At 40.9% G+C, this 288,358-nt stretch overlaps 11 protein-coding genes across 13 annotated transcripts; 5 read left to right on the top strand and 6 right to left on the bottom strand.

Annotated features, from left to right (window-relative positions):
* Nucleotides 1-3,950: 3,950 nt before the first annotated feature.
* nr4a2a (nuclear receptor subfamily 4, group A, member 2a) lies at nt 3,951-6,948 on the bottom strand. The gene is made up of 6 exons (XM_070914437.1): nt 6,079-6,948; nt 5,601-5,730; nt 5,264-5,427; nt 4,687-4,889; nt 4,341-4,519; nt 3,951-4,207 (listed from the first exon to the last, which is right to left on the bottom strand). Exons 1-6 carry the CDS (start codon nt 6,946-6,948, stop codon nt 3,951-3,953), a joined length of 1,803 nt encoding a protein of 600 aa, XP_070770538.1.
* A 78,666-nt stretch (nt 6,949-85,614) lies between these two features.
* LOC139292348 (polypeptide N-acetylgalactosaminyltransferase 5) lies at nt 85,615-92,127 on the top strand. Its single transcript, XM_070914667.1, has 10 exons — nt 85,615-86,732; nt 86,820-86,986; nt 88,043-88,162; nt 89,124-89,259; nt 89,402-89,521; nt 89,602-89,719; nt 89,817-90,137; nt 90,443-90,523; nt 90,885-91,037; nt 91,167-92,127. The coding sequence occupies exons 1-10, from the start codon at nt 85,615-85,617 to the stop codon at nt 91,302-91,304; spliced, it is 2,472 nt and encodes an 823-aa protein (XP_070770768.1). The 3' UTR covers nt 91,305-92,127.
* Nucleotides 92,128-92,698: 571 nt separating this feature from the next.
* On the bottom strand, nt 92,699-93,737 carry LOC139291947 (ermin-like). Its single transcript, XM_070914024.1, has 2 exons — nt 93,155-93,737; nt 92,699-93,072 (listed from the first exon to the last, which is right to left on the bottom strand). Exons 1-2 carry the CDS (start codon nt 93,735-93,737, stop codon nt 92,699-92,701), a joined length of 957 nt encoding a protein of 318 aa, XP_070770125.1.
* A 1,557-nt stretch (nt 93,738-95,294) lies between these two features.
* Nucleotides 95,295-98,985, bottom strand: cytip (cytohesin 1 interacting protein). Its single transcript, XM_070914873.1, has 8 exons — nt 98,686-98,985; nt 98,280-98,329; nt 98,077-98,131; nt 97,798-97,900; nt 97,454-97,547; nt 97,270-97,336; nt 96,878-96,944; nt 95,295-96,681 (listed from the first exon to the last, which is right to left on the bottom strand). The coding sequence occupies exons 1-8, from the start codon at nt 98,983-98,985 to the stop codon at nt 96,206-96,208; spliced, it is 1,212 nt and encodes a 403-aa protein (XP_070770974.1). The 3' UTR covers nt 95,295-96,205.
* Nucleotides 98,986-103,391: 4,406 nt separating this feature from the next.
* Nucleotides 103,392-115,864, bottom strand: LOC139292752 (activin receptor type-1C). The gene is made up of 9 exons (XM_070915123.1): nt 115,795-115,864; nt 109,949-110,179; nt 107,039-107,281; nt 106,670-106,900; nt 106,408-106,575; nt 105,589-105,745; nt 104,848-104,972; nt 104,475-104,605; nt 103,392-103,517 (listed from the first exon to the last, which is right to left on the bottom strand). Exons 1-9 carry the CDS (start codon nt 115,862-115,864, stop codon nt 103,392-103,394), a joined length of 1,482 nt encoding a protein of 493 aa, XP_070771224.1.
* Nucleotides 115,865-118,388: 2,524 nt separating this feature from the next.
* LOC139292556 (activin receptor type-1-like) lies at nt 118,389-141,508 on the bottom strand. The gene is made up of 12 exons (XM_070914917.1): nt 141,373-141,508; nt 130,712-130,785; nt 129,795-130,049; nt 129,066-129,338; nt 128,533-128,799; nt 126,524-126,729; nt 123,652-123,751; nt 122,252-122,398; nt 121,568-121,843; nt 120,420-120,617; nt 119,567-119,697; nt 118,389-119,459 (listed from the first exon to the last, which is right to left on the bottom strand). The coding sequence occupies exons 2-12, from the start codon at nt 130,776-130,778 to the stop codon at nt 119,325-119,327; spliced, it is 2,055 nt and encodes a 684-aa protein (XP_070771018.1). The 5' UTR covers nt 130,779-130,785; nt 141,373-141,508; the 3' UTR covers nt 118,389-119,324.
* LOC139292658 (uncharacterized protein C7orf57-like) lies at nt 134,222-147,381 on the top strand. The gene is made up of 6 exons (XM_070915020.1): nt 134,222-134,411; nt 144,903-145,055; nt 145,159-145,255; nt 145,662-145,782; nt 146,065-146,144; nt 147,276-147,381. The coding sequence occupies exons 1-6, from the start codon at nt 134,222-134,224 to the stop codon at nt 147,379-147,381; spliced, it is 747 nt and encodes a 248-aa protein (XP_070771121.1).
* A 1,453-nt stretch (nt 147,382-148,834) lies between these two features.
* upp2 (uridine phosphorylase 2) lies at nt 148,835-150,553 on the top strand. Its single transcript, XM_070915079.1, has 7 exons — nt 148,835-148,887; nt 149,055-149,169; nt 149,260-149,418; nt 149,534-149,648; nt 149,754-149,963; nt 150,113-150,259; nt 150,411-150,553. The coding sequence occupies exons 1-7, from the start codon at nt 148,835-148,837 to the stop codon at nt 150,551-150,553; spliced, it is 942 nt and encodes a 313-aa protein (XP_070771180.1).
* A 1,148-nt stretch (nt 150,554-151,701) lies between these two features.
* Nucleotides 151,702-180,621, bottom strand: LOC139291956 (coiled-coil domain-containing protein 148-like). The gene is made up of 15 exons (XM_070914043.1): nt 180,582-180,621; nt 174,906-174,962; nt 174,360-174,481; nt 171,083-171,186; nt 169,956-170,047; nt 169,697-169,848; nt 166,880-166,975; nt 166,535-166,716; nt 165,880-166,018; nt 162,502-162,708; nt 155,778-155,918; nt 154,315-154,433; nt 152,832-152,949; nt 152,511-152,645; nt 151,702-151,845 (listed from the first exon to the last, which is right to left on the bottom strand). Exons 1-15 carry the CDS (start codon nt 180,619-180,621, stop codon nt 151,702-151,704), a joined length of 1,848 nt encoding a protein of 615 aa, XP_070770144.1.
* On the top strand, nt 176,253-248,432 carry pkp4 (plakophilin 4). Of its 2 annotated transcripts, none has more exons than XM_070914817.1 (22): nt 176,253-176,418; nt 191,679-191,812; nt 206,301-206,413; nt 212,134-212,168; nt 215,886-216,011; nt 216,543-216,736; nt 217,511-218,087; nt 226,129-226,299; nt 228,755-228,965; nt 229,878-230,010; nt 232,032-232,245; nt 238,460-238,643; nt 239,456-239,573; nt 240,157-240,348; nt 240,824-240,997; nt 241,268-241,418; nt 242,453-242,645; nt 243,135-243,219; nt 243,579-243,696; nt 243,802-243,942; nt 244,731-244,795; nt 247,348-248,432. In XM_070914817.1, the coding sequence occupies exons 2-22, from the start codon at nt 191,684-191,686 to the stop codon at nt 247,591-247,593; spliced, it is 3,570 nt and encodes a 1,189-aa protein (XP_070770918.1). In that variant the 5' UTR covers nt 176,253-176,418; nt 191,679-191,683; the 3' UTR covers nt 247,594-248,432. The 2 variants fall into 2 exon arrangements, with proteins under 2 accessions (XP_070770918.1, XP_070770917.1); XM_070914816.1 differs by lacking the exon at nt 176,253-176,418 and adding an exon at nt 189,149-189,164 and having other exon boundaries at nt 215,886-216,017.
* Nucleotides 248,433-251,566: 3,134 nt separating this feature from the next.
* On the top strand, nt 251,567-253,816 carry dap1b (death associated protein 1b). Of its 2 annotated transcripts, none has more exons than XM_070914743.1 (4): nt 251,567-251,702; nt 252,822-252,918; nt 253,086-253,152; nt 253,286-253,816. In XM_070914743.1, exons 1-4 carry the CDS (start codon nt 251,633-251,635, stop codon nt 253,400-253,402), a joined length of 351 nt encoding a protein of 116 aa, XP_070770844.1. In that variant the 5' UTR covers nt 251,567-251,632; the 3' UTR covers nt 253,403-253,816. The 2 variants fall into 2 exon arrangements, with proteins under 2 accessions (XP_070770844.1, XP_070770843.1); XM_070914742.1 differs by having other exon boundaries at nt 253,083-253,152.
* Nucleotides 253,817-288,358: the final 34,542 nt, after the last annotated feature.

Genomic DNA, 288,358 nt, shown 5'->3' with positions numbered 1-288,358 from the left:
GCATCGACAAGCTGCGTCTTAAAGTAGTTTGGCACAACGTAGCACAGAAGTTTGTTGCATGTGCATCGTTATAGTTATTCTCCCTCTATATCTTTCACTCACTGCTGCTGCAACTTCATCTAAACCTCCAGTAGCAGTTTGAGGAGCTGTGAGATTCCCTCTTCAGATGACTGTCTTATATGTTCTTATATAGTGCAAAGGTGAAAGGTCAAGTGCTCTCCCACCACAGGGATCAGATGAGGCAAAGGTCTTGCTCACCTCGGCCTCCCAGCATGGTGATTTACACATTAGACCTCCGGACTAAATTGAAGTCAGAGCCAATGCTATCAACATACGAACCTTTTTGCAAAAACAAATATGACATATTAGAGTCAAAAGAAAGTATCTCCTTGTTCAGTTTTGTTGTTGCTCCCTCAGCTCAAACGAACCACTGCACGCAGCACCACTAAGCGCACCTACAGCAGAGCTACAGCACTTCATATCCACCAAGCACCACACGTGAACCTGTCAAACTGTGCATCACGTGCACCATAATCCCTGATCGTCACAGCGTGCACCAGTGCGTGTGCATGTGGTATACCATCTAACGGTGGCACTGTAAATGTGAAGCGGCATTCTCAGATCATTTGATTCCTTTCTCATTTTGCGTGTACGAGCAGCAGATACATGGGCTCTGTTCTCAGGCCCCAGCTGGCCACCTTCACCTGCTGGCTGTGTGGTTCTGTTGTTCCCTGTGCAGCAGCTGAAGACGAGGCTGAACAACTGGGAAATTATTTCTTTCTTCTATAGCCTGACTTGTGCTGACACGATCATACCTAACCTTCCGCTGATGTCAAGTGTGGAGAGGAAATGAAGTCATGGGCTGTTAATGAATTTAGACTCAGAGTCCTCCAGCATATATAATCATGCACAAACACTGACAGAAGTATTCGCTACTTGTGTCATGTTTTATTGTGCTGAGATAGACATGTTTAAAACCTAACTGTACTTTGAGTCAATAGAGAGAACTTATGACATTGTAATGCACCCTTTCAGCAGATCTGCTAAATGTCAGCAAACTGGTTCTGAATGTAATCCCAATTTGCCTTGGAATTAGCACTTTACAGTGACGATCTAATTATTTAGACAATTTATTGCCTGCTGCTAATATCTCTCAAAATAAGCTGCTCCCTTCATCTTGATCATGTGATAAATGTGGAATCACTGAGGATAAGTCCCAGACATGCCTCAGAGCCAGGCGTCACTTCTCTCCTCTGACAGACTAAAGGAAAGGGTTTGTGACAGCGGCACTGCTTCACTTCTTGTAGGCCAATCACTGCCGTTTTAGTTCTAAATTGCTTCCATTTCTGCAATTGCAGATTACACGATGCAGATTTGATGCGCAGCAATATCTCGAAGTGGCTTTAATTGTAGTTGTATGAGGGCAATCAGTAAACGGGATTAAAGGGCTTTTTACCTGATGTGAAAACAGAAGCGCGGAGCTGGACTCTCCGGGTGTGTGTGTGTGTGTGTGTGTGGGGTGGGGGGGGGTGACGGTAATAACAAGCGTTCTATTAAACTACAATAAAACAACTGGGTTACTTTGTGTCTATCTTTGTCTTCGGCTCCGGTAAAAAAAAACAAAAAAAAAAACAACAACTTTAAACTGCAGCCTGTGTGGCATCATCATATATTTGTTGTTCACTTAAAATTCAAAGTGACACGGACACGCGCAGCGCTGTGACGCACGATGTAAAGCTGCGCTACCTGTGCGCAACCAGGTTTCACATCTCACAACAACTGTGTTCTTTTCAGCTGCACGCTGAATGCCTTTCCTTCTGATTTGTAACTGCAGGTTGCGGGTAGTCGGCCGTTTATTGTCGGAAAACTGTTAGGTTCTGGCTCTGGTCTGACTTGTCTGCAGGGTAAAACAGTTTCACAGTTAACCGTTTACATAATAGAAGTGAAGGTTTGCGGTTTGAAGTAGCACAAGAAAGACCTCTCATACAAATTAAAATAATCTAAACGTTTTTAACCCTTTGACTCTTAGGCAACAAGTCTGTCCAACAAAAAACAACCTTAAACTTTTATTTGCATCCACTAAGAACATCCGGAGGATGAGACTGAGTTATAAAATCCGATGTTTCTTTTTGAAATTGTTCGCTCAAAAAGTTTACTTTATTTGGGATTCAAATGAAAAATGAAGACTCCTATATTTAATCCGTCGTAGCCTTTTCCTTTGTCAAATACAAATAGACATTAGAAAATGAAAAGAGGTTTTAACAGGCTGGGATGAGTTAATAAAGGCGTCTTTTTTTTACAACTCAAATATAAGAAATATAGACACGCATGCGAGAAAACTTTAAGGTGTTCCCAAAATTAAACGTGTATTCAAATTGAATTTTCATGACTGAAATATTCGCTCAGTAGAGGCTTCAATAAAACGATTTAAATGGTCCAATAGAAACTATGTGCAACATGTTTTTGTGTCAACAAAATACAGAATTTAAACATGAGTAGGCCGGCCTATTATTTGCGACATATTTAAAAGCAATAACTTACTTACTACTACAATAACACAATTTCACATTTAGTTAAAGTGAGATACCAAAAGAAGATCCGAATTGTGAAATGTTTGGTTTTGCGCAAAATAGGCCTGTAAGCGCTCATCACAATACTTCAGGAAATTAGAATAAAAAGTTTGAACTCTTAAATAATATTTTCTCTCTCGTGTTAAAGCAGAGAGGTCCGTATTTAAAGAATGAATTAATTTCAGAGAAATTATTTAGCAAAGAATTGATTTAAAAGTTTTATTTGTAAACATTAAATATTTCTTTCTCTCTAAAGTTTTTGAATTCGGCACCAAATGCGTTACAGAAGTTGTAAGTACATCATGATGTCAAAGAGGTGGGCCTATATCACACACTCATGAACCTCTTGATATAAGATGGAGCTTTCCATTTCCAAACGTGTTAAATCATAGCTACCTAGACGTTTAGAAGACATAAAACATAGACAACGTGCTCAGCATGAACTTGGATGTTTGAAATCGTTTAAATTGCACCATGCTTAGTGTAGCTCTTGGCAATAGAAATAATAAATATATAGAAACGTTTATATTCAACAGCAACAATACTTACAGCACATACAAACAAGGAATGTCTGACAGTTTTACAAACACCATGGGTCCCTCATTTTCTATACAGATGAGATATTTTTCCACATATGCGTCATACATAAAAGGAGTGCCATAACTACGAATCTGTATCAAATCTAGCAGACTACATAGTGTCCGGTATATATTATATATAGACATCACCTCAGCAAGTGCCTATAAAAGAAAAAGGAGAAATGAACAAAAGAAAACTAGAACATGCGTTGTCTTTTCTGGATACTTTTTGGGATCCTGTCAGAAACACATAGGCACGAGTCAGAAAAGAAAAGAAAATTAAATCTTTTCATTATAACAAACTTTATACACATGTTATAAACCGATGCACTGGAGGCATCACATAATCTATCGCAATATACAGTGTGTGAGTGAGTGAGTGTGTGTGTGTGTGCGTGTTTGTGTGCGCGTGTGTGTTCATATATATATAAATGGAATATATTACATCTGAGTATGCTGAATCGGTAGAGCCGATGTTAAATAAACAGTAAGTGATTGCAAGACCGGATTAACTTTGTTGACAATTTGCCCACTGGAGAGAAATTCCCCGCGATGATTCACTCGTTTGGCACTCAAGAAAACAATTTCAAGGAATTAAAAATAGGCCCTACACTGCAATCAAACTCTGTCTCTTCCTCCTGTTATTCTTTTTTTCTTTTCTTTTTTTTTTTTTTTACTCATAATGATGTACTGTTGTTCTATTAGCCTACGGAGCTTGCAAATATTCTGAAATAATGACGTTAAAAAGTCTGACTCAAACAGTCTTTTGGAAGTTCTTTGAGGTCTCTCCATCGAGTCAGACTCAGAAAGGTAAGGTGTCGAGGAAAAGTTTGTCAATTATTGCTGGCGGAGGGACTAGATCTTCTAGTTTTAGGTAAAAGATACGCTGCAGACCTTGGGTACATAGTGTGCGCAGTTCAGGGAGCTTTCCCAAGAGTTTTGACAAGTAGTTGGGACGATTCAATCCACCGCCATTGAATGTCACTTGGTCTTTGAGGCAGTTGACTATCTTGTTTTGGAGGTCCTCGACTCTTTTGGGTTCCTTAAGCCCGTGTCGCTCTGAAATATAGAAGCAATGACACAGACGCATTATTTCCGATGCATTCACCTTCTGTGTGTGTGTGTGTGTGTGTACGTGCCTGCATTGTATAACGCAGGCAGAGTTTCCAAAGGAGCAGCCGCCTTTACGCACCTGTTACCATGGCCAGAGCTGCGATGCAGGAGAACGCTGAGATGTCTATGTTCATGCTCTGCAAGTTGGAAGAAAACTCCACGATAGCGTCCACCCACTCTCCAAATCCACGGACGCACTGTAGCCTGTGCAACACCACCCCATTACAGAATATAAGTTTGCCTTCCACTGGGTTGGACCTGCAATTAATAAGAAAATGCCATTAATTACGCTTGGCAATAAATGGGAATTTAAGAGCCTTCTTATTATTGGCCAGCTAATAAAACCCAAAGCAATGAAGCTTGAAGGAGGAGCTGATGATTATCTAAAGCCCGGATTGTTTTCTTTTAATAATTACGCAGCTCACCTGTATGCCAGCCGCAGGACGAACAGTTCAAGGAAGGCGGATTCAAAGAGGAGATCTTGATCTTGCTTCGGTAGATCAGAAAAGCCAGGGATCTTCTCCGCCCAGCCCCGGATGATCTCCATGGAGCCCGTCAGGAGATCATAGAACTGCTGGATGTGCTGAGTGTTGTCTCCAGTCATTTGGTAGTCAGGGTTAGCCTGGAACTGGAATTTAATTTAAACAGCGCCTTAATGAGGTCCTTTAAAATATATAATCCGTGAAATTGCAAATGCCCATTTCCAAGAGGGAGAGGGTGCTTTTTTACTATTAAATTCATGTCCTCTTTTTATTAAGTTCTCTATTTCAACGCGATTGACTTTAGGAAAAAAATATGCCACATTAAAAGCCTGGGAATTCAGCGATGTATTAGAAAACTTTCGAGGCAGTAAATTGTTACCTAAAAGCAGGACTGAATTAAAAAGGCCGTCAATCTTGTTGTTCCTTCCGTTTTCACCCAGAGTTACAGTTATTACTTTTTTTTTCTTTTGAAGTTTTGTGTTTCTGTGTTTTATTTCTGGGATTGTGGTACTTCACTTACTCTGGAGTAGTCCAAAGCAGACATGGAGGGGTTGGAGTCCACATGGGCCCGGACAAGTGCGCTTATGAGGCTCACCGGCGGCGAGGGTGGGGAGGGCTCCTGGGGACTTTTGGGTTTGGATGGTAGGCGTCCTCTCCGACCTTTCAGATTATCCGTTCGGACAACTAAATTGGAAGAAATATATGACATCAATACGCACTCCTGTTGTTGTGCGTAAATACTTAAATGAGGTTTAAAAAACAATCCATCACTGTATTACGCACATGTCTTCCCAGTGTAGCAGTGTGTGATATTAACTACTGCTCTAAAAATAACTGAATGCATGGCCTAAACATACCTTCTCTCACCATTCCGACGACAATGCACTTCTGGAAACGGCAGAACTGGCAACGATTTCTTCGGCGTTTGTCAACAGGACAGTTTTTATTTGCTAAACACACATATTTTGCGTTTTTCTGGACGGTGCGCTGCAAAGAAAAGAAAAACATAATGTCACTCTGCAGGGCTATTTCCAAGGCTATACATAACATGTAGAACACGGACTGTGGATTGTTGCACAAGTGATACCAACATCAAAAAAAAATATGAAAAGATGAGAACGATATAATATCTGTCTCATCTCCTGTTTGGGACTGCGCCGTCTGAACCAACAAGAGGGAATAGACAGAAAGCAAATACACATCCGTGGTCTTTCATATTTTACTCTTTCCTTTGAGATCAACTATGTGTGGATAGATATGATTGTCATACGGCGTTATTTTACTTTCATGTAATAACAGTGACACTGATTCATGGTTGCTGTCATGTCAGCCCACCTTGAAAAATCCTTTGCAGCCCTCGCAGGTTCTCACTCCATAATGCTGGCAGGCTGCGTTGTCCCCACATACCGCACACAGACCCTCGTTTGACGGAGATCCTCGGGACGGGGGCGATGGCACTTGGCTGTCCACCAGCTGGTGCCCGTGGCCGAGCTGCAGAGAGTGGGGAAAGGCCAGACCAGCCTGTTTCCGTATGGCGCTGGGCACCGCAAAGCTCTGGCCGTCCAGGCCGCGGTGCAAGCCCGGGTTGTCGTGGTTCATGGACACGTGCAGCGGCCCGTCGAACCGCATCTGACAGCTGGAAACCGGAGTGCCGGGCGGGGACTGCTTAAAGGAGAACAGCGAAAGCCTTGACACCGGATTCTTGCGCTGGTCCATCATATGAGACGTGGCCGCAACATAGTTCTGGTGGAAACTGTGGAGGGAGCCAGGGTCCTCCCACATGTGATTAGGCTGGACCTGGAAGTTTGGTGTACTCGGGGCGTGAGGCGAGGAGGGTTTGAAGTACATAGGCCCAGAGTGAGCCATCATTTCTTCCGACTGGGGTGGCAGGTGGCTCTGCTGATGGTAGTTGTGCATCTGGACGTCCTCCACCTTGATAGAGGACTGCTCTCCAGAGTGGGGCATCTGATACAGACAGGGCGGTTTAACGTCGTAACCGGTGTTATAGTTGTCCATGAATGTACTGAAACTCGGGAGAGAAGTAGTAGCTGTGATCTCAGTGTTGGTCAAGTCCATGCTAAACTTAACAAACTCGGGTGTTAGGAAGTCGCAGCTGTATTCTCCTGCGGTGTGGTAGCTGTAGCTCTGGGAAGCAGGACTAGCTCCTTGAGGTGATGATCCATACTGAGCCTGAACGCAGGGCATGGCTGCAAACCAAACGGGTAAAAAAACACATCAGAAATGCTTAAATAAATGTTCAAACCGTGAACAAAAGTTTTACACTTTAGTTTATTTAATCTAATTTTACTCTAAACAAAAAATATATATATCAACAGTGCTTTACATTGCTAAATAATTTCAGAATAAAATAACATAAAACAATAATACACCTGTGCTTTTTTATTTGTAAACAATTTTCCATATCGTACCTCAAGTCTTCTGACAGTTTTTCGGTGACACTTGAAATGGGTATTGTCAGGAGTTGTATGGGTGTCAGGATTCAAGGAAGCGGCTCTGTTCTGGATCTTCCCCTAATAAAACACATCACTTTGACATTTACTAGATTATAAAATAAAACAATATCTAAAAATGACCACGAGATGCCGGATAAAGACTGATATAACCCGCACAAAATTGCGCACAAACTGTAACCGATTTCTAATTACGCACAGCGTTTTGTAAAATATAATAAAAATGTTGAATGAATGCCGACAAAATACGCTCATATAGAAATGAAGCAGCATAGGTCGTCCTTTGTCTTTTGTTATTAAAAAGTGTGGGGTTGTTCGTGATGAACAGACCAACTTCGCGCACTTGACATTAGTGACAACTTGTCTAGAAAGCAGAAGGCTAAAAAGTCTTGTGAAATATCAGCAGCAGCCACAGATGTGAACAGTCTGAGTCAGACCCAGCTTTGAATAATGTCAGTTTAACAGTGGAAAAAAAGATTTAAATGCCTCGGAGAAAGCGGTGCAAGTAAATCGCAGACACGGATTACGTTGCAAGGAAAAAGAAGAGTGAATCTTACCTCATTCACATCAGGATCGTGGCTTTCAATCCATGCGATAAGCATGCAGGGGGTATTCATCAATTTCTGTAAAAGCTCCAAATCATGAGCGTCGGTACCCAACAATGCCAGGCAGGAAAAGCGTGTGACTCCGCGCACTGACAGCGACACGAGCTTCGACTACCCAGTCTAGCCAATGTGGCTTTGTTTATGTGAGCTCTGGATACCGTGGCCCACGTGTTTCACAGCGCGACGTCATCGGCGTCGACAACGACACGCACCAATCCGCTCGGGGACTTTCTCAAGCCCCAATTTTTGTGGTGAGCGTGTTTGTCTTGTGGTATGTCTTCTATGTTGCTTCCCACATGGACATTAGCAGAGACGTAGTGGAGGCTAAACCCTTCCATGCTCAGTTCAGACACCTTTGTGTTTGCAGAGGACTCAAGCCACGCTTGTTTTTTGGGGCTGACATGAATCCACCTGCTGTGGTTTCATTGTGTTCATCACAGGTCTGCAAAGTAAAGGAGACATGTTATGGTAGTTTCTGCACGTATGATTAACTTGTGTTAGTGCTGATGTACAGTTGTATTTGGGTAATTGTGTAATGTTTTCTCCTCCAGGTGAACACACAGGACTATTATTGTTCATTTATTACCACGCATGATATAACAGAGGTAAACTTCTAGGTTGCAGCAGGCCAACATGTAACCCAGCCAGGTAAAAAAGAAAAAAAAAGGGTTAAAAGGTGCATTTTTATAATCAGGTATTAAAGCACACAGCTCACCAGAAACACCCCTACTGGTTTATATTAAGTTTATTTATTGCCTGATGGTTATTTCAGTGTAAAATTGAGATCAGTGTACATTGGCACATCCAGGCACAGTTATGTCACAATGAGGCTGATACGCCAGACTCACTACGCTCGTATGAAATGGGCTTAATGAAGCGGGGGTCAATATTATTCTTCGTTATCTTCTGACAGGATTTCTGTATTTCAATTGTGTTCCAAATTTAGACCTCAGATGGGGTGGGGTTTGTGGGGTGGGCTTGCCTATTCATAGAGCTTGTGTAGTGTATGTGAGCTACTGGAGGAGGAAGGGGGGGATAATTAGTGGGCCTGTAGCCAGTTGTCATGGGGGAACCAATTTAGTCCCCAGAGAGGGAAACGTGATAGGAGCCGGCAGAATGGAGAGTGACGCAGAAAAACGCTCAAGTTGACGCAGTCGCCAAAATAATCTTTTGGCCTTATTGTTCTGCAGCGATGGCATAACTGATCTCAGTGTAATCTTACACCAACACCTTGTAGCCAATCAACTTGGTCTACAATTTTCTACTGGCCTGCATGGGAAGCAAGTCAAGGTGGGGGAGCGTGCATATAGGGTGCAACAACATGTGCAGAGGTGTATGCTCATGTAACTGCAGCCAGCATCACAGCATCATGTGTCATCTCTAGCGGACTGGTGCTTTTATTATAGGAGCCACAGAACAGCCTTCAGTCTCAGAGCAGTTTTTCTGACTGCCCTGTACTCAGTGCACACAAGGACAGAGTGTGCAAGCAGGGGGAAGGAGAAAACTGTACATCATGGTTACACTCACCTCTAGAGGACACTATTGTTCACCAGCCATACATCAAGCCGCTCCTGTTTCATACAATTAACCTTTTAATTAACCCAACCCCATTTAAGGCTGTGTGGTCACGCCCAGTCATTTTCAGGTGGGCTATATGGCAGCATTTGTAAATTACAGATTCCCCACACTGCACTGTGACTATGCGGAAGCTGAACAGTGTAGTAAAAGTTCTGGTGCTTTTTGAGAAGTTGTAATTATCTTGACCTCCTTGCCTTCACGGTAGCTGCTAATTAGACCACGTTTCGCCTGCATCTTGTACAGGAGGCCTCTAGTTTGTCAACACCTGCACAAAACCTCTCACCGTGTGCTGAAACCTACTGACCATACGCATGTATGTACGTGCAGTATGTGACGCACACGTTCAGTTCAAGATTTTGTCTGAAAAACATCCATGACAAGATGTTTTCATGATCTCCATGACGCAGCATGGTCACGCTGTGTTTCTGTTATCCATTTACTATTTAGAATCTGAAATGAAAACACAATTAGCAGTTTAATTGGCCATTTTACCGAAGAATAATTAACTTCCCATTTATATGCGCAATTAATTGACAGTCATTTGAAAGTGAGGAGTTAGTTTTAATCACACAGAAGTTATTTCCTGAGATTATATTTTTAACTTTGTTTGAAGAAATGTCTACTGACATTACCAATTTTAGTGTGTGGGCGCGCAACCGTGCGCGCCTATATACTGTATCTCTGTGTGTGTGTGTGTGTGTGTGTGTGTGTGTGAGAGAGAGAGAGACAGAGAGAGAGAGATGCTTCTTTTTTCATTGGCTTACAGACCGTCACAGCTCTCAGTTATTAATTCTTCTGCAGGTACAATCAGGAAATCTGCAAGAAATACACTTCATTAGTGGATAAGACGCTGTCATCATCTCAAGGTCACATGATGCCACTGTTAGTCAGGCTTGCAAATGGTCCTCATATTCAGGGGCCAACCATCAGCACATGAAATAGTCCATTTTATTTTTCTATTTCATCTGGATACAAAGAGATCTGACCATGATCTCACTGGCACAGGTGCACGTGCCTGCCTTTGTGCCTGCCCACTGTAAGTTATTTAAAGTTTGACATGATTGTATTTTGGTTCAAACAGGTATAATACAGTCTCATTGTTGTGGTGAGTTTATGTAGTGGAGCAAGACCGGATGTGGTCATTTCCAGTGATAAAATCAGTATTCAGATACTTGATCAAAACTAGTAATACCACAATGAAAAACTGTCAGTACTAAAATGTTGAGGTACTTTCACTTTACTTGCTATAATTAATGGCAACTTTTCAGATTAAGATTTTACATGCAAATCATGATCAGCTCATAAAATATGATGATTTGTTATAGATTTAACAAACAGTATATATAGTTGTCAGCTGCAATATCAAAATACCGCTGGCATGTGCATGCATCAATAATCCATGATATAAAATAATATTATAATTATGGCAGGCACCGTTCAGCTGCATGAGTACTTGTACTTTTAATATTATGATAAGTACATTTTGCTTATAATACTTCTGTACTTTTACTTAAGTAAGATTTTGAATTCAGGACTTTTACTTTGAATGCAATATTTATACATTGTTCTATTGCTACTTTTACTTATGTCAAGGACCTCAATACTTCATCCAGCACTGTTAATGTGTAAGCAGCACTTATATGTTGACTTGGTATAGTGCAATAAGTCAGACTGTTTTTCTATTGTTTTAGTCTATGCACTTCTTCATGTCAGCTTGTCACATGTTTTGCTTCTTACCTGTGACGTAACTGAAGAAGATCAGTATATCTCTCTCTGAAGTGTAGAGGGGCTGATGTATAAAGCTGCTGAAATTGGACATGTTCTGTGAAGCACCACTTCCTCAAAAATTGTGTTTAAGGATAATGCTCGACAAAAGTAAGATACTGAGAAAATGTGTTTTACCAAGAGGCTTTCCACTTCTTTTAATTATTTCTTAATCATTGATTGAATCCACTTACTACTATACACGAGTTAGCCCAGAAACTGGATAAAAATTAGGTGGAAGTTAAATTGAAGCCCAGGTAGTTTGCAGAATTTGCCGGTCCCTCACACAAACCTCATTTCATTTCGGAGCACCGGCAGGTATCAAACTTTCTGAGAATTGAACAGCCCGACCCTGAAGGCATCCCTTTGCTCGGTGTCTTCTTTCCATTTCTAGATTCCCACTTTACAAGCTTAAATGTCTACTTAATATGCTTTAATGCCTGCTCTTTAGAGCCAGGGAGCACTTCATCACTTTTATACACCTTTATATAACACACTGTTAACTAGCAATGCCTTATGGAACAGCTTGTCTTGCAGCTGGAAGGCGCCTCCATGGCATGATGGAGGTACCTGTTCACCATTCACAATGAGACAGTAAAATGGGAATAGAGGCCTCTGCATACTGCTGCTGTCTATATCAGTCAACGATGAATATTCATGAATCACAGTGTCATGACATGCTCTGTAATTGGCAGCAACATTAGTAATGACACTGCTGGTATCAAGTCCCTGCATATTCATGTGGTGGGGCAATATTTCCTCGTGGTGCTGTTTTTTTCCCTCCTCCTGAAAGTGAAAATGTATTCTGAAGCTGCAGGTGTCCCTGGTGCCACAATCAATTGCTGGCTGGATTTTGCCCCAGTGAAAATCAGACAAACCATTAGTTTCTTTGTCAATCTCTTTGATTAATAATATATCTGAATTATAAAAGGTCTCTAAATAGTGTAAAGTGAATCTCTTTGTAATAGTTATGAATGCAGGCCTCAAGGACTCCTACAGTATATACCATGTCATTGCCACTGGCTATTGGGCATTAATAAGATGACTGGTAAAATGTATTGATGACGTTTTGACTAAAAAGGAATATACCAAATTATTGAATTGTTTTAGTTACATGAGAAATGTGCTTGTGCTCTGTAATGATGCTACATACAGTTTATCTCTTGCCCAAGTTGTTTGAGGTGTGAGTAGACTTAGCAGCTTGCGCAGCCTGCTCATCAAGGTTATACGCTGATAGTGGGCACGCTGTGGCAGATTTTCTTTTTGTACTGGAATTTTCTGCGACTCCATTTCGGCCCCACTAAAGTGTCCTAGAATGGATAATGAGGGAATTGGATAAAGCTTTGCCTAAGCTGCCGGGCTTTCTCCTCTAAGCAGCTGGATGGGATGGGATTTTTCTCCTTGTGGCTTCAGTTTAGTGCAGCGCAGCATTCAAACTGTGGTGTATGGAGTCAAACCTGGTTCTAGACCAGTAGAAGAGGCAGTCCTGAGATGGTATCATTGTTTACAACAAAGTCAATTTCACAGGCACAGCACTCATCATGCTTCCAGTGGTGGAAGATGTATTCAGATTCTTTACTGAAGTAAAAGTACCTATAAAAGAAAGTATAAATACTCCATTACAAGTAAAAGTCCTGCCTTCATAAAAGTGCAAAAATATCACCAGTGAAATATACCAAATGTAAAATGTGCCCTGTGACTGATATGTGACATTATTAGGTTGCTAATGCATATGCATCAGGGTGTAAGTAGCATTTTACTAGTGTAGCTGGTTGAGGTGCAGCTAGATTTAACTACTTTATACTCAGTTTGGTAGTTTAGTCCAGTGGTTCCCAACCTATGGGTCAGGCCCCTCCGATGGGTCACATGATAAATCTGAGGGGTCGTGAGATGATTCATGGAAAAGGAAGGAAGAAAAAACAAAGAATCGCAAAACATTTCCTTTATGAGAAGTATTGGATAGTTTGGGCCTGAAACTGTTTTTAAATGAAACCATTTGAGAAGTTCAGAAGGGAAATGTCTCTTTGGTGGAACTGCTAATCACTCATAGAGATCTGAAACAGCCCCAACTAGACACTCAAGGTTGGGAGCCACTGGTTTAATCTTGCATTGTGTTTTATCATTTTATCACTTGTTTTTTTTATAATGTAAAATCTGAATCTGAAAAGTAACTACAGTTGTAAAATAAATGTAGTGGAGTACAAGTACAAAGTAGCCCAAAATGGAAATACTCAAGTAAAGTACAAGTACTTTAAATTTGTACTTAAGTACAGTACTTTAGCAAATTATATGTAGTTACTTCCACCACTGCATGTTTCTTTGATAAAGGCCTGCAAACTTTGGGAAAACTAAGAAAAGATAAGATCCATAAATTCTGAATGCTTTTTAACGGCCTGCTGTATGCAGTTTGTTTCAGCAATGGATTACTTACACTGCTGTTCTTTTTCCTCTGTTTTTTTCCTGTAGATCACCAACTGAGCTGTATCGGCGCCTTGCAGGAGGAGGCATGGCATTCCACACGGCAGTAATGGGAACTGCTGTCACTGCTAGAGGAGGCTTGTTTGCATTTTATAGCCTCACTCAGCTGGAAGAATACAAGACAAAACAGGTGAGATTCTCTCAAGTGTTGCAGAGAAATGCTCAGTGTGCTGTGTTGTGAAGTCTTATGAATATAATGAGGAGGCCTCATATTACTTTTCATTTATTATTAAAAAGTGGGCTGATATAGATGATACTTGTAATACAATTTAATTATATGTATCACCATAAATGGGGTACATAATAAGGAGCCTCTCAAGGACTCATTTTAGTTTCTTTGCATCCTGTTCACTATTGCCTCTCCTTTCTAACAGATGCTAGATTGTATGGTGCCTCTGTAATGTGTACATGACTAACAACTGCATTGAACTTGAGAATGGCTGTCATTTATCTCTTTATATTTTTGCTTATTTTAGATAATCCTGTGCCATCATCTTCTTTACTAAGTACATGTCTTGCAATTAGTCAAGTTTGCTTGTTAGCATGTCTCAGTGCAGCTCGCCTGCGTGCCACATGCAGATTTTGTGATTAATCTAGAAAGACACTATTTTGAAATGTTATTGGGAGTGGAATGTAAATAAGCATGTGATGTATTGTTTCTTATTGCTTGATGGTGTCTGACAGCTTTGTCACAGAAAATGCATGGCTTCTTTTTTCCTAAATCCATCATGAGGAATATAAAGACATATGCATAATAATGAAACACATTTATTAATGTGTACTGTCCCCTGGAGTCACATGACAATGAAATGGATGACTGGTTTTCTTTTGCATGGATGCTGTAGGCCTGTGTATCGCATGTGGGGGGGGCGGCTGAACAGGTAAAAACATACGGGTATATGTACATGTGCGGGTACATGGATAAGCTCCCATCCAGAGGAACTCAGATAGTGGCCTTACAAAGGTCTCACAGGAGTTTGATGGGTTCATCGGTGGAGGAGGAGCCACTGACTCAGGTTAGATGCACTTACTGGGAGTAAGTTGCTTTTATCCTCTGGTTTTAAAGAAAAAGAGCAAGAGTTCTGCATTGCTCATCCAAGCAGCAGGCTATTTAGTTCGAGTCTACCAGCTGTTTCTGGGACCTGAACTGTTCAGTACAGCCTCATACGTGCACTAACAGAGACAAGAAAGGTTCTATTTGATGTACACTATAGATTTTGCCCGCTCGTATAGAGACTGTGAATGCCCCTTAAAAACCCCTTTAGGGATAATTCTGGTGATATTGTATATTTTTCTTAATATCAACAAATCCCATGAAAAGACGAAAACCAGCAATGAATTGATCTCACTAACTGTGCTGCCAAATCCTCATGTATCTTATTCCTCCATAGACCTCCATTGTCATCCAAATTATCAATGAGCCACACCGTTACACTGGGTGACACGTTCCTTCATTACCATGAACATGGGTACTGTAGTCAATCCCACATACACCATCCTGCTGCTGTTAATACTCATTAGAGCACCAAATGTGTATTAATCCACAGCTGAAAATAGTCCCCAACAAATGTGCTAATTACTCCTTTTTGAGTAACATCTGCTACAGTGGACAGCTGTTTTAGGAAATTACCAAGCAGTTAAAAAAAGTGAAACTATATATTTGTGACCTGTTTTTAAAGATTAACATCTTCAGTAGGAACCAATGCCAGTTATTAAGCTACAGCTAGTTCCCAATTCTATGTGGTCCATGTGCTTTACTTTGTATACCAAAATATGACTAAAAAAGGTCATCTTGTGTGCTAGGAATGTGTTGAGGTTTCTTGAGCAGAAGAACCAATAAATCAAGTTTTTCCTTCAGCACGAGTGCCATCGTTTTTTGGGGAGCAGCTTTTTGAGAGGATTTTTCATGGCAGACTCTTGTTCAGCCCCTGCTTGCAACTACAAATGGGCATTCTCCACCCTGATGTTGCATAACCTCCTTGCCATTGTGATGGCGTTGCTTCCAAGCCGTCTCTCTGGGGCTCGATCTGTAAGGCGCTTCGCACATCTGCTATGAAGTCTAGAGCAGCAGCATGTTTAGACTGGGAGGATTTCTCCCCTTAACAAGTCCACGGGCTTTAGTCCAATCACCCCAAAAAAAAGAATGATAACTCTTTTGTTCTTTTCCAATGAGTGAGAGCATCCTCTTGGTTACCATTACATACCAAATCAATTATCTCTGCTGCCGGTTGGAGGCTTCTTAAATGTGTTTTGCCCCTTTATTTACTCGGGTTGTCTAATGGCGTTGTAGAGGGTGTTTCCAAACCCTTTCTTCTAATCCTCAGTTATTCTTCCTTTCTTCTTCTCAAAACTGGGATTTACAGACCATCTGGGACAGCAAAGAAGCTTCTAATAGGCAAAGTAAAGAGCGATTTCAGTGTTAAAAATGTTATGAAAGTCATATGATTTCCCTCAAATACATTTATAAAAAATGTTTAGAAGAAAAAACAATGTTTTCTAGATTTCTTTGTAAGTATGGTTTCTGTGTTCTCAAAACATGCAGGTCCTTCTTGAGATTCATGCTGTCATACTGGTGGAAATGATTGTTGTTTTTAACCAATGGAATATGTATGGCCTCACAATATTGTTCCCGTCATGAATATTACAGTGGAAAGTTGTGCATATGTGAATAGCATCTTGATCCATTCTAAAGATTTGGGACAATAAGTATCCAAATGTTGATGTGTTTCCTTGGCTCCTATTGTCAGATCTGAAAACTGCCCTTGTGCAGGGAGACGATTTCTCATCAGGCTCCAGCAGCCGGAGCACCAAGCTCATTCACGGAGGAGTCCGATATCTACAGAAAGCCATCATGAAATTGGATTACAAACAGGTAAATGCTTCATTTTTTCTCCACAGCTGACACTTATCCGCAGAATTCCTGGTCCCTCTGGTCATATTGCCTTATTTACCCTCCCATGTTCATTTTTCATTCATGGGAAGCAGTGACATGTTTGCCTTGAATGACTGCCTGCCTGGAAATTTTTGAAGTTGTTTTAAAGAATTCTTACAACTTAGCAGACCTCTGTTGTTATCGTATCATGAATTAATTCATAAAATTATCTCTCAGTAATGGGTGGAATGAAGCCTACGTGTCCTCCTTTGTCTGTGAATTGTTTAAGACGAGTCACCCGGGTTCAAACTGAAATGTCACCATTTTCTGTTACATTTCACAATATATAAGGAATCTCATTATTCTCAGCTTGTGTTTTCTTTAAGAGCCTTATTTTGCTATCTGTATGAACATACGAGGGTCCTGGAGGTGAGCAGCAGAAGAGACCAATTAGTGTGATTGCAGGAAACACAACTGCCTAGTCAGCAGCTCGACAGTAAAATGTAGGCTGTACTACATATCTTGGATCAGAGGGCAAATTAGAGCAACAGCTTTTGGGACTGGGAACCTAAGACTTTTAGTCACAATAATATTTACCCCCAAAACCTCAAATCCAATTCAGGGCTCAAAATCAACTAATAACTAACAAAAGTGCGGGAAATACAATTTGGAGGCAAAAGATTTGTAGATGTCACATTGGAAACTGTCATGGACATTATGGTTTTCTGGCATTTGATATTATGGAAATATTATTAATTGATTAATCAAGAAAACAATCATGCAATTATTCAGTAATGAAAATAATCATTAGTTCAGCCCTAATTAGAATATATTTTATTTCTTATAAATGGTCCATTTTGACTCTCCTCTGCTCCAGTCATGAAATGAGTCCATGTCCAGCCCACGTCTAGTCCAGTTGCTTGACTATCACACATATCTGTCCGCACCCCTATCCATAAGGCTTCAGGTGTACAAGTAAAACCTCATTTCACCTATTCTCTGATCATTTTTCCCCTCATATACCAGAAAAAAAGCAGTAAACCTTTCCCTTGATAAAGGCATGGGAGTTGGGAAGACGGAGAAGTTCAGCCGAATGGTAGTAAACTTTACAATCACCTTTGGGCTGAGAGGCCCATTGAAGTGTAAGGTAAAGGAAGAGTGGTCCATGGCATCTCTGCACCATCTCGCCTTTGCTCTCTCAGACTTGGGTGAACTCAGGGGCCTTGATTTGATTTGTGCAGCCTTGAATCATAAGCTTTAATTGCACCTGACATTTAAAGCTTCTCTCTGGTATTTAAAGCAGTGTACAGGTGTGGCTCATTACTGAGAGGGGGATAGGAGATTTTCTGATTTTTCTCTCGTTGCTGGGCCGTGGCAGCGCCTTAACTCATCATGCTGCCTGTCACCATCCCAGAACCCCTCCTTCACTTGCACAAAGCCATATCTGACCCAGCTATCATCAGTCAAACCAGAGTTCAGGCCTATCATAAAATGAAGTCCTTTTTTAGTGCTGCAAATACTGTCGTGGAGAAGAAGAAGCCGCAGACAGTATCATAAGGTGACTCTGTGGTAACATATGATCCTCAGCACATATTACCAACCCCGGTATCCATCCATGTTCATGAAAGACAAAACGGTGGGAGCCATTGTTTTATTATGATGCTCAGAGCCTTGAACAGTATATAGCATGCTGTACATAATACTATGTGCCATGTAAGTGTATGAATCACTTTGCGCAATGTTAAAAATGATAGCACTTATCACAGCTGGAGATGCTGATGGCAGCAATCTGACTGCAAATTGTAGAAATCTAAAGTTGTTGAGTGATTGCAAAATTGACTTTTAGAACAACAGATATTTGGTCTGCAGTGATAAAAGATTTCTCAGAATCTCTCATCAAATATAACACATACGTAGGGAGCTGAATGCCACTTGAAGACCTCTTTGTTGTCATTAACAGGTATGACCCAAACACTAACGTGAACCCTTGTAACTCTTTAGATAAATTAGGTAATATTAGAATGAGAGCAGCACAGATAAAATGTCTAGATCAGTCTGTTTGGCACCAGGAAGAAAATCAAATACAGGTTTTTAATTATTATTTGTCAGTAATCTTAAATTCTAGATCATACCTTATAAGTAAAATATCTTGTGTCTCACACTGCCGTGTAATTGCTGTCTATGCAAGCGTAAACAAATTAGAAACAGCATTTTTTAAAACAGAAAATAGCCAGTAGGCATCGCGTTCCAACCAGTCCCAGGATCCATCTTTCTCCAGGCTATATGTGCCTCGTGTTGGCATCAGAAAAACAAAGCATATGTTGATTGTTAGCCAGGGTGTACATAGCATGTCCTGTTCACTCAAGGTCTCCCTTGTAGCTGCAAACTCCCAACTTTGTTTCTCTAGGCTATCTGTCAGACTTCATTTAGCATTTGAGGATATGTGGATTCCCATGTACTGCAAAAAGGCAACATACTTCTGAGGGAATACGGCCACTATCTGAGCAGTGATCTGTCAACCTTATTCATTTAGCAGAAGTAAGTAGGAGAGGGGGGTATTTTACATGAGCTATTTATATTTGCTCAGTTTTATAGTAGCAGTCTTTTCTACTTCAAGAAAGCAGCAAATTCTGGGAAGGAAATGTTAAAAGCTATAAGTAGAGTTTTATAATATTAAATTCTATCATAATTACAGGGACAAAGGAATAAGAAAATTAAAAACACTAGAACGCTTACACGTATTTAATTTTTCCTCAAGCTGTCTTTTCCACCCCTTTTCCCATACGCAACTGGGTACATTATGGCAGTGACATTTTCTGTCCTGACCTTCTTTACTGGGGATCGGGCTTTGACTGCTCGGGTTCATCTCCTCAGGATTTTTCAAGCCATCATGGTCAGATAGTTTCAACATGTAGACATCCTTTAGCCTTAGCAAACGCAGTCTTTGCAAACATAACATTTTGTAAAGACATGACGAACAGATTGTCAGACTCCGAACACATAAGTCACAACGCCAAATATTCTCATAACGGGACCTGATAAACTCAAAATATTCACACGCAGCAGCCGTCGTCTAAATGTTCTGTCTGATCATATATGATATAAACACTTATTCTGTACCGTATTTAAACTTTTATACTTTTCAACGGTGCCCTTTTTCTTTGTGCTAGAGGAGTAATTGACAAAAGCATCTGGGATAATAACTTCATCTCCCACTGTACCTGTAACAATTTAATTGGACGAGTCAGCCTAGCCAAGCATCTCTGGCTCTATGACTGGGAGACATGAAATTCATTGTCATTATTGTCCCTGTCATTTTGCAGCATTTTGTCCAGCCGCAGAGTTCCTCTCACTCCACTGAGTTTTGTACCTCCAGGAGGCTGGAACGACTGGTGGTGTGAGCCGAGCGGAGGTAGGGGTGGGATGGGAGGGAGGGGGAGAGGAGAAGAGGAGGGAGGGCTTCCTGTTCCTCCAGGGAGCTTTAATGCTCATTTAGCTCTCCTCTGTCATTCGGCCATTTTGGCTTTTAATTGCTGATAATAATTATCATCATCATTATTGTTATCTTCATCAGGGTGTCAGGTTGTTATAGCCGTGCTACGCTGTTCATTCATAAATCCTGGTACCGCGATCTGACTAATCCTTGAATTCCTGACATTTAATGTAGTATTAATGCTCCTGTTTCTTTGCCCAGTGCCAATCTGTGACAGGCTCACAACAGAGAGCTGTGAATCACTGGGTCAAAGGTCATTAGGAGGCTCAGCAATCACCAAGGATCAGACACTGCCTACTGGTGCTGAGCCCCTCTCAAGCCTGGGCTGCTTGTGTGTGTGTGTGTGTGTGTGTGTGTGTGTGTGTGTGTGTGTGTGTGTGTGTGTGTGTGTGTGTGTGTGTGTGTGTGTGTGTGTGTGTGTGTACACACGTGCACACACACCACCGGTGGCATAAGTTTGCTAACCACATACTATAATGGTCACATTCACCCTACAGAGATGAAGAAGTGGATTCCATGGTCTTCCTAATACATCATGGCAGGGTGCATACTCTTGTATGTAATTCATTCTAAAATGTGGCCTTTAAATCTGTTGTTTTCTTGTTTTTTTTTTGTACTTTTTGCTTTCAATTTATTTATTTATTTCCCGTAGTGGGGGAATGGCTTCCAGCATGCCGTAGCATTAAGCAGAGCCCACCAGCTAGCTAGCCTCAAGTCGCTCAAACGTAAAATAAATCAGGGCACAAAGGACCCTGCTCATTCCTGCAAAGTAGCAACATTTTCCCTGGCCGACAATGAGGACTTGAACTTACTTGGCAATAACAAATAGAAAGAAAGTCACCCGAGACACCAACATTAAAAGTGATTAATCATCTCTATTCTCTCTTTACTTTTGAACCAAGGGATTGTCCAGCAATAAATCTTCAAAGATGTACATAAGAATCACTTCCTAATGAAACTGGGCTTTGTTCATTTGTCACCTTTTAGACCCTTTCATTTAAATTACAAAACTTGTGACCTTGTGACTCTGAATATAGATCTCCGGTATTTTAGAGCTGAAGAGGGATTAATCCATAAATCTTGATATTAGATTTCTCTGTTCATTAAAAGGATTCTGCCACAGGATCTTCAGCTAGAAAAGCAGATCAGCCGCTGTCAAGAGCTGTTTACCGCCATACTGACATACTGAAAAATGTGATTATCAGGAGTGGAAGTGATTATTTTCAGTGATCATTCGATATGGTTTTCTTTTTAAAACGTAGGATGTTTCTTGTTTGTATTGCTTTTATTTAACTAAAATTAGTGCTATGTGAAAATGTAGGTGGAAGCACATTCAAAGAAATTGTGATAAAATGTATTAATAGTAATCCGAGCATCCTCTAAACGCAGAAATAACACGCTATCATGTGTTACACATAAGGGCAAAAAAACACGCTGTCAAACAACAGGTTCGTCAGCTCCTACTTCTGCACTCTCTGTATATTTAAGGCTTTGATGTGTCTACTCCTTATCCCCACATTCCCTGCCTTTTCCCGAGGAGCAGTTCCCTTTCCCAGTGCAGGGGAGGGGCGGGGTGGTCGGGGGGGGGCCCACTCTCAGGCCAAAGGGCCACTGTGGCTTTAAGTGTGCTCCTTGTGTGGCCAGAGCAGCCATCGCGCTGATGCAAAGTGACAGGGACAGATGTGACATATCGGTTCCGACACACTTCCATACCACCAGTCACAGGCTCGGGGTGACTCACATCCCCCTGCTCTGGTCCTGTCCCCCCGCTGCAGGACAACACAACGATGCTCGAATGAACCTCGCCATCGCCCTCACTGCTGCCAGGTATGGGGCTGCCATAGCCAATTACACTGAAGTGGTGCACCTACTGAAGAGGGCAGACCCTCAGACGGGGAAGGAGAGGGTCTGCGGAGCACACTGCAGGGATGTGATCACAGGTAAATCCAACAAAAGCCGTTTCCTTCCTTCCTGCTTCACTCTATTCCCACTCTCTCTAGCTCTCACAACAGGGGCCCTCCCAGCACTTCTTACTCAGTGCTAGTTTGCACATAGTCATTGCACATCTAATGCAGGGGCTTTTAATATTTTATAAGCGTTTTATGGTAGAGGGCTGCTTCAGATCTTGTAGGGAGGAACATAAGACGGAATTAGCGTACTCCAAATGGCCTTACTTACCTTTTAAATGTCATGCATAGGGCCGGCTTTGGAAGAATAAAGCAGTTAAGGGTAAAAGATGGTATTCTGAAACATTTCATGAATAACCAAGATTTGAGGATCTCAACACATGACCACCCCCTGATGTTTTAAAAGATGGAAGTGTTCTCTGGAGGAGATGTCTCACTTTAATAATGTGAGAGGAGGGCCTCACATAGAGAGGGCTTAGACTGAAAGGATAATAGAAACAGTTTTGTCATCAGTTCTTTTTTCTTTGTCTTTTTTCCATTTTGTTTCTTCTTCCTTGCAAAAATATGAATTTCAGGCTCACACACCTTGTCATTCCACTTCTCCTCTTCCTCTCTCTTAGCAGTGGCAGCATCACATGTCAAATTAGAAAGGGTAGTCCGTCATTCATCTTGTTGTCAAAACAGATCATTTGCTATCCTCATGGTATCTTTTGATATGCGTCCCATTATATACTGTAGCTCGTCAACATCAAGCATCACATTAACAAACATTTCCCTTCCACAATTTCAAAAGGCTCCCTCAGTCACTGCCACTGAGCTACTCTGTGACACAAAGAGGCAAGAGGGAAATTAGGTATGTCTGTTTCCTATTAATTACAATCCTGGGAAGTCTCCCATGGACACACTCGAGCCACTCTATTACGGAGAGAGGGGGGCGTTCGCTGATAAATTAATAATCCGGCTTGTCACCAGCCACAGATGAATAGCCCCTGGTGATTGATGCTGTTTTCTTTCATAGGGCAGGAATTTGATGTCAGAGCCAAATGTGTTATCAATGCCACGGGACCTTTTACAGACGTGCTGCGGAAAATGGATGATCAGACGAACCCCGACATCTGTCAGCCTAGTGCTGGGGTGCACATCGTCATCCTGGGCTATTACAGGTAACTAACGGTGGGCCCCTACGTCTCTGTCACTGTCCCCCTGTATCATCTGCTCCTTAGCGCTGCCGTCTCATCAGTTCATTAGCTAGCGCCAGTAGAGACACCTCAGCCTCTGGCCGCAGCAACCAGGCACTGTCTGGCAGCTCTGTTGGTATGGGATGGCTCAGAGCAGGTGCTTAGTAGAAATGAGCACCACAGCCGAGGAGTGTCATGGCGTCATGTAATCATTTTCTTAACTGTAAGAGAAGATTAACATCTCCTGTGTGTAATTCAGTGGTCCAGCCTGATCAAACATAATTTCCTCTTGTGGAGGTTGCAACTCCGTTCTGATTGGATTCATCTCTGCCTCGGCCAGAGCTGGGATTTCTGCTTTCTTGTTGATGCATGTTATTTGTGTTTGCGAGGGAGGAAGGCTACTCCTGTGACCCAGCCTTCCCCCTCAGCTATGCCTGTGTTAAATTGAGTCAGTGCCGCGTGCATGTGTTTTAAACAGGACAATATGTGCACCCTGGGTTGAGACTAGGGGAACAGCGGCTGGAATTGAAACCAGCTGAATTAATCTCCTGGAAACAGCGCTGACAGGAGCCTGATTATGGGGTGTCCCTTCAACCAGCCCGGCCTGCTCGTGCCCTCCCCTCCCCAGCAGACCAAAGGTTAATGCAGTCTTCTTGTTTGTTCCCCCTCCCTACCCCTGCTCCCTCCCATGCACATAACACACACCTCCAGTACAACATGGAGCTCCTGGATGCTGTCACGTCATCTTCTTACTGACATGACAGTAAAGGATGCCCAAACACACCCACACACAGCAAGCCATCCCCGTGGAGGAGGACATCAACTTCATCCAGACTGAAGTCAACAGCTACCTAGTCCTAGCTCAGCCAGGACATAAAAGGTGATCATCACACGGATTTTCATGCTAACATACCTCATTGTGACCTCTATGTTGTTGTTGGTGTTTTGGTGTGTGTTGATGGTGTGTGTTTTTGTTTTTGCAAATCTTCACAATCTCAAAATTTAACTGAATTGGAAATTGTCGATCTGTCCTATGACTGTGTGTCTGCAGTCAGTCTTACAGTACAGTGTTGGCATATGCAGAGAACTAGCCGTGATGCTATGGTATAACTAGCAAACAATGTCAACATAACATTTCTCCAAGGGAAAAAAAATTTGTCATCACTGTGCACTTACACTTGCGGCACTATAGCCTGGACGTTTGAATCAGACCTAATTCATAACAGCCATTTATGATAATAAATACACGTCCAACAATCTCAACACCCCCCTATCCACCCACCCACCCTCTCTGATTTACAAATAGCTGATAGAGCAAGCAGCTGACAGAAATAAATGAGCTAATCTGATGGCTGTGTAAGACTTCCACCAGATATTAATTCATCAGGAGGCCACAGAGTGCAGACAGATACAAATTCCTGCTTTAATTATGTATGGGAGCTGTGCTGGAAACAGGAGACACCTCTACTACCGGGACTATTTCTCAGAGCAACTTTATGAACCCCTTTGATTCCATCGTTATTTTGTTTTCCTTTAGATATAATACATGTCCCTTCTGTATTCCCCAAACACTCAAGACAAAATAGATTTTTCCCCTTTATAGCAATGCTTTCACATGAGACATTTGATAATGAACAAGTGGAAAAATAACCTTTGCCACATTAAATTATATTGTTTTCGATTTGCAATTTTTATGAGGCCTTCCTGGAGCCTGTTTGATGTATTTTGTTCCCACTCGGAGCCTCAAATGGCCCTTGCCGACTGGCAGGCTTATCAAAACCCATGGAGGCTTTATTGAATGAGTGACCAGTGGGTATCTAAACAGAATGCAGGGCTATTGATTTTGGAGAAGTGGTCTAATTGTTTCTAGTAGACAAGGGCTTGTCCCGATTATTTGATTGATTAGCTTGATACTGGTCTGCCTCCTCATCCTCCTCCCCTGGCCAGTTAATAGCACTGTAATCCCAATACACTGCTGTATTTCTAATCCATCATCATTATCATGGCTGTACTCAGCACAAGATTAGTCCATGAGGGGTTTTTTCCTTTTTTTTTTTTTTTTGCATTCCTCAATATTAGCTCTGCCTTCTATATGCTAAAGGAAAAAAAACAGAGAAAAAGTCGGCTGATACAATCCATTTGATCTCCTGTGAAGTGCAGGCGAGAGATTGTGAGACAATTATAGACAGATTGATGTACACATGACAGAAAGATGGATATATATTAAGAGAGCAGTGGTGTAAAGTAAGTGCATACACTAAAGTATTGCGCTTAAGTACAATTTTGAGGTACTTTACTTTTCCAAGTAAAGTGTTTCCAATAGATGCCACTTTATAGATCTACTCCACTACATTTCAGAGGGAAATATTCTACTTTTTACTCACACATTTATGTGACAGCTATCATTACTGTCTTGACAATTATTGGAATGATGGCCATGAAATTTTCGACATTTGGCACACCCCTTAAATTTCATCTAGCGCTACCAGCGGGTCAAAATTTCGATTTGTCCGATAGCTTGGCTTATCAACAAATACCAGCAAAACTAATAACATTCCCATCAACCTCAACTTACTTTGAGTTTTGTTGTAATTATCATATGTTAGCGTGCTAAACTAAGATGGTGAACATGGTAAACATTACACATGCTTAGCATCAACATGTTAGCGTGGTCATTGTGAGCATGTTAGCATGTTGACATTAGCATTTAGCTCAAAGCACAGCTGTGCCTATAGACCAGGTGATATGTGAAAAATGTTTCACTTTTCACTCATAAAAGCAATAAACTTGGTACAATTGTACAGGGCCCTGAACATTTCAGAAATGGAGCCATCGCAAAAACACTGCGTGTAGGCCATGGCGGCCATTTTACTTTCCGCCAGAACCGAATGATGTATTTTGCATCATATCTCATGAACCAAATGTGATAACACAGAAAAGGTGACTTACCCTTATGTTTTGATGGTCAAGGATTACAATGATACCGTATACAACATCAAAAACTGTTCAGGAGAACAGTTGATGGTGAATTGAGTGACATTGTGAGAAGGAATTCACAGTATCTGAGAACCCAGGCTAGACTTCATAATATCATGTGTGTTGCATGCATGTTGTTTAGAGTTTTAAAAGCTTAATCTTTAGTTCATTACCCTGACAATACTGTGACTGTAAAGAGAAGAACAATATTCAATATGACCTTAGCAACTTAGCTTAAAAAGAATGTGTCAAACACAAAGATTTACTGCAGAAATGTATGTAATGTATGAAATGTATTTCAGAAACACACTAAATGTCGATGGTGTCATTATTCTATAGCCATTACATTGTGCAATCAACATTTACTTCATAATGATAAGTTAAAGCAAAAACTTGTCTATTCCCACTTTAAGTAGAATTTTGAATGCAGGACTTTTACTTTGAGTATTTTTACATTGCTGTATTGGTGCTTTTACTTAAGTAAAGGATCTCAGTGCTTCTTCCATCACTGTAAGAAATAGAGAATAAGACAGAGAAAGGGTTGTTGGCGATGTGTCACAGTGGTTCTCCAGATCAAGCCTCAGACTCCATCGGGCTTCAGGCAGTGTGGCCACGGACGGCAGGGTGACATGTGGCGTATGTCTGGGCGAGACCCTGGTAAAAGTCCTGTAGTCACAAAATGAGCAGAGAAAGCCTGAAGCCTGAGAAAAAAAAAGGAGAAAGGAAGGGGACAGAGGGGAGCGTGGGGGATATAAGTGTGAAGTGATGGAGCGAGAAGCCGTGACTGGCGGAGTCCACGCAGTGTCCGTCCTTGCCTGTGGTAGTGCCCGGGCCGGGGTCTTCACTCATTTGTCTAAGAACGTGGAAGGAAGGGGATGGGGGAGTGTGAAGAAGGGTCACACCAGAGGGGTTTGTCACATTGTGTGGAGGTGACACCTCAGAAGACCTACTGGCCCCCGCAGTGGACAGCCAGTGTCTCCCCCAGTCTTCCCCTTAAGGGAGAAGGGTCTCCATGGCTTCTCACAGTCACACCAGAGTTCCTGCATGTCTAGCAGCAGATCTCTACTCCGCTATACTCAGTTTGACTCTACTGGACTGTCCACTGACTGGACTGGCATATTTAAAGACTCTCTTTGTTCAGCTCCTGCAGCCTGAAGTGGACTCTCTTTTCTGTTTTTGTGGTGAAATCTTTCCACACCACACAACAGTTCCATTCCCCAACCATGAGTCAGCCGAACAAAGAAGGCATCAGTGTCGCTCACTCCGTCTCTGGAATTAAAGAATGAAAAACTTTTTTTTCACTGAATATTTCCAGTCCAATCTTTTAGCCCTCACATCCAAAGGAACGTCTTCCCTTTGTTCGCTGTGATAATTCTGTTGGAGCTGTAGACTGTGCTGACGTTCAGGAGAAGTGTTAGTTTTCACCCATCAAAATCAATCAATTGGACTGTTGAATCCATTGTGCCAGGTCTTCCAAGGTTAATACAGCTCAGGAGACATTGTTTATCATGCATAACTTTCATTTTGAACAAGTATAAATGGATATTGTCTTCATCTGCATGCTTTTTATTGCCCATGTGAGGCCTTCTGCTCCACAGCTACTCTGCTGTCATAAATGTTTAAAAAATGCCCTTTGATAACGAGTTTGTCATTGTTTTATTCAGAAATATCAACCAGCCCATTATAGTGGCAGGTATTTTTTCAATCGATACACAATAGCGTATTAATATTTAATTCTTTATATGTCACTACGATATAAGAAAAAGTGGATTGTTGAGAAGAAGCAGCTGGAGCTCGTTTATTTTCCTGCTGTAGCAGTGAAATAGAAAGAATAGACAACTCACTTACAGGGTACGCGTGTACACACAGACGCACACACGTTGCAATATATCTGCAGGATGTGCGTGTTTTCATACCCTAGGTGTCCACATGTTTATGTTCACCAACACGCCTGTCCCTGCTGTCTTTGTCTAAGACAGGAGAGGAGATGTCTCGGCCCCCTGGAGTGTTTTTTGTCCTCTAGTCATAAAGCCTAACTCCAAGGACACTGTCAATCTGTAGGAACAGCAGTTATGTGTGTTAACACATGATCACAGATTAAAGACTACTTTCAAATCTGCTAATACTAACAATAGAAAGAAATGTCAGTATAGTTGCTGTGAATGTCGGTCCTGTTTAAAACACAGTAAATATAGTATATAGTATCATCTATCACAACTGGCTGCTGTTAGCCAGTAATCTATGTTAGTATGTTAACAACCACAGTACTCAGAAAATGACATGTTGACTGTATTTAAACATGTCCAGTTACACATTCACTTTGTTAGATCTTCAGTGTCTGGTTGTTGCCTTCAGTGTATTTCTGAACTAACTTTAGAAAACTTTCTAGAGGAGACGAGAGTTGAAACGTAACAATGGACAGGTGTTTGTCCTGTAACACTGTGTGCACAGATGAAAGATTCAAAGATTTGAAAACATAAAAATGTTTGGCAGGTTTCAGAGTTAGACTGCAAACATGGGTGATGAGACGTGCATAGGTGTGAGTGAATAAGCCACCCGTGTGTGAGACGTGAACAGATCTACTCGAGTAGTAACAGAGCCTGCACAGTGTCTCTGTCCTCCTGACAATACACACATATCATCAGGACAGTACATGCCATGTTAGACTTCAAATGAACTGTACAATGACCTGAAAATGACAAGCACAGAGATTTGCAGCCCCCTGCGACTTTGGTGTGAATGAGTTTTAACCCTTTGTTAGTGAGAAAGAAGGGAAGAAAGCATAATCTATGATCCCAATGTTTCTGGAATGTTTAAAAAGGTCAATATGCTGATATTTTTGACAGCGCTTGACCTTTTGTGAAAAAAGTAACAAAACCATTGGAATTGAAATAACTTCTTTGTTTAGTTCTGGCACATAATGTATCACAGTCAAAGCATGCTGTCTCCCTACAGCATCTGCCCATGAGTGACTTGACTGTTAATCCGTCGTATTGATCTAATATCAAAAGGTGCTATTTAAATGCAGCATAACTCCCCAGGAGCCATGATCAGTCAGTAGGCTCTGTTTGGAGTCTGGCTGAATAACTAATGCCTGTTTTGTCTGTCACTGTGTCCAGGTGGCCCAACATCTGGCCTCTACCTACAGAGGCAGGGCCCTACGAAGTGGTCAGGAGGGCTCATATAACCTCGGAAAAGTAAGTCAGTTCATTTAAAGAGCAGCTTTCTGGAGCAGATGTCACAAAAGTGCTTCACAGTAAAACATAAAGCAACAGACATGAGAAGACAAAAAATTTATCCAAAGGGAGAGAGTTTTAAACTTTCTAAATGCAAACAACCTCGTAAGCAGTTTCCTTCAATTTTGAGGCTGGATCCAGGAACAACTAGCAAGCCCTCATCAGAAGACCTCAGACACCTACTGTTGATGTAGGGCTGCAGACGGTACTGTAGCTCTCTAATGTAGGAAGGAGCCTGACCATGCAGAGCGCTAGAGGTGATCACAAGAATCTTAAATTAAGAAATCAACTCAAGATCAGTGTCTTTTTAGAAGACCGAGTCAAAAGCTGTGGAGCAGAATTCAGGATCGCATGAGAGCGATCCAGGGACGTCTTGCTAAGTTTACGGATTGTGTTTTGTTGCCGCTGTTCCTGGAACTTAATTTCGACATTGCGTTAGAGGGTGCTACTAAGTGCATGTTCCAGATACTCTCTGGGGGGCTTGATAGTGCTAATCGTTATTGATCATGCAGATGTGTCGTAACTTTGCTTACTGTGTTTGTAAAAGGACAGAACCTTGTGCCAAAAAGTTCAGGTTATGAGAAGCTCCAGGTTGCGGGTCGTTACGTTCCTGCAGTGGAAACAGGACTCATGCTGTAAAAGAGTATGTACAGTGTTTACAGCCATTGTGGCAGACACTGCTGGGCTTCCTGAGCATGCAGGCAGCAAAGGAGGCTCTTCCTTGAATTGTGAAGCTCATGGCAAGGCATGTGAAATAACGTGAGCAGACGACTCAGGTTTCTTATTCAAAACCGACATGTTCAACAGTGACCACAGGCCGTCCAAAAACTTCTCAAAATAAAAAACATGTCTATTTTATCTGTCTTCTGTTTAACTCACCATACTTTATAAAGACTGATGATTTAGTGTACAAATGTGTTCACAATGTGTGCTGTTGCTTCGTCAAATTAAGCCTGACACCAGCTTGTGCATTACTGTCTATTTAGAATGGATGCTTTTGACAGCACCATTCACACTGACAGTAATCCCAGTACACCTCTCCCCAACCAGCTACTTCAATTCCAGCGCTGCTATTCCCGCACATGCATTAGATTGACCTCACATTAACCCAGATACATTTGATCTTTAAGAGCCATAAATTGGCTTTTGTCATTACCATAGGTTAATTACTGAGATTTGCTCTGTACCGTTGCTACACTGAGATTGCAATAATAAGCACCACACAAAAGCCATTCACACTGCCTGCGTGAGCACTAAATAGGCATTGTTTTGATCTTTCTATTCCTGTCGGGAGTTTTGTTTGTATTGGTCTATTATTAGCACTCTGGCTAGCAGTACTTTTGATACAGTTTGATTCTGCTGAGCTTAGTTGAAACCTTGCCCTTCCTGTCATTCTCTCCTTAATAAGTCATCTGACGTGCAGCCCAGACGTGGATCTGATTGCTGTCCTTGTGTTCCTCACAGCACCTTTATGAGACGGAAACTACTCTTTGTTTAAGAACTTTCAAGTATGTATTGCAAACGATATTTCCAAGATCAGAGTTTCACACAGATTTTTGTATTAGATTTTTTTTAAATCTGATTTCACTGATTGGTGAATATCAATTTTATTCATAATAAACGCAAAATAAATTTCCAGATTGTTTAAAATAAAAACTTTGAGTTTTTCTGATTTTTTATAGACCAAACTATAACTATGTACAGTATATTAATCGAGAAAATAAGAATGAGCAGGTTAATAAATAATGAAAATACTTCCTGTTTTTCGATTATTTTGGATTGTGCAAACAGTGGAAATACACTACCTTGTTTCTTCTGGTTTCCCTGATAGTAGACAGTACTCTACATGAAAACTGAACTGTAATATTATTTCACATACTGTGTGCACAGTGTAAATCCTTCATTCTTTTAATTATGTACATGCACATTTCTTTTAATGCTGTTTATAGTCACAACAGCATTATTGCATACAGATATATCCATAAATCCATAAATATGTGTAACTTGATGTGAAGTTAAAAGAAGTTACCATAATTACTAGTTTCAAACTTATAAAAACTGTTCACATTCCAAGACGTAATTACGACTTTTTCTCAAAGTTTTGACAAAGCCGACTAAAGTGCTTAATAATACAATAGTGAGTGAAAAGGCAAGTAAATATGGACGCCTCACTTCAGCCAGAGTCTGTGATTCAAGACCATTTAAAACTATTTGAATGGATATAGTGCTATATTGACCATGTACAGTACTTTTAACCCTTACATGGCAAACTCTGCTATCATACAACTGTCTTGGGTTGTCTGGTCACGCTCACAAGTTGTTAACATGGGAATCTTTCTCATCTCTGCCAATCATCCCATATGACATGAATGCAGTGTCTGTCTTGGTCTCTTGGGGTGATTACAGGTATCCCTCGCTCCTCTTCTGACATGAACAGGTTCTACGCATATTTTTTTTTAAGAAATCAAAAGTTTGATCATCCATGGATGTTCAAGGAATATTAGAGGTAAAGATCAGTGCCCGTGTGTGTGTGTGTGTGTGTGTGTGTGTGTGTGTGTGAACTGATTATTACCAGTGGGCGTTGTTTCTCTGGTGAGCCTTTTATGAGAAGTGGAGTGGTTTTAGATTTCTCTCCTTCTATAGACAACCCTGTGCTGATGATCCCCTTTTAGCTCAGTAACCATGACACTCCCAGTCTGATATGCAGGCTCAGTAACAACACTCCAGATGTTGACTGGAACTGGAAGCACATCCATGTTGTTTTTCCCTGTGATCGTACTCCTGATGACACATTTTGTCTTTGACAAACCTGAGAAAGTTATGGAAATGATACAGGACATTTTGCAGTACATATTACAGTACACAAGTGTTAAGACACAAGCTTTGATACTGACAAAAATTGTTGGAATTTACACCTTATGTCTTAAAAAGGACGTTCAAAGAACCCTGCACTGTAGCATTGTAGTAAGAGAGTGCTTAAACAACTTTCAGTGGAAACATTCAATCAGTGGTGTTCCCAAGCCACTGGGGTATAACAGACTATATTTTGGCCCTGTCGCCAGTTCACCTCAGTTTGATAGGAAGAGTATGGATTACCTGTAAACAGGGATTCAGCTTGTGACTCTCTAAGTGAACCCTGCTGCACTACTAATTGAGCTGTGGGTTTGCTGTAGGGGCTTGTGTGGGAGTTTCTGTCAACACAATTTCTAAATTAAACACATTTCAGCAACGACTGAAAATACTGCAAATACTGAAGAGACATATTCATAAGAAATTTTCAGCGTTTCTAATATGAAATGCCTATATTATTCTGCATTTAACCTGCACGGAAGGATTTTTGGACCTGTTGAGATGCGCTCCACCAGGCAGCCTCTTGTTGTTGTCTCTGGAGCTTTCAACTATAGAGTTCATTTGAGGTCTTCAGACAACAAACGATACGTTGTGTTTTCAGAGTTTATGTGAAAAGACAGTCAGCTGCATTTGTAATACCTTAAAGCTTTCTGCAGTGAGAATGGTATGATTGGTAAATGAGAGCAAAACAAAGTTCATGGTAACTAAAGGCTTTAATGAAGATCAGTGCAAACTGAATTTGGCTCCTTTTTACTTGAGCAATGTGACAGGCACACCATACATCTGTGTTACCGTCAATGCACTGACCTCATTGAAACTACATGTAGAGGGAAGATTTAGAGATTCAGGCAAATTGTGATTTGTGATATTGAGCTATATAAATAAATCTGACTTCACTTAATCTGACAAGAAAGTGAAATATTTAAATACACTTTAATCATGCTCCATTTGAGTTTTGAGGCTCTGAAAGTTTTTCTTTGAGTGAGGACTGCTAAACCCAACCCAACCTGACCTGTCTATTAGAGGCTGTACATCAGTACATATTTAAATCTATTAACAATGTATGAAATTACCAGGTGTATGTGAAAGGTATCGCTTGTAGTGACTAACACACAGATAATTAGCACCTAATTATGCAGTTCTCTTCAGCTCTACTATGCGTCTTTCCACTCATGTTTTTGTTTTTCCGGCCCTGAATAACTAAATGTTCACTACCTGCCCAGCACCAAACGGCAGACAAACACAGTTAGCGACTATCTCGAGAAGTATTTAGCAGCCAAAGAATCAGGTATTTACCTCCAGAGTTGGTGGAGAGCAAAACAGAGCTAAAAGGTTATTATATGTCAGTTTCAGTGTTTACAGCTTGTTTTCGCTGCCCCCAAGTGGCCAAAAAATCTGTTCGAGCAGGTTTATGCAGAAAACAAACACAAAAAACAGGCCTGATTTCTGCAATAGATGAAACATTTATTTATTTTATTGATTTAACTTTATACAGGATATGTTTTCTGAGCATACATGTTCTTTTACAACAACATCTGTTAATAGTTAAGTAGAGCAGCCGAAACAAAATAACAACAACAGAGTCAATTTATACAACAGAAAATGTATAATTTGTCAATCTTCGCTAAGACTGGAATATTAATATATAAATATTGATTAATTGTCTTCTTAAGGTAAAAAAAACAACATAAGAATCATGTCATGAACTGTCACTTTGCTCAAGTGAAGGTGGTGACTGATTACATCATCATAATACAAAGAGTACAAGCAAAGGAAAGAAGCAGCAAAGAGACAAACTGTGAACTAAACCCTGAATTAGCTGTCCACTCGCTGTAACAGTAGACCCTATATTAAGGATCACTTGAGAATTACATTTGCAAGTTTTCACCCATCATCACACAGGTTGCACGCTGAACTAGGAAGTTGTGGAGTTGTGCACCGCCTGAACAAAACCTGTACTATTATCTCACAAGATTCATGTGAAATGTGAGTTTTCTTTAATTCACTATTTATAGGCACAGACATGTCTGTTGCATACCTACCTGACAAGTATGAAACACAACCATGTTGTTGTTGAATAATTTGTAAAATAATATAATAATTTATGTGGTAAGAGATTGAGATTTGAATTGAGGAACAGTGTTTGGGGCAGTATTATCTGGGCATTTTGGACTGTTTTGTTTGATCATTAAAAGTAGGTAATTCATGTTGAAAACATGTCAAGAGGAACCCTAATTATCATTTTAAGAAATGGCGCATACACATACACAGGATTTTAAGATAAAACGGCTGCACAACTGAAACCACTGGTCAAATTATTTTTACAGATTTATTGTTTATTGAAGTTAAGAAATTAATCATGTTCTTACCTCACCTCCACATACACACATATATTTCTCTCCTGCCATCTCTCTATACTACACACACACAAATACACCCTCTTTCCTCCTGTGACACTGGTAAGTCTTCTCCAGCTCAGTGACAATGATGAATGCAGAACATGAAACACATTAATGCAGCGGATTCTGGTCAATGTCAGGCCTTTCTTCACTGTGTCAAGTTAAACAAACAAGATCAAGCAAAAGCGAATGGTAATTGACCCTCCAGAGATAAGGCCCTCGTTGTTGAAGCAGGAGGTCATGGGAATCTCAAGCCATTCTCAAACCTGAGATGGACACGCGTTCAAAAATATACTCCACTCGCTGTCCAAATGGTCACACTTTTATATAATGCTATAGGCTTCTTATCTACCTTACAGAGCTGAATTATTATGAGGAGGTGCCTTATGTTATATACGCTCACTGTACAGTGCTTCATCAGCAATAGGCTGTCATTGTAATAAGTGGATTCTACTTGTACGAGATGTCTAAAGCCTTTGCAGCATGTGTTTAAAGTGTGGAGGCTTCTGACATTTTGATGACACATTCTGGTGAAATATACGTAATTAGGAGAGTTTTTGATTTTGAACTTCTGGTTGTAAATGATGAACCTTGTATACTTACTGTATGTCCGTCAGTGTTACAAAGTATCAGGCTGATGCTGTATAATTGGATAGAAAATGGAGGAGGTTTACCACGTTGTGAAAGTGATGAATTTAAGGCCAACACATCAGAGAATTTCATGTTCTTATTTCTTTTTTTTTAGAATATAATTTTAAACCTCTAGAAAATGTGGAACTCACAGGAGAAATGTTTTATGTGTGTAACAGATTTTAGGTTTGTGTCCTGATTTTTGTGAGACTAAAAATTCTCAAAATGAGGACGATTGGTATTTGGGTTTATGTGTGATTGTGAGATGTCAGCTAGTGATGTTCATGTATAGATGACAAGCTGTGCAAAGCACATCACACTGTCTGTGTCTGAACACTTCATGTGACAAACATGTTTCATAGTGAAAAGATGTTCCTCCACTATGCTTGTGTTTTTCAATAATGCAAAAGCAACTATGTATTAACAGGAAAGAGTTATTTAAATATTGCGTTTAACTTTTATGGATGATACAGTTGTGATTTAGTCTTAGCCTCTGTTATACTTGCTTTCCTTTGGTTGAATTTTCTTCATAAATATTTCCGCTGTTTTTGATGCTGGAAACTCAGATTTCAAATAGGTCCGGTGGTGTGCTCACTGATGGCCATTTCACTGGTTTGAAAAACAACTGACCAATCAGAGCTTTGTACGTGGTATTAAGAATGACGACATCATCTTCCGGGGCCAAAGCCAGAAACATAGCTACATCTACAAAAGATAACAGCACAAAGGAATTGCTGCAAAAACAAACGTGGATGTAAATAACTAAATCTAAATCAGCAAATTTCTTTGATCACTACCACTACTGCAGCTTCCGTCTCAACTGAAACTGAAAGGATGGATACATCGCTAGCTACTGTTTGTTAAACAAAACAAAATAGCTTCGCTATCAAACAGAAATTGGCTAATATGAACGCGATGTCAGACTGAATAATGAAGTGAAACAAAATGGCAGTTCAACCTGAAAATAAGTGCTTGTTGGCTGTTGTGATTGAAAGCTATAGTTTTCCTATGGTTAATTTAAAGGGTTCATCAACAGTCACATATTTTCCCATTTAACGCTGGTGGTATCAATCCATTGGTACCAGGTTTGGGATATCTACCTTAAAATTTTCTGCTGCCACCTCAATACAAAGGATTTAATTGTAACTATTTCTTTGGTAGAAAGCAAATATGTCAAAATATGTAAAAAACCTTGACACATAAAATCAAAACTGTCTGTACGGCTAGGAACCACTAGGGATGAGCAAGAAAACATATTTTTTGTCATCTAATTGGAAAATAATTGCTTTCTCCACTCACTGCCATGAAAATCTGTACGCCAGCCTTCCCAAAAGGATTCTAAATGCTTGATATTTATTAGATTAATTCAGTCAACGCCAAATGAGATACAAATCAACATTAAATGTGTTTAAATATCCAGTAGGTGCATGTGATTGGTTCCAAGAAATGTTATTGTCTTGCATTTTATTAAGCTGAATGGTGTGTTGTATTTGATGCTGGCTTATAATTTCTGTATCTGTCCATGCAGTTGGTGTTTTTATTACTATTAATTTATTACTTGGGTTTTGTCTGCTTGGCCACTTGCATTTATAGAGTAATAAGGGAATGTATTTAATACCCCACCCCCCACCCCCCTTTCAGTTGCTGTGTGAATTGTGAGCATGAATCAAGGGGGTTGATTAAACCGTACTGTCCCAGGCTTTTAAGTGTGCTTAATTTCACACCATCTATAAATAAAGCAATTATTTTCTTATGCACACTGTCAAAGTGAAGGCTTCATATGTTTGGCTCTGCTGTGACAATTGTATATGAAGGCTGTTTCAAAGACTTATTGTGCATCTCTAGTTCTCTTCTGGTTAATCCACTTCCAACGTCAACATTGGGTGCTTTCATTAAGAAACCAGCGCTGTTTTTTTGTTTTTACAAAGCTCAAATTATGAGGGAATTGTATTTTGAATGCACTTATGATACTGTTTAAGCCAGGGAGTTCTAATGCATACTTTTGTTGGGCTTAATCTACAGATTGTTGTGGCTAGCCACATGGGTATTATGCAATGCAAACTCCTCAAAAGAACACAAACAGGGAAATTCTCAAGACCGAGTATGTGGGAGGGCTTATCCGAGCGTCTGCTGCCAGTTTGGACACTCGAGGATGCTTCATGTTGAATGGATTTATGCTTTTATTTCTAATCTTCACTGTCTCTCTCTTGCAGTTGGGCAGAGTCTTGTCTTGATCCTGACCAAAGCATCGAGAACCTAAGTAAGCTGCTGTGATCACTTCCAGCCTCAAACTGTCTTTGGAGTAAATTATATTATTATAATTATTAGCCTGTTTTTTGTTCTGCACATGCACATCTTCCAAATCTTTTTTTTTTATGTCTTTTAACTGTGTCTTTAGTGAATATATTTCTGAGTAAGACAAAAGGCAATTCAGACAATAACATTTGGCTTAATAACTGCTTTGAGAACACCTCCATTGTGTACACATTCAAATGGCGTTGTGTATAATCATGCATGCCTACTGGAGGACCTAAATGCATTGTAATTAGAAAATAATGGGCTAGTGTTCATGGATGGGAGGTTTCTACTTAACATTTTCCCTCGAAGCAAATGGGCTAAAGTCAAAATCAACCTGGATAGAGGCCCGTCAGACCCCAATATAAAAGTTGATCTAGCCTGTTAAAAGAGGGGGACTGTGCACACAGAGGTGTAATGGCCGGGCTGTCTCTATTAAGGCTAACAGCTCCCGTCTCCTTCAAGGTGGTCATTTAGTAGTGCTGCTCATTCAGCCTAATCAATGGTTGAAGCCGCAGCGAACCATTAAATAAAAAAAGAGGCTAGAGATGAGGTGCTTCTGATTGGGGTTAATTGGATGTAATTGGAATTTATACTGTACAGTGGACGACTCATTAAGAACACATTTAAAAATAATGTCATTTGAGCTCAGGTCATTTAACCATTTTTACATTGAAAAAGTGTAAGGCAGGACTTGGAAAAAAGTGCAATAGCTGGTGTAATTCTCTCACTGTTACTGCCTACAGACATATGTATATGTACCACTAAATGCAAAATGTCACTTATTGATTTGTCAATTGGTGCTCCAGCTCGGTTCAATTTCTGTAAAACAATTTGATTTATTTTAGTGCTAAACTATGGTAACACTTTATTTAGTATTATTATAAGCAGTTTATAAACATTAATACATAGTTTATAACACATTATAATGTCGTTGTAAGCAGATATAAGTGACAATTAATGTATTTGTCAACAACTTTAACTCCTCCTGTAGGCACTAATCCGTGGAGGCGATACAGATATTATATGACAATGCAGTAAAACACAGTTGTAATAATATAAAATAGGAGAATTGTTGACATATAGTGGACATTTATAAACACTTAAGAATGTCTTCTAACCTGCTTAAAACTATGTTACAGTGTGTTATAAAACATTTATTACATTTTTATTTACTGCTTATAAATGTTAAATAGGGGGACTCAAAATAAAGTGTTGAAACTATGTTTAATGCGAGAATTTCCGTTTAATAGCTGAATGTATTTTTATTCTTTCTAGAGTTTTGTCCATCTAGCATCCTGTGTTGGACAGCTACTTGAAGCCCTGTGCCATGAGACAAGCTCAGACGGATGGATTTCAACACTAATCCGTTTGATGTAAGTGAATTTAGGTTCTAATTCATGGGCTTGTGCACTGTATAACAAGCCAGAATCAGCAACACACGGTCCATAAATTCAAGAGGAGAGCGAGAGGGAGAGAGACAGAGTGTGGGATGAGAGACGGGGGTAGAAGAATATGGTGTTTAACTGGAAGGCAGTATGTTTTATCAGTCACTGGCACCATTTAGCTGACAAAAATGAGCAGGCCCAGCTCTGGGAATAGGGCCTAGGCACCGGGTGTTCACCAAATCCTCACAAGAAGAATATCAGCACTTCTCACATGCTGCTGCCTGATATCCACTGCTGTAGCTGAAAACTATCTCCATTGTCCAGTTTGATTGCCTGAATCAAACTGATTTACTGCAAATCCATCTGAGCTTTGATAAATCTATTACAGTTTCATTTCGCTGATTTCATTAACGTGAATAAAACCAGCCATGCTTTCTGCATAACTGCCTTTTAATGGCTTGGCCCTGTCACCTGCCTCAGTATTAATCCCTCTGACTTATTGCTCCGCAGAGGGAATGAGTAATGGGTATTTGAATGTGATCAGCACAGTACAATGCAATTAAGGAACCAGTACTGTTCTGTGCCTTTAATCCTGAACTAATTTGAATTGCAGTTTGATAGCACTGTGAATCCTGCATAATTATGTAGGGTGCATATTAAACTCTGTGACAAACCGAAGAGGCCTTTAACTAGCCCTGCCATGAGGAGAGCAGCCAGCAGAGCCACAGTAAGGTAGCCAGCCACAGCACACTGGAAGTCTCAATTACCACCATCTTGGCTGACAGGGATGGGTTGACACTGACGTCTCTCTCCTTTTTTTTCTTTTCTTTTTTTCATCTCCAACCTCAACATTATTATGTACAAGTGTCATTTTACCCTCAAAGAACAGATACATCAAGTGTGAATCAGAGAAGGTTTGGGTTCGGTCAGCCTAGATAAGCTCTGAGGGGACGGTACTTTCCTTCAAGGTCTTCATTTAACAAGCCGCCACTGGCACTTAGAATTCACTCAGTGACTTCTTTTTGCAACATGCTGAGGTAAATACAGTTTGGTAGAAGCATCAGGGGTGCTAACCCCAGTTTGTGCCTCTCATGTATTACCATTACATTCGAATCACAGAGCTAAGCATCTGATTTTTCGGAAAATAATTACCCAGCGATCTTTGAGAAACCCCAGAAGGTCGTTCAGTAACACTTACAGCTGTTCTGAAGGTATCTCCAGAATTCTCAAAGAGGAAAAAATATTACGCTTGCTCCACGTTAAAAAACTAATTTTAATATTTTTAACAAGTTGAAGCTCTTTTTCAGAATCCAGAAATGACATATTTCCTTGTTCAATTTGTATAACGTGAACCAAACTATATATATCAATATATAAAATTTTCATATAAAATAACATGTCAATATTTTGCTTGTGTTTTACAGAAAGAGTATGGACATATGGAATTCTGGCTACCAGGATTAGAAAATACAGTTGCCACTAGGGAGTATTTGTTGATGTATTTGATGATCAGAAAAGTCCTTAAAACAGCTGTGTTGTTAAAGCTTACCAGTGAAAGTAATGGTAACACATGAGAAACACAAACTGGGGCTGCATGACTGCCATGTCTTTAAGAGAGCACAAAATGTGACTCCACGTGACAACGGTGGGAAAATATAATAAATCTGAAATAAGTACTCCTATCAGGAGTTCCCTTATGCCATGTACCACAAGTGGTCTGACTTTGGCATATTTCACACTGCCTTAAAATATTTTTAACAGCGAGCTATTCTGCTTCACACAAGATTGAGCAAAAAGAGGGATGGAGTGAGAAAGAGTCGCAGAGACAGAGGGGAGAAGAGGAAGAAGACACAGAGGGGGCTGCTGGCTAAATTAAGCCATTGTGACTCAAAATCCTCCTTTAATAAGGTTCATGCTGTCTACAACTTCATCATTTTCTCCTGAATGATAATTACTTTATTCAATCATGTTCAAGGTTTTAGTGAAAGCTAGCATTGATTGATTAACTTCAATTACCATGCTTGCATTTGCATAGATAAAAACTGCTTTTCAATTTGTGAGTGGCACGCGGGTGGAAACCCTGCCTTGATATTTGCATTTCAATGTGAACGGTGAAGGATAAAGGTGGGAGCCGGGTCTGTTCACTGCTAAGCCCTTTCTGGTCGGCTGCGCCAGCATCTATTTTTCCATAAACACCCTTTGTTATGGTGTTGGTTTGCTCCCTCCACGCAGAGAGAGCCAGCAGTGAGCTCTGTTTGCAGGCTGGCTTGACGGCTCTGTTGGGGGATTAGGCTGCGTTGCACTACAACTCAGTGGAGAGCTTAGGTGAGCTCGGGCTGTGGCACTGCTCTCACATACACCGAGCCCATGAATAGACGACTGTCGGGAAATTTCACACTCCAAGGAATTGTATATGGCCACACTGTATCTATAGGCTGACTAAGCTAATGAAGATGCACATGTGTACAAAGCAAGAGGCAGTGGAGATAATTACAATTATCACATGTCCATATCAATCATCATTAACCAGATTGAAAAACATATACGAACCAGCTCTATTTATCTCGACGGATGTCTCCTGCATTTAACCATCAATTAATTTGAATTCCCTCAACTTTCGTCAAGCACCTTTCTGTATATCTTATCTCTGCTGCAAAACTACGTGTTCATTTTCAAATAACAAGATTTCATATCTCTAGACAAGCTGGAATTTTTTTTTGCTTCTTGCCAACTTTAAGTGATAATGGAAAAACCAACAGATACCTGTAATTGCGTCATTGTAATTGGAAGGCATGAGCACTTAAGTGTGAAAAGGAAAAAAAAAAGTCCATAGCCACTTGATCACTGTGAGCTAAAATAAAAATAATGAGAGGAGGTGGTTTTATAAGGTATAGAATTTCCATTTTCGCTCCAGTCCACGCAGGTACTGTACAACTATACAGTGAGCAAAATCACAGCTGTGCCACTTATGCATGAGTATTGGGATTACTGTCACCTTTGTCTGCATATTTTTCTTTGATTAATGTCACCCAAATGCTGTGTCTTCCAAATGAGAACCCAGTTCATTTGCATGATTTTTTGTACATGGTGCAAATTTGGGGATAAATTAGTCAGTCTCCCATCTTTGTTGGCATGGCACTGAGTGATTTTTACTGAAGGAGTCTCAGAGCAATACTCCCAGAGAATTACACCTGTGAGATATGCTAATCATTAACACAGCCATAATGACCTTATTTACCTTCATATAAAAGGCAGAAATTAGCATTAGGTGCCCTAAATGAACGGGGAGTTAATAATCAAGGCACTCACTTTTACCCCCTATTTGTTAGCTGGAGAGGCTAAACGGCAGCTTCAATATGTTTAGTTGCAGGCAGCCATCAGTCGATGTCTTTAAAACCTATTATGGCGCCATCTCCTATTGCTGCCTTGGAGGGGAATTCCCAGATGGTGGGCTATGATTAGGTAGTTCACTTAGCTGTTTAGAAATGAGCATCTGGAAACACAGGTTGAATTAACACCACTGGGTCCCTCATTTTCTCTAAATGAGTGTCATTCAATTAATCTAATTATTAGGCATACAAAAACTGAAGGACTAATAGATTCCTATTATCCCATCATTATCATCTCTTACTCACAAGTGCTTACATTTCTGAACAGGCTTGCATGTGTTCAGCGCTAAATGGAACAGCCTCCAGCTTCTCTCTTACGCCTTCAGCTTACCTACGGACAAGGTTTATTAAAACTGACAAACTTGGTTACTTTTTTAAATGATCTGATTTGCATTTTGCTTTCTACTGTGCAGAGAGTTTCAGTTGTTCTCATTCCTGGTCCTTTCGGATTGCAGAGCCCTGCTGGTTTTCATTTTTGTCATGTAATCAGGGACTGATTTAGACCTGGAACACCAGCTGAATGAAATTAAATATCTGGTAGGACTGAAAACAAGCAGCACTCTGGGTACTGAGGAGCAGGACCGTGAGCCACTTAATTACAGCACGGTATCCTGTGACAAAATAAAATGCACCTCAGAGGCATCATTAGCAGCAAATACGCAGATAGGATGCTTGGACAAATCAATGGTATAGGTTTGAAATTCAAAGAATCAACTTTGAAGAATTAGAAGTGAGAAAACTGGCGCACATTAGTTTTCAGACATTAGAGGAGAGCTATTTCAGAGCAGAACTTATCCTATCTGGGACTCCTGTGGCTTTTTCTGCTACATTGGTTGCAAACAAAAAAAGGTTGATCTCCTGGATTTTGAAGACGTCGGCCTCCTGTCACTTCACACTATCTGACATAATGGACGGGCAGAACGGATGATCGGTGTCAGCTCCTCATCAGCCGCCTCCTTTCACATGGATCATGTGATGCAAGACTAAAGTGGCCCGTGTCGTGTCTCTCTCCCTGCACCCCCATCCCCACCCCTCCCCTCTGGATCCCCCGCTGGCCGGAAGGACCCTCTCCCCAGGCTGGAGTGGCTCCTGCTGGGACTGCTGAGCCGCTGGCAAGGGAGGGAGGGAGGGAGGGAGGGAGGAGGGGTTACACAGACCTGGAGAGCATTGTCAACAGCCCCCAACCTCCCCCATCACCCCCCACCCCATCTCCTGTCCTCTTACCCTCCCCCACGTATAGACAGAGTCTTCCTGCCGTATGTGTGTGTATATGTGTGTGTGCACTTGTCATTTATCTCCATATGGGCTTCACTGGTGGATGCATGTGTCAGAGAGTGACTGTGTGTGTGTTTTCATACGGGCCTGCTTGTGTGCTTGTGTATGGATGATCTTAAGTGTGCACTGTATGTGTGTGCGGGTGTGTAAGTGAGTGAACATGTCCCAGGGAAGGATTAACCTCATGAGCTGAAACATCGAGGGGAGATATCAACAATAAATGTCAAATGCTGTACAAAGACAGTCATACACATGATCAATTTCAGCCAGATATCAATTAAATCATCACCTCGTTAGAATAAAACCATTCAAGTTGTAATCAAACGATTATATAAATATAACTTCTGTTTCCTACTTTACAACCGTTAGCATTTTATTTTTTCAGTTTCAGCACGCATTTTGATCTTTTTACCATTCGTCTAAACACACTTCAACCCGCCCACCTCAACAGGCCCTCTATCAGCTACACTTCAGCCTGGTCTATAATGCAAACACCCAGGCTTAATTTACAAAGAAGAGATACCAATTTCTTCTCAGCAAGAGATATATCAAGGACGTTAAACAAAGCAAACAGCTGCATCGAATTCTGATGGTGCAAAGCTAAGCCTTCAATTTGAGCCTCCCCTCAGAAGAAAGCGGAACTTAGCTTCAAATATATTCCTGGTAGAAAAGAGAGCGTATTGTGTTATCATGAGAGTCTGTTTACCTAGTGAATCTACATATGGCTATCTAATATCTTTGTGCCACTGAGCAGGCTGGAGGCTGGAGTCCCAGGGGTTTCAAGGCTGGGATTATGCATGGCAGGGGTTGAACTATTGCCCCTGTGTGATTGAAAGACCTCCACCAGCTTAGGCCCTGTTTATTGTACATTTGCATTGCTCAGTTCCATGAGGCTGCTGGGAACTATCAGTGGCCAGGCAGCTCATATCTGGGCTGCTATAATTCGGTTTCCTTCGGATCCCCCTCATGCCTTCCAGCCAGCAGGAGAGGCTGGGGGGCTTATAGGCAATCATTTAGTCTGATTGACCAGGATATGCTCTGATCAATATCTCGCACCAGGCCCCACATGGTGAGAGAAAACAAATCAAGTGTTTGTGTATTTCCAGCAAGTATTTACACTGGCATTCAGGATTAAATACCAAAACACTTGTCCTTCATTTGGAGTAAAGAGAGAACAATTCATTTGGATGCACGTGTAAAAAAAAAAAAAAAAATTGTGAGACAACTTTCTTATGTGTTCACATGTTTTGTGTCAATCAGTTGCTTTTCTAAATCATCTTCTAGCACTGAAGAGCAGATCTATTAACAAAGATAATTGCATTTGGATCCATGCCCTGAAGTGGTCAACTAACTGCAATTTCACTAATTCATCCTGGTGAAAGGTTGACCTTAAGAAATGTAATTACACACACCTGAGTTACACAAGAGCCCAAGAGGTCCGCAAAACGTTTACTGGTGAAGAAGGTATAATTACCAGAAAACAATTAGCCCATTGTAGTGGCAGTTGGCAAGAGACTTCCAATGCAGCTTCTGGCTTTAAACAAACAACTGAAAATAAAAATGCGGTTGAATGCTGTCAATATTAAAGCAAGAATAAAGCTAGTATGATTTGTTTTTGATTTTTTGTGTAATATTGAAAATTAAGTCAAATTTGGGAGAAACACAATGCACCTGCCCTCTTTTTAAGGTATACAGCGGGGAGCGGCATTCGTTCTACATGACCACATAGAATTAAGTGGTTTAGAGTAACCTGGTATAAACACAAATCATTTATGAATTTTAATAGGCCCGCCCATGCCTCATAACTATGCATGACTTCATACTTTCATAATTGACAGGAAATATGAACTAGGCCAGGGGTCACCTATTAGAATGACTTTTCATTTAATTTTTTGACAGCCCAATACACAAATGCGGGGTGGATTTCTTGAGCAAATTCATGTAGTGCACAGGGAACCTTTCTGGTGAAATCTAGCAGCAATCCCCCTGAGGCCAGGACCACCTCTCTTATAATTACACAGTACTACAATTTGCACTAGTGAAGTAGATCTCCCCGAATGTCGCACGACGTCTGAACTGTTCAAACGGGAATTCAATTTGTCCATTACAGTATAACATTGCAGATACATTTCAGTGGTTAAAAACAAAACTCACAGAGCCAGAAGTGCACACACGCCACATTCAGATGCCAGCCAGTGCATTACAGACCAAACAGTGCTGACAGGTATGTTGTGCACGGTTATATCACTTCTAGTGAAGTCGACCGTGCAAACTGAGCAAATATAGAGTGTTGCCTTTTGCCCAAGTTCAGCTAGAGGTCAGGATGACCCCCCCCATCTTCAACACCTACCCTGACCAGGGCTGGTCTGTGGCAGAGAGGTGTTCATATACAATAGAACAATATGCTGTGGGAGGTCGAGGAATGTGGGCCCTATCACCCCCCTTTTAGCACAAGCTAAAACTCATTGTATCCCTAAGATGTAAATCTACACCTCTGGGCTATAAAAGTGCTACAAAGAGGGTTCTTGACTGAGTAAATTAACATTCATCCCACTCGCAATTAAGCAGACAGACTGACATTGTAGCTCCTACATCGCCGCAACACTGGAGGCTTTGTTGACATGGCGTCTGGACAGAGGAAAAACCAGAGGAAAATATTTTCAACTGACTCATCGACTGGACATTGGTATCTGGAGACTGGAGTCTGAGTACAAAACAAAACGGCTTTAAAGCTGTGCGAGCATTTCAGCTTTCCGCTCTCTCTCGTGGGATACTGTTGCTCCATTATTAAGATCATCTTCACACCAAAAGGTGCAGAAAGTGTCAACCGCAGTTTGTTATTTCACTGTACACTGTTGACCAATTATGGACTGTACGTCAAACATTTTTTCTACATTGGCAAGAACAGAAAAAAAAAACAGGTTTATATCAATGTGCACATGTATCCACAGTTGGACCTAATATGGAAACTGAAATGGTCTAATTCTACAACAGATGGTGCTGGCTGTTCATGCCATTTATAGCTTGCAAAAAAAGGAGTTTATAACAAGCACAGAGATGCAACATCTTCACACCAAGCTCATAAAAAACCTATATGGACCAGAGTCAAAAAAATAAAATGCCTTTCCATTAAAACAATGCATCTTAGCAAGTATTACACACACACACACTGGCTATAAGAACACATTACTGAAAGCATGAATACATTACCATCTGCTGCTTTTAATCCCAGACAGTTACAGTAGTGGCATGTTTTGGTAAAAGGATATCATTAATCATGGATATAATCAGATGACATCAGGTCATGGCCCACTAAGTGTGTTTTCCTCATTATGGTAATATGGAGGAGAGGGGTGTGTTTCCGCTCCTTTTTTTTTTACTTTGACAGTTCTTCTTCCTGACAACCTACTCCTGATGGAGGAGGAAGGGAAAGATTAGGAGCTTGGACACAACAGCCATCTCTTTCAATGAATCTACTCTGATAAATGATAAATAATCCTCATTAAATAAGAGACTTGTCGATCTTTATACTGAATATTAGATTTAAATACCAGAAGTACAGGCATGCCATAGTATGAGTATACAGAATTATTTATGACTTATGAATAAGTGTGTTTGCTCATCTCTAAAAGGATTTTTTTTCTGCGTCATGTTTGTGTCATCAGATCTTTCAAGTCACCCCAACTTCAGCTTATGAATGGGCCGAGAGCATTTCTGTGGCAGTAGAAAATAAACCCTGAGGCTATTTACTGTCTCCTTGATATATGAAGTTTGTGGTTTTGATTGTGTGTGATTATGTTCTGGGAGAATGACCTTTAGTGGCAACCGTATTGTAATATAATGAGGATGTGTCAGTCGGCAGGAGTACAGTGATGAGACGAGGCCAGGCAACCGGCGTTTAGAGCATCGATCCGCCGGCACCATGAGTATAGAGGAGAATCTGAAATATTTCAACGCCTCCTTCTCCCAATATACAGGTGGATACGAGATCTCATCGAGCTGCTCCGAGGCACTTGAGGCAGCCTGAGCCGTCGAGTACAATAAGAAACAAGAGAGAGGCATATGGACCCTCCTGTCTGTGATTAATGATGAGTAATAGATCGGCCTGTTTTTCCTGAATCATACACAATAATAGCAATTACATCAAAATAAACTATAAAACAACAGCTTTTATAAAAATAAATCTTAGCATTTCATCTGTATTTATTAGTTTTCTCAGTAAAACACGTAGATCTAATATTACGTGTAACTGGGAATATGACAATGTTGTGTCATGCTAATGATGATTCATGTGGAAAAGATAAAAAACAGTCAGAGCGGAGGTGAAAGGAGAGGTGGTGCAGATTGATATGGTGATGGATTCTCTTACCTCCACCTTCTCATTAACTCTGGCCTGGGTAATATGACCTGAGAGAGATTTTCTCCTCCTACTCCAGCCCTAACACTGAGTCTGTAAGCCCTGCTTGGTAAGCCCTATCTCATAAAGCACAATTAAGTGGGCCAATCAGACAGGCTTAAAGTCACTCCTCTAGTACCTTAACTCCATAATTAACCAAAATACATCATCAGCAATGAATCAGCCCCATGGATTTCAATCATAATCATAGTCAATCATAATGTTGTAATTTGCTGTGACTTTTTCTTCAAGTACTACTTGGTGTGATTTGAGCTAATAGGATTTAAAAATCAATATTTTTCAGGTTTGGAAAAAAAAAGGGGAAAAAATGAAAACTACACAAATAAGAAATCTGATTTAGAGCTGAACGTGATTCTGTGTGTTGGTTGGATGTGATTTGAGTATGTGGTGAATAGTTTATCTCTGGGGTCTGAGCCCTAACTATGGAAGCAGAGCACCAGTGAAACATTAATCACCAAAGTATTATGGCTCATATCCTTGGACAGCACATTAATTCAGGTGGCTATTAGGCTGCCTTGCAGCCAACCTTCGAAAAAGGTCCACATTGAAATTCAGTTGACAGTGTACATTGTGCAGAAAGCTAACTATGGTGTTACTGCATCCCAACAATAAGCAAAACAAATTGCAGATATGAATATAACCAATATGGAAGTATATTTAGTGGAGCGGGTGCTGCAACAAACAGTGGACTTCAGTGGGCAGTAGGTGTAATCACTCCGGACTGGCACAACAGTCTTCCCTGTATTCCTTGTCAATAGAGACAGACGCTCTACCTGTAGATGGAAAATAAAAAAAAAAAAGGCTGAAGAAACACCAATTAGAAAGGCTCTCTCTCCTGCACTCCCTCAGAAAAGCCAGGCTCCGCTAAAGGTCAGCCTGAAATTTGAATGACAGGGCCAAAGTCTTTTACTCATAATTTTTGTGTTTGCAATAGATTTCGGAGCAATTCACAGCCTTAAAGGCCTTAAGTGGAACAGCAATTAATTGTAATGAATAATCTGACAAATCTGGTTGACATATGGCCGCTAATACTCCTCCTTTCTAAAGGGAGCAGTGGAGGGATTAGATTACCTCAAATGAAATCTGGGAGCGCTGTGCCATCTGCATGTACAGGGAGAGGCAGCGCACGTAAAACAGGACGTGGGTGGAACCGGGGTCTGCTCCCTGCTGCTCCAGTTCCCTCAACCTCACCAGCAACTGATTTGGGAATAGGGCCTGTTTTTTTTCCTCATCTTATTGAACCAGCTGCCTCTCATGAAGTAAAAACGCAATAATGCCGCGGCGTTGCCAAAATCGAACACACCGAAGAAAGTAAACAAACACGACAGAAGTGATAAGTGTTGTGCAAACATATAAACAACACCACCGCGTCCGACCATCTGAGCACAGTGAAGCCTCAACTTTATTAAAAGCATTTAAAAGTATAATGAATTACCACGCAGCATAAAGAGCTGCTCATCTGTTTGTCGTTTTATTTGTAGAGCTACACAAAGTATCTTGTCGAGACATGAAAGACGTATGTAATGAGTGGCCAGTTGAACAATGACAGGAAACCAAGAAAAGCCTAGTACATGGTGGAAGAAGTATTCAGATCATTTACTTAAGTAAAAGTAATAACGCACTATAACAATACTCCATATTTTACTTAAGTAAAAGCACAGAGGTAGCAACAAAATATACATATTAAAGTATATAAGTGTATCAAGCATATCAAATACCAAAAGTAAAAGTACTTTTTTGCAGACTGGCCCCTGTCAGTGTTATAATATTATTATTATTGGATTATTATTATTGATGCACTAACATTTAAGCGGTACTTTAATGTTGTAATTGGTCAAGGTGGAGCTCATTTTAACTACTTCATATACTGCTGGGTAGTTTAGTCTATAACATATTTTATAAACTGATCATATGTTTTGTAAGTAAGTATTTGAAGTAAAGTAAAAGTATGATATTAAAGTATGAGATTTCCCTCTGAAATGTAGAGGAGTAGAAGTATAAAGTAGCAGAAAATACAAGTACCTCAAAACTTGAGTAAAAGTATGAAATTACTTTTCACCACTGTAATTTCCGCTTAAATAAAACCAGAAACACCTGCAAAAGACAGGTGGGTGTACCGTTCAGATAAATATGTTATATAATATCGTTAATATGTCTGAAGCGCTTTAAATAGTGCCAATAAAGTAAGAATAGCCTGGTCCTCTGTGAAACAATGTATTGCTGGGAGTGTGCTGCTGTATCAACAGAGCTGATAGGTGTAACAGCGTCACGCTGTAAACTCCTGCTAAAAGCCTGATAAAGAGGCAGCAGGATGTCTATTAACAGCCGGCTGACATAAGCAACTGGATCAGCACATTAATTTAAGGAGGGGAAATCCTGTTCTCATCATACACTTTCACTGTTTCTCAGCCTTTGTACGTAATGTCGAGGCCAACATCTGACTATTTAGTTCACAACAATATTCGTGTTTGATAAATGCTTTTCAGGAACTCCCTGAAGAGCTTAAAGGTATGATAGTTTGTAATTTTGTGGAAATACGCTTATTTGCTTTCTTTGCCGTGAGTTAGATGAGAAGACTGATACCAGTCACATGTTTGTATGGGAAATATGAAACTACAGCTAGCAGTTGGCTAACTTAGCATAGCATAAGACTGGAAACAAAATCCACCAACTAGCACCTCTAACGCTCACTAATTAACACGTATTTCATTTGTTTAATCTGTACAACAACTGAAATGTGAAAATACATGGGGTTATGTTCCTGACTACGTCTTGGCCAGGACCAACTTCCTGGAGTCTCCACTGGTTACCTGGCAACTAGTCCTATAGACATAGTTCGGCCCATAACCCTCCATAAAAACTGTTTGTTTTTTTGTGCAGACTAAACAAATACAAAGTATTCATTAGTGAGCTTTAGAGGTGTTTGAAGGTGGATTTTGTTACCTTTGGACAGAGCCGTGCTAGCTGTTTCCAGTCTTTGTGCTAAGCTTCCTTAGCCGGCTGCTGGTGGTAGTTTCATATTTGGCGTACAGAAATGAGAATGGTATCTTTACATCTATCTCAAGAATGTGCATTCCCCTAAATGTCAAAATATGGTTGGTATGGCTTTGATGGTTGGAGTCCAACTCTTAAGCTTGCTGGCGTCACGCTCTATTCACTGAGCTAGCACGACCACAGACCCACTTCAAATATTCTTTTAAGCCCACAGACAAATCTTGTTTCAAAGGTGTTAACTCTGGTCTGAGAAAAGAGCCAAATTAAGGCGCATCACAAAAACACACCGTACAGTTTGTAGTTTGAAGTCACTGGTGAGCGAAGGTGGAGATCTAAAGACAGTGCATCTGCTCACATCTGCCTAACCAGCATTAATGTGACAAAAAACTCACCTAGAAAACACAGACTAATCACCTCATCCAAATGCAGCTGGTGTCACCTCTCATATCAGTCACCACTGGCTGCTTTATGATCATCACTTTAACCCCAGTGTAACTCTGATACAGAACACTGGATTGGCTCCATTTACTCCACCTGACAGAGGCGAAAAAACAACAATGCATAATTACCCTTTTCTTCTTATAAAATGCATTTCGAGCCGATAGTTCAGGAGCCAGGTCTCATATTTAATTGCAGGAATTGAATAAAGAACGTTTTCCATGAGGTGCTGGTGTGTGGCTAGCATAATTGCCAGGGAACAGGTCTTAATTTAAACCAGGGGGTAATTATCATGCAGAGCATACCCACCCAGAATGTTTGCATAACTATCACAAGCGTTTTCATAAATGATGCTTTAATTAGTCTTAATTAGAATTTGTTTAAGTCAGCAGGGAATGCAGGGCCCGTGAAATGATGTATGTAATAAGCATCAGGGCCCGCTCTGTTTTTTTCCTTACTTGGGGAATAGAGCTGACAAAATCACATCACATTAAATTGATTCAGTCAGAATTAAAATTCTTATGGTATTAATTAAATGGGGGAAGATCTCATTAGCAGGCTGTGTGGTGAGGGAGAGACCCTCTCTGCCAGCAGATGTGACGGTGTCAGAGCTGCTGTACATGCTCGCCATTAGGGCCCCCAGACAAGGAGGAAGTGAGGGAGGAGAGAGGAGGGAAGGAAGGAGGCGAGGGAGAGGAGAGAAGCAGAGACGAGCTGAGAATGACAGAGGAGGAAAAAGTGGAAAGGAAGAGATGGATAGAGGGAGAGAAAAGAGGTAATGTGAGGGAGAGAAAGTGCGAAAGAGAGGTGGATCTGGGAGGAGGAGGAGGGGGAGGAGGAGGGGGAAGTGGCAGCATATTAATAGGCTGTAGGCTCCTCACCATCTATAGCTTTATTTAGCTTCATTTGGTCTATTTGGCTGGAGGAATTCAATAAGAGGAGAGCTAATGACTTGACCAGATACCCTGTTATCAGCACTGATGAGACACCCTCTCTGCTTGACTCTTTATACAGCTACAGTAGTCTAATAGGCCTCTGGAAGATTGCTACCCAGAGTACAGTGCAGACCTCCTCTCTGGAAATATAGAACATGATTGTGCCTCAGGGAGCTTTGCTTCGCTGTTACAGGGCTCACCTGATCCCCTTGTTAAGGAGCTAATAGCTATTGACACACTTCTTAAGGAACTGAACTGCAGAATAACAATCCAATTCAGGGTTGTTACTGTATGGAGGGCTTCCTCTTTTATCCTATTGTGTTTTCCAACTTGGCTTTTCATCCCTCAGGTAGTGCGCAGTATCATCAGGCCAGCAGATAGCGGGGATGTTGAGCAATAGACACATTGTTGGACCCCCGCAGCAGCTGTCAGTTTGAGTGAACTGCAACCTTGAGCGGACAGAGGAATATGGTAGGAAAAGGAGGAAAAGAAAAACACCTTGAGATCATACGCACTCATAGCAAATCACCATTTCCTTAGTTAGGTACCATCCAGGATGTTATCGCGCATATCGTGGGTTTATAGCAGATATTTCCTATATGGTGTCTGTAAATGCGCGTCAGAATATGCCTCATGTGTCCTTCAGATTAAATAATACAAATAATACAATACTGTGGATTTTTTATTGACAATAAAGTCAAAATTTCTAAAAAGAAATCTCTCAATATCCAAAACGGCTCTGTAAAACACCTAAGGCCTACAGTATATGAGGCAGGCATTGTAAACACTGGAAACACTGCCCTGTATAGAATCCAATGAAAATGATAATGGAGGAAACAATGGCCTCAGGCAATGTAGGAGCAGCCCAGCACTCTCAGTGTTACAAGGCATCACTTTCCCTTTATTAGGAGTAAGCATGACCGTTAGTGGGCCCTGCATAAATATTTGGGGTAAATACACAGTATATCATTTTTCTTCACACTTGAATTGCATTATGATTTCCATGCAGACTCAGGTGAACCGGGGTCAGGGGACTAAATTAAGTGGGTCCTGGAAGCAGCTGCAATGGTTTCTCTCTTTAACCATGCTTGGCTGGTTAAGCTATCAAAAGCCGCTTGTACATGCATCATAAAAAACACTGTGTGTGTGTTTAAAATTGTATTAAAATGCTGTTGACCCTTAAAATTAGAAAAGGAAACGTGCAACTCTTTGCATGGCAATTATTTCATGTCCATCTAGAGCACAGTAGAGTGGGGACGTATGACTGAGGCCCCTTGGAAATTTATTGACAGGCAGGCGGAGAAGTGAGCTGGTTCATTTATGACAATGGGGCGTGATGACATCACACCATAAAAGCTCTCCGCAGGGTCAGATGGCATATGCCGCGCGGATTTGAGTCTTTGTGTTTGCTATGCATGAATATATGAGATGTAGAGTGGGTCAGTGGTTGACATTGCTTTCCTGTGATGTATTGTGACATCCGCTGCTATGCTGTTTCTTTTAAAGCCGAGGCTGCCGGACCACGTGAACAGCTGTGGTTCAGAATGGTACAAGTTGGATATCCTGATCCAGTATGAATGGTTCCTTTAAGAAGGAGCTGATGTTATGTCAACTTGTAGTGCTGTTGCTTTACTGTTAGCTACCTCTTTAATATCTTTTGTTGCATTAGGCCATTGCGGGCAATGTTGCAAACGAAGGAGCAGGACTTCATGACAATGTTGGAGGTACAGGATTTTTTCATTAATGTGACAAATTGCCTTGATCTGTCTAATTCAATAGATTAGCAAACAAAAAAAGTCAATTTGATTTCCAGAAAATATACAGTATCACATAATATACATACATACATAATATATATAAAATTACATACACCCCAAAGTGTATAACAATATCAGAAAACCATGTTTATCTTGATGTGATTTAATAAGCGTAATAGCACAATCATTTGTTCTTATATTTTACAGTAAATGACATAGGTCGTTCATTTCATTAGCAATGTGTGCATGCACCTTACAAATTCGGTAACTATTCTAAGTATGTCCGAACTCAATGCTAAAACTGTAAGCACAGGCTATTATGATAATTAAGCTTACTTATAATAATTAGCTGTTGTATATTCATTAGCCTTTTAATTGGTTAACTCTGGGGACCACCAGCAATTCCAGTCAGTCAAATACATTAATGATACACACACACACACACACACACACACACACACACACACACACACACACACACACACACACACACACACACACACACACACACACACACACACACACACACACACACACACACACACACACACACACAACAGTTCTCCACACAGAAAGACCTTGCAGAAGTAACCTCCCCCTGAACTTTTGTAGAGCACTCTCCCTCCAATCACTCCAGCTTTCAATACAGCTGTCAGTTTTGGCCAGAAAAGCAAGCTTTAACTCTGAATTTGCAGCTTTGTCCTTAGCGAGAGGAGGTACCTGTGACATCTGCACTGACATGCTGGAGATAATCCTCCATGTGATTGTCGCACAAATTGGGGGTCAGCGGCGCTGCAGACAGGGGAATGTGGCAAGGGACACAGAGGAAATGTTCAATCACGGGCCAGCCCATTCGGGAGCCTCCCTTTTCAGCCTCTCCAGCCTATGGTTCATCTCTCTTTCGTGCTCTCGCTCTCTTTTTCTCTGCCCACAGCTGCCGGGCTTCCGCTGGGAGGAAGCTGTATTATGGCTGGGTTAATTTACTGATTAATATCCAGCCACTAGATCCAGCTTTCCCCAGATGGCCAATTAAAAACTACAACTGGCAGCGCGCATAGGCCTGGCAGCAGGTTGCCGTCGGGCCCAGGGCTGGAGGCTGTGACAGAAGGTGTGGGTCCTGTTTGGGCCCAAATAAGAGCCCCGGACTATCTTACTCTTTGACTCTCCAAACCAGAAGGACAAACTAAAGCCGTAATACTGAGCAGAACAGAGGAGGAACTGGGGCTGCTGATAGAACACTTATTTGGTACCTACTGATACTGTGTGCAAGTCCACACAAACTAAAGCCTTCATGAACCCTTCATGAACAGAAAGTTACAGATCACATGTACATCAGTGTACAATGATTACATTTTACTATAGGTATAGTGATAATTGAGTAGTGGGTAATATTTGGTACAAAAAAGACATTCCAGTAAATAACACAGTAATAAATTAAATAACTACTTAAGCTATTACACATATTTACCTGAAAAGTATTTTTTCAGTAATTATTCAAACAAGAAGGTAACAACTGCCCAGCCAGTCGTCTACATACAAATGGGAGCTGTATTGAGTAAAAAGTGAGTACAAATACAATACAAATGAAATTAAAGTTATGGTAAGAGCTGATTAATAATAAACAAGCCTTATACATTTGCATAATATACATTACTGAACTGCCATGATTATAGTCTTAATCATAAGGAAGTATTTATTAGTAAACAATAGGGAGTCACTATGTTATATTCACTTGAAATGAGTATATTAATTGTTACTATCAATTACAGTATTATTACATAATAAATATTAGTTAACTACTATAGTTTTTAACGTAACCTTTTATGTTTCGTATTATTACTTTTTCTACGACTAATTAATGCATAATTTCAAAGTAAATGTTTGGTATTTGATATATTTAGCGCTACACCCTACAACGTTATTCTATAAAGTTTCAGGCACATTTTGTTAATCAATAATTACTAAACAAATAGCTAGTAAACATCAGTTAATTACTGAACATTATGTATCCGTAATTACTTCATAAATACTACATAACTATTGTAATCTAAAATAAAGTGATCCCATTCAAAATGTACATGTAATGTTATTTATTCTTCACCACGTATAATATAATCTAGAATATAAATATTTGACATCAATAATATCTTAATACAAACTGTGCAATATAACCTAAAAACCGTCATTCCTGCATTTCCTCTGCATGCTGTCTATAATATAACCCAACCTGCAATGGAGCAGTGTTAATTTCACTGTAATAACCCTCACATTATGAGACACTGCTATATTTAGATGGAGGCCATTTGAATACGGGTCTTGTCTTAATGCTGACACAAAACCTTATAAATGGGATAGGGTCACCATGGAAACACTGTAAATACAATGGCCGCTGCTGCTCTGGGAGGAAGGGTAATTAATAACTGAATTACAGAACAGAGATAGAAAGCCAGACAGACCCATGCAGCTTCTTAGTCCCTTGATAAAGGAGAGTTTAACACAAACAGTTGTACTTCTACTGGGTCAGCTAAACCAGGGATATCTGGGCCATCTCTGTTCAAAGAGAAAAAGGCCACGAACAGAATTGATGGCCCATTTCATTATGTAATTGCCTCTTTAACTTCCTTGTTCTGAGCAATCGCTCTTTAAACTCAAGCTCAAGGTAATATATGCAGAGATATGAGGGTAGTCTCACAGACAGATAATTCAGTAAATAGCTGTAATCTTTGCATCACCTTTAACCACCCCGGAGCTGGCTAATATGTCATCTTAAAAACGTGGAGTGCTAGAAATGAGGTGCGATACATAAAGAACTGGTCTGCTACAGAGAGGAGTTGTACATCAGCACAGGGCTGAGCCGAATCCTCCAGGATCGCACAGACCGGTGTAGGAAGCTTGCCGCTATGGATATCAAACATGTGGTCCAGTGGTGGAACAGGGCTCCAGACAGCCTTTAAGCTGCCACCCTCAGTGTCGGGGTACAAGGAGCACAAAGCTGGATATGATTACCTACAAGAGAGCGATGCCCTCCAACCCTTGAACTTAAGGTGTACCCTACATAGAATCAAAGTAAACACCAAGCCCCTGTTCAGAGCCTCTGAAGTGGGTAGATGTGAGAACACAACACGAGTGACCCGTTTCCTTTCATTTCCCTCTTCATAAAGATCCCACAAATGAAAAAAAAAATGCGATGCAACACACAAAGCAGTAGTGGGAAGGCTGCGCTCTTATTGAAGGGTCAGTAGTAGGATCACTGGGAGAAGGTCACCAAAGAGCCCAAATTCACAACCCATAATTGAGTAACAGGGGTCGCTGATTACAAGGCGAGCAGCATGGAGACAGATAGGACAGTGGTTGGAGCTGCGCTTACCTCGGGCTGTGCTGAAAAACAAGACAAAGCGCTGGAAGAGGGCTCTGGAAAGACAGAATATTGGATGGTCTTCCTGGGTCCACCACTGTGATAAAGAATGAAGACTTAATTAACTGAACAGCCGGATCTAACAGGAACCACTATATCAGACAGACAGAGAGAGAGAATTCCCTTTATGTAATTAGATCAATTGGGCATGAAGTGAAGAGGCTTCATCCAAGAGCAGTGTGTGGTTTTGAAGTGGGATCACTGACTGAGGTGTGATTACCTTTTGATTGTTAATGCAAAATTGGATTTAGCCACAACGGTATAAATCCCTTATTTTCTAATTAAGAGTTTGGAGGATTGTTTTCTGCTTATTTTTCAATGACTGATATGTGTGTGAATCTTAGTTTTAAGAAAAGCTTGACCTTAATGTGCATCATAAATAGTTTTTATAGCAAATGTGCTTGTCACGTTCAAATCATTAACGGTAATTAATGGCTTCTCTGATAATTCACCTGAGTGCTTTATGTCCACTTATTCGGCCTATAAATTGCCTTTAGAAGGACTTGTTCCCTTGTCATTTCAAAACAGAGCTTTTTAGCTGAGGCTCTATGAGATGTTTTTCACCATTTCACTGTTCAGTACTAGAAGATACACCACCGTGATGCATCGTGCATTGTTTGTAAAGTCGCATTTGAACAAAAATTTTAAATGCACTCTAACTGTGGGGAAATAAAGCGTACAAAGAAACAAACAATTATTCTGGAAGAGCTACCAAAGCAATAAATCTCTTAATTATTTCACTACTGTTTGGCTGGGAGAGTATCTCGTGTCTTAGATAAGGACCCAGAGTCAGAGGCGGGTCCCAGCACGAGGGTCCCCAGGGAGGGGATAGTTCTGTGGCCCAGTGGAGCAGTAGAGTGCCTCTGTCTCTGTCTGTCTCTACACCTCCAGTCACAGACAGAGGACGTGCGTGAGGGATGGGCCTCATCGTCCAGGGGAAACGGCTTGTGTCGGCCGCCCACACTGCGCCTCCTCTGTGTGAAATTGGCTGAGAGGATGTAGACATATTCCACGCACTGATCCATGGCTGAGTATAAACAAGAGAGGATCTCGCTTTCACTCCTAGAAGGTCAGGAAGCTTCCCCGTGAAACAGTAAGTGACACTGCCTCTTCTGCGCTCGCTAACAGTCTGACCGGTGGAACTTGACCCTCCCTCCACCCTCCCTCTCCGCCGTCACCCTTCTCTGTGAGGGTGTCTTGTGTACAACCAATTCTTCCACTCTCAGTGGGGTGCACTGATATTTAGTGGCTGGGTATGCCAACTTAATCAACAATTCCAAGGACAGATACTCAAATTCACATTGAGGGGCCGAGCAGCAGACAAAGCATTCAGCCTGTGACTGAGGATCCATGACCAGCTGGAAACACCTGTAATATCTAACATCTAAACGCTACTCTGAGTCATATATCATGTGTTCAGATAGACAGACGGGGAAAAAAAAAATCTAAAAATCATGTTAGATCCTCATCTCACCACCAACAATGTCCAAATGTTTGAGACAGAGGCATGAGATCTGTGCATGAAATCTGATTGCGGCTGCAGTAAAATGGACTGGGGAAGGCATGAATGTAATTAAAGTGGCTGACACTTTTATGCTGGGTAATGGGAGTCCAGGGCCCAGCTATTCCCTGACGAGCTCCCCTCACAGTATGGAGTACATTTTAATACCACCCTGCACAATGACTTAAATGCAACTCTCAAGGCCTTCATGGAGATGTAATATTGATGTGTAAATAGGATAAATGCCAACATCCTGGGGTTTAAGGGACATAGTAAATAAACACTACCTAATACACAAAATATATAAAACCACTCAAGCATCTAAACTGCAGAGGTAGGCAGGAATGAATGAGAGGAGAGTGCAGTTTCTACCCTTAGTGCATCCGGAAACATGCGGTTACAAAATGACATAAATATAATTCTCAATATAATTAAAACACAAGACGCTCCACAATGATTCACCTGCAGGAATAGTTCTCAATGATAAAACTAAAGCATTGCCTCTGTAAAACTGCTGGTTATAAACACAAAAAAACCTGAACAAAAGAAACTTCTCTATGTTAAAATTAGGCTTAATGAAATCACAGTCTGCCCTAAACCGAGGAAACAGATGAGTTGTGGCGCTCACCAGCACTAATGTTAGGAAACAAATGCAGAGAGTGGAAAAACAGTTAGGCATTGTCCAATCAGTAATGTATTTGTTAACGCAGGTAGGAAGGAGGGAGCTTTTAGATCACAGTGGGGCAGATAATGAAGAAGTTAATAAGAGGAATGGTACTTTGAAATGTTCCTCAACCACCCAGGTCCCACAATTTAATCTGTAATAAATAATCTCGCATCATTGCAAGATGGCATCTCATAATGGCAAATGAAATATGCTGGTATGATAGGTACAATAAATCTGGATTTTCCTATGGTTCCCTCAGGCTAGGACAATATGCAACTATAGTGCTCTCTGTCAGGAAGAGCAGATCTCAGAGCCATCATAAAATCTAAATGGGCACTAATTAGGCAAGCCTTCCCTCTCACACTTACTATTTCTATTGACATTTTCGGCGCGCCGTCCCCCCTCCCCCTGCACTACCATAAGTCACTGAGAGAAGAACTCCCAGGATTGCAGAGCACAGGGCTGTTAAAGGGAAGTTCAACTTAGTGGTAATGAATAAATTTGCCCTCCCATGCAGTACTGTTTCTTTTGTCTTGGACCCAAGCATATTCATGCATCTAAATGGTAATTTGCTTTGTAACAACCAACGCCACTATGGCAGATATCAGAGCCATAAATATACATTATAATTGCCTTTGATTAGTTACCAACTCATTCTCGTTTTAAAAAAGGAAATGTTTTAATTGTAATTTTCTCCAGCATAACATCTAACTAATACACAGTCTGTGGTAATGTTAGAAATGTTATATTAGAAATGTGGCAACTATAAATATCTTTTATTTATATTATAAAATACTTGTCAGGCACCAGTAGTTAGTTAACTTCTCTATAGGGAGCACTGGGGTTGCCGGGTGGGGAGGAGTGGTGGGATCAGGTAAATATATATGTATGCATTCCTGCCTGCTTCAAATTAATAAAAACCTAATGCATGCTTGGCACAGGACTGCTTGTTGAACATATGCTGCAAGCATGGCTAAGCCATCTGGCTCAGAGTCAAGTATTCCCACCAACTGTAGTCTTATGCTACCTGACAGTGGAAAAGCTTTATTCCCCTGGCATCGGGGGCACAAATGGAGAAATATTATTGAAATGATTATCTGCATCAAGACTCAGATTTGGGCTGACATTTCGCTGGCTCTGTGTAATCCAAGGGGTTGTCTAGGAGAGGGCGGAGAGGGGGTTTGCCGGTAAGCCTTGGCGGGATGATTAATGAAGCCAGGATACTGGGTGGACCCAGCCCACCTCCACTCAGACCCAGGGGCCGAGCCCTGCATATGAAATTGGCCTATGCTGCTCATCTCCCTGGGAGAGAGCCACTGATGATCCTCCCGACACCGCTCTACCTCCAGTCACCAAACAGCACTCCAAAGCCATGCCAGATCCAGGCTTAAGAGATACTCTCCTGACACTGTGTGGCTGTAAGGGAGTGCAGTATGGTGAAGAACAGCATCCACACTTCTGCTCTTCTGTCAAGCACATTTCACTCAAGCCACATTGTGGGTTTTTTTCCCAGCATGTCAACTTTTCTGCAATTCTTGGTAGGTGTAATTTTATAGTAGCATTAAAGTTTTGTGTTTACAAATAACCAGATTTTGTCTTGGCGGAACAATGCTTTTTCAGAACGTGAACCCTTGGAAGTTTTTGCAGAAACAGGTGACTTTTAACACATTTGGAAAAAAGATACACTGTCACCTATATAAAAAGTTACATGAGAGAGCATCACATAATGTCATACTGCAAGGCAACTCTTATGTAGTTCTATATAAAAACCTTGCTTCTTTTTAATAACCATGAATCCCTCAGTGCTTTACATCACTGCAGTAGCATTGTCGAGGCTCTCCCTCAACCCCTTAGTCTTGATGGATGGGCCTGTGAAAGCCTCTCAGGACGCTGGTAATCGGATAACAGCAAACCGAATTCTTGACCAAGAAGAAAGAAAAAAAAAAGGCAGCGACATGTAGCTCATGAATGAACACAGACGAAGGGGAGGCAAGTAATTCAAAAAAGCGAGGAACATCTTTAATCACTGTGTGTCGATGATTAGTCATAGACAATGTCGCTTTGTTAAAAGTGTGCTGTAATTAATAACTGGAGCAGGACAGAACAATTGAGGGAGCGAGTGTCATGTGTTGTACAATACTAGAGAGGTGATTTCTAAATAGTGTAAATTAGGTGTTTACCTATTGTGATCCAGCCTGTGACACTGCAGCCTCTTTTTTCCTTGAGACCAAGACCAAAGAGAATGATTAATTGCAAGCTCACTGGGTTTTACAGCTTCAAGAGTAAATCAACTTCTAAGAAGTGCTAACTTGCTAAAATATAAACTAATTTTAGGCCCCAGATATTAAAATATAATCCATCTTCTTCCTCCACAGGGAAAGCTAATTAGAAAATGTGACTGGCATAAGAGAGGAGAGGTGGAGGAATGGTGGGATTAGGCTCAGGAGCAGAAAATCACACCCTCTTGCTAAATCTTCAGATTTCTATACACTTCAAATCAACTATTTCTCATTGTGCCTCACCGTTTGCCACATTTCCAAAACAAAAGCTTGAAAATTATTTTATTCTACAAATAGCATATAAAGATTATAGGCAGAGTATAAAAGAAGTAACTGACATATGTGATTTTTATTTCCCCCCCAATTACATATATTCATGCTTTTTCTCCGTCTGTTTGGGTTTTTATTTGAACATCTACCTGGCACACTTTCTCTTTAATGCATTAGCCAATAAACAACAGTTGCCCAAGGCAAAAAGGCTACCTGACTGAGGCTCGACTGGCATTCAGCTCGTGTTCTTCGTATGTATTGACCTCAACCATCCACAGCCTATTGTCCAATGTAATTTATAAGCTTAAGGGACAAAGTAGTTCTAAACAGGGGGAAGCTGTCTTATACTATCACAGAAAACACAATAAAACTGTAGAAACGTTGTAATAAATACACCCAAATAAAAGGGTGATTAACTGATTTTATAAGTGTTAACTCGGACACTTCTCACACAGATATTTTGAATATCAGAGAGGGTGTTTTCTGTGTAAATCAGTGGAAAATAATGGAAAATAAGCACTGTGAGCGCACATTGCCTGCAACATGACACAGTAGCAGTGTGCAACAGAGCTGAGTAGTCCCAGCCAGCCGAGCTCTGTCGAGTCCCTGAAGACAGTCCCCTGAGAGGAGTAATGCTCTGAGTGGTGACAGCTTAAAGGCAATAAGCCAATAATAAAGACCAGCAAAGTGGCCATGGGAGAGGGTTCTATTTCTGCTACTTTCAAAACAGCAGAGCAAACAAGTGTCACTCAGGAGTCTGCAACCAGGTGTACAAAGTTAAAGTGGTGTCTTTTTTTTCTTTTTTTTTGCAACTTTCTTCTATTCTTGAATTAGTGAAACTGTTTTTCTCATTTTCTTTCTCTCTGTCTCCCTCTGTAAGCATCTAAGGATGTAATTTTTTTGAGAGTGGAAAACTGACAATTTATTTTCAGCAGACCTGTTAACCCTTTCAGCATAAGACATAACTTCATAATCCACTTACTGAGGCACATTTCAAGTATTTCAGTGCTGTAATAGCTGTCCAATTGCTGCTCAGCTGGGTGTCTATTTGACCGCACCAAATGCATTGAAATGGTTTCCTACTGTCTGTAACTACTCAGAAACACTCAAAATAAAATCTTTTGCACTTAACCTAACTAAACTTAATTTCATAATGTATGGACATGATACAGGAGGTGATAGTAAATTTATTTAAAAGCTGGAGTTGTAAAAGGACAAAATAGTTTTTAGATTTATTCGTAATTACAGAAATTGCTCTGTGTGCCAGAACAAAATACTTGCAGACTGAGGAAATAATATTAACTTCTGATAAAACATCGACCTGAAAAGTACAAAGTGAAAATTGCGCTAAGAGACAAAAGCACTAATTGGATGCTAAGCAGCACATTCTGTATGCCAGGGTGGAAAAAAAGTGCATTCAATGCACTGTGGCCCAATCCCCTCAACCTATCACACCAAACTATTTCTTTTCATTCGTCCTCCATGTAATCAACTTTAGTGGTCGACTCTCACGTTATTCTTACACTTCAGTGCAGTTGTACCCTGCGAGGATGACAAATTTCTGGGCTAGTTTGGAAAGAAGAGTGCTGCAGGGGAAGGCAGTGGCCAGTCTGCCATGGGGGGCCAGCCGGTAGAAAACTCATTTGGAATTCAGCACTGCAACATTGCCATCTTTTGGCCAGACTGTATACTCCCCTGTAAATGGATACTCCATCTCCAAAACCACACTGAGGGTCCTGAGGCAGCTTGACACAAGGTATATAATGGATTTATTCTTTTGTTACAGATAGAGGAAGAATTATCTTTCGGCTGATAATACAAAACTAAATTGAACAGTCTGATATGTTTGATGCTGGATGAGTAACTGCTAATTATTCTGTTAAAACAAAAGAATATTGACTGTCTTCCTTTTTAAATTGCATGCATTTTCTCTTAATATCCTTAATATCGCCTATGAATTAAAATCCTGTTGTCTGGAGCCAGGATACAACAAAACTCCTGAAAGTAACTGGATATTATGTTCTCTGCCATTTTTAAGCCATGATTCAAATATTACATTGACAAAATTTCACGTGATGGCTTGTAAAAACAAGTGGACTCATTTTTGCGTTTTCATCCATCATCATCCTCTCTTCTTCCGGGAGTAAATTTACAAACATGTAGCGAACAGGAAAGGCTTGAGTGGGTGTACTTGTCCTCCACCTGAATAAATATTTGTCTGAAGCGCCCGTGCTGTCCTGTTTTCCCACGGTGGTGTATGGGACATCATGGATAAGGCAGCGGATGGGCTCTGACAGAGAGTGACAATTCATCCCTTCATCCCCCCTAACTGACATGTCACATTCTCTGATGACTTTATTGTGCTCCCTGTCACTGCACTTAATCTGTGTGTCAGTCAAGCCGGAGCAGCCCACACCACCACCACCTCCAGACAGCAAAGCTAATACCCACCCTTTTAATGACATTAGATTTGGAGTAATGCCATTCAGTATAGCACTGATATTATCTTCTATTTGCATCATTCAGCCAGTGACACAGCCAGAGCGCAGCCGATAGAGAGCTGGTCATTTCCCCATCCATTTCCACTCGGATGACAGATGTCAAGATGGAAACTGGCTATTATTTACTGTAGCCATGTTTTTATCACAGACAGACATGATGTCTCACTTTACTCCAAGCTGTCAGCCAATGCATCAAACCTCTTTTTTTTGTGATATTCAGAGAAAAGCAGTACAAAGTATACATTCATTTATTTATTTATTTATTAAAATAACTCACTGTGTTATGTCAGGATCAGTTTTATCCTGGCAAATCACCATCATCTACTCATTACATTTCACACACAGCATATTGCTCTATTTGTCAGTCCCTTTAACTTGATAATGTCCTTTGTATTCTGTGCAAAAGTCTCAATGAAGGGCAATTAATAACACCTGCTTAGGCACGCCAAAACCTGCTCAGGAAAATATTCCCTCTCTCAATAAGCATCTGTACTATCCTCTTCAGGTGCAATGATGACATTGTAATGAACATGCCACAAATGATTTTGAGTGATTCAAATTCCCTCTGCAGTGTGTTTGGTCCTCCTGTCATTGAGAATGAGTAAGCAGCATTACCAGCCTATCAGCATTAGAGGTAACAAAATCTTTTCTTTTTTTTTTTTTTATATACTGACAGTGCATTTTCTCTCCCATCAGAGCTCCAGTGCCTAATTAAATGTATTTAGCATCATAAATATTCCAGGGGGACAGGTTGACACAATGAATTAATGTCTCGCCTCAATACCAGAGCCTCTCTATTGGCTGTGGAGAGAAAGTTAGCCTAATGCCAGCTAAATGCTGCTGCTTTGCATGTCTTGTTATAAATCAGTGGTGCATTTGTTTCTAATACTGTGGAGCTGAAAATACATTGATATTGATTAAATCACAGGACTAGAATAACCGCTAGGGACAAAAATTGTGAATTAACTCATTTAAAATTTTAGGCAACTAAATATTTTGTATCGTTGTGATCTGCTTTTTCTTTACAATTCATTTCTTGTTTTACAGTGTGGGCAGTGTTTAAAGAAAAAGTTTGACATTTTGGGTAAAGCGCTTATATGCCTTCTTGCCTAGAGCTAGATGAGAGGATCAATAACACTCTCAGATCCTGTCCAATAAATATGATGCTACAGCCAGCAGCCTGTTAGCTTAGCTTAGCACAAAGACTGGAATCAGGGGGAAACGTCTAGCCTGGCTCTGCCCAAAGGTCACAAAATCCACCTAATAGTACTTCTGAGGCTTAACACGTCGTATGTAATTTGTTCAATCCACACAAAAAGTGTCACAGTGTGGTTGCCAGGCAACCAGCGGAGAATACAGGAAGTTACTGTTATTGGCCAATGAATAGTCCAGCACATAACCCATCGTAACACCACAACGTGCTGTTTTTACACTTCGGTTTAGCCAGAGACAGGCTAGTTGTTTCCTGTTTCCAGTCTTTGTGCTATGCTAAGCTAACCAGCTGCTGGGGGTAGCTTAATATTCACTGTACAGACATGAGTGGTATCCATCTTCTCATTTAACACAGGGCGAAAAGAGTTATACAAATAAATTTACTGGAGATTACAGAGAGCAAGATTAGCTACTCTATGTGACTGATTATTTGGTTCAAAAAAGTCCACTCAGGGTTTGCTTGTGTACTGTATCTTCACTACCCTCTATGGCTTACACTTTCATGGGGGAAAGTGACTTGTCCTGGTGGGCTGCTGCACCAGTGTGCACCAGCCATAAGCAGATCATTGCTGCTAGCTTGGTGTTTTCTGTGGTTCAGCCCCACCTCACCTTGCTGGTACATTCAGTGTCCTCAGCTCAACAATGCCCTCCACAAGCCCCTTAGGAAGACAGCAGGGAATTTTGGATGACTTCCTTGGGGTTTGAAGCCCTTCCCAAGTCCTCACCCTTGAAGAGGGAAACGTTTCACAGCTTATTTGCTGCGCTTTTTTCTTGCATGAGCAGCAAGGAAAAGTGTACTAGTCTGTTAAGCCACCACCAGAACAAATAGGTACAGCTGCCAAGGCTGGGCTGAGGGGGCTGGGGAGGATAGAATTACACGTTATTATGTTCATTTTAAATCTAGATATTTTTCCTAATTTTCTCACATTTTCTCTTGCCTGTTAAAATGCATAGACATCACTTTTCTCTCCCCAACACGTGTAATTGCAATTTGCAAGAGCTAAACTAATTTTACGACACAGGAACACCTGTATTCATCTCCATATTAATAGAAAACAGGAAGTATAAATCCCAATTTTCCAGCAGCCAGTGTCAGTGAAGATGTTCCTTGAGGGAGAAGGCTGTCTCCTCTCCATTAAAATATTGGTGCTCTCCTCCCGCTTTCTCTCTAGAGCGTCCCTTTTGAGCCGAAATCAGATATCATAATTATGAATGGCACCCAATCTACATCACCGGGCTTGACACTTCTAATATCCATATATGCCAATGCACATTTAAGTTTCCACTGTTAAGGTGTTCCCTGTGTTGAGTTATAGTACCGTGTGGCGCTTCTCGAGCACACAGGCCCCTGTGAGCCTCACTTAGCTGTGGAAAAGGGAGCTTTGATTGATAGGCTCATTTGGATTAAGCACAAGCTCACTGCCCTGAAATATCCCTTCGAAAAGAAGAGAGCAAACTTTTACGCTACTCCCGAAGCCGCTAAAAATCTGTTAATCTCACACAGTCAACCTCAGCTATTAACAGAGGAGGGAAACTGGCACCATTATAAATCAACACGTCAGCAGTTAACATATTAATACAAGGGGACACTTTGTGTTGTCCTCTTAAATATATATACGCAATCTGCATTAAATGTAGAAATGTAATCATTTATGAGAGTCTCACACGGGAGTATCTGTGTTCCTGCATCCCTCTCTGTGCATGTCATTACACCATGGACAGGAAAGCACAGGAGCCATTGTCAGGTCAGGCTCTACAAAGCTACGGCTGATGTAGGTGGTCTACGTTGCCTCATTAGTAACAACATGAGCAGTGGTCTAATGAACTTAAGACAATGCTAATTAATGGAGGAGAACAAAGGCTTAACATTTTTAGAAAGTGTGAAGCACTGAGTCTGCTTGTATGACAGCATTTAAGCCACCTTAATCCGCTTGTGATGCGGCGCATGGTGCCTCGACCGCGCGGGGGCCTCGACCTCGCCGCGCTGGGGCAGGTCACAGGGAGCAGCTCCATACCTCAGCTGATATAGTCACCTGTGACAATCCTTTATGGGCTGATAAAGTAAGGGAAGTCTCTCAAGGAACAGTGCACTGACTTGGCGGAGGGTCTCCCCGGGGAGCAGGTGTCAGGGTTGTCTATCAGAAGGCTGAAAGGAGAAAAGGGACGTGTTACCGGGCTCTATTGTATCCCAGTTGTCATTGACTGATCGGGTCCATTTAGCTGGCTTTCACAGTGAATGAAACCACCTGAATAGATGAAAGCGAGACAGCCTTCCCGACAAACAAGGAGCCCTGGAATATTCATGGAGGATCTGTGAGGAAAAGATTAATGTATTAGAAATTAAAATGGGGCCCGGACGTATGATCTTGCTCTAACACTTGGCCAGACCTGTGTCACCCGCCGCTAGCGCCTGAAGTCGGCACAAGCCGCTGCCAAGGTGGAGAGGAATCATTAAGCACCCTGCCATTGTGTGAGCAGAATAATCAAACTTCACCCCCCCCCCCCCCTCCCCTCCCCATTCTTTCCCGCAGCACTGACAATGAATAATTCTGGAGCCATTTGCAATGTTAACGGCACCTATCTGGGCCATCCATGCCTTTATGATAAGAGCTCCAAATATGCATTTCAACAGTCTGAACAGAAGCTGCTTCACCGGCATTTCAAAGGACACCTGTCAGTCATCTGAAAGAGCTGTCAGTCTCTGTCACGCAACGGTGCCAGTGAAATGGCCCAAAAGATAATCTTTACTCTCTCTCTTTCTCTCTCTCCACCTCTCTCTTTCAGATCAGAGCCGTTACATTTGCAATAGAGTGACAAGTGATTTACACTGGAAAATGGATTGTGTTTAAACTGAAAAAAAAAAAAAGAAGAAGAGGGGGGTTTATTCTTTTAGGCTGCGTTATTCTTTGCTGGTGTACAGCTGTATCAAATATGCTATCATAAATGTGATCTGGGCTACACTGAATGTCATTATGTGTGATACCATGAGCACTAGACAGGCTACTGAGCTCAAAGGTGACTTTGATAATTCCTATCTCTCTAAACAGAGCTCCGTGTCTATGAGGAGTAGGAGCCGAGATGGGCGGGATCAAACAGGTTTCCAAAAAGTTTGACCTTCTGTTGTTTTTTTTAACTGGAATGTGTCTTCAAATAGCGATAGCTGCTGTGTGGTTTATCTGCCATGCTGGACAACACTGTCCGGCTATCTCTCTATAGATTTTTACTTAATAAAATGTCTCTTTTCCCAACACTGCCTCACAGAAAAGACATGCTCAGATGATTTCTTTACTTAACTCCAGAAACCAGATTGCACTTGCATGGCCACTTTATTGGCAAGGAGGCAAGGGAAGCCCCCTGCCCCTCCACGTGTAGGCCAGTAATTTGTTAAGCACGACTAACTTGTGTGCCACCAGCTGTTGGTGATATTTACAGCTGAGTGCAGAGGATGCGTTTGGACCGAGGCTTGCAGGGCCAGGGCAGCACTAGGCCCAGTCCCACTTCCCTTATGGCCACTCCATGGGCAAGGACAGCCAGCACTCACAAATACAGCCCACGATACCATGAAATCACAATATGGAGGTGCACAGAATGACACAAAACTAGATTTCACATACCCTTGGCAGCTTGCTGGCTCAGCAGAGTAAGGAGTAAGCCATGTGTTTGTGATACGGAGAGTCTGAATCTGGAGAATGACCTTTATGACAAGTCATCCTCTCCAAAATCTCCTCTGCACCCTCCAATGTGTAGTATCCAGTAAAGCAAAAAAGACCCTTAGTATGAACGGCCCAGTTGTTTCCCTGCAGTGCACCGCTCTTCCAATCATGAAGAGATCACAGCTAAGTTATGGAACATTTTATCATGCATACCAGACATCAGTGGCACATTTCAATCACTGAAGTCCACTACAACTGCCTGAAACTGTCTTCAATGTGCTCCTGGGAACTCCGCCAAAAGCCAGAGTCACTTTAGTTCATCCAGCACAAGCCAATACAAAGCTCTGTGGAAACCCTTATGCTTACCCATCCAAAATTCTTTGTCGTTTTCCAGCGAATCAGGCCATTTTCACACAGAACAAACAGCAATTTGACGAGCAATTTGAATTTTGGGCACTCCTCTTTGTCACATAGTTTCCACACCATGTCCGCTTCCTCCAACAATCTCCTCATTGTGGCTCGGGGAGGACATGGTTCAAGAAGTGAGTCACTCGATGAATGTTCACTTTCATTTCAGAGCGCAGTAGGCTGGCATAATCCCTGATACTGAACCCTGACTCACCAGGTCTTCTTTTAGATTGAGCGTTCTGTCCTTCTTCCATTGTGAAAAAGGACTTGCACTCGCACTTTTGACTAGATAAAGTTCATCCACACGCTCAGTGATGAAATTACATGTGTCAGAAAGACAACAAGGCTGTTGTGAACAAAAACATTACGAGGGAAACCCACTGAAGACAAATGAGTACACGTTCAAATAACTCACGAGTGAATGAAATGTTATGAGTTAATCAAATGAAGTGAATAAAGGAACAAAAGCGAGTAGTTATCTTGTCTGCAGTTTTTTTTCTCCATTTTGAAATCCTCACACAAATGAATGTCAATAGATGTGCTTGTACAACAGCTTTCTTACAAATTATTCAGTGACTACAATTTTGCAGTTGAAAAAGTCACACACATAAACCCATTTACCTGAGTCACAAATGAGTATGTAATTGAGTCCTTAGGGAAAATAACTCAGCTTAACTACTGGAAATAATGTGTAAATTCAATACATTTCCTAATGAGCTCATTTCAGTTTGCTGCAATTATTTTTGCTAGTCTAGGTGCAGATAGGATTCTGCAGCTGAGTTGAGGTGAATAAAACCACAGCTCCCTTGTATTCATTAAAATTAGCATATGGACCTGTCAACACTTCTCAGAGGCACGTTGTAACAATGCCATTTAGCCCTGCATCAAGCAATGCCAATGGAATGAATGCATGTGGTGGGTAAATGCCTCCCCACCCCTAGCGACAAGGGTGGAATAGGACTGGCAATGCTGGCTCTGACGCACAAAAGAGGCTGCATTTTAACAGCCAGGCCCTGGCCTCTGACCAGGGGCCATCCACATCAACACTGCTTACACTCCACCATACCTCCCAGCTACTGGCCCAGCCAACCAGCTCTATACACACACTGAGACAGACAGGGAGAGGAGCACAGCGGGAGAGATGAAGATGAAGCGAATGTGCGAGCATGTACGTGTGTGTTGTGTGTGTGTGGAGGTGGGCGGATAATGGTGGGGGCAAGGAGCACAGAAGAAGAGATGGAAGACAGGTGGGTCTCTTTGCCTTTAACAGCCGCCTATTGATCTTCATTGACTAAATGCTTTTGTTTATCTAAACATAAAATAATTATTTTCTATAAACACCCAGAGTCTATCTCTGGATAAACTTAAATCCTTATCAAAAGGTGCCAGGAAGGAGAAGCCCGTGGAAAAAAAGAGCTCCTTTATTGTTGTTTGTCATCATTACACTGAAGCTGCCAGTGAGAGAAGGTATTGTTGCTCAGTGGAGCACACAAGGCCCTAGTTGCATTGTTGTGCCAGGATTTTAAAACAGGCGCGAGTTATCAATAGACCACAGACTATTCGACTCACTCAGCTGTGCCTCTCGATACACTTCAGAACCTCGCGAGCCGAACAGCCAGCCATGATCTTACACAATTGGGCGGCTTTACTGACAAACACTTTGTTTCCAGATGGATCCTGGTCTATGTCTAATGGATAGATGCTACCGTCATTCTATTCTTTATAGAGAATATGAGCTTAACACACAATATCATCAGTCAGATGACACAGTTTCAATTAATGAAATCTCATTAGAATTTGCCATTTTGGATATTAGTAGCCATGCTGTATTAAGGCATAATTAACCTTGCGATTTGCTTGTGACAGCAGAAATGGAGTCGGTGAATTCAGCCCCGTGAAAGAGGACGCAGGAATAAAAGACGGGCTAAGGAGAAGACAAGGCCTCAGCTGTGCTCCGTGCTGATCTACACACTGTGATTACCTGGAGCAGAAAACCGAATGTAAAGGCCTTGGGCTGGCTTTGATATTTCCATCGTTCGTTTGTCTGCTATGACCTGGACTACATCTAACAGACCTAGACTGGAGGTCAGTAGGAATCAAGGGAGAGGAGAGGAGAGGAGAGGACAGGAAATTAAAATTAGAAAAGGAGTTGAAAATGTCCACGTCTTTTTTACACACACACACACACACACACACACACACACACAAATTCACTCACTCACGGTTACCTTTAGTCCTGTATTTGGTGCCATTACCACTCCCACCCCAGCACTAAAAGAACTGGGACCAACTTTATTCTGTCAAGGCGCTTATTAAAAGTTTACACATTCACACTTTCTGTAGAGCAGACCCTTAATGAGGATGAGGGGAGACTCCCACAGTTTGTCCTCACTTTATGACAAACTATAGGCAATAAGGTGTTGGCGGGAAATAAAAAAATAAAGCTACCCTATAGTCTGACAAATTAGTAGAGAAGTATTGGATTTTAAACATCGAGTCGAGTATACATATTGTAAGCATTCATGTGACTTTATGCTGTTAACTTTAACGCCCAATCCAGAGGGTGGCAATAATGCACTTAAAAGCAGTTTGCCAACTTCCTCTCAACAACAAACGAGAAGAAGAAGAAGAACTTTAACCCCTGACCCGAAGTGATTGTCTATCCGTATCAACAGATTACAAACACACTTTTGGTAAAAGGTGAACAAGGTTCTTCTTCTCGTGGTTGTCTCCCGATCTGATCGGCGGCCTACATGATTGGCCGCCGCAACGTGACGTAGGGTTGTTTCTCCAAAAGGTGAATCCGTCTCAACTGGCGGCGCTGCTGTTTTTTTCGGGACCCCCCTGCGGTTAACATCTCCGCAGCCTAAACGCACTACCCTCATTCAAAATGAATGGGAGGGCTGCCAGATTTGGTCTGAATGCCGCCTAACACTAGAGAGTGTAATTGTGTATATAAAAAGATTTCAGGGAAATAAAAGCTTGATTAATGCTTGATAAGGCGACAAAATGAGGAATGTGTTTATAGCTTAGCTTCAGTGCAGAGCTGAAACAAGCACAACAAAAATATACTTTGATAATTAATTCATTTTTAAAGCAAAAATGCAAAATATTTACTAGTTCCAGCCTCTCAATTGTGAGGTGTTGGTTTTCCTCGACTTATGTGATAAACTGAATATCTTTTTTTGACTGTTGGTCAGACAAATAAAACAATTTGATGACATCATCTCGCTCTGGGATATTGTGATGGCCATTTTCACTATTTTCTCACATTTAGTCACCAAACAATTACAAATACAAATACAATCTATTAATACAAATAGTTATTAGGTGCAGCCGTTTTGTAGTAAAAACACGTCAACGGGCACACCATTTAGAATCATAATTTTATTCACTAAAGACATTTTCTATTTGCAGAAGTAGCTCATGCTCTCTTGAGCTGCAGTGATGGAAGAGGAGTTCAAACTCTTTTTGTAATACCATCAGGAATTCTGTCAGATGTCAAATGCAACAGTGTAAAATGTTGCTTTTGTCAGCGATTTTTCATACTTGTTGTTTTAGTGGGTTTATACAGTTTGCACATTAGAACTAATCAGGTTGCATTCTGTAAGAATAAAAAGAACTGTGCGTCACTTCACAGCAAAAACAAGCTCACAGACCAATATTCCCACAGGCAAGAAGTCTGGTGGGTTGTAATCTAATGACATCTGGATGTGTTTACCTCACAAGTAACCAACTGAACCAACTATAGATGACTCGGCACTCCAAAAATACAATTTGAGATGTTGTTTACTATGCTCATTTACTGCATCTGTCCAGAAATGGGATGCTCTAAATACTGTATTCATTTATTTATTTATATTTATTAAATCTCCTTAATGTTATGTGGCTGACATGTGAAAATGATGAGATGAGATGTGAAAATGATGAGATGAGATGTGAAAATGAAATAAAAACTGATCACAAAAATAACTGAAAGGTTTACGATGATGCTAATTAAATGATCATCCATTATGAATTTGGCAAAATGAGGTTGACCAGATGTTCTCATATTATTACATAAAGAAAGGTGATAAAGTGAATGTTGGACATTAGTATCTTGAGTCAGACTGAAATATAGATGATCAGATAATTGTATATTTGATTGGTATTTAACTTATGGGTTAATTTGCCTAATGGAACAGCTGCAGCACAAATTAAAGAAACGCACTTGTTTAAACTTGTATGATGGCTATTCAAACTCTACAACAAGAGAAAAAAGTTAGCTGATGGATCAAGTCTGGCTACTGCGTGGGGAATTTAACTGCATTTTCAATCTGCTATAGCTTTCAATGACAGCTCACAACCGTTTCTCAAAACATGCTTTTGTGTGTGGAGTAATACAGCCAAGCTCAAATTTCTCTCATCCCTTCAAGCGCAAAATACAAAAGGCCTAGGCTGCCACTACCTGATTCAATCAAGTGTGTTACATTGTATACCCATGGGCAACAAGGCAACTTGTATTTTAATTAATAATGTAATACCCTGGTCTCAAAGCCTTGACCCCTGGCATTTTTGCTGCTTTTTTTTTGTAAATACTCTCAAGATCCCAGCAAAGATGCTGGGAGCATTTTTCTACACACTCCAACTCATGCAACTGGATTTGATACATAAGGGAGGGAAGAGAAATATGTATTTTAGCATTATGTGAAAGCTTAGGACCCAAGGAAAGTACACTGTGGCACATGTCATCATTTAGGTAAAGAACAATTAGAAGAAGAAACCAAGAAAGGAGCACAAATACTGGAGGAGGATGGGGAAGGAGAAGAGAAATAGATTTATTTAACAGTATTAGAGAAGAGAAAGTGTATGGGATAAGAAAATAATCCATGTAAGCAGAGAACATGGTGTGAATGAAAGTTAATGTTAAGGGCTATGAAGACAGAGACATGGCCGTGGGTGCTATGTTGTGAGGAATAACATGCACAGTGAAGGGTAAACACACGCTTCTTTGGAGATCCTGGACCGGAAAGAAGCCTGAGGGAGCTCAAGGGCTTGTGGGATACGGGGCTGTATTCAACCTTTCTCTGCAGCCACACACACACACACACACACACACACACACACACACACACACCACAACAACAGGGAACGATGGCACTTTTACAGTACGCCATGAGAAGCACTGACTCACTTGTTCACACTAAACAAACATGTTAACTAAACATAAAAGTAAATGACTGGCTGACTCACATTAAGTCACGGAAAACATCAGAAATGCACTGCAGTCACTTTACACTACGTTTTTAGCCGCATCAATCAAAGCTTTCATCATAACACAACAGATGTGAGACAATTAATGTCATTTTCATAAGCACAAACGGATCAATTATCTGCCAATGATTTATATCAACATTTCATTTATTGTTTTAAAAGTATTCATAATTTTTGATAAAATATCAAACAAGCAAATAAAAAATCTGAAATCACAAATTTAATTCATAATGGAACAAACATTTTAATTAGCTAACACGAGCTCAGCCACAAGTAAATCTAAAGTGATTATTCCTGCCCTCAGAGAAAGGCTGTCTCCCTGCGCTCTGTCAAAAGGTCAATTATGGCCCCAAACCGGCATGCAGTGACAGTGACCTGGAAACGCTACTGATGACCCCACATCCAGGGGCCCAAAAGAGTTGATCATCTAACATGCAGGCCGCCCGGAGCCATGGAAATCTGACATTTGTCCTTATTCAAATGAACACAAACAATATGCATCTCATGCCTCTCCCTAACCTGTGCCAAATCTAAGGCATAGGGACCAGCAGTCTTAAAGCATTGTCCTCCAATCCAAGTCATTGCCCTTCCCTGTGAATGCAGCCACACAGCAATCACACACACAGCCTGCAGTAAGAGCAGACTGCAAAAAGGCGCCATCTTCACCAGCATCTGCACTAACACTGGTCATTATCGTTCTAGTCTACAGCACTGAGGTCACAAAATGGAAAGGGGTAAAGAAAAATGTTAAGGGTGAGAACAATCCAAGTTCTGTGTAGTGCAAAATAAGAAATGGCAGACTAAGAGTCTCTTTGTGAACATTTTGTGAATCAAAATCCTTAAAGAGGCTACAATTAATATTTTCATATTAATAATGGCTTAAATGACTATGTGTAATGTGTGTCAAAGTGAAATGGGTCTCTCCTTGTGATGAACCCACAAAGAACTATCGCCCAACTCTGCAGCTGCCCTCAGCTTGACTGAGCTATCGTGTCAGGCAGTTGTTTTCAGAGAAAAAAAACCCTAAAAACACACTACCTGCTGAGCATCAAACAGCAGACACACAAAGTTAGCAACTAGCTAGTGAACATGGTGGAGAACAGAGCCAGATAAGAAGAGTGAATAGTTGACTTACTTTCATCAGGTGGACACAAACACAACTCAACAAATAAATGATAAACGTTAATGTTGCTCTATGTCAGCTGGATGTGTAAATAGGCAACTGTTTGCTAACTAGTTTGCCATATTAACTAAAAAATCAGTTACTGCAGGTTTAAATATAATGTATCTAAATCTAAGTGAAAGGATACGGCTGGTGTTATTTGTTATTTTCCTTACAGTCAAAAAGTCTCAAGAAAAGACCAAAACCAACAATGCATTAGTCCGTCTCTCAACACTTTCTGACTTCCCTAATCTATATATCACTCTGAGCTCCATGCCCATTAATGGAAATCTTAAAAAAGGGTCAGAAATATATACTTTCATGTTAAACAAAAGCTAACTGATTTACTAAAGCAGCTGGGCATTGTAGGGTTTTTTTGCAAATATTAGTCATTTTCAGCCGCCAGTTTGGTGCACTGGTGAGTATTTATGGCATCAGGACAATGTATGTGGGATTAACTCAAAATAAACTACATGTTCATCACAATGAAGGACCATGTACCCAGAGCAACAGTGTGGCTTACTGATGTGTTCTAATAGTGGAGGTCTATGGAGGATTAAGCCACATCAGGCTTTGACTACACAACTTACTACATTGTTGGTTTTAGTCTTTTCTTTGGATGTACTGACAATAAAAAATGTCCCCAAAGTAATCCTTTAAGTTTGGTAAAATATGACAAATATCCATAATGCACTGTGCTTTCATGCTAAAGCCAATATGAGCCTGTTTACTACACTGGAGTAAGAAGCTTTGCAGAAACGCTTCTATAAGAAGGTTATTGCCGTAACACCGGTGTATACACAGTAAATTCCCCCTGAATAGCACTTGCCTGAAGCAACACCTACCATTGTAAATGTTTATCCATGTGGACTTCCCATCTCATGCTGTTTTGTCTGTGTGTGCAGAAGGTAGCGGCCTGGCCTGGAACTGTATGACACAGAGCAAAGGCTCTCATGTCTTCAGGGCGTTCCACAGAGCATGATCATGAAAAGCAGAAACATGAAGAAAACTGCAAAAGGTTGAGCCATGGAAACGTCTTTCTTCTGCACGTCAGTTAATTTCCTCTTTTTCCCTTTGGTTCCACATCACTTTTCTATTATGTTTTGAGCACAGTGAAAACATAATACAAATCATGCTGCTGGAAAGAAAGAGAAGAAATCTAATCATTACACCCTCAAATGAAAAAATGGATAGCAGTGAAAAATGTAAGGGAATTGTTATTTTTCACATTCTAATTCACATCACAAGGAACCGAAAAGAAACACATGCTGTATATCAGATTGGTTTGGTGCCTTTTGCCCCAAGCCATGCAGCATACACCGATATTAGTTTTAAATACAGATTGCTGGCAATAATAGAACAGAAGAGTCCATGCCTGCCACATAGGCCCAGTCTGGAGTACCTCACATTGCCGCCTTGCCAAGACAGCTTCAATCAAAAGGCTCAAATAAATGTAGTTCTTTGGGCTCTGTCAACTGTAAACTGTTATTGATCCCAACAAATGAAATTTGTTCACGTTGATCGATCAAACACATTATCTGTGTTTTCCAGTCTATTACCAGCAAGTGGAAACTCAGGAGGCATCAATAAATAGAGTTGGGTCACCCCGGGTAGATTCCTTTCAAGCTAGAAGGGCTGTAAAAACAGGCGACCAAACGTAAGTACTTGTACTTAAAGGTAATGGACCTGCATCATGACTAAACGCTAAGTGCCTGGGGTGTCTAGATGCGGAAAGCATTTCTGTAGCACCTTCAAGGTCTAGAGACACTTGTGTATGTACTGTATACTTGCCCTCCTCTCTTCTGCCCTTGCTACAGTAATAACCCCCACCCCTCACCCTCGCACACCAACATATGAAAGCCTTCCAGCTGGCAACCAACGCCTGTACTTGGCAGGTCGTGGGGAAACATGAGAATTAAACCTATATCACTCCAGCTACCGGTTCTCAAATATCAGCGGAGTCCAGCACTTCACCAGGGACTGGTGAGAGGAAAGCATGTCAACAGAACAAAAAGCTCCTTCTGGCACTTCTCCACTCAACTGCTCTGCTCACTGCTGTTACAGGAGTAAAGTTTTCATAAGGAAAAAGGTACAAATGATCCTGTGAGGAAGGGAACCATCTAACAGCTGGATGACTAAGTGATTTATCTGTACTTCATGTAATGTGCATTTCATGGACAAAATGTACCTGAGCATGAAGCAGAATAATAACATTTAGTCCAGTTTGCTTGCTATTTCGGCCTGTTTTTCGCTGAATTCACTGTGACTAAGAGGAAAGCAGAAAGCTAGATCTGTTGCCAATTTATTAGACACACCTATATAAAACTAATGCAGCCTATTGCAATAAATTCTACCTTCATGAAGGTTACAAAGTTCAGTTTTTGTTTATAGTGTTTGAAAAGTGTTGATTCAACTTCAGGATCATTCTGGAGGTTGTAGCTTGGGCTGCTGTTGAACTATATTGCAATTTATTCAGAGTTCTTTTAATATTTAGTCGACCCCCGTTGACGCCTCTTAACTTTTAAGAAAATAAACTTAAATAAACTGTCCACTGAGTGTAAGTTGCAGGATCTAAATGTGTGTTTCCTTGGGAACTACCTTAAGAAAAGTAATTCTTTAGCCCCCAAATTATACTTGTACATTTCATAAATTTATCTTGTAAAACAGCTAGGATTTCATGTAGAAAACAAGTATAACTTACAGCTGGCTTATTATTAGTTATTAAACTTGTTTCATTTTCCCTGTATGAGGTTCACAAACCTCGGCTGAACTTTACTAAAACCATGTCCTTCTGTCCTTTCGCATTTCTTCAGACTAACAGGAGAGTGACAGCTTGTCCACAAACCAAGGGCAGCCTTACTAGAAATAGGAATATCCGCCCCTCTACAGTGATAGAGCAGCTCTGATAGCTCCTTTATTATGGAAAATTATTTTAAACAGCATAAAACGACAGAGGCTCATTTTTTTCCCATGTTTCTGCCACTATCACTCCAGCTATTGATAAGATGTCTAAATTTATTGCAGAATAATTCTGCAGGAAAAGAGATAAAAGGTTGCTGAATAAAATATGAGGCGAAGGCTGTAAATTGTAGCAATGCATATCATTTCATTCAAATGTAGGACGCAATTACCATCTGCTACACTCATCAGTCCCCTCCTTTATGACTTAATTATATGTTTAATGCTATCAGATCAAGGAAAGGGCAAAACAGATGAATGAGAGAGAAAGAGAAAAGATTCCGCAACAAGACAAAAGGCAGATGAAAAGTAACATAAAAGGACGGAATTGATTTCATTCACCAGGAAATAGAAAAAGTTAATTTAGATACAATGTTCCCTCATCTCCTGTGTCTTTGTCAGATAATAAAAGCAGCGTGTTGCCAATAGGTCTCATAACAGTCAAACAAAAGAAGTCAAGTTCCTCAAAACTGAAAGTCTTCCTGCGTTCATTTTGAGAAGACGGCAAGTTGGTGTTACGTGATCATTACAGTCATTTCAGTCTGCGACATCAATGCTTTATCTTAATATAACGTAAGGTTTAGCAGCGGTGAGTCACAGAAGACTACATGTAAAACCTGCACATTTCTATTCACTCTTTTCTTTGTATTTTATCAAAATATTATTCATTATGTTGCTTTATTTTAGCACTATGAAACTAAATGTATCACGTTGTAGTCTGTTCTGTATGACTCCATTGCCAGGGCAAAATGAAACTTCACAATACTGAAACTTTTTGTTTGGATGCAAATCGTGTACGGCAGCATTCACAAAGAAAGCTGGGGTTGTCCAAATGGCTGTGGGGTAAAAAGCTAGCCAGTGGGCATCCCAGGTGCCAGCGGGCACTGTCCTAACTGTGTACCTTTGGCCAGAACTCATTATAGGGTGACATTTAGGACTGCTGCTATCCATGCCAAGTCAGCCCTCTGGATTGAGACAAATTATGTAGTTATTTTTTATGTCAGACATTAAGTCATGTCCAGTGGGAGCCAAATCAGTATCACCTTCATGTCACCTGGAAAAAGAAAATGATAAAAGGCTGTGGACTTCTTAAACATTCAACTTATTTGGTGAAACATTCGGTTTCACAAAACAAGATTATTGCCTGATCTGTAGTGCAGAGACTTCAACACTAATATGAAATGTTATATAGATTATATATCATATTGATTATAAACGGACTAAACACAGAACCATCGGATGACTGGGGCAAAATCACAGTCCTGTTCAGGGGTCTTATCCTTTCTCTCTGCCCGTGGATGCTGGCAAAACAGAGATAAAATCATGTCATAAAGAGAATTTTCTACCTGTACGCTGCAGAAGGTGCAATGGTTTCCTTTGCTCTGAGACGATTATTTCTTCCAAGCCTGAAGAAAAGCAAGAAAAATGAGCAGAATGAGTGTAGAGCCTAGAATTTGCTGCAAACCCAAAGGATCACAAGGGTTTATAATAAAAAAATAAATAAAACCCCACCTGACTTTAATCACAAAAGCTGCATGCTACATAAACTGTCAAAATCCATTAAAAACAAATGATATTTCAGTGGTGTCAATACTTTATAAGCTTCATTTGTTACTTCTTAAACTTATAGTTTCAACTGATATATAGCAAAGGGACAACGTGAGTCCTTGCTGCAGATTCCTCCATCAAGCCAAATGATCATCATCCCACCAGAGAGCGCACAACATGAACAGAGCTAAAGCTCCATCTTGTGGACTTAAACAAGTACAACAGAGGGGCGCCCTAATAGCTTCCCGGGTTTTCCATTTACAGGTTTAGCAGCAGATGTGCCTGCATTAAGCCCTTGAAATGATAAAAAAAAAATATGTGCAAGATAATGTGTTAACAGACAAAAACAAGGCACTAATTAAGTCAGTGTGAGTGTGATGACACAGTATGTGTTCAAGAAAAGAGTCAAATCTGCAGTAAAGCGATCAATAAACCTTTTATGGTACTCTCATTTAGTGGGAGAAACATTTATGATTTGAGAATCCCATGAATACATCAAACAGAGGACATAAGTAGCTGAAACAGTCACTAAGTGAGCAGTCTACACGAGCTCGCAGGTATCTCACAAAGCATGAAATGAATCAAAGTTGTTTATCTGCTTTGTATTATTGGGCAAATTATAGATAATTGCTCATTTGATGTATTCAGGGTAAAACATTGATATGATGCATATGCTACGGATATTTTCCACACAAACTTCAAGATGTAACAAACGGGGGGAAATGGGATGTAATTGATTATAAGTTAATTGTGCAAAGGTCTCCCTGATGGGAACCATCTGTCAAAACAAGCTGTACATTCACTACTTCTAATCATAATTAATTAAATGGCTAACAAATTACATACATCATAGTTAGCACAGGGGGGAAAACTACCGCAGGAACTGTTATGAAACAAATTATCTTTAACAATGAAAGAAAATTACATCACATAACTAAATATTACACTCGTTTCCGCAAGCCATATTTCTTAATGAATTCTCTAATTAATTTAATTCACACAATGTGCATAATTTGGAGCTGAAAATGTCAGTGGGTCAGACTTAACCATATTGTTGCTGGCTGTCTATTTCAACGAGTGCCATATTAGCACAACATGACCTCTATGTAAATTACCAACCAACTGTTGTAATTTTAATTCCAGGGTCTAATTAACATGTTCTGAAGATATCATACAAGTACATTTAGCTCATTTCACACATGCCAGTGTCAATGTACGATTCCCACTTGCCTTAATTTTGTCTAATCCCTTTGATGGGAAAACGTCAAGACAGCTTATGTTACAGATGTCAATTGTGACAAAAAGGCTATTATTCTTTTCATGCTTATTGTATTAAGTGCTGAACTTTCTTGTCGGGGTGACTCACCACCCTCAAAACTCAAGACTACTGGAGCTGTGAGCATTTACAGACATTATGACTGAGCTCATTCAGAGAGCGCTTACATGTGAATTACGAGAGTATTTCTAACAGAGGTGGGCGTTTTAGCCACCTCTTTTCTTACACTCGTCCCAATTACTCCCTCTTATCATACTGAGGTCAACAGGCACAATCAAAGTTAGTGAGACTGATTAGCTCAAAAGATGTCACGGAGGCGTTTGTGACTCTAGAGTGATATAATAACAGCCCGTAGATCAATATGGTGTGGTTGATCTTTATCAGTGAAGAACTTTTGCGTGATTTTCAAGTGGTTTTCAGTTGGCACTGCTGCTATAAAAAATACCAAGAACATGCTCTCGGGTGGAGGAACAGCATTTAGATGGGTAAAAATACATCAACTCAATGCACTGAAAGCTGTTGAACACATTCAAATTTACAGATATTACATCAAATCAACTGCAACTTACAGTTACTTTCATTTTCAATTAATTTGCGGTCTTTAAATTGCTTGTCTTGTCTTGTTCTGACCAACAAATCAAAACCAAAAGATGTTCAACTTGAGAAAAGCAGAAAATGCTCACACTCAAACAAATATATATTTGGCATTCCTGCTTGGAAAATGATTCAAACAATTAATAAATTATGAAAATTGATCGCAGACTGATGAATTAATCGACATATACGTAAGAGCAGACACCTGTGTGTTTGCACATTGTTTCACTTCAGGTGATGCCACTATGAATGAAATTCTGTGTAGTCATACACGCCGTTACATGCTCTCTCACCTCTGTCTTGCTAGTGTTTTTCCCCGACCCTGTGCCCGTTCGGTTTAGAGAAAATACAATCAAATTTACCAAATGATGCCATCATGAGTGTGAATGCAGAAATGGATGAATACATGAATAAATTGCCCAGTGGATGGAACATATAAGCTAACACATGCATTGCAGGGCTCGGGGGCTATCCTGAGGCCAATCATTTAGCTAACACACTAATGAAAGCGTGTGTAGTGTGGCTAAGGGCAGCCACCATGGGAGGTACCACTCCCCTCCCTCCTCATGTTGGGGACTGTTAATAGGCTGGATGGAGCCAATGGGACTCCCAGGAGAGGCCTGCTGATGAAGAGGAAAACCTGTCACCACCTTCACTAATCACTGCCTAATAGCTGCAGTAACATGGGTTTTACAAATCGTGCATGTGTGCCTGTACATGTGTGTGTGTGTGTGTGTGTGTGTGTGTGTGTGTGTGTGTGTGTGTGTGTGAGAGAGAGAGAGAGAGAGAGAGAGAGAGAGAGAGAGAGAGAGAGAGAGAGAGAGAGAGATACTGATGTTTTAGGATATTGGTAATCTCACTAAAATGTTCATTGGGGAATGTATTGTGCCTCTATGTTTGGTAGTGTGCATATTTTGCTACCAAAGATGTTTGGTGTAGAGTTATTGTCCTTTTCAGGACATTGTCAGATTCACCAAACCAGAAAATATGAAGATTTGCTGGGTTCTTTTGTTTGTTTGCTTTGTTTAATATCATTAAAAGGTCCAACCCATTATCCAAATATAAACTGGACTGGAACCTGCTATCACCTGGACATTTTTCACCATTTTTTGACATAGACTAAATAATTAATCAAGAAAACACCAAAACAGTGTTTATGATAGTTATATTTAACAAAACAATAGTAAAAACTAAAATTATGACTAGTTAGGAAAACCGAAATTCACATTTTTCATCAGATTCACACCATAAATGTATAAAGTTGTTGGTCAAACATATAGGAAGTTAACATAAGAGGAAAGACATCACTGTGGTGATGTCAAACATTATTGACATTCTCTAAACTATTGATTGATCACTTGATCTAAAATTCAGCATTGATTCATGGATGAAAATAACCCTGCGGCTACAATTTAGCCATTTAAATTGTGGCAGCCCTTGGTCTGTTAAACATGTTTATATGTGGTTCAATTTGATTTAAAAACTCACCTACACGAATACGTTGACAACAGCACACGTGCACTCCAGATTTATCACAACGATAAATCAAGTTATACCGCATTTTAAGGTGTGTGCGTGCAGAGTCGGTCGTGCAGGTTTAGCTTGAGTACGTAAAACGTCAACAGACAAAAGACACTTTATGCTCAACCCATATGAGTTACTGTCGGACTGCACCTCCAGTTTGACATGTAGCCTCCAGTTTGACGCCGAGACAAGTGGCTGGTACACTTTTCACCAACGTAAACGTGAAGCTGTAAAACTTAAGAAATGGCTTCCGGTTAAGACCTACAAAGTAAAGTTGTCACTAAACATAATTTGTTTCAATAACTGAGGCTGACACTTTACTCTTGAACACAGCAGTTGGAAAAAAAAACAATACCAACTTAAGGTCCACAAAGTTGCTTTTTCTTGAGCTTTTGAGCACATCACACGGCCCTCATCGGCAGATTAGTTCCGTTGCCATGGAAATGTGGTCAAACTGTCGATGATTCTTAGCTACAGTTAGGACGTGTCAGCACTCTTCATGAGGACCATGTGATTTAGTCAAAAGCTCTAGAACAAGTGAGTGAGTGGACCTTGAGTGGGATAAATTACTTTGTAGATAGCCAGAGAAAGCAGCTGAGAAATCAAGGTCACAACATGCATTAAGTAGCTGTTCTATTTATGATCAAAGGCTTCAGATCAGCTACTTAATGGACCTCGTGGTGTGACTGATTTTTCAGTGATTTGCAGTGATTTACCACGAGGTCCTCGCGTTATATGCGTGGAAATAATTCATCAATTAGTAATTCCATCTACCATCTGCTTTATTTTGAAGGTTAAACGCCACACTTCCTGTAGCGCTCTAGCTACCTCCGGCTAGCTTGCTGTTAGCTCCGTGTAGGCCGAGACTTTCCTTGTCAATCTGTCCAATCAGAGTTTACTGACAAGGTGGAAGTTGGTTGCTACGTCCTCATACGAAACGGTGTGTCAGTCAAAGTTGTGGCGTGGAGATTCAGCGAAGAAACTTTAGCCAACTTTCTTTAAGTGACGAAGAAGTTTCGCGAATTTCGCGAAACAAAGATAATGTCCCCCGGCAGTTGGAGATGACCGGAGCGATACGGTATGGAAAAAATAACATTACGTCGTAGCTTTGTGCTGGGATGTGGGTGTCAGACCCTGCTGTATGTCTGACTGACAACACTGACTACCGCTGCTGCTCCGGGTAATATCGCTAGCATGCCACGCAGGCAGCTAACTTCTCCAAAGAAAATAAAACTTTGCCTACAACTCAAAGGTGGCCCACACAGTAGGATATTTTGACGTTTTCTATATTTTCGCCTGGATTTCCTTGTTTCAAAAACCTGAGAATGATGAAGGTTAGGAGATACTTGAGGGGGAGTGGGAGGGTACTCGCGTTTGTGTTCATCGCCTCTGTGATTTGGCTGCTGTTTGACATGGCTGCTCTTCGTCTATCAATAAACGATGTGAACAGTCAGCTGCTGAAGGAGCAAGTGATAAGAGAGAGGGAGATTTTCAAACAGCAGTCCAGGGCGACACAGCTGATGAAAAGGGGGTTTAAACACCCTGTTCAGAGGGTGGACTTCACTGTCACACATGCTGGGAAGGGACCACTCAGTTCAAGCGTCAAACTAGCTCAAGTTTACAGGCAGGGAGGCAAGAAACAGGACCAAGTGTTGGGGGATAAAAAGATGAACTCTTTTCATCAACAAGGAGAATTTCCCAAGACGGACCCCCCTAAATATGTTGTTTCTGAACACAAAGAACAAAATGTCACATCAAAGCAAGGTGTTCCTGCAAAGAAAAAAGCAGTAAACTTGGATCTGAATGATACAAAATTAGAGAAAAGTAGAGTAATTGATGGCTCTAAGAAAGTGATGTTACCTGTAGTAGTGTCTAATATCACCCAAGTGCCTCCTGGTGTTCAGGAAAACAAACATGCTCTGCTGCCAACCTCAAAGAAGGGACCAATTAAAACTGGAGATGTTGTGCAAAACGCTCTGGACAAAATTGATTCAAAGACAAACGAGAAGATCAAGACTGGAGCAAAAGAGAGCCAGCCACAGGCCAAGGAGGTGCACCCTGTTAAAACAACATCTAAACCTCCCAACAAGGACGTAAAAGGAAAGGCGCCAAGTATTGAAACAGAGGACGAACACGTTATCGTCAAGAGTGATCCAAATGCAGTGAAGGAAACCACGAAACCTACAATCAAGCTGCAAGCAGGAGAGGACTCCAAGCATAAGTCCGCTGCTGTCAGAAAGCCAGGTGTCCACAAAGTGTTTTCTCTGGACATCACTCACGCTCCCAGAGATGCCAACGCGGTGGGCCAGTTTGGCCAGGCAGCACTCATTGCCAGTAACGAAGATGCAGAGGTGAGGAAGAGATGGGATGAAGGGCATTTTAATGTCTACCTGAGTGACCAGATCCCAGCGGACCGCGCCATCCCAGACACCAGGCCTGAGATGTGAGTCTTCTTCTACACATTTTACCTCTCAAACAGGCTGTGATTGCCCAGCTGAATGCTTCTGTGTTTCTGCTGTGTGTTTTCCAGGTGTGCACAGAATGTGGTCCACGATGATTTGCCGTCTACCAGTGTGATTTTCTGTTTCGTGGATGAAGTGTGGTCCACGCTCCTCCGCTCGGTGCACAGCGTGCTCAATAGATCTCCACCCCACCTCCTCAAAGAGATCATTCTGGTGGATGATTTCAGCACCAGAGGTAATAGAGTCATGAATGCATCACGGGTAGAGCATGTTACCTTGAATGGGTCTTCACAGGGGGGCCAACTGCAGCAACTAAAGCACCAGATAACTGCTATTAATGACAACACTCAGCACTAGGCCATTATTATTAGAGGGAGGTTATTCCTTTTGGCTGCTCTGCAACGTACAGAATGCCAGAAAAGACACAACATTTACAGGCATTTTTCACAGAGTTCAATTCTGTGATACAATTCGTTGATTTATAGCCTACATTTTGTAGGCGACCTCCTATATGCAGTATTATTAATGATAGTTTGTCTAATAATTAGACCTCACTCTTCTGATTATATTGACATTTCTTGCAGCTGCCTCTCCAAAATGTTCATTAATTTCTTGGACTGTACGTTTTTTAATGAAAATGTTGATACTTCTATCATATTCATTTTTTATGTGGATTTAATTAGCGTTAATTACCAGGCCGAAACTGTTATTTATGACAAATCTAATACCAATACTTGAGAGTAAAACGTTTTTGATTACAATATATCTAATGTTTTTTTTTCTCACATAACTGCGTTAATGTTTGATAACTTTGATAACACACACACGAGGTCCACCAAATTAATTAACACATCACACGGCTCTGGTGTGTTGGAGAAGAGTTGTGCGACATGTTTTAATCTTGAGTTACATAAATGCATCATGTAAACAAATATTTTTTAGAACTATCCCTGAAATGTGGTTATTAAAGATTAAAGAGATTATGTACTGAGCAAGAAATCAGTCCTCAGCTATTGGACTGATCAAGTCTGGAGCACATGGTTATAGTTCAACCTTTTTAGTACTATGTAGCAGCATTTCAAATAAAGTATGTAATTTAATGTGTCAATATAAAGTATATCAGAGTAAAAGGTCCTCATCTGTTATTATTTGGTTCCTGGTAGTTTGTGTAAGCTTAACCTCAGTGCTTCTACTTAGAATTTAACATTTTTAAGTGCTGCAGATGATCTTTTCAAGCTATATGCACTTTTGTTTGTGTTCTAAAAGCATATGTAATGTTTTGTTCCGGCAGACTATCTGAAGGAGAAGCTGGATGTGTACATGTCCCAGTTTCCCAAAGTGCGAATCATTCGTCTGAAGGAGCGGCAGGGCCTGATCAGGGCCAGGCTGGCTGGAGCTGCTGTAGCCAAAGGTAACCACTGCGGGGAGAGATTTAAAGACTGATACTGTATTTATGTGACATACTCCTATTATTCAAGCTGCAGCTAAGTTTTGTCATTGTGTGTGAGTTGTGCAAGATGTCAACACTCCTTTGAGATGTGGGTTGTCTTGCTGCACAAGCTTGTAACTGTATGAAACATTGTGTCATGATAAGCAATATGACACGGATAGAAGCACATTCAAGAAGACATACAGTTTATTGGCCAAACTAACTTATCAGATAAGGAGAATGTAAACACATTACAAGTCTGAAATTATAAATGTTTCAAGTCTGAAATTATTAATTATTAACTGTAATAAAAAATAAGGCTGAGAGATTATTTAATTAGATTACAGACAAAAGAGCAACATGTTCTCTCAGGAAGTGGAAGATGCACACATTAACAATGTAATCTACACTTTCTGGTTTATTGAATAACACTGATTGGGTGTTTGTCTCATGTTTAGTCATCTCTGTTTCCAAAACCCACAACTGACACAGGCAATTGCATTTCAAACAAATCAAGTACAGAAAGCCAGTCTCTTTTATCTGCTTGTGAACTGGTGCAACTGCATTTGCACACATTTCACTAGATGTGTGCATGCAAATAACTCCAATTGGGAAAGTTCATAAATTGAATAAATAGTCAAATTCAGTACTGAAACATGAGAGCAGTTGCACTGCACATTATTTTGCCGGAGTAACCCACCCAAAGGTTCACCTGCTCTCTTTTATATTTACCATATACTATCATGCAGTATTAGTATTTACATACATAAACAAACAACTGCCTTTCAAAGAGCTCTTTGTGTGTGTGTGTGTGTGTGTGTGTGTGTGTGTGTGTGTGTGTGTGTGTGTGTGTGTGTGTGTGTGTTACAACGGTTGCACTGTTAAAATGTAGATGTGGCTATTTGTTTAACTGCAGCAGGATGTTTGCTTTCCTGTAACGTAGGTGAGGTTCTTACCTTCCTCGACTCCCACGTTGAATGTAACGTTGGCTGGCTGGAGCCGCTGCTGGAGAGAATCTACCTGGATCGCAAGAAGGTGCCCTGTCCGGTTATTGAAGTCATCAGTGATAAGGACATGAGGTGACTGCCATATCTGAGTAACGGACAAGCCACACATGATGTGATCATGTTTTCTACAGTAATGTTGAATGCTTGATAGGACAAAAAATTAGGAAATGTAATTTTGACACTGGAGCTTTTGTTCTGGCTCCTTCCTCCTCAGTTATATGCTGGTTGACAACTTCCAAAGAGGTATTTTCAAATGGCCTTTGGTGTTCGGCTGGAGCGCGTTACCAGAGGAGTACATTAAGACGAACAACATGACCATCTCAGATCCCATCAGGTACCTCAACAGTCCATTTTCATGGTTATATTATATTATTATTATTTCTGCTGTTTTTATTTATTCTGTCTATTTTACAGATGTCCCGTTATGGCTGGAGGCCTTTTCTCCATAGACAAAAAATACTTCTATGAGCTTGGTTCCTATGATCCTGGCCTGGATGTGTGGGGCGGGGAGAACATGGAGATTTCATTTAAGGTATATCACTCGTGTAATTTAGACATGAATATCGGCCATAAGTGTTTGGGAACTTGTCTCACAAGACTCTTTATCCTACGCGTTGCCATGTGAACAGATCTGGATGTGCGGCGGGGAGATCGAGATTATCCCCTGCTCTCGAGTGGGACACATTTTCCGAGGACAGAATCCTTACAAATTCCCCAAGGACAGGCAGAAGACAGTGGAGCGTAACCTGGCAAGGGTGGCAGAGGTCTGGCTGGATGAGTACAAGGACCTTTTTTACGGCCACGGCTACCACCACCTGCTGGATAAAAACATCGGCAACCTCACCGAGCAGATTGAGCTGAGGAAGAGGCTCAAATGCAAGAGCTTCAAGTGGTACCTGGAGAACGTGTACCCAGATATGGATGCTCCCTTAGTCAAAGCTGAGGGCCTGGTATGTATATCAATATACGTTTCCCTAAAAGATCCCTTTTAAAATGAAAGTTTGTTGTTCTTTCCCTCCATGAAGCTATTGTTATCTCTGCTGAGAACCCCTTAACAAAATCGACCAAACAGAGACAGTGATTGTGCTCCTCTGGAACAAAGAATAGTTGTCCAGCTTTCTGTCAGGATTCATTGAAGGACATGGGAACAGCAGCAAGGCCTATTTTCATGCACAACTCTAACTGAGTAAACAAATGTTTGCAGTGCTGTTGTTTCACTTCTGTAAGATTTTAATCATCTAATCTTTCCTTGTAGGTCTTTAATCGCGGCTTAAGAAAATGCCTCTCTCTGCAGAAAGGCTCTCTATTGTTTGAGATATGTGATCTCAGCAAGCAGGTACGTCTCTTATTTTCTCTAACAGGTTATCTGACTGTCTCTCTCAAAGTGATTCTGAGAAAAAATATGCACATATTGGCCTCATGACTGTGGTAATTATGGGGGCATAACAAAAACATCCTGGAATGGACCTAGATCAGGACAAATGTATCAGTCGGAATCCAAGACAGGACCCAAGCCACGATAAACAAGGGTGGAGTCCAAGACGAGACCAGGCCTTTCTAAATGTGGCCTTTTTGGATTCAGTGCAGCCCCACTGAGCTGTCCTTCAAAATCATTTTATGGAGTATAATTACATCCTTGTCTGTCTGTCTCTCTCTCTCTCTGTCTCTCTCTCTCTCTCTCTCTCGCTGATATTCAGAGTCAGCACTTTAATTACACCTGGATGAGGCACGTTCGCCAGCAGGATCTATGTGTCGCCCCCCAAGGCAAGGGCAGCGGCTTTGCTTTACAAGTATGTGAAAACACCAAGCCTGAACTCCGCTGGTTCCACAAATCCTCCAACTCCGCTCTGGTAGGTAGACTCTGGGTCTCTTGTGTTTTCTGTCCTTTCTCAACTCTGTCATTTTAGAAAGTTGAAAATGAGTGTTTAGAGGCTGCAGCTTTGTTTGTTCATCGTGTTTCCTGTTTTGTCTTCGTGAAGGCAGAGCACCTCATAGCGGAGTTTGTTTCCCACCACATGTGCCTGGAGGCGGGGCCTCAGGGTGACAGTCTTCGCCTCAACCCATGTGAGCCCAGAAACACCTTCCAGAAGTGGCAGTTCACTCACTACCACGCTTAGTGATGAGACTGAACTGAGCTTCAGGTGTCAAACATGCACTACAAGAGAGCGTCAGTGGCCTCACACTACTGTACGGTCTGTGGTCCAGCCTCTACACTCGACTGTCCAGAGGAGACGGGAAACGCTTTGGTGGCAGTGATATGTGTAATAAAGCGGAGGGTGTGGGGATGTGCAATGTTTCTAATAACCTTTTTATTATATCAGCATGGACTGACCATGAGTTTAAACACGAGTGCCTGAGGAAAGAGAGCATCTTCTTTCTTTTTTATGAAGATTTGGACCAGAGTTTACTAATTTTAGAAAAGATCCTTTACACTGGCGTTTGGAAGAAAAAGACTAAAGGCCTTCAGGTGAATGTCTGTGGAGGAACACTCCATCTGATAAGTTCTTGAGCAAAACTTATCATTTCACTACCAAAGATAAACAGTGCCTCACTGAAATGAGATGTAAAAAGTGATTTTCCTTTTTGTGTTTGCTCTGCTGGGACTCAATAATGAGTTTAATTGCATGTAATTTCTTCATTCGTATGAAACATATCACATATTTTCGGTGAGACGTCTTCTTTTCTAGATATCTCGTACTTTATGTTTGATGAGGCACGTGGGTGAAACGGCTGTGTTATTTAGGTGTAGGTTTTGTTGTGAAAACTGTCCCTTTTTTGTATGAATTTCTTCCTGTCACTAGAGGGAAGTGTTGGTTCAAAACACTTAATAAACCTGTGATGTGATTTCATGATTTGTGACCTGTTGTCAAACTCTTTAACCACATATTGATGGAAATGCATTTTTGTAACAAAGTGAAAATAAAATGATGAAGCTAAAGATTTAATAGCATGTATCTCTTTATTATTATTTTCTTGTCCACTAGCCATTAGGACATGTAGGTATGTGTGTTCGGTTAATCACTCCAAAGTACTTAGCCTAATAGTTTTGCTATTCACTCTAGAGGTTAAGATACTGAAGCTCTAATACCAAACAACATCTTATTTATTATAGCTAGTAGGATTATAAAGCCCTGAGCTTCTTATTTATTTAATCTGCTGTTCAAATACCTGCCTCGCTTAACAAGATGTTTTCATCCTAAAGCCATCAAATGAAACACACAAAGTACCTCTTAGATATGAGATCATTGTTGGGCATTGCTCTCCAGTCTCCAGATACATCACGGCATACATACATACATACATAAATAATACTCTTCATTTAGAAACCTTGTAAGATTTGAAAGTTACATGAGAGATTTTCATTTCTACCTAGTAGTAGTAGATTTTAGAGCAAATAAATATGTAAACTGTGTACCATATGGCATAGATGTACAATCAGTCTCCTTTTATGCTTGTTTTCTTGTTATGGATCATGTCCCGCAGTCCTTTTTTTTTTTTTTTTCCATCTTCTCTACAAATTCATTATCATGTACTCAAACTCCTCTATCTTCTCTCGGGTGTTGCCTCTGCGGATCTTGCGGTAGGACACGGTGCTGTATTTGGAGGAAGCGAGGTGGTTGTAGGATTCTTGCTGGCCGGACTTCTTCAGCAGAGGCAGAGTGGAGTGGCCTGGACCAGGGTTTTGATGACACCCTACAGGAACGAAGAAGTTGTGGTCCTGCTCTGGCTCCTGGTCCACCTGAAGCTGCCTGTCACCTTGTATCTGGAGCTCGGCGCTAGACATCTGCTGCCTTGTGTAACTCTCCTCATTAGTTACATCAAAGGGTGCATGGTTTAGTGTCTGTGCGTCTAGCCCCTCTTCTTCCTCCTCAACTGGTAGACTCGCTGAAAAGAAAAGGAAGGTCTGTTTTGCATTCTGTAAACAGAAACCTCCCTCTCAAAGACAATAATACTCAATTCCTCTTACCTTTTTCTGCAGATATATTTTGCTTAGGTTGTGTTTGCATGTCTGCAATTGTGCAGTTTGGTTTTAGAGATTCTCCACAGGTGCTCACTGACTTCTCTGGAGTTAGAGTAGACTGTGCTCCTGGACCTGCAGGGTCTGCCTGATCCATGGGTTCAGTTTCTGGTGTCTGCAGCTCTTGGTGTTCCTCTTCTTGTTCAGTCAGAATGATCTGCTGAATCACGTTCTTCTCCATCTCTGAATTTTCTTTGTCAGTGATGGATTCCTCTCCTGGATCATCCTCCCTCTGTGGGATTGGTTCGTCAGCTGACACGCTGTTGACGAGACGCTCTCTCTCGTTGGCACCAGAGTCACAAGATGTGTTTGCTTTTATGTCCTGATGAGCTTCGTCCTCCTCATCACTGTAGAACACAGAGTCATCGCCCTCCTCCAGTGACCACACATCTCTTTCTTCAGGGTCCTCCAGGGTCTGGAGGGCCTCAAGAGTGATCCCGCCAATGATCTCCAGCACCTGGGATGCCAGTTCATCTTCTCCTATTGCGAGCCTCGGGGCCTTTGGAGGAATTGTGCCCGTCTCCATCTCCATCTGTCTGCTTTTCTTTCCCCTGAGATACTGAAAACAGTCAAGCTCCAATGCTCTTTGCTGTTTTTTGCAGATTATTTGTTGAATTTAAGCGACCTCAGACATTGTCACATCGTCCACTCCAGCGTTACCAAAATACTTGTTCTTATCCGGCATTGTCAAAGAATACAGAAAGAATCCATCCTACATTTCAGTCAGCGGTGCAAGGTCAAGCTCTCCAGTGCGAGTACCATGTCATTCTGTGTACGCGTCAAATCAACGAAGAACGGGGGTTTTGTTGTAGCCCCAACAAAGACTCTTTGTGATTCTGGCATCTGCATACGAAGTGATTGTCCACATTCTTTAATAATCTCTGCTGGGTGACCACCTTCATTCTGTAGCGTTTCAGTCTGGATTAACATTCCCCTATAAGTTTCCTTTACAGTACTTCACCGCCTGAACCAGTCACATTTGTGCACGTGCTGAAGCTAAGCCACGTTATGTCTTGGTGTTGATATAAAGACCTTTACATCTTAAGTAAGGCGCCTGGAATGCTGCTAGAATATTTTGTATGTTATGTTTAACACACAACATCAGCACTGAGGTTCTCAGCACGCAATGGTGCAAAGTAACTAAGTACTGTACTTAAGTGCAATTTTGAGGTACTTGTCAATGTCATGCTACTTTATACTTCTACTCTACTACATTTCAGAGAGAAATATTGTGCTGTTTACTCCACTACATTCATCTGACAGCTATAGTTACTTTTTAGCTTAAGATTTTACATTAAAAACATATGATGAAACCAACAAGATACAACACATAGATTGTCATGTTTCAGATCTCTATGAGTTTGTCAGCAGTTCCAACAAGGAGACATTTCCCCTCTGAACTTCTCCCATGGTTTCATTTAAATAACTGTTTGAAGTACAAAGAGGTAAAACTTGGTTGGAACTAACTGTGTATAAAGTAGTTAAAAGTAGCTGCATCTCAACCAGCTACACTAGTAAAAGGCTGCTTACACATTGATGCAGTAGTGAATATCTAATAATGTCATGTATAATAATAGATCAGTCAGGGGACATTGTACTGCAGAACTGCTACTTTTACTTTTGGTAATTTAAGTACCCTTTGCTGGTAATAATGCAGGACTGTGAGGTGATTTCTGATATGATGATTTTGCTGTTTAAAGTGCGTCATCGTTTTTGTGAATAGTTATCGTCAAGTACAGGAAAACACGCTTTAATTCTGTAACGTGATAATGTGATAACGCCCCAGTATAGCGCGCTCTCTCTCTCTTTTTAGCTGCAGCAGCAGGAAACCAAAGAAGTGAGACTTATTACAGGAAACGTGTGGGGTTTTCTATTCTCAAGTAATATAGCTTCATTTTTGCAAACTATTGTGGATTCCTCAAAATAATGTTTGTTTCTGCTCATGAGTAAATTATGTGTAATACCGGCATCATCAACAGAAAATGCCAGTGTAGCTCCCTCAGTATTAGATCACGTTTCCTGTTGAAATTGTATAACTTTAGAATGAGTGTGCATTATTATCTGGTATCTGGAAGAAAACACTGGTGGGTTTGTAAGACTTCACAGGTTTATTGGTCTTTTGCATACATATAATCTTGATTTGATACCAAAAAATAAAGCATTGACACATCACGTTGTCTAAAAAGTTGTATTTTCTTGCCACTGAAAGTGAAACACACACATTTCTGTACATTCAGAATTTACAAGAAACAGTTTCAGTGTTTGTGAACGAACAGTGAAAGCAAGTTGTATACAGCCTGAAAATATATATGGAAATGAAAATAGTTGTATGTAGTACCTCTCGTACCCACATCCTGTTTTGAGCTGAACAGCCATCTATACAGAGTAGAGCTTTGGTTTTTGGTTTTCAACACCTGAACGTGACACAAGTACTGTTTAAATGTTTATCTGATGAACGGTTCTCATGATTCTCATAATTTATGTCACAATAGTCTCATTTTAAAATTCAAAGTGCTACATGAGGACAGCTGCTGCAGTTCAGACTGATATGATAAATGCTGATCACTCTGTGTTTATGACACAGGAAAAATACATTTCAGTTCTTCGTTCAAGCTAGTAGGATAATTTCCTCTATCATACATTGCATTTCTTGTATGCATACATTCATTCAAACACTTGCTCAAAGAGAGAACATTTTACATTTTCATAATGCTTTTGTGCCACCTCAAGTCTCAGCCAAGCAGTGAGCCATGCTCACCTTAAAGGCTCAGGACCCTCTTGGGCAAACTTTGACATTGACAAATGCCAAGTGCCACAACAGAGATAACCTCTGTGTTCCCATAAAAGCAAACAGTCATTATCATTTTTTAAAGGGTTAACCCAGCATTTTAAGTGTGGGGAAACACTTCATCACAGTGTCTGTTTCTTTCTGCAGCCTCTTTAGCAACAGGTGAAACCCTCAGTATCAAGTAGACCAAGGAGCATGTGGACAACATGTCGCTAAGTGTTTGTTCCCGTCTCCTCCTCTTCAACTGATCGCTGGAGTCCAGGAATTAACTTGAAGATGTGTTTGCGAACACTGGCTCTCCTGCTTTTGCGGGGCAGGGTACCAAACAAGGAGGAGATCCTTGTTTCCTCCCAGGAAGGAGAGAGGGAGCTGCTGCTGCCGGCCAAACTGGAGCTGCTGGAGCGGCCGAGGGATTGGTGAGGATGGCTGGAGCTCGATGAAAGCCTGCTGGAGCTGTCCTGTGAGAAAAAATCTCTGGAGAAGAAGCAGCTATTGTCTGTGGTGCTGGCTGAACTGCAGGGGCTGGGAGAGTTCAGGTCCCCAAACACACTGGCCTGGTCACTGTCATCTGTCATTACGCTCCTGTAGCTGCTGTCACTAGAGAAACGCCGGCCACAGCGGCCTGCTGGGGAACTCAGAATCGCTGAACAGTCCACTGAGAGGTGGAGGCTGCTGTTGTTCAAGTTACCTGAAAACACAACAAAGTCTCTGTAAGTAAGTTTGCAACAGGAAGTTCGTCAGCAGCTTCAGTGTTCATCTCTCTGGGGAACTCCTCCATCTAATTTATCGGAGTTTACACTTCAATTCACATCAGAAACAGCGTCCCTTTACAATGGCTGTGAGAAAGGAAGTGTTGTGGTCTGACAGCTGTTAAACTCTCTCACCTCGCGTCAGGCGTTTTTCCTGTAATGAAAGCGCTTGCAGCTCCACCAATTTCTCTCGTAATGATTGCTGTATGGGTAAACAAAAAACATCATAGTTTTATTTCCAGTGAAATTCTTTTATCTTATACATTCAGAACATGTATCTGCAAATACATGTCTCAGTATGAGAGCACACAGTTCTTCTGCAGTGTGGGTTTAGTTGTGAAATGTAGCCTGTTTCACACAGTGGTGTATTAGCAGGTCAGCCTGTAATTAACTACAGTGTGACAGTTTTACTTGTTCATTATAACCAGCTGGGTTTGTGTGGTTCAGTGACACTCGTTTGTAGGTTACTTAATACGACACACAGAGCTATAGTAACAACAAACATGGGCAGGGTCGAAGAGACACACCTTCAGCAGGTTCATCTTCTTCTCCAGCTCTATCTGCTTCACTACATTCCCACACACAGTCTCCATCCTGGAACCACATAATAACGCGTCATTATTATTGTTATATTTCTGTGCAATGCATTCATCCTCTGTTGTGCTTTGTTGTGCCAGTGTGAAGTTTTTATTTCACTTTATTGTCACTCACTTTAGACCGTTGGTTGATTCTCTTATCAAATCAAGTATGTGCTGATGAGATGATCCTTCAATGCTGGCCCCGTTGATAGTGACGATAATATCTCCTACAATAAATGAGGATGCAAAAAAAAGGAACTAATCACTTACGAGAAGACAACATGGCTTTGCAACACATTTGTGCATCAGTATGTGTGTGTGTGTGCGTGTGGGGATGGGTGGGGTGGAATGTAGCGTGCATGTAGCATGTGTGGCAAGTGATAAATATGTCACTCTTTGTACACCAGGCAGGTACAATAAGGTCTGACGGTTATGAAAGCCTGTGTAAGGCCTGTAAAGAAGACGTGGGTGGTTCACCTGCGGTCAGGCCAGCGCTCTCAGCAGCGCTATCCTCCTGCACCTTGCGCACAAACGTGCACATCTCCACTGCAGAGCTGTCCTTCAGCTGCAGGCCATAGGTCTGCAACAACAGACAACTTTGTCACAAAAGCTGCCAAAAACAATACTTTTCCACAAAACAAAATCTTATTAAACATGGAGTGGACATAAAAATTACTCTTGAATTAGATATTAAAAAGCATGACAACAATGCATATGTACTTCATCTTAATGATTATAAAATGTGATAACACTTACCTGAATTTCAAAACCAAATGTTTCATTGTCTTGCTTTTCCAGCACAATTGTGGTCCTGTACAAAAGAGATTAAATAAAAAGAAAATTAATATTTTAGGAACTAAAAAGATCTATTACAAAGACAAAAAAATGCAATATATAGTATTTCACATGTGAAACCCTCTGCTGTATGATAAATTGTACATCAGCTTTGATATATTTACCTTTGTGGGTCAGAGTAATCAACCAGTGAGTTGGAGTGGGTTATTGTGGGCTGCAAAAGAGAAATGAGTTCCTCTTTAAAGCAATACAACAGATTTAAGTTTTAAATCTATCAGGAAGCTAGAGAAGTTGTTCAATGTGAGAACACGTTGATCCTATAGTGTTGCATAACTCAAAAGATTAAAATTGTGAAAAGGCTTTTGGCCAGTTGCAGGGAGCTGCTGTGTTTTTGTTACACAGTTTGTGGTAAATCAGTGAACTGCTTCTTATTATAAAATAATTCTGTATCAGAGAAATCTCAGCTCTAATCTATTTTTTATGTCACCGTTTCATGATATTTGATTGAAATAGCAGAAGTGTTTACACCATATATTCCAGCTATATATTGCACTTGATTTATTGTCTCACCTTGCGCACTCTGGGCAGAGAGCCTGTGTTCTGCCGGTGTCGATCATTGTTTCCCCTCAGTGAACGCCTGTACCACAGGGAACTTTTCTTCCTCAGAGTATTATCCAGAATGTAATTCTCTTGGCTGCTCTGGCGTTGAAGTCCATTGAAATTCATGGTGGACTGCATGGAAGAGTGGTCCTCAAAGCACCACCATGTCCTGCTGCAGCAGCTCTTCAGTGATTGTGTGGCCCTGCCCCGCTGTGCAGAATGTGTCAAAGCGGAAATCCACATCATGTGACGGCTGTGGTGGACCTGCATCTGCTCAGATCACAACCTTACATACCACTTTCCTGTTCACCTCATATAACTTTTTTTTTTTTTCTTCTTCTTTCTCTTTCCTGAGAAGGGCTGATCTGATGTTCTGAAAAGCAAAGGAAGGAGGATGCTTAAGCCTTTTTCTTATTTTGCCCCTTCAAACAGTCCCTTTCCTTTTTTGCTGTCTTAGCAATTCGATTTATGGTCTGTCAGAAACCAGCAATGCATGAGAAACTGCCACCTCACGCCTCCACCAGCACCTGCTGCCAGCCTCTCTCACTCTCAGTTTCTCAATGGGCTAAGCCTCAGTCTAAGCCTGAGTCCTGTGTTCTGCCAAGCAGGGAGACTTGTCTCATGAGGACAGACAAAAGGCTGATTTAGCTTGGGGCCAGTGTCACGCTCCCCAAACAGACAGCATGGGTCATTGGGCCGAAGGCATCAGACATGGTCGGTTCAAAAGGGAAATCACACGCACAGGCCGGCAGTCAGGGAGACAATGGCTGATGGGTTAAAGAAAACTGAACCACAGAGCACAAACCTTCTCCCACTACCACACCCATGCATTCAAAAGGCACACTGTTTGTTTCTCTGCAGGAAAAGAATATCATCTTTCACCATGCACAAAACCAGAAAATCAGAGACAGTTCACTTTGAGCCAGATACTCTGTGTATGAACCGGATTGAAATACCCGCACTTAACGAGCAGATTGCCTCACAGCAATCCCCTCTGCCCCACTAACCCTCAGCTCAGCCGTTGGCCAACCGACCACGGGACTGTCTGGAACACAGATGTCCCATTTCACCAGGACATTGCACATTCCCATCCACATATTTACTACTTTAAGTACAGAGAAATAATACATGTTGTTGTCTTCATTGATAGCCTGCACTCCCCTGCTGCTTGACACAAGTGAGGAAGACAACAGAAAAGCATTGGATGCTATCATCAGTGATTCTGTGAAGTGAGAAATGTGCATCTCTGCTTGAGCTTTAAAGGATAGGTTCACACTTGTTTATCTCAAAACAATACTCACATGTCCATATGTACATTGAAACAGTCATTGGTCCTCCTGTCCATACTGGCTGTGTGTTTTGTGTTAAAATGCATTCTAAAGCTCAGCTGAAGCGAATATGAGGCTACAGTAGTCTTTGTTAATCAAATCAAGTGGCAATGTTACAGTATATTTTAGTAGAAATTCCATGTTGAACATTGTTTCTTTAATAAGCTGTTTGATAACTGTTTCAATTTACATATGGGCATGTGAGTGTTGTTTAAAGGCCATCTTGTAAGTAGTTAAAACAGCTAAAAAGCTAAAATTAACATCATTTTGTCACATTTTTGTCAACTGGATGCTTTGCTCAGTGTTTTGACTATGGGGAAGTTTTCAAATGTGCCCCATAAACCTCATGTAAGTAAAACTGTGTGATCTCCCTTGTCTGAGGTGGCAGACTCTAAAATCCGTTAAAAGCAACTCGCAGCACAATCTTTAAGGCGTTGACTCATCTGCATAGTGCTGATTGCCTCAATGTTTTCCTCTGTCTAACAGCCACATCCGACCAGCAGACCAGAGAGCAGAGATGAGTCATGTCAGTTAAGGTAAAGTGTGATGGGGGAAATGAAAATGACCTGCTTCAGAAAAATTGCTTAGGGAAATTCTGTCCTACGTGCAGCAATGTGCACAGCTCTGCACAATCAGTGCTTTCAAATCATCAAGTGAGACATTTGATACTAAAAAAAAGACATGAAAACAGCTTTACTCCATGAAAAAAATAGTTTATTGACCCACTGATATCATCTATTTCTATACAGAATAAATAGTGCAAGAGAAAAGATACAATGGCATGAAATCTGAGCAACAACACAAAACTGTTTCACGTAAATCAAAAATATGAATCTAAATAACTGGATGGTTTTGTGATGATTTTAAGAAAGCCGTACCACATTTGTTAACATCTATAACTATTTCATATACAATATATAAAAAAAGACACCAGACAGAAATTGCACATGGTGATCACTCCTCTTTGGAATGACTGATAAGTCTTTTATATGTTTAGCTATCAGCTTTTCTCTGTGCCGCCTGTCTGATTCTTGGAGAAGCAGATATGACACAATAGACAAAATACAAGCTTGGCTCAGCGTAGATCCAACGTCAGATAAAAAATAAAGTTATACCACAAATATTTTCAATGGACAGACAGGCAGAGCCAGACACTTTAATACTGCATTTTCAATATCTCCTATCTGTATCCTGCAACACACAAAGTCAAACGATTCCATGATTGAAGTCAACTAATCATTTCACAGAAAGAAAAAAATGAGACTTGAACTGATATTTGCCAAGAGAGCAATGGGCTACTGTACATAGCTTATTTTCAAGAGGCAACACAGCTGATGCTACATATCATCCAGTAATCATGACACCTTCACGTGCCAACGCTGACACTAAGCAGCTACATGGTGAAGTATGTCGCTCGCCTTAGCAACTAACAACATGAACATATATGAGGATGTAGAGCTAGACAAGAATTCGAAGCCATGATGGACGGGAAACATGGAAAGGTTTTCTCCACAGCACCAGTTACACAAACACATCTTTAAATACAGGATCTGTTCACATGATATGAAACACACACAGACACACCTGCACACATGTGAGCCCATACAATCACACGTGGTGTACAGATTTATCCGTGTGCACTGTCCCGAAGACAGACAGCGGCATTAGTGATCATATGTGCACCCATCACCCAAACTGTGCACTCCAAGTGAAATGTCTTAAACTGATTTACTACAGTACCAATGACAATGTACACAATTAACACAATATACTTTACTTCTACATGTCTGTTCTGTGTTTTGTCATTATCTTCTTGTTTTATGATTTTATCTTTAGCTTTGTCGATATCTTTATCAAGATCTGATCTTATCTTGGTCTTTGCTTTTATCACAATTATCTGGTGCAACGGGAAACCTGCTGTAAAACTGCATCAGGCTTGTAAAGTGGAGTTTTTTCTAACATGTACTGTACGTAGTTGTTAGATTTCCCTGTTAAAAAATACATTTGAGCCAACATTAACAATACGGCAATTGACTTCTGAAGTTTTGACTTGTGCATTACGGTTGCTAAGGTTTTATCATTTCAGTAACATGTTTCCAGTGTGAATAAATATATTCAAAAAATACAAAACATAACTTTTCACATTCATGAATGAGCTCTTGTTTGTGAACAAACGTGCATTCACCTGTCAGAGAGCAGCTCTTTCCAGCAACTGAAAGCTTTAAATGTGCAAAATTTATAGCAGGAGTTTATAGCTGTACTTCTCTTTTATGTAAAGGACAAGACAAAAAAGTGTATAGCCATCAATCCCATGAGGCTGTTAAAATATGGAGAGACAACTTTGTAATTCTTACCACTAGTCAGTCTAAATATTCAAAGAGGAACGGTCTTTAAGGTTTTTAAATAATCCATTTTAGGATAGCCCAAGACTCGGCTTGACTCTTATTGGTTTCAGCTGGACACCGTTAGCCTCAGTTGTACTCTGAGTCAGGGTATCATCACAGTTATTAGGGTTATCCTCTGGGGACCATGAATGTATGTGCCAAATGTCATCCTTCTCCATTCAATACTTGTCGAGGTTTTAGGACCAACAGAACGAGCGACCAACGTACAGACTGCCCAATCCATGTAGCCATGGAGGTTAAAAATCAATAGTCAGGGGCACCCCGGTAGCTAATAAATAATTTTTAAAAAAATTCAATAGTCAGAACTAAATCACACTAAAAACTCACTTGATACTTAGTTAAAGGATGTCTTCCACTTGGAAATGCACAGTTGTATCTCTGTTAGGTGTATAGAAACCTTTCCACTGAGCTTTCAACAAACCATTTATCTACAATAGTACTATAGTAACTATGCAAAAGCACTTTAAAGTTCAGATTCTCAGGGATCGTCTGTAGATGTGTCATTTAAAACTCTCTATCTTTTGTGATTGTCATTTAGCACACTACCTACCCAGTAATGCTTTGTTTGTTACAAGATATGGCACAAAAACAATGTGCAACTTCAAGCTTTGGGCACTTAAATGTCTGAGGTAGCAGAATAATCTGTATATACATTATACATATTCTTATTTCATATGGCTCTTTCTACCAAAACTTCACCTGTTTGGTTCAAATTGGTTTATTAGGTGTCTGTGTGCAAAGCAGCCACAGACACCCCCTACAATACTTTGGCACCAACAAACAACCTGAATCTGCTCTCTGAGGGTGAACAGTGTGGTTGTGTCCTGAAGAGGGCAGCCTCAGGCAGTTAGAGCGAACATTTCTTCCCTGTCAGCTTCCAACAACTCTCAGTCCATCGTGTTGCAACAGTGCCAGCACCAGTGCTGCACCGCAACAAATCGAACTATTCTTTGACGTCTTTGATGAAGGACAGCTGAGACACCGTTTTCTTGACCCGCAGTGCAGTGAGTCGAGCGGCAGGGTTGGCGTACCAGCACTCTCTCATCAGTTTGCCCATCACACGCAGAACCTGATGTATCAACAAGGAGACAGTATGGTTTATATAATTTAGACAACAGGCTGAAGTGTCAGTTTCTTATCTTGAATAACTACCTATAAATACCAAGACCTTCAGTTATATGTACGTTGAATCTCCCTTTGGTAATTGACCAAAAGGACCGATCTAACTTCTTTACTTGATTTTGTTTAGATAACTTATAACAGATAAAGTTTTTGGAAAAACATTTTTTTTGGTGGCCAAAAATAATGTGATATGTCAGAATAACAGAAAGGCTTAGCCACTATAGTTAAATGAGTGGAAGCACATCCAATCCAATAAGAAGTCTGAGAAAAAAGGGCATGACCCCGCCCTGTCAATCACTCCTAGTCAGTCACCCAAGGGGAAGCTAAGAAAAAGCGTCAGGTGCGTCAGGTGAGACCAACCATCTCATGAACTGGTCGTGACTGTCTAATTGTCGATTTCAAAGAGTTACAACAGTTGTCAAACTCAGCCTCCGACCATCTGACAACTGAAGCATACTGAGGCCTTTAATGTAGTCATTCTGTGTATCATCGCACAACGTTTTCCTGCGCAATGAGAGATTAACCACCAATCTGCAACACAGTTACTGCGTCATGATTGTTTCTTTGGCTTTCAGTCAGCTTTAATCCACGAAGTAACATACTGAACAACTGAGCTGAAGACAGTGCTCTCAGTCACCAGTGAGGGGAGCTCTAATGATAAAAGCTACTAATTCACTTGCAAATGATAATTAAAGATAGTCAGTTGAGTTTATGGATTAAAAATGTGTTCATACCTGCACTGAACACCTTTACCACAAAAATAAAGCATGTGTTGTAACAAACCAGACAAAATCATTCAATCAATCATCTGTTTTTGTTTTGATTCTGACTTTTACAGTTTCATACACGCTAGTGATCAGTGATAACTCTCTTAGATGATGATGCATCAGATAACATTTCTCACCTCGCAGCTCTGCCACTGGTTGGGAATGTTGGGTCTGAGTTTCTGTTCACACACCACCTTCCTCATGTCCTCGATGGTCGGATCAGAAGGCACCAGGTCATAATAAGGCAGCTGGAAATCTTCATTAAGTCCTGTGAAAATGACAAAGATGGAGATGTTTTTTTATATCATGTCTAATGACGCACAGGACTGATGATGTACAATGTACAGAAAAACAGGATGTAAACCACCTAAAATTACAGTTACATCAGTGGTGTCATGTATGTACTATTAGTGCCACGGTGCAGTTTTGCTGATGACTTGTCCATTAAGTGCTTCTATAAATATCGATATATGAGTGGGAGTGTATATGTGCACGTGTCATTTAAGGTACCCCTAACAGAGCATCTTCGGGCCAGTTCCCAAAACACCAGGCCTAGCGAGTAGATATCCGCCCGCTTGAATGACTCAAAGTTGTTCATATTGATTGTCTCATCCAGAATTTCCGGGGCCATGTACCTGCAGAGGACAAAATGATTAAGGCCTAATGAAACAAAAAGCCCAGCACTTCTTGCAATATTTCCTTAACCGATTTGTGAGTGGGTTCATTGTAAATCTTTAATGTAAATCTCTCAGAAAAACACAAGCACAGTTCACTCTGAACGTAAAGAGATTCAAACGTTATGTTTCTGGGACCTTGAAGAACAAATACATTATCTTTAAAATCAGCACTCACTGATTTATGGCTTTAGTTTGACAAAGATATCAATCTAAGGGATATTTTACAGTTTGAATCGTGTGAGCTTTTGATAGTACCACTAGGAGTCGCCAAAGTCAAAATATTTCAAATTCTACACATGAAGTTTGGTCTATATAGATAAATGCATGTGTTCATATATCACTTAACTAGAAAAATATGTTTTTACAGTAAGTAGTTGCATCAATCGTGTTTGCTTTAATTAATAACATGAGGTTTATTTAATTATTGCTTTGTGTACAGTGCAGTGTGCCTAGGAAGCTGGCTCACTCCAAGTTGTGAGCCAATAAAAAGTACTGGTCAAAAAGCAGGTTTGAAGTCACTTCAGTTTAATTTCATGTTTCTATTTTGCGTGTTACTTTGTGACATAAATCCAACCTCTTGGTTCCCACTCTGTGGTTGGATGGTATGTCAATGGTGTTGGTGTTGGAGTCGTGTTTCACAGCCAAACCCAAATCTGCGATGACTGCTGTGCCGTTCTTCTTCACCAGGACATTTTTAGACTTTAGGTCTCTGTGAGCAATGGCGGGTTTCCCTAGAACCAAGAAGGCCACAAATAAGGTTTTAGGCCCAAAACTGTGCTTCATGTGAAGACAAATATTTGTCATCTTTCAGCAAAAATAGGGAATATTTTGCAGAATTATTGCAGCAAAAAAAAACATCTGCACCAATGTTTTGTAGTATTCTGACATACATAACATTATCGAATCAAATGATCACAGCCATCAATGAAACTTAATGTTAATGAAAATAACACAGTTGAATTGTGTAATTACTGTGGTGCTGAAATGATTGGTCAATTAATCGATTTGTCAATCAACAGAAAAATGATCACCAACAAATTTCCTGATCAATTAATCTTTTAAGTGATTTACCAAGCAAAATAAACATTTGCTGGTTCCATCTTCTCAAAAGTTAGGGTTTGCTACTGTTCTATATGTTGCAGGTTCTATATCATTGTAAATTGATTATTTTTGGGTTTCAGTTAGAAAAAAACTTTGGGATCTGGAAAACTGTGGTGACCATGTTTCACTAGTTTTTGACATTTTAGTTGCAAGTAATCTCTGAAATAATCTTTAGTTGCAAGTCCCAAATTACAGTCTAATTTATCAAATGACAACTGTCATTGTCACACAAGTGCCATAATTGTTTGAATCCCCCAATATGAGGTCAGTGCCCACAAACTCATTCACTTACCCTGTGTTCCAATGATTTCCATGTGGAGATGCGCCAGGCCACTGGCTATGGACACAGCAAGGACGATCATGCCTTCCACAGAGAGTGTGTACCTGTTCAGGTAGTCATACAGGGAGCCGTGCTCATGGTACTCTGACACCAACCACAGCTGGGTCCACGAGCCATTATCTGCAGCAAACAGCAAATAATACAGTCACATGTTGGCACATTTATCTCATAACTGTAACTTGATTACTTTGGTCAGTGTATCTGAATCTCACACCTTTGTTGTCAGCAGCAATGAAGCCCAAGATGTTCTCATGTCTGAGCATGATTGTCTGATAAATCTCTGCCTCGCGAAACCACGACCTCTCATCCCTGGAGGAGAAGATTTTCACCGCCACGTCCTCTCCACGCCACTTTCCCCGCCACACCTCCCCAAATCGACCCTTCCCGATGGTCTCCTGCAGGACAATGGTCCGAGCTATGGTCCGCTGGACCAGCAGTGGCAGACCTGAAAGACACCAGGAAGGCCATGAGCTGATATTGATATGTAATCATTCCATCTTACTTGCTTCACGTTTATTAAAGTCTAGTTGAGTTTAACCCAGAATGAATCAAACAGTCTGTGTCATCACATCAGTCAAAATACCTGATCCAGAGCCCGAGGTGCTCATGTCATAGATCAGATCTTTGAGACATTTGTCAGGTGACATGAGCATCTGGTCATCCAGAGGCTCCTCTGGGTCCTGCTTGTGGGCTCTGCTGTAGGCACAGCGGTGGCCCTGCACAACGAACACACCCAGCAGGATCCCCACACACAACAGGCAGGAGGGCACCAGGATCACCACAGTGAGCTGCAGCCTGCTCCACCCGGGTTCTTCCAAAGGCCTCTCTGATAACACACACACACACACACACACACACACAGACAACATGACAATGCAGCCAATATTGTTAGCATATCATTGTTCCCCCGACATTTAACTCTCAAGACAAAGAATCAATAGAATAACAGGGAATTTGCAATAATGTTCATCACTGCACTCCCCACGATTGTTGCACCGTCTGGTGGTCATTGTTGATTATGGCATTAAGTGTGTTGTGTACAACAGAGTGTGCACTGAAATCATCTTCTCAAGTGGACGATATGTTAACAGTGGTGCATAACTCCTGCTGAAATATGCTCATGTACTTTCTATATTTCAGAAAAACTGGCCTTAACACAAGATCAGCAAAATGAAGCCATCACCCTGTCAACAATCTCAAAATTCAGAGAGATGGAAATTGTACATTTGGCACATGCAAAGTTATGTCGGCCAAAAGAATGTGTTTTTCCGGAGTGCTAGACATTTTCATCACTTCCCATGAATGTCATTTATCAAAAGTAATAAAGAGATACAGAGGAAGAATATTTCATTGCCAACAAACCTTTCTCAAACCTTTTTTTTCTGACAACACACTTCATTTGAAATAAATGACATGCTCTGATCAACAACAGGTGCACACTGAGACCTTGTAATAAACTGTGGGTTTGGCAAAACAATGTAATGTAACCTGGCATTTCTATCTCTGACCTTCATCTGACTGTGGGTGGACAGAGGAGACCTGGACACAAACAAAAATAGCAGAGCTGGTGGGCGATGTGATAATATGAGATTTAAAGACAAGATAATGTACAGTGAACACTGCAATTGCATTGTAGCATAGCACTACAATTCAATGATATAGGTCTGGGGAAATACTTAAGGATTTTGCACTAAAAAGACTGTAACTTTGGGAGACACCCACTTGACTTGGCCAACTCAGATTGCTGTAGCCTCATATTAACTTCGGGAATTATTGCAGGAACTAATAACTCTTTCAACATACACATGGGCATGTGAGTATTGTAATAATACAGACTTGAAAAACCCCAAAAATCTAATAAAGTGGTTCTACGTTTCTTCAGCCTTTTCATCTTCTCATATCCCCAAAGCATGAAATGTCCTCACCAGGAGTGCCTCAAACATGCAACATTTGCAGATGGCCCAATGTGCAAAGCAACACACCGTGAACTAAACCACAGTTTCCTAAGACATCTTTTTAGCCTTTTACCTAAATACATATCCTGCCATGTGTCCGACTGGAGCTCAGCAGATATGGTGCAAAAGAAGACTCTCCTCTCCTCTGGCCCAGTGGCAAAAGACCTTCAAAAAACTGCAACTGTTTTCTGGCTCTGCGTGAGTCAAGGAAGTAATTTTGGAAATCATTTCTACTTTTAAACTGCTTGTATGACACAAGATCTAAATAAATGTTTGGAAATTAGGGATAGAAGAACACAGAGGCTATCCCGGCCAAAGTGTTACAGGACAAACTAAACTATCAAAACAGATACACAAAACCACTAACCACTATCTATAACTAACACCTCATAACTGTTAATGCATTCTACTATTCCGGCATGTATAGAAGTCACAGCAAGGCAGCTGATGAACATTACATCTTGATGTTTACAACATCAGCAGTGGAACAGATTGATTGCGGTGTCCTCATTCTCGGTTAACACCATCACAGCCTCAGGGTGCTGCCCTGACCCGACTCATCAGCAGTCTGCAGCCCATTACACTTTAAATCACCTCTGTATTTTATGAAAATGATCATTGTCTGACAAAATATGAGTATAATCACCAAGATATAGAAGTGTTTCCCTTTAGAACAATCGATTTGAGTGCTCCACCTGAATAGATTTGTTTTACATTAACTCCAAATAGAAGCTAATGTTGCCTCATGTCTAACACGTTAACCATGTCAACTTCTCAAGGCCATAATAAGTCAGATGTGCATGTTTTTCAGCTAGTTACGAAGTTCTGCCCCCGACTGGCTGATTAAAAATGATTAATGCAGCTTTAACAAATCTGATCTACATTCTTTATGAATGATCCAGTTAACAATAATATTTAAACTGCCATTAACTGAAACTGGATGTTACAAAAAAACTGAAAAAATACTACACATTTAACATTAATTTATGCATTGCAGCAGTGTAACACAGCAAATCCACTATGAACCACCATGCTAAGTGTAACCATGGCCTCCCAGTGTTTTCCACTGAGTTGCATATCCACAGGTGTGAGTAAATCCTCTTCTTTAAGGCCAACTTCCACCCAGCAGGCCCATGAGAGGCTTTTAACTTGCAGTAGGACAGGACTACATGCCTGACGAAGTATTTATTTATAAATCAGTGGAGGGAGGGGGAGGATAACTAACTGCCGTCCCTTTGCCTCTGCCAGATTTGTTATGTCACAGGATCTAGTAGGATCAGCATCCACCTCGTCTAGCCAGGGCCAGAATGAGTGGGAAATCCCACACTGATTGGGCTGGCATTGCTGTCGAATGAATACTGTAACTAAGCAAGGGCAATGTGACATTAACTGTCTGAGGGGATGAATCCATCTTTCCTTTTTTCATACAGGCAAAATATTCATCCACTTAAAACACATCAATTAAAAAAAACAAACTAAAAGACAACCAGAGATGGAGACAAGATTGCACCAGTTCAAAAGCATCGTATCGGCTGTACCTGGGTGTAGGTGCAGAGTCTCATTGTTGCAGAAGTCTGTGAAGCAGCAGTTCCTCTTGGAGACATTTCGGGAGCTGTAGCAGAAGACCTGGCCCTTCATCTCAGAGGGCGACAGGCAGGACTTGACCGCCTCCTCCTTCCCGTCAATCAACATCACAGAGTTCCAGCAGGCACCGTCTGCGGTCGTCTCACAGGTGTGGTTGGCGCACAGCTGGCACACACACTTCAGACCTGAAAACACGTTGCAAGACGGTTCGATAAGTTAACTACTTACAAAGACACTTTCCAGTAGACACCGGTTAGTTCATTCATTTATAAAGTTGCTGAGGACGAAAAGGACACTAAACAAACAGTTTCATTCACAAACAGTCATGGCCAGCGGTCTTTAACTCTTTAGGAGCAGGATGCTCCTATTACATAAGGAGGTCCATGTTCTTAAGTGGCTGGAGGTGGGGGAGCCAGAGTAATGCCTCTTAGTTTAACACCCAGATAATCTTGTGTTCTACTTGGAGCTGCTGTCATGCTTTGTTTGATAAGACTGCAAGTGATTGATAAGCAAGCTTGTACTGCCTGCTCACCGGAAAAAACCTGGAAATAAACTGTAAGAAAATGACACTGTTATTCAATTAAACTATTTTTAATACATGCAGTAGCTCAGATTTATAACTGCACTAGCCATAATGAGGTAAGTAAAGGTAAGTATACATCATATTATAAAGTTGTAGAAATATGTCTTTAAACTTTTGATAATTTAAGCATTTTTGAAACTTTGACCATTGAATATAAACTTACACCTCTTTTTACTTACAGTTATGGTTTATTCTCGTCAGTTTCACATGTATCAACAAACGTGAAAATTGTTTTAGGTTATTTAACTTCTAAAGAAGTAGATGTCTGAAATCAGCACCTGGTTGACATGAAACTAGGAAGTCTGAATACAGTTGAAAGGGACTACTTTTCTGGGCCATCATAAACCAGATTTTTTCTAACATGATTGCATTTGAAATTGAATTTGTGCTCTCTACCACTGAATGTGAAGCCCATTCCTTTTTTTTCCCAACACGTCCTCATGCGTAGTGACGTTATGGAAGTAAATGTTATTCATATGGCACATGTCAAAGAGATATGATGTATATGTGGTTAAATGTGATTAAAAAACAACAACTGAGACATAACATTACAAAATAAAGTGCTTATGATGGAAAATCCTCATCATCTGCACTCTTTTAAGGTTTTCAATGAGGCACCTCAAAAACAACAAACTCTCTAATTTCAATTTGAACTTGTGAAATATTAATACATAGTAAACCCCATACTAATTCTGAACCCTACAGACAACCAGTGTTGAAATGGTATGATCAGAGTTATTAAAGAACTGTGTGAGGACTTTGTTAAAAGTCTGGCAGCTGCATTTTTGACTGCTTGCCTCTAAGCATATATACTGCACATGTATTGCAATCCAAGAAGGAAAAAAGCATTAATAAATATTTTCCAGATCTATTAGCTCGTCACAGAATCCCCCATCATCCTCTTTCAGGCTTAAAGACTTTTTTCTTAAACTCGAGGAGATAAAATTCACTCTCAGGGGCTCTGTAGACCGTTTCTATAAGAAATGGCAATTGATTATTTTAACAGCCTTTGAACAATCCCCCCAGAACTGAATTATGTAACTATACAACATTTGTATTCACTCTCTCTTTTCTTACATAGAATCAACATCATTGTGTGTTGAACTTGTATCTTTATGGACTTTAAAGGTACAGGTGGGAGGTCCTTCAACAAAAAACAAAGTTCATGCTGTGAACACAAGTGACTCATACGTTTGTAACTGGGGTTTGAATTTAAATGTTCATGTTCCAATGCATGGCTTCGGTCAGGATGTTTTTATGTCAAAGTTTTGAATGACATCTGAAGATCTCTAGTCCTTCACAGTTGCTGAATAACTCAGTAAGGAGGACAGGCTATTAAGGTCATATGGCTTAAATGAAAGATACAGCTGCGAGCCATCCATGGCAACATGTGTTTACAAGGCTTTTTTTTTTTGTATAAAAAGAGAACAGGATGGGATCAAGGATTGATCCCTGAGGTACATCCAGCCAGTGTTGCAGCTCATCAACAAAGATTGAGAGATAAATACTACAGGAATGGCATTGTCAACAAATACCAGGAAATATGTTAGTCTGTCTATCTACCCTGTTTCTTTGTTGTGAACACTGGAGCACTGAAGGAATGCTAGTTTGTTCCACTTTGACCTCGTGGCACTCAGTCTTCCGTCCATTTGTATCTGTATGTAATTGTTTCAAAATGGGTCACAAATATATAGTTAAATTTTTTAAAACAGCTCAGTAACTTCCTAAAACAGCTGGGCACTGTAGTCTTCAGCAAAAGTCACTCATAAAGGAATAAATATTGCATTCTTCTGTACTATTTTCAGCCCCAGACTAATATACATTTACATACACCAGTGACTATTTAAAGCACCAAGATGGTGTAGGATTGTGTCAACATAAACAGCAGTGCCCATGTTCATTGTAATGAAGGAACACATCACCCAGCGTAGCGGTGTGGTGTACATTTTAGCAGAATAAAATCTTAATCCATTAAAAAATATTTTAATGGGATTTCTTGACATTTAGAAAAATACATAATACTACCTACCAGCAGGCAACAAAGATCATGGCTTCAATTCAGAGGAAGGTTAGCTGGAATATAATAGCATAAATGCGAGTTGCCTGGCAACAAGTTTCTCAAGGATGATGAAAGTTTGAATAAAGTGTGGCTCTGTAACTGAGGTATGACATGGTTGGTCTTTTTTTTTTTTTTGAAGCAAATTAATGATTTGGGGAAAAGGTGCCATAAACACCAAAACTGTGTTCAGTTTGCAAAACAGAAAATACATGCTTAAAACAGTGTTATGCTCTCCAAACATAACAATCATCAAAATCACATACTGGTGTCTTGCTGGAACAAAAAACTCCACACCACGGACAGTGGAAAAAAGAAACAACCGTCTTTTTCTACAAAGTACACCAAATTCATTTAATAGAGGTAAATACATTTTTAATAAAATTAACAGAATATTTTACTTCTCCATCTCTGTCATTTATATCAGGTCATATCTAATTTAATTTTAGTCACATTGGATCTACTGTAATATGTTCCCTAAATCAGGCACCTTGGATAAAAAACCTTTGTCTGACAAATCCAGCCTTGGCATCTCTCTGCAGGGGGCCCTTCCAATGCCACGCAGGAAAGATTCCCTCACTTTCCTTAACGAATGATGAGCGTAGTGAAAAGTAGATCTTTGCTTTTATTAGATAGGACTAGAGCTTTACCTGAAGGTTGCACTACAGCCTGATTGAACGTCTAATATGACACTATAACAAAGTCGGGCAAGTGCTGCCTCCACAGACTTTCCCACCTTATATTCACACAACCCCACATCTCACAGCTTCACCTAATCTTTCTGCTTCCATTTTGTTATGGCATACAGCAGGTGTCCAACCTGGAGTGTCTCTTTACATGTGACTTCATATTGATTCTGGATTCAAAGGTTCTGTACCTCAGCATAGAGCATGAGTGAGCGACAACAAATGAAACAAACTGAGTGAAGATGGACCAGAAATGACATAAAAGTTCAGTTGAACACAGTTGAACATGGAGAAAAAATATTATGGAATTGGAGCTTCAAGGTGCATTAAATGCAATCTGTTTTGAAAAAGCACCTGCTTTCTGCATTGTGGACACAGTTTTCTAGATGGAGCAGCGGGAAAAAAGGTATCTCAAAAAGTTGAATCTAATGCAGCTTCCCGCAATCCAGGAGGACACATGAGTAATTCACTACGTGAACAAAGTTTAGAACTGAGTTCCTTCTCTGATATGCTTAATAAAGTAGACATGAGTAGGGACGATAAACTATGCAATTCCAGTTTAGAGGCTTGTAGTTTTGCAGAACCTTTTTATCACAGAGGTCTTCAGTGACGATGTATTGATTGGTCTTGTGATTTATTGTTATGAAAACTCACGCAAATTAAGCTATTACACACAGAGGCAGAATGTAACACAGTACTGGTACTTGAAAATAACCTTCATTTGAATTCCGTATTTTGAATCTACCTGCATTATGCAGCTAGTTTCAAGGAATGAGGGCATCTCAGAGCTGATCAGCTGAATTTAACAAAAGAAAAATGTGCACTTCTATCATTTACTGTGTATAAAACAAGAAATGCCTGTTCACTGGCAGCACCTTCCAAACTTTTGTCCCTTCTGTAAACAACCCACCTCCCTGCTTTCCCCATCGGAAACACACTATAACAGCTCCCACACACCTTGGTGTCAAACAGGCACAGGCTCTACTTTTTTCAAGTTTGTGTTAATGTCTTATACTAAGTCTGAACCATCAGCAGACCAAAACAAAAGGAAATGCTTGAAGTGTTCTGTCTTTAACTTTATTAGACAGACAAGCTTTCAGTCACACACCTGTTTACCAGGACACACACCAGGTGAACAACAGCAGGATGTGCAATGTGCTTACATTTGTTCTTATATAGTTCTGAACCATCACCTGTTAACAAATCAGGTATAGCAGCTTGTTTTTTTGACACTAAATGTATAGGAGGCATTCATGTTGCAGCATTACAGCCTGGGAACCACCGCTTGCAGTGTCAATTAGGCTTGCAACTATCGATTACTTTCATTATTGATTCATCTGCTGATTATTTCGTCAATTAATCGCTTGGTCTATGAAATTTAAGAAAATGATGAAACATGCAAATCACACCTTCCTAAGCCTAAAGCTTTTTTAGCAGTCCAAAACACAAATATGTTCAGTTTACTATCATATATGACAAGAAAATGCTTCAAATCCTCACAAGAAGCTGGAACCAGAGAATGAATTATATTTGTTTTCTTCAATAATGATGGAAATAAGTAATCAATTATCATACAGTTGCAGATTCATTTTCTGTCACTTGACTAAATGATTAATCAACAGATTGTTTCAGCTCTTGTGTAAATTTAGTCCAAGAAATTAGAGTGTTTTCATTATCAAACAAACAACTTTAACCTTCAAACAGGTAAAAGTCTCCAGAAAAGACCATTCAGATCTCAATACCATGTGTAAATGAAACAAAGATATCCTGCTGTATGAAACTACATAAGTGTTAAAACAATGACAGCACAATGACACCATGGTCTCACCACAGTCTTGCAAACACGTGTACTGACAGGGAAAACTGACAATATCTTACATATTTTGAATGTTTTAAGGTTATGCCACAAGCCTGACAAACAATTAAAATTATGAAATGATTTTTCTACCAAGCACTCCCTGTGTTCATTTATAAGTAAGCTATTTTGGACAGCTTTGAACACATGGGCTATGAGCAGCTCCTGCTCCACAAGTGACCTAACATGGAAAAACAGGCTGTGTGTAGGAGCTAGCTTTTTATTTTCTTTTAGATATCTGGTCTTTGCATTCACAGCTTTAACAGCAACAGACATGAAATGAAATAGTAATCTTTGAATTTATAAAGGTGCGTTTTGATTGAACTTTTATTGGTATAACATAGTGTGTCCTTCAGGGTTAAACAAACTTAATACATGGTGTTTGGTGACATAACCCGTAGTTCTTAGAAACAGTGTGAACAGCTCTCTGAGAACACAACATGGGCGATTTAAAAAAAAAAAAATCAACCGAATTAACTATTTAACCTAGTTAGCCAACAATGCATTTGGTAGGCAGCTTAATAACTCACATAAAACCTTAAAACACTGTTATTTACTAAATGAACGCATGTGATTAACGTAATGCAAACTGAGTGAGTGGGATCTGTCAGCTACTGTACCTGCAGTCAGCTGGGCCACAGACAGAAAGATCAACGCCGCTTGAAAGCTCCGCTTCCCGGGACAAGTCATGGCAAGAGCCGCATCTGCTCCCTCTCCGACGCACCGTTCACGCAGCTACTCTACACGAAACGCAACGCTACACATTGCGGCGAAGTCCGTTGGCCATGCAACCCGCACAAATGTCTCGCAGTAGATGCGGGGAGGAAACTGTAAAGCGCAGTGAGAGGTTTGCTCCGCCTCTGTTGACTGGGATTTAAGAGGATTAGTGCTGCAGACCTCTGATAAAGACATGTGAATGAGAGCCAGAGAGAAAGTGTGTTGCACATCCATTTAACTGCTGCAGGTCCAGTAAAACACCACCTCCTGCATGCATATTGAATGTGAACATTTCTTCAATTCACGGAGGTGTCACTTGTTTACAAGTGCTTGCTGAGGAAGGAAACCAGGTCAAACTGTTCATGAATAGGCCTATGTTAATGTAATCCAGAGTTTTTGTGAGGACATTATGAAAATGAGAAACTGCTAAAGTACAGACTAACCAATCTGTATAACAAATAATGTACAACAAGACCACTGAACTCCTTATTGAGCACAACAAACACACAGTCTCCATGTGTACATAGAGGGCCAATAAATGCTCTATAGTAACATGCATTGGTTTCCAAGGAACAGTAGCTACGGATGGATTAACCTGTTTCAGGGCATTGGGGCAAAAAAAGTGTGTGTAGGCTATGCACCCAGCCGCCTCCAAGTTCCCCTCAAGTACACAACCAGTACTGCTCTGTTGCAAAACTACCTGCCTCAGGTTTTGTGTGTTAATTAGCTTGTGCTTATTTGACTAAACACACATTTATGCACCGCCTGAGCCCAATATAAACTAAACTAATGAAGGTCATAAATCAAAGTTTCGACACAAGGCCCCTCTGCAAGACACGGGCCACAAGATTAGGTAATAATGCAGGACCCTTCTTTGTCAATACTGTACTTGAGAGGTGCAAATTCCCTCACAAATTTGCACTTAATTAAATTACCGAAGACCAATTCACAAGTTTGTGGCCCCCGAGGGACTGGCAGTTGCCTTCTTAGCCTGGTTGGTAATCCAGCCTATCTTGCACCCCAGTGGCCTCTGCAAACCCTGGATGTGAGCAGAACTCAGGTCAGCAAAACAGAGTAAACCAGCCTGGACAGACACCACTGCTAACATCCCATCCAACCAAGCAGAGAGTAAACACTTTCAGGCAGTGAGGGCTGAAGTCCTGGAGTCCACTGTACATTAAGCTCGGTGCAAAGTTCCAGCTCAACTCACCTGCTTGCGATAAGTTATTTACTGCAAGCGCTCAGGCTCCATAGCAACTGCCAGGGGGAGAGTGACTGAGCGAACGGAGCTTAATCCTTAAGTCTACATGAGCAAAAGCAGAAGCACAAAATGTAATTTTTTTTATATATTCACAGCACAGTCGAGGCAGGCTTCATGTTCTATACAAACAGCACAGCTTTGGAAACAATGGGGAGACAGTCGTTGATCTAACTACTGAATCCAGGAATCTCTGCTCTTACTGTACCACTCAAAAAGTTAGCCATACAAATACAATTTCTGCAAGCAATCACCATCAAGAACGTTATAATACTTTCTGGAAAGGGAAAACAAATTACCATGTGCCCCTCTCAGTTGTAGGTACATAGAAGTACACAGCAGGTACACAAACCCAGTACAGAACCTCAGGGAACCACAATGGGATTTTTAAAGTGGAGTCAAACCTCTGTGCTCCGTTGGCGCAGGACGGATCAAATGACACTGAATATGAAGACAGTCTACGTAACAAAAAAGCCTGACAGCTGTTGATACAGGCAAGAAGGGCATCTCAGCACTGTCAGACATCCACTGTTGTGTTTCTATCATCTGGTCCATAACTCTCCTCCGGCATATTAATCAGCCTGAGAGCCACCAGGAGCCCAGTTTCTGTTTGACATCTGCCAAAATATCTGCAGCGCACACAGTTTCAGTTTACAGCTGGCAGGGAAAACGTCTGGGCTTTCGACATTTTCCAAATGAATATAAATTAATTTGTCGCATTATCAGTGCAGACATCAAGCTTTTTACAGGCAGGAAATAGATTATTGTGAAGAAATAACTGTACATTAGTGGTTTTAGCAGAAGGCTGACAAAAGTCCACTTAATTTGGAAATGGTAAATGACTTGGTCCCCACTACATACTGTGCGCATGGTTTCCTATTGGACTTCCAAAGGTCAGAAAGGGGATAGACAGGGTTTGATTTGAAACCATACATGGTACATATAGTACTCAAATAAAAGCTACCATGGTACCATCTGTACAAAATTTTGTGCCAATCCATCTGGGAGATGTTGCACAGGATAAGTGAAAACAAGCTGCTGGGAGAGGTCCGGGGATCACCAAAGTCATTAGGACACATCGTCTGGGAACCATGAATGTCTGTGCAAAATCGCATCTTAATTCATCCAGTAGTTGAGATATATCAGTCTGGACCAAAGTGGTGGACTGGCTAAAAATAAATAAATCTACTAGATACGGCATCAAGACAAATGAGACAGATACACATTTTTTCCATTTAATTAATATAAATCACTAATTGATATAAAATGTTAAAGAAATAAAAAAGGCTGAAGTTTGACTTCATTTACTTGACAATGCACGCATTAAGACAACAATGCACGCGTTAAGACAGTACACAGGCTTTACAGGCTTACGTACAGGCCTCTGGAGGAATACAGTTCATTATCATCTAGCAGATATTTTATTTGTTCTTTTAGCATTTGTCTCTGTAAAGCTGAAGAAACAAAACATAGAACAGGTACATAATTCAATGTAAAATTCATGGTGATATACAAAAGGTTTGCGACAGAGTACCTTTAGTTGGATGATATCTCAGGAAAAGAACAGTGCCACTGACGCAGCTGTACAACTAAATGTTTCAGGGTTGGTGAGATCCCAAGGTTGTTCTGACAGCATTGTAAACAGAGGTGCATGACACACAAAGTAAAACATAACACTGCTTGCTGTGACCACTGTAGAAAAGTATGCAGGTTAAATTGGCAAGTTGACTTATTTTCCAAATGAATCCACCATAATGCAAATGAACAATTCAGTACAATTAAAGAGCTAAAGTGAATTGCTAATATGTTCAGACATTTTTTAACTAAAAAAAATGTGTCAAACAAAAACTGTGGTTCTAGTAAAAGCAAGCCGATTCAAATGCCCAGGTAACAGTTTCTTCCTTGAAAAACATCAGTCCAGCTCCTATGTCGTAAGTTGAATAGATATTTTTCCTATTTCCAAGACCATTGGCAGTCTCAGAAATGCCCAGTAAGCCATCTTTGGATGCCAAAATGTGTCCCGCCAAGTGTTTTAAAATAAATATAGGTCTGTGCCACTATAAGGGCACTGAACCCATCAAGTCTATTGTCTTGTGAGATTTCTCTACGATGGTCCATCCTCTGGATGTCGTCAAAAGGCCTTCAGTATGTCTGCCTCTTCTTCTCGAGGCATGCTCAAATGTCCGTTTTGATTTTGTCCAGAGAGTTGTCGATCTTTGTGAGAGTCTTTTTGATGCGTAACGCTGTTAATCTGGCTGATGGATTCTGGTACCAGCACTCCTTCATGAGTTTAGCCATGGAAGTTAAAGTCTGAAAATAAATTAGGAGACATAAATCAATCAGTGTGTCTCTTGGCAACATTAGAATATTATTGAAATGCTTTCATTTTATTTCTGCTTTTGTTTTCTATTACTTACTGGGTCTGAAAACCATCTGTTTGGGATGTTGGGCCTCTGCTGATCCACACACACAACCTTCTTCATATCCTCAAAACTGGGATCACTAGGGACCACGTCGTGAAAAGGTGGCTTGTAGTCTTCTACAATGCCTGCAAATGGAGCAACAGTTCACTTTCAAGATCATGTCACTTAAAACAAAGTGTAAAATACAAGTTATACTGACTAACACATAAAATACATTAAGGTGTGTAAAAAAAGATTCATGTTCTGGCACCGCAGTTTTGTCCTTAAGTTGCTCTCAAGTGCAGCCGTGGGATAAAATAGAGATATGAGGTTACTGTGTCAGAAGGATAAATCAATATCTTAAGTGTTGCTGAAAGCCCAGTTCAAGTGGTAAACCTATTTGACCATGCATGGAGGAAGTAGATTTTATTTCACATAAGAAGCTTCTGGCTTTTGCTCAGACCACAGACAGTAGATGTTGACGTGTGTATCAAGGCCAAATCTTTCTATCAATAGCAGAAATGCTTTTACTTAGTTCGAGTTAAAGCAATGATTCTCTGTTCACTCTGAAGGGAGCCACGTGTTCGCAGCGATTTTTTTTACCTATCGAACGCTAATCACTGATCATCTGATCACTAACACATAAATATGATATCTATGATAAATATTCTGCCTAAATGAGGTTCATCATGTTTTCTACATGTGTAAAAAACACAGTAACTGCACAACCTACATCTTTAAGAAACTGACAATATGCTGCTGGTTGGTTTTGCAAATTTGCAACATACAAGCCTAATTGATGGAATTGAGGAAAATAATTGATATAAATACAGGACTATTTTGAAGTTAGTGTAAAACATGTACCGACCATTGCTGACTGTCCTCCTGGCAATCTCCCACAAGACGAGGCCCAGGGCCCAGATGTCCACTCTCTTGTAAGACTCAAAACAGTCCATCTGGATGGAGTCATCGAGAACTTCAGGGGCCATGTAGCGCTTTGTGCCAACTTTAGGGTTGTTCCCCACATCTAACTCATTGGTGTCTTGAAAATGCATGACCGCCAGACCTAGCATGAAACACAGAACACTTTAAAAGATCCCCTCCAGACACAAGACGTGTGAAAATCCTGCTCATTCGTACACGTGAGAACAGACAAACTTTCCCCCTTCAGAACATGAACGTGAAAACAGCCTTCTTGTGTCAGCACATACATCATTCGACACAATGAAGTTCAAACATCCAAGGAATATAACAATAAGCAAAACACATTTTGGAGTGAAGGGAGACTTTCGGTTTACCATCGCAGACAACTATGGCTAGGACAAAACACTCGACTCACTCCATCATCTGATTTAAATGCTGAAGCACTACTTGTTTGTCGTAAACAGCCAGGATGTACTCCGACATAAGAACAATTCGTTTGGGAGACAAACAACTCCTACCATGTTTGTCGGGACAGCGAAATGCGTCATCCGGAGCAGAATTTATTACATCGAGCCTGTAAACATGTCGAGCCTGTCGCCAGGTTATGGCTTGTGCCTGAATTAGCTGATTATTGAAGCATCTGCCAATTGAACACTGGTGTATTAGATAAAGTGGTCTGAGTTCCTCTAAATGTGTTTTTGATTAAGGACCGGGTGGTACATTTAGCAGTGGTTGTTCATCCTAACAACAAATATGGCTAAGGGGATAGATGTGAGTAGAGCGATATTACAGCAGATGCATCTATTGTGCAACACCCATAAACCATAACATTCGATTAACCCCTTCAGTAGCTTTAAGGTGGTTCAAATCATCTTACACTTATGGGGCATCAGCTTTTATCATCTCTTAATTGAAGCCATATTATGTTTACACAGAGTGAAATATTCAAACCCCAAGACTCGGCGTGTTTTGTAGCTGCACTATTCAACCTAAGGAAAATATTCTAGAGTGTAAAACACATTCTTATCCAAATCTTGTAGGGAAAAACACATGAACAACATATTTATGGCATAGATCCGTCAGTATTCTCACCAAGGTCAGCAATGCAGCACTGTCCGTTCTTTTTAACCAATATATTTTTGCTCTTGAGGTCTCGGTGGGCGATAGCTGGTTTGCCCTGAGTGCCGAAGATCTCGACGTGGAGATGTGCCAGGCCGCTTGCGATGGAGAGCGCCATGCGGAGGCAGCTGGATGCATCGAGTGTGCTGAGCTGAAGGTAGTCATACAAGGAGCCCATCTCATGGAAGTGAGTGATCAGCCACAACTGAGTGCTGGAGTTCCTCGAGGTCATGTCTGAAGCTATGAAGCCTAAATTGAGAAAATATAGCAAGTTTTGATCAACATATGCATGATAGTATGGAACCAATGGAACATGTTTGGGCATGACTGTACATATAAATAAATAGCCAGCAAAGGTGGGGTAGTATGGTCTGCACAAGCATTTCTTACTTTTAAAAACAAGAAATAAACAAATTATAATTTAAAAATGAATATAGCGAAAACAGCAATTACTTATACATATAACAAATTAAATTATCTTTACACAACACATGGCCTGCATGAGCTGTATTATCTTTATCAGGTCCTCCTTAGGAATAAATTGGTGTTAGGGATTACAATTTTAGCATGTTGCTTTTCAGTTGGGACATGTGGCAGCAGGATATTAAAACTGTGATATTTGTTGTGTCCTGTAGTACATGAAAATATGGTCCATACCCAGGATGTTCTCATGTCTCAGCAGCACCGTGTTGTAGATCTCAGTCTCTCTGAACCAGGACTTCTCGTCTCTGGAGGAGAATATTTTGACGGCGACACTCTCTCCCTGCCACTGACCCCTCCACACTTCACCGTAACGGCCCTTACCTGGCAGGCAAAAACATGGGAGAAATTACCAAACAGCACACACAGAAATAGACTCATAAAAATAGTTATATCGTCATAGTTTGCCATCGGTGTGAAGGGACCAACATGTGTTTGGTTAGTCACCCTGCTCTTGAACAACTTATTGTCTCCAACAGGGAGTAGACTTTTAAGTGTGAAGGTTGCTCATAGCGCTAGAATTAGCATTATTTACATTAAACCCTACAGCACTCTGGAGCTTCTTAGCCTCTTTTAGCTCATAACCTTTCTGTAGGGAACACTTTCCAGTAACAGACAAATGTGATAAGGTTCACTGTATGCTAGCTGGCCAGCTCCAAATAGCAGACAAAGTTACTGAGTGGCTGGTGAACATTTAGCAACTACAAACAGAAACAAGACAGAGGTAAAAGGAAAGTGAGTATTGAATTACATTTATCAGGTGTCCAGATAAACAGTCCTATGTGAATGCTAATGTAGCTGTGTCTACTTGATGTGTAAATAGGCAACAGTTTTCTAACACGTTCACCATAATGACTTTGTAAGCTGGTGATATGGTGGGGTATGTGCATGTCGGTTTGTTTTGCTGCCCCCTAGTGGCCATAAATCATGCATTTTTCATACATATCTAATTTGTTAGGATTTTCTTGGAGAGTTTGGAAGCAACTACCAATTGTAACAATACAAGCAGTGTAGAAGAGTGATGAGTGATTATTATTTCAACACGAGTGACTTAACCCTCAGCACGGATAACTATGGCAACATGTTTGTTGGCAATATTTTCTCTGACACTTAACATACTACAACCAATCTCAAAAATAAAGCTTGTGCAATGTTTGGCTCTAGGGACTTCATTGCTGGGACTATTGCACATTCATTCTTGCTCAATTGCAGAATATCCTCACAGCATTGGTCTGTTTAGCAACCCAAATGTTTATTTCAAATTGATGCACTTCTGATGGATAAAAGCACTTTGAAGACCTACCAGTCTTACAAATGAAGGCAGAAAGGAGAGTGTAGTGTAGAAAATACAGTATCTGGTATATATACTGTATGTCCCTACACACACTATATGGTGTACGGCTGAACTGAGGCTTAAGTTGAGACAGGGCCACCTTTTTAGCAGGAGATTACCACACTTTTGCCAGTGCCCCCTGTGTCAACACAGTGGGGGTGTCTCATTGAAATGAATGAGGAGGCTGAGTTTTCTGGGGCAGTGCTTTTGTCAACATGAAAACAGCCTTTAACGTGACACTTACCCACACACTCATTGAGTGTGATTTGCCTTGCAACAGTTCTCTGAACAAGGAAAGGGAGTCCTGAGCCACTCCCTGAAGTGCAAGAATGATCCAGCAGATCCTGGAACAGAGAAAAACAGAAACAGAGAGTAAAGGGCTTGTATATTTACATGTGTGTATGCAAGTGAGCTATCTGAATGAAGCCCTTCCCAAATGAATAGTGTGGCTTGAGTCTAAAAAATGATGAAATAAGGAGCATCTGGGACTCAGATGGAGACTAATACAAGCAGGCCGCCTTTGATGTGGCACCCACATGGAATGGAGGGGGACAAGCTGTGTGTAGGTGTATGTCTGTGCTGGAGGTGCAGAGTGCCCCCTGCTGAGTAAACAACAGAAGTGCCACCCTCCCTGGTGACTGGTGTGGGCGCTGGAGATTTTATCTAATCCAAGGGCCAGACTCCAAAACAGGCGCAATGCTGCTAAGCCTTTTATTTTTATCTCAGCTAGAAGACATGCAGCATCCCGGTGCTGACGCAGGAGGGCAGTGCACAGCAACACAGTCAGCAGCTGCAAAGCAAACAACTAAACTGGGAGGGGAGGATGAAGATTGAAAACAACAGAGAAGAGTGATGCCTCAGATAAACAGATGCATAATGCAAGAGCTGCCTGAGAGACAATTTGGAATCACAACACAGGAATGCAAGACAGAGGCCATAAAATGAATGATGAGTTACTCTGCAGAGAGTTTAAATCCCTCTCTTTGGTACAGGAGGATTGTTTTTCAGGAGGGCATATTTGGGCCAGGCCGTTAAGCAGCAGAATGCAATCAGAACGCTGCAATATCATTATAATCAGAGACGACTTCTGGGCAGCAGGCTGCAGAGGGACAAGCACATGTGTTTCAGTCCGATTTGCTTTTCACAGCCACACCACTGTTCCTAATAACCGTTCTCATGGTGCTGCCAAGCACTTTTTAATTATGCTGAAACAAACATTCTGTGGCTCCATATTTGGGCTTTCCGTTGCCAAGTGCATTGATGGACTTTGGAAATAGCTTGATAGACAGCCAAAATCAGCTATTTCTTTCTCTGACACACACACACACACACACACACACACACACATACATGAATGATCATAGTTTTAGTAAACAGTTGGACATGTTATTTACAAGTTTCATAATTAAAGATAAATGGGATAATCTGGGCTTTGAAGAGTTTAGACATGCTTACAAAAAGAGAATCTATGGTCCATGACAGAACATTTGTGCTACAGACATTCAATAAATGCTTTCCATAATAAAAAAAAAAAAGTACTAAGTATGATTTAGTTAGGATATAGAATCACAAAATGGACGGTAACGGCCATGTATTTTGTTAAGGCACAAGCTATGCTGTGAGCAGTCCCTGCTGAACTTGATTACACAGTGTGTGTGAGCCAGTGAATGTGCTGGCTTTCAGACTAAACGCTTACCACAGGGCTCCACCTAACCTCTGGATCAGTTTAGTGGGCCTCAAAACATAAACCACTCTGCAGAAAACTTACAATCCATGGCTGAGTGGAGAGAAAATAAACAGCAAAAGGACACTGGAAAAATAACTGAAAAAATGCAAAACAAGTTTTACCATTTAATTCCAGCAATAACACCACCCACACATATGTTATGCATGTGCAGCCACTATGCATTGCACAAGAATTATTAAGTACTCTTGAGATTATGATCTGGAAAGTATACAAAGTTCATAAGTGATAGACCTTGCACACACGTTGACCTAATGACACCAAGCTCTATAATATATAATTTAGGCTTAAACATTGCCTCTGTGTTTATACAGTGTGTATCTATCTATAATTTCATAACATTTGCTGAACTAAACATAAGGTTTTGGGGATTTTTGGAAGTCATAATAAACCCAATGGAACTAAAAAAGAACAACAACGGTCCAGTGAACTGGTTTATTTTGACTTGGCCTGAAGGACTCACTCACTACATTTTTATTTTTTTATAAGGAGGACTTAATTTGACTGGCATTACGTTGGGAAAAAAAAAACATGCTTTCTATGGACTGCTACAAGTGTCCAATTCAGTATTTGTGTCATGTTTGGGTCAATCACAGCATACAAGACTAAACTCTTGATTACAGTGCCACCACATGACCGCCTTGATCACAAATCTGGATTAAAAAGAGGCAAACAAGGATTATCGTGCCATCATGTCTCTATTGTATATTAGCTCGTGGTAAATAGTGCAAATGTGTACAAAGAAGGGGCGGACGTCTCCACTAATGCAACAGTGTTTTAACTCATCAGCTGAATCACTTAAGTTAATACAACACATAATTTTAGAAGGGGGTTCTCTCTGATCCAAGTGTACAGAAAAGAGCCACCCTAAAGCAAAAAACAAGATCGGATCACTCTCAAAATGATCGATAGGTGTTTAGATATTGGAACTACATTTGTTTACATTGGTTAAATATTTAAAGAAAGCAAACTGACCTATATTTTTATCAGCTGAGAAATGTACAAAATAACAATTTCATCCACATTCAATAGTATATGTGAAAATACTCTCTGAAAAAAGCTCTAAAAGTGTTTCAAAAAGCTGATCCAACTTATTTAATATTACATAATCTTCACCAAGTCCTGAGCTGATATATATTTTCTTACATATTACAGCTGTGCTCACACTGACGTTTCAGATACATCAAATAGTAAAACCAACAGTATATGGCAGCTAGCATAGAGGGAAAGAGGTGGGTTAAAATAAAGAACTGGAATTTGATTTGGATTAATATTCAGCATACCAGTCAATTAAAATATGCCTTGAGCAGTTCTTATACTGGTCTCCTAATGAGCTTGGGAGGAAGCCTCCAACATAGTGTCCACTACTCACCGCCAGAGTGCTCTCCCCCACGTTAGATGCTATGAGGCCATCGATGGTTCCATATTCTGCGTCTCGTGATGTCAGTCTCTCCATTTGGTTGTTGTGGATGCGTCTGAACACCAGGATAGCGATAGCAGAGAGGACGATGAGGACGATGATGGGCGCCACAATGACAACAGCCAGTGTGGTCACGCTGTAGTTGGACAGCTCATCAGCTGTGAGGGGAGAGAAAAATGTACAATGTGTGACTTTTCTTCAAACTATCAGGTCATCATTTTGGACATCTTTAGAACACAAATTAAAGCGTGATTTGCAACTGAGTGTAGTTGCTTAGGTAAACAACAGATGGGAGCGTCCACTAGAACTTAATTCTCAAATCATAATTATGTACACTGAGGATAAAGTCTTTTTGTCTGACTGGGCCATACATACGGAGGCTCGGCCATATACAAATCACAGGTTTGCAGCACTCTGCAGACCCTCTGAAGAAACCAGTTAAGGGTGGTCACACATGCGCATGAGCATTCACGTAATAGAATTAATAATAATTTTATTTATATAGCACATTTCAAAACTACCGTTACAAAGTGCTTCACAAACAAGGACAAATAAAAGAAAGCAGGAGAACATCAAATACGAAATCACAGCCAACAAATACATTTCCTTAAAAACATGCAAAGTATCCAGCTGAGAGCAAGACAAGTCAGATCCAGGAGTGAATCTTCAATCGAATGTCCTCAATCTTGTCTATGAAAGGTGAAAAACTAAGTCCACTGCTTGGCCACATGTTTGAGTAGGGCCTGACACAGGCTATAATAATGTTTAAACATTCAGTAGCAAAACCATCAGAAATGTCATCAACGTGGATGTTTAAGTCACCAGCAATCAAAACTGTTCAGACAAAAACGGTATTGGACTTTGGAGGACAATAAATAACAACACCATGAACAGGATCTATGTGAAGGGCCAATTCAATGTTCAAAAATAAAACACAGTCACAGGTCAGCAGAGGCCAGCCTGAGAAGCTGACCACCATTCACACTTCCCAAACATTCCAAGGGAAACACTTCTCAGCTCTGCCTGCAGCACAGACAATGATCCACTTTTCTCAACTGGAATAATGAAATGTTTCTCCCACATACACACAACGAGCAACACATTCTGGCAACTCACTAGACTTGAACCAAACACATGGGAAGGGATGCATTTAGCTAGACAACTTAAACAAATATATTTCACATGATTATTGTATGTGTGGCAACTGAACAAGACAGTGGTGGGTTGCAATATATTATGAGCAATTCTCCCCAGATAAGTCAAAATAACAAATATTTACTATTTGAAAATTGTATTTAGCTCTGATCTAATCCCCAAACATAGTATTACCAAAAAATACAGCTACAGTATTTTAGGTATAAATATTTATTTATAAAATACAATACAAAAGACTGCTTTTATAGAAAAATAAAAGGTGAAAGAAACAAAAAGGCAACATCAGCTCTGTGTACAGATGCCCACCTCTCCTTGATTCCCAGGTGGCTTCACCCTCTGGGCTCTTGTCAGCCAGCTCTGACATCTCCGAGAGGACAGAGGGGAAGTGGACCATGACTAAATAATATTCAAAACCTCCTTTTGGTTGCCCACTGTCTCCCTCATTTCTGTTTCATAAGGTGCCAGGAGTGTGACCACAGAGGTGTAACTCAGGCCAAAAGAAACCATCTAGAACAGCCATGGCATGACAATTTCACAGCCTGATGGCGTAGCCCTCTCAGTAGACAATGATGGAGAGGAATGAATATGTGTTACTTTGTCTAAGACAGTAATAACTAGCCCACATGGTCGTTACTATTCTGAACAGATGAAATCTATGCTGCACTCTGTCTGGAACGAGTTTAGTGACTTTAAAAGTACACAGTTCAATGTTGAAATCAACAGATGGAGCTCTTGAGCATCTTTGATAGAAAGGTACAGAAAACTAACTGTGTTTGTGATGCATTCTGGGTAGTATAGTACTGTACCTTTGACCGGCAGCTTCACAGTGCTGTTCATGTTACACAGGTGGCCATGGCAGCATTCCACAATCTGGTCTCTGGAAGGTGGGGTCTTGCAGGTCAGTGTGCTCTGCTCATAGACGTTGAAGCAGCCTTTCTGGTACACCAGGGAGCCGGCGCTGACAGTTAGAGAGGAGAAACACTGGTGGCCCATGCAACGATTCCCTGTGGCACATGAGCTGCCCTCACACACACACGCATGCTCCTCTTTGATTGGGGGCTTTACTTCCTCCTCTGCAAAAGATTCAGGAAGAAGACATGGCTGGTAAATAAGTAAACTCTTGATATGAGATAAAGCTATTCCTGCATTACTATAAAAATCACATACAACTTCTTGTGGTGTTTTAAAAATGAATTCAAATTCAAGAAAATAAAATGAAATGTATAATGAGACATCAGATCCAAAGCTGAACTTTTGCACAATCTTAAGTGACATAAGGTCTGTGGCGAACGACAGCCAAGATAAATGTGTACAATGTGTACAATGTGTCCAAAGTCACCTTTCCCTGGAGCTTGCACAGTGACGTTCATGTTACACAGATGGCCCTGGCAGCACTTGACAACATGGGCTGATGAGGGTGGCATGGCACAGGTGGCTCTGCCCTCATCGTCGTCCCTCAGGCAGCCCTTCTGTTGGACAGCCACCCCATCAATCATCCTCAGAGAGGAGAAACACTGCTGGCCTGCACAGCGATGATCACGCTCACACACGCCGCCCTCGCACACACACTCCTGGTCTCTGAGGACTGGTCTGCCAGCAGACAGTTCTACATCTGATAAGAGGAAATAGGAAAACGGGGAAACCCATTAGAGCAATACCATTAGTATCCCATTAAATTAAATGGCATTCACTCAGATTAGAAAACATGTAAACTGAAAATGTATCTCTGCTGGCTGCCTGAGGAGGCCAAGTAAGTTTAAATGTATGACAGAAAATGTGATATTTCCCTGCTAAATATAAAATTCCAAGCAAATTGTGTTTAAAGGTTTTTATTTTACATATATGAAGAGTTGTGTCTGAAAATGTGATTATCTTATTTGAGTTTACTACTACTACAGTCTTTACTACTAGTACTACTAAAATGACACTTTCTTCATTCCACTGTATTTAAAAAGACTGAATGATGAACTTCAGGTAACGGACTTGTCCCAGTGGGACTGATAATGAAAATCCTACAGAAGTTTAGGCAGGATATTTTTCACGCAGTGTCATGATGCAAACAGCTCACCTTTTACCGGTGACTGCAAGGAGACGTTCATGTTACATAAATTCCCATAGCAGCACTCTACCACCAGCTCAGGAGTTGGCGGGCTTCCGCAGCGCAAGGACCCTTCCTCATTAGCCACAACGCAGCCCTTCTGAAGGACCGATGTCCCATTCAGTACGGACAGGGAGGTGAAGCACTGCTGGCCGAAACACCGGTCCCCACCGCTGCAGGACGCTCCGTCACACAAGCATTCAGAGTTTCTCACGTTGACGTCACCTACAACAGAAAAAAGAAAAAAACAATCATGGAAATAATTCATCATTGAAAATAGATTTAGCCCTGCTAAGGAGGATTTTAATCTCTAATATGCTTCCAAATGTTCTGTGACAACAGCTGATCAGTGCTTATCCCTCTTATGAGGATGCATGTATATCTATTGTAAGTATGGGGACAAGTGTGGCTTGCCACCCTAAAAAAAAAACCCTCCACTTTCCACTGCATTCCATCGCCACTGCAGTTGTTTAAAATAACACTGAGAGACAGCAGATGAGAGCGAGACAGACTGAGGAGGGGTGGTGAAAGGAAAAAAAGATTGTGTGAATATTTGGTCTACGCATGTAAGAGACTTGAGGGGGGAAAGAGAAAGACACAGAGGCAGAAAGATTGTGTATATGTTAACTAGAGTAAAAGAGAAGGCATCTAGTACACATCTTTCCAGCTATTGTATGTGCTTGGGACCTCCAGTGACAGTGTTTGACCTACTGTAATCTTGTTCTTTTGCAGTAACGAGGATGTGCGACAGATAACTCCACGTTCAGACGGAGAAAGAGGGCTAAATTCAACCAAATCCTGTCTATTTATCCTTGCAGAAACCTCTCCTCTCTTCTGAAAAAAGGCTTCCTGATGTGACAAGCTGTGTTTTGTGACAAGACACTTACCTTCCAAGCTGGAACAGGGAAGGACCAGGATGATCAAAATCAAAAGAAACATGTCCCCAACCGTCATTGTAGACCTAGGGGGGGGGGGGAGAAAAGCACAAAAATGAGGGCTGCACTCAGATGAATATGTATATTTTGCCAGGCGAAAAGGGGTTGATGTTGCCTCCAAAGAAAACAATTTTTATATCGATGCATTTGAATACCTTTAGTATTTTTGTAAAACATCTTTCGGGACACCATTCAGTGAGACAGAAGACCAAGAGAGACAGACAGATAATGACAGGATTTGCTGTTGTCCTAAGAGTATTAGAGAGAGCAATTTTACAGACCTTTTCTTATTTTCAGAAGAAAAAAAGAGTCAACACCAAGTTTAAAATGCTCAAGTAAAGTGGGTCTCATGCCTTCCTGTTGTCCTGGCAACAAGGCATTGAGTGGCAAGCAATGGAGAGACTGGTGCTCTCCTATTGGCTGCCTCTGTGCGTGAGTGTGTGTGTTGATGTCTGTGTGTGTGTTGGAGGGACAGGCTGCTTGGCAGTGAGGGGAGAGGAGCAGACAGACGAGAGAGGAGGAGGAGGAGGAGAAAGAGGAGAGGAGCACAGCGGGGAGAATGAGTGTGGGTGCCCAAATACTATCGTTTAGAGACCTGGAGACAGTCTAATCCTTCAATATTTAATGCGTCTGTAGAAGCGTCCACATACGCCGTGCAGTTATGTTTGTTTGTTTTCTTTATCCAGTGACAGATTTTAAAACAGACCACCAATTTAACTCGCTGGAAACTCAAGGGAAAAATCCCCCCCCCAGCTACCCGTTTTATAAAGATGATATGTGAGTTTTGTAGAGACATCATAGCCTGCAGCGTGCCCCGTTTATGCCATACTAAGCACTGGGGCTGTTATCTTGGAAGCATGTGTGTGTGCGCCTGAGTGCATCTGCGCCAAAGATAAATACCCCAGTGCCCCCCTTGCCTCCACCCCCTCCAAGCCTTTGTGCCCGTCTCCCAGACATAAATGATTAAGCACGTAATGTTAGCATTAGCCCAACGGCGGCGTCTGTACGGGCCGCTCACACACAGACCACATGCTGCTCCTTTAATCAGAGCACAAAACAGAGGCTGCCACACAGAGATAATCAGGAGCTCTGTCTGCTCCCTTTGGACCAGGGGAGAGGGGAGCAGCAATGGGGGCAGGGAGGGCATGAGGAGGCAAGGGAGGTATAGCCAGGGGGCAACTGGGGGACAGTGGGTCAGAGAAGGGCAGCGAACCGGGCCAATGTGGAAGAGACACGAGGGCCGGGGTGGGCTGCAGCAGTGAGGTAGGCTAAAGGGAGGGAAGTGGGACAAGGAGGTGTCTGGTGTCAGCGCCCAGGGGGACAGCGGGAAGAAGGGCACCATGCTGGTGGGGGACGGCCGGCTGGGCTGCGCTGAAACCAGGGGGGCCGGAGGAAACAGGATAAAGAGATAAGCACAGGAGTAAAAGACAATAGTCTGGAGCACACACTAGAGCCCTGAAAAAAAAAAAAAAAAGAAGTGATTCTGTCTGACTGGTAATCTTGATATTGACTACAAAGAGCCCCATATCCTGACTCACACGCTGCTGACGGATCAATAACTCACCTCAATTAACTAAGTAGAGCAGGTCATGGGGCTCCATTTAATTGCTTCAATTAGCATAGGTAAATGATTTGCTGCATTTTTGTTTACATTTACTGCTGAAAGACCCTCGGCGGGGTACTGAAATTATCTCTGTCTCAATTCATATCTCCCACACAGACACTTTGTCTTAAATGAGCTATCGTAAGCAGGGAGCCACACACAGGCAGCTGAGTAGTCCTGTTATGTGTATTATATATTTCAGTCACTGCAAAACCTGAGGGCTTTTTGAGCAGCCTGTATGTATATGTTCGTGCATCTATCCACACAAGAGGCATAGCTAGCTGGTAACATATCATCAAGCCAGCTACCAGCTTTGCTTGACGAATACACAGCCAGGACTAGTTCTGATATTGGAGACCTCAGAAGGGATTCTTGGAAAGGAGAGAGGCAGCGCTAGCATCTGCAGAAACGATTGCGATCTGAGCAGACAACTTTATGGCGCTGCGCGTGAATGTGTGTGTGTGTGTGTGTGTGTGTGTGTGTGTGTGTGTGTGTGTGTGTGTGTGTGTGTGTATGTTGCAGCCCTCTATCCCTGCGTATTGAATTCTCTGGCAGTGCTCTGCAGTGTGTGTTCACAGAGCTGACATCCTGCCAAGGGTGTGCTCTCATTTCCCCCCTCTATCTGTCTCAACCCCTCATATTTCCTTTTATTCCCTCTTCCTATGTCCTCTAAAGTGGTGTAATAGGAAACCAATATAAATACCACATGGTAATTATAACGTAAGATATATTTTACAATGTTTATTGCGGTTGGAATTAATAATCGAATGGGTATCACTACAGTATAAAGCAGAGCTACATTTTATGCAAGCTTATTGTGATTAAGCTGTTTGTTTTACAATGCATTGGTTGCCATTTCTTGTGAGTGTCTTCAGCCCATGTTTTGCAGTGGTAGAAAGTAAATCAAGAACTGTACTTAAGTACAATGTTCTGATATTTCCATCTTATGCTAGTTCAAAATTCTACTCCATCTTTAGGGGATAAAACTTCTGTTCCTTTAGAAAAATTCTGAATGCAGGACTGTTACTTCAAATGGACTGATTTTACTTAAGTAAATAATCTGGATACTTTTTCCACCACAGGTATTTTGTATGATGGTATCAATGCCTCTGAGATGCGTAAGCACTGACCTTACACATGGAAATACAGAACTCACATTGAGCTCAACACAAGGTAGCCAATGTGTGTACAACCCGGGGAGAAATAGTTGAAATAGACTTGGCCGGGTGAAAAGTATGTTAGGGTTGACTCCTGCTGAGAGCTGCTAGAGGGACTTGAAAATGATCCTACATATCAAGGCTCCTGTTTTATGATGCCACGTTTCCTTCCCAGACTCTTTCCAGTGATCCCACTCCAGAGGGCTATCTTGATAAGCACTTCTCTAAGAAGTTGAGCTGAGCTTAAAGTGATTAGATGGAGATGATTAAACGTGCCACTCAAATGCTCGATTTGGTACAACTGAACCCAAAAAGAGAAGCATGTAGACTCTTATGATGATTCAAATACATATGAAGAGTTGCTACACATTCCCACTTACAAGACTACACGAGTGTTAAACCTAATATTTCATCACCATTTGTTGTTTCTAGGTGACATTTATACCTAGCTACATAGCTTTCAATAACAAACGAAACATATTATTCTCGTTGGATGCTTTATTATTTTGGTCTGTTTTGTATTCAGGTCAAGACGAAGGAGAGAATGACAAAACACTACTTTGTCTGATGAGCATGGTGTATCACTGAGGTTGAGGAGGGAGGAGGCTGGAAGCCCTGCAGGAGCTGCTGAGTCATCATGCTGGCAGAGAGGGAGAAGAGAGGTGGAATCTGTGTCTGAGCTGGCAGGCTGGCACAGTTACCATGGCACAAATAGCCTGGGCACCGAGAAAACTGCAGCAAACCGCAGGGCGGCGAGGGAAGAAACAGGCAGAGACTGGGGCAATGCGGAGCCTGCTGTTCGTGTCCCTGTCCCCGTCCCCGACCCAGACCCAAACAGCCAAAGTGCCAGCATGCCATCAGGGACACACAGATGGTTCGCTCCTAGGTGGATGTGGGTGTAATACAGACCGGAGGGCGAAAGTCGTCCTCTTTGCAGCAGCAGCCCACATTCATATTCACACTACAGCTCAGCAAATCAACACGTTCACCTCAGTCAAAAAAACATTCTCTGCCTACAGCCAAATACAACACTTTGGATGACTAAAAACAAGTCACAACAATACACAACCTCAACTTTCTTGTAGATTATGAGGGAATACAATAGATTACAATGAATCTTACCTTTTTAAAAAAAAGGGTGCACACTAATGATTCAAACATCAGTGATGGATTTAAATAATATTTGAGTATCACAGGGACAAGCCAAACAAAACTGCAGTCCAAAAGTCTAGGGCTGTCTGTGCATAAAGCGGTTTCCACATTACTTTTGGCTATGTTATTAATTCCTCAATTATCCATACTCGTGAAATAAATGCTTGTCTCAACAATCATATTTACACATTAATTATGGTGCCTGAAAACAGACCAATCTCCGATTATGTCATCTCCAAAATACCTTGAGGAAAACCAATTTAAGATTGAAGATTTGATGAGCCTTGTCATCTAGTGGAAGGTTTGTTGTGTAGTTGCCGTTTGGCTTAAGGCCCCTACACGCCGTGTGATATCAGCAATCTTGCAGGTTCATTACATATCACACTGTGCAAGATGGATCGAATAAAATCTTGGTCCCAGATCTGTGTCAGGCTGTACGACATCCATTCTGAGTGTGTGTGATGAATGCCTGATGAAATGTAGGGCTATAAAAAAAGCGGAGACGTGAAGTCAATGCATCCCTATGCACAGCTCTTGTGTTTTGAAAATGCAACAAAACAATACTCAAGGTTTGGACTTCCTTTATTATTCTCTACAGTATTCTGAGCGGCCGGTTTGTAGACTCGAAACAGCAGTCACGCTGTGAGAATTTGATCCTACATTTCTGAAACTGTCAGAATTTTGACACCAAAGCTCTAAATCAGTGAATGTCTCTCTCTCGATTCTAAGACCAATGTTTTAGACTGACAATCAAAGTGGCATCACTGTGGCAGCAGGAATGAAATATATGAAATATTTTCTGGCAAAACAACATCAAGTGAGCAGCTTGTTTGAGGGATCTAACCATCACTACTTCTATGTCAGTTCATTACAGCATTCTTCTGGTCCACTTGGAATTCAATCTGCATACTAGCAGAGCACACAAACAAAACAAAACCAAGCCTCAGGTATTGCATTGGCAACAGTATTGAAATACTTTGAACTTGTCTGGTGTAACAGTGGTTGACCCCTTCTTGATATCCTGTGTCATACACTGAGGTTGTGTGTGAAAAACGTGTGGTTCCACTGAGTAGAAAGCAAAGCTCATTAACCTTTGGAAACACACTTCGCTGGCCAAGGGCCTCATCAAATGGGAGATGAAAGAGGGACTTCTGTGGCCCCTTGGAAGAGCTTGTGGAATCTGCAGTGCCCCATCAGGTCGAGCCAGGCTCCATCTCTCAGGGCCCTACAGTATCTCAGCAGCTGCCTTCCTTTCACAATGTGAGGAATGTAATCAAATGCAAATGCCCCCCTGCTTATGCTCAATTCTCACTCGCACATTCATTGTAGTAGACAACAGCATAGCAGGTTTTTGTTCCTTGGATACAGTGTAACCCAGGGTGTGCGCACGCACGCACACACACACGCACACACACACAGTGTATTCCGCCTAGATCAAATGTAATCAGAGACAATAGTCGCCTTTTCTTCCTGCTGTAGTCCCACCCTACCTTCCACCTCTGCACCAACACTCTCTGACTCTGACAGACCATGACAAGGTTTGATTTGTTTTTGGACAAGACATAGTACCCCAGGGTAACAGTTGTGAGAGAGAGACAGATGCAAATTCAAGTTCTGCATTATCACACTTAAATTTCTACGCAGTAATAGTACTTGTTGTGGTTCCGCCAGGTTTGATTACAGCTTTGTGTTGCATGAAGTCTTGTGAGACACAACTTGGAAGGTTTTATAGCATTGGGAAGACACTGTTAACAGGTCTTCTACGCAATGGTCACCATAGCAATTAGACATTCATTTTCACACAGCCATCAAAACATTTGAAACAGCCAATTCAAACACCGTCTTTACGGCCCTCAGCTATGTTTGCCAACAGAGGAATGCACAAACACTCTCCCTCCAAATGACCATCTCACAAAGTTCACCGCTCTGGGGAAATACTTTTCTTAAAAGGACACCTTGATTTGTATCGCTGAACACCCTTTAAACACATTTTTCCTTCTTGTGAAGCAAGTAAATCAGGCAAACAGACCAGCTGTGCGTACAACTACTCAAAGCTCAGGGAATGTTTAGTATTGACTGATTCTGCGCCCTGCCTGGCAGAGACTGAGCTACAGGACTCAGAGGGCTAACATGATAACCTGAAACATCGACCAAACCATTCACCACCGTGATGAGAATCACTCAGCAAACAGCTTGCAACAAAAGAACGAAAGCGTATACAGCGCTATGCGCCGTAGTGCAACGGACCCGGGCCATTACATCCTGCTGCCAATGGGGTCTTTATGGCTGGGAGTTTCCTGGCCTTCCGGAGAGGAGAGACTTCTAAGGAAAAAGACCAGTAGTAAACACTTTCTAACAAAATGATATAGTCAGAAATAGGAAACTAAGACGGAAAGGGTCCTTGCATGTAGGGCTGGGTGGTAATTCAATATTAGTGTTTAGGAATTTTCGGTGTTGAATGATATGATAATATTGTGTATCTTATCTAATCGATTATTCGATTCATGGATTGATTCATTGCAGCCTTAGATTTTGCACGAGTGCTTTTGCCATATCATAATATACATACATGCACATATCGCAAAATCATATTGTGATATTGATTTCAGCCATATTGACCAGCCCTACTTGCACGTCAAAACCAATGAATGAGTAAAACATTATAAATGCCCCATTCGGCTCAGGCATGGGGAATGGGCTGGACTAATTCAAGCAAGCCCCATCAATGTGACGTTGATGTACTACCATCACAACAGAACTACTTCAGTTTATGACCCTGTGACCCCAGAGATGAAACAGATTATTCTCAATTCATAGACAAAGTGCCCTCACCAAACAAGAGCCCATGCCTGGGACTGGGAATGAGATCAGAGAGAGGCAGCAACTGAAACAAAGCCATAACTTTCCCCACTAACAGCTGAGCGATAAGACAAGAGCACTGAAGCGAGTGAAGGGCTCATAAAATGTGTATTGCAGACTGTCTCCAGTGCAGTCTGGGGTTAGTGTGGAGAAAGGAGATGAGCCACGAGCACTGCAGATCTGTGTGTGTGTGTGTGCATCTGTGCAGACAGTAGTGTCTTGTCTCCCTTCCCTCTGTCTCCACTGGTCCTCATCCACATTTGAACACAGAATAAGAGAAATCAATAAGTCTGCGCAGAGCCACCAGAAGAAGGAGAGCCAGCTCCAAAACAGCAAACAGAAACAAGACTAAAAATCTGGCAGATACACAGGCAGTCTTTAATCTCATTCTCTTTTTCCCCTCTAACTTCCCGTGTCATGCTGAGACTGCAGTGCCCGCAAGTCCCAGACAGCTCTTCTCATCGTGATATGTTTGGGCTACATAAGGCTGATGATTATTAAAAGGCTCAAGGATTTTTTGACTAAAAATAACACTGCAGACAGAGGGCCCCTTTCTAAAAAGCTGAACACGAGCATAGAGCAGAAGCAAATTCAACCCACATGCTGTGTTCCTCTGCAGCCTGCTGCCTCATCTGATGCCAGGTTCGTTGCTAGTCAAACTTTCTAGTAAGTCAGCATATACACACATAGATGCACGTGCACACACACATGCACACGGCCAAAAGCTGAAGTAAGATAGCTGAAGGTTGCTACTCTGAGCTAGACTTCAAGCCAAAATCCTGCCCTCTTTCTATCCTTCAGCCGCCCCCACCCCACTCACACACACACATTCATATACCGTCTCACACACACACACACACACACACACACAGGCAGACATACAGTGTCCCCTCTCCCCCCTCCTTCCTCCCTCCCTTTCTTCCCTAACTTGAGAGCCACCTACATGGAAGAGCGATGAGCCTCAGACTCTTGCTCAGACTTGAAGCAGTCTATCTTGGTCTCATAACTGCAGCTCTCTTGTTAATGACAGACTGGGTAACCTGATTCCACACACACATATGCATACACCCCCCCCCCCCCCCCCCAAAAAAACACTCTCTCAGGGTGTTCTGGAGCTAGCGCTTCCCTCTCCCTTGCATATTGTTCCAACCCAAACTGCCAGATGGTTCTGACAGCCAAATTACTGTGCACAGAGAAATGATTGCTATCGGAGGCGTACCCCCCCACCACCACCCCAACAACCCCCCACTCACACTTGCCTCATGCTTTCTGAAATGCTCAGACCTCTGTGGGCAAATTATACACAACACTTTATGTCTATCAGAAAAAAAACGCTACAGCAGTGCACTGATGTAGAGGCCAAAATATCAGCAGCCAAGGAATTCGGGAGTCATACTGTGGAAATGACAACTTGAATGAGGCACAACCTCAACATTGCTATCAAATTTCTAATAATTTATGTTCTGACATGGTTTTTTTGATAAATCATTTAGTCTGTAAAATGTTAGATAAGGTTAAAAATGCCACACAAGAGTCCAAGTGGAAAGCTTGATTTTTCCTTTCAAAGAATCCAAAACACAAAAACATCACATTTGTAAAACAGAGAAAAACAGCAAATCATTAGGTAGGAGGAGCTGGAACCAACTTACGTTTGACATTTACATTTTCTTCATAAATTGCTGGTCAATTGCTTGATTGACAATAAATTCTTAACCAACTATTTTGACAACTTATTAAGCATTTTGTGCTTATAGCGTCTCATTTGTGAAATTGACAATGAAGGATTCACCAATAATCAAAGTTGTTACTGATTAACTTTCTTGATTAATTTGTTTCAGCACTGGCTCTTAGGAACTTGTTGACAGAAAGATAAACATATATAACATCATAAATACCCTTCAAGCATCACAAATCAGACACGTATAAGGCCTCTTTGAAACAAATGCAAGAACAATATTCTGATGTCTGCTCTCCCGGTGTTTTTGGCCAAGACAGACCCCGAACCAGTCCTATTGTTGGGAGTGCATTGTTAGTCTTAAAGAGACAGATAACCTCCTAACTGGTTGAGGAATAAGTTGCCACAGACTGTTTGAAACAATGCCACCAGCCTAAAGCCAAACAATAACATTGTTGTAGAACAAGAGACGGGGAGAATGAGGACTAATCACAATGGCAGGGTGAGCAACCACAATCAGGCCGCTGCCCGTTACCTCAGCTGAACAGAACAGGATCCCAGAGATACCCTGGAGTTGAACCATATCTCAGCCCAGACTGCCTGACGTCCGTTTATCTGGGACCACTATCAGCCAGACTCCGCGACGCAAGCCACTGAGAACGCCAGGCACCCAAAAAGAGGCCCGACCCCAGCGACTGGTCGGCTAAGGCGGTTACATTCTCCAGATCATCAACACAAACACACAGCCACTAACCAAAACAAATAACCTCAACTGCAGTAATCCTGTCACAGCCTCTTTTGTTACTCCATTGACTGGTAAATCTCCAGTACCCAATACTTAAGGCAAGAAATCATTAATGTTAACAACAATTGTGTATTTCTAACTCCAAACTTGTTTTAACTCCAAGGAAACTCACCAACAATTAATGTATTACAACTTCAACTGATGGGGTCTTAACATTCTGGCTAATCCACATTGATTTAACAGTCTCCCATGCCAGACACAGCTGCACATGTTTGGCTGTCAGATTGTTATGCATATACATTAAAAGCGTGGTCAACTGAATGCATCACAAAATTAAAAAGGGAGATTGGCTGTGCAGCGAAAAACAAATGCACAATCAAGTGCTCCCCAGACATTTGGGCTACTAGTGAAGGAAAACCTGATTAGTATGTGGGAATGTAATTTTGTTGAAAGCAAGGATCTAACACAATGAGTTGATTCTGAGGAGAAGGGCACTTCAGTGTGAGACATCCCCATTCACACATCTTTTAATCTGCACAATTATCTCTGAATGTTTTCAGCAAGTATTAACACCTTTGTAATGAAGTTTGTACCCTCTCATCAGCAGGTCGGCTGGCTTTACATGTAATTGCCCTGCAATCTTATCACATACCATTTCCTGTTTGGTCTGATTGTTTTATCAACAGGAAAAAGAACGTCAAAAATTGTTTTTGCATCTTCTATAAGATCTACAATGGTGATATTTAAGTGTTTCTGCATCGCCAACTTGTTCAAAATTAAACCACGGACTACCCCCGCCCCCCCCCCCCCGCCCCACCCCTCAGACCCCCGATTGTGCGATTGTGATGTTAAAAGTGCTCAGCATGGGATGATGAGACACACGATCAAGCAGGAACGACCCTCCCAAAGACTGTTTGCATGACAAAAAAAACTCCTAACAAAGTCACAACTAGTTGCAATGTTGTGCGCTTGATTTGATTGTGAAATAGAAATCACAACCACGAAAAGCCGCAATGGCAGACCCGAGACGTTTCATTTCAGCCCCTTTGGCCTCGAGCTCATCACCATTTAACAACAACTAACCAAAAACATCTCTCTGACGCGGTCACATGAAAATAATAATAGGCTATATGCTGCGTGATGGCTACCTCTGTGCTAAATCATATTTATATCAGATGTGGGTATTTGTTCACACAACACAAGCTGAAGAAGGTAAATACAATGTGTGGCTGCAATAACAAAACAGGCCAAGATTTTGCGAAGAAAAGCTCAGAGGGAGGCAGGATCTCTTACGAGAGCACGTCACGAAACATTTTACTGCAAATCAGCAAACTTCTGCACGTCCTCCAAAATGTCTATATTACAATACAGACGGTAATGTTAATATTAGAGACATTTTAGGTACGTCATGTTTAAACTTACCTTGCGGGTTATTTTTCAAAGTGCTTTATGAGGGCTCGGTAACTGGCGCAGGTCGAACTATTCTGCCATCTCCCGAGAATTCACCGACAATACCCGATTTGTTTTCCAAAGTCTGAGAGGCAGAGCCTACATGACGCCAACATTATCGTCCGCCGTTCGCTCGGTGGGGAAAAAAAGTGTCAAATTCACTCGATGTTCATTTTTGGGAGAGAGAAAAAAGCGAGATACATTTTGTAACGTTGTTCCTCTTCACACATTAGGATTCTCTGGGCTCCACAACTCGCAGCCCCAGTCCACGAAGGCAGAAAAAAAAGCCAGGATCGGAGGAGGAAGTTACCTTGCTACAACTCACTGTAATTAACCAGCGTTAAACGAGACGATAAATACAGGCTCTTCCGGTCAGAAGTTTCAAAATAAAACAAGATAGCTCTTCGTCGTTCTTTCAATTTAATGTTATTCCAGGGGTCGAAGAAGAATGCAGGTCATGGTAGAACAAGTAGTAATACTACATCGTTGGTGATACTTAAGTAAAAGGTCTACATTTAAATGTTACTGCAAAACAAGGGCAAAATGTAAGTACATTTTACTGTACTTAAGTACAGCATTGAGGTACTTCATTTGAGTATTTCCATTTTATAATAATACTTCTACTCCATTACATTTCAGGGTCCTTTTTACGGTTGTAGTTACTAGTTAGTGTATAAATGTAGATTATACACAAAACATATCTTGTCCTTACAAAATATGATGCATTGTTTTAGCTTAAACTACCCCTATCCCTTGACCAACTACAAAAAATAAAATCCTATTTGCACATGAATGCATCAGTTATAATTATCCAATATCCAACCTGACGAACTTACATTGACCCCCCCCCCCCCACACACTACTTATACGTTATATTAACGTACATCACCCCCCTGCGTTACATTAACGCACCCACCCCCTACTGGACACTTTACTTTATTCTGGTCACTGCACTGTTGTTATTTATCTTATCTTATTTTTATTTTTATTCTTATTCTTATTTTAGCTTTTATATTCTACTTATTTGTTATCAAAACAATAGCACCTTCAGACCACAGCAAATTCCTTGTAATGTATGTTACTTGGCAATAAACAGTTTATGATTCTGATTCTGATTCTGATAATATAATAGTATAAAACTTACAGGGATTTTTCATCGCTTTTACTTTTAATACTTAATGTACATTTGTCTTATGATGCTTGTGTAGTTTTACTTAATAAACATTTCCAATGCAGGAGTATTTTTATATTGTGGTATTGCTACTTTTACTGAAGTATAGGATCTGCTGAATGTACTCAAAAGTCAAAGTGGCCATTATGTAGAATGGACACTATGTAGACTATATCATATCATTATTAATATTATTAAGTCTATAGAAAAGCATTATATGTCATAAGATGATCGTATGCTTTGTATGTACATATCAAAATCAAATAGTACAGTAAAGTCAGTCAAATAAATGTAATGGAATAAAAAGTAGCCAACAACATTTCCTTCTGAAAGGTAGTGGAGTAGGAAGTAGCATCTTGCTATTTTGTAAATTTAATATAGATTGAACTATAGAATACAGTAAACCCCTAATGAAATAACCTAATTGTGCATCCAAAATGCTATTAAGTGTTATATTTCTTCTCATCATCTGATTACCCAGCGATACACTGTGCTTTCATGCTGAAGCAAAAGCGTGCATTTCCTGTCCTGACTTATTCTCTCTGGCTCTCTTGACGTGCGCTGTAATTAAAGGACAATTTCATTTGCTCTGCGCATGTTCACAACCTAGCATTTAGAGAGTTAAGGGTTCAAGCTACTGGGCATATTTCAGGCAATAAATGTGAACATGTTCCGTGAACAGAAACAAAATTATCACTTCAAAACGTGTTATCGAACACATTATCATATGAGGTATTCATATGTATAATATTTACCTAAAGAGATCATTATATTCCTATCACTTTGTCATTAGTTATTTCTAGACAGTTTGAATCATTACTTTATTAATTATAATAAGCAGTATAATAAGAGTATTGAGCTTGGACAACTTATTCAGTATGGGTGAAAAAAAATCTTAGGTTAAAAGAGTTATAGTTCATTTAATAACAAAACCAAATCATTAAGCAGTGAATCACAGTTAAAATACTTATGGAGATTAGGCTACTAAAAAAGCAATTAAGAGCCGAATTTAGTACCATAGAAGCACATCCTCATTTATCTGTAATAAAACCACCAAATATCTTTTCAAATAGCTAGGCACATTTGCATTAAAGAAGACTATAATTTCACAGTAATAACTTCAAAGACCGTCCAGAGATCCATCTTTTCTGAGTGTGCAATGCATCAATGATTTCTTTAACCATTACTCAACACTGTCAACACATTACAGAAATGTTTCAGCATTCCAACACTAACACTAACACTTCAAACATCAGTGTAGCCTATAGTACACAGCACATATGGGCCCACAAACAGAAAGGGTCGTTGAGTGGTGGAAAGTACACTTACTTACTGAGATATTTGTACTTAACTTGAGTATAAGTTAAGTACAAATCTATTTCATGCCACTCTAGACTTCTACTCCATGTCACTGATTACTTTGAGGATTTAGATTATTAATACCAAATGTATTGACATGCTACCCAGAAGTACATAAAGTAATTAAAACGAGCCCAACCACCATCTGCAACGTTAAAGTAATGCATACACATGAATGCACCAGTAGTACTTTTACCTTTGGTGTCGAGTCAAGAAGAAACCGTACCCTACTACCAGTCTTCTCTCAACACCACACATCACGGAGCAGCAGCTGTACTCCGGGCTGTGCCTAAAAAACGTTTCCATGGCAACGCGGCCATAACTTCCAAACACAGTCGGTGCTCCGTACACAGCAGTTTCTTGCCTTGCGTCTAAAATGACTTCAGAGTAAGTAAAAAAAAAAAAAAGACTATCTGAATTGAATTTAGTTAAGAACATTTGTGTAGGCCAATTAACTTACTGTGTTGAAAGTTTTCTTTTCTGTAGACTACTTATAGTGCCGTAACTTAGAAGTTGTGTTCAATTTAAGGTTTGGGTAAATTAACTGCCGTCAGCTAGCATTAGCTAACCGACGCTAACGTGAATGTAAAGTCAGGCTGGTTTGTTGATGCTAATGACAGTGCTCGCTCGTGCATGCTATCGCCGAGGAGGTTGACAGTGTTTTGTTTCCATTTCCACTAGAAAATCCTCAGTTCTCACGAGTAACGATCTTCTGTCGACACAATCTGGCAAGTACAACTGTTTATGCTGATTTAGTTTGGCGTTAGTTGCCGCACGTTGTATCGACAGCAGGGAGACTGATCTGCCGGACCCTGGTGGGAAGATGCTGCCGAGTTATCACTTGCGTGGGGATATGTGGGGTAGTGTAGTTCAAATGAAGCAATACATAGAAATGGTATCTTTCCTTTTTTTTCTGTCTTTAATGTGTGTGTGTGTGTGTGTGTGTGTGTGTGTTTGTGTTTTAACATTGCAGGGCACGATGGAATAAATGGCCAGATCTCCCAGATCCCAGGACTGTCCCCAACCATGAACACTCTTCATGAGGAGAGGGCCCGAGGGCGGAGGACCGGAGTCCTGGAGAGTGATTCTGACTATGTCAAGCTTGCAAAACAAGGAGGGCATAAGGGTAGAGTTAACCTGTTGCCTTATATCTACACTTTCCCCTCTGGCTGGTTAATAGTTTCCGCCCAACGTTATTTTTTATTTATTTTTTCATCCTTGTTCAACAGGACTTTTGTGGCATGAGGAAACGATTACTTCCAAATCGAATGCATACAAACCTCCAGACTGGTTCTGCACTGCATCAGAAGACAACAACAAACCACGGTACTTGTAACATTTGTGTTATTATTATCATACACTCAGACTTGTAGTCAGTTTATGTTTAAAGAATGCATCCACCTCCATTACTAACACTATTACTTGCTGCTAATGTACTAATACAGCCAGTACTGCTGCTGTAATGATACTGATAATGTTCCCTCACTATTACACATTTGCTGCTATTGCTACTACCTGCTCCTGCTACCTTGACTGTTAATATCGTTAATAACACTAACAATTACAGTATTACTATTATAGCACTTGTAACAAACTTTTAAAGTACTGTCAAATAGAGGGAACAGTCTATAATGATGGCTGATTGTTACTGTTTATTCTTCATTATATATTCCAGCTATCATTAAGTGAAGGATACATTTTATATGCTTATATTGTTTTAATTTTCCAACAGTCTAATTAACAGTGAAGAGAAGAAAAACCCTGGAGCTTTTCAGCTGCTAGATCCCCCCTTTGGGACTGACAATATGTCAGCCTGGGAGAGGGATGATAGCAGCAGCAATGGCAAAGAGAAGGTAAACAGAGAAATGCCAAAGTAATTTAGAAAGTAATGTAGCTACCACAATAACTATTTATTCTATCTCTTGCGTTGTTTTATTCTGTTATGACCCAATGTTTTAAGACAAAGTTGAAGGACTGTTAGTGATGCTGTAGTGCTACACTTCATTTAGTTGTTACTTGATCAGGCAGACATACATGCTGCCAAATTGAAGCAAGAGATTATTATTTATTTACATAAGATTTATTTACATAAATAAAATAACCATCACACTGTGGCTTTGCTTTGTGTTCTGCAGAGCAACAATGTTCATTACAGCCAGATGGAGAAATTGCAGTCATCCAATCAATATTATGAGGCCAGCAAATTCAAGAAGATGTAAGTTCATGTGGTCACAAGATGGTGCTGTTGCTCCGTATTACATTCAGTGCAAGTGGCTGGTGTCTCAGAGTGCCTGTTATTACAACTCTCAGTAACAGAATTGCACTAAGTAGAATAGATTTATTATAGACCACTGATCTTATTATGTCAGACCATATCAGCAACTGTTAGCAGAGGTAACTGAGTAAAAGGAATACATGGTTTTTGGAGTCATAGTACAGAGCAGTTATGTTACTTTAATACATACTCAACATTTTCTACCTAATCTATAATCAGTAGTGCTTTATTTGTAATTTAGTTAACTATGGATACAAATTAAAAAAAATATGTACTTAGGTAGCATAACTGAAAGGGACGTCTCCATGTTGTGGTGACTAAGCAGAAATGGCAGGCTGCACAATTTCCCCCCGGGGATCAATAAAGTATTTCTGATTCTGATTCTGATTCCGACTTAGGTCAAACAAAACACACAGAGAGACCAGTCTGGACATTCACCTGTTTACTTTGGCTCACAGCTGTTCTGTGCTGTGTGTTCCCTTTTCCTTCGGGAAAATGTCATTGACTTGTCAAAAACCCCAAATAACCTCACACACAATGTTACAGAGACAAGACTGTGAAGTAAAAATTGTGGTCATAGTGCATGTATTGTTATGATACTGTACGTCCACAAAGGATCCACTGCAAGTCCTCCAATCGTATGTGTCAAAACGGACAGAAGCCGTTATTTTGGTAATTGCAGTGCAGTGATACTGGGTCTTGTTTTTTTCACAGAAAGATAAGAAGGCTGAATCTGAGATTAAATGACATGTTTAGATGGATAGTTTAGCAGAGTTGGTGGTTTGGTATAAGATGAAGAGAAAACTGACTCTGAATTGTAAATACCAGTTGTTGACTCTGTGCGCTTTGTTGGAAGAATACTTTTGTAATGAGTATATATATATATTGTCTTGGTAAACAATGTTGGAAGGGTAGGGTCCATATTTAATGTTTAAACTGTGTCTCTCTGGCCCTTTTGGCAATGACAAAACATTAAATTATAGTTGTAACTACAAAAGCCCCATCTGGTTTGATTTCCATGAAATTGCACTTCCATCACATTTGGACTTTATGTCTTTGGTGTTCTCACAGAGTGTTTGACAAGAGGCCAGCGCCTGTCGACATGTCTAAGCTGTTGAGCTTTGGTTATGCAGGAGATGACAAACCAATAGCCAACACTGATTTGTCAAGTAAGTAGCACAGTGTTTCAGACAGTTTGACTTCCAGTCTTCCAGGTCACCATAAATCATTTCCTTTCTTGCTTTTTTCATCAAGCTATCAAAATTCACCTCTATTATAATACAAGGTAATTAAGCCAAGCTCTTTAGCAGTGTATTGATTTTATCTGGCTTAATCTGTAGATATAGTGCATAATGAAATGATGGTCACAACATTAAGATTAAGACTTCAGCCATTAAGAATTTATGATGCCTCTTGCCAGTATAATATAGAGATTATTAGTGAAGTATGTGATAACGATTAGGTGAATAACTCATGCTTGTATGAATTTCCCTGTCAACAGATTAGAAGACTGCCAGTGAATGGGAAAAGGATGTACAAACTCAAATGCTTCCAACAGGAATAGTTGCCATCCTCTAACAACATTCATAATTTCTTTACCCCTTCATGCTGAGCCATATCAAATGTTTAACTTAGTTTCAGTTGTTTTGTCATGTTAGATGTATTGCTCAAGTGTGAAAGTGCTTCATTCAATTAAAGCTAGGACCTTTTATTTATTGTGCCTGTTAGTGGTGCCTCATTACCTGTATTCTTTAAGTAAAGAAGGCACCAGTAACTCTAGTGTTAAGTTTTTTGCTGTGTCTGTAACTCTGTAAAAGGCAGCTTTAAGGAATGAAAGTTTAATTATTCAAATAAAATAAAATCTATTTTAAGTGCTTCATAATCTTTTTTTTTTTTTTTTTTACTTTAGCCTCATTATACCACAATTGTATTTGCTCTCCAGGCTGAAATGTGAATGTTAATAATTTGCCACATAATATTAGGATAATATTGACATTACAAATAAATGATGGTCCATTTTCTGGGACATATCAGAAGTGTAACATTGCTCTTAAAGCAAATTATATAATGCATATTTTGATGTAGTTGATATTTGTCCCTTGAACAAACAGCATTTCTGTTGGTTGTACATTAAGTTGGTTCTGTGTGTCATTGTTTTGACATGACAGTGTATTGCACACCAGTGTCAGAGGTTATCTCAGTGCTTTGCGAAAGCTGTATGTCATAACACATTAGTTATTCACTGGCTTCAGATTGACTATTGTTAAGACACCATACACTCCAGCTCATGGCTTTGCGAGGTTCAGTCATAACAGCAGTTTACATCACATAAGTTGTTTTTCGTCGACCCTGATATGTTTTTTTCTTTTTGAAGGTATACTGACACTTTGGAGTTTGGCCAATTATCATTTTGATGTGATTGATCTTGCTCTGTTTGTTTGGGGCCGTGGATGTTTTTGTGGGAGCGAGGTCAGGTGCTACTCCTCTCTCTGGAACCAATCAGTGGCAAGGCTAGAAGTCACCACTATATCAGCTCTGCACTCAAACACAACTCTTATTCAAAAACAGCTATTACAGCAGAACAACTTTCAAGACATTTTCAACTGGATTTCAAAGCATCTTCTGCAGTCATGGCACCGATTTTACTAAACTGCATGGGGAATGACCACAACGAGTATATCAAGTAAGTATTTGAGAACCTCAACTAAGCTTTGAATTGATTGTTTCTTGTTGCTCCACAAAATCAAATTCAATTGTGTTAATCCATTCAGAGCATATACTTAGTCCACACTTCGGATTCACTCGAGCAATCTGTCCATTTATTAATATGCTGCACTACATTGTTCTTAGACAACAAGTCCAAGTGAAGAATCCCTACTTGGACACCATGGAGGAGGATATTCTCTACCACTTCAGCTTGAGCACCAAGACTCACAACCTTCCAGAAATGTTTGGAGATATTAAGGTTTGTGAAATGCTAATAAAAAAAAGAATAATTTTGGGTTTGCAATTTCAAAAGCTTAAAAACAAAATTCACTTTCTCTTTTTCCCATAGTTTGTGTGTGTTGGTGGCAGTGCGAATCGAATGAAGGCTTTTGCCCAGTTCATCCACCAGGAGCTGAACCTGCCCGGAAACCCAGAGGAAATCACAGATATCTGTGAGGGGACTGATCGCTACTGCATGTATAAAGTGGGACCAGTGCTCTCTATAAGTGTAAGTATTACATAACATTTTTTGTCCTCGTCGGCTTTATTTCTAATGGCAAGTACTTCAGATATTGCATTACTGGTTTAATCATTTCACGGTTTGTTTCTTGTTGCAATTACAGCATGGCATGGGTGTCCCTTCCATCTCCATCATGCTGCACGAGCTCATCAAACTGCTGCACCACGCTCAGTGCCGTGATGTGGTCCTGTTTCGACTTGGAACATCTGGTGGAGTCGGTAAGAACATTGTATTTTTTCGTTTTGAAAGTGAAAAACGTTTTCCGATGATGCTTTCCCTGAATGACACCTCTACCCTGGCTATCTGCCTGGTGTCGCCTCCAGGTCTGGCTCCAGGGACAGTGGTGATCACAGATAAAGCAGTGGACTACTCCTTCCGCCCCCAGTTTGAGCAGGTGGTTCTGGGTAAAGTTATCACCAGGAGCACAGAGCTGGACGAGGGAGTGGCCAGTGAGCTTCTGCAGTGCTCCTCTGAGCTTCAAAACCTTCCAACAGTGATTGGAAACACCATGTGCACCCATGACTTCTATGAAGGTATAAACAGCATCGCACGCTCAGCTTGTTTGTGACCACATTTGCAAATCATTTGTAATCACCTCGTTACACATGAGGCGTACAGGCAAGAACTTCAACAGGTCAAAACCAGTGGTCAGGTAGTGACAAATCCTGTGCTGTATCTCTAGGTCAAGGTCGACTTGACGGAGCTCTCTGCTCCTTCTCTCATGAAGAAAAACTGGAGTATCTGAGGAAAGCTTACGAGGCCGGAGTGAGGAATATTGAAATGGAGTCCACCGTATTTGCTGCTATGTGCCGTGTATGTGGCCTTAAAGGTATTGTTTCCTACATCTTTTTATTAGCCTACTTTGATATTGGTCAATAAAGATAATTAAGTTGTACAGAATAGATAGATACTTGTGTCTCACTTCTGCTGATTTGTGATTTTACCCCATATATGACTGATAATCTCCCTTTTCTCTCCAGCGGCTGTGGTTTGTGTTGCGTTGCTGAACCGCTTTGAGGGAGACCAGATCACCTCCTCTCATGACGTTCTGGTGGAGTACCAGCAGAGACCTCAAGTCCTGGTGTCCCACTTTATCAAGAAGCGCCTGGGACATATTGTCTGAGTCCCCAACACCTCCCATCCCGACCCCAGCCTCCCAAATAGAGTGTATATAGCTTTGACTGATATATGTGGATATGTATATATACTGTACTTAACATGTTAATATTACATTAGACACTTATTTAAAAAGTTGTTTAGATTTTTATGATTTCTTTGATGAAGCTAAAATGTAGTATGTTGCATATATATATATGTGTAAGTATGTATTGTATCTTGTAATATTTAATACTCTGGTGCTTATGTAAGGTAACAATAATTTTCTAAAAAGTTTGTTCTGTATGTTGATTTAATATTTGACTTACACTTATAACTCTGCCAAGAAAGTCCACAACATCTGGTAGTTTGTTTGCCTGTCTGTCTGTATGACATCTCAAAAATATGTTGAGACTGTTTCTTTGGAAAATGAACAATTTATTATATTTTGGTGGTGATCCAACTCTGCGACTTGTAGACAATAATCATTTTAGCTATAACTACAAATCTAACTAGATAAAGAGACACTTCTGAGGGGATGTTTGTAGGATCAAGACACACACACTTCACATTTAAATGATAAATGATTCGCTAGTAGTGGAGGTTTGCAATCTGTTAGTGGCCTCTAGTTTTAAAGGGTTTTCCTCTTATATGCTTATTAGATGAGAAGCACTTATCATTCCATAGTGGTTTCTCTTATGGACCCTCCTACAATGTATTTCGGTGATGAATGTGTTATCAAATGATCAGAGACACTACATTTAGTTGCTTCTGCCATACAAGCTTGTTTATGAAAATGCAAACTTCCTGAAAGTAACATAAGCAGCCAATACATATTGATAAATGTGCAGAGAGGTCATTTTCATTTGTTGGAGGTACATGTTTATCATCACTCAGAGTTACTGTATGATACTGTACTGCTGTGGAGTATGAAACCTACAATAAAAGTCAATAATAGTAATTGTGTCACTCTGTGGACAACACTGTAGCTTCTGTATATGAGTTGACTTTGTGAGTACAGCAGCTTTTGTACCAAACACCAACAAACCAACTGCGAATATGATTCTTACACATGCAGCTTAGTAAAATATTTACATTTAACGCATAATACTAAAACAAGAGTTGGTGGGACTTAATAGCGTGACCCCCAAACAACCCCCTTTTTGGGTCACATGGTCAGAATTTGAGTATGGATTTGGTATCTCGTCTAGGTGGTTTAGGGGGCTTGATAACAGACAGAACCTCTTTGGCATACTGGCTGTGGTGCAGACCAGCCTCCCTCAGAGCCTGCTCAACCCGCACTCTTGGATCAGACACAATCTGGGAAACAGATGTAAAAAATAATCCACAGTAAATAATACATTTCCAGCTGTTTCATACTAGATCACACCCACTATGTTACCATTGTTTGTTTTTACGGTTTACCACACATTTAATACTTGCAACGAGATTAAACACTAATTCCTTCACGGTTTGGTACTGGAGGAGAAGATTTGCACAGTCTGACAATCATTAGTCATTGCCTATGTTACACAATAACCAAATTCTAGCCTGTTCTCTACAGCGATGAAACAACCACCCACACACACACACACACACACACACACTCACACACACACACACACACACACACACACACACACACACACTCACAGACAAACTTGTGCACTGATTGACTGGGTGGCCTTGAGATCAAGGCTCTGTATAAAGTTATCTAAGTTATCTGAGAGGAGGACAAACATTGTTTGTCCAGCCACCCAGCTTGCATAATTTTCCTCCACTGAATGGGTCACTCATTAGTCTCACCCAAGATGAAACTAAACACACTGCTAACAACATCAAGGAAACTGGGGAAGGAGTTCTTGCAGGCTCATAATATGCAGAGCATAGATAAGGAGTTTGGGGCAAATGACCATGGAGCTGTAGAGCTTTCGTAATCATACAAAGCTAAAGGTTATAGCAGGGTAGATGCTATCTTGCCTCACCTGTGTGTCTGTGTACGTGTTAATACTGTAGAGAGGCCTTTGGAGCTCAAACTCCTTTACATTCAAGTGTCGACTCCTCCAAGCATCTGTATCTGCCATCATCCTCTCTGGGTCTGCCTCTGCCACCACCCCAACCTAAGGTAAATGGAGAAAAAAAATTAATAAAGCGATAACATACAACTGTCTTCTTATTTACTGCCATAGGGTGGCAGTGATGCCTCGACTCAGATAAGGATGAGTCCAAGTCTTCCCTTGTGGGTCATTACAACTGACAGACAAAATCAGAGCGGTTGAAAAGGTTAAGAGCAGATAATGATACACCTGGTTTCTGAGAACCTCCAGACGATTCTGTTTCTCTTCTTCTTCTCTCTGCCGCTCAAGCTCGCGCGCTTCTCTCTCCTCCCGTCGCCGCTGCAACATATCTGCCCGAAACTGCACCCTAGAGGGAGCACAGAGGGTGTGGACATCAGACCTAAACAGCACCTATCGCTCCTGACACAGCAGGCCTCCGGGCCGTGGAGGGTTTTATGCAGCTGCCAGAGTGCAGCTCCTCTCCCATCATCTGTTTTTATCTCTTTCTCAGCCCCCCATGGTTCCTGTTCTCATCCCTGCTCCGAGTTCATTCACACAGCCAAAGTCAACACCATTATCTGGTATTAATACCAGTCTCTGTGAGTGTCTGCAGAGAAATGCTAAGCAAATCACACCAAATGCAGAATCATCTATTTTTCAAGAGTAACTTAACACCAGGCTAAAAAGCAGTGTTTCACTTCTCTGGGCAAACGCTTCAAATGTATTGCACCTTTAACCTCCTAAGACCTGGCATCCACATGCGTAGACATCACATTTTGGGTTATACCATAGTACTTAATTCGGCTTATATGGAAATTCAAAATTGTCCCCGTATGTGGAACTACATCATGTCAACAGATGATGCTTAGTTTTTATACTTATCAGGTCCCAATAAGCCCAAAGAGCAAAGAGAAATTAAGACAGAGCTTGGGTCTTAGGAGGTTAACCCCACCCTACTGTGGTTGGGAACTGCATTAGACTTTCAAATGAAGTTCTGTGAGTTTCAACAATGTTTGGCTGCACAAAACGTCATAAAGACTGCAGACGCTCCATGTTAGGGGTTAAAGGTGAAATTCATATACGTTGTTTTACATCATCAATCTGTGATCAGGTCAGTGCAATCGAAGGTAGGTATGTTGATGCGAGGTGCCGTTCATCAGTCTCCCTTAGTCTTTTAGTTAAAGGGATAATCCAGCAATTAAGTATTGTACTTCCATAAAGTTGGGTATCGCACAATGGACAGATTAAAAAACGAATGTTCAGAATTCAAGCAGCAGAGGCCGAGATATGCTAACTTTTAGTCCCTCGTATGGGTCAACCTCCAAAAATGCTCGATCCTATACTTCCCAAAATGCAACCAATAGCATCTTTTTATTGGACCCTTCCTGTTTTTTTTTCAGACTTGTCAAAGCTCCTGTAGAGCCACAGAAGACATTACAGTCTCTGGTACTCCATATGACTAGTAAATTGATTTTGACATGTACATGTACGGTACAGTGCCATGTTAATAACTGTAACATAGCTGTTGCATCACAAAAGTAACTTAAGCTTGATACTGGATATATTAATAAAAAAACATAAATATGTATTTGTGGTATATCTGTGATTGTAAGTGGTATGTCATGCCATGCTTGATAACAGGTAATAATGTATTTTTAGGGTTCTGGATTCTCTTTTAACAACTCTTTAAACATCTCTTCGAAACCTCAAGGTCCCATGGCGCAATGCTTACCTCTCTTTATCTCGCCTTGTCTGTTCTTCAATGACGCTCCGCAGATTAGCGAGTCTCTCTTGATCCCTCTGCTCCAGCACCTCCCTCCTCTTCTGCTGCTTTAAATAAAACTGTCTGACCTGGGGGGAAAACAACAGTTTTACAAAGAATAACGACAAAAAGTTAACAACAGCCACAAGAACAGTATCCACACTACGACTAATTTGACTCCCACAGAACTCTTAGGATCGTCATGTCCTATCGATTGTGACGGAGCAGGAATCAGATAAGTGTAAATAGAGAGAATGAGATGATATTTCAATGTCTGGCAGACTATTGTGCTAAATTATATGGAATCCAATGCAGCCTAAATGCTCTCATTAATCAGAGAGTGTCTCAGGTTGCCCATGCTCTCTTAGCATACCCCTGAGGAGAGAGTTAATTAAACAGTCAGACACACACACACATTCTGGTAATATTGTGCCAGTGAGGACAATAACTAAATTGAATGATCAAAATACCCAGATAATTGTAACAACATATGCTTTCAATTTGATCTTCATGTGTGTTCAAGCGGTGTATCCACAAATGTTAAGCAACGTGACGCTAGCGTCATTTTATGAAATGGCTGCCATATATTGAAAACTTTATGATATGGTATGGTAATATGGTTTTATTTTATACAGAGCTCCTGATGTCCCAAAGGACAATATGTTTTTATTTATCTAATGCAAACAATTTATCAAAGTGTCCACAAGTTTGGGGCAACTACATAGCATTTCCAATGGTTCTATAAAATAGCCTGCAATAACTTTCAGTGCTTTTTATGTCGGCAGTCAGCCATTATTTTCTGTTCTGTCATACACTTATTCGTACACACACCAAAAGGTTTGAGCATGAGCTGATGTGCCACATATAAGTTGGTGCTTTTGAGAAGTACCTTCTGTGAAATCATTGCTATTTGTGTAGCCAGCGCTGGGATCCAGCTGAGGCAATATGACTCTTACTTATTCATTTATTTTACTTTTGATGCAATTTTCTCAGCACACCATAAACAACAATCTAAACCTAACCAATCTATACCTGTCGTCCGTTAAAATACTCAGCAGATCATTCCCGCTGAGGACAGTCCTTTGTTTCTCTAACATTTTGAGCTGGCTGTGTGCATCTAAACTGGGCTAGCTTTTGGTGATAAAGAAGCATATGAATTTATAGTAAATTATTTGTTTTTTTTCCTCAAGATAATAAACGCACAAGGTAATATAACTTATGCGCACAAGATATGGATGTTGTGAGCAAAGGATAAAAAATACCATCTATCATCTAGAAAGAATATTTACTAATATACCTATTTTGGAGATCTCTCATTCAATAATGCTTTAATTCAACTCGGTTTGATCATAATACATGTTTTTACAAAAGTTGTGTGTAACCCATTCGCCCTGAAACATTTATTATGATGGGTGTGATGCAGAAGTGTTTACTTTTTCTTTCTGCTGTGATTTCATGGCGGTCTCCTTCTCCCACTCCCTCTTTAACCTCGCCTCTTCCTCCTCCTGCTGTCTGGCAGCTATAGCTGCCTCCAGCTTCGCCACCTCCTCCTGCTGGGCCCGCCACCGCTGCAGCTACAAACACACACATGCAAATACACACCAGGGAGAAACAAAAAGCAGGTTATTGTCCATCAACAGCTGTCTTCAAAGAATCACTCACAGGGAGACAACCAGCTGAGCCCCACTGCCCTGGTGCCAAAGTGTGGCATGAACTTTAGAAAAGGTGTCAAAACGTCCTTTCACACTTCGTGTTAGATCACCTCAGGGCCCGTCAAAGCATTGAATTGTAAATTAACTCTTGTGTATGAGCCCTATAACAAACAGAACTTATTCTAGTGAGGAGAGTGCTGTCCTTATACAGCAACTCAGGTCAGGTATCATACACTCTTTCAAAAAGTCAAGAAAAACTGTCTCATTTTCACTGAGATGCCCATCCAACTTTTAAACGGTAAAGATTCTGAGCACTAACTTTTAGTTTGAGTTTACTATGCAAAAGTAAGTGCGTGTAAACCCTGAAAACAACACCAAACATGGAGACACAATGTCTTGACAGAACATACAGACAAATATTTCTCTTCTACAGTTGTGTTCACAAAAAAAGCAAACTTCCCTCACCCAGCTGGATATCTGGAAACAGACGGCCTACACTTATCACACACACACACACACACACACACACACACACAGTCTAACATTTGCCAGGGAGTGAGTGACAGGTTCGTTATGCAGCAGCCTCTCTGCGGCATGCTGGGTATTAAAGTGTTGCACTCCGACCGGGCAGACAGATTCACAGATCTATCAGAGGAGAGCTTAGGAATCCCCGGAGGAATGAACTGCACATTAACGTGGCCTCACACACACATTAGAACCAGCGGTATCATCAAGTCAATCATACTTGATGTCTGCCTGAGAAAAAGCAGCAGCTGTGTTTGAGAGACTTAAAACAATCCAGCCTCTAAATCCGGTTCCACTTGACAGTGTTGAAACTGGAGATGAAACATGCTTCTTCTTTAGAAATCATAATGGTGCCACATGCAGATATTTAATGCTCTATTTTCCTGAAACTGGGTCCAATATGCAATTCATATGTCCTGCTGCTTTTTCCTTTGAACTGGGTGTTAATATGTAATGTTCACCTGCTGATGTTGATTCCAATATTGCCTTGTTTAATATAATCTTGTCATTTTGAAAGGTGTCTGATTCCAATGACTACTAGTGTTGCCCCGAGCAAAACACTAGACCGATACCAAATCTGAATAGCACATTCAAGTTTCAACATAGATCGAGAACATACTACTAAAATGCTTTAGTGTATAAAACATGAGAGATATTTTTACATACAGTGCTCTAACCTAGAAGCTGACCATGTACAGTAATTACAACAGCCCTGGTTTGAGCCCGGCTCAGGACCTTTGTTGCATGTCATTCCCCATCTTTATCTCCTTCTCTCCCTCTGAAAATAAAACTAAAGAAGCTTTTTTTAAAATACAGAAAGACAAGCGCACATAATTAAACCACCCATCAAGCTCTGGCCTGGCCCAGATAATATACCTGCATGTTTGATGCTTGGAACCCAGAGAGATGGGGTGTGTAAACAACCTGGTGGGTGGGTCTGTGAAGCACATTTTTTGAGACATACAAACTAACGTGACAGATAACACTGTCTTTGTTTTTTTCCGTAGTCTCATGAGGCAAAAAGTCAAAAGTTTGGTGTGTTAACCTAAGGTCACAGAACAGAATGTATCTTTATAGCGTTAGATCGACTGTGAACACTGTAAGAGCCACAGTGGCTGATTTTATATGTCTTTCTTGTTTAGGCAGAGATGAAAAGGCATTTTAGGGAGCACAAAGAGAATAAAATGGTCATTATGTACAGTCTACAGTAATTTGTCACTGGAATCTCATTTTCTGTGAATTCAAAGGGAAATGGGACACCATCCTTTTTCATGGCAGCACAAAAAAAGACTGCAGAGATGTCAGAATAACAAAAGAATGATGGCCTTTTTATCTGCACACTGCAGCCTGCTCAAAGCCTTTGTTAATATAACTGTACAGTTATCGTGATGTCTTCTGTCAGGGGGCGTTGCTGCGGCCATCAAAGCTTTCTATTGCAGGTCATTTAATGAGAAACTTTAGATATATAACAGACGAGTGAAACAGGTTAGGTATGAACTCATGCGAAACAGCAAATCTTTAACCAGCATCATTATTGTGAATTAGAGCAGCAAACTGGAGAGAATAGGTGGTGTATTTATAAGAACAGCACCACTCCTCCACATGTGGGACCACTCTACTGAGTGACATTAATGACACATGAGATTTACTGAATCTTTAATTGGACAAGAACTAATGTCCATTAAGAGATGAGGAAAAATGAAACTATGCCATTATCTTTGTATTTCCACAGCTAGCACAATGAGAATTTTCCTGAGGTTTATAACTCTTAAATCATATACATATACGCAATTAACTCCTCAGAGAGTTGTCAGCTGAAACACTGGTGGCCCACGCACTGTCTCAACTACTGAGACTCTGCCACGTCCGTTCGGCCACCAGAGGAATGAAAAGCTGTACTTGTTAGTCACTAACCGGAGGGTCACACAGATCATGTGGGCATAAATTAATCTGTAACAATGCTGTTTATATTGCAAAGTACTCTGGAGAGCAGGACATGAAACATGTGCTTTTGCAATAAAGGAAAACCTCTGGTCCTATGGAAATTTATCGTCTTTCGATAGCTGAGTCGCTTGTCCTGTTGGCCTGCTCGTCCCTTTCCTACCTGAGCATGTTGCAACAATCTGACATCCCTCCAGGCTTTATTTACTCATGTGGAAAACACAATCGCTCATCAAAGATGCCTGGGAGTGAGATATAAGTGGGATGCAAAATGAAAGCAAGGACAGAATAAAAGGCTGAAATTAACAGTAACACCAAGAACAATGGCAGCTAATTACAGCAGCCAGAACACTGCAGAACAAACAGCGGATTATTTGAAAAGAAGAGTCTGTGTTTCAGTGATAAAGTGGAATGAAATAAGCCATGCATTAAATGTTAACTGGTTATTTTAATCATACTTTTCATTCCGCCTTTTAAAATATCACATCTGGAGCTCCTGCTACACTGCTATAGGATCAGTAATGTAATCTGTGTCCAGACACATGAATCCTGCCAGTCATCTTTGCATGACCAGTCTGTGGTTCTCAAGAAGAAGCTGTGGTCTATGTGACAGCCTTGCCCTTTCCAAAACCGAGGGGTACAAGCTGACTCTGAAATCAATTACCCTGGATTTCTTCCCACTACTTGTCCCTCAGAAGAGAGCTGGCAGTACACATCCTTGCTCCCTATAATGAGGTCAGAACCACACCTGAACCCATGGAGGCAAAGAGACGGGTGTTTATTTGCATCACAGCTAGAAAATATAACAAGCAAGTAAGTACCTTAGCCGACCATCACAAGTACCACCACAGCGGCCCTTATAAACATAAACATGTATAGGTAAAACATGGATACATTTATCTTCTTAATTTATTTTAAAATGCTGTAGCATAAACCAGTTACCACTGGTAGAAGCTGTTGCAAGAGGGTCTATATTAGATTAGTTCATTTATGTCACTGAAAGAAGGCATCATCTAGACCAGTGCTTCCAAAGATTTGTTGTCTCTCATACCCCGACAGCCCTATCAGATGAGCTCAAGTACCCCTTGACTGGCACCACGGAAATGTGTTATGAATGGATTATAAACTGGATATTATTTAAGACTATTAATCATATTAAGTGGGCATTATCACAATATTTTTTATATAACCAACATAGAACATTACTTTAAGCTATTTGAACCTTTTTATCTATTTCCTACCTTATCCTTTATCCATTACTTTTATCTAACTGTTTCAACTGTTTATTTAATGCTTTAAGCTAATTATTTTAATTTATCCATTACCTTGAGCTAACTATTTCATCTGTTTAACCAATATTTTTAACTATTTGAACCGTTTATCCATAACTTCTATCTAACTATTTCAGCTGTTCAGCTAATTACATTTAGAAGTGGCCTTCTACATTGTGCCAGTCTTCTACTAAATTATATTATACTATACAGCACACATAATAGGAATAAAATTGTAGAAAGGTGTAGAAAATGTGGATCTCAAGAGGGGTGAATGACTCACACACAGTCGAATCAGGAGAGTTGCTTGGGTCAGAGGGAGCAGCTGTAGAAAACAAAGCATTAAAGAAGCAGATGCAATGGGAGGAGAATCCATCTTGTCTCTCCGCTGTGTCGCTGTGCTGGGATGATAAAGCCAGTGGAAAGAAAGATTGGATGCAAACAGGCGTCCATCTGAGCCCCACACAAACTCAAATATGTGCACATGCACTGCATAAACAAAAAACGTCTATGCGGAAAAGACATGGGAATGAAAATGTCTGTGTGATTTTATTTTTCTTATTGCCTCAGAGAGCCATGAAAACAAAACTCAGAAATGTGTGTGCTATAGTCAGAGGCTTGTAGTTTATGTTCTACTGCAGGCTTACTGAAAACCAAAGGCCTCTGTGGTTTTCAAAAATATATTAAACAGGAGCTTGCAGATACATACTGCTGTCTTGAATGACATATTCCATCATTTTAGAAACCTGTGATTTTTTTTCCTACTTTATTATGCCACAGTCATTACAACAGTATCTAGAGTAGCTCCACACTGACAGAACTGGATGTGAAATGATTATCGTCCTTGAATTTGCTTCTTCACTAACACCAGTAAATGTCAGTAAATACCAGTTACTGACAGAGCACAGTAAAGGATAAAGTGAAATCAGTCCAATGAAATGTAATAATCAGCTGCATAACAAAAGCAAGTTAGGAGAAAACTACAATACCAGTCCTATCCAACATGATGTATTGTGTTAGTCAAAGTGAAGGAATCTGGAAGCTGCTGGAAGCTGTAGGATCACATGACTACCAGGAGTTAAAGCAAACATGCAGCAAAACAGACTGAAGTAGCCTTTCACTGTGGCAAATACACAAGAATTTGTGTATGTATGTATGTATGATGTTACCCGAAGGCAATATGGAAAAAATACATTGATATTATCTTTTAAGACAGGGGTCACTGGCCAAGTTGTTCTCGCATAGTGAGACAGTTTGAACATTCAAGAGAATAAAAACCTCACGTGTCATTAATAAAGTTTAACTATATACACTTCAAAGCCAAGTAACATGCCCTTCCCTCAATTCTCCCTTAGAGTAAGAGAAACCGTAGAGTAATGCCACTTGAGATTGTACTCATTGAGTCCTTGAAGATGACCAGGAAGCATGCATATTAAACTCCATGAAAAAATAATTGTCAAGTGTTTATGTTTAGTTGCACAGTTAGGTTGTGAAATAAAGAGCCGGTTTTTATACCACAACTTTGAGGCCTTGCTAGAAAATTAAATGACAGCACTAACATACTACTACATGGTACTTTGAGACCGTCACTTTGAGACAATGCCTGAAGTGGGATATATTATATCTGGTTCTCCAGTGTGACACAGATGTGGAAAATCAATTATTGTCCAAAGCAAGTGGTACAGGGAGTGCCCCCCATGACTAAGAGGGAGATTGTCATATATTGTTGTGTTCCCATTGTCCCAACATGGGGACCTGAGAAAAGATCCCAGCAGTAGGCATGTTGGTTTGTTAGTTCACAACATACCTGGCTTGACCTCCCATGAATGTGCTTCACATACAGTGGAATATGTGCAAACTATATATTAGGACCTAACATGGGCTAATATATGCGCAGAGTAATATTACATGTCCAGAAGAGACTAGAGATTATTAATGAATGCAAGTGAAGTGAGAACATGCAAACCAAGGGCCTTGTTCCTGCAAAGCAACAGTGCAAAAAACTAAACCAGCATGCTGCCCTCTGTTTGGTGATATGCCCTGTTATTTGACAGTGGCCCACACCAACCCTCCTTCAGTATATCAGAGTGTCTAGTTATCAAATCAGCCACAGGGCATAAGCACCATTTGTTTTGTAAAAAAAATGGCAGGCAAAGCAAATTCAATTTGTACAGCACTGCATCAACAACACATGGATTTGTTCACATGAGTAACTTGTTTGTTGTGTGAATGTGAACTAGCACCCCTCAGAGACAGCAACATCATGTTTGCAAGACCATCCTTATTAGCTTGTTTGCATTCACAGCCCATCCCAAGTGGCAGCTAAAGCGAGAGATGCTGTCAGGCAGCCTTGTGTAATATGCAGCCTCGTCAGCAGATATACTGTACACAAGAAGGCAGTCAGACACTGCTGCCTGTCTGGCCCCTCACAACAACTATCCCATCCACACGTTATATTTGGAGAAGGATATCATGCTAAATATACAGTATGCTGGAAAACAGCTCAATTATGTCCACTCCACCAGCAGATGTGAGTGAGTGAGTGTGCCTTATAAATAAGAATAGTGGAGAAGTAGACCACAGAGAGCTCATACTGGGTAAGCTGCAGAACAATGAAGTATAATATTAAAGATATAGATCCACTTCCTGCAGGGATTAAATATGGGTTGGAGGACTGTAGCATAATTGCCAACATAAAACGTCTCATAAAGTTGGAAGTGTTCCTGAAACGTGACAGCTCCTGGTGTGATGGTATACCAGACGCTAACCTTCTCTCTGAGATGCGAGCAGATGTCCTGCTGGTGCTGGCGGTCTCTGTGGAGCTCCAGCTCCTCCTGGTGGGCATGTCTCGCCTCTTGCAGGGTGACCAGGGCTCTGGCCAGCAGCTCTTCCTGGTCCCGCTGCCACTGCTGGGTCACCACTCTCAGCTGTGCCTGGGTGAAGCGCTGCCAGTCCCACACACGTTCATGCTCCATCTGGAAGAACAACATGCATGAAGTAGGCATTGTTTGCACAAAGGCATAACTGAATGTCTTAATTGGTCAAGTGTATTCATTATTCTTATAAGAACTGAACAAAAATCATTGCCTATGGAAAAAATTTGGAAAGGTGAATATGAAGAACACATTGAAGTACTGCGGCCCAAATGGCAACACAGTGTTGTGCCAAATTGATGACATACAAACAGAAATCCACAAACACCCCTACATGATATACTGTCTATAATAATGGCAGCAGGACCATAGGGAAAACTGTGTCAGATCTAGCTCTGCTGGTGTAGAAAATGGTCCTTCTCTCCTGGCTGTGAAATATCCTGAAGGAAAACAGTTCCTGTCTGTGTGAGGGATGCCTGTAGCTATTCATCATTGTGTCAGCGCTCACAGAGGCTGCATCACTTGGCTGCTTCTTTGGAACAGAGGGAATGATATTCATCTATGGGCTAATAGCGGCTAACTGACGGTGGGATGGCATTAGACGGCTGACTGGTTTTATTGAAAATGAGTGAGCTGACAGACCTGCCAAAGGAACAGAAGTGCCAGAGGCAGTCAAGCAAATCCTGTTTATTAATGCACAACTTTAGAACTTGAGGAAGATCCACCCTTTGTTCCTCACTTTCTCATGTCCTCTCCTTCACTACCCTTGCCTTCCTTGTGTTGTTAAAAGTGAGCGAGCGTGAGCAGTATGTGTGTGCATACATGCTGGCACTTGTCATGCAATGTGTGTTCACACATAGGCATGCATGCACTTTAGCAAACACATTACATACAGTATGTATGTGGAGGTACCGCACTGTGTCTGCAGTGCACACTTAAAGTGGCACGACACTTTGTTTAGCTGCTGCATCCACATTCCCTCTGCGGAGTGCTGTCTCCACCAGGACTGAGCCATACAAAGGAGAAAATAAAAATGGCTTCCCAGATATAGTCAGAAAAGGTAAGAGGTGTGAATTATTTCCACTATTGCCATATCACATTATGGGGGCAATACTATGAAAGCCTGCTGGTACTATGTATCCACCAAAAAGTAAGTCATAACAGACAATAAACAGCCCCATCCAGCAGAGGGGGATGTCCACTCTAAGCAGGCTGGAGTACCACCATTTCATAGTGAAACTGAGAGACTGGTTCTATTTTAAGTCAGCTAAAGGAACATAGAAAGCAGGTCCACATACTTCCACAGACAGTATAAAGTGGCACTTTACTGAGACAGTGATGTGTACTTGGATTGCAATTGCAGGTCATGGTCAGACAAACTGCTGCAATGAATTATTTTGTTCAAATATCTTGGGATTAAGAGAGCAAAGCAAGTAAATGTCACTAATGTAATGCTCTAAACCCCCTGCTTCTGCTCTACTTTCCTTGGCTATTTCTCTGCAAGATAACTTTAACTTTACAGAGCACAAAGTAAAGCTTCTAAAAAAGGTTCACTCTCTGAAACTATTCTTTTCTATTACTATTCTTACAATCTTACCCCCCAAAAATGGGAAACCAGCGGATACTGCGAGCAACTGAAGAGAGCATAGGAGCTTATTTATCGCCATGGCTCTAAAATTGTTACACCGCACAAACCCTTTAACTGCGGTAATATGTCACACCTGCTATCTAGCTATAAAAACAGAGCTGTTGTATCTTGCATTAGAATTTAAAGAAGACCGACAAAAGCAACAGAAAATGATGCACTCGTCTTGAAATTATTGCATGCAGATTGAACTAAATGGCAGGTGAGCAAAATATTAAGGCTCATACAGGAACTTCAACTCTCTGAAGTGAGAAACCAACACACAAAAAAAGCTTAGAGCTAAGACGTTGACTCCATAGAAATGATTCAGTAATTAAAGTGCTAACTATAGAATTTCCAATCGACCACTATGTCTGCAGGAGCAATGGGAATTATTTTTCACGTAGCAAATAGAAGGGAAATATTTGCCCAAAGCCGACTGCTGCCAAACAGACAGGATTCTTTTTTTCACTTTATGTCTGATGGAGCCAAGAATTCACAGGCACAGAGCTCACTTCAACTAGGGGACCATCCTTTGATCTTACTGGATACCACTCAATGTCATACTTGTTCACTTAATTTAGATTTCAGACACAGAAAATGCCAAACAAGTGGGTTTTTTTTCCACACGCTGATATCAGACTAGCATTTATGCATTTAATCAGTGAGGATTCAGCAGCTAAATCTGTAGTTCACACTGATTATCACCCTCACGCAGGCCATCTTAATTATGACTAATGGCTGAATTAGGTGGAGTCAGCACTACATCCACTCTGGGTCTGTTTCTGAGGAAGTGAAAAGTGTGGAGAGACATGTTAAGAAACACCCCCCCAAGGCTGAACGATCACAGCTCTAAATGCAGCACCCAGCTGGAACTGATATGAGGACAGGTCTCTGGGTGCGGCTGAGGGAGGAGAGTGGAGGCTGGCGGTTGTCATGGCGATGCTAGGCGGTGGCGTGAGCGAGTTGTCCACTGTGGGTGACATGGCACATCCTGCAACGTGCTGCGCGGATCATTGTCCAGGCTCATCGTGTGTCTGTCTGCTCGGTTCAGGCTACTGAGCTACATTGATCAGGGAGCCTGGGGCTCACAATGCAGGGATGCTTCAGACTGGGGAAGGGAGTAACATTATTAGATAGGTGTGTGTGGAAGTGCGTCAATAAACAGTATGTGCATGTGTGTGTCCATCCATGTAGGTGGGGCATGTATATGTGTGTTTTGTGTGCAGTACAGTAATGGAGAGAAGTGGGTAGTGCCCAACATTTATCCCACAGGATACTAGACCCAAGACTTTATCGATCAGTTGTTTAGTCAATAAAATGTCAATAGGGAAAAGTTCCCATGGTGACGTATTGAAATCTCTTTTGTCGACCACCAGTTGAAAACCCAAAGATATTCAGTTACTAACATATAACCATATAACCATCAGTATTTTTACATTTATGTGTGTGTGTGTTCAGGTGACTGGTGTGTGTATACACTGTAAACAGCATTGTATGTACAATGTTTCAGGCCACGACCGACCAGTGTGTGCATGCCTGTGTACTTACTGTACATACTGTACATTGCATCATTTCAATTTGATAAACTTAGTTCATCTACTTAATAAACAACTAAATCCTTTAGCTTGTTTTGCCATAGTACTGACCAGCTCTTGTCTAGTTTTCTCAGGGAAGAGTCTTTGCAGCATGTCCATGTAGAGTGCTCTGTGGTTGGGCGTGTCATGAGTGTAATGAGACAAAGTCAACTGGAAGCGTTGGTGGTCCTCTGCACACCAGCCACAGAACCTGAAACAGATTCCAACCCCAGAAAATACATGATCATAAAGCAAAATAAATAAATAATACTATGACACTATGTTCCCCTTCGTTTGTTTCACTTCATTTTTCTAAAGGTTACATATTGATAAATTGCATACTACTCATGGAAGTGCTATAAAGCTTCTATATGGAGATGGAGTGGCTTTTGAGACATTGATATAATCAGCCTCCTGGGGAGAAAGACTTGTGCAACAGCTCGCTTCTGGTGAGTGAAGTGGCTGCGTCTCTATATGCTGTCAATGTCCTGCTGAGTTTTTAATCTTTTACCTTGATCTGCCCAACTACACTGGAGCTCTGCCTATACATTTATTCATCAAAATGGATGGCTGAAAATCATTAAAAGCCTATTTCTATCAAGACTGGGTAAGATATTGAAGGGACTGTCATCATACACTTATTTCATATTAGCTGCAAAATCACTACAATTTCTCTTTTCAATCAATGTGTGAAGCAAAGCTGAACTTTAGTTGTCCTCAGGCCTACCTGTTAGTTCTTTGCAGTTGCTCTTGGAGACTCTGCAGCCTGCTCTGGTACCTTTCTGACAGGGAGTGGAAGGCCTGGATCAGGGAGTCCTTCAGCTCTGGGTAAGGGCAGTCTGAATCCAAAACCTCCTCTGGAATGTTTTTTATGTTCACGGGACTATCTGAAGCACTAGTAAGATATTTCTGTGGAGGACAATGTGACCATCTCTGAGATATAGAATGAAATGTTTAGACATTTGCTGTGGTGACACACTGTGGCGATCACTTCTTAAGCTCAAGGTTAAGCTGTAACACCAATTTCCATTGGTGATTTGCTGAAACAGAAGGAGGATATCTAGAAAGTTACCTCCAAGCCATGGCCAATGATCTCCTCCTCCAAGGCCAGACACTCTGCATCAAGTTTTGCATTTATGTCAGCTTGTTGGTCTTTCACAAAGGTTATCTGTTGATTCAAGGATAAAACCATAAACACTTGTCTAATACAGGCTTAAAAAATAAACATGACAGTAGCACAGTTTGACCTTATTTTATCCAGGGAGTATGAACTGTCACCTTACTATCAAATGAATTGTTTTGGGCAAAGAGAGCTCCACGTCTCCCCCTGACTATCCAGGAATTCCTCTGATATCAATAATGCTTTGAGAAAGACGCAGTTTTTTCTTCTTACAGCTTAAAAAAATTTGGGACTGTGCACAGACAAGCCTCAAGAGATCACACTTTCTTCCCTCTCGCTATGTTATGTCTGCTCAAATCAACAGCGCTGGTTGAACTCAGGCCCCCCCTCTGTTTTCTCTCAGACATCCAGATTCAGAAACATTTATCATCAGAGTGATTCAGTAATAGCAAGTAATCAGTAACCGCTTGTTTCCCAACAACAAAAACATTAAAAATATGTTAACACATCCTGTTAAAACAAACAATTGGTTGTGGACTATTCAAAAGGCTAGTGCAATGAAAGACATCAGTTCTTTTAATCCTTAAGTGACATGAGTCCTCGATCCTTTAAGGGAACATATCTGTTGGTCTAGCACTCTCACTGAGGACATCCATCTCAGTTTCTCTTTTCTAGCATCTTGTTGACATTCACAGAGTGATCACATGCCCACCAGAACCCTTTTTGTCCAAGCATCACTAAAGACTTGACTGCAGACTACAGCCGTGGCTAGACGCTTGTCAATTGTGCTTTTGCCCACACAACTTTGCACACAGGATACTGAACTGTTAAACCACTTGAGTTCAGCCCTTCACACTCTCAACAGAGGCAATGTTGTGTCTCCTTGCATATTAATATAAACTGTACATTTTCTATAGTAAAATGATGACAGATTAAATCAGATCTTAATATTCTCCAACAAAAACAGAACATCAGCCTTGTGATTGAGCTATACGGTGTTGCTGTTGCTGTGACTTAAGTTACCAGTGGTAGTTAATGTCAATGCGTTTTATGAATGAGCGAACATTCAAAGAATATGCCAATGAAAGGAAGCAGAGAAAAAAAAAACACAAATTAATAAATGTGCTCCGTGTTCAGATTGCTGACTATGCAGTGCAAAGCTAAAAATATCAAGATATTATTTTTTTTACAACCACATTGCCTATCTCTTCTATTTTGTTTGTATAACGCACTTCATATGCACACAGGTACTATGAGGCTGGATGGGATTCGTGCATGATAATGATGGGGACCCCTACTGCAAATTAAAAGAATATATAGTACATCAGTGATATAAAAGATAAAAGTATATATGGCCAAAGATAACAAGATATTTTATCATTCCATAACTCTGAATAAAGAATGCAGATACAACAGGAAGGCATGAGAATGTTTTTCAGGTTGGTGGAGCTCATGCTCCTTGTGTGCAGAGGACACATACTGTATATCTCCCTGCTAGAGAAGGCATACCATGCAGAATGCCTGCTATTTCTCACAGTGCCATTGCACCTTTCAGTCAGATAGGCGACATGAAAAATAATAATTGATGGATGGATGGATGGATAGATGGGTGGTCATTGTATCTGAAAGTGATCTTAGCTTTGTGTATCTAGTTGATAAACTGCATAAACACAGCTAAGGGAAAACCTGACCAACGAAAATGTGTGTCACACACTGCACAAAATGAACGATTAAGGAGAAACTCTCAAATCTTAACTCTCAAATCTGGAAAATATTGGAAACAAAATGATAATGCGTGGTGTCAAAACAATTCACAATCTTCACCAGCCAGTAACACGGCTCTTTATTGTACCTTTTGATTCCCTTTTATGAAGTAGCGCTTAACAGAGTGCCCTTCTTCTTCAGACTCTTTAGTTTTCATTTAAAACACTCAGGGATGGAAATGTAATTATATAGCACCTGAAAAGGATCTCTCGCTGAATTTGTTGTGAGTCAGACAGTGAAGTGACACTGTGAAATAATAAATAGAAAAAAATCAACAAAAGACTTGAGGAAAAAAAAAAGGAAAAAAAAGAAAAAAAGCAGAGGCACTGCGGCTGGGTTTGTGTGTGTGTGTGTGTGTGTGGGTTCCTATTGTGCTCATGCAATCAGGTGGCTAGGGGCTGTGGGCCAGCAAGAGTAGAGTCATGGGAAAGAAACAAGCTTGAGTGAGCCAAACAGAGGAGACAAAATGGCTGGCAGACATTCATTCCAAGTATGGCCCGTCTTTAAAGACCCCTGCTTACTCCTTAATCTCGCCATTCATCTCGAGAGCTTGCAAAAAGCCTCTCAGAGTCAAAGGCAGAATTGGTGACTTAAGGATATCTAACAAACAAGAGGTTCATGGACAGTGAATTCAATGCTGTGTGCAAGCTGAGATAATTGTGTGAACAAGCAGGAGGGCTTAAACTTCTGTTGGATGTGCAGGACAGACTGTTTTGGTTTGGTACCTGCAGAGAGTGAGCACAGCTAAGATTCATTGTTGAGGGCTTTAAGTGCACTGATGGGATGAAATACTCTCAAATAGTTTGTTAACAGCCGAGGACATGAGTTGTAAGACACAAGTGTTCTCAAAAGCTGAACCATTTTATTTTTCGAACTACAGTACAGTAAAAGACTACATAAATCACTTTTTTCGGAGATAGATTTAGAGATCTTGCCATTCTGCAACAAATTCAGCTCTGTTAAGGCTTGTCAGACATTATTCTTGATTTCACTTCACACAGGTACCTGTTGCATTACTTGTTCCCAGTTTGATCGATGGGCAGTGAGCTGCTGATGTTGTACTTCACCCAGTCTGAAGCACAGATCATCCTTGAGCTGATGAACAGGCTGCACTGTGGCTATCCTGAATGCCTCACGCTCCCTCTCTAGGAGCAGCCCTAAACAAACAAAACAAAAGACACATATTAGTACAGTACTTATAAACAGCAGAGGCTCATGGAGATACGGTTACTAATTCTATTTAAATACTGTTAGTGTTGTTTACCGTAATCTTGAAGTGAGAAGATGGCAGTGTCTGTTCTATCATTTGGCCTGATCTGCTCTAGAAAATTATGGATGTCATTCTCAGCCATCTCCCTGTTTCATGAGAGACAGAGACAGCCGTGTTAAATACAACCACATTACATTTGTTGATTTAGCGAACAATCAACATTGGTTCAAATGTTTGCTGGGAAAAAAGAAAAAAAAATCATAATTCTGGGCACACAGTATTGCCAAGACAACATTAGCTGAGAAGATATTGCTGAAGAACTAGCCTACTGTTTGCTTCCTGCCCACCAGATCACCATCAAATAAGTTACAATCAATGTACCAATTTTCCAAGACAATAACACTGCTATGAGTTGCATTCTCCATACTGAATACATACAACCAGTCATGGAAGTACTCAAGTCGTGGAACTTTCCCAAAACTTTGACAAAAACTTGGGGACATGATGTATCACACTAACAGGCCGATGGAGGGTGCTACAGTAATTGTTTGCTTCTTACTAACAGGCCAAGGGGTTGACGTGATTGTGAATAAAGGAAGAGTAACCATAGAGATATACTGTTTTCCCATTTGACAAGGTGGCTTTTGAATCCCAAGGTAGTCTAACTAGATATATGTGGAGAGAGTTGCAGGCAGTGGCACATCTTTATGACTAGGCTCATTACTGAGGCTCACGCTTGTGTACATCATTAACCTTGGGTGGCTCAGACACAGTCATTACGCAGCCAAACAAGCTGCACCCCAGAGCTAGCGTTGCCCTTCTCACTTCACGAGGCATGACACCGCTGGGGCCCCAGTCCCACACTTCTGCCTCAGCATGCAGCAGAAGAGTGAACCATTCGGTGTACCCCTCTGCCCCCCCCACTTCTCTCTGTTTCTCACCCTTTAATTCAATGTCATCACTGCAAGAAAAAATCAGCTTAAATCTTCTCTCTTTTTGTTTTCTGCCTGATACACTTTTCTCTTTGGGCTTACTTTTCTCCCCCCTCTTTACACCCTATTTTTTTTTCATGCAGGTTCCAGTCTGGGCTCAATGGGGCTTAAGTGGAACGGTTGCATGGTGTAATAGCAGGCTCAGAAAACTGCAGCAGATAATGACAGGGAGTAATAGGGGGCTCTTACTCAGCCTTTCGCAGCCTGGGGCACTCTCTGCTCCACACCTGTCTGTGCTGCCGTAATATGGAGCTCTCCTTGGTTGCCTTGGCTGCACAGCGAGTCTTCTGAACCTATAAGACAAGGTTTAATGCACAGCAGGAATAAACAGTTTCATTGGAACTGGAATAATCCCTGTAAAAAACAAATAGCTGGAGTGTTTGCTTTTAAATACACTTTAGCCATGACATTTATTCCCTCCTACAAATAATTAACTTCATCTGGACAAACCTGAATCTGGAGTGTTTTAATGCATCAATTATCAGGACCATTTTGTAACATCGGAGTGACATAACAACTGTAAAGTGAATATAGTGGTCTATATATCCTATAGTTAAGAATAAGTTGTTCCCTTCCTCTCTGCACATCAGGAATATTTGTATACAGGTGTTTGCTTCAGCCCTTATTGGCATTATTGTGTCTGTGAAAGGCTCATAAACTTAGGTAATTCAACTGAAACAGTATCGCTGTTAAAGCGTGAAAGCAAAATAAACAGCTGCAAATTAAAATAATCAAGTAGAAATATGCATGACACGCATGAGGCATGTTATTAGGAGAGGAGGGGGGAGGTAGAAGTCTTAATCTACTCTCCTTTGTTTTCCTTTTTCGTCAAGACAGAACAAGGCCCTCCTTCAGAGCGTTCTCAGTGCAGCGATTCATTGTCTTTTATCAGTGTTTTTATACACAGGCCACTGGCTCAGAGAATTGTACAAAAGAAAATCTAACATAACTAATACAAGGTTACAATCCATTTCATATTAACAGGAAATCGAAATGAGTTAGGGTGTTGTTTTATGGCGTGACTGTCTATCTACGTGTCAAGTTGCTGCTGCAGTTGTTGCAATAGAAGTTTGAATATATTGTGCTGGACACTTGCCCCCGGGGTGACGTCCACTTTATAGTTATTGAAATCAACAGCGCTCAATCTGAAACTAGTGCTGCTCTGAGAGAAAAAGGGCAAATTGATGTCATCCCATGCCTCTTCCAGGCAATTTATCGTAGGTGATCTTAATTTGTGCTGGCTGTCTAATAACTCAGCTGAACTAAAAAAACTGTGCCTGGAGCTAAATTTGCATCAACTGATTTCTAGTCTTATTGTGCCAAATAAAACTAAATCATTACAATGTACCCATATCGATCTTACATTAGCTATTAAACTGCAGTGTCCAGTCAGATCCCCATTCACATTTTACCAAGAAAAGACATTTCTACCATTTTAGTGAGCTTTTTTATTATTTGAACCAAACCTGATTTGGAGAAAATCTATGCCTCTCTCTGTTGTATTCACATCTTTGCCACACCATGTTGTAATGTACATTTTTACACACATGACACAATTTTACATCTCATTTTATATGTCATCTTTTAATCCAACCCTTGCAGATTTACAGTCTGATTTTGGTGCCTTTCAGATATCTCTTATCTGACAATCACAGCCTTGACATTGATAACAAAATGTGTGGTATGTTTAAAATCCCTGCACAACACGTAGGGGCTCCCAAAGTGAAAATGTGAAAATTAACAAACCCTTTAAAATCTGTCTGAAACACGAGTTGAAAGTCAAAAATGTATTTTTATAACAACAAATTATGATGCTCCTCTGTTACAATACAGTCAAAAATCATGTCTATACTTGACTGTGGAGATATTTTGTAAATGCATGGCTCTCCCTCCATTTTACCACAGTGGACTGTGTTTTATGCATTTCTCACTTGCCATAGGCCTTTTTCACAGCAGACATTTTGGCTTGCCATAATAGGAAAAGCAGTTCTATTGTCCACTCATTTACCCTGTGTAATAGACACTCAGTAGTTTATGTCTGATTTTCACATCTATTAAATGCGGCACAGTGCATTGTTGCATTGCAGCAGAAACACTATGTTTTTCATTCCATTGAGGGAATTTTTCAGGACACTATATTGTGCATGAATTTCTTACTCAGAATTCAGAAACTGAAATAAAATGGCAGAGGGGAAATCAAAGCCCAGGACCCTGAAACTGAAGCAAACTGAAGAGAACTTTTCAAAATTCAAATTTCTTGTTTGATTTGAAGAAACCGAACTCGTAGACTGTTTGTAATTGTTTTCTTTCATTTTGAGTTGCGTGTTGGAATTTTGCTTGCTTGTCTTTTGCTATTTCGTATTTTCTTGAACCTAGATCTTGAAATAGAGATAATGTCTGTGCATATGTGCATAAATAAAGGATTAACAACATAACAATTAAACATTGAAGACTGTCCCACAGGAATGCGGTGCTCCGATTAACTTTCATAATCTCTAATTTGGCCAAGGTATTATTATCATCATATTATATTAGTTATTAGTTAGCATCAGTATTGGCTATAAGCTGTATCTCTTTTTTCTTATTTTCAAATGTTCATTGTTATATGCATCTCTATCTCTTTATTTTATTTTATATTTTAACGTCTTTGAACAGTGCTATAGAGAAAGAAATCATCCATAGGCAACGCTGCCATTCCCTTCCTGGAGCAAAAATGACCCCATGCCTGAGGCAACTCATGGTCATTTATTTACCCTTCACCAATGGGAGAATGCTCAGAAAGCCTGCCTTTCAGCAGTGCGACTGAACGTGAACATAGCCTGTCTTATCTAGGTTATGCAGAGAGCAGGGTTGGAAGGAGCCACGAGCAGCCATAAGGATACTAAAAGGCGTCTGCCACAGTTTACCAATTAAAACACCACAGGTCTAACAGCCTTATCTCCATTGCCCCAGCATTAACTTTTTGCTCAGCTCAGAGTAAGATGACTATGAACTTCAAACAGTTTTATAGGAAAACCCCGGGCAGTCAAATGAATATTCATGAAACTGCTGATGCTATTGTGTATGGCCGTGATATTACTGCTGTGTTTCATGTTGTTGGACAAACTATAAAGGTTATGCAATGCCTGTTTTATATGGAGTGAAATCCCTTTACAGTATGTGGTGTGTGAGAGAGAGAAAAAAAGGTAACAGACAAACAGAAAGAAACGCTGCTATTTACTACTATTGGAGGCATGCTGTTTCATCACCTCACATTAAAATCAGGTTTTTGTCAGTTCAAGCTCTTCCTGTGGTGGGTAATGAGGCCTGTTTGCTCTCTGGAAAAACATTTTATATCATTGTGTTGTTGCACATTCTTCTTCATTTGCGTCTGAATCACCATGTTATTAAATGTAACTGGGATGGATTTTATAACAAAATTGCTGTTTTAAGCACAGGCCTGATATTGATAATGACCACAATTTACCTTTTGTCCAATTAGATCAGTTTCCAGGCGTTTGGCATCAATAATGGCTTGTAGTTTTTTATATTCAGCAGGTTTGTACTTAGAGCTGCCAAGACCATTTTTCATCCGCAGTGTCAGTCTCTCTGCATGGATGGAAGCAAATGATATGGCTGAATTAGGATCACTGAAATTGCTGAAAATCTCATCACTTTTAATGTTTGAAGTAAAGTCTTTATGCTGACTTCAGCAAAGAAAGAGAGGTAAAGACAGAGGAAAAGCACCAGCTGAGCACTGATGGATTGTAATTCGGAAATGACTGGGGGTAGGTGGAGGGGGGTAGCAGAGAGCAAACTAACTGTGTCAGACAGTTTTTTTTGAGTAGCTCAGCTGTGACTCAAAGAGGCAGGTGAATAAACAGAAGCAATGCTGCTTCTGACAAAAGCATCAAAGACTCGAAAGTACCTGGAGAATTCAGCATGGGGACTTCAGGTCAAATCTGTTCAACAGATCAAAGGGCCACTATGTCACAATTCAGCAAAATTTCAGACCCAAATTCTGCTGACTTACCCACATCTTCTGCTCTGTAGTTTGTAATGAACATATACAGATCCCTTCCACTCATCACTGTAGAGCTCTATGTGTATGCACTACAGTGCCTGCAAAATAAGACATAAATCACTCCATGTGAAAAATACAGAGGTTGTGCAAAGCTTGATAAAAGACAATATTTCACCTGCACATGTACAGAGGGGTCATTCAAATGATTAACAGGAGACTACAAGCCAAACGCTATAAACCCCATCAGAAACCAAACTTTGCCATCAAGGTCTGCATGACATTGCTTGAAAATCAGTCAACTCTCACAAGTTTTAGTGTTTGGGAGGGGACAGATGGTGCACCCAGTGTGATCAGATATGCCGCTGGAATAACTCTGTCTTTGTTTTGGATTAAGCTTTGAAAAATTCTGGCCACACAGGCATTGTGTCAGTTAAGGGTTGGTGTGAAGTATGCAGGAATGGATTCAATCTATGAGTGAAATGAAAATAGATGCTCTGTTCTGAATCCATTGAAGATAATTGCTATTTTTTTCTCACATCTCTAGCAGACATAATGGCATTTTTTTTGAAATACAGAGCAAGGTTATTACTTTTATAAATTAACAATTAATTGATAAAACAAAAAAGTAATCCACAACAATTTTGATAATCCATTCATATTTTCAATCATTTTTGGCAAATATGCCTGAAATACCTTGTTTTCAGCTTTTCAAGTGTGAATATATTTTCATATTTTATACTGAAATGCCTACCTTTGGATATCAAATCAAGCAAGTCAAACAACTCAATTCAATTCAATCAATTCAAGATTAATCGAGAAAATCATCAATAATCGTAATAATACTAGTTGCAGCCCTATTATAGCTCAACAATAATATGGGGGCACACAAATTTATAAGCTACACACACTTGCAAAAAGGCAGGTGAGCTGGAAAGGTGGAGGTGCAGTTCTATCTTGTCAGTTAGCTAACGCTAGGTCAACACTGAAATCTGAACACTGCTAAAAATATGCCAAATGCTGAGAACAGGACCAGAGCCTATATATAATAATAATAATAATATAACAAAATGCAACACACACGACTAATATCAAGTCTTTGCTATGAGAGTAAAATGAACATTTACCCACTGAACCCTAGCTTACCTTGTGCTATCTCTTTCTGTACAGTGTATAGGTTGACAAAATTTGTAACCAAGGAAACTATCATCTCTTCAGCCATTGGTTAATTCAACGAAGCGGACCTCCTTGGGAACGCCCCTTTCTCCCATCGAAACCAATCAGGAGTGCGCGCTGCTCTCCCACATTCCCACTGACGTCATGCACGCTCGCATTGCCTGGGACTGCTGCTGGAAGCAGGGAGCAGCGGAGGGGCCGTCTTCTTCCTCTCGACTGTGGCTTTATTGAGGCGCGTTTCACTCTTCCACATGCATGGGACTAAACGACGGGACTTTACGGATGAACTTAGATGTTCCGATGTAGATCTGAGCCGAAGCTCAGCCAGCGCAACAACAGTCCTCCTAAGGTATTTAATTGCTTTTTTCCTTCTCCTTCACTAACTGCACAATAATTGGGGGGAAACCGTAGGGAAAAATAAAAGAATCTGTGTGCAAGGCAGGAGGGAATGGACAGCCACTTGAACTCAGAAAGTACTGAATTCGCTGTGTAAAGAAAGTGTTAGCTTTTTTGTATGTATGTGGCACAAGACAAACTTCTTTAGATGTCTCCACAGCGGGAGACAATCTAATACTAAGCTAATCTCGTTCTTGTGACCGATTCATCGCCAACAAACGCACACCTTTGAGGGACCTTCACGCGCTGTCTTCGATGTCGTCCCTAACCGTTGGGATGAAAACTTAGCTGGCTTACGTACAGAAACTGTTTCGGCGCCTGTTTTCCGGTACTAAAAACATAAAAACCCACTTTTCTCTGATATTGCCCTTGAAAGCGTGTTGTTAAGTGGTGAAGGAAAAGGCAGGTGAGCTTAGAGTGTGGGAATCTCTGGAATGCGAGGTTGCCGAGGGGCGGAGATCCACTCTCTGCTCCCACAAGATAAGCTTACCTTTACCCACACGTTCACTCGCTACATTCAAACTACGCCATATTTAATGACCCTAAGCTACGTTTCTAAGCAGGGGCGTTTCTTTTAACGTGAACCTCATTGCTTTGCATTGTGCACGAATAACCTATCTTTTAGGACAAGATGGACTCACCTTTATACTCTGTAAGTTGTCAAAGAAATAGTCACAATTACCTGGCCTAATGCATTTAAGTGCAGCATTCTCTTAGCTTGGTTAATTAGCTATGTTGTTGTCTCCAATCCTATGTTACTCACTCAGGATTTATACCCTTGGACAAGACACATGTCGATTACCATGTCCCACTTTGGTTTACTAAGTAGGTCTGATCTGAAATGCACAATAGTGCAAGTGTCTCACATATCACCTTAAGTCCTTTGCTCAGTCTCCAACTCGTATATCTAATAACCTAGTATTTGTCTGTATGAACTGTGAGTACAACCCTAGTGTGAGAAATGCCATTGCAACATGAATAGAGAATTTACCACTTAACTGTAAGTCTGAAGCAGATGACACTCAAGAGATTGAAGAAGCAGTTATTAATTTGGCCATGATGGATATTCACCAAATGTCAAATCTCATACTATTATTATCACGCGAAAGATGCTGGGAGCAGGCCTTCAAGCCTGTCCTGTTGCCATGCAGGTGTGGAAAGGTTATCTGTCTGCATCACTAATGCGACTATGGTGGCAAGTCCATTTTATTTCCACCAAGAGTGGAAGTGCATATGGCAAATGGGATCATATGTGAACTCTCTCTCACACACACAACATGCACACACACACATGCACACCCAAGAGGAATCTCTAGGTTACTCCCCTCGTGATTCACATTACCGCACAAGACACACACTGCCACACAGCTGACAACCATTGAGGGTGGTTTACTGTGGAATTGAAAGAACAGCAGGGTTGTTGCTTCTAAGAGTCCAACTCCCCCTCTGTTTTTGTTGTTTTTTAGTACTTTCTGCGTCTACTCTGACCAGTGACACTGTGTTTGGCACTAGGAGAGAGGTTTTAGCAGCTCAGCCAACCAGTTGTCAGTTTCATTTGTCATGCTCCATGTTGTTTATCACTCTTGCTGTACAAGATAGTGATACATGTTTCTGAAACTTTCTGTATTGATACTAGTCCATGTAAGAACAAAGAACAACCTTGTGCTTCAGTAGACAAAAACACAAATGCCTGCATAAGACCTTTTGTGTATTTGTGTGATTGTTTGACCCAGTCTTCATGGTGAGTTCTCTTTAATGGGAACTGACAACAGTCGAATAGTTTAGCGCCCTTTGGCGGGCCTCTCCTTGTATTTTTTTCACCCCCTAATTCTGGCCCAACATCAAGGCTTAAGCGTTCACCCCTGTTACACGTCAGATTTGCTTTTTTCTACTATGATCAAAAAGTATTTTCCCCCCTCTTTTAAGAAAGGGAAAGTATTTCCCAGTCTTTGCCTCTCAGTCTGTATGCCTGGAAACAAAATTATTATTTGCCTTGTGTCTGTGCATTCATGTGTGTATTTAAGTAAAGTGCTGAAGTATCAACCTCTTCCCTCCCATCAGCCAAGAGAAGGTCGGCGCCCCTTGTGCACTTTTCAATCAGTCAAGTAGAGCTTTTACTGAGTGACAGTCAGCTCCGTTACCAACCCATGAATGCATCTTTTTATTATATTATTTATTATATCAGTGTATTTATAACATAAATGCAGAATTTATAGGTATAGATACAGATATAGATGGACTGTTCATGCTTACGAGCAGATTGACCGTCCATGTTTATATTACACTAAAATGCTTTACTGGATAATTTCAGAATTTGCATTATGTTGCAGATTTGTTTAAAAGTGTGAAAGACATTCAACAGATATGTTTTTTTATGTCTGGGAAGGACTCTCAGCTACCGTAGTGTGGCTCCAGTGTGGGAAGATAATGATAGTTCATAGTAACAATCTACCAAAGAAAAGCTTTTATTCATCCTTTGGCGTGGAAAATCTTTTTCTTCATCGAATCCCACCCCACACAGCTTCTTTCCATTCCACATTTGTATGGTGTGGTCTGAAGAGAGTTGCTTCTTCTCTCCTGCCTCCCTTTAGAACAAGCCATATGCAGTAATGCAGTAGAGTAGAGGATTTCCATTGTGAACTTGCAATATCTATATTTTTTATATCACTCCAGAAATGTATCGAATAGACCAACGAGCAGACCAATTATTAAAAAAATATTAATTATTTAGTTAAAATATATTGAGATTGAGATTCAACACAGCATTAGTATGCAGGAGGATTCCAAGCTTAACTGTTAATCATGAATTTGCAGTGTAGCCCATTCCTTTATTAGATGTGCTTTCCAATCATATGTGAAAACTGAACTAATTAAAGAACCATACTGCATGTATAGAGTGTATTCAGCCTGGCAGTGGCTTGCGTGGATAAGCCATGACATGTGCGGCTGCTGGCTGATTGTTGATCTCACTGGATATGTAGATAGATTTCTGAAAGAGCCCCAGATTTCATGCTTTGGTTGGATCCCGGACAGCTAAAGATAATACAGAACACAAAGCACGTCAGCGCTTTCAGAGATTAGGTGCACAATAGATTTTTGTCCGGTAAAATAGCCCTCCATAGGCCTGACATGCTGAGTCTGAAAGAAGTCCCCTCGTCAGTATCTGCTATTTGGACAGCCACAGTTAAGGGACAGAGCATTTCTACTGTCATTGGCTCCACATGCGGCCTTACTACTAGAGACTTCCTGCCAGCTCATTGCTCAAGCAATCCCATCTATCTAAGCCTATCTAGCTGCAGAGTTACCTCAACAGGGCACATAATACCTTGTTGAATATTTCAAAGTGCTACTCACATCAGGGGCGTCATGCGAGCCGAAATTCTGGGGGGCACAATTAGAGCGTCCTAGAGGGTCCTTCCTCAGAAAAAAGAAAAGAAAATCATGACGCAATTTGACATACTAGTGCAGTGCCTGTTTGGGGTGTGCCCATTCGGAACATGTATGCAGCGTTGTCGGGACGGGCCACTTTGGAGCAAACTGAACCGCTCATCTGATCAACTTCACACTCTCCCGTGGGTCCTCAGCAGAACACCCGCCAATTGTGAAGTCGATCGGATGAACGGTTCTCAAGAAAATCAAAGGACACACATACAAACAGATAGACAGAGACTCCCTCCTTCATAGTTAGATATATTCAGCCAATTTAGGGGGATTATTTTAAAACTTTACTAAATCAGTTTTTGTAGCTGTGTAATCTCCCATATCTGACTGTATATTTATTGAGAGATTTTCATGTCATGGTCGTTGAAAAGGACACTCGCTCATTCACTCACTTCTACGCTGCTAAATCTTGTCTGCTTCACCCAAAAACTTTTAAGGGCATACATTCACATAAAAAGACTATCCACAATACAAATTAATTTAGAGAACAAATAAAGCCACAGATGAAAGGAACCTGCCAACACGGTAATAGTAATTTTCAGACACAATGCATAGGAAGCAACATGAGTGCAGATGAGACTGTGCTGACATCACATAGAAGTAGTAACCTATTTGTAACTGCTCAGCCTCCTCATCATCACCATTAGCCGAAGTACATATAACCTGTAACCACACCTACACACACGGATATAAGCAATAAGTGTAAGATTTTCATGCCTAGCTTAATGTCTGTCTGCAAGACTCTAAAAGGAATCTCTAGCTCTCTCCAGCAACTTTAACTGCCTGATCATCATCATCGTCCTTTGATTGGTCTGAAATGGTCACACAAAAGAGGGAACAAATCTTTTAATTAAATCTACATACATTTCCACGAAGGAAAAATAGCCTATCACTATAAATCTCACCTAAGATAACCTACCTCTTGCACTATCATCCTCCTGACTAAGGACAGGGCTGGGGCTTTATGTCATTTTTTTTTTAAAGAATGACAAGATTTTTATTTTTATTTTGACCTGGAGATATCAGTGTTTTGTGAACTATAACTTGTGATAGTGGTGGTAAAAAAAATCGTCTCACTGCCATAAGATTAACACAGCTGTCCTTTATCAATATTAAATAGGATGTTATGCTATCACAAGTCACGACTAGCTCATGAGCCAGAAGGCTAAACAACAGGATTAAGGGATGGCTCCTAACTTTAGCTGGTACCAGACAACTATCTTGCAAAGCAAACTATGCCTATATTTCTAAAATGCAATTAGGGGGGAAACTAATTTCACACGTTTGAAAAAGGGATTGAGGCATTTTCTGTTTGATTAATGACTCAAAAGTTGATTCTCAAGTTTGTTAAATTATTTTCCGTCAATTGACAAATGCTTAATTAACTTGCAGTTTCTGCACATAAGCTACAGACATACACTTAGGCTGTGTACTTCTCAGTTCAGACCGTTTTAAAACTCAAAGAGCTTGTTTGTGGGATCAGGTGTCATCCCAAAGTGGTATGTGAGTGCACTCGGTGGCTGAATTTAGTCAGAAGGTGAAGGCATCTCCCCAATGTCAGGTTACATGACCTCAAGGGTTACGCCTGTTCCCAGACTACAACTGAAAACTGAAACAATCTGCAGGATTTGTCTGCCTCACCTGTTTCCATAAAACTTGGCCAAGAAGCAGAGATTCACTTCTTAAATGTCAAGGCATTTAAAAGACTGCCACCAAGTAAAATTAACTCTCTGAAAAGGGGAGTTGTTGACATTGGACATGAACAAATACAGTTCAAGCACACGACATTTAAAATGGCATTTTATAGATCCCAAGCTTTGCATTTGGTTGTGGAGTTGGGAGGCAGGTGGGGGCTGTGTGATATCAAAGCTTATACTGTATCTTTTCTTTTTCTCAGAGTAACTTGATATAGTGTCAACATCAAAGCTGAAAAACCTGTAGCCTTAAGGCAGCGGTGCACAGATTGATACAACTTAAGTGAATAAGACACTGTTCTTAAAGTTTTCTCCAAACCCTAGAACAAAGTTAAGTTAGCAGATTCCCAAGAGGCAGAGGAATATCATCGAACAACCAGTACGTTTCTGTCTAACGTCAAGTATTGATATTTCACTAGAGAAATTATGATTTCTATGCTACCAGTTTACAAACGCACCCAACCTGTTAAGGGGCTTGTTTTCATCTCAGGAAGAACTGTTGGCATCTGGCATCCAAGTGCACTCTCCTCTGCATGCACCAGTAACCTTGAACGATGCCAAGCCCTCTTATTTTCAGACGGACACTCACTCCCAGGTGCTCTCACATCATTTAAGATTTCCTTTTGTAGCCGAAGTAAGCCCATAAATGCTGAACAAACATCACTCACACACATAGTAAAAGAGCTACACATCTTTTGTGGCTACTGGGGAAAAAAAATCATATTGTTATGTCATACATTGGATATAAGAAAAGATTTGCAGAAGTATGAGATGCGATGAACTTGATGACACCCACGCTTGCACCCTAAGGATATAAATTCTAGGCAGTGCCCAAGTAAAACCATATGTACCTCTGCAGAACTGCAAAGTCATACACCTCCTCTATGACTCATTACAGAGTACAACTAAAGGGGAATTTATTTTACCAACTTGTGGGGTGTGATTTATTTTTTCAATTAAATCCTCTTTGATAAATTATCCATATGGTGCCATCTAACAGAAACCCTATATTCCCTTCAGTACGCAGTGACTTTGCAGTCAGAGATATTCGCCTTTTGTCTGTCTGCGTCAGGGTCCCAGGATTTTTTGTTAAACTATGCCAAGAAATTAAAAAAGTTTGGATATCCAATACAGTGTAGTCTCACCTGATCTAAGTCATTGTTTTAAAAGGCCAGCTGGTGCTGGCTGGCTGACCTGACATTTACTTAAGCAACTACATTCCTTCTGTCTTTCTGCATCATGGTTCGATGCACGCCAGCTTCCTGATTGTTAAGGTACAGGAATTGATTTTACACATTTCACTTATTCCAGTTATTACTTTGCTTCATCAGCTGTGTTATCCCAGCACGTTTGATCTTGAAGGTGTTCTTCTGTTCCTTTCAGCTTTTGATTGTGCACTGCAAAGAATAGTTTGCAATACCCATAAAAGTTGCAGCCGTTTTTTGTTTATTCTCTTTGCCTCTGTAGCAGTGTTATTTACAGTAACCTGCCATCTCTGACACATCTCACATTTAACTACCCATCACAAGGTAATTGAAAAATAATATGTGTGCAGAACAAATGTGTTTGTCCTTTATTTATCTACTTTTGAGTTTAAGTTACTAAGTGTAAAACAATAAATCACTACAGGTACTTTTAAAACTCACTCTCCATCTGTTACCAAACATCACATTTACAGATTACAGAACCAAAAAGGCCTTGAAACCGTGCCTATTAATGGTACCATAACTTATTGATGGTCTGGCTCGTTTCATTCTGGAGGACTTTGGTTCATGTCGATCATCATGTTTCTGTTTAAAAGTTTGTTTGAGCAGTTATCAGTAGCTGCACTCAAATTGAAATGGATGGCAGCAAGTTGTTCCATGACCCCTGCCTGTCCACTCCAGAGTGCACAGCATTGAGTAGGCAGCGCCAATGCAAATCAGACGTCTGGAAGTACACGGCCAGGCCTCTGCTTATCCATCTCCCTCTTTAAGCTGGTTTCATAATGCTTCACCAAAACAGGAGTTTCACCAAAGTTCAGAAGTCGGTGTAACTGCACTGAGGAATTCCATCTTTCGATCTCAGTATTTTTCTCTCATTGTCTATAACAGCCTGTTCAATACTCTTTACAACTTCTTAGCAAAGCTTTAAGCCTGAAGACCAGAGCATATTTGTACAGATGTAGCGCCTGGGGCTTGTCAATTAAAATGAAAACCAGAGTATTTTTGTGTCGATATAAAATTATTCTCTTTACATCCTTGAGCAGAAAAGCTAGTTTGATTTCTAGAAACTAGCCCTGGCCACTGTCAGAGATGCCTTTCCCTGCTCATTGACGTTCTACTCATACTGCAGGTGTTTGGATTTGTTTAGAATTAGATGAAGTTAGACAGGCAGTATGCTGACAGCGATATTAGAGGGCTTGTGAGGTTGGTAAAAACCAACATGTTTCGTATGGCTATGATTTGATGTAGCATAAGTGATATAATCTGGAGTCAATATGTATTGCTATCATTGTGATTTGTTATTCAACAGTTGATTGACACTTTAGGCCAAATAAGTTTATCTGTTCTTGTAGTACGAGGTTTATCTATTAGCTCATAGTTATCAGAGAAATCACACAACTTTACAGGCACTATTGACCAGACGAAGCAACAGATTTTCTCCTTTCTTCTTCAGTGTAAATTCTACATCCAACATTTGAGTATATTGATACATCATTACAAGGTAAACAAGCAGCTAGTCTTGTCAAGCTTCACTTCAACCTTTAGATCTTAAAGCCAATCTTCATATCATCCTCCATGTTTGTTTTTTCCCTTTGTGTCCATTAATTTGATGCCTGTTTGTACACTAGCAATGTAAAAATCATATAATAAAAACCTGCTAGCGGGAATTGGCTTGGGAGAGAGAACGCAACTAGACATGAACAAAACTGAAATGGATGGGTCATATCAATCTTTATTTCTCACACAGTCACTCGTGCACATGAAATGTTCATTAATATGTCAGAGCGAGGTGTATGTACGACAGTAAATGTCAAAGCCATCATTTTTTTATCTTCCAATTCATCACAACAAACCTACAAAATTGTCCTTTTTATGAAGATGCAGTCAGCTAAGCTAAATTTATACAATTCATAGCTTTGTGATTGATTATTTTTCTGGGGGCAGTTCATCTCCTGCTGTAATCAGTCTTAATAGAAGGTGCTGAGTGAGCTCAGTTATTCACCTCAGAGACACCTTACATTGTGGGAGCCAGGACACTGCCAATAGCAGAATTTTTTTTATGCTAATTTCCCTTTTCAATTTATCCCGTTCAGACGATCTCGGTATTTCTTTCAAACCTCTCTCTCAGAATCCCGCGTGACATACAATCTGAAGATGATCATTTTGATAACCATCTGATATGCTTAGCAGTGGGAAAATGTTTGACACAGCAAATGGAGTGCGCAGGGTTGATAAAACGGCAGCATTGATTGAACACCTTTTTTAACTGAAATGAGGTTAAATAATGAACGTCCCAAGCCATAATTCAATTCCTTTATTCAACTCTGTCAATTAGCTTAGTGCATAAAGTCCTCTATTACATTTGTCTTGTGCCACATCCGTTATACAAGCAATGACTTGTATTGTATTGACTTCTCTAGAGATGTGCGGGGCATTATGCTATAATTCCTTCTTGGGAAGCATGGCTGTTGTATTTGTTGTGTTTGCATTGTGATTGTATGCAGAAAGGCATTAGGGTGTTAAATGTATTTGTCTAACAATGTGTGACGGGATGAAGCACGTCTGTCTAGCACAAACTCATCATATTAATGTTGGTGACATGTTGGAAACAGCTGATGAGACTTCAGCCGAGCCTCTCTGCTCCCCATTAGTTGAGGTATTATTGTGAGAAAATGGTGTTGGGGGGTGAATGATCGTTGTAGGAAATTGTTCACGGAAAGTTAGTCCGTGTGTTTTTACTGCTGCGCAGTGCAAACATGGATTATTTAGTCTGCAGTCATCTTCCACATGTCCTCTCTGAGTAAACATATCTCGCAAGATAAAGTGCAGCTCGGGTGAGTATGCATGCGGTGTACATGTGTTTGTGTGTTGCATAGACTAGCACAATGACTGTGTGTCCTGCCTCTGCTCAGACACAAGCCCAGCCCTGCGGATACACATGCTCAGATAGGCCTCAGGTTATTGCAACATTTGTCGGGGTGAGGTTCAAGGTGTGAGGTCGGCATGGGTGCAGCTTCTGCATGATTTCTTTTGCATGTCCGCTTTGCTGAGAAGGTGCAGGAGATGCTGTCGGACTGTCGTCTCCACTCCATGTAGCCTCATTCTTCTCACCTTGATTAATCCTACATCAACAGCAGGGCAGGTATGTGTCTATTTAAAGGAAGCTACATCATTCTTTGGAGCTCAGGGTAATTATTGATAGAGTGATTGTGTGTGCATGTGAGACTGTTTCTGCTCTGGGAAGGAGACGTTCTTTTGCTGCTGGGTGTGTCAATATGAGCAAAGCCTTTTCAGCTGTTGAGAAAGTGAAATCTCTAGGGATCTAATAATAACATTATTAGCTTATTATTATTATTATTATTATTATTATTATTATTCGTCATCGTCCTCAAAAGAATTTTCCAGGTGTGTCACCTACGAAGAAGTCATTATGCAGATACTTAGGAGTGTACTGTCGGAGGTTAATAAGTGACGTGCAGGATGTATATGACCATTGGCATATTTGTGTTGCCCACATTCTCAAATCAGCTCAGAGCAATTACTTTGTCAGTACGTCAGTCAACACTTCCTAACAGTGTGTGTGTGACTTACTGTAAAAACTTAATGCTGCTGTTGTGAATGCTTTTTGAGCTGATGCAAAAGTGTTTCTCTACCTCCGTCTACATTCTGGGGATTTATTGAGGCTGAAATGTATTATTGTTCGTCTTGGTGAATTCTGATAAATTATACTGGACCACAAATGCAAAAGGGAAGTCAATATGCTGTTTGAAAGAAGCAATTAAGCATTGTTGGTCTTTGGGGACGACTGTTTTAGCTGCTGAGATTAGTAATGGGGACTGTATTTCTCGCCCACAAAGCTTTCACATGCTACATAGTTCTGGTAGGTCACTCTAGATAAGTTTGAAGCAACCATGTGCCACAGAGGCCTGAGAGCATGTGAGTTTTCACTGATGATTTCACTGATCAGCTCCTCCCGTACAAATTTAAGTTGTGCTAATCAGTGAATATCTAATTTCCAGCTTAGATATACGTATATGTCTTACTTTGTTTGATCATTTCATGTTTGTTTTAGACATCCTGATGTGTGCATATGGATGCTTAGAGGTTTAAATGGATGTAAAGTTTGATACACGGTAAATATTTATTAGCTCACTGCACACAATGTAGCTCTTATGAGTAGATATTTTGTGATTTCACTTCATGGATTGACAAATTTGGTTCAGCACGTGGAAGAGTTTTAAGGAGATGGTAATTAACTGCTGCTTATCACTTCTTTTGGTGCAGTAGAGGGGAGAGATGTAGCCTGTTGTAGGTTCCTGAAGCAGCTGTCAGCTCTGTTTCTGCTGTAGACGTCCCGGCCCTTGTTAGCTCAGCAAGTCAGAGCAATCAGCATTTGATCTCCCTGCAATTGGAATTCAGGCTAATGTCTAATAATTTCTCAGCTCATCTCCATTTGTCTGTGTTGAGCGCTTGTGACCTGGTGCCACTCAGCCTTCGGAAGACAAATCTTTCTCCCGCTGACTGACAGACAATGGATCTTTTGACTCACAGGAACACTGCATGTGTTCAGGTGACGGCAGTTTATCTCTTTTTAATGTAAAAGTGAGCAATAAAGGAATACATCAGTCAGTGCATTTAAGTGCATTAAGTCAGGTTACTGTCGGATTTCTGCAGCAATGTGATTTCTTAAAAGTCATGAAAGCAATGAGGGATTAAAAGAAAACACATTGTTGCTGGAGAAACCTGATTTCTCAGCTATGTATGTGTTTAACACAAATGACTGTGACGATCACTTCAGACAGGTAGTGTCAGTGTGACAGCAACGCAGCAACATGAAAGGAAAGATTATTAGTCATAGCGGTGCATCCTTCCAAAATAATCAAATCGAAAGACTGAAAGCACAGACTGAAACAGAAACAGAAATGAATAAGTCTAAAGAAGCTGGTTTTAACCATTTAAGTGCAGGATATTTGTAACATTCAGATACAGGAACACAGTCATGGAAACCGTGTGATTTCCCACCATAAAGCCTGACCTCTCAATCCAAATGCTCTGACTAGAAACGAAAACAAATCTTCTCGGTTCACATTGATAAATGACCAATACACTTAAATATGCAGTCTTGTCCCAAAGTATGCCCTGGGAGAAATGTGCTGACTGACCAGCTGCTGTAAACACAGCAGTTACAATAATCGTGTTATTGAGGTGCATGCAGACTTGTTCTCCGGTTTCCTGCTTTAACCTGATTTCTCCCAGTAACCTGGTTTCCTGTGTGCATGTAAACGCAGCCTGCGCGATGGCTGATATTATATTTGCTGCTGCAGTGCTCCTCGGGGAAGGTGACACAAGGCACAGGTGGCTTTCAGAGGGATCAGAGAACTGATGAATTCATGTCTGTAGATGAAATTGATGCAAGAAGGCAGTGTTTGAATCTGGGACAGTAGATCTGTCTGAACAGCATTACCTTCACAAACATGCTCTTCCATTAGGATTTGACACTTTTAACAGAATTAGTCAGATTTTAAAATAGCTTCCATTTCCTTTTCCTTCCTCGCACCATAAACTACATTTAATGTGGGAGACAGAGAGTCATAGAAAGAGGAGTTGCGTAAGAAGCTCAGAGGAGTGGCCGGAGACTGAGGTCAGGAGATCAGATCACGTGATCCGACGAGTCAGGGTGGGGTCAGACTAAGACTTTTCTTGGCAGGCTTGGAGACACTGAGGATTATAATACTTATAAGCTTTGACTAGAAAGAGTTTCGAGTGAAAGAGATGCTTATTATTCCATGTTGAGTAGCTGGAGAAACCCGTCACTGAAAGAAATATTGTTTAAATTAATCAGGTTTGTTTTGCCATTAGCTTTGCTCAAAGATCTTGCCATGCTGTCCTATACAGTGGGTTCATTTTCTGCTTAGTCAAGGGAAATAACCGTAATGGTAATAATTAGACCCTGGTTTCCCTCTTTGTTTAGACCAGAGTGAGGTCATCTTTACTCTGTGGGAACTACAGTATGGTCCTTAGGCATTAATCTAATGACAGCCTTGAAAGCTGCACAGATTGGGCTCGCGTCCCATGCTTCTCACCTACTTCTCAGTCTTGTGCTTGCTCTTCAAGCTGTCTAAGAGCTTGACATACCAAAGTTTTTAACCGCTAGGCAGTTCAGCAAGGGTATTTTTCCCCTCAGCATTTGGAGCGATACACAAAGAGAAATGCTGAAGAACCAGTCAGCCGTGTACCTATAGGACTGTGGTAGGTTGGCAGCAGCATCGTTGTCTTCACTCCCCTCTCAAAGCTGCTGAGAACAACAAACTACACAGAGTGAAGTCATTCTGGACCCAATATAATGGGGAATTTCAGAGGTAGGCTCACATCACAATTTTGCTTTGCTTAATGGTGCCTTCAGGAGGCTTTGCTTTCTTTTTGTATGTTGTTTTTTCTGTGGTTCTATTTCCTACAGTCTGCTTAGTGTGCACTTTCCAACAGTCAAGTTTAGACTGTTTAGAAATATTCATTCGGACAGATTATATACACAGAATTTGGTCAAAGCGTGAGGAATTTTCTTTTTTCATTTCATTTCATTTTTTGATGGAAGGCGTGTTTTATCAAATTGTGAAGGGTTACAGAAAGGCACGATAAGGCCTATGTTATACTTAGTCTATGGTGATTTAAATGACAATATCCATCAGGGCCTAGCTTCCATTGCTGCACACTTCTCTCTGTCCTTCTGAGAGAGAGAGAGAGAGAGAGAGAGAGAGAGAGAGAGAGAGAGAGAGAGAGAGAGAGAGAGAGAGAGAGAGAGAGAGAGAGAGAGAGAGAGAGAGAGAGAGAGAGAGAGAGAGAGAGAGAGAGAGAGAGAGAGAGAGAGAGAGAGAGAGAGAGAGAGAATTTAGTCCACACCGACCGGGTCTGCAACTTCTGTCAGTTTTAAAAGTTGCACTCTGTCAGTCCTGTCTGTGTTGTTCTCCTCTGTGTCTGTGCAGAAGTCAGGGAGGAGGAGTTCTGCCAAACTCAAACAGCTTTTCCCGTTTCCTGTTGCTGTATTTTCTGGGAATCAAGTGCCATGTCCTTGATTCAAAGGCTGCAGTGGAGGTGGGAGGGAGTGAGGGCGGTATGTTGCAACACTATGAATGAGCAGGAAAGGAATTTGGGAGATTGACAAGGGGATACGTGGAATATCCTGTGTGGACAAACATACTTTGTCGTAGTAAAACAATATCTGTCATTTAACACCAGGGCTGGCATGGCTCTGTTCAGCTCAGACACCTTGAAATGCTCACGCTGCCTTGGTGACAGACTCCCAGAATACCTCAGGGTCACGTTTCATCCAAATGTCTGGGGGACCTCACACATACTTCGTCCACCACTCGCCCAGTGCCTCATCCCTGGCCAAAAACTTTTATGTTCTCACTGTAAACAACCCAACCAGCTCACACAAACTGGCTGTCAGCCTGAGCTAAATGATTCCTTACTCGTGTGTGTGTGTGTGTGTGTGTGTGTGTGTGTGTGTGTGTGTGTGTGTGTGTGTGTGTGTGTGTGTGTGTGTGTGTGTGTGTGTGTGTGGGCAGGCGATTTCAAGTCGGTGATTACTTTTACATGACAGTACATGACCCTTTAACCCTTTAAAATTATGTCTGTCGGCAGGAAATTGACTAATTCAGCAAAGCTACTGTATATGAGGTCTTCCAGTCACCCTCAGGCCACCATTATGGATTACGAATACTATAATAGACACTTTCATGGAGGGAGTATTCAGGTTGCTAGCGGCGGGGATATTTAGTAAATTACCATATGGTTATTTCATGGTAGTTTTAGCAGTAGTTTTTCCTCTATATATTCACATGTGAAGACGTCGACTCACCACAACATGCATCACCTTGACTGCGTTCTGTTTAGTAAAGTAAAACATGTAGGTAAAGAAATATGTATAGGAACCAACGGCTGGAATATGTCTTTGTATTTGTATCTTGGAGATGACGGGAGCAGTGGATCTCTAAGGCAGTAAAAGTCATAGTAAAATCCCTGTTTCCCTAAAGTCACATACCTCCTGTGTTATTAGATCCAATCCTTTTGTCTGCAGCCCTGAGCTGGGAGGCAGCCATCGCAGCCTTTAGCTGCCCTGTCTGGCTTAACAGGCCCCCTTCTAGTAAATATGGATCCACCTTGAGCAGCGTTCCCTTGACACTCTCCCTGTCAACAGATATAATGAGACCATAACTATTCTTTCTACTTTCTCATTTCAATCCTGGACAAGAGGCCAGAGAGAGCGAGGGAGACAGGAACACCTTATCTCTTCCGTCGGGCTGCTGACTTGTTTTTTGTTTTTGTTTTGTTTTTTTCAAAGGCCTGCCCTCGCTAGTCTCCTTCAACCTCTCCACTGCATCGTATACACAAACATGTATAGTATTCACCTGTGCGCACACATGCTGGATATTTGAAGGCAGGATTGGCATTGCTTGGATTTGAATTTCCATAGTTTTGTGGCTTCACTAGAACCGTTGGCTGTCACTCTGTTTGTGTTGTATTTTTTTATGGGACTGTATTACATACACAAATCATTATTTAACTTGTGTTAAGGCCATATGGCATTGATTTGCACTGTCACAGACGTGAAGCATTGACAGTCTTTCTCTCTTTGAGCCATATGGCATGTGTGGGTGTGTGTTTGTGTATTGTTGGTGGTGGCGTGTGACCGTTGATAGTCACTTCTCAGCATCATTCGCTGTGTGTATCGGTGAGTGGTGTGTATTTATGAGTGCAGTGTGTTTGCACACGCATACACATGGTCTGTTGTGTGTACAAGATTGTGTTGTTGTGTTGAGAGCGCCTGTGTTGACCTGAGCGTATTGTGTGTGTGTGTGTGTTCATAAACACAGGAGGAATGCCAGCTCCTGAGCAGAGCCCAGTGACGGAGGAGGGGCTTCTGCTGACCATCCGCGACAGTTCAGCTGGCCGCAACATGGAGGCTGACAACACCGCCAACAACATCCTGGCCTCCGTCAAAGAACAGGTAGTGTGTTTCTTCTGTTCATAGTGCGCCAAGAGCCCATTTATTCATGTTACATCTCTCATATTATGGCACTGTTAAAGCTTTTATGAACCATTTATGTACAGTGACATTTATAGAACGCTAAATTGCCTGGTGACTCACACGTTGTATTAAAAAGAAAATCACTGGGTGAAGTATGTGGACATTTGTTTCCTGCACATTTGTATCACACACCCTGTTGTCACTGTAATCATATGTCTTACCTTCGTGGCACACCGTAAAGTAGAGAGTTGTCATTTCTCTGAGTGTGGGATGATGAAAAGATTTTTGTTTATAGCAGAGCTGTCAACGGATTGGACTTTATTTTTTTTGTCTTGTGGAAAAATTGAAGTGGAATAAGCTTGACTAGGAGTTACTGGTTCTTTATTGCCTGCAGTCATGGCCTGGCTTGCATCAATGGACAACCAGGAAGATCATCTCTAGCAGGGCTTGTGAGCCTGTGGAGGGACATGCCCTCTGACTCACTCCATCTATGCCTGTCTCTCTGTGATTCATCCACACTCCCTTCTGTTACACACACACACACTCTCTCTCCTTTCCTGTCTGGCTTCGCTCCAACCCTCCATATTCCTGGGAATCCAGCACAGGGCAAACTGGGCTAAAGAGATTTGCTCATTATTAATGATGTTAATTCCCTTCTGTGATACCTCACATACCTTTCTTTTTCCTGAGTGACACTTAAGTCGAGCTACACTTTGAAATGAATTATATGCGTTCTCTGGTATTTACTATAAAATAGCCCACGGATGTCCCATTTAGGCTTGCTGCAGGAAAGTGGGTATTGTTTATGTGATTAAGGAAGGAAGGAGGGAGCACCTGTCGATGTCACTTCCTTCCCTAGAGTATTCCTCAGTGGCTCATCCGGTTGGAGCAGATATCCATGCAGGCAAGCAGGAAGAGCGAGTAGCCTGGCTGAGCTGTTGCTTTTAGAGTGACTGGCTGCAGACGTGCCTCAGAGGGGATTCCTGCTTAAGAATTGAGGCTGTAAAATGATCGTTCTCCTCAGTATTTAACGGAGTTGGAGAGGCAAATCAGAGGGTGAGTGAGAGTGAAAAGATGGAGGTCAGAGACAAGGCTAGTGTGAGTGTGTTTTTTTTCCCCCTCTGTGCTTTTGCGAGAGGTTTTCCTGTGATTGTTGAGAGGCAGACCTTCGAGGGATCTTGCTGTCGATGTAAACATGCAAGTCTGCTATGCTGTGGTCTCGTTTAGGGCTGGGGCTTAGGATGACTGAGTGTTTGGTAAGTGTTTACTCTATGGCTCTACTATCCTTTATTTTCTGTCCTTTTTTTCGCCTTTTCATTGGCTGATTTCCTTTCCTTCACTTGTCTTATTCACTCCTTGCCTTCCTTCATTTTTCTTTGTCTCTCTTTCCAAACTTCTGTTTCTGTCACTGCTGTAGTCACAGCTGCACAGGCTTTGCCCACATGCCCAAACAAGGACAGACTCACCAACATATTATGATTGCATTCTCCCTGTGTGTTCATTTGCCTGGACTTACGTCTTCCCTCTTTCTTCCCTCCTGACTACTAACAAGCCCCAGTCTTTTTGCTATTAATTTAAAAATTTGGTTCTGTCGTGCTGCTGCTCCTGGTTATTAGAGTCCTGCCTTTGCTCTGTGCCTTCTTAATAGCACTGATCCACCATCTGGATGACACATCCATAATGGTTTATTACAGACTCCATTTAAGTGCTTAAATGTCAGTGTTTTTCTTGCTACACTTTCTGACTTGCTTTGAACAACCACACATGCTATTTTTCAAGCCTGACTCAACCACAAAATCTAAAACTGTCCTGTAATTCAGAATTAACTTTAGAAATTTCCCCTATTCAGTATTTATTATCTTATTAGGATTTAATTTAACCGAAGGGGTTGTTTCAGACCTAGTTTTTTTTATCTGTTTCATCTTAAGTGTAATTGAAGCAATGGGAGGCTGTGGCACTCATCCAGACAGACTGTGTTTTGTGTGGATTCTGCAATCACGACACTTGTCAATATATTTTTCTTTTTTGTTTTTTATTATTCCAAAAACCAGATATGTCTTTGATATTTATTTAACATTTGAAAAAACAGGTGAGGAAAAATCAATACTCAATCGCTCCATATGAGAATCATCTAGCACCACATACATTGTGTAGTTTTTATTGTTTATAACTGTTATTATTATTATTTACTTATTAAATTGAAGAATTCTGGCAGTCCAGTCACCAGCTCTTTTGCATTTTTGCATTTCCCATTTTTCTCTTCACTTTCTGTTACTGAAAGCATAATCTGAGCCAGGAGAGAGGACCCTGTTTGATTGCAATAGGAAACAACAACGTCTTGATGTATGGGAACATAAAATCTGATTTAAAACGTGTTTAAAAAAAGAAAATGATCTTATTTCTATATTTATTATTTTATTTATTATTTCTTTAATCTGTAAAGTCTGAAAACGATGAGCCTTTGTGAGGGGATTCTTCATTGAAAGTATAATTGATTTAATGGCATCTGACATGGATGTCAGATACCGCTTCACTGCATGCCAGATGCTGCCTCAATATAGAGATATGACAACAGTATGTTACGACACTAAATGTGACTGCATATTTTCTCAGCTGTCTTTTGCCTCATTCAGAAATTCAGAGTATCTTCTTTGCTGCATATTCGTTTTCTTCTGCTTTCTCGACTCAAACTCAATATTATTATTTATCAATTCCCAAAGGAATCGTCACAATAACATGAACATACTGTTTTATAAAACAAAGTGAGTTGTTTATAGATCTTAATACTTTGATACACTGTATATCAATAATATCACTTTATCTCAGCCCTGGTGGAAGAATGGTGTTTCATCCCTCCAATTAAGTTTGAGAAACTTTTAATATCATGCCAAGAAGCACTGAAGCGGTTCTGGAGGCTCACGGTGGCACAACACCTTACTTAGACACTTTAGTTTAATTTGTCACCTATTTGTTCATTTGTAAAGAGCTGACAGAGACAGACTCATTTTGTTAAGCATAACTTAGCAACCCAATTTATGTCTTAAATTAGCATTATGCTGTGTTAAAATGCTGCTGGAAATATCCAAATTACAATTTGAGTGTGCATGAATGATACAAGCAATGAGGTTAATCGGTACAATCAAGTCCAGTTTTTCTGTGATCTCCAAAGTGCCAAAATGTACAATTTCCCCCCGGGGATCAATAAAGTATTTCTGATTCTGATTCTGATTCTGAAAATGTGATTTGTGGAGAACATGGAGAACAATGACTGATGACAAAGGTGACAAAAGTCTTTAATTAGAACAGATTGCTTAATATCGAATCACAGTGACACTATGACAGGGAGACGTACAAGGACCGGCCTGCTGTAAAAGAGATTTTTTACATGTCTGCATCTAGTATGACCGTAAAATATTTAACCTAAACTGATGGAAACTAGACACATTGTGGTATTGAAATCAATGGATAAATATTAGAATCAGCAATCCTATCAATATTGGTATAAAACCCTGCATATTACAATTATGAGACACTGGCAAACCCATACAGTATTGTGCACCCTTTGCAAATTGCTTTTATAACTTAATTGATATATTGGGAAATCTGGGCTGCATCTGACAATTTTGGTAACCTTTTGAAAAAGACATTGGCCAGATGTGCAGAGAAGTGCTGTCAGATAATGAGTGCCATGATCCCCATATTTAAATGATTATCGCGTGGCAACAACTATAAACACTTTAGCCTGCCGACATGATTGAACAACAGCTCGTATAACATAGAACATTTCTAGCCCTTAGTGTCGAAAAACAGCTGAAGAACTCCTCTACTACTGCATTTCATGTTAAGATTTTTCATTTTAGTCCTTTAGCTTATGCTTCCAGTGTGCCTTACAAGGAGTGCAAGTACAGTTTAGGGTAGCGTTTACTGATGCTGATGAGTGTTGATGGCCACATTCAATCAAGTGGCTTTTAACCACTTGGCCATCAGCAGCTTACAATTGTTTAATGTATTTGCATTTTGAATTTTAGCTCATATATACATATAAAAAATACCATATTCTCGCCTGATTAGGAGACCTCTCTGGAGTTCTTAAGTATATTCAGTGTGAAGAACCTACGTGTACAATGTCAATTCAGAATATGTATAATATAATATGTCATATAACCAATCTGCAAGGTAATTGGCTTGAATTTATTTATTAGCTTGCTTAGCTTTGAGATGATGACTGGTATACAGCATGCTTACACCCAAATAATATGCAAATTTCAAGCAAGTTTCCAACATGTTAGAAACAAAATGCAAATCAAAATGTGATTCCTACAACTACTGATGTAAATATGCCACAAGATTACATCATCAAACGGTCAGTTATGAAGACAGAAACAAACTTTTTAAAGCCAGTTTGGGAAGCCAAGTGATACAAGAGATAAGTAGGTGGCAGTGGTGCAGACTCTTTGTTTGCAAACTCCAAAGAAAAAGAAAGTTCAACTCATCTTGGGCAGGAGCTATCTACTACAAAGAAGATACATTATTACTGCTAAGGGAATATTACTTATTTGTTAAAGCAAATGGTATTTCCATTCAGGTGTTCAGTGTAGGATGGAGTTGCAGCAGCGGAGGTGAAGTGTGTTTTTTTCCCCCCGCACTTCCCCTCTGCTGCTACAACTCCATCCTATGTCAGAGATTAACAGTTTTCTTTTACCTGGTTAAACAGCTGGCTAATATCCTACAACGCCTCATATGTCATCCAGAGTGATGAAAGCAGTTTTGTTTTTGTTGTCAGCAGTTATCAGCCACACACTTGCCACATTTTGTAGCAGGTGTACGTATTTCTGTTTGTTTTCCACTGTTAAAAAGGGTCATGAGGGCCTTTTATTTGGCTGGTACTTGAGATGTCTTTACAGCGATAAGAGCTTCAGAGAAGGAGGTTGATTAAGTTCTTTATCCTCTCTGTGTTGTGGAGAGCTTTTCCCTCAAACATAAATATAATTCTGTGGTCAAATTAGTCTTTGCAATCTAAAGCGCTGTTGAGCAGATCATTTCTAGTATCAAGATTGCGGTTTCTTGCCCTTGGAAACGCTGTGTTTTGGTGTGCTCCTCTTCCTCCTCCATTATGAGGCTTTGCCTTCAGAGTAATGCTGTTATTAGCTGTGCCTGGACATGCCTATATGTACCACACGACTGGCAAAAAGGGCCTCTTAGGCACGCCACACTTTGGTGTTTCAACACACCGCCTCCCAGAAAACACCACAGTGGAATTTTCCCATTTTGTTGAAGTCCATTACACATGAAAAATCTGTCTGCCTCCTGCTTCTCCCTTGCAAACTGGAGTTACACTCTGTGACCCGGTTTTCATCCGAATCAGGCACAGACAGACTCCAGCGTTCCTTGCAAAGGTCCATGAGCTGACCTTGCTTTGAGTGCTACAACTCCAGCACCCTCTTAAAGGCTTGATGAGCTGGCTGAAATATTACCCACTTGAGATACCGATGCAAGCCTCTATCATGTTTTAATGAAGCCAAAGTCATCTTTGTCTAAGTGACCCAGCTTAAGGAGTTAATAGTTGGGGTCAAGGCACAGCTTCAAGGCAGTGTTTTTGCCGTTATGCATTTCCATGCCATAAGCGCAGCAGTAAGGTTGAATTCTCTCTGCAGGCGATAGTGTCTATTCCACCTCCATAGGCGAAATAAGGACTCTAATTACAATCGACGAGTGATTTTCTCCACTCCTCCGGGTCTTATCTGCCTTCCTCTCCCTTGCTGCTGTGACACAGGCAAGGAGAAATCTAGAGGCATAAGCATTCTGGCCTCGATTATAGTCATAAAAATGGAAGCCTGGCTCCGAGCAATTACCCCATGGGGGAGCAGAACAAGTATGAGAGGGAAAGAGTGAGACAGATTCAGAGGGGAGGGGTACAGGTGAAGGAGAGTGCTCAGATATACAGAGGAAAGACAAAACGCTCAGATACAGAGGGAGGGCGCAGAGGGTGGTGACTGAAGGGAAAAGGACAAAAGGGAGAGTGTGAGCATGATTGAGAGAGGCATAGTCAGAGAGGCTGTCACCTGTGAATGGTTCCCTAAAACGCTGTGGCAGGAGGCTGTCAATGCAGAGGAAAACAGAAAAGAAGGAAAAGAGGAAGGGGAGATAATCTGCTCCCAATGCGACATGATGTCAAAGGAGTGGTGTGTGTGTCAGGCCTGGCATAGCACTGTCGTTTTGAACTCAGCCCTGGGAGATCTCCCCCAAGCTAGTCTGTTAATACTCATCACCATCACTGTCATCATCATCATTATCGCTATAATCATTGCCACCGTCAACAGCACACACAGAGGACCCGGCCATCAGGAGTTGTACTCGGGAAGGTGGAAGCTCGGTAAATACTGCTAGGCTGTCCTTGGAATGCCATATGTCCATCGGGGAAGTTTAGGAAGTTGATTGGGTGAGTCACCAATGAGGTCTCTGTATCATCTTCTGCCCAAACACTTCTCAGATGAGTTTCTCTAAGTGACTGATTCTGAGGTAATCTCACAAGTCTGCAGTCTTTGTTCAGTACCGCAACCTCCAGATTGACAGTCCCTAGATTGCTTACTCTCCTCATTTTGGCCCGGAGCAATGTTCTTTTTGTCTGACACAACGCTATTGATCTCTCACAGGAATAGTATGTTCACAGGTCTACATGAATTGCACTGGCTGTGTGATTGCACCGCTGCAGCATTTTTGTTTTTTGTTCCAATCGAGGACATACAGATTGCCTTTGTGAGTTACCCACATTCACTGCTACTATGCCTTGGCTTTATTATCAACAACATCACAGAAGAGCTTTTGTTGAGGTTCATGTAGTTGCGCACAACAGCAGCAGGTCTAGTACAAAACTTACATCAAAAGACCTGGTGGATGAAGGAAAAAAAATATTGGATTTTTAAATGTAGGGAAGGGCTTTTGTAATTTGCAGTTGGTAATCATGTTTTTGAATCCAAGCTTTTTAAACATGTGCTAAAAGCAGCAAGGATAAGATGGTGCTGTTACTTTAGAAGCTTGTTTCAACAGTATGTGATAGACATAACACAATAATCAGGTGTCACATGCATTTGAGGCCAGGTTTAATACAGAAATCAACCTTTTTTTAATGGAGAAATTGTGTCCACTGCTACATAGAACTTTAAATTTGAAATGATTTCAAATTATGCCACATATTGCTGGTTCCACTTAAACTAGTAATGGTGCATGAATTGTGAGTGCTTTTAAAGTGTAATTATGTGCGTCACGCTGTGAATGCTAATGAGGCAGAAATGCAAAGACATTTACTTTGGTGGTTTATAAAGTTCAGTAACTTTTAGATGACTTGGTACTTGTAAATGAGCCAAGACTGCCAAAGAGGATGAACAATCAAATAGGGAAATTCCTCACAACAAAAAGAAAAAATCGCCTGGAACCAAATTTTAAAATGATTGTTAGATCTGTTCATGAGCACTGACAGGTTTTTTTTTTTCACGCTCCCCCTTGTGCAGTCAATCCTCTGTCTTTGTTGTCTTAAAATACATAGAAATGGGCTTTCATCAAAGTTAGACAACAAAGAACCACTACTACTACTACCACTACTGTGAACCTTGCTCACAGTGATGATACAAAACATAATTTTACCTTTTTAAAGTTAAAGAGATGAGAATTGTGTTTCGCAATAAAACACAAGTAATTTAACATCTATACTGTGTTTATGTTGCCATCTTTTTGGTGTGCAGCAAAAGTGTACTGGTACAACAATGAGGTCACCATGGTTGGACATGTGGAACCAGCAATGAATCAGATCTGCACCAGAAAAACACATTTTGTAAGAACCCAACTTCTGCAACAGTCTTATCCCTTTATCCCTATCTTTGACCTTAAATTCCATGTCTGTGTATACAACCGCAGTATGTCAATTTGCTCTCTGTCAAAGAATTAAAAAAATAATTTGGTAGCTCTGCAAGTTTCCTGCTCTAAATGCTTGTAATGCGGCATTAGAAATCCTGGCTGAAATTATGTTCTATTGTGAACTTGCTTTTCCATTATCTGAGAGTGAATGATGTTTCACATTTGTGGCCTCTTGTCACATTATCAGTTTATACAGTGTAAAAGCTGTGGTGCAGCTGTGGGTGCTAAAGCAATTTTCTCCCTCTGATTCACCTATAGCTATGCCTGCAGCTGTACACTCTCTTACCTCAGCAAGCCACTTTCCTGTATTTTTAAATGCCTTTCTATCCAACATGATTATTATAATTCTGCTATGGTGGCATGACGCTGCAGCCAGTTTCCTCAAACCTTAGTATTTTAACAAGGTGACTTTGTTGCAGTTTTTGTAAGTAATTGCACTGCGTGGTTCCTTCAGGTCTGGTCACACAGACTGTTCTGGGGCCTGTTCTCTTCACTCACACCTCGGGCCTGCTTTTCTGTCCCTGCTGCTGCAGAAATCCTTTAACCTCTGCTGTCATTCTCCCACTGCGCAGCATTGTTGGGCTCTCGTTGGAATGGGTCTGCCACACTGCAGTGAGGATGCAGAGCTGTCAAGCCTCATTGCCGCTTAATGAACACACATATTTCTGGTAGATTCTCATCTTTGAATAAGAGGAAATGCCATCTGCACTAGTTATGCAAAATGGATCTGTGAACATCACAAATGAACGTGGAGCCCTTTCTTTACAACACTACCAAAACACACTTTAACGCAGGCTCCCATGGGCAGCGCTAGAGGTAATAAGAACTATTAGGGATAAGATCTTGAGTCTTAATTAATAGTGGGATTTGGACACTCACTACCAAGGATTAGGAAAAGATTGCTCAGATGTATACCTCACACTTATTATTCTGCCCTATAAAGGAAGGTGCTGAGTTACCAAGAATATTCAAGCACAATTTCACACATCACTAGCACTGCATCACATTATCCTAATTTATCATGTACACATGGCATGTACATGATGTTGTAGGTCCAGTTAGATAAATGGCATCACATATTGTGGTGTATGTATGTGCAGCCTCACTAGCTACAAATGAACACTGTGTGTTACACGTGTTTGGAACATACAAATAGACAGCAGTAAGCAAATGGAGCGTTTTTACCTCCATACATTTAAGCTGACCATGCTCACTGGACTCTAAATACCAAAATTTTGCAACCACCCTTTGCGAGTCAGAATATTTGATAGTGAGAACATTATATTTCTGGAAAATCACTTACAGACAAGGTTGTAGCAGACTGCAATTTCAATCATACGCTTTCATTTTGAATAAAGAGAGCAAAATCTTCCATAATCAATCTTAACATTCATGCACCCAAACCTGCCCAACAAAAAATTAGATATGCATTAAAATGTATTGAATAATGTATTGTTGTAAGCAGAAATACACGCCAAGGTATAATGCAAGGTACAGTATATGCTGACACATGTTAACATTTTCTGTGGTTGTCCAATTGAATTAGTTTTTGAGGGGAAAAAAATCAACAATTCAAGAGTGTGCTGGTTGACCAATAGTGTGTGAAAGATACTGAAACTCTGGTAGAGAGACTTTCCATCATAGAGAATATGTCCTATCCCCAACTCCGTGTTTACCACAGACTCAGTAGCTTCTCTTTTGGAGGGTTTCTACTTTTAAATGGTTTCAATGCAAAACAAGAAATTTTAACAGATGGTAAGTCAGGAAAACCCATAATAGACTGTATTTGGTAATATGGTTGTATTCTTGATTGCTAGAATATGCCAAAAAGGGCCTCTTAGGCCATAAAAATGTATTTCTGTGCTAAATTTAAAAATACCGTATATTATTAAATGCACTTATGTCTCATGGTAGTGCAGTAGGAGTAGTAGAGTGCACATGTAAGTCAGTGTATGCTAATATAGCTGTATGACATTTGGGGTTTGTGTGTGCGTAACCCTCTCTTATCTATGCTGCACCACCGTCTATGTGCTGAACCAGCAGCGGGCAGAAGCCACTTCAGGCATTTCAGATGGGTCTTGTATTGTCAGCATCCATAAAGATGACAAGGGAGCCTGTATATTGGTAGTGTGGTCTGCTGCCGTGTGTCATCTGTTTCTTTAGGGCCCGTCTGAGGACACAAGGGGACAGGATCTGATTCAGCTCGTGGACTACGAGCAGATCAGGCCCAACAGGCTCATTGTAATGGCAAATAAAGGCGTTGGAGGCCTTGTTGGTACAGGACAGCCGGCCACCCATTGTCTCTGTCCTCTCTCTCCACACTAAGCCTGGTACCAACCAAGGCTGGGCCCACACCCGTTAAATAAGCATAGGCCTTGTTTAATGGTCATTACTGCTGTGCTCCGTCTGAATTGGTGGCTCGTTATGCTGAATAGATGTCCCCCATTCGGTGTAGGGGCCAAGCAAGGAGAATGCAATGAATTACACAGACCAGGGAGTACTCTCTCTATCTCCCTAGAGCTAATATGAGCCCCACTTACAAGACTGATCCTTGTCCCTGTTTCATCAGACCAGGGCCCTTTTTGGCACATAGCCCTGTGCTATCACAAGGTAATTATTAGATATGTTGGATCCATTTTCATAATAGTCTTAATGAGTCATGCAGAATAAGGAAAGCCTACTGAAATGTGTGTGGGTGAAATAAAGCTTTACAGAGCTTTTTTTTTTTTTTGCTAAGGAAAGCTTGAGGGTGTGATAGTAAAGAGGCATGGCAGTAATCCTCAAAGCCAGTAAAGGCCAGTAAACTCATCATGACAGAAAGAGTGCAGTGTTGTTTCATGGCTGACCATAGGATAGCAAAGACTTGACTCTTTCCATCCTCACCGATGGAAGTTGCACCCCAACAAACATTTAATGCAAGCAACTTTATGAATATACATAACAGTATATAACACAAACCATTACGCCCAACATAATGATCCTACAACTGAGAGCAGGGCTGCAACCAATTTGTCAAGCGATAGAAAAGACCTGGAGGACAGAGCTCCACACAGGAAGCTTTGGACTGCCTCCATGCCTCTCCATAGTAAGGAAACTGCAGGTTTGGTTGCAGGCAGGATGCCCGCCTGCTATAGGCTTGGAGCAGCTCTGAATATTAGTAGTGACAGAGACCTCTATGCCTTATGGCTGCAACAGATGCCTCTCTCTGTTGCGCTTGATCAAGATCACAAACCATCTAATCAACAGGCTTGACGGCCGGCCACTTTTCTGTGAAGTATTAAGAGAGGCATGGCTGTTTATTTCTCTCGTGCCTTCATGTACTGCTGTGTAATGAGAAGTGCCGCCTAACATGAAGTTGCTATACTTGAGAAAGGTGACACGCCGCCAAACAAAACAATTGGATAATGAGCTTAAAAGAAAAGAAGGCACAGGAATGGTGGGCCAAAAATAGTGACATTTGTGGGAGGAGCAGGAAATCTCCGTCCTCATTTAGACAGTAAACAAAACAGTTTGGTCCACCGTATGTTTAATCTTTTTTTCCCCCATAGGTCTCCTGCATATTCATACATGACACACATACTGTCACTTAGTAAGCTTTACATATGCAAGATGAATTTTAGCTTTTAAGTGTGGGGATGAGTGAAAATGCATATGTATGCTGTCTTAGTCCCATTTCCACTCATCTATATGATTGTTTCAAATCAGACAATGGCCTAGTGCTCCCAGACTACCATATCTTGTGGGATTTAACTGTATTTTAATATTTGAATGTTCACATTTTCTCTCTCTCTGCCTCTTTTTTTTTTATCTGTGTATCCATATGGATTATACCCCTCTCTTGTCACTTTCAGCTTATGTTCTCTCTCTCTCGCACATTGGTGGCAGAATCACACACTGGAGTACTTCCAGATTTGTATCAAGTAGCAGTTCGACTGTATTTGAATCATCTCTCCCTGTGTGGCTCACCCTCTTGTCACTATTATTCAGTGTCCTCTCTCTTATACATCGAAGGCCTAACCTTAACTCTTATCCCTTGTTTCCTCTGTAAAGTCATCTCCCTACCACAGCCCCTAAAATGCGTACAAGACACAGACGTCTTTGTGTGTGTGTATAGAAATGGTGTCATGATGGTTCAATCTTTTGACTGTCTCTCGGGAAACAATCCTCCGACTAGCACTGTCACATTGTGCATCACTTAGTAAGGTTCAGTCCTAGGGCTTAACAGTCCATATTGTTTATGATCTTCAGGCTTTGTGTGCATTTCTGAGGATTTGGTCGAGTATGTGCAGCACCAGGAGTTCAAATCAAAGGATTTATCGCTAAAAAGATTATGTTTTATAACACCAATTTCTTAAAATGAATGCTGTGTCAAAAGTAGCCCATGAATTGAATATGTCGTACATAGTGTGGCAATACATTTCAGTATTTTGATTATTGAGTCATCTGTCTCTAGAAAAATAAGAATGGAAACGAGGATGACTGGTTGGAATGAAAGGTTGAATTGGCAATTTTCATGTGACTAAGTCTCTCAGTAGGGGTTATGTGTCACACAGAGGACTTATGGCTAATTTCTTCTGAATCAGTGTTGTCGCCGCTCTATTCCTGTCTTGCTCCCAGAGCTGTATCTGCACCCTGTTAGCTTGTCATGTGTTTTTGTATCAGGAATAAGCAGCCTGTGCTGGGTGATAAAATGATTTGGATGATGATCTAAAAAATTTAATCTGCTCAATGTTTTGTGGTACAGGGGAATTACACTGCTTTCTCCAATGGCAAGTGGCAGCTTGAAGGCCAATTAAATTGAAGTAATAAAGTTATATGTAGCCAAACATCAAACAATAAGTGAATATTCAATCGAAGCACAAACCACTTCGGCCAGCGCCGGTACTAACGAATGGTCTAATTGGGACAAAGCACAATTTTTTTTAAGCTTGTAACTGAATTTCTGTGATTTGTGTTCGTACTTTGTAACAGCTATCAGCCTCACCACAGCTGAACTAGAGCTGCATTTGCTGTGTTAAGTTGCCAACTAAACAATTCCTGCTAGTGCTCCACATTGAAAGCTTCACCCCGGGAACCCCGGGGAAGCTTTTATTGAGTAGTAGCTACAGGAAATGCATGTTACTTGTCATGAAGATTAGCGGTGCTTTGGTAGCTGCACTATTGTTCAATAAAAATTGGTTTAAACAGCAAGATGTGGACTTTTTTTGTAGATATTTTATCCATGGATTGGGTTCACAGCCACTATGAACTGTAGGCTTTTACTGTGCTTTTGTGCAAACCAACACACCTTCACCACGTCATGAAGGTAAACAATAACTTTTTTCTGTAGTGTATTTATACTATGTACATATATTTGTGTCACACTGTATATCTTGGGCACAAATGTTTTCTTTGAGATAAATAAAGGTTTATCTTATCTTATCTTATCTTATTTGCATACACTCTGCACAAGATGTAATCTGGGTTGCTCATGGCGCTGCACGGGTATCCCAGCCAAACATTATTATATTAAGGAAATAGGACTTAGCAGTTTTCCCTCCTGCATGCTCCCTCTCGCTGCAGTCAAGCTTTGCATATCTTCAACTGAGATAGAGGAGAGGAGAGCAGTGGAGGGTATAAAGCAGTAGTTTGGGGGAGGGGTGAGTAGAGCATGTCTACAATGTGAAGGGAAATTCAGTGGACCCTCAGGGAACATTGGAAGAGTAGGTGTGAAAAGTAGGCTGGTCTCAGTGCCGTAGAGTGACTAAACCTCCTCCGACAAGTCACAAAAGAAGCTGAGAGCCGGTTTGTGAGAGTGTGAGTGTGGGAATGCATCTGGCTGTGAATGTAATTGACCATGGTAATGGACATTACATGGGACAACTAAGATAGCAAGGCGAGGATCCTGCCATCTGTACATGGAGTTATGATGAGTGAGGCCTTTTTGCAAGAAAGAGTGTTAGTGCTGTAGTGCAGACACTCTTTTTACTGCCATGGTAGTGGTGTGGGAGAGTAAGGTAAGGTATCTGTACAGTATGCAAATGAGTGTGTGCAATCATTTTTCTGTGTACAAAAGACCCTGTGCGTGTCTTTCGAGTGTCAGGATGCAGCGCTTAGAGCTGGAGAGCTGTGCAAGTAATAGCCTCACTCAGGCTAGATAATTAGTCAAATGCTGATTTCTACTCGACTCCCATAGGAACAATGCCACCAAGGCTAAATATCACCCACTGAAGTTGTGCTTATCTCTCTGTGTGGGCTGGAAAAATGGCAGAACCATATAGCCTGTGTGTGTGTGCACCTAAGTTTGTGTATGGGAATGTACATAGTCTCTATTTTTTAAGCATTTCTATTTGGAATTAGCTTGTTTGCAGTGCCTTAAGCTTCTATTTTGTGTCATCATTAACCTACATGCCATGATGAAGCACAACACTGTTCGAGCAAGCTGTCAAACTGTCAACCTCATATTGACTACACATTTGTCATATTTGTCAATAGAAGTATGTAAAGCTCTCTCTGATGAGAATGTATTCCTGGCCTTCACCCCCTTGCCTTTTTTATCTGTTGTATTTATGCGCAGGAGCTCCAGTTTGAGCGGCTAACCAGGGAGCTGGAAGTGGAGAGGCAGATTGTGGCCAATCAGCTGGAAAGATGCAGACTCGGGGCCGAGTCGCCAGGCGCTGGTAGCAGCAGGTAATGAGAAGATACACACACACACAGAGCCACAATCCAACACATGGCTTTTTCATCCTTCACAGCGGTGGCCATATTCCATAGTGTAACCTTATGGCATAGTGATGCAGCAACCAAGTGTGCTCAAATCTGATTGGACTGTAAATCTAAACATTTTCCCCTTCTGTCCTATTATTTTGAAATGGACTGAACTGCCTCAGTGTTATCTAAGCTAATCAGAAACACGGTCACATCAGTTAGCAATTTAAATGTGCAGGATTTTGACCTGGCTAGTTGACTCAATGAAAATATATACAGCTTTGTAGGCAAAATACTAAGCCTATGTTTATCAGTGACAGCATGTGTATGCAATTGTGAATGTGCATGATAGTGGAGTGTTGTTTGGTCAGTGAAGCACTGCTGTCGGTGTGGAAGGAGCGCAGAGCTTCTGAGTTTGTTCTGGGAACTCATTCCCACTTCATCAGCGACGGCACTAGGCAGCCTGATCATCACACCTCAGTGACCACACATTCTGTCCTGTCTGCTGTGGCTCAGACACGCCAGGTTCATTTGTACAGCTCAATACCACGTACAATAGTTCACAGACAGGGCTTCACAGGCCCGCTGTAAGGAGGGCTTGACACCAGTCTTATGTTATCACATGGCTTGATGGTTTACTTCAATGTCATTTGTCAAAGATAAAAAAGATGTGGGGATGCAGTTATATACAGGAATGCTACTGGCATTGACCAATAACGGCTGCAAAAATCAATCAAAATGAATTATACTACAGATTAAAAGTATGAAGGTCAAAAACTTGAGATAGACATAATCTTGATATGTAATCTTGGTGTTGTGTAACACTCATTCATGCATCACTGTTTTCAGTTGTAGTTGCACAGTAATATGTGGACAATCTTTTAGGTGTAGTTAAAAGTGTAATCTCTTAAAGTGACAAGGGAATTACAATAAGGGTTAGTAGACTGTGACATTTAAGAGATTGCTTAATGGTCAGATATTTCAGGCACCATTAATAAGATGGTTCTTTGTTGCTTTTGCTTATTTGCTTCAAACTAAGGCCAGCGGTTTTGATGGTGCTGCATAGTGCTGTGTTGTGTGAGTATTTTACTAATGATTAACCAACACGCCTATCTGTTTTAGTCATATGCATTATGCCTAATTGGAAAATGTATGATTACGTATAAAGTTGGACATAATGGTGATACTTAATCACTGAGACTGAATTAAACAGTAAAACATCTTCACTCCAAGTGCAAACTCCACATAAACACATATATACTGTCTTCTAGGGTTATTTGTATATTGCATTCTGATGTCAGGTTTGTGCTGCATTTGTTCTCAAATGAAACATGATACAATTGGGATATATATGGATACATAACACGTGGCCTGGACTGTAATGGCTCTCTTTGTGATAATAAGCCCTATGCCCTTACACGATGCATTCCTGCACTCCAGCCTGCTTACCTGCAAAAAGCACCCACCTACCGCCAGCAGATTGCAGTACTCAGGAGTGTCCATTTCCCCTTTTCTCCCCTTTCAGAGAGGAGCAGGTATAGAGCTGCTTCAAGTGCTGCCAAAAAGGTCCGGACAACAGCTCTCTGAAAATGTACACAGCCAGGCTATTTAGTCTCATTTCCTCTTAAGAAGTACTGTATTCTAGACCTCAATTTTAGTGTATCCAACCACGCCAGTGATCATATTTAGAGATATAAGCTGTTGTGACTGGTGGTGGGGTTTTAAAAAAACTCAGTTTCTCCTCTTTTTGACATCTTTAGGTTCCCTTTGTTTGCTGTAAACTACCTACTCCGTAAGACTACAACTAGTTTATGTGGGACAGGCAAAAGAGTGCATGTTAAAGCTGAAACATCTACTGAATTAATTTGTAATGTGCTAAATAAGAGGCATATTATATGTCTCGACATGGCAGAAGTTATTAACTTGTTGACATATACAGTGTGTGTTGTGCTCTGCGTTTCTCTTTGACAAAATCTTGCCCCCTGACCAGATAACCTGACTTGAAAATGACATAATTATCCATTTCTGCTTTGAACAGGAATAGCAATTTTCCTGTTCTCTTGTTGCCACCATATAATGATGGTAGCCATTTTGGAATATAATGTTCCGTCATTACAACTTTTATCTCCAGGTTGTTAGATTCATTAGTCCTCAGTGAGGTGAAGACACGCCTCAGCCCCTGCACAAAGCTGATGAAAGGGAAAGTAACATTAAAAGATACTTGTGTCTTTCCTACAAATGTAATTTTACTCATCATTTGTCAGAGCTTCAATGCCTACTCCCAACTGTTTGGCATGCATTGTCTGTTGCAGTCCCCACAGGTTAAGATGATTCTTTTTAAATATGTCTTAATATTAAAATGATTAATGGCGGTAGAGTCACAATTGAAACATAGTCCCCTTTAAACTGAAGGAACTTTTGAAGGATTGGTCACTCATAAGCCTCGAGGCTGATGCTACAACTCCACGGCTTTCATTCACAAAGTTAGCAAGCACTAGTTGCCAGTGATCCTCACAATTCTTCAGATGCAAAGGAAACACAAACAGGGATTATTTCTAGGTTTAGTTCCTGAGACTGTTCAATCAGAAAGGGCCATGTTTACCTGTGGCATGATATGAGGCTGTTTGATCTGACAGTGCTGTTAGCGAACTGTTGTTAAAGAGCACACTGTTTTTTTTCTACTGTGCCCTTGTGTTCCAATTCACTAAATAACCTACTGTTTAGCTGTGTGTTTATTTTGTAGTTCGTGTTTTTAGTTGTTGCAGAAAAATCAATGCACTTTGTTTTCCAATTGGATTTTGAGTTTGGATTTAATTATTTGGATACTACCCAAAGCAGCTATTAATAGTTCAGTACTTTCCTATCACCTTGCTTCACTGATGCCACAGAGATAGCAGTTCTGTGTCATGGTTCTTTGGCACGCAAGTGGCCACAAGACCTCTCAGAAACATAGCTAAGGGTTGAATAGTTGGTAAATAATCAGGTCTTTCCAGCACCTTTGTTATCCAGGTTTCCTATAATCCTATTCTAATAATGAGCCAAGTTTCCCATGTAGATGGTGTTTCGGAAAGCAGGTTACTGCCGAAGGATGTAATCACATTTTGAGTACAAGTACATGTAAACGCAGCCACTCACCAGGGGGCCAGTAGTCTTCCACCACCTCCTAGGGACCCTATAAAGAAAACCTGCAACACCATTTTCACACCTTTTTTTTTAATCCTGAGAAGGACAAATAAAATGGTTGTCACTGGACATTTGTGTGTGAATGGAGATTAGCTTTAACCATTGAGGTCACACTGCTTGGCTCAATAGCTCAGCAGGGTGACAGCAGAGGTGACGGCACACTTTAGGATTCTGATGGGAGTCATTACATTTCATGACACCTCCAGAGTTGACCACCCCCTTCATTTCTGTAAGCATACAGGGGGTGGTCGTCAAACTTGACCTCCGGCAAAACTCCTAAAAGATGCGACCTCCAAAGGGTTTGATGGGAAATAAAGTGTCCTCTCAGGGTTAGGCCTGTTGTTTATCAGCATCGGCAGTTTTACTATCACTTTACACTGCCTTCACCCAGCCAGCCGGTCGACATGCAGCTCGCATGGTGCATCATCATTATGGTAGCCATTCTTCTACTTCATCTGCCATGGTCCAGTGGAGCACAACCCACCCAACTTCCTCTTTTTAATTGCCTGCGTGCTCATTAAAATTCTGAGAGCTGTGCGTCTTAAAGCCCATTGAGTGTCACGTTAGATGGAAAAATTGCAGCAGTTGCAACTTCAGGTGCACGATAGAAATTACCAGCAAATAGAGAATATTAAAAAAGAAAAAGGTGGGAACACTGCACCGAAGTCTCCTGCTTGGCCTCGTAATAACCATCCTTGGGAAAATGGCTCTGAGAAAGTGAATGACTCCCTTTGGTCCTTTTGGTGGCTATTAAGGTGGCTTGCATGTCTGTTCTCCATTTTCCTCTCTGCCAGGGCCTTGACAGAAAGTAATAATTTGAATGCAACACATTTGCTGCAGCATTACTATAATTTTCCTTATTTAAAAAATATCTTTTGAAAAATCTTAAGATCCTAAAAGATTTTAGTGTGTTTCAGTTTTAGTTAGTTTAAGTTGCATTCTAAGGTGGGATTTAAGAAGATCAAAATGGGTGTTTTCTTTTACAGGACTTATAATGTTCTCTTGATCTTGATCATGAACTGAACACACAAAAATTAATGTCTTCTTATTTTGTTTTTTGTTCCATATTTTAACTTTGGCGACAGTCTGAAAGAAATGATGGTGAAACTTATAGTTAAAAAGAAACTGACAAGAAATACTGTATTAAACTGGATGCATCGGCACGCCATTCAAAGTAGCACTTGGAAGAAATGTTTTCAATCATCTTACAAGCTGAAGAGCAAAATTAAGAGCAGCAAATGTTTCTCCCTGCTTTCATCTTTCTTTCTGTATACATCAACACCTTGATTGCAGGAATCTGTGTGAGATTCCTGTTGTGAAGGTTCAGTCAAGACATAGGCTTTGCTGTGGCTGGCGTGCACCTCCTAAAAAAATTAAGTACACGTCAGAGCTACGGCATCCTACTTGTTTCTGATGCTGGTAGAGATTGTTGAGAGTGAAGACAACACTAGGGAAGAGACTCTCTGTAATCTTCTAACCTGGAATGGATGCCTCCGGCCAAAGGCCTATGAGATAATGTTTCGTCAGAAGACATCTCACATTTCCCAAACAGAATCAACGTCTTCAAGTCAAAGCAGCGTGTGCAACAAAAGAGGAGTCAGTGACATGGGGTAGCCCACTAGAAAACAAAAATGTCAGGCATGTTTCGTACCGATTGTGAGGCCCCAGACATTTTGCAAATGTGATTAAAGGCTGGTGACAATATGCAGATTCTGAGCTGATCTGAGCTCGTCATTAAGTATGGTCCTTCATTCTGTGATCCAGGACGATTCCTCATCAATCACCACGCAGTGTCTGGAGATCCTTTCTGTTTTTGCTGCTTGGTATCCTCAGTGTTGTGGCTGAGTAATAGTCACAGATTGTGATCGCGCTCTGGCTGGACCATTATTCACCCGCATTATTCTCTTGAGGCTGAATATCTCTCGGAGATTCTCTCTTTGCTGGAATATACACTGGCATGCATGTCAGGATTGTGTTCAGATGTCAGGACGCTGTGAGCTTGTACACTGTGTGTGTGTGTGTGTGAATATACTGTATGATCACTTCTGATTTACTGTAGGAGCTTGCCTCAGTTGTCAGTGCTCAGTTTCAGCTCCCATCGGGATGTATTCCATCCCCGGCCTTTTTTGTACTTTTTGGCTCAGCATTGTTTTAGTAAAGCTGCAGGCTTCCAGTCCCACATTTATAGCTATTTTTTTGTCAGTGCTGATGGGTCCTCAAACAAAAAACTAGCTGTCACCAAAAGCACCTTTTAGGCCTTGATAAACACAGATGACAGGAATGGACTTTACATCTGAGTTGTAAACATTAAATCTGCACTTAGGCGGTATACTCTGAACCTTCTAGCTGTTTTATCTCAAACACAGTGCTTACCATCTGTGACCCTGTTGTGAAAGGAAAGAGTATATGAGGCCCCTGAGGTGTCTCTTCCAGATGATTTCACTCATGTCTTTCACTGTGGTGTCTCTGGTTTGTAGTGCACCTATTCACTTTTTCATCTCCTGTTGTCCCCCATACAGCTCATCTGAGAAGTCCCTGCCTTGGAGAACTGCAGGTATGTCAACTCAAACACCCTCTTCCTAACAAAAGAGGGATAGCCATGTGTATATGCATTCTGGTCGTATTTGGTGTCCTCTACACTCATTGGTAGGAGTGTTGAGGCAACCCCCCCCCCATAGAGCCTTACTGTAACATAATGGGTCACAAGGCCACCTACTTTCTCTGGGACACTTGTTGCTTTGGATATCATTCAATACTAAAATACATAGACTTATTTAGGTTTTCTCCCTACAGGTTTGAAGTAACATGTCTCTGTAGCTTGTGTATCAAGCTAGCTTACATTTGTATTCATTCATTCATTTCTGTTCCTGTTTGGCCCTGATTACACCTTTTTGGACCTATTAAGCGCTATAGTTGGTCAGTAAATAGACATAAATACCCATCTGCTTACATATTCTTGGTTTACCTTATGAGGTCCACTCTAAATGATAGTGGACTAGACAGTTCTGTTCAGTATCACAGTAATGAAATAGTGACATATGTAACATAAGTAAGGCTTAACTGCTCAGCTGAGTGCTTTTTAATTATTATTGAATATTGGCAGAAAGGACTGTGTGTTTATCTTTCTGTACTGGCTTGGTTAAGTGTGTGTTTGTGTAGCGCTGTACAGGCATGTTTTACATTTCACCAATAATCATTGCTAATGATGAGCCTTTTTAACTTCCAGTAATAGACAGCCTAAGTTGTATTCTTGTCTTAATATTTATCAAAGCTTTTTCTGCCCACTCGCACACAACAGCATCAGTAATGGGGAGCGGAAGGATCCCTCTCAGACCCTTTTGGTCTATGTTTGTTTAGCCCACATCCTTGAAGGATCTTCAGCACAGAACAGATAATGAATTGAATTTACTAATGTATTTCATGGCTTATTAATTGCATAGTGGAACTTGGCGAATTTCTTCAATGGTCATTAATCTTTTATTGTCGATCCTGCCAGAAGAGCCTATGGGGGGTTATAGTTGTACATATGCACTGGGAATATTAATACTACGCAGTTTTCTCATTCGCTGCCTACTCCCCATTTCCTCGCTGAATGCGTTTCATTAGAGTTGGAACAGAGCCGGGGCTAATCACTATCACTGTTTTGCTTTGTATAGATTTCTTATTGCACTGTAGATGATAAATGATAGTCAGATGTGGCAATGTACTATTTTTCCAATCAAAATGAATTTAAGTCTAAATGTGTGGCACAGAGCGTAATGTCCGTGAGGCTTATTGGCCTCACGAGCCACCGTATGTCTCTAATGTCTGGGAGTTCGGGATGGAGGTGTTACTGTGGAAACAAGCCTTTTAGCCCCAGGATGTCAATGCAGTCGCACCTCGTGTCCACTGTGAGCAGAAGACGAAACACCCCAGAATGAAAGGTCTCTCTCTCTGTTTCTGTCCCCTGTCTCTTCCTGTTGAGCTGCTTATTCTTTTTTCAGACAAGAAAGTTTAACATGTCAGCATCATCATCATCATCTTTTTAATATGTATTTTCAAGCATTAGAATCCATGTTTAGTGTTGGTTAACCTGACCCAGCTTGGCCACTCTCCATTATGTGACATCACGTCTGGTGGACATGAAAACTGCCTGACCAGGTCCAGATGTCACTGTAGTTTGTATATACTGTATATAGATATCATTTTTGAAAACCCACATCATTTCCCAACACATTAATTAACTGGGAACAGCAACCTACAACCTAGCATGTGAGACAAATACGAATGATATTCTAATGGGATACAGATGAGCTGATTGTCTGTGTGGGTGCTGCTGGTTTTAAAATTCATCACAGAGGCAACCTGCGTGAGAACAGACAACTCTCTTCTTCAGTGTCTCGAGAGAAAAATAAAATACTCTATCCAGAGTGGTCATGTTATTTGTGAAAACAGCAACATTGACAACATTAAATCATTACATGTAGGAGACCTAATTGTGAAAGCCAAAAACCCATGCCACGCAGGGATATTTGAAGCCAGTAATGTTTCATCTTCAATGTGTGAAGAAAAAGGGCTTCTGTGTGTGTCTCTCTCTCTTTCTTCCTGTTCCTCCTCTGTTCTGGCTTTTTGGCATCTCATTTATCAAACAGGGTCAAGGCTCAGTATAAAAAACCCTGTGGTCTGAAACGACACACCGTGTGCCAGACACAGAGTCACTGCCAGAATGGAAGGAGACAAAAGACTTATTCAGTCATGTCATTACTTTCGTTTAAAGGACACAGAAATGTTTCTTATAGAGCCGTCTCGTTGTTTTACTATAAATACTTTAACAAGCCCGTAGCCAAGGGGAGGCATTGGGGTGTGATGCAAAAGTAAAAAATTAGACTGATTTTTCATCCACTTTCATCCACTACAATGTGTGAAAATTCCTTTGAGTATTTCAACCAATTCAGTTTTCATGCTGTCCTATTGTTTCACTGACAAATGTCATATGTTCTGTCAATAAGTGCTTTACAATGTTTCAAGGACATTATGATAGTCTTTTAAGCAAAAGTGTAATTAAGTCTAACTGTAACGCTGTGCTTTTATTGGCTCAATTACAAATGTTTCACAAATTATTAGGAAAATCTCACTGCTTTGCAAAATTATTGTGAATCATGAAGCAACAGCCTCTCACAAAATTAAATGAACATCAATTTCCCCCCTGAATTCTGTCCAACAATATATAAAATGAAATTTATGAAATAAATGGAAATATTGTCAATTTACCGTAATGTTATTATAATTTTAACGCTAAAAGAGGAAATCACATGCTTCCAAGAAGTTTCCTCTGGCTACGGGACTTTGTATGTCTCGCCCTTACCCAGCACACAAGTCTTTTTGGAATGGGTATTTTGTTAAAAATACAAACAGAGAAAGACAAAGAAAGAGAGACAGTACACAAGAGACAGTGAGTGGGCGAGAAAGCAAGACTAAACATAAACCTTCAAATAACAACCAAATACATTTAATAGCTTCACTTGTTTTGCAAATAGTGAGGATGTTTGACAGAGGCTGGACTTGCTGAAGTCGAGGTACTGTCACTGAGGAAAAGTGGGGTGACCTTCTCACAACAGGCCATGGCAAATGTCTATTCTGACAATCTGACTTTAGATCTTCAGAGGTGGGAGTGCAAGATGCCAGGTTGTCAAACACACTAGTCTTGTGTGTCAATAGGTCAGCATGGGCAACGAGGCGGCTTCTTCATGGGATTGAATTCTGATTCTCTCACCAGCTAACTGGGCAGGATTTGATAGACCCTGGCAGCCAATGTTTGCCTCCCGGTTCCCCTCCACTTGTTGCCTATTGTTCTAGTGATGGCAGAGTAACTGAATGACACCGGTCACGCTTAACAAGATTGTGATAATGGGGAAACATTGTGCACAGCCACATTAGAGGGCTAATTCCAGTTCCTGTTTGCCACACTGGTTGTTGTCATGCATGAAGAGAGGAGGATGTAGGTAAATGTTAGAGCAGTGAAACTATTTGGAGCATGGCTGCATACACAGCCGAAGAGATGTGCTACACAGTTTTGCTTTCCCAAATTAGTATGGCAGTAAAATTTAATGACTCCAACTGTATACAAGCGTGAAACTAATGTTGATGAAATGATTGTCTGTTATTGTTTCCTCTCAACTCCAAAAATTGTTGTCTGTTTTAATGACTATTCTAATCTTTCCATCCAAAGCCCAAACTCTTAAACTGTTCCAGACTGAAAGCTCTGACTCCCTGCTCTGCTGTGTCTCCCCAGATGTCTCCGCCTCAGGAGATACCAAGTCTCGGGTGACTGACAGCTCCCAGTCGCCCAGCTACCGCATCAGGACTGAGTCAGAGCAGGTGTCTTTGTACTCCCCGGAGCAGTCCTCCCTCCATGAAAGTGAGGGTCTGTTATTGCCTCCTCTCCATCTTCTGCAGCCCTCTTTTCTCGTACTCACATCTTGATTTTCTTGCCTCAGCGATGTCCCACAAAATTGAATGGCAATTCTTCAACTACAGATTGTCTCTTTACTTCTCTTTTGATGATACAGAAAGCCTGTTTTGTCTTGCACATTTGTCTTTTCCATACTGATACTTGATACTTTGAGGTTCACCGATAACAACTGATCCCTCAACGCAGCTTATGAAAGGATGAATGATGTACCATGGCACACTGAATCATAGGGTGGTAGAACAGTTCGCCCCTTGCTGTGCCATTTGTCATTAGTAATGCTGTCTAGGTAAAGGTCTATTATGAAACCATTTATGATGTCTCTGTCTCCTGTTCCTCTAACCCTTCCCTCTCTCTGCTCTCTTTCCACATTTCATTTTTGTTTGTCTTATTCCATCACTCTCTCTCTCTCTCTCTCTCTCTCTCTCTCTCTCTCTCTCTCTCTCTCTCTCTCTCTCTCTCTCTCTCTCTCTCTCTCAGGGTCCACGGGGAATTCGCGTAGCTCAACTCAGATGAACTCGTACTCGGACAGTGGCTACCAGGATGCCAGCAGCGGCTACCTCAGCAGCCAGAACGTGGGCAAGGCTGAGCTGAGGATGCAGCACTCCTTCCCTGGTGCTGGCACTGGTACACTGGGGAAGAATGCCAGGGCTGAGGGCCAGGCTTCAGCCCAGGTACTGCCAGCAACTGCACGTACAAACATATTGCAGTTGTCAAGCACAAAATGTATCTGTAAAGAATTATCTTCTGAGTAACGCAAGTATATATGCAGTATATTGTTTAATTAGAAAGTCATTGTTCACGATGTTCAAGCGCTCATGAAATTTAATTACATATCCGACAATAAGTTTTTAATTGATGACAACAAAAGAGAAACACCAAAACTGCTGTTGCATGTTTTTCAGTGAAGGTAGCGATGTAATGAGGTGCACAGAAGGTACACAGTGCACTGAGCACCGGGACATAATCATGCTTCATACAGTGCTGTACACACATGCCACTGAGAAACCAAATGGCACCATCACACACAACAGACGGGGGGCGGAAAAGAGAAAATAAATGTGGCCTAGAGTCATGCCCTGTAATAAATTGTTTTATGTAATGCTGTATTATTTAGCATTATCATCACACAAGCCAATTGAGAGTACAAAATGATTGTTAATAACAGTTCCCACCACAGCCAACAGTTCCCACCTGGACAAAAGAGAACATACAGTACATAGAGATGTAAAGTACTAGTAAAAGCAATAATAGCAATAATAATAATAACAATAATAATAATTGTAGCAGTGGGTGTCGAGCAGGAACATGAGGACACTAGGTGGCTTGCAATCATAGATCCAGACTCTACAGTGTCGGAGGCAGAAATACCTGCAGAAAGCAATTTTATAGCTCCTTAAGGACTGAAGAAATGCATGAAGCCATATTGTTTTCTTCCTGACTTGCAGGTTCCAGCTGTCACGACAGCAGTGCCTGGCCGTGCTATGCGGAGGGTAAGCTCAGTGCCTTCTCGCTCTCACTCGCCAGCCTACGCCAGCAGTGTGTCCCCCTCCCGCGGCTCCCTGCGTACCTCAGTTGGCAGTGCCTACGGCTCCCCCATTGTGACTGAACCCAAACCCCTCTCCAGCATCTTCTCTACTACCTTGCCCTCTGCCCAGCGCACCAGTACCACCGCCGCCGCCGGCAGCGGCTCACCCTACTCCACACAGAAAAACTCCCCAGCTGCACTGCGACGCATGGGCTCCACAAACTCACGATCAGGCAGTCGTACGACCTCGCCCTATCAGGCCTCTGCGGGGTCATCATCGGGCCGCATGGGCTCGCCTTTAACAATGGTGGACAGCATCAACCCTCCACTGACTAAGCTGCCTACTCACTCATCGTCTCCAGTCAGGGCTAGTATGACCGCTGTGCCCCAGCACTACAGCTCCACTCTGCCCCGCTCCATGCTCCACAACACCGACCCCTATGGACCCCAGAGTTACGACATTTACGAGAGGATGACGCGACCTGACAGCCTCACAGGTGCTCAGATGCATACACACACACTCACACACACACACACAAACACACACACACACCATTTACAGTGTATCAGCTCAGCAGTCTGTTCAAACTCACTTAGACTGTCAGATCAATAGATAATAACAATTTTCAACAGGTGCTGCAGTGTTCTATATAAAACGTCTAAGGGCAATTAGCAATAGTAAAATACCTTCTGTCAAATCAGGAAAAGAGGAAGAGAGCACATGGTGTTTCCTCTTTGTTTTGCCTCGCTGCCCCTTCTTTTCCATTCATGCATAGCTGTGTGTCATCGTGTGTGCACACACTATTACATCACAATATGATAGAGCCAAACCTGCAGCATTAATAGAAAGGCATTCATTTAGATAAAATGCTTCAACATAGTCATGTAATGAAATGTATGAAGCTATCATTAGTTTAAATGCATATTACCTTCTTGAAAAGCCTGATAACACAAGGACATTGATATAATGAAGTAATAAACACCTTTTTTTTATTTATTTATTTATATATATATATATATATATATGTTATTTAGTAGAGGATTTGTAGTGCTGGCTGTAAATATTTGGACAGTGATACACTTATTGTTGGCTTGTTGTTGCCTCTGATGATTCAGCATACTGACTCTGGAAAGAACAATGACTGTGAGGTCAGTGGTTGTCCTGGAGTGGCGCCAAAACAAGGTCCCTGCAAGAAGACAAATATTAGCGCGAAGAGTATACTAGGCTGCTAATCATAGTTTGTTTTAGCTTTTTTTTTTAGTAGCCCGTATAGCTGATACATGGCTATGAAGTGTCTTGGAAGATTTTGAATTAATGATTAATTCTAAAGCTTTGCAAAATATAGAGAAGACTTTTCTCATGTGTGTTTGAGCATCTTGTGCATCTGCTGCACCTCTAACTACACCCAGCATTACTAATGGGTGTGGGCAATAGTGTGTTCTGCCCTATCTGTAACCATGGTGTATGGTTATAGTATACATGTTGTATACTAAGTATGCATGATGTTTATGTAAAGACCGTTTTTTAGTTTGCAGGTTAAATAAGTGATAAGCAATTCAAGTTGATACAAAAGGAGGTGTCCCTATTTAGTGAAATAATAGAGAAGATAGAAGAAAACATTTTCACCGCACATAATGGAGTTCCTTCCAAATCCATTATTTTGTGCATTAAGGTTATATTGTGGGCACTCACAAAGGAAAAACTAAGGTGGCCGTATAACTGCGTGTGTGTGTGTAATTTATTCAGAACCGTCGAGGAGATCAGGAAGATGATAATTGCAGAACCAGAGCCCAAACTAGCTTGTGTGTCATCCTTTTAGGAGAAAGAGGCTAAAACAAGCACTGCCTAATGTTTTCTAGCCAAACATGCATCTTGTCCAAATCTGGAGCCATCCAATTCTTCCCCACAGCAAAAGGAAGAGGCCAGCCTGTGCTGATTCATTCTCAGCCCTCACTTTTTTAAGGTATCTCCTGCAGATAAAAATGTAGCTTTGTCAAATAATGAAAACCACAGTTATTACATAGCATAATCACACCTTTTGTTCACATTCCAGTAATATATGAAGGTTTTTCAGCTGAAGAAAGAAATGAAAGTAGTCATTTATAACTGGTCAAAGCCCAAATCCCACCATAAAATCCAAGAACATTTTTGCCTTCTTCCAAATGGTAAAAGAAGCACTTATTCAGCATATCACTGTATTATTGTCACAAGGTTAATGGACTGTTTTCTGCTTGACTTCATGCTGCCTGGGGATATCCTCAGACGCCCTGGTTGATGATGACATTCAAGGTGAACATTTCTGGTCGTTGTGACATCGGTTTCCCATCATCCTCAGTGTATTGTGTTTGCATGTAGGTGCTGCATGTGCACATGTGACCTTAATTGTTCTCAGTTAAATAATCATCTCCAATCAATATCCATTGTTACCATTGAATGTGAACGTGTTTATTGTAGTGTTGTAGTGTTATCAGCTACACTGTGGTTTAACTATGCTATCAGTAGGTCAAAAATATTATCACAAAATGTTTTTTTCATATTGCTCTATTGATAATTATCACAGTATACACATAATACAACTTCATTTGAAGTTCAGGAGATGTATTCATCTTAGGTTTGAAGGATTTTAATAGTTCCAGACAATGATTTATTTCTTAATTGATGACATAATACTACCAGTATATATGGTTTAACTTTTAAGCCTCAAGAAGGCAATGGAAACAATGCTGTTAAACTATTACAAAGGATAAACAAGTTGAGCTATATTGGCGATAATAACAAACATGCTGTATTTCACAAAAATATACGAATTAGTAAAATGTCCTGAGTTCTTATCATATGGTATAACAGCTAAAAATGCAGACACAGGCAATTGCTGCTGGGGTTTGACTGTAGAGCTATCACAAGAAACTTGTATTGGCATTGGTGCTAGCTTATGTGCTTGTGCTAGCATTTTGGGCTGCAAACTCTTCACAGGTGGGGTGGCACCTTTTTCAGATAAAGGAGGAGGTGTGTTGTGTTTCCCAGCCTTGTTGGCACATGTCGCCTGTCACATATATCAAACTGCTCTTTACTGGACTTAAGAAATCCAAACCTCCTTTAAGTGCCGGAGGTTGTGTGACCTCTCGTTGCCAGAATTCTTCATCTTGTGGGGATGTTACCCCTCTGTCAGACGTTCATTTTCAGGTGCATTTGCAGGTTCCTTTAAGTAGGCAGTTGTGTCACACAGCTATGAGTGATGATATCTCAAGCATACATAAATGGGTTTTCAGTCTCTGTCCTCTGAGCAGAGTGAGACACCAGCCTAGTTCTCCTCTCTGGTAGAGCAGCCCTCCCATATCCTCCTGTCTCTCTCACCCCCCGTCCCCCTTACTGTCTCCCTTTCTCTCACATAAACCTCAGTGGAGCCTTACCTCTAACATAGTCATTTGTCACAAGTGTTTGATGAGCCATAGTAGAAGGAAATGGGATGATCACATGATCAGGCTCAATTGCAAGCATTTGGCAAACGCCAACCTTGATATTGTTGCTGTTGGTGGTTTTCTGTCAGTATATATATCAGAAGATGTTTTGCCGTCTTTCCTCACCTCTCTTTTGCTCTGTCACACATTTTGTGGTTTCCTCTGTTCCCTTCACTCGTATTTTCTGTCTTCTCCTATCTTGTGCTCTAATCTTTTTTTCCCTTCCCACCCACCTGGCTCCCCTCCCTGCACTGTCATTGGCAGGAAGTCATACCTTCCCTCTGCTGCTGAAAAATGGAAAATGAAGACAAATTGTCCCTAATAATGTGCTCATTATACTCAATGTCCATTTCAGAGCAGAGTGAACAAAGAAAGAGCAAGGGGAAAGGGCATATCTGCATGTCTGCGTTCTCAACCTGACAGCCAAGCCACCATGGTGGTTTTGACTGTGGTACACTCTATTTTTATAGCTATTCTCACTTTTATGTATACCGATTTTCTGGTAATCATGCCAGTTCTTCTGCTTGTTTGGAGAGGGTTTTTGAAAATTATTTTTGTTGAGGAATGCAGTCAGCTGCATCCATTTAAGTGTTTGTTTCTCCAGAGCAAGCATGCGCCAAGCCGCCACCGCCCTTCATCTAGCCGCTGCCAAGTGTAATCTGTTAAAGCCACGGTGAGAGGGCTGAGGGGGAGAATTAAATGACTATAACGCACCAGGAATGTGGGCCATTCATCCTCAACAGACAGCAGTATGTTATTTCTCCCTGACAATTTGCAGATGCTTTTAGAAGTGACTGTAGTCCTTCTATCAGGGGAGCAGAATAAAGAAGGCAGACGGATTAGTCTCCTCTAAGGTTGTTTGGATGTTGCTACTTTCAGGAGTCAGGCTGCTGAGAGGGAGAGATATGCATGAAGGCTCCTGTGCCTGGGAGATTCTGTCCCTCTCACTCGGTCACAGCTGTGCCAAAAGCCCCGTTTCTGTGGCCGGGCTTTACATGGGATGAGAAGTCTCTGGTGGTCCTAGACAGCCTCATTAACCCTCTTTTCATTTTCATCCTTTCTTTCCCTCCCCCACTTATATTCTCTCCTGCTTTCTTGTCTGCTGCTCCCGCCTTTTCCTTATGTCCTCCCACTACCTCCTCTCTCTTCATATCCTCACCCCCTTTAAACCTTTGAACAAGAGAAGCTGAACTGATTTCCTGCCAAGCTGCTGCTAGTGGCTATTGTCTGCACTGCCAGTGTGAACGGCTTCCTGGGCTTTTCAGTGTGCCAGTACAGTACACAGCAGCAGTATTACTCTGTTCATTGCTTTACTAGTTCACGGTAGTGGAGTACTTGTTTCCATGTAGTTCACAGTTAAGTTTAACCCATGTGCCTCAAAGCTTTTTGGGTATTTAATAGAATCCAGATAAGTGTGATATTGTGAACCTGCAGTATATTGCAGCTACAATGGTTCTTTTAGCAAAAAGCCACAAGAGAGCACACCAAAAACAAATATATTCACCCTGGAGTGGCTAAAACTGTCTAAGCTGATCTAAAAGCGTTGCATTAAGTGGCTCATTGCTTTTATTAAACAGCCTGGAAATATAATTTCTTTTGAATGGCTTGAAGAAAAACCAAGCCATTCTTAAACAATGGAGAAACAACCTGGGAGCAGGTGTGGAGTGGGACTGATGTTCAGCCCGGTAATTAAACAATGTGGAGTGGACCATAGAGGAAGGGTGGTCAGGAGGAGGAGGTGGGCTGCTATTGATGGGGACCAACCTGTTGCATCGGCAAAATAGGCAAGATTTTTACCATAGTAATTTTTTGTAATTAAATTATTTGGTTGTTTAAGACGCAACAACAAAACCCTCCGTGAGACACCACGCCAACGAAATGGCACTCCATTAACAGTTGGAAATCAGCTCTGAAAAATAGATTCAACATGTAACTGGCCTCCACAACCTTGATTATAACTCTTAACAATGTCAGGTGGCTAAGCAGAAAGCCAGTGATAAAATGAAAATCAGAGAAAACCTTTATTTGAGGTTTAACTTGATCTTGACAGTTCATTTAGTATTTTGTCAGAGCTGCTTCACATCGAATAGCTTGCACTTGCATTAGAATATTATTAAACAAAATATATCCATCATTATAGAGCACTAACTGTAGACGGGATTGAATGGGATACTGCCAAACCTGACCAGCCACTGTTACACTGGTAGGACTGTTCCATTTTGCTATGCTCACTTACTTCCCTATACTCTAGACTTGGTTTGCACATTATCACAGTGTGTTTGTATGAGGAGAAAGCTCTACCAGCTCAAACTGCAACTGTGTAGAAGCCCATTGAGATTTCTCTCAAACCTACCCCAACACTAGCTGTTGGCTAAGCAAAACAGTACAGTACAGATATACTGTGAGTTGTGGTTTTCCCTCAGAGCATTAATATTTAAAGAGATATGGGGTAGCCCTGTCTATCAGCTAGTCTTAACCAGTCCATAATCTGGACTACAACCACTTTTTTTAAAATACACATTAACCATTAATCTAGTTAATTCATTCTCTTATGCATTTCTTATGCAGCAAGAGGTTAGCAGGGTCTTTTGACCAGCTGCCTGATGCCCCCCCCAGAGCTCGGCTTCTGAACTGCTGAAGACTTGGTGCTTCAGAGGTCAGCCTCAGTCTGGCCCGCCTTGTCCATCTAAAATCTTGACTCGCCTTGCCCCCAGAGATCCTCTGCTCCCAAAGGAGCCAAACATTCTTATTTATTAATTTCCTTCTTCTCAAACTGTGACAAGAATCCCTCATTTAGCTGTTCTGCATGGCAGAGTTGGTGTTTAGCAGCAGTCTGCGCCTGAGCTCATGCAGTTGGAGAGGACCCAAGTGACGTTTGGAGGCTCGTGAAATGTGCAATGAGCAGTTAGTTGCCAACTGTATACTGGTCCACTGGGCTTCACAGTTCAGTGAGCTTCACTAATGTGAGGTTTCAACACAAACACATAAACATAGATTCAATTTGTACTGTATTTTAATCATAACATTTTGTTTTTATTGCATATTTTTCCCTGTCACTGTAAACCAGCGGGTTTTTTTAACCGGCTGTGGGCTTCACTGGGATGGTGTAGCATGCAGGAGGTTCACACTGTCCTCCTGGTTCCACCATCAAACTGAGAAAGCCTCCTGATGTCCTGGTAGTAGTCACTGCGACAAGGACCCTCACCCACTGTCCTACCCTCAAACACTGCTAAATGTGCTTTTAGGAACACACAATCAAGCTGGTCCGCTATCAGGAAACAAACCCCGGGTCTCTGCAGTGGTGGGCGAGCACATTGCTCTGTATGTGCGTTAATGATAAAATATGTTGTTGTTACAGTGTCACATAGACTTTTTTCTAATGAATAGTGGAAATAATTCCACTTTCAAGTGCTTCATCCGGTACTTGTCCTACATGTTTGTAATTACCTGTTATCTAAAATGAATGATGGAGATCGGGTTAGCAGTCTCATAACCGGGGGTCTTCTTTATATGGAAGGACTCAGAGCAACAGATATTGTTGTTGCCTCATTCTGCTGTTATTGTTTCACATCTGGACTGAATCGGTGTCAGACACGACTTGCTGCTTCATGCTGCTCCTGCAGCCTGTTGTTATAGGGAATTTTCTGGAAAGCTTTAATTTGGAGCACTCACCTGTGTGTTTCTTTTTCTCAGCCCTGTCAGGTTACCTTGTCGCTGATTACTGAAGCTATTTCACGTATCACACATTTCCCAACATCTGCTCTGGCCATGCTCTGATTGGTCCACATTCTTCTTGGTCCAGCAACCTCGGCTCTAGTTGGCCTTCACCAGTAGCTGATTTTACCCATTTAGTGCCGTATTTATTATAATATATTATTCGCTTCCACCTATTCTTCCTCCACCAGCAAAAGATGACAGACGGACGACACCAGTGAAAAGCAAAGCAACACACAAACTTAACAGTGTCACTTTTAGTTATTTTATCAAACTCTCAAATTGTATTTTAGCATATGAGGCTAATAGAAATGAATGGCTAGTTTGTTTTGTTCTTCTCTCCACAATGTTCTTTGGAGTTCAACTACTGACTAATTACTTGTTATTACCTTTTAGGCAAGGTTCAGAATGTGCGTGAATGTCGACTGTAAGGCAAAGGCCGCCTGTTTTTGTCAGTGCTAGTTCTTTGAAGTTGGCTTTGTGTGTTAAGGCTCAAGGTAGCTGTATAGAGAATCTGAATTTTTTAAGTCTTTAGTTGGGGTGACAAAATCAAATTCATGGTAACATGGTTTGTTATTCAACTCTCTTGCACTTTAATTTTTCCATATTCTAATTGGTATGATACTTATTTGGAATATATCTAGCATAAGTACAGTGTGTGGGCAGTGTGTATGCCAACTTTATGTAATGTGGATTAACAGTTACAGTTCTTTTTAATTGTCTTAAAAACATGATTTTTTTTCATTCATTTCCATCCTGTATGAAAATTGCCATACAAAGCTGAAACTTGCTTGAGAGAGGTCACAGTGTACACCACGTCTGCTTTTATTTTTGTCCGGGTTGCATTATTGTTGTATGGTAATGCAGAGCGGACTGTGCAAATAAGTGAACTGCCTTACCACGCAACAATGACATTAACTTTGACAACAATTAAAGGAGACATGTTGTTTAATATGATTATCTAACTCAAGCAAGTATCAAGTCTCTTATAACAGTTTTTCATACCACAACAGAATAAATGGAAACCAATGGCTGCCTACACAGTGGGGGAAAATAATTTGATATTTTGTTATAGATATAATATAAAGCAAAAACACCTCCCTTCCTGTTTCTCTCCCCCTTATTGCACTCTGATATGTTTTAGATATTTAACTGATACTGTTATCCAGAAAGAATGACAGTAGATGAACCCAAAAGTCATTCAGTGTCTTGCTCAACAACACTTTGACAGGACACATGGGAGTTGATTGACAGGTTTTTGCTCTTTCAGGGCTCAAACACTTTGACACTTCTGTTATGAGACTGTCTGTGTAATCATTAGACCGTTCTGCTGCTTATCCGCTAACTGCTCTCCTACATCTTCAGGAATACGGAGCTCATATGCCAGTCAACACAGTCAGCTGGGCCAGGACTTAAGGTCAGCCATGTCCCCAGACCGCCACATTGCACCAATCTACGAGGATCGGACGTTCCAGGGCCCGTTGTACCGCAGCCCCAGCCACACCCAGCAGGGCACCCTCTACAGGAGCACCTCAGGTTGGTCCCACGTTATTTTATCTGGTACAACCCCAGAGGCAAGTAAAAAAAACTCAATAAGGACATTGACAAACCACCCACAAAGGACACATCATTATAACACAATATCCAAGACACACCCACCGCTGTGTGTTTTCTTAATTTCCTCTCATCTATGGGCTGTCACCTTGTCATGATACTCCTGCTATTGTTCTGTGAATTTGAATTGCAAAGGTGTTTTTTCTTTCACCAAATGAAAGCTGTCAGAGACAATTTAAAGTAAAGGAAAGTGAAGTGAAGTGATTATGATTCAGACATTTTAAGTGTTACCTTTTGTGTCACCAGGGTCAGGTGTTGAAAAGGCGTCAAAGTCTGCAAACTGGTAACCAGAAAGAAATGTTAGCTAACAAGTGTAGGACTGAAGTGATACCAATTGAAGATGATGATGTAAAGTAATTTTCCATATGCTGTATATTAGGAGGTTTTGATCCAAAATGTTCAATGTCTCCTCTTTTCTCGTGCTGTCTCTGTATCGTCATGCAGTGGAGTCATGCAGGTCAAGATGAGCAAAAATGTTTCTCTCATAACATTTTTATGTCAAGCAGACACGGAGCACTTTGTTTTTGTTAGCTAGTACAGATGTTCCCTTTGTCCCCAAAGTCTTTTCCATTTAATCTGGGTCCCACTGACTCATGGGGAACACCATTTCTCTCTCCATCTGGCCTTTAGCGCTACATATGTGTCTTTCTGTCTTGCTTTCTATTTGTCTTTCTCTCTGTCCTTCCCTGCCTCCCTTCTGTTTCTCCCTCCACTGTCAGACAGAAAGGGTGAGACATGAGTTAATAGGCAGGTACTGATATGTCATCCTGCCACAAAGGAGTCCATTACCCGTGTGTCACACTGAGAATGAGAAGCAGGATGGAGGGGGCCAGGGGACAGCTTGGTTACCCACATCCACAGCCTGCTCTCTTCCAGCTCTCCTGATGTTGGCATTCTCGTCTCATCATCCCTCCTGCATCAGATACACATGCTTAGTTTGCACTGACACACACACACACACACTCCATTCAGCCTTCTCCTTGGCACGCCGGAGATCTGCTTAGGCCGATAAGTTCACTAATAAATGCTATTGATGCTGTGAAGAAGCCCCCAGACAAGCCACTATAATGTGTTTATGGCAGCTATATTGAGAAAAGGCAAGTGGGGCGGAGCTGGAGGGGGTGTTCAATATGGAGGCTTTGTAAGAGCTAGCTCATTAGATAAATCCAATTTGATCCCAGCGTTTTCTTTGTTATGTTGTGAAATGAAATTTCAATGGGCCATTTCCCCCCATCGGCTTTCCATGTATTCTTTGGCTTTTTTTTCTTTAGCTTTTCTGAAAGCTAGCACTGTACTTTTCTGTGCAAGTGAGAGTGAGATTTTTATGTTAAGTAGAAATATTGATCCTTGGCTGAAAAAGATGAGAGATGGATTCCAAATAGTTCTGGTAAAATTGCAAAGCCCCACACCATGTTGTTTATAATTTGTCCTCCAGTGTCTTTGGCTCTGTTAGGTTACATTTTTGGAGATAACCATATTGCAGGGTAGTGCTGCTGCCCAACATGGAAGTGCACTGATGTGAGAAATTGTGTTTTTGGAGCAGCCCCACAAGTTGACGTCTTGGTTTCTGGGAGGAGGGAGTTTGAGCACGCACATGCCCAGTCCTGTTGGGAGTCAGATAGAGATCTGACCAGCGCAGCAGTCACGCTGCCACACATCACGTGGCTCTGGTGAGAAGGAGGGCTAAATCCAACCAGCTTGTTTATGCAGTTCTGTGTTTGTGACCCATTGTGTTCAAAAACTAGGTCATAATATCACTTGGAGCGCATGGAAAGAGGAAAGATGACTGAAGCAAGATGCTGTCAGGCGGAATATTGGACGGAAGGATGACTTTTCTGCATGTTTGTGTTTGTGATGCTTCAGCTTTGCTAGTGTGTCTCTGACTGTTTTTGGCGCTGGTCATGATTTACCATTGCCTCTCTGCTGTGTTTGGCAAAGTTAGCCCTAGAATACAGTGGCGCAAAGGAGCAAGAAGGCGGTGAGGAGAGGATTTGTGGATCCTCGAGCAGGTTGAGTCCTCCTGTCCTCTTTGAAAAACCAGCAGGATCCCTCTGGTTAAACACAATCTTGTAAAAACAAGACAGCAAGCAAAGAGCCCCTTGAAGGCTAAGACTTCTGCTTTGTGGAACCATGGGAGCTGTGTTTTATCCTCGTCATTAATTGGTTACAGATTTTAGAATTTGCTGAGTCTGTCAGAACGGCCGCATGTTTGTATTTTTAGCTTGGTTTAAAGTCGTATGCTGCCCGTGTGCAAAGCTCAGAGTTTAGCTGAAAAGGTCTGAAAGCTGCTAATCTCCACTAACATGGCTTTGTCAGCTTGCATGTGTGTTTTCTGTTTAAACTTTCTGTCTGAAGGTTTTTGCTTTCTGGCCCTCAGGTGTGGGGAGTCTCCAGCGGACTTCCAGCCAGCGCAGTGCCATGATCTACCAAAGAAACAACTATGCTCTTAACACAGCAGCCACCTATGCTGATCCGTATCGCTCAGCGCAGTACCGACCCTCTGATCCCAACTACACTCGCCAGGCTGTCGTCGTGGATGATGGTGCCACCCGCTCACCCTCCATAGACAGCATTCAGAAGGATCCCCGGTAAGAAATGCTGTGTTTCTAAACTACTAGATACAGTCAGTGGTTAGTGACCAGCGTAGTGTAGCAGGAAACCAGTCATCCAAAGGGACTACTTATGCTTACAAAGCATCCCTGTTCTGCTAGGTCAACACCGGTGTCCTCTTACTATTCAAACAAGGAGCCCCCTGGGTAGTCACATGCAGCTCTGGTCTATAAGCTGGCTCTACTATGCCTGGCCACTGAAGTGCTGCGTCGGCTCCTGTCATACAGACGTGTAAGCTTAGAGAATGGGTTTTCCTCTGCAGTAAACCCCCGACCTTGCACAATGGGAGCTTTGTTTACACCTGTGTATGTTGTTGTAGTGTCAATACTTGTAGAGAGTGCACCAGGGGGACCACCATGACACTGGTCCGTTCAGGAAATAATCAGAGTAAAATTTCCCCTAGAATATTTAACAGGATTTCTGTCCAGGGAAATCCACCAGTGTTTCAGCTTTGGCTCTTTTTCTGCTGTGATACAATCGAGAGTTTGACCAGCCTAGGTTGCCTTGCAGCACATAATTCGTACTCACCAGTATTCTACTTTTCAAATGCTTATATGTAGCTGCTACTCTGTCTCAGTCTCATCTACCAGTAGTATTTTTTTTATTTACTTTAGAGTGTACAAAATGGTTTCTTATATAGTATATTTCAAGAGCAGTCTAGAGACTTCCTTTAGTGTACTGCATACAGAAAAGCAGTAATCCAAGTGTGACCAGAGTGGATTGTTATATAGAAGCCGATGTGAATGTAATTTCCTGGGCTTATCAGTTTGCCCCGAGGTGCTGAAGTATTCATCTTGAGGGAAACTGTGCCCGTGTTTTTTTTGTGGAGACAACTTTGTTCCTGCGTCTGTCGTCATGCTGATACGTTTGCACCCCACCTGTAATTCCAGGGAGTTTGCGTGGCGTGACCCAGAGCTTATGGAGGTGATCCACATGCTGCAACACCACTTCCCCTCAGTGCAGGCCAACGCAGCCGCCTACCTGCAGCACCTGTGCTTTGGCGATAATCGAGTTAAGACTGAGGTAGGTGTTGTACCACTGATTCCATACTGTGTCTCATGACAATGACCACCATAACTTCTGATAATTATGACAATTATTATGTAATAATAAAGTAATTTTATGTAATAATAAAGTGATTTTTCTGGTAATATTTTTATTTAGAAGAGGAAACTAAGGCAAACAATTAAAATTACAACCCAAACTGTCTTTACCATTATAAACATTGAAATTTGTACACATTCTGGTTTAAGCTTGACCTTCTATACTTGCTATAGCTGTTCTCACTCACAGATTATTAGCGGCATCATGACTCACTTTCGGTTTTACCTCCCCAAGAAAGTGGTAGCTAATCGGCCAAATCCTCTGGCTAATCTTGCTTTCGCTCCGTTCCAAGACCTCAGCAATTACTTTGGTGAGAAATGTAGGTCGGTCGGTCAGTCCAACAACTATTAGATGGATTAAGATAAAAATAAAAACAAATTGTACTGACACTCATGTTCCCCAGAGGATAAATCTTACTGACTTTGGCTTTTTCTCTAGCGCCATCATTAAGTTGACATTTGGGTTTTGAAGTGAAATGTCTCAACAATTATTTCAAATTTCAATTTGTCCAATTCTGTGGTTTATGACCAAATACCTGCAAAACTAATGAAATTCAATTCATCCTCAACTGCAGTTTGTGTTATGCTAACTTGCTACACTAAGATGTGTTAGTCTTGAGCTGAATGCACCACCGTGCCTCACAAGAACAACTCCTGCTTGTGATGCAGCAGATGATTTGCGTAGCCAATCCCAGGGTGTGTTTAAAGTGCGTGAGTGTGTATATTTTTAAGCCAAACGCTGGTCTTCCCATGACCGTTCAGTCATTCTACAGTCTCTCTCTGGATTTTCACGGTTTAGCAGGGAACTTGTACTGCCTCCGGAGGTGTCAGTACAAGTTGGTGGGGAAAAAAAGGAGCTGGACACAACGACTCAGCAAGGGCTTCACATCCTTCATAGAGATTATATCTACTGCAGATTCACACACATATTTGCAAAGACACATTCACACTGCTCTCTCATGCCATAAGCAAATGAAAAAAAGCATACACCAACAGTTAAAAAAACTAAATAGACACAGAAATCCACCCTTTTCCCCCGCAAACATTAAAGGTCAAGCTCATCCTTTTTCAGCATAATGCATTTGGCTGAAAGAAGTTGAGTTTTGATAGGAAGGCACAGAAAGAGGAATAAGACATCAGATATGAATTTCTTATTCTCAGATGCAAAATGTCAACATATCACCAATCTCAGAACCCATCGGTTATTGTCTGACAACGACTTAGCCTCTGGCGGCAACGGCCAATGTTTCGGGGCTTCCTTTGTAGCCAGCGGATATCCGGATAATGACTATCTGGGCCAAGTTTTCCTCTTCCGGGCGGCAGTCATTTATTACATCCCGATTAACAATCTCAGAACCCATCAGCTATTGTCTGATGACGATTTGAATGCAGATTCATTTAAAAAGAAACCTAATAAAAGCTAATTCCTTGGGTTCGGAGATTGATAAAACCTAAATCGTCTTGAGGCAATGGGTTCCGAGTTTGGACTCTTTACCTGCACGCAACTAAAGCCCACTCAAACATGATTGGTCAATACTACTCAGACTACAAACACTACAAACAGAACACTTTCGATACCAAAATTTTGCCCCTTACCTACAGATTCTGCATTCATATGCTGTTTATAGAGATGAACACATAACAAAATGAGTCGTGCTATACAATGAAAAGCCAGAAGCTTATTTTGATTGAACAAATCTTTTTACTGGTGTGCTTCATTCTTTTCACCAGTCTTTTTAAACTACCATCTCCTGTGGTTAAGGCTTTTTCATCGTCATAGATTAGCATGGTATCTAGTATGAATAGATTCCCTTTTCACATGAATAAATGCATGATTTTGCTCTCCACAGTATATGAGCTGAAACAATGCTGTTAGTTGTCAGAATCTTTTCCCCACCTGATGATGAGGATGATGTGTGATCTCATTCACATTGTCCGTAGGTGTGTCGACTGGGAGGAATTAAACATCTGGTGGACCTACTAGACCACAAGGTCCTTGAGGTCCAGAAGAACTCTTGTGGAGCTCTGAGGAACCTCGTTTATGGCAAAGCTATGGATGACAACAAGACCGCTGTGAAGAACGCAGGAGGTATCCCTGCTCTGCTCCGCCTGCTGAGAAAGACTGTTGATGCAGAAGTGCGGGAGCTTGTCACAGGTAAGACAGCATGTGGAGAGATATATCTGCACGTAACAAACCATGATGCAAGTTCTGAGCTTGATCGTTTTCCCTTCATGTTTGAGAATGTGGGCATGCAGTAATCATACTGTTTCTTTATCCCTCCACCCCTCTGTTACATTCCTCCACATAGTGATGATGCACTGCAATGCTCCACAGTCCTTAATCAGTCTATAAAGTTTCAAAAAATTGTGAAAAAAATACCCATCACACTTTTTCCGAGTTCAAAGTTACATCCTCAATTTTTTATAATAACGAAATGAAATGACAATGTGACAGTGTGAAAGTGGTAGCTTGTAGCGATGAACCTAGAGAGAATTTTCCCCTGTATCTGCAGCTCCCCTCGGCTTTACGGAGATTTATTGTGAGTTTCACCTGATTGTTAAGATAACCGGTCTGCAACTGTTTTGCTTCGATCTCATTGCTCTCATAGTGTCTATACAATGTTGCGCCTGGAGATTAAGTGTGAATTAAGATACTCTGACTAAACAGTTAAACAGACTGCTTACCATGGTCTATCCTAAGATTGTGATTGTCGTACTAACTGAGTCATACAGGCTTTTCCTTGAGTTGCTGCTACTGCTGTCACTACTGCTTACGAAAACTCATTTCCACCGGATTCATCTTCTTTCATGACTGCGGCTACAGTGAGATTTAGCTCCTTCTCTGAAAACAACTGACAGTCTGCTTGTCAGTCTCCTCCTCTCCGTCTTTTGACTGCGTGCAGCTCAGTTGTATTTGTGTGTTGTCTAAGCTCTGCAAACACGGTATAAATCCATGTTGTTTAGGATCAGGGTGGAGCACTACAGAAATAAGCAAGCCAAGACATTTGGCTCCCAGGTGGCTGAGTCAGCTGTTTGAGAGCTCGACTCCCAGCTCTAACTTGGTCTCTGGTTACAGTCCAGCGGCCCCCCCGAAGGACAACAATACAGCCAGAGCACAACGCTCTGTAGCACTTGTATATTGTCTGGGAGGAGATTTCCTTCAGTTTCCTGTTTCAATTAAGCATCTGTTTACTTTGCTTAACACATACCAAAGGAGAAAATAATCAACATTTTAACAGACACACACACAAGAGCATAATTTGTCTCTGCTCATGCTCGTGCTTATGTTAAAGCACAATTAAGTACGCAGGAGTTAACGGCTGAAAACCACTAAAACGTCCTTCTTCGCTCCCTTCATTCAAATTTCAAAAGGTTGTACAGACATGTGTTGCCCAAATCAGAGTAAGCAGCTTTAATGTGTGCTCTGTTTAAGTTTTTCCCTTTCATCCACTAGCCTGAGAGCCTGCTGTGGCTAATTGGAAGTGCAGGCCTCAGGATGGGGAGCAATTAGAAAAGGTTAGCAGTGCTGCATCACCTCTGGTTAATTACAGCTTGTGTGAACAATCCACATAAAGAGCTTTCAGCTGGATGACAAGGGCATCCCACACCAGAGCCTTAAGTAGAGCAAATCAGTCACTCACAAGCAGCTCCTTTCTACTTATAAAGCACTGTTTGGGCTGCATTACATATAAATGAATTATAACACCGTCAAAAGCAGCATCAGTGTTGTCAGAGCTTGTGAGGAAGCCAGCCAGGTGTCAGAACTTGGGGTTCCCATTGTGTCAGTGGCTCCGTCTCGACTCTGCTGGGAGGTCCAGGTGTCACATGTGCTTCATTAGAACTAGCTGCAAGAACAGGCCACCGCCTGCTCCAGGTCAGAGGTCATGTTGTGGGGACACACAAAGTGACCTCAGTTCCCTTACCTGCCCCGTCGTCCAGCAGCTGTTGTGGTTATTGCTCTGTCCTCCCAACAGCCCCTGAGATCAAAGGGCCAAGCCTCGCAGCACTGCCATTAGCTCCAACACCGGACACACACACACACACAACAATGTTTTGTTAACCTGTGTTTTAGTTGTTATATTATATCGCTCCTCTTATCTTGGCTTTACTTTGGCAGTCTCGACTACATTCTTTTGAGAGTCTGTGTGTTGACCTTAGTACAGCTGAGTGTATTTGAAGATAATTCTTTGTTCTTACAGAAAAATGTTTTTGTTGAATAAAAAGTGTCAGTCAATTACTAGATCATCGATTTGGCTTTCAGGCACTCGCCGCCTCATCTATACTCCTCATCTGTTGCTGGAAAAGACAAATCCCTGGATCTTGTTGAACTTAACAAACTCCTTGTCTCCTCTTACATTTAAAATAGTACTTGAGCTATCGCCTTCCTCCTGTACTATTATCGCCTGTAACTTCGCTGCAGTCATGCTGTAGGTTGTATTGTCTTTGTCTCTATAATTGTATTTATTGTAGGCTCTTTCATTCATTACAACTCACAAACTTCTCATTCTGGTGTGGAGATTTCGAGTTGCAGCGAGTGCACTGGTGTTTGCACACAGTGCTGTATTTGATGCGGTAACACGCCAAATTAAATTATATTTGGAGTCAGTAGTACTTTAAGAAAATGACAAACGATTTCAGACTAAAACCTGTTTTTAGAGCTCTAAAGCTGCAGACCTACATACAAAACAGTGAAATATAGAACCAAACACGGAATGGAGATTACCTATTTTAACACAATCCTGTTGTGAGTTTTTTATTTTGATCCAGTCCCTTTTACATCAGACCTGATATTGTTTGATCAACACATCAAAAAAATATTTTTTTGGAAACTGTTGAACTTAAAATATGTAGCCCTGTTTTTATTTCACCAAACTAACACTACTTTGGCTGAATTGGAAGTAGTTTTAACTTTTTCAAATATCAACAGAGTAGCATCAACACACATAGACCCAGTTGCCAAGTGTTGGCATCGATTGCTGTGTTTGTTTTGTTTGCGAACAAAGAATGTGGAGGTTAAGACCTTTTGGTCAAATGAAAAATGAGAAACTTAATTTGATCCAAAAATAAATCCAGTTATAGCCGTAAGCAGCAACACACAGACTTCCACTGCATGAGGGAGAAAATGAGAAACGCCCACGAACCTCAGAAGTACACACCAAGCAGCTTGTCTGAGGTTTAGTCGATGCAGCATTGACAAGTTTCCAGTTCAACTCCCCAAATTTGAAAGGTTAATAAATTGGGCATTTTTTTAAAGATCAGCAGATTTTCACAGAATGAAGTAAATGCCCACTGTGTTACCGCCCCTGACTAAAGTCATGATGACATGCAGACCTGTGGTTTAGGAGACAAAGGAGCAGTCAGACATTTTGGGAATCAACCAAAAAAACGATCAATTTAATCTGTGTGTGTCTAGCAGAGAGATGGTTGCAGGTTGTGCTTAGCCTTGGTTAGCACAAATACTAGAAGAATTGAGAAACAGCTGGCATTGTTTCATCGAAATTGAAAAATTACTGTGGCGAACAAAAGAAGCTTTTTGGTGACTGGCTTTCAGTTTATGCAGTAACATGTAAAGAATACAGCTTTGAAGCTGTTTGATATAGTAGATTAACCATGTGCCATATTGAAAAAAAGTTACCAACCTGTGTTTGAGTTTTAGGACTGATTTGAACCTAGTGGGTATTGGAGTCATTGTAATTATTACAACATGAGTTCAGGTGACTATATTTTCTACAAATGCCATCCAAACTTTTTCTTTGCATATGCAGTGTGCTGTACTTTCTGATGCTATACAGCTACAGGTCTGATATGTCTCAATGGCAAAAAGTAATCAAAATTATCATTGCAACAGATACAGAGTTACAGAGAAAACTATTGAAAGAAAAATAGGGAACCTGTAACGGATACATGATTCAGTGTTGTGCTAGTTGTGACAATTTGACGGTTGGGTAGATTGTGTGAACTTTGGGCCCTGACACACAAAGCCGACTTCAATAAATTAGAACTGCACTTAAATGCTTTGTCACCCCATGTTGTCTCTCTCTCCTCGTGTCCTGTCTGTCTCCTCACCAAGTATCCAATAAAGGCAAAAAAAACACCTACACTCTCCACCTTGGCTGGAGTAAATACCTCATCAGTGTAATTCAGCCTACCATTTTCATGCCACTATGAATCTGTTTAAGCAGTCTCTTTATATGCTCTTTATATGAATGCTAGTGGCAGAGGAAAAGCAAAGTTTGAGATGAAAAACAAGGAAAAATAGCAATAAAGGGGTGATGTCATTGATTTTTTTTATATGAAAAACTGTTGAATGGTTGCAGGTAACGCCAACAGTGCCAGGCAAATGTCCATCCAGTTTTCAATTCAGTTAGTTCTTGGATCAATGCTTCATATTTTTCTTTTTCTCCATGTCTGTATTGAGCCGCTCCCTCTCTCTTCTTGTGCTCTCTGGAGTTTAGCTCTGGATAGACTATTGGCCCCGGTGTCACAACAGTGTTTACTTTGGGTTGGTGTTTCAAAGCCGGGCCAAGGCACCTGAGAACATGCCACTGAGCAGAGAACACAGTTTAGGACTCTGTTACACACACGCGTGCACACACACACATACAAGTGCCTGACTGTCAGGTATAACTTATGGGTATTGCCGCTGGTGTTGCACCCCTGACAGCGTTGTCAGTCACACCTCAGTGAATTCTTGATTTTGTAGATTTTTCCGGCATGCCACCTCCTCCACAGGGCTAGTCTGTGATCCTGCCGAGAGTGTTCGTTTCTACAAATTGACATAAGAGTAGGTGTGGAGGTAAAAGGACCAGGGAAGTTGGTCAGCAGGCGTGAGAATTCATGTGTTATCACTGCATTAGAGGTCCTATTTTAGGGCAATCCTTGTGTGTCCGAGTATCCCGTGAGAACGGCAAACACAGGCCTGAATGTGCTTGCGCAAGGAGCAGAGCTCGTTCACCGCAGAAGGATTTGATTGAAATGTATCCCACTGCCTGAGTACAGCAGAGACCTTAGCCCACCTGATGCTTGGGGTTTCTGCATGCAACCTCACGTACACAGCTGGCAAGCTCTGATAAGACGCACATGATGCATGTTAACTTTCGAGAGCCAAGTATCGCTTAATTCTCAGCTTTGTCTCGATATTTTGTCAAAAATGAAATAATGAAAGTTCGCTCAAGGATTTTAATGGGTTTTAAAGCGCTTTGATGTAGTTTTAATAAGGATAATGGCAAGTGAAATGACTGTTGATGAAATGACTGGAAGAGATGCTGCTTGGCTGACACATATCTTTCTATATAGCTTCTTGCCAGCAGTGTGTCTGAATTGGGCTCCTGGGCCATATTATAGACTGTTATGGTCTCCAATGGTTCAATTAGAGAGAGGGGGACAAGCGTGCTGAGAGGAAATAAACAGTCTGAAAAGCTAATATTTATTTTTGACCTTGTATGTGACGTACAGATACACACACACACACACACACATACAGAGTTCAGTGTAATAGCCTGCCCTGGTCATGTACTGTGTTCTGCATTTACAAACCAAGGTTAGAAGTTGTGTTGCAAAAACAATATTGAAATTGGAGACAAGCATAATGCATAAGTCATGAAGTAATCACATTTGGACTGCTAACACGCATGCATACTGTACATGCACCTTGTAGTCTTGTTGCAGGAGCATTTGTTAGTATTAGCCATGCATTTGGCCCTGTGTCTTTGCATTAGATTCCAGCTTGTGCAGCATTAACCTCCACCAGTGTTGCTGGTGCCCTGCAGAAGTCAGCCTGTGCTTCAGACTAAGTCTAGCAAGAGGCGGACGAACATGCTACATGCTGGCTAATCCTTGACAGATGCAGCATCAAAGGCTGTCAGGACTGTGCATGATTATCAGTGGTTACCAAAATTATATTTGAATTGAGAGAAATGATGGCATAATTTTTGAAGCCGTTACATTATTTATATTTTATTTCAAATGACTGAGCCCATTCCATATGGATCCCCGCCCTGTTCTCTTTCTTTTTCCAGTTTCCCGTTTCAAGCTAATAATCTTCGCCCTGAGGATATTCTGCTTAGATGAGATTTGATGTGAATGTCTGATGCCTTGATGCGAGAGCTATTGTTTCATTTGTGAAGAGGAGTATTTTCATTTGTGTTGTGTGTGTGTGTGTGTGTGTGTGTGTGTGTGAGAGTCTGTCTGTCTTTGCTTGTTTTTATGTGTTTATTCGTGGACACAATATCCACACACACTGAGCTATTAAAAGCCCAAGTTGTTGGTATTTCTGCTGGGTTACCCTAACGGCACATGACAGCTGACATAACTGGAGGTTTGCGTGCCTGTTTCTCAATGTCTGTGTTTGCGTGCGGGTGTCTTCACAGGGGTGCTGTGGAACCTGTCGTCATGTGACGCCGTCAAGATGACAATCATCCGGGACGCCTTAACGACTCTGACCAACACTGTGATCATCCCCCACTCTGGATGGAGCAGCTCCACCTTCGACGACGACCACAAGCTGAAGTTCCACTCCTCCCTGGTGCTGAGGAACACCTCCGGCTGTTTGAGGTGAACCACCTGATGAACACACTTGTCACTAGCACCCCAATGTGGTCAACTGACGCTATTACACCTAGTGGGGCATGAGCTCATACTGTGGTTCCTCTGTAAATAGCTTTGTTAATGTTGTGTTTGAAGAAAATATATAATACTGGTGCTACCCACCACAAACATAAACACAAAAAACTCATATTTAGAGACCAATGAAGGGTCATATTTACATGGACAGTCTCAGAATGATGTGTATGTTGTTATAAATAATGCTTTTAATATAAAATATCAAAAGAAAAATTACATAAACTCTGATAATGTGCATGTTTTAGTCAAAAGCCAGGACTTTGACCCGTCTTGTCTCTGTTTCAAAGTATCATCATTTCATAGACCATCACAGTCAGTGATGTAATATTCCCAGCTTTTCTCCTGGGGCTTCTTCCTTTGAAGACATTGTGCTGCATGTGGAGTTCAGCTTTTAATTGGTTACAGCCACTTGAACTGAGTGTGAGTGTGTTAATGTGTGTGTGTGTGTGTGTGTGTGTGTGTGTGTGTGTGTCTCTTTGCACACATACATGCATAGATATGGTTGTTTGTGTGCGAGCACACTTAGTTCCGTATTTACTCAGCAAAGTGCTATAATGACATCAGTCAGACCACACGCACACTTCATACATTATGGATGGTGTATGGGGATGGCAAGACCCACATTACACATCACACTCTCACACAGACAGCTGTCATTTTGTGTATTTGCGTATGCTCATTGTTTGTTGAGCAAAGCCCCAAATCTAATTTATTTGTGTGTGTGTGTGTTTTTTTCTTTAAAGGAACCTGAGTTCAGCTGGCGAGGAGGCCAGAAAACAGATGCGCACTTGTGAGGGCCTGGTTGACTCACTACTCTACGTCATCAAAGCCTGTGTAAACACCTCTGACTTCGACAGCAAGGTACACACACACACACACACTTCCTCCAGGAGGAAAACATGCTGCCACATGATGAGAGGCTCTGGGGAAAATTCCTACTGAACCCTGTTTGAATCATTTTATTGTGTCTAAATGACCCTTACAGCATCCAGCAGCATCGACCTGGTGTACAGCATATTAACATTTTTCTATGGTAGCAGTAGAAATGAAACCAGATCTATTTTACAGATCAGCGTAAAAGACATAAAAAGTCAAGTGGCTCATTTGTAACATGGAAATGGCATCCCCTGGGAACTGGGCCCCTTCATTTTGTCAAACATATATGCTCATTGACATTCTGTGAGGCAAAGCCTGTACAGAACTCAAACAGCGTGGAATTAAATCCATTTGTTCTGGTCCAGATATTCTTTCTAACTGGAGACCCTGGGGTTCCATAACTAATTGATTTGTAATGCCATAAATAGCAGGCCTGTGTACTGCACATTAGCCGTAGATACTGTAGCGTGCTGGACAGAGTTTATTGTGTTGTAGCTTTTGTCATGGTGATTTAGAAAGCTGCTATAACTACCCACCCAAACCCCTGTCTCCCTCTGCCCGCCATCAGATTGTGGAGAACTGTATTTGCACTCTAAGGAACCTGTCGTATCGCCTGGAGCTGGAGATACCGCCATCCCGACTGATAGGGGGGCAGGAGCTAGACGGCTTACTGGGCAGCGAGTCGCCCAGTAAAGAGGTGGATTCCAGCTGCTGGGGCAGAAAGAAAAAGAAGAAAAAAAAGAGCTCGCAGGAAGACACAGTGAGTGTTGTGCTTTTTAAACAGAGCAGTACTCAAATCAGCAAAAAGTTTGGATTGTCCACAATTATTCAACTTGTATGTCAACGTTAATGGAACTTCTTGGGGAAAAGTGACAACATTTTTGCAAGAAATACAGAAAACCATGCAATCGTAAGCTGTTGCTGCTACATTGTGTAATATCTGTATGAAAAGAATAAAGCTTAATCATATCATTTAATTATATTTTATCATGCTTCAATATGATAGGTCAAATTCCCTTGAATGGTCCCACCAATACCTCTGTAACCAATACCTCTATAACTGTTGTACTATTACTGTCATCTTATGTCTATTTCTGCTTTAGTTTTACTACCTCAGTTACATTACGTATTCTGTACTTCTTGTTTTACATGTAAATGCTCAATTTTAGAAAAGCTAAATAGTCTGCATCAGAGCATGTATTCAGCCTGACTAAACACTGTGGTTGTTTATGCAGTGGGACGGTGTGGGACCCATCCCCGGCTTCTCCAAGTCTCCCAAGGGGGCAGAGATGCTATGGCACCCTGCGGTGGTTAAGCCTTACTTGACACTGCTGGCTGAGAGCTCGAATCCCGCCACTCTGGAGGGTGCCGCTGGGTCCCTTCAGAACCTGTCAGCCGGCAACTGGAAGGTACTGTACCGTAATGTTTGTGTATCTATGTACCCAAAAAACAAATATACACGTTCTCTTTTGTTTTATAAAATATATATCCTAGGAGACAAAGCATCTATTCAACTGGTTAAAAAGGATTTAACAGCTCACTTCCTCTGTGTCAGTCAAAGCTGACGTCAGTTTTACACTTGGAATCACACATGCTAAAAATGCACTCCTCAAGACTGTCCGTTTTCCCGTGTGGCATCGAGACCTTTTTGAACCTTTAATGCCTTTTTGTGTGTACAGTTTGCAGCGTACATTCGTGCAGCAGTGCGTAAGGAGAAGGGGCTGCCCATCCTAGTGGAGCTGCTGCGGATGGATAACGACAGGGTGGTGTGTTCGGTTGCCACTGCTCTGAGAAACATGGCACTGGATGTCAGGAACAAGGAGCTCATAGGTCAGTGGTCTCACTGTCAAATAACTAACATTTCCAACTGTACTGGACTCAAATATGAAAATTCTTAATGCTATTCTTACCTTGGCTTTGTTTTAGTTCAAATGTAGCTCATGTTGTAAATGGTTTTAGCTTGGCTACATGCACAAATACAGCATAAAACATGAATATAATATACTGATATGCATCATAAATACTTTAACTGTTAAAGTAAAGTAAAGAAGTATATAGGATACATACAGTAAAATCCTTGGGAAGGTTGTACAACATTTATAAGAATTATACTGATATACATTGAGCAAGACATATAAATATACAGTCAAATGTCCACAATACTATATTTATATTCAACACATTACATATATAGAATATACCTACTGACAGCATGAATATTACATATATATTATATACAGAACCAGGGCATTTTGTAACCATTTTAACTACTGGTTTTTTTTTTTATTTCATCTCACTCCAGCCCCTTTTTGTTCCACAAAACAGCCTCGTTTAATGAAAAACAAGTTTTTATGTGCTCTCTCTGTGGAGTTAATGAGGAGTTACAGTTCCAGCAATGCAGGGGTGACGCCTGTAGGCAGAGAGGGGAGGGGTTGCAGTGTTGGTTTAAGGTGCTTTTGATTTTGAGTGTGTTTGTGTGTTAGAGTTTGTGCTGCTCATATTCAGGTCCTTCAGCTGGGCTTCTCTGCTGAAGGAGAGATAGGCAAAACAATTCTTTTTTTAACACCAGGGTGCACACACTCCGACGTCCTTGCCATGATAACGCAATGTCATTTAGGGAAACTGCCAACCTCACTGCAGTCTCAAGCTAAATGAATATATCACTCATGATATAACAAGAACAAAATGTAGTTTAGGTCACTGTGGCAGACACTTATACATTATGTAAAATGTAAAAAGGAATGCAGTGAATGCATGTATGTGTGGCATCGTCCCCCTCTTCTCTCTGTGCGCAAGCTTCTGCTCACAAACCTGCTGTGCATTATGTCATACTGTGTTATAATGTGTCCCCTCCTCCCTCTCAGGGAAGTATGCAATGAGGGACCTGGTCAATCGTCTCCCTGGGGGGAACACCACCCTGCTGTCAGACGAGACCGTGGCGGCCATCTGTTGCACCCTGCACGAGGTCACCAGCAAAAACATGGAGAACGCCAAGGCCCTGGCCGACACGGGCGGCATCGAGAAGCTGGTCAACATCACCAAGGGCAGAGGAGACAGGTGTGCTACAGCAGCACGTATTTGTGTTGTTAGTGAGAGTGTAGACAGTGTACAGTTTACACACTGATACTAACCTGACGCGCTAACGTGTGCTCAGATGCACTGCTTGAACACACAAACGGTCATCAGCCATATGTGGCTGTACAGACTGTCCTGGACATTGGACGGGGGGGTTCCACACAAACACTCACACATTTAAGCACACACACACACACACACACACACACAAACATTTAAATGCTCGGAGAAGGAGAAGCCATAGCCACAGGGAAGGTGGTTTTGCGTGCATTGGGGTTTTTATCTCCCTGTGGAATGATTGCACAGCAGCTATTTTTAGCCTGCTATATATTCAGTAATGTTCCAGGTTGAAACACACCGAGGACATTCTCTTCCTTCATATTGTGCTGTAATATTTACAGTGTAATTTAAAATGTAGTTTAAGTGACTCAGGATAACACAAAAATATGTTTGTTTTTGTCTGTTTTCCAGGTACTCTATGAAGGTGGTTAAAGCAGCTGCTCAGGTGCTCAACACACTGTGGCAGTACCGGGATCTGCGTACCATCTATAAGAAAGTAAGAACATTTGGTACTGATGACAACGGCCCGTGATGATACCGTCTAAACAGCCTAATTCTGTCTGTGCACAATAAAATGATTACCTTTGTTTTTATTGTAAGGAGAGGCAGCTTAACTGCAAGAAAAACTGTGAAACATTTGTTTATATAAGTAATATTCTCACATGTGTACAATATGTTTGGATTTTAACTGAGAAGAAAGACATGTCTTCTAAATACCAAAGGGTAAAAGGGTAAAACCACACAGCAAAGGAATTTCTCAAATATTCCCTCTGTGACCAAAGAAAGAGTTTAACAACATGCAGCGCTGTTCTAGCTCTTCAAACCACCACTTTTCCTCTGTGCTCTTCCCAACAGGATGGATGGAACCAAAACCATTTCCTCACTCCAGTGTCAACACTTGAACGGGACAGGTTCAAGTCCCAGCCCACCCTCCCCACCAGCACCATTCAGATGTCCCCAGTCAACCACCCTGGTAGGCTCTAGTTTGCCACAGACCCTGCTAGATGAAAATAGACACCTCCAGTGAAACAGGAAAACCTCTGGAATGTCATGTTAAAATGTGCTTTTCTCTTCACAGCTGCCAGTGCCACGTCGTCTCCTGCCATGCTGGGCATCAAAGAGCATAGAGACACTATCAGAGATTATCAGAGAGCACAGTCAACTATGCAATTTTATAATTACCAAGGGGACAACAGTATCCATAAAAACCAGTATACAGGTACTCAAACAATGCACACATCAGAAAGCTATTGAAAGTGCATATCAGCAGTCTTGAAAATCTTATTCAAGTAGTATCCACTATCTGCACCAGACTGTAATCACAGGCTACCCTGATCCTCTCTCTGCAGGGCATTATCTATTTTATCCCTTATAACGCTCCGAGCAGATTCCATGGCCAGTCTCGTCTCCCTGCCAAGACAGTCCTCTCTTATCATCTCCAGAAAAGCCTGCCAGCCCCAAGACAGACAGTCAGTCAGTCAGTTAAATTCAGAGTTGCTTTTGTGCTGGAGATGTTCTGCACAGTAGTAAACTGAACTGGCAGGCCTGTGGTGGACACTCTACAATGGTGCCATTGTTAGCAGGACCAAGTCACAGCGTGCAGACAGGGCCAGTGAGTGGGTACCCAGGCATACTACAGCCAGACGAGAGCTCTCACCAGCCTATGCTGGTTGGCGGATACAGGGGGAGGGCAGAGTAAACAAAATGAGCCGCAGCCTCAACAGTGCATGCGTTACATAGTGAAGTGGAAATTGAATTTCAGGATTCCACCGGTTGGATAAAGCGCCAACGAAAATATCCATCCCATGGGCTATGTAAACAACAGAACAGCAGTGGCCAACTCCATTATTTGGTGTTATTTCTCTCCCCAGCACAGCAAAGCACCTCTTGATCCTGTTCTATCTAAATACAGACATTTGCCCTCTGCGGATGTGCATATTTACTGCATACTCACTTCAGTGTATTTGTATCAAGTTCCACAGATTTTCTCTTTATATTTTTTTCCAGGGTCTGGAAAGCCTTCTCCATATTACTACTCATCACCCACAAGAGAGGAGCCCAGAAGAACACAGGTGAATATGATCAATCAGCATAAATGTTTTTGTTCTACTTGAGATTATTTCCGCAAATTCACTGTATTTAACTTCTTCTTATAATTGTATACTGTATTTTAGTTACTTATATAGACACAACACACATCAGCACACCCCACAATGACAGCATCACAGTTATCACACATCACTCATACAACATGCAATAACACACATTCGAGGTGTGTAGCATGAGAGTGACATGCGTGTACAGTTTTTAAATATCACTGTGTGTCAAGTGTTGGTGGAAAGGTCAAACAATTTTGCATGTTCTAAGACAGAAGTTAATCAGTGTTGCATCCACAATATTTTAATGTTGTTAGAGGTTTAAATCCATCAAAAACAACAACAAAAGAGAGTCAACCAAGTAAAGCTTTGCACTAGGGCTGCAACTAGTAATTATTTTCATTCACCGTTGATTATTTTTTTGATTTACCATTTAGTCGATGAAATGTCTTCAAATGGCTTGTTTTGTCTGAAAAAGAGACATTCAATTTAAAATGATTTACTAGGCAGAAAAGCAGCTCGAACAAGAGAATTTTTAACCTTTTTGCTTGATATATGATTTAAAACAATTCATTTAATTATTTGATCGATTAGTTGTTTGACGATCTACTAATTGTTACAGGCCTACTCTGCTTCAAACTTTAGGTGTGATCCCACCAGTGTTTTCTTCTAGGAAGTGTTTGATAGTATTGGTACAAGGCCCTGGTTTGAGATCCTCCACCACGCTGTATAAACCTGGCGAGGACGACCAGCTCTTCCACCTCACTTGACTAATACAAAGAGACTGACACATATTCCGCTGCGGATAAATGGCGATGTTGGGAATGACCCAGCACGTCAGCTATTGTCTGAGCGAGAGTGAATGTGACTGCTGGGATTGGGATGGTCTGGGTGCGTCTCAGGCACCTGTCACTGTTGGACACATCCATGTGTGCCCATTCAGATAATGGGCACAGTGAGGAGGAGGCAGTAGGGAGGAGACGACGGAGACAAAGAGAGAGTTCTCTTGTGCCCTTCATCCCATCACATTTAGAGCAGTTAATGTGTGAGGACAGTCATTACCCCATTTATTTCAGACAAACACAATTCCATCTATCTTCCAGATTTCTACCATTTACCTTGAAGCTGTTTTCTGTTGCATTAGTGGCCAGAGGCGTGTGGGCTCGGAGGTGATTGATTAGCTTACTGGCTGAAAAAGCCAGACAAGAGAGCATTTTGCTGAAACTGCTGAGATGTTAGTATATGTTGTTTCTTTTTATCACCACCAGTTGGAAGATTGGTTCGAGGGTATTCTTCACGCTTTCTTTGTGTTCTTGACTTGTGGTGGGAGAAGGATTCAAATACTTTAATCAAAGGAATACTTTGGCATTTTGGGAAATATACTTATTCACTTTCTTGCTAAGAGTTAGATGAGAGGAACCAGTGGAGACTCCAGAAAGTTACTGTGCTCAGCCAAGAGACAGCGTGGCACATAACCCCCGTAAATCCACAGCTTGACATTTTTACACCTCTGTTTAAACAAACAAGGTATTATATGTTAATTAGTGAGCTATAGAGGTGCTGGTAGGCAGTCTTTGTTACCGTTGGACAGAGCCAGGCTAGCTGTTTCCCCTTGTTTACAGTATTTATGCTAAGCTAACCTGCTGCTCACTGTAGCCTTCTCTTTAACAGAGAGACCTGACAGTGGTATCAAACTTCTTATCGAACTCTTGGCAAGACAGCAAATAAGCCTATTCCCCAAAATGTACAATTATTTTAAGTAGAGATATCACAAAGTAAAAAATACTCCATTACAAGTAAAAGTCCTGTAATTAAATTCATACTTACACATAAGTATTATTAGCAAATTACCTTAATTAGGCTAGTGGTGGTAACAGCAAGTACAGTTAGCCTGCAACTCTTCATCTAACTGCTCCGCTGCTAAAATAAATGCCATTAGCCATCCCGTTAGCATTAAGCAGATACAGCTCTGATGCCGTGTTAAGAGAGTGAACACTGAACAGTGAGGCTGACATCAATGAGATGAAATTAAAAGTAGTTACACTAGATTACGCACATCACTTCCTGAGAATCTGTCGTGCGTTTGAAGGCAAGTTAAACATTGAACTAATTGAAAACTACATAATAACAATAAATCCAATCCAATTTATTTATAAAGCACATGTAAAAACAACAACAAGCTCTGTACAATCAAAAAACAACACAACAAAAACACAAAGACCAGTTTAAAAGACAGAAGGACAATAACAGAAAAGAAAGGCAACCCTCATACTGAGTTAAAAATCAAGGAATAAAAATGTGTTAAACCAGGTCGAAAGAGATAATGACAGAAAGTAAACGCATGAATAGCTGAAAAAATGCAGAAAATAAAGAGTATCAAAAACAGGATGTGGTTTTATGATTTGACTTCACTTCATGGGGATTACAACTTTAATATAGGACTTGGGTAAATGTAGTTAGTCACTTGCCACTGCTGCATCGTATTCCAGTGAAAACCATCACAGCCTACCTGTCTCTTCTACTCGCAGCCTATGTATTATACAGAAGACCCGGGCAGGAGGAACTACGATACGTACAGAATGTACCTGCAGCATCCCCACGGCTACGACGACCCGTACTTGGAGGAGGTGATCACCTACCCGCCCACAGTCGACTACAGCTCCCAGCCTCATGGACTGAAATCCACCACCAACTATGTGGACTTTTACGCTAGCACACGGAGGCCTTCCTACCGGGCAGAGCAGTACCCCGGCTCCCCTGACTCCTGGGTATAGGTCTGGAGGTGCTCCTGTGTTTACGATCAAGAACCTCTTTCATCCCTGATTCTCATTTAGGGTAGTAAGGGGGGGGGGTCTCTTCACCCTGAGGCAGAGGCGAGGAGCACAAAAGAACCAACAAACTTTTTCATGAACTTGGCTTTATAAGTGTGTTTGTTTTAAAGTGAATGTGTGTGTGTGTGGAGGGGAGTTCAGCTGAGCGATGGCAGATGGAAAGATGGAATGTGTGCCAAAGAGGGAAATCAAGGAATGTTTTTTTAAATTATTTTTCATTTAGTAGAGAAAGGAAGATGGAAATCATGCTGGGTGTCTGTTGAGGGACGATAACCGGCCGCTACTGCGAGGAGACGTGTGTCCTGCTCTGTGTAGATGTTAGTTTTATTTTCTTTATGAAACTCTTAGCCGTGATAGCATGGTGAAAGGCGTGAGTCATGTGAGAGAGAGGGTCCGTGGTAAGATGTCAAGATGGGAAATGTGTATGTGCTGAAGCCAAAATGGATCATGAACTCATATCTGTAAAAAAACAACAAAAAAAGAAAGAAAAAACCAAGAATAGTAAACTAATGATGTTAGATTGTACAGAGGGATCAAATTGTATCTGTACTTAATGTTGAAGCTGTGTAATGCCATGGAGTCTTGTACATTTCTTTCATTTTATTGTAAATACAGAAAAAAAACAACAACATGTTACCTGGTTTACACTCATCAGCACTGGTTAAACTATCAACTTGTGCCATGTTAAATCTCTATAGATATATAAATATATGAAGAACTATGTGGACAAAGATGGCATCATAACGCAACCATGCTAAAATAATAAAAGGTCAGTTTTGTTTTTTAAACACATCGTGTAATTGCATCTTTTCACAGGCACAGTGCAAACATCTCTTACTGCCATTTTGAACGTGGAGAGATCCCAAGAAGAAATCAAACTCTTCTCTCATTTGAACAGTTTCTTTTTTCTCTGCAGTTTTTCTGCTCCTGCGGGGAAATGTTTCATTACATTGTATTTACACAAACATGAGTAGAGGGAGGCCAGCTTTGAACCAGCAGACCTGTGTTTCATAAAACTGCACTGCTGAGACGCCCTGAAGCAGAACACTGAATCCCCACCAACCATGATCAGTAACAGGCCCCCGTGCTCACACCTGGCAAAACAAATGTTGCTCTTGAGATCAAAAAACAATCTCGTTTCAGAAAAAAAAGAACCAAATATTGATATTGAAAGATTGAATATGAAGAACACACAGTGTAAATGTATTAACAGTGAGGGAGTCAACAATCCTGTGTCTAATAGGTCCACATAAACTTGGACTTTTTGTGTGAATAAATACATCAAGGTAAACAGGTCATGAGTGTCACTTGCCACTAAATACAAATTGCTGGTGTGGACCATGTACCTATCAGCATGTTGGAGACTTACATTTACTTCCCTATAAAGTAGTGATCAGACTTGCAGTCACTAAATGTTTTTCAGTTATGTAAAGAAGGACAATCACTATACTGAGGTAGAAATTGGCATTCTATATTTACTATATATATACTATAACCATGACCCCCACCCCTGTCTGTAGCAGTAAATTAGTAGGAGTTGTAGTCGTAGAATAGTAGTTGGAGCAACATAACACCAGTTTAAGAATACGAGGAGTCGATTTGTTCAATCCATTCAAATCATTTATTGACAAATATGGGAGCTTAAATTGAACTTCAGGGAGGGCTCAGACTAAAACAACAAACCAGCCCTGGATTTAGAAATAATAAAACCACACTACTAGATTAATTTGACCCCAGAAATGTTATGTTACAATACTAAACGTAGCTCCTGAACTATACAAGGAATAGGAGAAAAGAGAAACAAAATACAGTAGCCCATCTCCCATCTGGAGCTTCCCGGAAAGCACTGAAGGTAGGAGTTAATATACTGAAACACTTACGTCCAAATAATGACAAAATGGCCAAGAGGACCAGATGTGCAGCTCCTCAGCGTTTACTGTGTATACCCCCAGATGGTCCATGATCAGCTGCTGATCCCCATTTTCACCAGTTGATGGTATGGCGGAAGAGAAAGCTGTGGCCCACAGAGCCTGGGGAGCAACACAGCACTTATCAGCACATTTTAACATTCACACATCCCCCCGTAAGAGGATGCAACAGTCTGTGGGTAAAGATGAGAATTAGACATGTCAAATGTTTGCTTCTTCCGTTTCAAAACAGTTCCCTCGTCCATGGCAGGATCAAGCTGCTATGTTAACCCCTCAGTCCTCCTCCCCACTGTGCAATATATACTGTTTTTCTGTACTACCTGGTCCAAGGTTTGCTGTGTGATAACTGGATTAAACACATACATTCAGGTATATGAAAAATAAAAGAACAAAACTGAAATAATGAAGGTCTTCAAACTAAATTTTAGCTTCTGGGACAAGAGGCCTCAAGATCAGACAAAGCAGGACAGCCTTAAGACCCTCATCATGTCACTTGATATTGTTCTTTAGTGTTGTATATTCCCAAACTAATGTGTTAGTTATATTAGCACAAACCAGTTGACAAACGGTTATCCTGGAGCTTTTGGGGCCCTTGGAAATCTGGGGAAAGTCTGACAGTTATATACCACCAGGAGTTGTTGATGTACATTATTGCCCTTTGCAATTGATAGAAATGACCATGTTCACTTTGCACAAGCACAGACTGTACGGCCTCATTGATGTGCTAATGAGACATAAAATACAAATAATTTCCACTAGTGGTGCAGCAGAAAATCCAAACACTGCAGTTCAGACACTGACCTCAGCACAGCTGAGGGTTAGACCTCTGAAAGCAGCGCTTTTAAATGAACCTGCTCTGATCTGCAGGGAAGCAACAGGTCATGTAAGTTAACGTGGAGACACAAATGATTTGTATTATTTGTAACTATAGAAGCAGGTTGGAAGCATTCAGATCCTTTACTTCAGTAAAAATATGTAAGTATTACAAGCAAAATGTACTTGAAGTATCAAAAGTGAAAGTACTCATTCTGTAGTAAAATGGTCCATGTCAGTGTTTTCAGCTTTGTGACAATGCATTTTCCAGCTAATCCAGTTTAAAAAAAAATGTAATTCAAAATCACCATATTTGGAGATACATGGTTTTCACTGGACAGGAAAGGTATGTAATCTGAAAAGTAACTAAAGCTGTCAGACAAATGTAGTCCAGTAAAAGTACAATATTTGCCTCTGAGAAGTAGTGGAGTAGAGGTACAAAGTTGCATAAAACGGAAATACTCAAGTAAAGTACAAGTATCTTGAATTTGTACTCTACTTGAGTAAATGTATTTAGTTACGTTCAACCAGTAACTTACACGCACACAGGCGTTTTCATTTGTGAAGCTGAGCAACTCTTTTGAGTGTGAGGAGGGTTTTTTTTTTTTTTCATTTCCTGTCAGTATTGTGACCTCAGTAAACACTCAGCCTGAAAGAGAAGTCTGTTATTCAGCCGGAGTGAGGGGATAAACCTGTGAACATCAGCACAGCGGAGCTCTATGCTGATATCAGTCTTTACTTCCTGTTGGAGGAAATTCATGCGCCGTTATGCATCACTGAGATTTGTTTTTTTTGTAAATGTTGTGCTGAGTTTGTTTTTTGATATGCCTTCATTTTATTCCTTAATGGCACTAAAATAGTATTAAAACTTAATAAAGTTCTCATATTATGGTTGATGGGGGTTGTGGTGCTTCTTCATTTGACATTATGGTTATGCCGGGATTTTCAAAATAAGACAGTCCTTCAAAGGAAAATCTAACAAGGAGCAACACAAATACCACACAGGCATCTTTTTCTTTTTTTTTATTAGTAAATGATCAATATGAGAAATTGTGTCGCTATTTCAGTTTCACTTCATTAGTCGAAGGTCAACATCAGTGACACATTCAGATGGGCGTTTCCCTGCAGGCTTCCTGTAGCCACACAGGGCGACGTCATCTCTGTTTGAGCATAAAAACAACCGAGTGGGCGTCGAGGGGAGTTTGGTGCTTTCTTTGCTTTTGTCCTGAAAGTTTTGAAAAATGGTGCAGCAACTCTCCAAATCTGGAGCGAAGGAGTCTCCTTTGCTGAAAGCTGGCCACCCTCCGGCAGGTAAACTGATGTTCGCGCTGACTTCGAGCTGCACAGTTTTATGTTGTTGTTGTTTTTTTGTTTTTTTACTTCATTAAATCCAAAGCGTTGTTGTTTTGCACCGCGCGACCTTGGATCAGCTCCTGCAGCTTTTTACCTTTTTATTTTATTTCCCGTCGTGCAGCACAGGTCGCTACGTTGTAATCGCATCGTGGGAAACGAATTGATTTGTTTATGCTAATTGCATCAATCGGGCTGAGTTTTTGTAAACGTGATACACCCACATGCCTTTTCCTTCTCCAGCAGGCCCCTGGTGAAAGAGACACAGTGTTCTCCTCACTGGCTCAACCCTTTTTAGAGTTTAGGAAAACATTAATGCATTTAAAGCCAGAAGCAAATTGACAAAGAGATTGTTTATTTTGTATACTTGAATAATTTTTTACATTTTAAATAAGCATCGCACGATGTGTGGGGGACAGCTTGGAGGTCTAAATAACTCTTCGTGTCAAAGATTTTGAATCAGTTGCTCTCAACCTTTTGTCTTGTGACACTTTTTTTTTCAATGTAGCAACGTCTACTTGCGCAAACCCCATCACAGGCTGTGGCTGAAGTGTGGACATGGCTTCTCAGTAGTTAAATATTATTGTAATAATATAATTTTCTTTATTTTAATGATTTTTAGAAGCCTGAAGAGATTAAAAGGCAAAAAGTCAAGAAAAAATCTGGAATCTGAAAAATGTTACTGCTTTAATCCTGTTGTGACTTCTCAGATTGAATCCTGACCCTGAACCTCAGGTTGGAAACTACTGTTTTTAAGATGTAGGCAACTCGCTCAACTTGGACTCCAGTTACAAGCAATGGCCTGCTACCATACGTTTACCACATGTGCAGTTTATTTTTTTAAAGCGACGTAACACTGCAAAAGCAGTCATTGCTGGACTCAAATGTTTAAAATTTTGTTGCTGTGGATTATAGGCTGAAGATTTAGTTTTTCCATGTTTACAGAAAGGGGTTGTGATGCCCTGCATACTGTAATCTTTAAAATCTGCCAGGTGCATACAGAACACTACTTCATCATGCTGATTTTTCAAGTAACAAACACTTAAAGCTTTGTTTTCTTTTTCTTCTCTGGGTCATTAGTGAAGGCTGGAGGTAAACGGGTAGCCAAGAAAAGCTTGGAAGAGAGTGGCACCCATGGGACTCCAGAGAAGGAGACTAAGAGGTCTGATAAATTGAGGTAGGCCTACAGTCTGCATCTACAACACATAATAAAATGGGTGTGAAGTGTAAACTCTAAGGACACAAGGGCATAGAAATGGGTGTTGCTGTGTGTCAGAATGTCCAGCAGCATGTGAACTTGTAGATTACTGAAAGTTAAGTGTTTGAAACCTGTGATCTTAGCAGCAGGTCCCTCGCCACCGCCAACAGGATGCAACAAGTTGGTATTCTTCTGGCAGGAACTCTTGACAAGGTAAACAAAAACATTCCCAGTTCTTACTTTAGCATGTGAAGTTCACTCCTACTGGGCAAACTGGATTAGTCACGGTGCCCCTCAGGCCACAGATCCTTATGGGTAATAAACTCCTGCCTGCCTGTGTTTGCAGCTGAGCCACGACTTCCCAGAGACACCAGTGAGTGTGAGGCACAGCAAGGTGCGCCCTGCAGTGGAGAAGCCCCACTCACCCCGGACCTTTTTCATCCAGCAGCCGAGGAAGTTTTGAACGACGTGTGTTTAAGAATGCCCCAGAGGGAACCGTGTTAAGTCAACTGTGAAAGGCAAACATGAAGTGTTACACATGAGGGGACTGACAGGTTGTCTGTGAAGTCGGTGTTGAGGAAAGAAAGCTTTCATCAAGCTCTGTATTTACGTTTTTTAGAGGAGATAATTAGCTTTTCCAGGCTTGTGCTTGTTTGTGAGAATACTATAAACCAGCATTTAATGTGGCTTTCCTAATGTTATGAGAGAAATGCTGTAGTTGTATTTACCAGCTGATGAAAAACAGATGGCATTTGGGTATGTTTACCTTGGGGGTTGTAAAGTGAGGTGTTTTTTTTGGGGGGGGGTTCTAGTGTAATCTTCTCTATGTATAGCTTGGCACTTATTAGATTTAATAAAAAAAAGAAATTGCATGGCATCACCAGATTGTGGATCTCCTTATTACTCATTGTTTCTTTTGCAGTACACCACAATGACTACTAGATGACAGTAAATAGCTGTTTATAAACTCCAGGCTCGAAAAGTCAGAGGATCTTTGGGCTACTTGTCAAATCAAACTAACAATTATAACCTGCATTACTTACAGCATGTATTCCCTTTTTATACATACCCCCTGTTTATTGTGTAAGAAGAGCCTCAATGACTAAATCCTGTCTAAAAAAACTAGCCCTCCATGTTGCCAAAGGAACTATATTTTTAGTGTGACTCTTGAATTTAAGGTTTCTTTGGATGATAGCAGTATGTTCAGCCAGTGACTCATCATTAATGGTCTGAATGGAAGAACTCTTTGGGAACCTCCCATAAAGGCCAGCTAGGTCTTGTCAGTCAACAAGAACCACAGAACCTGCTTGACTTTGCTTGAGGGCAAATTACTCCGACAAAAAGAAGCCTCTACAAGAGAACAACAGTATAAAATGTAAAGTATATGCATGCTAATTTAAGGTCCCAACATCTATGTGTAAAGTTGTGTACTTACCATGTTGTACCTGAGCAGGACAAGCGGCCTCCGTATGTATGAAACTATATATCCACCCAGTGGTTTGTTTATGTAGGACAGAATGCAGAAATTGTCACGTAATGCTGTCGGCACTTATTTGAAAGTAGGCCTCATTTGGGTGCCTCATAGCTTCATACCAAAACTTAAAAGAGACTACAGTATGTTTTGTATCATTATGGCTCTGGTGCAGACAGACAAGTGATTCTTGGGGTTTTAATCCTTTTCTGGGATAATTCATGAATGCAGGCTTGGGGTGCATTGTAAAAGAGAAGAAGGGAGGAGATGGATGGCCAAATGGATCATAAACAGTTTGTTGGTTTTCCACTTGACATTCCTCAGCCTGCTCATACTACAGCTTTCACTCTCTTGTTTCTGTCATGTTTGTGCTGAAGAATGAACCCTGAAGAGACGCTTTAAGAAACTAAACTAAAGCTCTGTGTAGAAGTGTTATGTTGATAAAGAAGCGCAGAGTGAGGATGAGTTGCTAGTCCTCCAGTCTATATGAGTGGATGAAAGATAACACCACATTCAGTATACATAAAGATTAAAGATAAGTCGATGCTGCATACAACATACTATTCCTTAAAAGAATATAAAAGTATAATTAGAAAGTAGAAAAAATACTATGTTTCCCAGGAAGCTGTGACAGCATGCACAATACCAGGACCCTGACACTGAAGCAGATAAATGGAATTCAGCCATCTTCAATTACATTATTATTTATTTCAGACTGTGATGTACAGTGAAGGACACTAAAAAACAAAGTGCATTTCATCTTTCTATTTCATTTAACTCACACAACTGACAAAGCTTATCCTGTTCATCGTTACCAACGGAGACCATTTCCTCCTGGGCAGATTCAATTTCACATCAGTTTCAGTTCTATACTAGGTTTGATTAAATCATGCCAACTTTGCTATAGGATTTGTTGCCAATTTTTCTTTAAACAACAACAACAAATATATAAACCAATATTAACGATGTCTCTCAAAATGTATGATTCCTCACACCTTACTTGACACTGCAGAGTGTCTAACTTTCAATAAAAATCCCTGCAAGTGTAAAAGTACAACAGCTATTCTCAGCCCCAAACTGGTTCAGTGTGAACCGTGTTGTGTCCCTGTGTTCATACATGGGCCTTTTTGTTTGCATCAGAAAGCCCACAAACAATATCTGCTCGTTCCCTCGCCAAGAAAGTACTTGATGATAGCCTTGTAAACACAATGTGCCGACCTTAAATTCTCTGTGATGCTCATGCTGTTCACACATGCCTTTGATACCATCTGCGTGTGAAGTGCAGGGACCTCTCCGGCTCTGTTTGAGGAGTGGAGCAGTTGGTGGTCTTCTGACTTGCAGACATGGTGCATTTCCCTGCCAGTGTCTGCCCATTCCCAGCCATCTGACGAGCCTCGCTGACCCCGTGACGCCCACCACACTGCTGAGAAAACACTGCACACCGACTGTATAACACCGCCTCACACAGAGGAGTGGACAGACTGAGAAGACGTGGTTTGCAGTCCCAAAATGTACTCTTATCACCACAGTACAGTATGCAGGTTTGCTGTGCTATAATTAAGATTATTCTCTTATATTGCAGCTCACACAATAAATAATACAGAATCACAATCAAGAAGACACACAATCAATGGTTTTATGACATTATACTTCTGTTGAACATATCAGAATAAGCTTTAAAGGACAAGTATGTGCACACATACAAGGAATTTGGCTCTATTTTCATATTGCTCGCAATTCACTAATAACATAGAAATATTATGTACATACAAGCAGGTGAAAAATATGTGTATATATTGTGTAATTTCCTCCCCGGGATCAATAAAGTATTTCTGATTCTGATTTCTTAAATATATATAAAAAACAATGACCAACAACATACAATGTTTATATACAAGTCATGTGTTGTGTAGATTGTAAACAAATACAAATTATGCAAAGGAATAAATATTGAATGGTACTAGATATATATATACACACACACAAACACATACAGTCTTTAGTCATGTTCATTTCACACACGAAACAAGCTGCATAAAATATTGTCACCTCATGAGGTCACCATAGACTAAGGCTGCTTCATTAGCCAGGATGAGTCCAACAGTGTAGAAAGCCTTGCAATGAATTTCATTACAATAATCAAGTAGACTAAGCATTGATTTGAAGCTTTTGCTTGATTATATTAGACAATGTTTTGTTTACCTTCATGCTGAGAACATTTTAGCCTCTCCATAGCAATGACATTTAAATTAAGCTATATGCAGATATGTGTTATTAAATGCTGAAGTCATGACGCCTACGGTACGATTCAACAATATACACAAAGCTACTGAACAACATCCTGCTTTTAACAGCCACTAGTACAAACCTAAATCAATTAGGCAGAATTTATATAAAAGCTTTGACTCAATCAATCCATCCTCTTCTGATGTACGCTAACAAAGAGGAAGTTACACAGTGTGCTTGCTAAGATTGCTAGTAGTGGGGCAACTGGTCATTTTAAATTTGGGCATTGATTGGCTATTTAAAGTCAACCTAATTTTAACCAACTTCAGGTGTGTGTTAATCAGGCAGTGGTAGACAAATTAAAACATCACAAGGTAAAAATACTCTTGTCTTGCATTCAAAACTGTATTTGAGCTTTGAAGTACAGAAGCAGCAAAAAGTATTAATAGTAAAAGTGCTCATTATAAAGACAGAGTGATACATCTTAATGTTGTGGCCAGTCCAGGTGGTGCCACATTACTTTAAATATGCTTGGACGGTTTCATGTAGCAATGCATCATGTTTTATGCGCTTCTTTATATCTCATGTGTAAAATCTTAATTTGCAGAGTGGCAAATAACGATAGACACAAGATTAATGTATGGCGTAAAAGTTACTGTGCGATATAAAAAGCATTTTGATCTGAAACAGGGTGCAGCTAAGAATTGTTTTCATTATTGATTCATCTATCTGCTATTATTTAAAAGAACAAAGCAGCACTTGTTTATTTAGATTATACCAATGATCTAAATTGTTGTCGACTCAATTCTATTGTTTAACCAACTAATCGTTTCACCTCCACTCTGACATGAAGCCTACTGGTACAGAAGTGTAAAGTTGCACAAAATGGAAACAGTTTTAAATCAGCCTACTAAAACTGTTGAGTACAATACCTGTGTGTACCTTCATACTTTACATCTGTATTCAGGTAGTTTCCAAATTCAATGTTCATTTAGCCAATCAAAAATGAGGACTAGAGCTGTTTAACATTATAAATAACAGAGGACTTATGGTTAATGGTGGACACCTCAGTGTTTTCAGGCTGATTCCAGTTCTTTAAGACTCAGTCTATTAAAATTTGACTAACAAAATATATAAATAAATAAAGGATTTATTAATTCTGTATTCCTGGCAGCGTGGGGCTTTTAGACCTCTAATTAGGCAAATAAAACGATAATGCTTTCTGTGTGATAAAACAATCAGCACAAGGTCCAATTACTGAGCTTTCGGCTGCATCTCATGGTTTATTTTCACTTTTCAGCATCACACACTTTTTATTTTATGAGTCGGTAATTTCCTAATAATTTCTTGGGAAGTTTCCTGGGTAAAAACAAACAAACAATGTAATCTGGTACTTATTACAGTCTAATAGAGACGAAGCTGTGAGGCCATTATTTTAGTAAGACTTTAGTTAGTTGTGTTAAGTTTATTGGCAGGAAATTCCCTGAAAGAACTACTAAAGAAAACTTGCAGAAATCATACCTGAACATCTAATTGAAAAAAGAGAATATGCAATAATAAGACCTTCTTTTGGGGAGAGTTTCTTCACTATTTTGAAAACCCTGTCCCTGATTTCCCAGCCTGCAGCCTACAGTTGTCCTGATACATGTATTTTGCATCTCTAGCATCCTGTCGTGTCCATGAGGCATGCAGAGAGAGCAATGAGGAAGAAGAGGAAACGAGGAGGAGGAGGAGGAGGAGGAGGAGGAAAGAGGGGTAGTTTGCCTTGGTTCCCTGCACTCTCTGTTGATGGTGTGCCTCCCTCACAGATGACCTCATGCGGGGAGGAGGAGCCCAGCGTCCCGTAGCCTACCTTGGTGGATCAAGTGGTGGACTGAGTCGTGTGGAGATACGCTGGAAGAGTGGGGAGAACTTTTTTGGGGGTAATTTCACACCCATGACATTTATCAGGTAAAACATTTTCAAAACAATATTCACAAGTTGGCTGTGTCGACGTTAGATATCCCGGAGGTGTCGGCTCACCGGCTCAGAAAAGTAGGAATAAGTTGTTGTTTCAGTGGCAGTTTGTTGGGAGGAATGTCGGGACATGCCCGGTGAGCAGCAGCCGTCAAACCCAACGGGAATGACGGCTTATTCGGGGTTGTTTATCCTCTGTGTTGTTTTCCGTGCCGCTTCTTACTTAACGTTAACTGTTACCGTTACTAAAGCTAGCTAGCTGGACATGAAGCTCACTTGCTAGGTTAACGTAGCTACGTAAAGTCAAACTACAGGTAACGTTTCCGTTTGTTTTAGTGTGAACAGGAGCTAACGGGACACCAGTCACACTGAATCTACAGCGTTACATCAGAGAAGTTGTGTTTCACTTATTTTACACGCGTGTTGTTCTGGCATTAAAAACCTAAAATGTTTAGTTGTTCATTAAAGAGTTTAGAGCTAAAGCGATTAGTCGATTAACCGGACAAGTCATTTGAAAAGTACCAAATAATATAGGAATAGATATAGGAATAATATAGTGGAGTAAAACTAAACAATATAAACAATATTTTCCTTTCAAATAGGGCTTCAACTTACGATTCTTACTGCTGATTAATCTATTGATTTTTTTTTAAAATCGTTTAATCTCTAAAATGTCAAAAAATAATTAAAATGATTGTCCCAATTTCCCAGCCAAAGGTGACCTCTTAAAATAGCTTGTTTTGTCCAAACATCCAAATCCAAAAGATATTCAGTTTACTACAATAGAAGATACATTTACCTAATCAATTAATGTTTAAGTCAGTTATGTAAAGCAAGATGCCAATATCTCTATATTTTGCAAATTTGCTCAGTTGTATATGATTGTAAATTTAATATCTTTGGGTTTTAGACGGACAAAACCAGCAATTTGAAGTTGTCACTCTTGGCTCTGGGAACTTGTGACAGGCATTACTATTTTTTCTATAGTTTATAAACTAACTAGATTAATTGATAATGATAATAATAAGTTGCAGCCTTAGAGGAGCTGTCTGTTTACAACATGTCACTGCAGAATATCCTAAGTTGCTTGTTACTGTATGTGTTAACCTCGCTATAAGTTCTTGGAACTGACATCCAAGAACTTTTGAAGATTGGTAAGACTTATTGTGTGGAGTAACATCCTGCTCACTAGGATGCAGATGTTTTACGAAAAGGTTCATTACTTTTCTTATAACTGTGTGGTCTTGTTTGATGCTTATGTTAGTCTGTAGTTTGTGATTGGATGCGGTGGTTTTCAAACCAGAACCCAACCCAGATATAGTAGTAGGCTTAAGGCTAAGGGACTGTAATCTTGTCCGCCCGCATAGATTGAGTCATTGAAGTTTGACCACTGGCTGTATATGGCTTTTGCTGTTTTCAGCATATTTTCAGTGGATGAATCCCCCTTGTAACTCAGCCAGGTGCTTTGAAAATCAAAGTTTTCCCCTTCTCTGAAATTGCTTGTAAATGTCAGGATGCAGCTTTGATCATTGTGAGCACATGAACTCATCGATTCAATGTGCTGTCTGAACGAGTGTTATGAAGTCTTCATAACCTCATAACCTCTTTGGGTTCTACCTTGGCAGAACCTGCCACAACATTTGCTATTTCCTGTGTCGAGTTACTTGTCTCTATCTAGCTCCAAGGGTAATTCAACTGTATGTACAGTGTTGATTTTCAACTCAACAGGTGGAACAGGCTTTGCTGCTGACAGTCATGCTGACTGCCAGTTAACCTGGAGATAGTCAGTATGAACTTTCCAACATAATTTCAGGCAATTTTACGCTCATTATGGAACTATTATAGTGGATTTGCATGCCTCCATGCTAGAGCTACTCCAATTGTCTACCAACTGCAGGGTTATGAGATGTTTGCACTACAGAGCACTCATCTTATTGAAAGTGCCACAAGAGTCTGCCTCCCAGTCTCTGCAGAGCCTGGTTCCCATGGTCCCCAGCCAGTTGGCCAGTAACAGATGCTGGCATCAGAGTCGCATTGTTATGGCTGAGGAGGGAAAGTTATTAGAGCCAGTGACCTGACAGACAGCACATACTGAGTTGTTGTTGATGATGATGATTTTGTGCTTTTGAAAAGGGCTACTCATTGCACAAGCACATGGTTCCAATATAAAAAGCCAGGTTTTTAGAAATGAGATGGGTTCGGGACCGCTACTGTCAGCATACTGTTTAACCAAGATTGTTTCTGAATGAATCCTGAATGTTGTGGTCTGGGATTCTGTGGATTTGGGGTTCCGGGACACTTGATACCACAAACCAAACCTGACCACAAATATAAGCATCAATATAATGTCCTATAACACTCCAAAGGTGCTCTCACACCTAACTTTAACCCATTTTTAGCTTTTTTCAAAATTTTATTTAACTTGAATTTGAAAGCTAAAGTACGATTATCTATCCGCTTATCATGGGAACTCTCAAGGTAGCAAACTCTTATGCCATCTAAATGTAAGCGATCCTCATAATGTGTATTATAAATGGGATTTATATATCATGGCCAAGTCATTGAGGTGGTTTTAGGGCATGTTGTGAAATAATTGCAGGAGCAGTTACCCCCTGAGCTCCTGGAACTTGAACATAGCATTGGTTGTTATGAACTGTTTTATGTTTTATGCCATGCTGTCAGGGGACACTATCTGAGTGATCAAACTTTTTTATATGATCAAGAGATCATAAAAACCTAACGCTTCAAAAGTATGGTGATATTTCATTTTCTGTTTACTCTTTATTGTTCTTGCAAAAGAGGACTCATGACATGAACATCATAAGTCCCTGTGTTCTGAAATGCCTCGATATTCATCATCAGTCAAAGAAGTCATGTTGCATTCTCAGCATTGAGATGAAGGATCATTCACAAGCCTACTGGCAAAGTGACATTGTGTAATTGAATTAGCTCACGTTCCTTTAAGGCTCATGACAATTTCTGTATCAAAATGCTTGCCTTACCATTTAAGTGCCCTGTTTCCCCTCAGGTCGTCTATTAAGACGTTACAGAATGACAGTGATGCATATTGAGTTGCTTCGTATTGCAGTGATGGTGTTGGCTAGTGTCTTAGCATGAGGGCATTCTGCTTAATTACATACCAGTAATTGATTTATCACAACAAAACGGCAGTATTTTCTGTAGTATGAGTCGAAAGTCAAGGTGAGCAAGTGTGTGTGTGTTTTCAAGGTCTAAGCATGTGCATATGTGTGCTCATGCTTGCTCGCATGTGTGTATCTAAAGCACGTGTGTGTTTGGAAGTGTTTCTTAGTAACAGCTGTTACTGATTTACATTTTTTGTCAAGTGTTTTTGAAAGCCTCAGAGAGAGCGGGAGAGATGTAGGGATGCAGAGCGACATGCCAAAGTGTGGATTGCAGTGTTTGTGACAAGGTACTTACAAAGAATTAATTTTGTGATTAATTTTGTTGACACTGGGAAAATGATAAAGCAGAATTAATGTTCTTTCCACCGGGTCATGATTATTTCAGCTCTGACGGCTAGTGCAGCTCTAGCAGCTACAGAAAAGGCCCTTTTCCTTCACAGCAAGAGGAAAACAAACAAACAATTTCATAAACTGGATTAAATCTCCTTTTGTACAGATTCTGATTTGGGTTCAGATTCAATAAAATGCCATTAAAAACCAACCTTAGGTGGGTAGAATTCTTCAGGCTCAGTCCAAATGTCCACCTTAAGCAGTGGACCCTCACAGACTTTAATTCACATGACTTGTATGATCAGCAAATGCCTGAATGCAGGAGAGTGTAAGGTCTCCAATTTGTATGAATGGGATGGCACTTTGTGAAATCACATACCTGGAGGGAGGCATCTCAATGCCAAGTAGAGTGTGAGGCTCATATTTCATAAGTGAGTCATTTGTTAATGTTTTTTTATGCTGAAATTACACTGTAATCGCCATTTTAACACCACAACACTAATGCATTGTGGGTTCCTCCCTTGAGCAAAGCCCTCAAACGCTTTAAGGGCGGACATTTGGACTGGGTTTTAGACTTTTGTGCCCGGCTCGATATTTTTCTGTCATAACAATGAATTGTTGAAACAAATCTTATTTGGATTTGCTTGTTTATCTCCAAGTCCGATATGTCAGTTTGTGTCTGTCTCGGCTGTAACTGGGTCTGTAAAAGTCACAGTCTAGTATGGAGTTGCAGTTATGGCATACAAATCAATAAGTCCACCTTTCCTTTCCTTTTTTTTAAATACACTAAATGATATTGTAAGTAGTTCACTCAGTAAAGGAAAACAGAGACGGGCTAAGAATAAACCTGCACTGGTTATGGCATCTTATCTGCAAAGTGCTTCTTGGTCTGAAGCCCTGTTGTCCTGTCTGAAATCCTGGCTCACTAGGCAAAGTGTTTCATTAAAAGTCAGTGGATTCAAGTCTACCTTATTGCTGGAATTGTATAATTAGAAAATAATCTCTTTTGTCTCGATAAGATGCTGATTCATGTGTATGTGACTCTGACCGACCAATCTTAGCATGAGGAGAATCTCTGGCAGTGTTTGCTGGAACTTCCTGTAGACTTTAAACACTGCTTGTTAATGTTTTACCCTTAATCAAATACCAGGCTTCCTGGGAGGCAAATGTCAGACTGAGTGTAGGCAACAATGCTCCGGCTTAATTTATTTTTACTCCAGATGTTCATTAACACTTGATTGCTATGGCAAATCAGTAATAGAGTGATAAAGTTTAATCAGCAGTAATAGCAGGAGTTAATGTCTGTAACTCTGATGAGATGATTGTTGTCGCTCAGCATGCAGTTAAATCTGTTGCCGGCTGATGATGATGACAGGAGAGGGGTGGCTGTTTGTGTGATGTAAGGAGTGTGTAATTATTGTGGAAAGACTTCTAACAAATGTGACAGAAAAGTAAAGGTTCAGAGTGGAGAAACTGGTTCGTGAAAGCTTAAAAGGCAGACCCACTGTACACGTGAACTCGTCCATAAATCCACGTTACACTCTGATCTGTCAAGCTCAATTAATTAAGGTTATATGTAAGCCTGTGGTTAGCCTGGTTTTTAATCTGTGTGTAGCAAGGAATGTGATATTTATTTGCTGAGGATGTGCAATGTCTTGTCTTATTCCAACCTTTTAGTTTCAGGTTTAGTCAGGTACCAGAGCCTGGGGTGCAACAGTAAATCTAGAGTAATGATTCCCCTCTAAAACATGCCTTGACACTTTTAGAGCAACACTGCTGGGATAAAAAGGTTTTCTTGTTGTCACTGCTGAGCCAGCATGTAGACCTGTGTCTGGATTTATTCATCAGTCATATTAGAAAAGATCAGGGACTAGTGGCCTCAGAGGGCGAATCAGTGTTTCCAAAATGACTGCACTTTTCCCATGGCAGTCTAATGAGTAGATCAGACTTGCTATCCTTTTTAATTTCACGCTGAGCCATGTGGCTAGTCCTCCTCAATAAGAAATGAGCTGGCTTTGCCCCAAGCTAGAACTTTGACTCTGCCTGTGTGTCTGTGCTGGGACAATATTATTTCCCACCAGGTAAAGGTAAACAATCACACAGGTCTTAAAGTGAATATGAGCCTTTTTTCTCATCATTTAGTTTCAAAGATGTATACCATGAAATGCCTTATATTCTCTGTCATGAGCTAGCCACGTTTATGAATACTACCACATGCCATGCCTATAGTAGAGTTGCGATGCTTTCCTGATGTTAGTATCCTTCTCCTGTATAATCTTCCAGAAAGCTCTTGAAGAATAGTCCGATTGGGCCACCACCTTTCTTGGTGTCTAATTGCTCTTTTTTAGGAACCCAAAAATCTTTTTAGGAATTCTTCCTGCATTTCAACCGCAGGAAACATTCATTATTTTGCAATAAAACAGTGTAAAATGTTCAGAAAGTAGACATACCTGTATGATCTGTTGCTTGGTTTAAGCTGCTGGCCTGTCAAATGATGCGACTTGGTTGTAGTATTATATTAGATAAACATTGTCTTTCCTCTTTAAGGTTAGATATTGGTATTAAGATGAAGGCCTGCTTCTCATAGGCTCAGAGGTGGAGGGCTGTGCAGGAAGCACTTGAGTCAAACCGGGAGACTAGTTACATAAAAATGTCTGTTCCTTTGTTGTTTCGCTTCCACTCATGTTAGTGTGAATAACAACCTTTGCTTACAATGGCCGACACTGAGACTCTGCTGTCCTCCATACTTACTCCCCACACTTCCTTCTTCAAGGGTTTGTTAGCTGACTTCCCATTGTTTATGGACCACTTGAACTCACCGTCCAGGCTGGGCCTGTTTCCTGCCCTCAGAGAACGGACAACAAAAGAAGAGATAATTATGGAGTTCACAGGAGGATTTTAAAATATCTGATCACTTCTATGCAGTGTTTATTAAACCAAGTTGAAGGTCATGTTGCTATGACAACAGTGTTGAAATCTGAGAGTGATCATTCATGTAGAATCAGTTGATGAGGAGAGCTGGCAGGGCGTTTCAACAGGCAAGAGATGAACGCATAGGGTGGAAAATAGCTGTTTGCTGCAGTCCTGGAAGAGTGGTGAAGTTGATCTGAGCTTAAGGGTGCTCTCCCTATTGTGTGCCACCTAACAGAGGACAAAACTGGTTCTAACTCACCAACTGTGAATGTATGTGAAATGCTTCCCTGCCAGAGGCAATTTGGTCAAACAATCCTATTTCCGTTCTATATATAGCTGTCTTCTCAGATGACTGTGGTATAGCAAGATGACCCCATTAACCACGTGTCACATCAGCATTGTGCAGGTGAGGATCTTTTCTTCCTCACAGCCTGTTTGGATTTGAACTGTATCAAGTCAGGAATGACCTGGAAAAACATACATGCTAATAACCTGAGGGACCCCTTAACTGTCCTGGTTTCCAATTTCTCTTCAGTGAAAGGAACCGGTCTCTACATTGTACCATAGACTGGAGTCCTTTTTTATTGTTGCCTTGAGCTGCTCCAAGGTAACAGAGAGCCCACATGTGAAGGTCAGAGCTGACAAATGCCTGGCTGAAAATGCTAGCAGTGGGGAAGCATCCTTAATGCTGCATGTTGTTGCCCAAATACACTGATTGGCATGTATTCCTTCAGTTGCTTGGGGCATTTTGAAACCTGTTGAGGATTTTTGATGACTAGGCTGGTCTCTTGACATAAATAAAGAGGCAGTACCATGAACACAATACTCTGGGGCTTTTGCTTGTTCTTGTCGTGTCTTCCACAGAGCAAATGTGAATATTCATTTAGCCAGTGTGTATGTCCACAAAGACCTGTGAGCCACTGTGGGACTTTCCCTGCTCTGTTTTAATATTGAGAGGCCCCTTCTAAGGGGCCAGGCTTTGAGGCTGATATCCAAGCACAGCTTAAAACGCTGGGATGGACCTGACTTTGAGGGCTTGAGGAATCTTGATGCTCGTCTTGCTGCATACCATGCAGTCCATGACTCGCTCTCTGAGGAGACTTTCTTACATGGGTCACAGTTATATCCCCACTGCAGCTTAAGCGTAGCTGCATTTGATGTTGATTGTGGTGCCTTTGCTATTGTAGGATCCACACTTCCTCACATCTTCCTCCAATATAAACAGCCTAAGGCGTAGGCAACATCAACACATATTGTCCTCATGCCTATTTCAAATAATGCATTCATGAATACAAAAGACTTGGTGAAGATACTTAACGAAGTGGCTTGTCTCTGCAGGGCATGAACGCATCATGTTACAGTGTTATGTTAAGGATTTATTAGTGTATAAGTAGATATGCATGATACTCATTATCATGTAAGTTGTCATTGCATGGTATAGCTCCAATTAATGTTAGTAAAATGTCAGCAGCATCGTATTGCCGATGTTGCATCAAACAAACACCAGCTTGCAAGCTTATGTGGCTAGTGTTAGCTGCAACAGAGGTTCCTTACCTGTAAGACAAATATATATATATATATATATATATACTGTCTCAATGCAGCACACAGTGGGTAATTCAGGGGGCCTGGGAGAGATGTACACAGAGTTGGTCTGTTTAGAAAGCATCACCTGCAAAACCTAAATGTTGGTTATATTTTAAGGTTAATTTGTGCAAAGAGGTAGTTCTCTCTAATACTGGGGTCACTTCTGAAAAAACCTTTATTGTTGCACCACTACCAGACGTTGTTGGAGTCAGTACAATAATAACATCATCTTGATCCGTGACCATCTGTGGCTATTGCAATCTAGTGTGATAGCTGTCTGTTCAATTGGCAAGAATGTGTCTGCGTCTTGTGGGGAAAAATTTCACACTGTAATAGTGAATGGCACTAGTTCTACATTGTGGCTCACAGGAAACCAAACTACTCTTGGTTTGTTTTTAATATATGTCATGACCACTATGTCATTGTTAAATTAGCTTTATTGACAACACGGACATGTTTGGCTTTCATTCAAGTAATGTCCAGGCCTCCATTCCCTCACCTTGGATAAAAATGGCTAATGAAGGCAGGCATACCTCAGGATAAAAAGTGATGATGACTGAAGAGGTGGTGTCTCTCTAACACTGGGTACTGACTGTGTGTGTGTGTTTGGTGGCTGTGATGGGGGAGGGGGGGTGGAAGGAATTTGTCATGTTGGCTTTTGGAGTTTCAAGAGGGCGTTTCTCATTTCCTTTGGGTTAACCTGGGTGATGTTTATTGTTACTGTGGAGATGAACAGCCAGCTCCCACACGGCAGTCAGCATTTCCACTGACTAGGCCTACACTGAGCTACACTATAGATACAGATAGACACAGTCCTCAGATCTGTTTCTTACATCACATATGACATTTACTTGCTCTTTGTTGTCATGGGCATAATCATCCAAGAACTAGTACTTCTGTACTTGACCCTGCCATCTGACCTCCCTGTTATTATATCAATATTTTGAAATAGACTAAAAATATACCAGGCTTACACATTAGATTACAAAACATTTCTCTTTTAAAAGAGAAACTTTTTCAGAGTTTCCTAATAATCTGTATCCTGCTACTGCTACAACCTCACGTCTGTCATCTGGTTGGTTGTTGTCCACATATTTTACTTAAGCAGAATTATATATAAGCCTTATACTGATTTAGCATTAGTTTTACTAGAGAGACCTGTACTAACTTTAGCTAGTATAATTCTGTTTGCTTTTTAATTTGAGAAATTTCAAGTCATATCTCGCATCACTGTGACTTCTGAGCATCATTAAACGACACCAGAGTTGTAGTGGGATACTGTGATTTGCTAGCAGCAGTCTGAGTACATGTAGTATAGGCTACTTCTGGCTGAAGAGATGCTCCCTTTGATGATCATAACTTGTGAGGTAACTTGTTAGGAGCCCCAAGTGTTCTGTTAGCATTTTAGCTGCCTGCATGCTTGTTCATGTTGACTCATCTGGATGTAATTATGTTGCGACAATGGCATTATAGTGTTACGTATTAAACCTAATATTTTGAGTGATGTCTATATTTATCCTGTACATAATGACATACTGTATGCCTGAGTGAAAGCAGTGTTAGATGAAGGAATGTTTATAAGACACTTTTCACCTCGCTCATATGATGGAGAGACTAGGTTGAATCAGTCAGTGAGAAACGTCATCCTTGGCAAGAAGGATGGAGGCTGGAGGAAATGGTTTTGAATGGCAGCAGACAAATAAAAGGATGAGTCCTGAGCAGCTCAACTGCACAAATTGCTGGGCAGCCTTCAGGTGGCCGTGGTCACTGCTGTAAGTTAACAGTAGTAGTAAATTGCAGAAATCTCTGCAATGGAATATTTCCAACTTTTTGTCATCAAATTTCAGGGCAATTGATCAGACTACTTGAATGAACTCAATTGAGTTCAGGTGTTACTTGACTTCTTGGATGGCTTTTATTTGGAGACAAGTTGCTGCTAGAAGAAGGCAAGGTCATGGTGACACTCAAAGCACCCGACATTTGATCTGATGGCGTGACTGCCTAAGTTTATTTGTTTTTTCCAATGAAACCATTCCACAGAAGAAACCAGGACTATGAATTAATCTCCAGAGAAAGGAGTTAGTAACCATGTGCTACCTTGAAACTGCATTCATAATCTTGATTTAGAGTTTGGCCTGGTGGAGTAAAAACCCATGAAATGTTTTTCTCTAACCTGTCAAGGCTGAGTCGAGATGCAGAGGCTCATCAGGGATATGCCCCTCCACCTCCACCTCCCATAACTGATTCAGTGGAGGCTCTGCCTCACAGTGTTTCATCTGACACCATCAAGGATGAAAAAGGGCAGATCGATAGCCTCTCTCACAGCAGCAGTGAGGGGACCTAGATATTTAAAGCCTGGCTTCTGGGGTTGAGAACTCAGTGCAAGGACTGTGTGTTTTGTTTGCAGAAGGCATACCCTTATATGGATGAAACTATTTATTTCTCTTCATTGGAAAGATTGCTCTGCTGCTATTAATATAGTAGGGTACCCTGTAGCAGCCTATAATGTGTTTAGAGGGTTAGAAACCAAAAATCCCACTCAATTAACTGTTTCAGTTGCTGCTGTGTTTAGTTAAGTCTGTTTTTACCATTGTCCAACTACATAAGACTATAAATAATTCCAAAGTAAACAAGCACATCCAGGCATACCCAGGCTGGACCTTGAGTTCATGTTATACCGTTTAACTCTAAGGATTCAAAATCCACACTTGCTTGGGAACAACCATGGAAAGCAGTTGCAAACAGCCAAGTTCAGCCACATAGCATCAATTACATGTGGAATTCAGGGCATTCGATAGTGTTTTCCTGCATAACAAGATAGCAGAACATGTCCTTTTCTGTTTAAATATTAGAGCATTCTTTCCATGTGCCCCTCCACTGATGACCTGCAGGATTGGGAGTGCTGTGGGAAAACTCCCAAATGAGTGCCAGCTAAGCAGTATGAAATGCGGATATACACAGTTTTGCCATTGCCACTTTAGGTTTTCGAGGACACATTTTGTATTGTTTGGTTAGCTCTGGGTAAAATAAAATACTTGCATATGTAGGTGTTTGACTGGTTTTCTTATTTGCAGGTGAATAGAAGAAATTGTCTTGGTTCTGTCCTATAAATCGAAATAGATCTGTTTGTGTTGCTGGATAATTTCCATGGTTTTGCATGACTGACAATAGATGCATTTCTGTTGTTGTGGCGTGACTGTGAGTGACTGAATTTTTTTTGTTTTCTTTTTCCCCCAGGGGCCCTACAGAGAGGATTCAAAGAATCTTGCCATGTTCAAGGCAGTGCTGAAGAAGAACAGAGATGGAGGCAAGGGGAGCAGGAAGGATTCAGGTATGTGGAAGATCAGGAGGAAAAACAGCAAGTTAGGTTTCAGGGAACAAATACGGCATACCCCAAAGGCTTTGACACAAAATCTATTTCAGAGGCGGATGTAACTATGGAAACTTTATCGCGTCTTTCATAGACACCCTTAGTAAAGATCTGGAATGTGAAGGCTGAAGTGCGTAAATAAAGCTAAAGTAAACTGAAGAGAAAGTTGAGATGAAAGCACAAAAGCATTGCTAAATCTTAAGTATGCACTTAAACATACTGTCATCTAACCCATCATTGGAAGCAATTGCCTGAACATATATGGCCAATAATTTAGCCTCATACCACCTCTGTCTGTGAAACGTTGTCTTTGAAGAGCGCTGTGTGGTTGTAAGTGATTGACACATATGTAAATACCCACAGTAAGAGGTGGAAAAGATGTTTGCACACAAGGAAGAAAGTAAAATATTACAAGTCAAGTTACTTTTTCACTCTAAACAAAACAAACTTTGCTGTATAACTGAAGCCAGTGGAGTACATGTATGCAGTTAGTGTGACTAAATGGTCTACAGCTTAAAGTGCTTTGTTTATATGATGGTAAGCACTGTCACTGTAACTCAAATGGAACTTTCATAAAGTATTTGGCACAGTACATACCGGAAAAATGTATTGGCCATTTTGTTTAACATGGGGCTATACACTGCAATTGGGTACAAATACACAGCCCCAGAATGCAACACTTGAAGTAAGGCTCTTGCTGTAATAGTAAGGAGCTGTACAGTCTATGTAGGGGTGGTGAGGAGCAAATCATAACTGTGTAGGCTCATACAATGTATGCTACCGGGGATAGAGCCCAGCACGAGCCCACCAAAAATCATAGAACCATTGTTATGTCTATAACCTTCCACCTTTTTTAAAATTTGATTTTTACTATGGAGACAACCCCATTGACAGATGTTGTCTTTTCCTTTGGAAATCTGTATTATTTTCCATGACTAAACGTGAGTCACGCTCAGCAATAGGTTATTGACTAATCTCTTGTTCATACAGTGGCCCTCTCCAATGATCTGTCTTGACATAACAAATGTGACCATTTATGCTTATATTGCATCTACCGGCCTGGACTTGATTTACCACCTCAGGACTGGTTTTAACAGAAGGTCTGGTTCAAACACTGTATACAGTAGATACATGTCTCATAGGCCTGCTCTGTCTGCCTTTGTCTGACGTGATTGTTTCACTCAACAGTCAGCGCTAAAATTAAAGGGAGTCTGACTTGCTTTACACATCTGTCACCTCCACTGCTCTCCAGTACAGTACAGAGGGGGAATTTAGTATTGTATTGTTTTCTATCAAGTTGTTGCAACCTGTCTGGCATGTATGAATCACTCTGATAACACAGCGTCCCTGTTATCCAGACACACACACATATAAACTTAAACACAGGAGGTTCTGTGTACGTGAAGGCTGGGAGCAGCAGAGTTTTATGGCGGGATACAACTCCTTTATCCCAGCCTTACTCTCCCAGTTGGACCCCATCCATCAAGCCAAAGCAGCTCTGTCTCCCTTTCTCATGCTGGGACAATAAAACCTGCCCACTCCGCTCTGTTGTTTAGGGCTCTTACGACAGATGAGAGGTCACAGAGATACAACAGCTAGCAGTGGTCACTTTGCCCTTCCTGGGACACAAATCTCTCTTGCATATCTTTTTATTTTCAGGCTTTAAGAGTTTTCTGAAGGTCGGGGTCTGCAATGCAAAGTTGCATTGAATGTGCTAAATTGCATATTGTGCCACCCTGTGTTTACTTGTCTGTTGTCCTTGAAGAAGAGAATTTGTTAGTAGATTCGGGTCCTTCCTGGGATCAGAAATGAGGTTTATAACACAGACGCCCTGATAGGGAAGGCCGTGTTAATCAGATTGGGTACACTGCAGTATAGTTAATGGTCTCTGAGACAAGATAGTACCATATTGCACATAAAATATTCACAGCACCTTCTGCGAGGCTTGAATAAAGATTTCATTTTGATCCCAAATGGTTTGGGAAAGAAAGTTGTTTTAGAATTAAATGTCTGGTACACCTGAGTTTTGTCATCTACTTTATTATACGCGTTTGTCTTTCTGACATTTTCAACTTAATTTGGTTGATACAACATCAGTGTTATGTTATGTGTGTGTTTATTAGTCAACCTCATTGTTTTCCACAGTGCTGCTTGCATTCTCATAGGTCAGACTGTACAGACATTCCTTCCTTCACAAGGACTTAGTTCCTGTAAAATCTGCTCAGCAACATATAATGGAAATCAGTGGGAGGAAAGACCTTGATAATGGTATAATTGCAAGATAGCTCAGCATATGTTGCTCATGACATGGTGGCTATGGACTGGAGGCAACATTAAAGCAGTCAAGGAAACTTGGCCCCTATGCCAGATACCACTACAGTCATTAGCTCTCCTTTGGGATCTCCCCATTGCCAAGACCACAAAAACACACAGTTTGCTAATTTAGTCTCTCCATCATGTGCTCCTCCTAGATCCTTCCTCCTCCCCCTTCTTGCTTGCCTCCTCTAGACTCAGTCTGTAAGGAATCTGGTTGGAATTGGCCTTTTTAATCCCTTTTAAGTACTCTTTTTTTTTATGGTCTGCCATTCTGGAAGTGGGATGCTGGTTTGCTGTGGCGTGTTGCCTTTGATGTCAACATTTTCTGAGAAAGGTTACATTGTAAGTAGGCCTCACTGGAGTTAATAGATTTGGGAACCCGAGGCACAAGAAGATGATTATATTGTAAAGAATCAAGCAGTGTTTTAATTGGTGTTCTCTTTGAGGACACAGTCCCCTCAGATTTTACTGCATGTTTCACCTATGACTTCCTATTAATTCTCAGCAGTGTCTGCTTTGTAGTTCATGGCAGAACAAATTGCTTTTTCTTTGTTTTGGGACAGTGTCTTGTGTTGAGGCAAGTTTGTGTGAGTGTGTTTGATCCTGTTTTCCTCTCGATGCAAACATTCTTCAAACAGTGGTAAGCCTACAGTGATTATAGGCAGAAGATACCCAGTGGGTGGCAGTGATTCTCCTCTGGGTGCACCCACAGAATTATTATTTGACTGTTAACAGCTTCAGAAAATCAAACCAAGGTAGAAAATGTCACTTTTCAGCCCACCTGTTGATTTGTCAGTCTTGCTCTCTGGAGTCCAATGTGAAAGGGTTGTGACAGTCCACAGCACAGATAAGTCACATGTCATCAATTGGTTCTGCTTACCAGCCTGTAGAAGTGAATGGGAGTGAATCCCTAGTTTTTGGCGGTGTTTTATCGGTGCAAATGAATTCAACTTTAAGCGATGCCAAATCCCTTTGATGGACTTGAAACACGTGAGGACTAGTCTGCATTTTTCCACCAAGATTTAATACTCTCTTTGGTGAAAGTGGCTTTCTTTTTTCTTTTTACCTGACAGGTGCTCCGCTGGCTGACTCCCATTAAAACCTCACTTTCTTGAGTAAAGTATACTGCTTCTTACTGTCGCTGCTGTACTGGGAGTATTATCAACAAGTATCTTTTTATGATTTTTGACTCAGCAGCTTTAATTGCGTTGTGTGACTGTGTGTGAGACTGTGTGGGTTGGGTAATGCTTCTTAAGACCCTCCAACTTGGGCTTACAACTCAATGAGCTCGGCTGCTTGAGGCAGCTGCCAGACAGTTGTCTGTCTGTTGTGGGTGACGCAGTGTTAATCACACAAGCGTGCATTGCCGTGCACTCTTTGAGGCTGATAACAGTTTCAGCTGTTAATTTCACCAACCCCCAACACATACATACACACACATGCCGGTACACACAAACAGATATGCAGCCACCACCAGTTGGCCGAGCTTTTCTTCAATTGTTTTGCTGTACGGAGACTGAAGCCACTCATGCACCTGGCTGGGCGGGAAGCAGCAGTCCTATTGTTGACCTGCCAGCACAGAAAAGGGGGGCTAACCCTACTGCCCTGCTTTAGCTTTTAATTTCCCAGCAGTGTATCAACTGGGACAATAATTGTCCTGTGTGGCATCCTGACAGCAATGACATAAGATTGATTTGTTAAGAGTCAAAAATGGTAGGTTTAACCATTAAAACGTGAAGGAGGAGCCAAAGGATAGGTGCAATTATTATGCCGTCAGTTTTCATTTACATTTGATAAAAACTGCATCTACACCAAAATCCCCCTTAAAAGATCACGTGTCTGTGTTCTTTTAAAATGCAGCATGGCTTGCAAGAGTGAACATGTGGCCACTTTACTTTTATCATCATCGAGGACTCCCACAGCAGGGGGTTGGTTTTTCTCCTCAGACAAGTATTATTATTATTATTATTATTATTATTATTGGTTTGCTGCCTTGCATAGTTTTTAAGTCTGTAATGTAATTTTTAAAGAAGCAATTCCTGATTAGGAGAACCTCATCTAGATTTCAGGGAGATAAAGTGAACGATGAAGGGAATGTTAGTGATGCAGAGGACCCATACACAAACTAATGGTGTGTGTGTGTGTGTGTGTGTGTGTGTGTGTGTGTGTGTGTGTGTGTGTGAGAGACCATTAAGCTCTGCACTCTGTTGCCTCAGCTGTGGTGGTGACTGGTACATGCTGTCTCTGCAGTTTCTGTGAGTTTCTCGGGTGTTTTGACATGAAACAGTGATTTGTTGCCAGGGGTCAGGCAACAGCAAATTGTTTACAAAGCAGGATTTTGTTTTGTTTGTAGGATTTTATATGGTTCTTGAATTTTGAAGCACCACAGTGATGATAGTTAGTTAGCCATTCAGCTTTCTTTTGTAAAGCTTATAATGCTTAGTTTTTATTGATGTTGTTGTTTTGAAGCAGTAGTCTCTGCTGTTGTGTTGTTGTTTATTGTGGTTTACTTAAGCCAAACAAAGCAGCTGACAATGCAGAAATTGCCTTCATGATTTCTGTAATCTCTCTTCTGTTGTCTATATTGTATATTCCCTCTCTGTGGTGATACAGTTAAATATTGCAGCTGACATTGCAGAGATTCCTTCCCTGTTGTCTGTATTCTCTATTCTCTTTCAGCTGCCCTCAGGGGTTTAACATGAGGAATTTTTACTGTTATGGGAAGACTTCCCTCAATAAACAATAACCACAGGTGGTTGGACAGTTATTTGTCCAAACAAAAAAAAAAGCTTTTGATGGACAGTTATTTATCTAAACAAAAAAGAGCTTTTGACAGACACAAAAGCGGTTTGTTTGGATAAACAAACTTTTTTATTCGTTACTGTGTAAATATAAATGTATAATCATAAAGTTTTGTCTCAGAAACAAAGTCATTTTTCCATGGGACTTCTAGCTTTTGACACTGCAGCTAAAACCGCTTTTTTCACACACTTGTTGCACATGAATAATATAGCTGTCTCTCGTGGGCCATCAGAAATGGAAATATTTCATCTTTGTTCAGATGAGTCAGACTTAATCACAGGCTGTTCTTTCAAGACTGCAGCATTAGTTAAATACTAAAACACTCAACAGGTTTGCTTTTGCCCAACAATTTTCTCTCACCTTTGGGCTTTTTAATGTGTGCCAACCACTTTTGCTTCAGAAAAAAGTACTGGTCATCTAACCGGCAAAGGATGTGCTTCATGTTTCTTTTTAAGAACTTTGTTTCTAGCCTGACATGTCTGTTATTTGCTGGTTAGGTGCAGTCTTCAACATCACTGTGGGAAAGCAGTAAACCGGATGCAGGATTACGTTGAACTCTCACTGACATATACATGGTGGTAGTGTCAAACTGCCTAGTAGCCTGCTTCTTCTCTATGAACAGCTGGGTGGCAGCCTCCTCTCCAGCCATATCTACCGCAGCCATTTTGAGACACGCTCCCTCCTTGTCCTGTGGCTTGTAAGGGAACTTAATGAAAACTCCCTCACTGTGTTCTTCCGTCGTGGGTGGAAGTTTTAACATTTTCTTCACAGGAAAACCGCCCTTACACCAAGGATAAGTGTGTGCTCCAGGTGACTTGGGAATGCATGAGTGTAGTACTGGTGTGTAGTTTCTGGATGAAACTGGTACCGTAACAACAGCAGAGGAAGCATGTAATCAAAGAAAGGCAGTGTTCATGTACTTCACGGTCTTGATACTGAAGCATAGAGACAGAAATTTGTTAACTAAAAAAAGACAAACGGTTCTTTTCTTAAATTTGGTGTCACAAAATTAAAAGTTGTGAGTGCTGAACCAAGACAGACAGACCAACAAGATGCACACAGTCCACCACAGGATGTCTAGACCACAGATTATATACAGTATGTGACCTGTGCAGGACAGGAAGACAGACTCCACGTTATGCCACACACACACACACACACAGATAGAGAGCGACAGAGACAGAGACAGAGGCAAGCAACCTCAAGATACATTATTAACATCCTTTGATTAACCATAATAAGTATTGCTCAGACCAGAACCACTGACTTCTTTATCATCAGCTTGTGGTTTTCCTTTTGGAAAGACTTTGTACTGAAAAAACTGCAGCTATGAAGCTCGGGTTTGCTTTTAGTTTGTCACTTGAGCTTTCTAAGTCTAAATATTCTGTGACAAATCGATTTTTAAACGAGTTTCACTTAAAAACACCTCTAGGGTTATATCTAGGTTACCATCCAATGCTCTTCTTGTAACTTTAATTAAAAGAAAACTTTGCTGACTATTGTGAAATGGCTTTTTGGCCCATGTTTGCTATTTCTGCTCCCAGTCATGTTTGTCTAGATTTCCATGTCCAGACAGTTGTGGTAGGATTTAAAACGGTGGAGAAAAGAATGCACCTGATCTACAAAGGAGACCATTGAGTGCACAGACCTACACGGCTATCAAAGCAATGTGCAGCCGGCAGGCAACGATTAGCAGGGCGTAGCTCAAACCACATCTTTCACTTACACACACATTCATGTACAAATACACACACACAAAACACACATGCGTACATACACGCCCACAAACCTCAGGTGTATCCACATTAGACACTCCCTGTCTCTCCTTCTGAAAAGCAAAATAAGGGCTCTCGGGGAAAGCAGTGAACCTCCAGTCTTGCTGTTTTCTGTTTGCAGAGACTTTTACAACAAACATTAGGCCCTGGCTACATTTAACTTTCACATGACTTGATACTTCTAAACAGCTAGGCTATGAAGCTCATCATTTTTTGATCACAATTCATGCATCAAAATTGCCAAGATGTGGCAAACCTAAAAAGAGTTAATACTGCCTAATCTAATTGTACTGATTTAGATTGGTCTTTTGCTTAACGTGTTCACAAGAAAAGCACATTTTGACAACAGCTGTGTTACTAACAACCTTGAGTAGAACTTGAAAAATGCAAAATGGACTGAGGCAGCATTCATTTTTGTTGCCAGTCACATAACAATTGTGTTCTCAAAAATACAACCTACAAGTTGGGCTTGAAGGCAGCATTACATCACATAATCAGTAGGTAAAATCTAGCCTGGTTATCAGACTGAATTGCCATTTGTGAAATAAAATGGCCATTCAGTCTTCTTTAGTCAACCTGACATCGTGTTCATTTGAACAGTTTTTCCTTTGGGGTTGTTATTTTGTTAACAGTAGTCAGTAGCAGATTACTTATCTGTTCCGCTGATGTCATTCCCTGTCAATACTGAAGTACTGAAGCTGCGTTAGGTAGTGGTCACTATGAGCAGTCAACATTTTTCACATTGATCACAGAAATATGATTTTTGATGATATGATATGATGATGAGTCGTCATTTCTGTAGTTAAAGTTGAGTTCAGAGTTAATTATGTAGGTCAACCTATAAGAACCTGTACAGCTGATTTAATCTCATCCACGCCTGTCGCCATATTCCTATCACTATTTTCCATGGATATTGTTGTACAAAGATGACGTCCCCATTCTTAATCCCCTCATCAAAGCTCTGATTGGTTCATTGTGTCTCCAACTGGCTAAAATACAGTAATTGTCAATGGGCATCTGGGTATCTGTCAAAGTTGACTTGAGTCTGGCGTCTGATCAGAATTGGCTTGAGAATTAGGCTGTTCCACTGTCCCTTAAACTTTTGTTATGGCTCATTAAAGTATTGATGAATTAAGTTTTTTCTGATAGTGATTGTTTTAATTTGGACTATAATTTGCATCCCATTGTCCTTCTTATTGGTGACACATGTAGGAGAGCCAAATGCACTAGCTAATGGTCAAATCTGGCTCTGCTCTTCCTACCCTGTGGCATCTGACTGGGAAGATTTTTGAGAGATTCTTTCGTGGTTCCCAGAGGCCCAGTGTCGGCCGTAGCAGCCGGTGACCACTCTGCATTACCCTAATTTGGCTCTCATACACTCAGCATCGATGGTGCCTGTGACCTTGGAAGAGTGTGCACAGCAACAGACAAGAAGCCAAACAAATACATGAGGGCTGGGTGGAAGCAGGGGGTGATGTCATCTACAGCATAGCAACACACCAGTCATAGTCCCCTGTTACCCCAACCCCCATGAATGGGCAAATAGTTTCTTTTGCTTCTTCAAAGAGGAGGAAAAACAGTTTATCAGTTAACATGCCAGGGTATTTTAGATAGTCTTTGAAGGGGCGATAGTGGCTGTCATGGCAGTTCATTGGCTGGAGAGGTCAGCAGGCCACCGGTTTTTCTAATTACAGCGTGACTTGCCTGGGCAGACACATTCCTTCTGTCTGATTTTCCGTTTTGCTTTTGTACCTTTTAACATCCTTTGTCTGTGATCTAAATGAACACTTAAAAGTGTCCCTTTTTATGCAGAAGACTACTCCCATAGGTCACCCATAGAATGTACAAAGTACTAGCTGTTGATTGCCTCATGTCTCTTTACTTGACTTTGATATTTTTCCTAGAGTTTTTGACGGTTTTGTTTTTCTCATCTATCGCCATCTTTTTATGCAGACACCAACCCATGCAGTCACAGTGTCTGACTCTCAGAAAAGTCTCTGTGGGTGTCTGTGGAGACCTCTGTTCAGTCTTGGGGTTTCTCTCCTCTCTCCTTCTTTGCTCTGCACTGCTCTGTTCTGCATTTTTGAACACAGAGACTCTTTTTTTGTAATTGTGCCTGCAGATGAATGTCTTGCCATCCTTAGCTCAGGAGGGTTGGAGACAGGCTGAACTAATGACCTCGGCTCCTTTGTTCCCCGCCTCAAAGGAACAGGGGATGGTGCTTATTGCAAAGAGGAGCAGTTTGCGTAGAGTGCTCCCTCTTCATATTTACATCTCTCTTATCTTAAAGGTGGCATTTCAGGATCATTCTTTATTTGAAAACTCTGTTGGTGGAGTTTACTAATTTGGGGCACATTCTGTTGGAGTTGTGTAAGAGGTCTGTTTAGTGTCAGAGTGGGTAATTAACAATTTCTTCCTTTTCTAATCATGAAAATAACAAGTCAGGATATCATCCACTTGCTAATGGTTGAAAAAGAAGTTCCTATCGACCATCTAAGTGCATCAAATGAGGCGAATGTGATTGATGCTAACACAGACTCACCAATAACAAACATTTTCAAAGATGGCGCAAAGCTGCAAAATCTGCCCTGGTTCATGTTTGCTTATGGGATTAGGCTCTTTGGAAGGAAGCCTTTGTGCCATATCCTCGTCCATTTAACGATACTGAACAGGCTGTTGTCCAGGGGTTAGTGGTGTTCTCATGACCTCACCTGGCCCCAGGAGAAGCTCTGCCTAATGACCTGTGCTAATGGCAATCCAGATCTGTTGTTAAACCAGATCTCCATGGAAACCTAGGGCTCCAGACCACATTGCACTTTTGCCTGAAAATAAGTTCCACTCCTGTCTCAGAGCTGCTTTATCCACATTGTTAAAAGAAAAAAAACTACAAGTGGAACTTTTGAGAGAGCTCCGTGGTTGAGAGAAATCAGAGAATGTGGGACAGCTGAAAACTCTCGTCTACCTCTCATCTGGATGCATTGTGACTCCTCCACTTTGAAGCACAGTGGCCCCAGAGCTGTGTTCGCAGTGTTAAAATGATTGATCACTGTATGGACAAGTGTGCTCGCTCATCCATCATCCATCTGTCCTTTGCTTGGACTGTACCAGCTGTTCACATGACTTGTAGAGGACGTAGATGTAATTAACCCCATGTAAAACCCATGTGAGACATTTTATGACTTCACTGTAGAAGCATTAATGCATCTGTAGTTAAAAAAAAAAGAGATCATGTAGATCAGTGCTTTTATTCCACATCAAGACCTTGTCGTTGATCTAATAAATCAAGTGCCTAGACTGTTGATCAGAGATGCTACCAGAAAAAAAACATAAGAACATAAAAACAGTCAAAAAAGATGGATTGTGTCTGTAATGCCACTGTATTAGCTCCTCTTTACAAGACCTCAATTGTTGTAGGTGTGTACTCAGTTATGTATAGTATGTAAAAACTCTTGCCAGGTACTACTGTCTGAGTTGAGTGTTGTAGGATGTGAATGGTTAGGAGGTGAGAGGGGTATTTTCCCTGTAGTGTGGCGGTGAACATTGTGCCCCACTTGCCTAGAGTCTGATACTGAGGAGACCTGCAGAGAGACATACTGGGACCTCACACACACACAATACTATTAGCATGAATATCAATAACTCTCCAACCAGGACTGTCAACAGTGGATCTGCCCTAATTTATTCCAAAGCTCTGATGAAACAAGGTCAAACCCTTGGCAACTCAACATGGCCACTTGATTAATTTAGATTTTCATGGATGGTCAAACATTTGCATTTGTGCTATTGTCTTTTGTCTGCAATATGCAAGCCCGAAATCGTGTCATTGAATTTTTTGTGACAATACAATTATTTCACATTTTAATCTCCAGGTTTACTACACTCTACCTCCTTTCAGTGCTGCATTTCATTGGTAGAAATACAGTAATGCTCTTCTTGCATTTTGTTTAACTTTGAGAGCACTGTACTCAGCAGCGACCTTGAGACTGATTGATGATGTGAACACACACATAGTGGCTTTGCAAGATCTCACCATTAATATACTGTAGTATAGACTAGCCAAATTTGTGCAATCGTATGCGAGTATTGTGTGTTTTCACAATTATAGCACACCTGCTCCTCTCTATATAGCCTCTTCTAAGGTAGGTCAAGCATCTGTACTTGTAGTAATATCCTCTTACTCAGTGAGAATGGTCTAATCTTAGCCTGCTTCATTTTACTTTTGTACTATGATGTAGCACACGGTATATTTCCACTGTCAGTCCCTTCCTATTGCTTGCTTGTCACAAATCTTGAAATAAAACAAGGTGAAGATGCTGTCTAGCTCATATTTCTTTCCCCCCATACCCACTTAAATTGGCGATTTATGAAGAGGAATGGGAAATGTCATGGGGCCTGCCCTGTGCTACCCTCCTCCTCCTCCTCCTCCTCCTCCTCATCCTCCTCCTCCTCTACTTCTTCGCCCCAAGACACACACATACCCCTCCCTGTCAGTCTGTCTCCCCCTGGGGCCAGCGGGGAAGGCATTCCAGAGCTCAGGCCACTGCAGAGTGTGCATCAGAGGGAAAGAGTGAGACAGACAGAAGAGTTTTGCATTCAGAACGTTCTGCAGTCTTACTTTGCCTACAGCATCTTAGCTTTTGCATAAAGCAGCTAATTTGTTTTCATTATCAAGTGCATATGAATTTGAGTTGAGGGTTTCAAAGCTGCAGGAACTGTTCCTGTTTCTGACATGCTAAAACTAAAGACGCTGTCAGAGTTGTTTTCTCTCCTCGGGGGCCACCAGCGTAGATGAGTAATCCTTTGAAACTAGTAAGAGAGTTGCTCGGGACAGTTGGAGAGTTAATGGAATTTGATTGTTGCAGACAAAATTGACATTTTGTGGTGGAAAATATGCCCACAGGAGGGATGTGGGCAGTCTTGTTAATATACTTAATATACAATAAATAAGTGTGGAGTAGAAATAGACGCTGCAAGGAAGAGATGTCACATTGGCTGCCTTTTATTCCCTGTATACTTAATTCTGCACCAGAAATGAAGTCAGGTGGACAATGATGCTTCAGTTACACAAGTGAAAACAAAAACAGTGACAAATGTGTTGCAAGAGAGCTAACACACTTGGTTTGCTTTATTATTTATGACTTACATCAGTCTGTGTTTTACAGTCTTTTGTCAGGCTGCCTCATACAGTATTTTGACTGCTCCTATGGCTACCACTGACTGAGTGAAGTGCTCTGAAATTAGAATGGCCTCATGGGAAAAACACTGATGCCTCCGTAGTATTTCACGGATTGTTTGTACGGCTTTGTTTAACAAATGTTTTTATTATTTTTTAAATTATTTAGTGTATTTTGAACCAGACAGATTTGCGTCTTATTAACATATTAGATCTGATTTGTCCTCCATCGTCATAGACAACTTGTACCAAGTACCCTCCCCCACGCTGTATTCCTTGTTGTCTGGCTCTCTCTCCTCCCTGTGGGTTGCTGTGTGTTAACCATGACAGCTTTTGTGAGACTGTCACCCTGGTCTCGGAAGTACACAGGGAATCCACATTGGCACTCAGTCTAGCGGGAGAATTCCCCCTTTGGTGGATTGTCCTATGGTCATCGTGCTTTGTGTGTCGACTGAAAGAATCTGCATTAATTATAGCCTTTCTTCATTTTCTCTGTGGTCCTTAAAATTCACTAGTGAATAGCTAATAGTATTTATATTTGCTAAGAGTATTTGTGTGTGCGTGTCTGTGTGTGTGTACAGTATATGTATATGGAAAGAAAATAGATTGGTATCATGGCTCATATTGTTTTAAATAGACTTTTGTAGTATAACCAGCTTTTGCAGAAATAGTTTGCACTGTAAATAGTACTCTTTGTGGTTTGCCTTGAATACTAAGGGCAGTGGACAAACTAACCGAAACACCACTGTTCCTCTCTGCTAATTCAGTTATTCTGTCTTTGGCATATATCATGACTTTTGAGACTCTGCTACATACATCTGGCAACTGATTCACCAGCAGTTCAGGCAGAGACTGACCTGCCTTAAATCTTATTGTCAGATCTTTGTTACAGTAGGCACACAATGCTAATTAGTATTCAACTTACTATCGCTTTCATGTACAGCTGCCTTTGTAGTTGTGATACAGAGGGGGAAAAAACTCCAAATTCATGGCGGTATGTGCAGGAGCAGTGGTCATATGTAGGTCAGGCCTTAAGAATCTGACTTCCCATTAGGACAGACACAGTGATGTGGGTCAATAGGTCAATGTGTGTCAGCTAACCCTCCTACCCTCCTCTCCTCTCTACTTGGGTTAAACACAGGCCACTGTCCATCTTTGGTGACAAGGTGTCTGTGAAAATTAATGTAATTTTATTAGCATTTAAAACTAATTTAGCTGACTCCCAGAGAGAAAGAGAGAGACGCACCTGGCAGAAATCGAAAGTTGTTATCTTATACTATAGTGCTGTATAAGGAGAGAAGTGAAACTGAAATTTAACTTCATTTGGTAATTATGTGATGTGTTTCTGTGTACTGTGGTTCTGCAGTGAAGTGTATTAACTTACACTGCAGACTGAAGTCTCTGTTAACAGTGACAAACAGAGATTAACCTATGACATCTGTCTCCTGTGAGTCTAACACGGACGGAACATTCAGTAGACATGCGTCAGATGTACATTTCCTGTATGAAAGGTGTATAAGACATCAGGTTCCTGATGGTTGTATCATTTTATTGGACAGTTCAGACCTCTGTTGGAGAAAGGAGAGGGTGTCTTTCAGGCCCCCCCTGCGCTCCCTCACAAGGAGTGACGGATCACATTCCTCAGCATAGATTTACTTGAGAGGCGAAAGACACCATCCAGATTTATACCCATGAAAGACATTTGAAAGCATTCAACAGTGCCAAGCATGCTAGCAGGGGGAACGCTCAGGCCATGCATGAAAAAAGAGGGGTTTTAATTCATCTGGGTTGACTTTCATATGATGAGGATGGTCACTTTTCTACGTAGCTACCTGAGTAAAGACTGTACAGGACAACCATTCACTACGTTTTGTAATCAGAATGCAAGAGAAACACAGAAGAGTGAAATTCATTATGCAAGAAATATGATTTTATGCAGTTTCAAACAATGAAGATACCCTTAACAGCATTCAGCCAGTTAAGGGTTTATATTTCCCTTTTATATTTAGTTTTTACTGCAAATGTAGGAGACAGTGAGACAACATTGGTCAGAGTAAAGGTTTAGGATTGACTCACATTGACCTGTTCAAATAATTGATCTGTACTTTAATGTTTATTTTTTTATTAGTGTCTTGAAATAATATTGAACCATTTTTTATGGGTTGGGCATGTCCTCGTGGGCTCTGGCCTTTCACTTTGATGAGGAGGAAAGAGCATGCAAGGGACTGTAATCATTTTTACATCATCTTGGGGCAGCACTATATAATTAGAAAGGGTTGATTTCCTTGACCACAGCAGGGGCTGAAATTGCAGGCCTTGCCCCAACCAGGGTTTAGGAAAGTAACTCAAATAGCACTGGCGAGTTTCTGTCCTTGTGTCCCTCCGCGTTATAAAGTGTCGGTCAGATGGCAGAGCAGTCACCGTGACACACTGCAGCCTATTCACCAGCACTTGAACGGCCAGCTTTTTATGTGGTGCCTCTTGTTTTCAAAACCAACTACCAAAATTACAACTTTGCCATAATTTCTTTAGCATGCAATATGGCTGAAACCTGTATCAGCCATGACCTGCTTTGACTGCAGCAAGTGAACGCTCTTTGACAGTATACCCAATGTAGCCTTTAGAAAATTATCCTTTGTCAAAATGTGTATATTAATTAGTTATTTTTTGGCTTTTCATGCTTTTATCCAAGAGTTATAGTAAAGCGGTGACAGGAAATGATGGGAGGGAAAGATAAGAAATTACATGCAATAAAAGTCCCTGCCCAACAGGAACCAGGGATGTTGTGGGTCATGGTCAGTGCCTAAACCCCTGAGCCACCAGGGTGCCCAAAATATATCATTATTATTAATCATTAATTATTAATTAACGCCCCCATTCTCACACCCTCACACCTGTAGCAGCAATTGAAATGCTAGGATAAACACACGTCACATGGTTTGTGGTGAATGCTTACCACAGAGAGAACTAGACTCCCATATCTGCATATCTAACCCAGAGTCAGACAAGCACATTTCCCTCAGGACCCTTTAAAGTGTCAGTATCGATGTGGATGCAGTAGGTCCCTCTCCGGTCAGGGTGATGGCAGGTCCTGGCCTTGGCTGAGTGACCTTTGGGCCATTCACAGGTTTTTCCACGTCTGAAGGCATGCAGAGGTGTCATTGCAACCTTTCCGCTTCCTGTCTCTGGCATTCTTCTTTGTTTAGGAGCCCTTTTAAAACACAGAACAGCTTTGTGTCCCCTGTGGCGAGGCGGGGGCGTGGAGAAAATGGGTCTCTGTTTCTGATTAGCCCGGCAGCCCAACAACACTCATTTCCCTGAGGAGAGAAGCAGGATGCTATTAGTAGCTTGCCTCTTGTAGTTGAGTCTTCAGTGATTTCTACAAACCTCTGGCTGCAGACAGGCGTCAGTGCTAATCTGCTGAAGTCTTCCCAAGCAGCACAGTCCTGAAAACAGAACCAAAGCTAATTGTCATTACTGTGGTTCACCGCATCTGCAGTTCTGATTTAGCTGAGTCTGCTGACGTATGGTCTATATTATTAGTTAGGTATTACATGTTATCTTGAGGTTGATAATTCATACATTTTAATTTGTGGCCATGATGAGTGGGCAACTTTGATGCCGCAGAATAGATTACTTTGCCGTTAGCCGGCTCCATGGCTAGAATGGTCTTTCCATGCAGGATTGGTTCTCAGTAAAGCAAAACCATTTTTTCCATCTAGGGCTTGGATTCCACTTTGCAAACCAGTATCCAGGTTAAGTCATTGGCAAGTCTGGAGCTAAGTCATCGGTAGAGACTGTGGGGAACCGTTTCTCTGAGAACAAATTACAGTATCTCAATAGGTGAGAGAGAAGAATATCGGAAATATCTAGTCCTAGATGTAAGTGTGAGAAAGTGAAATATAGCTGCCCTGAAGGTACAAATGATTAAGTGTAGGGCTCAATGACACCACAAGAGGAATCTGCTGGCATGCAATATAAACCAGCAGATTTCTGGACAATTGTATTTCACACCACCGCAACCAGATTAACACGTTTTTCGGTTTCGAATTACATGGGAAACAACAACGTATGCTTACCCCTACTTTCATAGAGATTAGAGGCAACATGAAATGTGGATGTCTTGCACACTGAACATAAAGGGCTTGTGCTTTAGCTATAAGTCAACAAGGGGGAGAATTTTTGTTAGAATCTATGGTGGTTTATTGGTTTGTGAGGAATTTTCCCATGGGTGAGGTTTTCTCCTTCAAGCCATATTCTTACAAGCTCAGGTGGATGCAGCTACTAGAAACGGTTATGAATCAGGCAGTGACATGGATACAGTTTCTGCTCTTGGTTTCTCAAGCTGCTCAGTGTTGATTAAAATATGTCAATTTCAGTTCGGCCACTTTTAAGTACTGCATTCTGAACACAAGGGTAGGATTTTATGTATTGTTAATGGCAAAAGTATGTAATTTACAGCCAGTTCAAAAACGATGAAAATCATCCCCTTCTTATAATGTCACCACCACTTCTCTCTGAAATGATGTCCTTGATGTTCCTTTTTTTGCACACTGTAATGGACTCCTTCTGTCTGCCTCATAACTACAACATCACCAGATTCCAACGATTTTACAGATTTTTATCCTTTTGTAATGACAAATACTTAGCAAGGAACATCCAGCCAGTGTGCATAGTGAATGGCATGTTATCTTAACTCAGTGGGCAATGACACAGCCTTATTTACTTCACTAACTGAATGTCCCTCTCATGGCGTGAGAAATGCTCACTGGTCCATGACCCTGGGTTTAAATACATATTATGTGGCCCTGTATTTTCCAGGATCCAGGTCTCTTTTGCTTCTTTTCCCACCTCTAGCCGTCACCCATGTTTGTGTCCTTAGCAACCTACGAAGAGACTTATCTCTGACATTTTTTTCTGGCATGGCATTCTGTAGCTTTCTTAGTGTCAAGTTGATTTCATGAACAACAGGAGTCGTCTTAAAATGTTATTTATTTGCGCTTACTTGAGTCTGAGTTTAATTTGTTTATACCCTTGAACGGAATTTTGACAGAAAAACCATACTGCAAGATGTGGGTGGTCAAAAATGTTTCCCCACAGAATCAGCAAATATTTTTTCACATGCAAGGAAATCTTAACTCCTGTAATCATGAGTCAGCCCGCCAACTCACATGGGACACATTTATTATGTGAATACAGAGTGTGAACTTAGTAAACATTTGGCATCTATTATGCTCCTCATCAACCCCTGCAGGCATACACAAAGCTCAGCCAAGTGAAGGCATGTGAGGAATGATGTCAGTAAACTTTCCCTCGAGGGCAACAAACAGAGCCTACAGGTGGATGCTGGAACGGAGGTGATTAAATAATGTAACACTGAGCAGAGGCAGTGACACATGCAGCAGTGTTTGCAAACAGGACAGTGAACCAGCAGCCACGGTAAGAGCAAAAGAAGCGGGCAGTGTATTGACAGCTTAGATAAACCACCTTATTGCAAAAGGTGCATTGGATACATGTTGCATTGAGTGGATCATGTGAGTGTAGCATTGTAGTTTCAGTTGTCTGAATTGGCTTTCTTCCTATGAAACAGGAGAAACTAGATACATGCTCAGTATCTCAGTTTTGATCAAATCATGACAGGAAAACTCAGTAAGAGCCCACTCTACTGTATGCTGAAATCCACCATTATCCCTGCTGTGTAAGCTGATTTCTCTGCAAGTCTGTGGCACCTGCCTCTGTAACATGGTTGCATAACGGTCACCTGAATACCTTGAAACTATATGGATGTAGAAAGTTCTATGTTTTGTTTGAAATCTGTGAAAACTAATTTGATAAAATGAAAAAATGTGTCATTAAGTTAGAAACAACACAGTTGCTTTACTCCTGAAAAGCTGACATTTTGGGGTTTAAACATTTCACCTGTTAACTATGAAATTTCTGTTTCATATAGTATAGTATACTTTCATATAGTATGAAAATTATATTGGTACATTGTTTCAGTTGGGTCAGCTTCAAGATCAGTTGGGTCATCTTTATTTATCTGAAGTCTTAACAAATGGCCTTTGCAGGTTCTGGTCTCTGTATAAAATAAAAACCTTTAAAATAAGATAAGTTTTATTTGGTACATTGCTTTCTACATCACAAACCACATTTCTCGCCTAGTTCATGACATCAACTAAGAAATGTGAAAAACACAATTAGTACACACATTAGTACTTTGTTCAGTAATTCTCAGAGTTTTAACTTCCTTCAGCCCTGAAAACTCTGCTCTACATAAACAGCTCAAAAGACCAAGTGCAATAAGAGAAAAAGATAAGCCTGCATAAGTGTGTGTTTTGTTCTGCTGAAGGTCAGTGC

This window comes from Enoplosus armatus, chromosome 11 (genome assembly GCF_043641665.1).
Source record: "Enoplosus armatus isolate fEnoArm2 chromosome 11, fEnoArm2.hap1, whole genome shotgun sequence".
Taxonomy (NCBI): Eukaryota; Metazoa; Chordata; class Actinopteri; order Centrarchiformes; family Enoplosidae; genus Enoplosus; species Enoplosus armatus.
Note: the sequence above shows the minus strand (reverse complement) of the source record. Positions and strands in the feature narration are given on the sequence as shown.

Coding starts and splice junctions, on each gene's coding strand:
- nr4a2a (XM_070914437.1), bottom strand. CDS start 6,948: ATGCCCTGCGTTCAGGCTCAGTATGGATCATCACCTCAAGGAGCTAGT. Junction 4,890..5,263: donor CTGCTTTGGACTACTCCAGA/GTAAGTGAAGTA, acceptor ATTAAATTCCAG/TTCCAGGCTAACCCTGACTA. Junction 4,208..4,340: donor AGCTCTGGCCATGGTAACAG/GTGCGTAAAGGC, acceptor TCTATATTTCAG/AGCGACACGGGCTTAAGGAA.
- LOC139292348 (XM_070914667.1), top strand. CDS start 85,615: ATGATGAAGGTTAGGAGATACTTGAGGGGGAGTGGGAGGGTACTCGCG. Junction 88,163..89,123: donor TGGAGCTGCTGTAGCCAAAG/GTAACCACTGCG, acceptor CCTGTAACGTAG/GTGAGGTTCTTACCTTCCTC. Junction 89,522..89,601: donor ACCATCTCAGATCCCATCAG/GTACCTCAACAG, acceptor TCTATTTTACAG/ATGTCCCGTTATGGCTGGAG.
- LOC139291947 (XM_070914024.1), bottom strand. CDS start 93,737: ATGGAGATGGAGACGGGCACAATTCCTCCAAAGGCCCCGAGGCTCGCA. Junction 93,073..93,154: donor AAATATATCTGCAGAAAAAG/GTAAGAGGAATT, acceptor TTTTCTTTTCAG/CGAGTCTACCAGTTGAGGAG.
- cytip (XM_070914873.1), bottom strand. CDS start 98,985: ATGCAGGTCCACCACAGCCGTCACATGATGTGGATTTCCGCTTTGACA. Junction 97,901..98,076: donor CATTTGGTTTTGAAATTCAG/GTAAGTGTTATC, acceptor CTGTTGTTGCAG/ACCTATGGCCTGCAGCTGAA. Junction 96,945..97,269: donor AGAAGATGAACCTGCTGAAG/GTGTGTCTCTTC, acceptor TTACCCATACAG/CAATCATTACGAGAGAAATT.
- LOC139292752 (XM_070915123.1), bottom strand. CDS start 115,864: ATGACTTGTCCCGGGAAGCGGAGCTTTCAAGCGGCGTTGATCTTTCTG. Junction 106,576..106,669: donor CATTGCTGCTGACAACAAAG/GTGTGAGATTCA, acceptor TGTTTGCTGCAG/ATAATGGCTCGTGGACCCAG. Junction 103,518..104,474: donor ACCAGTGGCAGAGCTGCGAG/GTGAGAAATGTT, acceptor TTGATACATCAG/GTTCTGCGTGTGATGGGCAA.
- LOC139292556 (XM_070914917.1), bottom strand. CDS start 130,778: ATGACGGTTGGGGACATGTTTCTTTTGATTTTGATCATCCTGGTCCTT. Junction 128,800..129,065: donor TGTGCAAGCTCCAGGGAAAG/GTGACTTTGGAC, acceptor AATCTTTTGCAG/AGGAGGAAGTAAAGCCCCCA. Junction 119,698..120,419: donor CAGGAGGACAGTCAGCAATG/GTCGGTACATGT, acceptor CTCCATTTGCAG/GCATTGTAGAAGACTACAAG.
- LOC139292658 (XM_070915020.1), top strand. CDS start 134,222: ATGGCACAAATAGCCTGGGCACCGAGAAAACTGCAGCAAACCGCAGGG. Junction 145,256..145,661: donor GAAGACAACAACAAACCACG/GTACTTGTAACA, acceptor ATTTTCCAACAG/TCTAATTAACAGTGAAGAGA. Junction 146,145..147,275: donor GCCAGCAAATTCAAGAAGAT/GTAAGTTCATGT, acceptor GTGTTCTCACAG/AGTGTTTGACAAGAGGCCAG.
- upp2 (XM_070915079.1), top strand. CDS start 148,835: ATGGCACCGATTTTACTAAACTGCATGGGGAATGACCACAACGAGTAT. Junction 149,170..149,259: donor AAATGTTTGGAGATATTAAG/GTTTGTGAAATG, acceptor TTTTTCCCATAG/TTTGTGTGTGTTGGTGGCAG. Junction 150,260..150,410: donor CCGTGTATGTGGCCTTAAAG/GTATTGTTTCCT, acceptor TTTTCTCTCCAG/CGGCTGTGGTTTGTGTTGCG.
- LOC139291956 (XM_070914043.1), bottom strand. CDS start 180,621: ATGAAAATCTTACACTTATTGCTTATATCCGTGTGTGTAG. Junction 171,187..174,359: donor CTGATCTAATTGGACAAAAG/GTAAATTGTGGT, acceptor CTTGTCTTATAG/GTTCAGAAGACTCGCTGTGC. Junction 166,976..169,696: donor GGGAACAAGTAATGCAACAG/GTACCTGTGTGA, acceptor TTGAATCAACAG/ATAACCTTTGTGAAAGACCA.
- pkp4 (XM_070914816.1), top strand. Junction 218,088..226,128: donor GCGACCTGACAGCCTCACAG/GTGCTCAGATGC, acceptor CTACATCTTCAG/GAATACGGAGCTCATATGCC. Junction 244,796..247,347: donor AGGAGCCCAGAAGAACACAG/GTGAATATGATC, acceptor TTCTACTCGCAG/CCTATGTATTATACAGAAGA.
- dap1b (XM_070914742.1), top strand. CDS start 251,633: ATGGTGCAGCAACTCTCCAAATCTGGAGCGAAGGAGTCTCCTTTGCTG. Junction 251,703..252,821: donor AGCTGGCCACCCTCCGGCAG/GTAAACTGATGT, acceptor CTGGGTCATTAG/TGAAGGCTGGAGGTAAACGG. Junction 253,153..253,285: donor TGGCAGGAACTCTTGACAAG/GTAAACAAAAAC, acceptor CTGTGTTTGCAG/CTGAGCCACGACTTCCCAGA.